Source organism: Melopsittacus undulatus, chromosome 19 (genome assembly GCF_012275295.1).
Source record: "Melopsittacus undulatus isolate bMelUnd1 chromosome 19, bMelUnd1.mat.Z, whole genome shotgun sequence".
In the NCBI taxonomy this organism is placed as follows: domain Eukaryota; kingdom Metazoa; phylum Chordata; class Aves; order Psittaciformes; family Psittaculidae; genus Melopsittacus; species Melopsittacus undulatus.
In genome coordinates, this window is record NC_047545.1 from 2,519,316 (window position 1) to 2,763,108 (window position 243,793).

Sequence of the window (243,793 nt, forward strand, 5' to 3'; positions counted from 1 at the left end):
TGCAGCACATCTGGGAGGGGATGTGGGCGGTCAGGCTCAGCCCCACACCTGACTCCCCTCATGCCAGGCTGATCTCCCCCATGCCGTGGGGATGGGGTGACGACATTAGGGGGTGCCATTTGGGGGAGCATGGGGTGAGGGAAGCTCCAACCCCATTGTCTCACCTACCTCCAAACTCGCCTTGCCCGATGCGGTCTCCCAGCGTGAGATGCTGCAGGTTCAGCAACCAGCCAGCTGGGCATGGGCACAAGAGCAGGTTAGCAGGGGCCACCATGCTGCCTTGTCCCCAAAACCCAGACCCTCTGCCTCATCCCCTACCTTTGGCCAACTCCTCCTCTGCTGACTTCATCCCGCTTTTTGGCTTGGGTTTCACCAGCTTGGTGCAGATGGCTCCTTGCTCCTTCATGTAGTACTGCCGAGGGGTGGATGACGGAGGCAATGCAGTGATGCCATCTCTTACCCCAAGCTTGAGGTGTGGAGCTGGGGGATGCTCCATGGGTCCCCCCATCACTGCCACCCAGAAGGGGACACGTTTCCCCTGGCACCCACATCTCAGGCCTGCTCCCACTGGACATGGCCAGGGAACACCACGATGGACTCGGGGTGCTCCAGGATGCTGCCAGTGAGCTGGGCAGCAGCCAATGCGTTAAAGCCCTCACCGTGGAAGGTGGTTTGCAGAAGTGATAAGGAGCGGAAGCGATGGCAGCTGTGGTTACAGAGTGGGGCCAGAGGAGCTGAAAGGGGAAGGACCTACCTGAAAGCAGAATTTGCATCAAAATGAGGAAAGCATATGAGAATGAAGAGCCCTGGTGAGGAGATAGGCAGCAGCAGGAGAGAGGGGGCTTGGAGGGGACAGAGGTGTGGCAAAACACCTCACTGGGGTTCAGACCCTGTCCAGAGGCTGCCAGGATCTTTGGTTTCAAACATGCCCTAAGTCCTGAGTGGAGGCTGCTGAGTGAAGCACTGAATAAGCAGGGATGGGGAGAACCCACATCAGGAAGAAAAGGACAGGGACCTGCTCCCACTGTGTGTGACCCCATGAGGTTTGGTGCTGGTGGTGAAGGGGGTCTCACCTCGATCATGTCGATGAGGTTGGAGAAGTGCTGGTGGCTGTCGATGCTGAGCGTGTTCTCCTCGTGCACCACGCGGTAGTGGATGACCTCCCTGCCGAAGCTCACACACAGCACATAGTCCCCCGGGTGCCGCACAGACTCACGCACCAGGAACAGCCCATCCTCAGGGGGCTGCAGCTCCTGCACTGCCTCCACCCCCGAGATCTTCCCATGGAACCAACTGGGGAGAGGACACCATGAGACTGGCTGTGCTGGGGGGTTTCCGCACACCAGCAGCAAGACAGGGAAAGCAGAGCCCCCAGCAAAGCTATGGAGATGCCATTACATAAAGCCCGTTCCCATGAGGTCCATCCCAGTTGGCTGGGCACAGCTGGGGTCTCTAAACCCCAACAAACCTCTCCATTGCCAGGCTGCTCCATCCCCCAGCTGTACTCACGGCATGAGGCTGAGCTTGGGGTCGGCGCGGATGGGGCCACGTTGCCGCAGGGCGCTGGCTGCCATCAGCCCCTCCTGCCCCGTCTCATTGTGTCTGGCGCGGTACCAGCCTTTGCCCTGAGGGCGAGAGGGTCTCAGAGCAAGGGAAGGAAAAGGGGATCCCAGTAGGATGATGGGTCCCATCCCCTCCATGTTCCTGGGGCACCCACTGGGCTTACCTCCACGGTCGCAATGATGGTGACCACGTCACCCTTGTGGAAGGCCAGCTCCTGGGGCTTGGGCTTGGTGTGGTCATGCTTGGTGACGCACTGTGTTCCAGGGGGCCAATGCTTCTGGAAGGGACGAGGCAGCATCAGCAGGTGACAATGAGAGCTGGACCCCTCCACCTCCCACAGCCATCAGAGCCAGCCCCAGGGGCCATCTGCAGCCCTGGCTGGGGACAAAGGGCACTGGGCATGAGCCCTCCTCCACCCCACAGTGTTCTGGGGGTACACATGACCCTGACGTGGGCAGGGGCAGTGCTGGCAGCCCTGCTCACCCCAGACATGATCGGCCATCAGCACATCAGGGACTGCTTGTCTTCTCCTGCTGCCACCTGCAGAGAAGAAACCAAAGGGGGCTGTGGAAGGATGGGGCTGAGCTGGCCTGTCCCAGGCCACTGCTGTCTCCACCATGTCCTCTGGCCAACACAGTCCTCGCAAGCCTTGTCCATCCTGTGGGGCAGCCCCACACCAGAGGATGGATAAAAACGCTCAGAGGGTTCCATTCACCAGCTCCTTGGACAAGTGAAATTGTGGATGGTGGGACTCAGCATGCAAATCCCTGGCAGCACAGGGTCTGGAGGGGTGGCAGCCCACCCATTGGAACCTGTGTCCTCAATGGCCCTGCCTGGGTTGCCGTGCCTCCTCATACCATGGCATCACCCCATGATGTGTGAAGATAGATGGTGTGAAGCTATCCTGCCGCTCGCTGCCCCTCTGTGTTTCTAAGAACTCAAACCAGCCGGGGAAGCATCAGCTTTCAGAGTAAAGGAACATCTGAGGAGGGGAAGAGATGGTTTCATTCCAGGACTGGTTCTCTTGGTGCTCAGTGAACACAAGAGCCCAGGCAGGGCAATGTGGGGCTGGGACCCCCTGAGAAACCCCACTTATGCCTCTTGGAAACCTCTCACCAGAGGAGGGTGAAGCCTCCTGGCTCTGCTGGGCTAGGAGAGTCAGAGGGGCTCACTCAGCTCCATGGGGCAGTGATGATGCTCTGTGCTCTACTTCTCTTTTGGAGGGTGAGTAACAGTCACTCCTCCGCATCACCGGTGGTAAACCCCAGCCTGTCTCCATGACATGAGGATCTGGGGGCTTTATCCAGGCCCTATCCAGAACAACAAGAAAGGGACAACTGCAGCTGTGGCAAGGTTCATTTTACAGGCAGCACTGTTATCTCTTCCAGGAGCCATCCTCCTGTCCTCATCTGTGCCACACATATTACCTTAGTGGACTTGGAAGTGCAATGCACAGCCAATGGCTGATGTGACTGGATGCATCTCTATTCACATTCCAGGCTGGATGAGGACCTCATGGGCTTTGGGACAGGGTCTGCTCCCTACCCCTCGCTGTGGTACACATGGTACAAGGAGGGACACGTTGGCTGCACCAGGAAGGACAACAGCAGCTCTGATAGGTGGTACTCCACCTCCTGCTGCTCCAGAACAGTATCCCAAGCAAGGAGCTTCCAGGACCCAATGCACAGCAATGGGAGAGAGGCCAAGCTGCACCCCTGCACTGAGGCTGGCGCTGGGTACAATGCACACACCTTTGAAACACATACAAACACCCGGACACACTGAGGGTCAGTGGGACAAACAGCAAGCTCTGCTCTTCCTGACAACCTGCCTGCTGTGCCCACTGAGCACCACGCTCTCCACGTTACACCACCACATCCAGCCCTCCCCATGGGCAGAGGAACCATGAAAACATGGGCCCTGCTCACAGACCCTCGCTCTTACCTCCCAGCAATGTCCGTGCAGGGCTTGGGGACAACCTGTAGCCAGACTCCTGGATTCCCGGAGCATAGATTTGCTGTCATACGGAGCACCAAAGCTCTATTTTCAAGGGCTCCCGTGTTATTTCCTGATTTCTCTTCTGGTAAGGGCTGCAGATGCAGCGTCCCAGCAGCCCTAGTGCCTGTCACCGTCCAACATCCAGCATGGGTGACTCATTATTTGACAATACTTACACCAGCTTTTACCCTTTGAGGGCACAGGTACACACCCTGCTAGGAGCAGATATCAGATCCTGTATCCTGCAGTGCTGAGCAGGGCTCACAAAGAAGTAATGCAAAGAGAGAGATCTGCTCTCACTGCTTTGATTGCCAGCATCAGTACAGCAAGGGCTGCACTGAGGAGGCTGAGACTCAGGAGAGGCTGAGACACAAGGAGGCTGAGACTCAGGAGAGGATGTGGTGGGAGCAGGAAGGATCCTGAAGTCTATTCCCATCTCAGCACTGACTTGGGGGAGGCTGATCCAAGAGCACAGCACATCTTGTGCTCTGCAGGGGAGGAACCCCAGATGACAGAATCCCAGAATCCCAGACTGGTTTGTGTTGGAAGGGACCTCAAAGCTCCTCCAGCTCCAACCCCTGCCAGGGCAGGGACCCCTTCCACTGGAGCAGCTGCTCCAAGCCCCTGTGTCCAACCTGGCCTTGAGCACTGCCAGGGATGGGGCAGCCACAGCTTCTCTGGGCACCCTGTGCCAGCGCCTCAGCACCCTCACAGGGAACAGCTTCTGCCTTATCTCCAACCTGAACCTCCCCTGTTTCAATCTGAACCCATCACCCCTTGTCCTGTCACTGCAGTCCCTGATGCAGAGCCCCTCTCCAGCATCCTTGTAGCCCCTTCAGACACTGGAGCTTCTCTGAGGTCTCCACACAGCTCCTCCATCTGAACAGCCCAAATTGTCTCAGCCAGACACATTAACAGGATTGAGATGGAAACTGTAGAGACCGTTAACTGAACACCACTGTAACGGCAGTGACTTATCTACATCCTCCAGCCCCACAGCTGCTTCCACAGCTCATCCTCCCAGCCACAAAACTGGAGACCTGTTCTGCATTCACATTCAACATTTCCATTACTCTAAGCAAAAAGGTGAGAAGGAAAAAAAAAGGCAGTTTTAGGCAAACACCATTCCTCATTTGGGGTCTTATTTTTCTTAGGTGTGTAGCTTTGGTTTTAACTGAATGATGTTTAATCCTTCAAAACATACTGACAATTCAATGGCAAAGGCAGGGTAGAAGAAAACTCCCCCAAACTAACCTGGTGAGGTATTTGTTTCAGATCCTGGTTATATTTTCCCATCAATAAACAACTTCTCCAAGCCCGTTGAGCAAGTCTGGTCACTGGATCCTTGGCATGTCTTTGCCCATGAGCATTCCATGCATTATCCTCTGGATTTGTAAGGATCCCCAGGTGTGTTCAGGCTTGAGCACAAACACAAGAGCACATCCTGACGGCCCCTGTGCCACGCTCCTGGGGCTCAGGGACAGAGCTCATGGTGTCTGTGCAGCCTTGGTGACAAACGGATGTGTTCTGTACTTCTGGGTTCTGCCAGATCCGGTTGTTGTGACAGACGTGACCACAGCCCAGAGAACTCAGCATCACATGCAGGGACCAGCTTCCTCATGGCCAGCACATAAGACTCCCACTTACCTCTGCCAGAGCTGGTCTCCCTCTCCTCATACCTGGCCATCAATCATCCCATCAGTGCCTTCATCTTTAACATGTCAAACCTCAAAACCCATTTAGGCACTGGAGCTGCTCTAAGGTCTTTGCGGAGCCTTCTCCAGGCTGATCCAGCCCAGCTCTCTCAGCCTGTCCCAGAGCAGAGCTGCTCCAGGCCTCTCAGGAGTATTAGTCCTTCCTTAGGAAAGCAAAGGCAGAAAGATCTCTCCTTCCTGGAAGGAGTGTTGCTATCCATCAGTATCCTCCCAACAGAGCAGCTCAGCAGTGCAGAGGAGCCTGAACATCTGAACACGCCTTGAGAGCTGAGGAGCACTCAAAGCAGGAGCTGCTCCCGGGTGATGCTGTGACCTGTCAACAGCATTTCCAACCCGATGCCTTCAAGAACATACTGCCAGGACTTCCCAGGCCTGATACCCTGCTTAGAGCCTTTCCTACACAAAGCCCCACTGCCCGCGGGGAGGACAAAGGTGATGTGTGAGAAGTGAAAAGCAAAAGAACACGCTGCCCCTTTAACCAAACCTTGCTGCTTCTCCACACATTTGCCTGTCCCTGGGGCTCTGCCTCGGGGGTTTTAGCACTTTGGGATCAGTTTCAAGACCGAGTTCTCAGAGGCCGGTAAAAGCACCGGGAACCCCTCGGCCTTGGTGATCGATTTTACTCTCTATAAATAGCCAATCTCTGCTGCTTTGCCATGACCCCAGAGATGCGGTGCCCTCCCAAGCCAACCCCCCCAAACCAGCCTTTGACCTGCACTTGATCAGAAGCACAGCTTCCCAGGGATGAACTCAAGCGAACGGTGAGCTCAGCTCCGAGCTTCCCTCTGCAGACATTAAAGATGTGAGACCCCCGAGTGCCTGCAGGGTTTTACAGCTGATAATCTGCTTAACTGCAGTAATCACACCAGAAAGTCCCCTCAGAAGCACGCAGAAGAGCAGAATACATCAATCAATCACCTCCATCCTTTGGGTGAAGGCTTTGGGAGTCTCCATGGACACTTCTGTTATTTACTGGCACTTTTCCATCATTCCCCAATACACTTCCATGGGCAAATGTAAGAGTAGAGCTCAGATCCCCACCTCCCGCACCAAAATAAAGGCTGTGCCTGGATCCTGCTTCCACAAGATGCACTCCTCAGTGAGGTTTTGCCAGCCCATTGAGTAATGCACAGTAGCTGTTTGAAAAGCTCACAGCTACAATTACAATGCTATTTCAGGCAGGAAGGAAACACAAGGTCCATTAAAGCTACAAAGAAAGATGCAACTGAACCCCCCACATAGGAATTTAACTAGAACATGGTTCATTCACATGTAGAGACAAGGCAGTTCGTGTCACTGTAATGCATATGGCTTCATTTGAAAGCTCAGGAGAAACAACAGTCATCTAGAAAAGAATTATCAGGTTTCCCCTGAGCCTTCTCAGCCTCGTCACAGTCTTCCAGTGCCTGAAGGGGCTGCAGGGAAGCTGGAGAGGGGCTTGGGACAAGGGCCTGTAGGGACAGGCCAAGGGGAATGGCTTGAACCTGCCCGAGGGGAGACTGAGCTGAGCTCTGAGGCAGAAGCTGTTCCCTGTGAGGGTGCTGAGGCGCTGGCACAGGGTGCCCAGAGAAGCTGTGGCTGCCCCATCCCTGGCAGTGCTCAAGGCCAGGTTGGACACAGGGGCTTGGAGCAGCTGCTCCAGTGGAAGGGGTCCCTGCCCTGGCAGGGGTTGGAGCTGGGTGAGATCTAAGGTCCCTTTCACCCTAAACCATTTGGGATTCTGGGATTCTAAGCTCAACAGAGACAAGTTGAAGATCTCGCCCCTAAGCAAACACAACCCAGGAATGCAGCACAGGCCGGGATCTGCCCCACTGAGGACACCAAGGCCGCAGCAGCCACCCCGGCTCCGGGGTGAGCCTCCCAGGGGCAGCACAAGGCCAACCGGTCTCCGGTAACAGTGACATGCCCGGTAACAGTGACCCGTCCGGTACCAGTGACACGTCCGGTAACAGTGACACGTCCGGTAACAGTGACACGTCCGGTAACAGTGACCCGTCCGGTAACAGTGACATGCCCGGTAACAGTGACACGTCCGGTAACAGTGACACGTCCGGTAGCAGTGACACGTCCGGTAACAGTGACACGTCCGGTAACAGTGACCCGTCCGGTACCAGTGACACGTCCGGTAACAGTGACCCGTCCGGTAACAGTGACATGCCCGGTAACAGTGACACGTCCGGTAGCAGTGACACGTCCGGTAACAGTGACCCGTCCGGTAACAGTGACATGCCCGGTAACAGTGACCCGTCCGGTAACAGTGACACGCCCGGTAACAGTGACCCGTCCGGTAACAGTGACACGGCCGGTAACAGTGACACGTCCGGTAACAGTGACCCATCCGGTAACAGTGACACGTCCGGTAACAGTGACACGTCCGGTAACATTACGCCGCTATCTTGCCGGCCCCGAAGGGGCGGAGAGAGCGGGGGGGGACAGGGGAGCCCCAGAAGGCCCCGCCCCCGACCAAGCCCCGCCCCGACCAAACCCCGCCCCTCGGTAAGCCCCGCCCCTGGCACCTGAGCGAGCGCTGCCGCCATCTTAGGTGAGCTCAGTGAGGTGGGGATGGGTTGGTGTCGGGAGTCCTGCTCGGTAGCGACGGGAACGAGCCGGTAACGGGGCAGTAATCACTGGAGGTGCTGTCCTGAGCCTGCAGCCGACAAGCGGTTTAGGAAGCCTCGTCCTAACAAGCTGCTCCCTGCGATCCATCCTGGGGAGTGCGTCCTAAAGCCTCCCGCAGGCTGTGCTGTGGCTGTGCTGCCCCGGGCACTGCAGCGATCCCTGCTTGTGAGCCTGGAGCGTCCGGGAGGTGTGATTGCATCCAGCTGAACCGTGGCGGGGGGTGAACTGCATGGGCTTCAGGGTACCTTAAACTCATCCCGTTCCCTGGCTCTGTGGTTAATGTGGCGCACAGAGCAGAGGTCACATGAGCTCATGGCAGCACCAGGTACCAGCCACGTTCCACACATACCCTTCACTTAAAGACACTCTACACAACAGTCATGTTTCCATTCAGACTCTGCTTGCCACCACTCTTGCCCCCACAGCCCTGGCACTGCACGAGGCAGCTCCCATAGGAAAGCAGCAGCAGCGCATTTATCTGCTGCTGCAGAACCACCCACATCATGGCCCAAGAACTGGGGCTATAAACTCACACTACAACACCTTCACCAGCCACACCAGCTCAAAAGCTTCCTGTTCATATTCCAGCCAAGGGGAAAGCCCCTGCAAGCACAGCTCGCAGTGCTGTAACTCAGGACTGCTGAACACTGACTCCTGAACCCACAGCCCCATCTGCATCATTACACAAATACAGCTACACTGCTTCAGGACAGAAACTGGGACAGGCTCAGCGGAATGGAGCACACTGCAGAGACTGACGAGCCCAGGAGTTTATTATCCATCACACAACACAACCCAGGCTTAACCCCCATGGCAGGGAGAAGCTATGGACTCCCACAAGCACTAATAGTACCTCCCTTCATGCTGCTTCTGTTCCTGCTGTGTATGATGATGGTGGGAAACGGCTGCCAGCATCACCCTGTTTGCAGAGGGCTTTTTTCCCGTTTAGGATGTTGTCTTGTGCCCATTGATTTTCTGGAGCTCTGAGACCCAGCTTAGTCCCGGGAATGGGATTTCTTAATTAAAGCCTGAACGATACAAGTTAAATACAAACTTCACAGTAAAACAAAGCTGCCATTAGTGTGCATGACAAAATGTGATATTGTGGCTGGCACGAGCAAATAACAGATGCACAAACATCTTTAATGCTTTCTGAGGCCTTGAAGGATATTTCCAGACCTGTCAGGGTTGGAGTTTTGCGTGTGAGGATTCCCCATCTGGCACTGAAAGGAAATCAAGAAAGGAAATGGGAATGTTTTTAACATGTCTCTTAATCATTAACCTTCTCGGTGGATGCTTCATTTAATGATGCTGACCATTGAGTTTTCTTTGACGCTGCCCTCTGGACTATGGCAGAGGCTGGGCCATCCCTGGTGAAGATACAGAAGATGAGGATCCTACATGTGGTGGCCCAGTAGAACAGGACTACTGGAGGGTTCTCTGAAACTGCTTTCTGGGCAGATAAACCAGGTACCATCAGTGCACCAGTGCTGGGATATTATTACACGAGGCCTTGCCAAAGGCTCCATCAAGACAGGTAAAGATACTTGCATTTGCATTGTGTGATTTTCCACGTGTTCCACTGGGATTGGTGCCTGGTACCGACTATTTCCATGCACACGTGTGCAAAGGAATGGCAAGGAACATGTAGTCACATGTATGGTTTTGCTGCTATACTGCAAGTTCAAGTGAGATCTCCCTGTTCTGCTGTGACAGAACTCAATAAAACTCAAATTATGCTGCAAATGACATAATAAAAGCACACATTTGAACGCAGCAGTATTCTGATTTTTTGGCCATCAACCAGCACACGGGATTTACTTGCAAGCTCACAAGTATGTCACACACTGAACATGCTGCTTTGACCCATGGTGTTATTGCAGAATAGTGTGTTGATGGCAAAAGGGTGTTTCCTGCAGAATACTGGAATTTCACCTTCACAGACTCCTCCTGTACAGGAGGAACAGGCTCAGCTGTAGAGAGATGACCTTGGCTACCCGAAAATCACTGGCAGTGGGCAGAGGAACAACTCCCGACCTGCAGGTCCCCAAGGCCATTGCAGGACTTGCTGGGGCGCTGACCACAGCTCCTCCTGCAGACCATCCCCTGCATCTCACTGACGCAGGGACAGTTTCATCCCTTAACCAGCCACAAGCCTCCCTTTGTGTTCCTGCTCATGGAGAGTCCCCTGAGGTCCCACGGAAAGGCTTCCGCTAACGGGAGGTTGTGACCACGAACACCCAGAGCCTGGGGCTGTCCTGCTACGTCCGAAACTCCTGTGCGCCAGGGAAGAACTGTTCTCCCGTGCACCGGAGCAGCACAGGCACCACACACGTTCTCCTCCCAGCTCTTCCACGCCGTCAGCAGGCCCCGGCGGAGGAAGCCCAGCCTCGGAGCACCGCTCCGGCCGCACCGGGCAGCCCGAGCCGCGCTCCCACTCACCCATGGCCGCTGGCGCCGCGCACGCAGCGCCACTAGAGGCTGTCTCCGGCCGGCGCTTGACGGACAGCCCGCAGGGCCAATGGGGAGAGGGACACGTGCGCACGGCAGCCAATGGGGCTCGGCGGGCGGGGAGGGGGCGTGGCCGGCGGCGCTGGTAGCGGCTCGTTGTGCGCGCTGCGGAGCCGTTCGCCTCCCGCTGTCCAGGCCCGGCCGCGCCCGCCGCAGGTGAGCCCAGGCCGGCGGGGGGTGCGCGGGGGACCCCTGGGCCCTCAGCGAGGCCGCGGCTGGCGAGAGCCAGAGGGGAGTTCGGCTCCGCCATGGCGAGGCCGAGGCCTGGGCCTGCCGGCGGAGAGCCGGGGCCTTGCGGGGGGAGGAGCCAGCGGGCGGGGAGCGCGGGCCGGGGCCGCGGCCTGCCAGGCCGGGCGGGCGGGCCCTCCAGAGCTGGATGCGGCGCAGCAGGGCCCGGGGCCGCCGCGCTCCCGGCCCGCGGGTCTCGCTGCTCGGGGCTGCAGTGAAGTGAAGCGGGAGGGGAGGTGGTGTCGCCTTGTGCCGGGGCCCTGCTGCGGTTGGTGTCGTGTCGTGGGCTTCCATGTTTATTTGGCCTTTTGTCTGCACGGACACGGCTCTTTAAACCTGCCCCCCTCGGTAAGATTGGCTCCTCTTTACTGAGCGGCGGTACCTGAGGGTGGGCTCCCTAACGTGGTCAGTGTGTGCAAACTGGGACCTGCTGGGAGCAGGGCTCAGTAGTGCTGTGCTAAGTGCTGTTGGCCGGAAAAAATCACGCCTGAAGTAACAGCCCACTGTTGTCAGTGCTCGTGGGAGGCTTCTCGGAGCGAGCACTCGCCCTGTCTTAGTGATGGGAGAGGTAAGAATGTATTTGCAGGATGTGGGTGAAAGGAAGCGGGAGAAAGGGCTATGGAGCTCTGATGGAATGAATCTGTGTGCTGGCCTCCTGCTCTAATGCTGGGTGGTGGAGCAGCATTATCTGCTGGGCTTATACCTGAGCCTTGATGGAAAGAGAAATGTGTTTTCTAAAGGACTTTGCACTGGGACCCTGCTATGCGCTTCAGGCATCTGAAGGAGGGACGAAATGGGAAGGGGATTCTCTATCAGTGCTTGTTGTTGACATTTGGTCATCTTTTGTGGTCTCTGTCTTCCTTTTCCTTTTATGCCATGAATGTGGCTGTTGAGTGCTCACACTACTCAGCTCTTGCCTCTTCTCCAGCTCTTGTTTAACTGCTTTTCTTTCTAGATCAGTGTGAACAGTTCTTTGCCTTGTGCATTTCCCCTTAAAACCATGATAATTGGTATGATTTCTTGGGTATCTGCGACTCTTGGGTTAGAATCATAGAATGGTTTGGGTTGGAAAGGACCTTACTTGCAACCCCCTGCATGGGGGTTAAGCCTGGGTTGTGTTGTGTGATGGATAAGAAACTCCTGGGCTCGTCAGTCTCTGCAGCGTGCTCCATTCCGCTGAGCCTGTCCCAGTTTCTGTCCTGAAGCAGTGTAGCTGTATTTGTGTAACGATGCAGATGGGGCTGTGGGTTCAGGAGTCAGTGTTCAGCAGTCCTGAGTTACAGCACTGCGAGCTGTGCTTGCAGGGGCTTTCCCCTTGGCTGGAATATGAACAGGAAGCTTTTGAGCTGGTGTGGCTGGTGAAGGTGTTGTAGTGTGAGTTTATAGCCCCAGTTCTTGGGCCATGATGTGGGTGGTTCTGCAGCAGCAGATAAATGCGCTGCTGCTGCTTTCCTATGGGAGCTGCCTCGTGCAGTGCCAGGGCTGTGGGGGCAAGAGTGGTGGCAAGCAGAGTCTGAATGGAAACATGACTGTTGTGTAGAGTGTCTTTAAGTGAAGGGTATGTGTGGAATGTGGCTGGTACCTGGTGCTGCCATGAGCTCACAGAGCCAGGGAATGGGATGAGTTGGAAGGGATCTTAAAGCTCATCCAGTTCCCAACCCCTGCCACAGGCAGGGACCCCTTCCACTGGAGCAGCTGCTCCAAGCCCCTGTGTCCAACCTGGCCTTGAGCACTGCCAGGGATGGGGCAGCCACAGCTTCTCTGGGCACCCTGTGCCAGCGCCTCAGCACCCTCCCAGGGAACAGCTTCTGCCTAAGAGCTCAGCTCAATCTCCTCTCTGGCAGGTTCAAGCCATTCCCCTTGGCTTTAAACCACTTTATTTTGTTTGCTGGTTCTTGCATGTTCTGTCACTTTTTGTTTTTCCTCTAAACACCCTCCTTGTCTTGACCTGTCAGACGTGTCATTGTAGTTTCAGAATCTGTTTCTTTCAGCTTTCTCTCTCGCAGCTTTGGTCTGCCTTGTTTCTAGCTTACTTGTTACAAGCCCTCTATGAGTTGATGACAGTAAAATGCAGTTGGTGCAACATCTAATATCGTGTCTTGTCGATATGCTCCCTGTGAAGGTGGTGACTTTTAGCTACAGAAACTCAAGTTTACTGTATTTGCAGACTTCAAAGAGAAGCTGTTCTTTTTGCACTTCAGAAAAAAGCATGGAAAGCAGCTGCAGGAGGTTCCCACCAACTGAAGCAGTCAGGAAGAGTGACACAGCTCAGCACAGGCAAGGTGTCATGTTTTGCCTCTGTTGGAAGTTGGTCAGGGCACTTCTCCTTTTTGATATGCAGTTCTGTGATCAAAGTGCCTGTAAGCTTCAAACTGCTGGCCTGGATGATCCATTTGATTATACAACCTTGCTATATGTAGAAGATGTATGAAAAATAATAGCTTTTAATTTTCTTTTAGTGTTTGGTTTTTGGGTTTTTTTGAGGGGTAGAGTGGAAATAAGCTGTGCTGAGAAGGTGGAGATGCTCTTCACGTGTGTGGTTTTGCTCTCTGGTTTTGTTCTTGTTTTTAATATTGGTAGCAGTGGCATAGTAAGTATAAATTAATTTTCTTCTAGCCCACCACTTCCATGGCCTCCTTGTAGGAGTGCAGGAGCAAGCTGTGGAATCATGGAATGAATCACAGAATAACAGAGTGGTTTGGGCTGGAAGGGACCTTATAGCTTCCCCCAGTTCCACCCCCCTGCCACGGACAGGGACCTCTTCCACTGGAGCAGCTGCTCCAAGCCCCTGTGTCCAACCTGGCCTTGAGCACTGCCAGGGATGGGGCAGCCACAGCTGCTCTGGGCACCCTGTGCCAGCGCCTCAGCACCCTCACAGGGAACAGCTTCTGCCTCAGAGCTCAGCTCAGTCTCCCCTCAGGCAGGTTCAAGCCATTCCCCTTGGCCCTTGTCCCAAGCCCCTCCCCAGCTTTCCTGCAGCCTTCAAGAGTTGGATCAAGCCTTCAGAGATTAATTTCCAGCTACCTGTTTTGTGCTGGTGTGTGAGCTGGAGAGGGGCTTTAGTCAAGGATCCGTAAGGATTGGATGGAGCTTGAAGCAGGCTGCTCTAGTGGAAGGTGCCCCTCACTGTGGCAGGGGGCTGGAGCTGGAGGAGCGTTAAGGTCCTTTCCAACCCAAATCGCTCTATGATTCCATGATTTCATCACCTGCCTTTGCAAGTAGACATTGAAATAACCTGTTAAAGGGCAAGCACATGGCTCAGATTGTAGTTGAGGTTTTGACGTGTTGGATCTGTACAGTCCATTACACACGTTTGGGTACCTTTTTATGTTAAACTTAACGTTTTTTCCCCTCATATGGTGTACAAATTTTATTCTTGAATTGAGAGGATCTGTGGACTTTGTGTTTTCCTCGTCATCTCAGCTGGCTTTTGGTCAACATGCAAATCCTCTCCTATTCGAAGCAGGGTTGTATGAATGCAGTGATTGTATAGCATCAGGTACTGTGCTGTGGTGTCATTATTCTCTAGAGTCTGTATGGATGTTCCTGGAGATATCTATGCTTGTGGAGTGCAGTATGGAGATCTCTTGGGGGCACGGAACGAGTTTGAGGAGTAAAAGGGGTTTTCTTGGAGATTATAGGGAAAGTAGAGGGGTCTGAGAAGAAAAAATGGATGGGGGCTGTGTGTGTCCAGTCTGTGTCTCCTCTATGCCTCAATTAACCTCTTGTTTCCCAGGTGTGTCCTGAGTTGTGAAGTATGTAAAGCTATTGGAGGCTCTACAGGCTCGGCAGACCCTTCTGGTGTGTGGCATTGCTTTTGGCACGTGTTCAGATCTGGACATCTCAGCACCTCTGCATCTGCCTTCTGCAGCTCTGTGGATTGGTTTGGCACTGCCCTTGATGTAGAAGTGTCCTTTGTGTTCTATTTCAGGTGTGGTCTCTAAGGAAGACTGCTCAGCAGCTTCAGCACTGGGTGGTAGAGCAGTGTCCAAGACGTAGCCAAATCTGTTGTTTGCCTCTGAGTCAACCATGACTTGTGGGGGGCTGAGGGGGTGTGTTAACATACATCATCCATGTGCTGAACAGGGATTGTTTTCAGGATACAAAGGCCAACACTTTTTCAAGGGCTGTTTTTACTCTCATTAGCATAAGCACAGTTCACCACCAGCGGAGGAAGTGGTTTCCCATTAACTCCCAGTATGGCCAGTAAGGGTTACTGCAGGAGAATGTATAAGCGTGTGGTGAAAGATTAGGAAGAAAGGAGCATCTTTATCAGTGCTCTGCTCCTTTTCCTCTTCTCTATGATGCCTTCATTGCTCTGCATGCTTTGTGCCTAGTATCCCATGAAAATGTTTGCCAGGCCTGTCTGTAGGGCTTCCTAATGTCTGAAGAAAGCAGATGGAAGGCTTCCTTCACAGTTCTAACAGCTTCAGAACCAAGGACAGCCAATGCACTGCATGGTTATCACCAGAAGTATTGCAGACAGTGAGATGAGAGGCTGTGGTGAAGTGATTTACAGGTGATAGGCACGTGCCAAACTCCTGCCAGCTTTGCTTAGCGCCACATACAAGTCTGGTAACTTGCCATCATAGAATCCCAGCCTGGTTTGGGCTGGAAGGGGCCTTAAAGCTCCTCCAGTCCTGACCCCCTGCTGCAGCCAGGGATACTTTCCATTAGAGCAGGTTGCTCCAAGCCCTGTCCAGCCTGGCCAACTGTCTTGGTTGTAACAACACATCATCTCGTTTGAGGAGCAAATGGGGTCCTAGGAATGCTTCTGTTCCACCTCAATGCAAAAATCAATTGGCAAACACAGCCAGTATTAACTCTGTGATATTGTGAGGGTGGCTGCCTCACTGCGTTGAGATGAGCTAAAGCCTTTTGCACACTCTGAACACCCAACCTGCTGTGTGGTGGCTGAGAAGCAATGATACCTTAGACTGTTCTAACTCAGCTCAGATTTGATTAGCATTGGGTTGGTGATACCTGCTTCAGATAATGTGCTCAGCTCTTAAAAAACTGCAACTAGAGGAGTTTTAGTGGGAGTTGCTTATAGTAAAGCACCTGAGGTTATTCTATGGGCTAAATGAGTGTGCTGGCCAAAAGTTGTATTAAAATAACCAGAAAGTTCTTTGAGCCTGGGATAATTGGTTCTTCCATGGCAGCACTGAGAGATTCAGTGAGAAGTAAATTTCACTTTGAACTTGGAAGGTTTATACTGAACTTTCAGAAGGGACTTGAAGATTTGCTAGTCTCCAGTGCTTGAATTCGTGCTTAGACTGAGCTCTTGCATCAGGTGAAGCATCCATTTACCATTAGTCTGGAAACACAGCGGTGTCAATCTGGATTTACAGTTGGTAAACTGAGTGCAGCAAGAGCAGGGGATGAGCTGAGCAGGCATTGCTGCTGGAACTATACGTGACCAAACTTTGGATTGCTCTTCCTGTAGTGGGAACTCTGCATTCAAGAAAGGTTAATCCTCTCAGGTTAACCTTAATTTCATTCCCCAGAAAAAGTTTTACGGATTTATTCCTCTTGCTGGTGGAGTTGGAATTGGAAGCACATACAGAATTAAACACTTGCAGTGACTTAAGGGGAGGAGTGCCCAACTGAGCATCAGGAGGCCACAAAATCACCTCAGTTTTTAGTAGCCTTCTGTTAATTCTGTCTGCTTCATGGCTGTCTTTAAGAGCTATGAAACAGAACTGTTGTTTCAGAGCTGGAGATGTTTGGTGTGCTTGGACTGAGGGGATGACCAAATCTGCAGCAGGAAACTGGAGAACCGGAGTCTGGAACTACAAGAAAATGAGCTTCCCATGGTGGTGGTTTCAGCCCAGGCTTCCTCAGGCTGCTGGAACCTCAGCTCTCTCCTGTTGCAGGAAGAGCTCTTGAATAGTAGAGAGTTCTGTAAAATGCTGTGCTTGGTGGTTTGAAAGAAGGAATTGTTCTGGGATTTTCAACAAATGCGTTCTGGGGGGCAATGCACAGTAGGAATAGTTGGTTGTTCTTTATTAGAAGAAACATTCCAACTTCTTTCAGGTGGAGGAAGTTTGGGTTGTGGAAATCCCTGTGACCGCTGTGAGAACCTAGATTTGCCCAACCTCTTTTTGAACACACTCTTTTCCTGCATATATATTTTAACATTGAGATTAATATTGTGGTCAAGTACTTCAGGTCTTCCTAATACTTCGCTTTAGGCTGTTCCCCAGTTAATGGCCATATTTTCCTCCTCCTTAAGAAAAAGGTAGTAACTGCTTTTGATTTACTTTCTTCAAACTATTCATGACTCCACAGACCTCCATCTTAATTGGGTAAGCCCATTACAGTGTGGAGGACACCCACTGCTTTCTGCACTTCGTTTTGGTTTTTCTTTCATGTCTTCCTTCATTAACCATGTAACTATCTATGGAAGAATTGTCTTTGCTCAAGATCTAGAACTGATGTGAGATGTTCTTTCTCTTGGCAGATATAAGATGTCTAATGGTTATGAAGATCACATGGCTGAAGATTGCAGGGACGATATTGGTAGGACAAATCTCATTGTGAACTACCTCCCTCAGAACATGACACAGGATGAGTTGCGGAGTCTATTTAGCAGCATCGGTGAAGTTGAATCTGCAAAACTTATTCGGGACAAAGTTGCAGGTATGGTCTAGTGTGTAAGGAATTGTCACTTGGTGCTGGTGGGCTGCTCAAGTCAATGCTTGACTGAGTGCTGTTTAATGTAGAAATACTGAATGTTTGTGTGTGTATAATTATAAGGAAGGGCTAGATCGCTCCTGGGGTCAGGCTGGGTATCGGTCGGTGGGTTGTATTCTATCCCCTTGTTATTTCTCTTATTACTATTGGTGGTAGCAGCAGTGGTTTTGTGTTATAACTTAGTTACTGGACTGCTCTTATCTCAACCCATGGGATTTACATTCTTTCAGTTCTCCTGGCCTGAACCATGACATGTAAAATCATCGTGAAATAGTTTCCTAAGATACTGATTTCTTTGGCTAATTTAGTAGCTGAGCATTCAGCCTAGATGTTGTCAAACAGTTGGAGATGCTCAGGTGCAGAGGCTTGCTCTGGAGGCTCCTTTTGCAGGACCTAAAGAACACTTTCTTTAAGAATATCAAGCCCTTCTTCAGCTCTCATGGCTGAGCTATACCTTAGACTTTCAACTCGGCACAAAATTGCCTCTGTGGGAGGTAAGGATATGTGAAAAAGGAAGCAAGGCATGTCATCATTTGCAGTTTCAGAGTCTACTTCACACTGTTCCTTGTAGCACTGAATCCTCTGGTAAAGTCTCATTAACTTTAACTTGAAGCTTGACAGTGCTGGGTAGTTTAAAGTCCAAAGCACATGCTTGTGTGCTTCAGGCTTTTCCTAACAGCCCTGAACAATCAGAAGTAAAATCCCTGTTGGAATTGCATAGTCCTTGTGTGCCTGTGGGGAAAAATGCTTGCTTTTCTTTACAGTGCTGGCAGGTGTTGAGTTCTGCATGGTATTTAATTTAGTAGCTGCTCAAGTTTTGTTGCTACTTGCAACACCATGAGGAGAAATTCACAGGCTTGGAGTTTGGAATGGCATGCTATTAAAGCTTTCCTTTTCTTTGGAGTTGCCTTTAATGTCTGTATTTGCAGAGTTAAAAATCACTGTTTGATAATGCTTATTCTTTATAAAACAATGCCTGATATGCATCTTTTTTTCTGAACTCATTCTCTGTTAATGAAATGTGTAGGGCAGAAAATGTCTTCTCCCTAGAATAAAGCTTGTAATGAGTGACTGAAGTAGCCTTTGCTTTCTGGAGACTCATTACTTTTGTTCAAGAATCAATTTGAAAGTCAAAGTTTTGTTTGGCTTCGAATCTTCATGATGAGCAGAGTATAGATCTGGTTGGGTTTTGTTAGGATTACAGCATGGGATTGAACAATCTTCTGGTCCACCTATTAGATTGTGCTTATAAAATTTATAGAAACTCTTTGAAACAACTACTTACCCTGGATATTGTTGTTGATGGGCACCTTAGGAGGTGGGAAGTGGCAGCAAAACACAGTGTTAGTTTCCATTCCTCACTTTGATATTCCTGCTTTGTGTGCACATGGATTAGAGCAGTTGCTATTAGTCTAATGACGCATATGTGGTCGTGTTTGAGATGTGGGAACTTCTTTCTCTGTTCCTTGTAGCAAGTGTGAAGAGAAGCTTGTGCACAATACACGAAGGTTAGTCAGGGTGCAGTGCTCCTTCAGCTCTTCCTTGTCATGCTGGAAAGACTGGGAGCTGGTCTCTTCATTCCCCAGTTTGTATACTGCATTCCTAAGCACTTCCAGGCATGGCTCTGCTTAATGTGTGATGAGGAACAGTGGGCAAATCCTGGGTTGTTGCTCACTGTACTTGTATTTGTGGTGAGTACATCTTGGACACCATAAGAGAACTATAGAACTGACAGTAGACATTGTTCTTTAAGTCAGATCTTCAGGCTAGCACTAGCCATTCCTTGGGGCTTTGAGCCTGGGGAAACATTAGAAGGTCATTTCCCAATATAGTGTGGCAGTATCAAGTGTGAGATGCAGCTTCTCAGTGTTGCATCTCCTGGCCTCCTGTGGTGATTGCTGAGTTGCCACTGACCCAAGGGAATTGATGAAATCCCCTCTTCCTGTGGCTCTTCTTTTGGGGTGAGAGCAAGGAAAAGTGCTGGGATTTGTCCAGTCAGGCTGCACTGATCAGACTGTAACCTGACTTCAGACAGTGGAGCCAAACCTGTGCTCTGAACTGATTTCCTACCAGCAATGTGTAGTGTTAAGTGTCCTCTTTCTTGGAGCAACTCTGCCTCCTACCAGAGATGATTCAACAGAAGAAATATGTCCTGTACTATATTTTGCCTTGCTCTCAAGCCTTGCTTGACTTTGCTGGGACATGCAGATTCTTGGGTCTGGGTTTCCAGCCCATCTGCTGTGCTGGGCATCTTTGAAGTGTTTCTTCTCCTTCAGTATCTGTTAATGCAGAAACCTTTGGGCCACCTTGTACTGCAAGAAATTCAGCAATTCTAAGTGCAGAGTCGTGTCAAGGTGTCTGTGCACAATGTGGATGCTTCTGAGCAATGGCTGTACATGTTCTGAGGGAACCTGGTGATCTTTAGCCTGCTCTTCATGTAGGTGTTCACAGGCTTTTAGTCCTTCTTTACCAAATGCTAAAGCCTAAAGTTATTCTGCTCTGAGTTGTATTTAGTTTCTCTGTCTTCCCCTGGGAGGTGCTGTTACTTTCAAACCCAGCTAAAGCTCTGGAAAGATTGAGTTAAGCTTTTTGCACATGTTAAGTGTCTCAGCCTCCTGTGGGATCCAGCTGTTGCTCATGGGACCCATAGCCTTGCTCTGAGTACCTGCTGACACATCTGTGCACCTCTGCATAAGTGTTCTGTCTGCTGGCATTTGTTTTCAGGGAGGTGTCCAACATCTTGGGAGTTCTTGGTTCCCTCCCCACACCATTTGTGCTGTTCGAGCAGAGGATAAGATGCCCCTGTGATACACCTTCCTACTCTAAGAAACCCAGGATATTGAATCCCAGACAGGTTTGTGTTGGAAGAGACTTCAAAGCTCATCCAGTTCCAGCCCTTTCCTGCAGGGACACCTCGGAGGTGTCAATGTTGGCAGAGGGGGAGGGGGGTCAGGAACGAGCTGGGAGCTTGAAGCAGTGGCTCAGGGAGCTGAGGAAGGAAGCAGGGACATGGACAGAAAACCAAGTGATGCTCAGAAAGAAAACGAGTGCCTCTTTCATGAAAGGGCTTTTGTCATGGAAACAAAACTAGATTCTTTCAGCTGAAGGAGTAGAGTAGTTTGCTTAAAACGAGGTTTTCTGGTCACTTTGTTAATTATTCATCCAGATAAGGACCTATTTGTTTCTTCTTTTTTATCTTTGCTTCTGGAGTACATTTACATTTATGTATGTGCAGACTTCTGAAAGGCTTTTTTAGAGGTTTATTTAATTACTCTCCACTAAAATAATCTGAAAACTCTCACAGTGCTGCCTTCTTTTGCAGGATAGGCTTCTAGTAGGCTCTTAACATCATGGTAAAGCAAATAACTTGTCTGCTTGCCTGGGATAAACACTTGACATTCATCATAATGCTGTGTAAATGCTGATTCCTCATATTTTTTGGCATATCCTAAAAGGAAGGGAATTTTTACTGGTTAGGAGGAGGGAATATCATCAAATCACAGAGTGTTTTGGGTTGGAAAGGACCTTAAAGCTCTTCAAGTTCCAGTCCCCTGCTTTCTTTTTGTAAGAGTAAACTTACATAAAGCAGTAGTACATGACTTGTCTGCATTCAAGAGACTTTTTGCCTCTTCAGCTCCATCCTGTGTTTTGGACCCTCACTGCTCATTAGCTACGTTGGATTTATTAACAATTGAAAACTCTTTTCCCTCTTGTCTCCAGGAGTGACAGCTGGGATAGCTCCACGGACATTCGCAGCCTGATGACTTCTTACTGGGGGTTCCTCTGTTGGTGCTTTCTCCCTCTGCTCTTTATCTACAAAAGATTGTACTAATGAACTTTGTTCAGTGCTTGCCTTTGTTCCACCCCCATTAAGTTTTCAAGGCTGTTCAGCATCAGTATTTTTTGTTTATGGAATTTCTGCAGGTGCCTGATACACACTGGCCTTGGAGACAGAGGATGTCCACAGTGCAAATGGAAGAGCTCTGAGTTACTCCTCATGATGCGTGCCAGCCCTGAGATACTTCTTTGGCTTATTTAAATACTTGCTGTGTGGATTATGTTTGAATTCTCTTTTTCTCCTTTCTGTTTCTCAGACATTGACGGTGATAACGTTCTGTTGGTAGGTTTAATTTCAAAAGATGTTTTTCCATGTAGGACACAGCTTAGGCTATGGCTTTGTGAACTACGTTACTGCAAAAGATGCTGAAAGAGCAATAAACACACTGAATGGCCTCAGACTTCAGTCAAAAACTATCAAGGTAGGATGTCTGAGGTTTTTTTATTCTTCTATAGAGTGGCTTTCTAATAACCTCCATTCTGCTGGGCAGGCTTGTATGCTGGACTCTCGGATGAGAGCAGTAAAGGGAGCTGTTAAAGCCCCTTGGGTTTTGGAACAGCTTTCTGTTCGAAGATTCCCTTTTTTCATTCCCACTGTTTTAACAGCAGCATCTGGGATCATTACAAACTGTTGCTGGGCTTTTGGACGTCTGTGCATCTCAGCTACTTGGTGATCTCTATTTGAAATCATGTTAATACACATGTACTGCTTTTCCAAAATAACACCTACTGAATGTGTAGGAAATCACACCTCTTGAGGTGATCATAGAATCTTGGAACAGTTTGGGTTGGAAGGGACCTTAAAGCTCACCCAGCTCCACCCCCCTGCTGCAGGCAGGGACCGCTTCCATTGGAGCAGCTGCTCCAAGCCCCTGTGTCCAACCTGGCCTTGAGCACTGCCAGGGATGGGGCAGCCACAGCTTCTCTGGGCACCCTGTGCCAGTGCCTCAGCAGCCTCCCAGGGAGCAGCTTCTGCCTAAGAGTTACGTTTTCCTGAACAACCTTCTTTTTTTCTTTCGTTTTCAAGGTTTCCTATGCTCGTCCAAGTTCTGAAGTTATCAAGGATGCTAATTTATATATCAGTGGGCTACCACGGTCAATGACACAGAAAGATGTAGAAGATATGTTTTCACGCTTTGGCCGCATCATCAACTCCCGCGTGCTTGTGGATCAAACTACAGGTGAGTTCTGTTGCATTACTTGTTGTGTGCAGCATGTTTTCTGGCAGATCCTAAACTAAATTAGACTTCTACAAACTTACCATGACATCTGGTGTCAAACACTGATACTGTTTTCATGGGGTATCCTTTTCCAATGGTTGTTTTTAAAGCACAGAAAGACTTCTACTAGTTTATAATCTAAATCATACCATATTTCATGCCCTTACTGCAGTTTTACCAGACTGATTTGCCAGATCTACTCTCTTGCTGTTACTGTAGTGCACTGTACTTCTGGGCAGTGTCTCTAATCTGGAGTACTAATGTTACCTTTACTTCACACGTGCACAACTATTACCCACAGGTAAATTCCAGGCCGTAGCTCTATATTAAGAGCAAAGCAGTGTGTTTTGTCTCTTATACCAACCTGGAACTCAGACAATTTTCTCATCTTCTGAAACATCTGAGGTATCCCACAGCCCTCTGTGGTTACTGCCAACCACGCACTTAGTCCTTCCCTCTTGAACTTGCTGCATGGATTTTATGCATTAAATATCATGAGAAAGAGAAGGGAGCAGTTGCTTAGTTAAGTACTTGGCTCAGGAGAGACCAAAGTTAGGGATTTCCTTTGTAATGTTAATCCTGAGTCCATGTTATAAAATGTGTTTTCAGAGAGTTTTAATTTCTTACCTAATTATTTCAGCCTGTACTCTGTGAGGAAAATCCTTTCCTGGAGAGCATTCAGCTTCAATATCTGTATGGCTCTGTCTCTAGAACTGCCTATCTAGATGACAGCTGAAACAGACTTTTAGAGCATAGAAAACACATTAGAAAGGAGTCCTGCTTCTCTGGCTGCCAGTGGAGTTGGGATCATTTGCATCTGTCTGACAGAGCTATAAAATGAGATGGCAGAAGTCATACAATTAAAATCCCTCCAGGAATAATAGTGTTTTCATCAAGTGTGCTGAGGCATGATGCTGTCTATATCAGTGTCAGCTCAGAATATGATGCTTGCTTTTAAGTAACCTTAATAATCTATTGCTTGAAGAATGGATTCTGTTTACAATATAAAGTTGAATGGAAGCCTAGCTTAGTTTTCCATTCCCTTCAGACTGTAGCCAAGCATTGACTTGAAAACCTGCATTTCACATCTTGGTCTAGTCCCAGGTAGGAGAAACTGTGTTCTGTTGTGCCTTCAGACATAGCTGCTCAGCAGAGGCTGTTTTCCAGCTTTGGAGAATTAATCTGTTTAAAAATGTGCTTTCTACAACACTTATGTTTTAAATGAAGGCTATGATAGATCCTAGTGAGCACCACTTAGATGAGCAACATGGAAGCTAAGAGGAAGTACCAGTATGCTCTGGGATAGTCTTTGCTGACTTCTGGGTGATGCTGGTGTTCTGTTCCATTCAGTGGTGGGGCATAGAAACCCGGACTTGGAATGGATGGAAAGGACCTCAAAGCTCCTCCAGCTCCAACCCCTGGCAAGGGCAGGGACACTTTCCACTAGAGCAGCTTGCTCCAAGCCCCATCCAACCTGGCCTTGAGCAAATGTATTCATTTGTCTTTTGTTCCTTAATTTTGTACTTTATTCTCCAGCTGCTGAAGAACCATCAGTAACTGTAGAGAACTTGAAAACCCTGCCCACAGAAATACTTAACAGTTTTGGTTTTCTTTTCCTTTCAGAGTTATTTTGAGTTTATTCTGAACATCCTTTTCATTTATTTATTGTTTGTTTTTTTATTGGTTTGGTTAAAAGGTTTGTCCAGAGGGGTCGCATTTATCCGGTTTGACAAAAGGTCAGAAGCAGAAGAGGCAATTACAAATTTCAATGGTCACAAACCCCCAGGTTCCTCCGAACCCATTACAGTGAAGTTTGCAGCCAATCCTAACCAGAACAAAAATGTGGCTCTGTTATCCCAGCTGTGTCATTCACCAGCTAGAAGGTTCGGAGGGCCAGTGCATCACCAGGCGCAAAGATTCAGGTAGGTTAGGAAGAATAATGCATTTAAGGCTGTGCTGCTATTCCCGTGTCCGTCTGGGAAGCTCTACAGTGATCTCATTGTGTGTGAATGAATACAGAGTGCACTCTGTGTCCTGCAGTGTTCTGTAAATAAAACTGTTGAATTAAAGTATGATGAAAGTAAAAATCTTACTTGTAAAATTCATATTTAAGTTAATTATATCAAGGGACAAACCCTACGGTGGCTGTTTCTGCAATTGAGTGTGTAGTGAGATACAGGAAGCAGCAGATTCCAGATGGGTTTTATTAGGTGCTTGTCTCAACAGATCCCCAGGCTGTAGTCTTATCTAGGTGAATAATGATGTAAGTTGCAACTAATTCAAGCTCTGACCCGTTGGTTCCAGCAGGGGGGTGTCATAGTAAAATAGGAAAGCCTTATTCCTGATGGAGAGATGCAGTGGGATTTCTGCCTACATCTTGAGCTAGGCAGTGTTCTGTCCTTGAGTCCTCAGAAGTTCGGTAAGATCATTGAGTAATTACAACACCCTGCCTGCTCCCAGGGCTGTGGGAGATACAGTGTGTTTTGCCTTTGAGAACTGCTTGGAATATGAACTGCTTGAATTTGAATTGCTTTAGTTGCTTAAAGGAGGGTGGTGATAGTTGGACAGTGCACTGGAAAATGCATTACATATACTTATTGTCTTGGCTTAGTTATGTATTCATGTTTCTTAGGGTGGTGTTTCTCTGTGGAGAATTTACTTTTCTTTCTTTTTCTCCTCCAGTTAGCTCAGTAAAACTGGACTAAAAACTCAGATAGCTTTTTACAGCACTATTATCCCAGTGACCTTCCTATAATGCTTTAGCATTTTAAGAACAGCTCAGTTTGATGTGTCTCCAATGAGAATCATTGTAATCTGTTGTTTTCCCCTAAGGCTGATTGAACAGGTTGTCCAGAGAGACTGTGTAGTGTCCATTCTTGGAGATGCTCAAAACCTGTCTGAAACAGACCTCAGTAACCTGCTTGAAGTGCCTTGGCTCGGAGCAGGGAGGTGTTCTAGAGATTTCCAGAGGTCCCTGTCAACCTCAGGTCATTGGTTGTGACTGTGCCCCAGGCAAGTTGAATGCAGGCAGCTCCTCAAATCTAATTTCCCTGAAGCATTCATTCAGATCTCTGCACCCAGATGAAGCAAGAAATGCAGTTCTATGTTGTTGCAGTTAGGTGAGCTGTGTCTTGCATCAGCCAGGGCTTTATTGTGTCCTGGTAAGATCTTGAGGCTTTATGTCTCATATTTTCATTCTTAATGTAATCAGACATTTTTGTCATCCTTCTTCCACTTAAAATTTACAACAGCTTTGAGGCATCAGAGTAAGCAGTACAAATAACATTTGCATCCATAAATAAGGTACCAAATAACCTTAATTCTGTCCTCATCCCTCAGAAACAATAGAAATGATTCATGTGTTAATACTTGCAGGAGAAACTAAATTTTAATGCCCAGGTCATTTATGATGTCTGTAAGAGCAGCATTAATACTATTTGTGTGCATTTCCTACATTCTGACAGGCATGGGTTCTCGCAAGTGGAGATGAGAGAGAAGACCACCTGTCTCTCTGTTCCATCCCTGATCTGTGGTAACTGCCCACCTGGGTTGCCTGAGCCCAGTGCTCATTTGTCCACACATTTTGGCCACCTTCTGCTTGCTGATTGAAAAAAAGCTCAAGTTTTTGAGGTACTACAGATTGGCAGAGGGAGTAGTAGAGCAGTAGCCACGTTCTTATGAGTACACACAGGCACCATCCCACAGCCTCTTCTTATTTCACTTCCCATCTTTGTTGTCAACAACAAGTTCTTCTAGTGACTGTTCCTTAAAGGGTGCTGAAGGTCAAACTGTGGTAAGCCTTAGGAACCTTAGTTTGGACTGAGTCTTGGTTTTGTGTAGTGAACAAAACATGATGGAAGGATAAGCTGCTTCCAAAGAGCTCATGGTCTGTATAAATTACTCTTGTGGGCTCTGCTACTTAGAAGTTGTCTGATGCTGACATTTTGATTACACTGCATCTTGTTCCATCCTAATCCCTGTAAATCCAGGATTAAGCCGTTGGTATCTCTAATTTATAATTATCAATTTCCTACAGATATCACTCAGACCCTTTGTTTAATGTTCTGTTAATCCTTTGTAGTTCCTGTGGTATTTGTGGCTCACATCAGGAACTGGTCTTAATGCCTCATGCCACCAAAGAGCTGGCCTGGCCTGAGGCACAGTCTGACACGCTCTCTGCTTCCATCCCAAAGGAATGACAGTGTGGTGTGGGATTGAGTTTGGAGGAGAGAGGAACCACCGAGGGCAAGAGTTTAAACAGAATAGCAGTTCTGTAGGTATTGGACTCTGGTGAAATGAAGAAGTTTGGCTCCTAAAGCTGGAGAAGGCTGGCCAAAGGCCCTCGGAGTCCTGGCCTTTTCCCTTCACCAGAGCTCTGTGCTGTTACATTATTTTTCCTATAGCGTGCATTCAGATTCATTGTCATCCTGCTGCTCTTCTGCAAGTGGTTCCAGTCCTTGATGTCCTATTGATCTGGGCTTGTGGGCAGAGCCTGAGGCTTTACAGGAAGCAGATTCAGAGCTCCACTGACTGCTGGAACCAGCATTGTGCAATTCTGAGCTTAGTGATTTTCTGCTCCCCACACATGGAAGCAGGAACCCAAGGCTGGTGATCTGTTGAGACAAAAACGTCCCAGATACTAAGGGAACTACATCCTACCCTCTCATTTCTCAAATGGGAACAAGCTACAAAGCTGAAGGTGTCTGTACAAAAAAGTAAGCATATAAAACGTGCAAACACAGAAACAGTTTCCTATGAAAGCAAACGAAGCAGTAGATCTATCACCTGCTCATCAGATCACGTGGATTACTGTGTGCCATTCACCTGCTGATACTCTTAACTGCTTTTTCAATTCTGACTGTAGTACAAGGATTCCCAAACTTGGATTTCCTTGGGGCTGGCCAACAGTGTGAGCATCAGTGAGTATGTGCAGCATGAGCTCAGGTGTGGCCATGCTGGCCTTAGAAACACCAGCAGCAGGTAGCCAGTGGGGCCGCAGCCAGACTGAGCCAGGTTGGGAAGGGGTCTGCACCACTGAGACTCCCCCCACTCTGGTATATGAGGAGCATCTCGTAGCTCAGGTGTCCAAGGAAATGAGCTGTCTTTGAGTACCAGACAGCCTGGGGCAGGGGAGATGGTGACTGCATGGTTCTCTTGTATGAGTGCATCAACCAAAGTGCCACACTGAACACGAGCTGACTTCCCTGTGGGCATGGGTGGGCTGCTGCAGCTCTGCTTCCCTTCCTTCTGATGCACACTGTCTTGAGCCCTCCCTTCTGTCTAAAGACAGCAGCAGCTCCTCTCTTGGTACAGGGCAAGAAAAAGTCAGTGGGGAAGTGTTTGGCACTTAATGCAGCGTTCACTGCCCAGACATCCATTCCCTGTTTCCTCCAGGTCAGCAGAGAATCAGGAACTGCCACCCCCATGTTCTTGGCAGAGAGCAGCACGTGTACCACTTTTAAGTGGTTTGCATATCACCAGTGGTACACCACAGTTTGGGAACCCCTGGTATAGTATAATTATATTTCTACAATCACATGTCCTCACATTTTTTAAATAATACATAAGCTCAATTTCATACAATTGAGGTTTTAACCTTAACTTTCACATTTCCTGACCTTTTGAGTGCTTAGCTTGCAGCCGTAATACTGCCTTAAAATACTCTGAAGCTTTGAATTACTAGGGTGGAGGCCAGAAGTAGAATAAAGGGGAGTTAGAGATATGGGTTATAGGAGAAACGAAAATAATACAAAGCAAGATATAAAAATGAGAATGGGTTTTGCTATTTGTTATGCATAAATACTTCTGGGGTACAATGCAGGGAGGCAGGTTTAGGAAGGGTTTCTTGGTGACTTAAAACCCACTTCAGTAAAGCCAAAGAAGTTTTCCTAGGATGAAGTTGGTGTAAAATTACTAAGACAACCATACATGCATCCTGCAATTGTAAAACTATGTGACTTCAATGTGGTTTGCTGGTTTGATGTTTAGAAGCTCCTGCAGTTAGAGTATCTCCAGAACTGTGTGTTCAGGATTAAAAACCTGAGATTTTAATTCTGAAGCTGGAATGTGGGACATCACAGCCACCAAGGGTTGGCTGAGGAAGTACTAATATTTCCGTAGCTGCCTAATAGCTGGGGCTGATTGAGTAACCTGCTTGTATGGGGGGTGTTTGCCTCTGTTCCTTAAAATAAGAAATTTAATTTGAGAAACACACAATCTCTGCTCCTAAACCCAAAGAATCCCCTCCCTGCCCTGCCCCAGCAAACCCCACAAAACCCTTTGGCTTATGACTTCCCAGTGTATTTTAGAGGTGAGAAAAGGAGGGTGATGGGATGCAAACTCCTTGAGGGAAGTAAGTGGTGGGTGGATTGAAACAGGCTGGGACCTCTGGGGAGGTGTTGCCTGATACCTGCACTCAAGCAGTTCTACACCGATGCCATGGAGTGCTCTTCACAGCCTGGCTGAGTTTCAGGTACCCTGTGAAAGTGAGCACCTAATCTTGCATTGCAACTTTTCTGTTGCCTCCCTATTCCTAAGGATAGTTCCCTATTAACAAGCTAATTGGAATACCTAACATTGATTCATTTTTTTTTCCTGGCAGCTGTCAATTTTGATTGTCAATTTGAATGGGGAAAGCATTTCTGGCGGTTTTGATGTCCATGTAGAGAATATTGATGCTCAGTTGCTTCCCATTCGAGTGAATTTGCTGAATTGAATTGAACTTTTACATGAAATATTGTGCTTTTTATTTGCTAGGTTCTCTCCTATGGGTGTAGATCACATGAGTGGGCTTTCTGGTGTAAATGTTCCAGGAAACGCATCTTCTGGCTGGTGTATCTTCATCTACAACCTTGGTCAAGATGCTGATGAGGGAATCCTCTGGCAGATGTTTGGCCCCTTTGGTGCGGTTACCAATGTGAAAGTTATTCGAGATTTCAACACCAACAAGTGCAAAGGTTTTGGTTTTGTGACCATGACAAACTATGAAGAAGCTGCAATGGCCATAGCAAGTCTTAATGGCTACCGCCTGGGGGACAAAATCTTACAGGTTTCCTTCAAAACCAACAAGTCCCACAAATAACTTGCTCGTGCTTTTTGTATGGAATAGATTAAGTGAGTGACAGAAGTTGAAACCTTCTTCTTTTTCTTTTTTTTTTTGTTAGTGTAAAACTCATTTTGCGCCAACTTTCACAAGTGTTTGTCTTAGTCTAAATGAGAAGTGAAAAAGGTTTTATATTCTGGGATGCAACTGACATGTTCAAATGTTTGAAATCCCACAATGTCAGACCAATTTTAAGTTCCTTTTAAGTTATTTCATTTACAAACATGTTTCAAAAACCCCCTGAAATCTGAAGTCGATTGCATTAACCAGACCCTCTGGATGGTGGTAAAATTGAAGCATGCTTTCACTTATGAGACTAACATTTGTTCCATTGAATTTTGTCTGCAAAAACTGGAATTTTCTGCAAAATATCAGTCTGACTGAATTAATTTTCTTGTGGTTTTTATGTTGCTGTTTCTCCCACCCTTGACCTTCTTCTCTGCCCCCGACTCAGTAGTATGGAAGAAAAGTTGAGAAATACTAATGTTTTAGTTGACAGTCATTTGTTTGCTCAATTAATATTCATTTACTACATTATGTAGTTGAGGATTAGGCTTTTTAAGTCAAGGTCTTGTAAGTAGTAGCATGCCAGCATAACTTTTAACACCATTGAGGAGGTAAGTTGCACACTGAGCAGTGGCCAAGCTGTCCAATTCAAAGGTTTTAGAAACATTTTACTTGTAAAATCCACTTTCTAATAGGAATGGACCAAAGAGTTTCCAAGAAACTCCGGGAAGATTTCAGAGTCAAAATGAAACTCCAAAAAGAGAGTGCGAATCTTACGTTGCTACTTGATCAACCTCAGTCCCTTCTGTCCAAATACTTAATGCATGGTGCACTACTTACTGGTACATTATAATGCAGCAAGATACTTACTCATTTTCAATGATCATTATGAATTTCTTTGGTAGTTCTGTTTTGTAAAGGAAAAACCAATAACAGCTATAAACATTTGAGCATTGTATTTCTCGCATCCCTTCTAATGAGTGCTAGATCTTTCTATTTTAATAGTTTTTTGTTTTGACAACTAGCTTTATTGAACACTCAGCAGAAAAGTACTTACCTACTTGCAAGTTAGATATTAACAAAAGAAAACCCCCCTTTGATTTGTAGATTTAAAGATGAATCCCCCAAGTTTTCTGCAGACTGCCTTGAAACTTTGAGTTGTTCTGTTTCTGTTAATTTTCTTTTGCTTTTTTGTGTTTTTTGTTTGTTTTTACTTTTGCATTTAAGAACATTAAATTTGATTTTGTTTTGCTCAAATTTTGTTTTGTTTTTTATTTTCTATTTTTTTGCTGAGTATTGCACACAGTGTCCAGCTTTCAATGAGTGTTGCTTTAAAGAACTCTAGTTCCTCTTGAAGGGTTTATCAGTTATTCCTTTGACAGAGAAGTAAAAGAAAGAGGGTTGTGAACCAAGAGCACTACAAGAAATCTGTCACGTAGAACCTGTGTGCCACAGGCTGACATAACCCTGCAGGTTGTTCTTCGGTAGGAAATCTGACAAGGATTGCTCCATGGAGTAAAGGCTGTGTAAGGATACTGGGCATGACTAGAGACTTATCTGCACAACCGTCAGGTCCAGTGTTCATGCTCTGTTGGCAAACAAGAGACGGGATCAGGGCAGTTTTAATGCAGTGTCTCCTTTTGTTGCATGAACCTCTACCAGTCCCTAAGCTGACTTTCAAATGGCAGAGGCCCTTCCATGCCTCCTGCTTGCATCCCTCCATCCCTGGCTGACCTTGCCTTGCATTCACAGTCACTTCTTCTCTTTCTGCAGTGGGACCTACAGTCTTGCACAGCCCAGAGACAGGCCATTTCCTTTGATCACCTTCAGCACTGTCTCCAGTCCTGTTCACAACCATCTCTTGAGAAGCACCATGGTTTGTACAGCAGTGGCTGTGACAGAGCAACTGACTCCCACCCCTCAAAGTGTACTTTCCAGTAGTCTGTTCCAGATGTTCCCACCAACTAGTCATCAGTCTTTTATTACATCAATAAATGCTGCTTTATGTGGAAAAGGAGAGATTCAGAAGCACTCAGGGGGTTTCTCTGAAGTTAAAACTGAGCAGTGTAGAGTCCTCTCACTGTGTCCCACATCTCTTAACCTCACACTTTCCTGTTCTACAGGACAGTTCTTCCCAGCTTCCTGTCATTTTCTCTTCATCTAAGACTAATTCCACACTAATGGAGAGTTGCTGGTTTATCACAGCACTTAGATAGGGGTTCAGACTTACAGTGAAGGACACCCTCAGTAGGACTGTGCATCAGTGATCGCAGCAGGTGTGCTGGCACTGCTCTGAGCTTTGAAACAGTTCATGGAGATTTTTTGGCATCCTCATTATCTGCCTGCTTCTCTGTTCTTCCATTTCACTTTGCTAAGTAAGAAGGAATCACAGGATGCCGTTTCAGTAGTAGTATGGAAACATCTCTTGTAGGAACCATCTGATCCCAGCTTCCTTCGATAGTTGCTCTGACAGCAGTTACCATGTAATTTCCATGAGCAAAATGTTGCTGCTTGAGTCAGGAAAAGAGGGAAACAAACCCCTGCTAAAATAGCAAGAGCTGATAACTGAAGTGTATGGTCTGCATCATAATAGTCAATAAATATTTGGCATAAATAGCTGAAGTCAAGGAAGAATTGTCTGTATTCTTGCTGCTTTTGGTCCTAAACAAGAGCTATGTATCCTACTAGTAAAGACCAAAGGAAACTTCTGGAAATGGAAACTAAACCCAGCCTTTTGAAGCTCTTCCTTGGACATACCTGCTTCAGGAGAGGGTTTGGCCTCTCGATCCTCAGAGTTTAGAAAAACTGTTAATACATTCTGCTTTTTCATCCTTTAATTTGATGAAATATGGATGTTTCTTTCAGGTGATGCTCAGTCACCCAAAGGCCTTTCTCAACCCAGAGGACATTTCTCATGAGCTGCAGTAGCTCAGTGAGGTAGAGTTTTGGTCGCTGGCTTAGGATGTGGTGATCAGATTTTAGAGACCTGGTCCAGGCTGGAGATGTGCTGCTGGGAACAGCTCTACTAGAAATGTTTTTGGGTCCCCCAGGAGAGGCTGGAAGCCTCACAAGACACCCCCAGGTACCTGCTGCTGAAGGACCAGCTCTAATTCCTGATGAAAACACATAGTTATGGCCATACTGCTGTTGCAGTCTCATGCAGATGCTGAAGAGAATGATGATGCCTCAGGGGACAGGGTGAGGGTGCCAGCTTTTCTCAAGGAGTCAGGCTGGATTTCATGACTCTGCAGTTTGGGTGACACCGTTTTGTTTTCACGTGTTCCATCAGATCATGTTCAGAAGTTCAGCTGCCTTGTGTTTGAAAAGAAAGGGGAGAAAAGGCTTCATCAACCTTGTGGTCAGGGTAGCTACCTTCAGAGCTGAGGCTCTGCCAGGTGGGAATACAAACAGGAAGACTTGGGCTGGATGTTCCAATGGACCTGTTTGCTTTGGGTCCTCTTGCTTTCACAAGGAGAGCTTGTGTGCATGCCAACACTTGGCACTCCAGCAGAACCTGTCATTGGCTTCTGCAGGCATTCCCAGTGGGGAATCCCTGCTTTTCACTTGCTAGCCAGGAGCCATCTCCTCTGGGAGGCCCATCTGCAGTCAGGCATCTTTGGTGGCAGTAAAAAGGCTTCAGTGTGCAAGGGCAGGGTCCTGTGCTGGAGCTTTGTCAGCCTTCAGGAGCTTGAATGTTCAACCAGTTATTGTTTGCAGGAAACCTCACCAGCTTTGAATGTCTGGTGTAATTGTTGCTTTGTCACTTTTGGATGTAAAATCAGTTGGGTTATCTTGGTATTTCATTTGAAAGGGAAGTGCTGTTGCCCTCACTTGGTCCTCATCTCTTTCTTTTGTTGGATCTGGCACTCTCAAGAAGGCTTTTACCAGGTCATGATGTGGCTGCCAGACACACTTGTTACAGGGCTTCCAGAAGCTTGTATAGAAGCCTTGTATAGGGCTTCCACGAGCAGTCTTCATTCCTTGTTGGACTGTGGAGCTTCACTCTAAAATGAGACAATGCCTGGTTAAATGCAGAACTGTCCTGACTGTGCTTGAAGACCACATCCAAAGTTCTCAGAGACATTCTGGACTTGAGTTGTGTTGTACAGAATAAAGCCAAATAAAAAGAAATGAATCAGGTTTTCTTAGTATCTAAAATAACTTGAGTTTTGTCAGACTCAAAATTGCTCAAAGGCTTTATTCAGGTTGGTCTTTTCCAGTCTGATGATTTACGAAGTTTTTGTTCCTGCTCAGTAACTTACATTTGCTTCCCAGATTCCCACTACAAATGGAATTCACCCTTGTGCAAAAAACTAGCCACAAGCCTACTCACAGCTTAAACCTCCTGATAACCATCTGCAGCTAGGGAAACTTCATGGTAAATATGGAAAAGGAAGCTCTGGTGTTGCTGTGTATCCTAAGCTGGCACAGGCAAGTCCAGTTCCTTCAGATGAGGAGATGGCAGCATCAGAACCACTCTAAACATGAGCAGAATCCAAGCAGCTGAGTGTTTAGCTCTCTTGTGACTGTTTTAGATGGTGTCTTCATACTGAAGTGTTGAAATTATTTTAATGTTCAAGTTACATCATTATAAAGTTTGGTTTACTTGGTGCTGTGCTATCATCTCCTGTCTGGCAGAAGGGGATGGAGCCAGCACAGTTAATGTTGCCTCCTGTGCCAAGCTGGTGCCAATCCCTCTGCTTTCTGCTCTTGATCGGGGACTGAGAAAGACGTGAGGAGCCAGCTTTTAGGGTGGAAGGAGGAGTCAGTGGTGCACTGTGTCCACACATCTTGTTCCTTCCCTTTGGCTGGTTGTAAGTTTTTTGTCCGTCTGTGTCATGATAGCATGAAAACACTGAAAATTGAGACACACGACTCACTCAGGCGACATTTCTCATTGCAGTGAATATTAGTTGGTCAGTTTATGGTCCTGATGACCAGAGGGTGTCACTCTGGAGAGGGACACCTTATTTTTATAGGGACATTGGGTGTTGTAGTAATGTTCTTTATATGAAACAATTACAAATCCTAAAACTTGGCCTAGGTACCTTTCTAGGAAGAATGTTGAGCAGTTAAAACCAAAACAACTGTGTACCTGATCCCTGATTTGGAATGCCAAGCTTTGGAAATGAACAGTCCTGATAGTCATTGGCTCTACCTGCCTGCAGCATTAGAGGGTCTGTAACGTACAGCATTTGGTGAACTGCTGATGGTGAGCTCATGGGTTAGTCACAACAGTCAAACACAGTAACTTGACCTACTGCTACCTCTCTCATATGGTTACCATTTGGACTTCTATAATGAGATTTGTCCTTTGGAATTCTGCCAGTGAAGCACCTTATTATTAACAGTTCTACTTAGAGCTCCTAAGAATAGCTATAGAGCAAAGGGACCAAATTCACATTCACCGTAAGAGAGCCGAGCTCACTTAGAGCTCCCATATTGGGGCTGCACTTGGAGTTCGGTTTGGTTTTTGGTTTTGCTTTCTTCCCCAAGAACGACGTTTGTCCCCCTGGGTACTTTAATCTCTGTATTGCAAAGCAGATGAGTCTGTGCTGTAGGCAAGTTCCTTGGTACTTCTCACTGTGGGATGCTCATCACAATAGAACTGAGAGTTTCAAAGGTCCAAAGGCAAATGTTCCTTTCTGGTGTTTTACCTTACTGCTTTTCTACTTATTTGTAAACTGGGGTTCATGAAGAGGGTCATGAGTCCCTCTTCCTTGTCCTGCACCTTGTGTGACTACTCCATGATGCAGCTCAAGTGTCCACTCTTAGATGGATTCAATGCAGCCCTGGTTTTGTGGTGGCTTTTTCCTAGTAGGCTTGTGTAGTACAACTAAACCACCCCTCAAGTGTTGCTCTCTCCTTCTGCATGGTTTAAAACCAGCCAAAGCCTTTAGATGCTCTAAAGCCAAGCACAGCACCCAGTGGAGGGATTTGCCTTGGAATCCTGTCCTGTTTTCCTGCCCCTGGCTGTGGTTATTCCTGTCTATCACACCCCATAAACCATCCACCAAGGCTGAGCTCAAACTATTTTTCTGTTGAGTGGAATTTTCAGCACTTAAATTCTTTTTGTTGGCAATGATGGAGAATGAGGGACAGCAGAACTGCCACCTGAAACCCTGGGACTTCCTTCTGGGCTCACCTTTTAGAGTCTCCATTCTCATGCTGGTTGTTCCTTATTTTCCAACAGTTTTGAGCAACTTTTCTGTGGTACAGCTGAACTTTTTCACTTGGTCATTGAGAAGAAAAGGACTTGAGAAATTTGAAACATAAGTTGGGATAAAGCCTTTATTTGACCAGTAATTTTGAATAATCCTGTACTTCTATCTAGTGGTTTCATTGACTTAATTTCCCTTAACTTATGTACTCTTTTGTTCATGGATGAATCTGTTTGTGGGACAGAAGGTTTTATCAATTGTTTTCCATACTGTACAGTATATGGTTCAACATTTTGTATATTTAGTGTGGTTTTAAGTTATTGATTTGTTTTATATCAAATAATTTATTTTTCAGGTACCATTTTCATTTAAGCTTTGTTTTTACATGGGTTTCTTTTAAATAAAGTATGACACTGCTTTCCAAATGTCTCAAATGAACTTGAATCCCATTGTGTTATTTTGAGACGACTTTCTGTAAATTAACTTTCTTTTAGAAATACCTGCAAAAATGGACCAAGTTCATCCTTGGGTTGGAAATTTTCTGCAATTTGGAAAGAAAACTGGGAATTTTCATACTGAAATAGCTCAAAGGTTTGTTGGATGAAGCAGCAGCTTTGTAGGAGCCTGTGGATGGAATGAGGAGCATTGTTTTCTAGTTGCTCTTTTCAGAAGTAAAGGAAGCAACACCAGGGGGTTCATGCTAGTGTTAATCCTGGAATGATCAGGCAGTAGAGCAAGGGAATTCTGGACTTCCGCCACATGCTCAGTGCTGGTTTTGTTGTGTACATGTTGGGAACATGATGTTTTGAAGTGATCCATGATGGAAGGTGACGTGCTTCAAATAGAAATAGGCTTTTACTGCATTGTTCATATTCTGTTTTTCTTTCCTGCAGGAATTGGATTATTATTGTGCAATGTGGAATGTGACATTCTTTTCCAAGCAGTGGTCATGCATAGGTTCAAGCTTGCTCCACTAAAGATGCAGTTACTTATAGCCTGGTCAGAAAGGTGGAATTCAAAGGCAGCACATGATTTCCTTTCTCTTTTTCAGGAAAACCAAGTGTTCTCTCGATCTCCTGGCGTCCATCCTGGTTAAACGAAACCCCAGCTCCATGGTTACTCAGAAATGTGTGTTGAAACTTGAAGGGAGCTCTTGAGGGCAACGATCTGTCAGTATGATGTCAGGCTCTTGGAGCTGGGCTGTCACCATGCATCTGAAGCATTGGCTCTGGGGTTTATCTTAATGAATAACCTGTGATAAGGGATGGAAAGTAAGACCAAGAGTGTCTCATGTGTGGTGACCTGGGGCAGATGCTCCCTCAGCTCAGACATCTCCATGCAGTGCAAAACTAGATTTCCAGTTATTTCTTGCTGTGGGAGTTGCTCAGTCCAGCCCAGTTCACCAGGCTGGAATTACTCCTTGTGCTAAACTGGCAAGGAACAAAAGGGAGTGTTTTCTGTTACTGTCAGTATAACAACAGATTGTTGGATCTGCAGCATCATCGGAATCAGGAATGCTCCATCACCAGTGCAGAACTTTAGACCTTTCCTGGGTTGTTCTTTGGAGGGAGCCAGGCAACTCCTACGTTCTTACTCCCAACCAGATGTTATTCCCCTGTGTTCACAGGGGAATTGTATTTTCCAGGTTTTTTGATGAGGGAAAATATGTATGAATCACCATAAAGCTTCAAGGACAGGCCCCTCTCAGCAATGGCTGATTCTATCAGAAGCAACACAAAAACCTAGTGTAGCCCCATTAACCTTGAGGGAGAGGTTCTGTCTCTGGCTTTAGACTCTTCCCCCACTTGTGCTGGGGGCACTGCTGGAGTATCCTGCTGTAAAACTCCGCCCCCTTCAGTTCAGAATGGGGGGGGAGGGGAAGAAATGGGAGTGTTCCATCTTGCTGGAATGTTGGAAAACAAGGTGGGGGAAAATCCTGTCTTTATATTCTGTATCTTCTGTCTAAGAAACAAGAAACATGGGAGAATGACAGTGTCAGGAGTGTCCTTCTGGCTCATGTTGTGCTGTGTTTAGCTCAGGGGTTTGTCTCCAGCAGAGCAGGAGAGGCTGTTCAAGGAAAGCACATCCAGCCTGGCCACATCCCACCATCCTTTCCTCATTCCATCACTTCCCCTCCTGCCTCCCCAGCACGCAGCAGGTATTGAGGGGGCCCTGCCTGTTCCTGGTTATCTCCTTCCCTTTTGTGGATTGAGTTTTGAGTCCACCTTTCTTTTCCTTAAACTATCTTCTGCTTCCAGCACTTGCTGACAGCAGGAGGCTGGGAGGAAAAGTGGGATATTTGGGTAACTTATGTGTGTGTGTATTCCCATGCAGGTGAATGAAGGTGAATACAGGTCCCTGTGTCACTGCATTGTGACAGACCTTAGTTTTCAAGAATTTATGGATAGAAGCAGTGAGTTTAGCCAAATGGGAACCTGAAGCTGGTCTCAGAGCAGAGCTTTCCCTGACATCCCATTGGCAGCTGGTTCCCTTGCAACAAAATCTGTCCCAGTGGAAATAGAGATTTCACTTGTTTGACTTGTAAGCATAAAGCTTTAAGTGTTGAACTGTTTCATCTGGGTTGACTTCTCTCTGCAGAGCTGGAGCTCCTGGTAAATAACACGTCTGCAACTTAAGCTGAGCCTTACAAGGACCTTCACTGAGTTTAATAAAAGTTAGTCTGGGGCTCCCTGGTGGAGGTGGCAGTGGAGCTCTTCAACAAACTTACCTGCAGTTCTGTTTGAAGGTGGTGGAACAGATTCTGTCCCCAAGCGCATGCTCCAAAGAAAGATGAGAAAAGAGAGCAGAAATGGTTTGGTTTTAGGAGCAGTGTTGGGCCCTGGGGGGCACGAATGGAGCATGGGCTCGTGCTTGCAGGATTTCAGGGCTATGCTGAAGCCTGGGACCAGCCACGGTAAGTGAGCTCCAGAGTCCTGGTGTGGGTGGGTTTGGGCTCAGTCAAGCCAGGCTTGCACAGTTTGGGATGAAGCACTTGTGACCCTGTTCCCTGCTGCGTCTTTCTGTCCTGATTATAGAATCATGGAATGGTTTGTGTTGGAAGGGACCTCAAAGCTCCTCCAGCTCCAACCCCTGCCAGGGCAGGGACCCCTTCCACTGGAGCAGCTGCTCCAAGCCCCTGTGTCCAACCTGGCCTTGAGCACTGCCAGGGATGGGGCAGCCACAGCTTCTCTGGGCACCCTGTGCCAGCGCCTCAGCACCCTCACAGGGAACAGCTTGTGCCTAAGAGCTCAGCTCAGTCTCCCCTCAGGCAGGTTCAAGCCATTCCCCTTGGCCTGTCCCTACAGGCCCTTGTCCAAAGCCCCTCTCCAGCTTTCTTCTACCTTCTGCTTTGCTTCTTACAAGAGCCAGAATGTACGTACACATTTATATGTACATACACACGTAGTACCTGTGTGTTTACACAGGTATTAAACTGTGTATACTGTATTTATAGTTTGTTTAGAATACACGTATTTATCTCTTAATTGCATGGTTTAGTGTGTATCAGTTTTATGTGCACATCTGTGCTATCTACATGCCCACACACTACAGAAGTAATTCATACAAAGATGTATATCCTTAGGAACGCAGGTTAGAGGACAGGGTACTTAACAGTATAACAGTAGTGGTGTGATGAGCTTAAGGAAACGACCCTCAGCTGGGTGGGATGTCAGCATCCAAACTTCTGAAGTTTCACCTTAAGTAACTAGAAAACGGCCACATCTCTGTATTGGATCTCGGTTATGATCAGCAGTGGTCCTGGAATGCACTTTTCAGGGAGCACCTCTGCATTCAGTGTCCCGTGAGACAAGATGCTGTCACTTTGGGAGTCAGAAATGACTTTCAGTTTGGTTTAAGTCGCCCTTACTCCGTTTTCCCCTTCTTGTTTTTACCGTGTTTCATGGGCCTTAATGTTCTAATCCTTTCTCACTGCAGGCATGGAGGAAGGAAGAAATCCCAGCTCCGAGGAGGACTGTGAAGGTAGTGCAATGGCAGGACTGACAGCGCGGTGCCTGGGGTGCACCCTGGGCCCTATCCCTGGATTCCAGGATAGACATCCTGGCTGCTTGAGCAGCCTTAGATAAAACCTGTTGAAGCTTTGCCCAAGTGTTTTAAGTGCTTTTCTGACCAGGCGCAGTTAAGGGTTGAGGTAGGAGACACTTGCATGGCTTTGCCTTCTGCAGTCACTCGGCTCATGAGGGCTCACGCCAGGGATTGTATCATAGGATCCCAGCCTGGTTTGGGTTGGGAGGGACCTTAAAGCTCATCCAGTCCCAACCCCTGCCATGGACAGGGACCCCTTGCACTGGAGCAGCTGCTCCAAGCCCCTGTGTCCAGCCTGGCCTTGGGCACTGTTTTAAGGCTGTGATTTTAAGGCTGTAATTGGAATTTGGACTTGGGGACAGATCCATAGCTGGGAAAATCAGCATGGTTGCAATTGGGCCTGGTCAGTGTAAGAAGACAGCCAGTAGAAACACAGACACAACTAGTCCTTCCATCCCTGCCATTAAATGATTCCCACTGTCCATGCCAAGGCTGGAATGCTTCAACCAGCTGAAAATGCAGGGTTTTGAGCTCCAAAGATTTCCTTCAGTTTATAGCTGAGAACCCAAGAATGAAATCAAATAAAAAAGCAATGATTAGAAAAGAAATCTCTCTACTAAAGCAAAGCAGGAGGTGGCCTCGGGTGCAGGGTTTGCTCTGCAGGTGCTGCTGCTGAGTCCTGTGGTCTTCAAAGAACAGAGAAGTCTTTTCCCACTTGTTGTGCCAAGTAAGGCCTTTGTCTTGCAGAGCATCCACACAGGGTCTGTGGTTAGCAGCAGGATCCTGTTCCCAGGCGCAGGAATGCTGCTGTCTACACCTGGCAGATGTTATAATGAACTCCTGTCTGACCAAACAAGCTTTCTTCCATCACTTCGATCACGTTGTCTTTGGGCTGTGGGTGTGAGGCCTCCCCAGAAGGGAGTTTGGTTGTGCTGCTTCCTGCATCTTGCTGCAAAAAGGAAAAACCACCATTGGATTTCTTAAGGCAGAACACGGGTTGTGTCTGTGGGGTCACCCTGCGAGCCCAGGCAAGCAACACGTACCACAGGAGCCTTTGGAGTGAAGTCCTTCTCACAGACGTGTGCTATGATCCCAGCAGCCAGAGCATCACCAAGGACATTGGTCATCGTCCGGAATCGGTCCCTAGGTAAGAGAGAGCCATGAGGATGTGTTTGGTGCTGGTGCTGGGCACCCAGTGCTGCTCAGAGGTGGAGCCCTCGTGTTCCGAGAGTGGAACTTTCACATGAGGAATTAAACATCATGTGAAAGAGAGAAAAGCAGCCAGGAGACTTGGTGCTGTTCCCTCTGTGCCCAGGGTGGAGGCACAAAGCTCTGTGAAGCTCAGAGCACCAACCCATGTGTCAGTCAGCTTCAGATGCAGCACCGTGAGCTGGCACTTCCAACCCCCTCCCCCAGCACTGTGCTGGGAGTCACTTACAGAGCCCAGTCCACGGCGATGATGAGGGTGATGTCGTCTGTGGGCAGCCCAACAGAAGTGAGCACGATGACCATGGTGACAAGTCCGGACTGGGGGATCCCGGCTGCCCCTATGCTGGCTGCTGTAGCTGTGATGCTGCAAAAAGAAGGTGGCCATGCAGATAGTGTGGGGCTGGGGGGAAAGGCAAAGTGTGTTTGAATGGCAAGGTAAGTTACTCCTCTATGGAAGGATATTGTGTTCCCAAAGGGGAGAGAAAGCTCCAGCTCCTGCCACGGGCACGGACCCCTTCCCCTGGAGCAGCTGCTCCAAGCCCCTGTGTCCAACCTGACCTTGAGCACTGCCAGGGATGGGGCAGCCACAGCTTCTCTGGGCACCCTGTGCCAGCGCCTCAGCACCCTCACAGGGAACAGCTTCTGCCTAAGAGCTCAGCTCAGTCTCCCCTCTCTTGGGCAGGTTCAAGCCATTCCCCTTGGCCTGTCCCTACAGGCAGCTCCAGTCGTGCTGCCCATTTGCAGCCTGGACTTTACCTACAAGCAGTCTTTGATTCTGATCTTGCAGCAGATTCTGGGGGTGCAGAGCCCAGCTCTGCTGCTGCACTCTGCAGCCTTCCCTACTCCTCAGCCTCCCAGCAACGTTCACTCTGAGCAGGAGCAAGGTCTCTGCTGAGAGGTTGTTATAAAGCCTAAAAAGATGGAGAGAAGTAATTCAGCTGCTGCACATTTACCTGATGGTTATAATTTGTCCCAAATCCAAGTCATATTCATTGACCTGGGCAATAAAGATTGCAGCGACCGCTTCATAGAGTGCGGTGCCATCCATGTTGATGGTGGCACCGACGGGGAGGACGAACCGTGCCACGCGTCGGTCTATCCCATTGTTCTCCAGGAGACACTTCAGGGTGATGGGCAAGGTTGCAGAGCTGCAGAACAAGAGATGATTGTGACTCTTTTTGTTTCCTGCAGCCCCTTTAGGCACTGGAGCTGCTCTCAGGTCTCCCCTTCAGGAGCCTTCTCTTGTCCAGGCTGCCCCAGCCCAGCTCTCTCAGCCTGGCTCCAGAGCAGTGTCATTGCAGTGATGAAGGCATCGCTCTCACAACAGCAGAGAGGGATGGTTACAGCTCTGTTGGACATCCCTGGTGCTCCCATTACCCACAGGGGTGCTGGGAGGCCACAGCCCCAGATGCTGTTCTCAGGATTATAGGAAGAAGCATTTGAGAGACCAGGAAACCCTCTGCCTTGTGCAATGGTTCCTAAGCAGATGTTTGCAGCTGTGTATCCTCCAGGAACGGCAGAGGTGTCTCACGTGGAGTTTCTTCTTTTAAAGGATGTTTTGAAGGATGAAAATAAAGCAGATAATGTACAATTTTAGTATCTTCTCAGAGAAAACTTCTCCTTGGAGGAGCTTTGGGATGCACAGGCCTTGAGTTAAGGTTTTTGGTGTTCAGAGGAGCTTCTGATGTTTCCAGTTCAAACCCAGGCCCGTAGCCCCACACTGGTTTATAAAGCACTTCCAGCTCCCTGTTTTGAACCCTTTGAAAGGAAAGTGACTGCAGCAATTCCAATGAGCTCACACAGACACCAGCACTGCTGGTTTGCTTGGGGAAAAACCCATGAGAGGAGTGGCTGGGTCTGAAGATGCCCTAAGGTTCATCCTGCTGGGGACCAGTGCATCCCACTGAAACTGGGAACACTCATGTCAGATAGTGCTGGAGCATAACAGTGCTTCCTCTGGATTATTCCTGTTCGCCCCCAGCCCCCCCGGCAGTGCACACATCCTCTCCCTCCACCAAACGTGATGCCTCAGGTGCATCAGTGTATTTCAGCCACGTGTTCATACCTGGAGGAGGTAGCTAAGGCGATGAGCAGAGCCTGCAGCATCCCCTGGATGAAAGCAAAGGGGTTTTTCTTGGTGATGAGCACAAAAAGCAGAGGTAAGATAATGATTCCATGGATGGCCAGTCCTGACACCACTGTAATGACATAAAGCCCCAGCCTCTGGCCTATAACTGATGGGTCTTCCATCTCCAGGATCTTTCCAGCAATGAGAAACACGATGCCGAAGGGGAAGTACCTGCAAAGAATAAACATAAATGATGATTTATGGGGCTGCAGCAGTGATGGAAGCACTCGACAGTCACTGCTGTGTCTGGTACTGCGGCGTGCACTCAGACCAGGGTCACCCCAGTGCTCACAATACACTTGGAGCTCTGTGATCAGCATTCCCGTAAGGGAACAACTGAAGGGGCAGAATTCAGACTTACCAAACTGCCATGGAGACAATCTTCATAACAGCCTCATTCAGGCACTGGCACACGTTCACCAGCGGCGCTCCCCGCTCGCCCATTCTTCCCAGGAGCAGTCCTGCAACCGAGCACATGGATGGGGTAATAGAATCCTGGGAGCAACCTGAGTCATGCCGAGTGTCTGAGGCTCTGGTGGTCACCAAAGGGGTTCCACTGGAAGCCTGGTGGGGTTATGTATAGGTGAGGATGTGACGATGAGTTGCAGCCCTGTCCTTGCTCTGCAGTGAAAAGACCATGGCTGCCACTTGGATGAACACTCAAAAGTGTGCAGATTTCCCAAGTTCTGGGTTTTATTATCACAGAATCCCAGATGGTTTGGGTTGGAAGAGACCTCAAAGCTCCTCCAGTTCCAACCCCTGCCACAGGCAGGGACCCCTTCCACTGGAGCAGCTGCTCCAAGCCCCTGTGTCCAACCTGGCCTTGAGCACTGCCAGGGATGGGGCAGCCACAGCTCCTCTGGGCACCCTGTGCCAGCGCCTCAGCACCCTCACAGGGAACAGCTTCTGCCTCAGAGCTCAGCTCAGTCTCCCCTCGGGCAGGTTCAAGCCATTCCCCTTGGCCTGTCCCTGCAGTCCCTAGTCCAGACTTGTCCTTGTCCAAAGCCCCTCCATCCTGTGCAGGACCCAGGGAGTGCATATGGGAGGCCAGGGCTGACTCAGGTGATCTCCCACTGTGTCCCAAGCCGGTGCTGATCCTCCCTCCCACGCTGGCAGGCTGCTGGCTGATAATCTCAGAACACAAAAGTCCCTTCTCCCCATTTGGCTGGACTGGAGCCGGGCACGTGTCCTGCAAGCAGGAGCTCAGCAGGGTCCCCAGGTGTCCCTGGTGAGCAGATGGTGATGGGCAATGGGACAGGGTCCTGCCATAGACATCTCCTTTCCTGCAGGGTCTCTGGGTCTGCCTCTGCCCTGTCGCACTGGGGCTGTCTCCTCCAGGCACCCCCTGTATTGTACCCTTTACAACCAGACACTCCCCAGCTCCAGTGGCTCCAGCACTGCCTCCACTGCCTCCACTGCCTCCACCCCTCAAATCCTCTAATTGGCTTCTTGGTTCCTCATACACTAAATTCAAGCTCCTTGCTCTCACCTCCTAATCTACCGGTAATCCTGTCCCCATGCTTGCCTCATCTCCTCCTACTCTTTCCCCTCCTGATTCCTCTTTCGCACTCATTGTCCTTATGCTTCAGGTTTCTCCTTCCCATGACTTTCTCCCCTGTAAACCTTCCTCCCTCTCCCTTGCACATAGAATTGTGAAATGGTTTGGGTTGAAGGGACCTTAAAGCTCCTCCAGCTCCAACCCCTGCCAGGGCAGGGACCCCTTCCACTGGAGCAGCTGCTCCAAGCCCCTGTGTCCAACCTGGCCTTGAACACTGCCAGGGATGGGGCAGCCACAGCTTCTCTGGGCACCCTATGCCAGCGCCTCAGCACCCTCACAGGGAACAGCTTCTGCCTAAGAGCTCAGCTCAGTCTCCCCTCAGGCAGGTTCAAGCCATTCCCCTTGGCCTGTCCCTACATCCCTTGTCCCAAGCCCCTCTCCAGGTTTCCTGCAGCCCCTTTAAGCACTGGAGCTGCCTTAAGGTCTCTCCAGAGAATGGAAAACTGGGGGAGGAAACATCCTCATCTCTGCTGGGTTGGTACCGATTGTCGCTGAGAAGATGACGATTCCCAGGACGTTCATCTCGTTGCTGGTCCCAGGCAGGGTCCTGTAGGTCACCTCAGGAGATGGTGTCAGCTCCAGGAACACAGGCCGATGGATTTCAGGGTTCTCATCGTCAGGTGCAAAGTAGATAAAACTGAGAGTTTTCCCTGGGACATTTGGGATGCCAGGAGACTTCACCACCGGGACCAGGACTGTTCGATACTGCGACAGAAGCAAAGCAGGGAGGTCAAGGTCCTCTTGGCTTCATCCTGCTCTGACCACAGAGGCAAAGTCACCACCATGACGGTGGAGAAGGGAGGAAGGGGAAGGGGAAGAGGAAGGGGAAGGTAAGGGAAAGAGGAAGGAAAAGGGAAGGGGAAGGGGAAAGGGGAAGGGAAACAGGAAGGGGAAGGGAACTTACCTGCTGGAATGAAGCTTCAACGAGGTTAGAGGGAAACATATTTCTGTAAGAGAGCAATGGCACAGGGGTTAAAGCACATTGTGAGAGCACAGGAAACAACGTGGGGAGCACCTCTGGTGGGCATGAGACCAAGAGGACCGTGACAGCCACCACCAGCTTGGTGTGAGCTGAAGGCAGAGAGGTGCTGGTGCCTGTCAGCATGGTGAGTGGTTCTGCTTCCCTGAGGGTCTCAGTGTCCCCAGGAGCCTCGTGGGGAGGTCTCATCTGTAAAACACCATCCCAGCCTGTACCTGATCAAATCCAGCAGCGCATCCGCAGAGCTCAGCACCGCAGTCCCCACCGAGTACTTGTCCTTCTGGGCAGCTGCGCCCGGGTGGATGCTGACCACGAGGATGATGCCCACGGTCACTGCCATGAAGGTTGTCCAGAGGTAGTAGGTGATGGTGAGAACCCCCATCTTCCCACAGGCCTTGGTGTCCATGGTGGCCAGCCCGGACATGAGGCTGCACCAGAGGAGATCGCGGTCAGTGCCTGCTCCAAAGCTGCACGAGATGCAGCTGATGGGAGACATCTCCAGAGACAGGTTTGGACTGATGCTTAAGGGCATCACTGAGTTCTTGCACATTTGAGTGCCAATGGCAACCCAGGTTAAGCTCCAAGGGCAGGAGATGTCTCTCCAATCCCTTTTCAAGGCTTGGCTGTGTTTTCTGTTATCTCCAAGGGAAATATTCTTGGTGTATTTTGATGGTAAATAACTAGTGCTGCTCTCTGGGGTGTGACACTGTTCTCTGATGCCCTGTGCTGCTTCTGTGCCTCACTGGGAGCACAGTGCTGGGAGTCAGCAGGGTTTCTAACATGCTGGTGGGGATGGACCCTGCTCTCCCAGGGGCAGAGCTGCTGGTTCAGACTTCATGGACACAGAAGCTTTCCTAAGCAGCCCATAAACTACTTTTAAACAGAACTGGATTACAAATAGAGAGGGTTCTACAGGAGAGCTGCTGGTGGTGATGCTTTCAATCCGCCACCATCATGGGGGCTTGGTGAACACCAAGCCAGGGTTGCTGGGGTTATTCTTATCCCAGGCCATTTTGGGGTGATGTCACAGCATCCCAGACTGGTTTGGATTGGAAGGGACCTTAAAACTCCTCCAGTTCCAACCCCTGCCAGGGCAGGGACCCCTTCCACTGGAGCAGCTGCTCCAACCCCTGTGTCCAACCTGGCCTTGAGCACTGCCAGGGATGGGGCAGCCACAGCTTCTCTTGGCACCCTGTTCCTCATCAGGAGATCATGGGGTGATCTCCTCAATGTGATGGAGATGTGGTGTTTTAGAAGCAGAAGATGGTGTCTTACCTGGAGGTGATCAAGGGTAGGATCAGCATCTTCAACATCCTCATAAGGAGCTCTCCAGGAAAGGAGAAATACTGCTTCTCCTGCACATAAAGCAGAGCTGTTGTGTCAGATGAGAGCTGAGAAGTGGATGCTGATTGTGGGTTAAGGGCTCAAACCTGATAAATTCACCTTTTTCCCAAAAAAGACCCAGCTTTGAGCTTGGTTCTAACATGGCAGCTTCTGCCCACCCATCCATCCATCATCCATCCATCATCCATCCATCCATCCACCACCCATTCCTCCATCACTGGTGCTGTAGAGGTGTCAGGGATGGACCTGAGATGGCCTCAAGTCAAGCAGGTACTTTTGGTTACTCAGAAGCTTTGGGGGCTGCCCAGCTGGTGCAGGGGGTGCGAGGAGCAGTGCCTTGAACAGCTCCTCTTTTCCCAGTGTGTTTCTCAGCTTCCTGACCCTTTCCCATCGTGGCTGCTGGGGAGCACGTGCAGGGCTGTGGCAGGAGGATGGGATGGGGCTGGGGCAGAGGGCGGATGGGCTCAGTGCACGGCAGGACAAGGGCAGGAGCCCTGCGGCTGCTGTCAGCATCTGCACTGGGGTACAGGAGATTACAGCAGTGTCAGTGCAGCACCGAGCTCAGCCCCACTGCGGGCGGCTGATGCTGGAGGTGTAATTGAAGTGACAGAACCTTGCTAAACCCTAGTGGGTGACGTGGGGTGTTTCAGGGCCAGAGGAGCTCTCCCTGAGGCCTGGCTGAAGATCAGGGCTGAGCCACAGCCAAGGCACCCGATGCCATTGAACCACCTGGGGTTTGGCTCAGTGATGTTGAGCAGCTCCTAGAAAGCGCTGAGCAAACACCTTTTAGGTGCCTTTTCATCACTGCCTTGGTCTCGAGGGGTGCTCAGGGAAGGTGACCACCCCCAGGCTCTCCACTACCCCCTGTTCGTTGGCTGGGTCTCCAGAGGGAGGAAACGTGCTTTGGTTGAGCATCTGCACACCTGGGGAGAGTGGAGCCCTCAGATCCCAGCACTGCTGTTTGTGTTACTGAGCATCCATTCTCCCCTCTCGCATCCGCATCCCACCCGGAGGGTCCATCCCACAGCCTCCGCTCCCAGGGCAGGGATGCAGGATTCCTCCTGCAGCTTTGGTGTTTGTTGGCAGCTTTTAGATCAGAAAATAACCCAAAGAAAAGCCACTGGGAGAAACCTGCCCTGAGAAGTGGGTTTCTTGGGCAGGAGCCTTTGCTTCTGGGGCTGTGCCCATCTGGGGCCACCGATGCTGCTGTGCTGCCAGCACCAAGCTGGTTGCCCTGCTTGCTCCCATTGCCATCCTGGTCACACTTACCAGCTCTGTCAGCTCCAGTGCTCGCAGCAGGAAGCCCAGCAGGCAGCCGGTGACAACCGACAGCATGGAAAGCGTCAGGAGGCCATTTCTCTGCCAGAAAGCCCGTGCCCACTTCCAGAGCCGCAGGCAGGACGTGGACAGCGAGTCCAGCAAAGCTCTCCTGACCTGCTCCCACATGGTCACCCTCAGCTGCCCAGGCAAAGCCCCTTGGAGCAGCTCCTGGCCCTGCTCATGGCGCCGGCACCACCACACTGCCAGCCCCTCACCCAGAGCTGAGCACACCGCAGGCTAATCCCAGGCACCAAAAGCTCCAGGGCTCTTTGGGAGCCTTTCCCATAATGGAAAGTGACGTCTTCAATGGTTAATCTGGGCTTGGCATCCGGCCGTGCCAGTGCTGAACCCTCCCCCCCCCATCGGGACCAGGCTGTGTGCTGCAGGCTGGGAGCAGGGATTCATCCCGAGCACCTTTCCCATCACAGTTCCTGATCCAAAAGGATCACCTCCTGCCCCACATCTGTGATTCATGAGAGCAAAGCTTGCAAGGGAAGACTGTTTCCCAGTGAACTGGAGAGTTTCCAGTGGGGAATTTTGCCGATGACACCGAGCTGTGTGGTGCAGGTGATGTGCTGGAAGGGATGGGATGCAGAGGGACCCGGACAGGCTGGAGAGGCCAGTGCAAGGTCCTGCCCCTGGGTCAGGACCATCCCCAGCACAAACACAAGCTGGGGGAGAGGAGTCAGGGCAGGACAGCAGCTGAAGGATGGGGTGGGTGGGCTCAGGGATACAGCGCTGGTCCCAGCTGAGGATGCTCTGGGAATGGGGGAATATTAAAACCTCTCTGAATCAAAACTTCTCTGCCCAGATTTTAAACGCACACAGACACCCCAATAAGACCACAAACCATCTCATACCATTACCATCTTTTACACAGACAAAACAAAGTGACAGAGAAGGTGTGACCTGGATCATGTTTTGACCCTTGGGGAGGTCTCTGTTGATGGTGTCTTGTGCCTTTGGTTTTAGCCATGGATCCTCACCCTGCCAGATAAAACGTTTGCTCCTCAGTACAGCTGCAATAGTTGTTTCTCTTCAGCTCCACCTGTGAGCCAGGGGATGGAATGTGCATGCTGGGAGTGAGCAACTGTTTGGGAAAGGGCATCCCTGAGCTGCTCAGGGGATCAGGGATGTCTCAAAGGCCATCAGAGAGCCCCGTGGGGCTGGCAGCAGGGGAGGGAGCAAGCTGAGAAGGAAAAGGGTGAGGGGAAGTCCAAAGAATTGTGAATGGGGAGAACACGAGGACTTGTGGGGAACTAAGAGCAAGGGGAGGATGTCCCAGAGAGAGGGAATCACAGAGTGGGAAAGGAGAGAGGAAAAGTGGTGACATGGCAAGAGGGCAGGAGGGGAGGCCCCAGTGCTGCTGTGGGGCTCACTGCTTGGTGAAGGGGCTACAGCAGCGGTTCCCTCCACACCTACCGTAAATCTCAACATCATCATAGATGTCAGTGTCCCTGCAAGGAAGGACAAGGGTACTGAGAGCCAAGGCAAGGGGCAGCTCCTGCTCCACATATGTCCCGTCTCTCCTAACGTATCCCTTTGCCTCTTCCCAACCTTGGGCTCTCCCCACAGAGATGGGATCCTCTGGCATGGGGTAAGCACAGCTCTGGCTCCTCTCCTGTTGTACATGGATGGTGAACCCCATCAGAAACAGCAGGTTCCAAGCCCAGGGTAAGTATCTGATGCTACACTTATGGTAACTGCCTGGGTTGGATGGTTTTGAGTTGGCCAGGGCTGGTTCAGTGCCGGGGACTCACTGGGCAATTGCTAGAGCTCATGGAGTGGGGAGGAAGGGCTGGGGAAGGAGTACTCACAGGTGTAGCATCACAGCCCGGGGCACGTAGCCATCTGCAACAGTGAGGAAAAGCACTTGAGGTTGTGCCACAAGTTGGGGCATGAGCAGGGACTCACCCCAGCACCTGCCCCTGCACAGAACAGTTTAGCAATGTCTTGCATCCCATGGGAGAGCCTGGGACAAGGAAGAGCTTGGCTCTTGGAAGCTGGACCCCTGGGGGCACCTGCTGGAGGCAGTGCAAGGGAATGAGCCTGCCAGGCTGGATGGCAGCTGGCTGGGAAGAGCCTGATCCCAGGCTCTCTGCTGAAGGGATCTGCAGCCCCTTTCACCTGAGCATCATAGAACCCTAGAACCTGGCCTTGAGCACTGCCAGGGATGGGGCAGCCACAGCTTCCCTGGGCTCCCTGTGCCTCAGCACCCTCACAGGGAAGAGCTTCTGCCTTATATCTAACATGAACTTCCCGTGTGCAAGTACAAGGCATTACCCTTTGTCCTGTCGCTACAGCCCTTCTGTGCAAGCGTGGCTTGTGGAGCCCATGCCTACTGCAAAGCCAGGCTGGTGCCAAGAGACTGTGGGAAGTGGAAGGGCTTTTAGCAGAGGGAGACAAGAGCCTGGCTGGCAGCTGGAATGGCAGGAGGAAGAGCAGGAGGTTTGGCAAGAGAAGTGGGAGCACTGGAGAGCCAGGGTACATGCCATGGCCAAGGGCATGCCTCTGCTGTCTGCTGATGTGTGCATGGAGAAACTTGTTCCCAGAGCTGTGTGTGCTGTGATCCCCTCTAAGGCAAAGCCTCAGCCCCCAGACTTACACCTCCTCTGGCTGTTCCTGCAGAGGATTTGCTCCTGGTTTGTAAACTGAAGAACATCGAGAATCTCTCCTCGTCTCAGCGGCAGGTTCTTCCCTCCGCCCCTTTTCTCTGTCACCGCAGGGTCCACCATCATCTGAGTCAGGACATTGATGCTTCCTTCAAACTGAGACACAAAGAGCAGTGAGTGCTGCAGCTCAGCAGCTGCCCCAGGACAGCTCCATCCACTCTCCCTTGGAAAAAGCAAGGCAACTGGTGCGTGGGACTGGTCTGATCTGGGGAAAGGGAAGGTGTGACCTGGGCTCTGCGCAGCACAGCTCCTCTGCCATTGCCTTGCTGCTCACCTTGAATCTCTTCTGAAACTCCCTGTCTGCCTTCTCTTCCTTCTTGCATTCCTTGAGTGTCATTGGCTTCATCTTCCGGGGGACCTGGGCTTCTCTGCAGAGCCGTTGGGAGTCACAGGCAAGCTCAGGGGACCCCACACTCTGCTCCCTCCCTTCTCCTTCCCCTTCTCCCCCTCAGCCCCATCACATTTCCCTTCACCCACTCAGGGGCTCTCGGGCCAGGTTTAAACCAGCCCCTTGTGCTCTTCACCACGGAGATATCCATTGCAAGCCCAGCAGAGAGCATTCAACCACCAGCTTTGCCAAAGCAGCCAGGAGCCCTGGCCGTTTTGGGACCCTCAGGAAGAGTAACCCCCCATGGTTACCTCTGTGCAGCCGCCAGCAAGGCAAACCCATTGGAGGCTCGACCGGCGTCTCCACCTGTAAAACCAAGCCCTGGGAGAGGTGTTGCCATGAGGCTGCTGCAAGGTGTTAGACACCTGCTGAGACAGAGACTGAAACATCAGCAGGAGCCTTCTCCTCCTGGGATCAACCCCTGGCTTTGCCCCTGAGCGTGGGGGGGGATCAGGGTTTCCCGCACCCATTTACAAGGCAGCAAAGGACCCATCAGCCTCCCGTGCACAGGAGCAGTGGGCTCTGCTGCTGCCCAGGGCTTGCAGGGGCATCAGGGCTCCCTGAGCTGCAGTGCTCACCCCAGACCCTCCTGTACCCACCTCCTCTGGGGCAGGGAGTTGCTGGTGCCTGGCACGTGGAGGACAGTGGGAATCCTTGGGCTCTCCTGATGAGCCCAGCAGGCTCCACATCATCATATATCTCATCTTCACCCCTGTGAGGAGGAAGAGAGTGATTATAAAGCCCTGTTACAGTGAGCTCCAGGGGTCAAGAACAGGATGAAGGCTACCAGGAGGAGGCTGGGCTGCCTGTGGGTCCCAGCTCTGGGGCAGAGTGGGACAGCAGCTCTGTGCCATGTGCCAGCTTTTCCCATTGGGTTGGACAGGCTGGAAGCCACCTTGAATAAAAGTGCTGCCTTGGTCCTTACCCCATTACACCTGAAGCATCCTGTGTTGGGAACCGTGCTGGGGCTGATGCAGCAAAGCCTGGTTTGGGGTGACCTATGGTAGAAAGAGGAACAGGAGGGAGCAGAGAGGGATTATTTCACATTCTTGCCCCAACTCTATCACCCACCCTAAAGTCTGAGCCACCCTGTGCTAGATTTAGTGCAGAAGGATGAGGGGAGCTAATACTGACTGCAATCAGGATCCAGAGAGGAGGTTTTAGATGTGTTTTTCCAATTCTTATGTCCCTAATGCTACTTTCTCCCTGGAGCAGCGATGACAGGGGAGGCAAGAGACCAAACTGAGTATGTTGAATGTGGTGAAACTCCCAAACTTCAGACCTGAACCAGAGTCAGGGCAAATCCCAGATATCTCCACGTGCTCAGAAGCATCATTGCCCAGGATGTGTCTCAGTTTTGCAGTTCCCCAAAGGAAAGGAAGAGAAGCTCTACTCTGGCGGCCATACCCGGCTGAGCACCCCTTGGTGGCTCTGTGGCAGGATGGATGGGCGCCCCAGGATGTGCAGATGCACTGAACTTCTCCAGATCCACGACAGGAGGACGCCTGGGCTTGGTTGGCCTCACTCCCAGTGCCTTGATGTGTGGCAAAGGCTTCCTCCGAGGCTGTGCTGGGTGCCCAGGCTGCACAGGAGCTGCTGGAGCTCCCGGTGCCTGCTGGGCTGAGCTGCTCCGGGGAGGATCAGACGTGGCTCCCACCTCCTTGCTCAACACCTCTCCTCCTCCTGGCTCCACAGGGGCTGCATGGAAGCTGCTGCCTTGAGCGGCCCCTTTCCTCAGTGGGGCCGGGGGCTCAGCGCTGGGGTGAGCAGGTGGACACGGCCCCACACCTTTGCTGTGTGATGGAGAAGCCCTGTTGAAGCCAACCCTCCTGCCCCGGAGGGCCTCTGGCCGGGGGGTCTGTGCTGGCTCTGCTGCAAAGGATGCTGCAGAGCGGCTCTCGGGGCAGCCACCCGCTATGGGAGCATCTCTCCTGTTCCCTTGGAGCTTTGCCTGTAGGTGCCTCACCACGGCCTCTTTCCTCTCCAAATGTGTCTGCAAGCACGAAGAAAAGCTCCAGTTAAAACACCAGGGAGGGAACCAAGTCAAAGTCCTCCTCCTGGGAATGCAGGACCTCTTCAACGTGGCCTCACACTGAGCCTTCTCCAGGAAATGTGCTCAGAGTGGTCCTGGAACATAGAATCCCAGCCTGGTTTGGGTTGGAAGGGACCTTAAAGCTCATCCAGCTCCAACCACCCCTTCCACAGCACTGCCTTGCTCTGGTCCTGGCTCCCATGAAGTCCATGGTGAACCCAGGGCAGTGGGGCAGGAGCTGGGTGCAGAAAGCAGCCATGCAGCAGCAGCTCTGCCCTACTTCTGTGACCAGTGCGTTTCCTGTGCTGCTCACACAGTGCACGAGTGAACCAGGACATGCAGCACGGAGCTGCCCCAGCTTCCTGACTGACCACAAAGCACCTTTGTTTCTGAAGCCTCCAGAAAGGCTGCCAGGAGGAAGCTGAATGAGGCTCAGAGGGTGCCAGGTTTGAGGCATGGCACAAAGCTTGGCTGGGATGGGGCTGACATTTTCCTAAGCTTCCCAGATGGACCTTATGGGAAAGGAGGGATTATCTTTACTGTGAGGGTGCTGAGGGGCTGGCACCGGGTGCCTGCTTGCCCTTGGCAAGGTGTAGGCTTTGCCAAGGGATTTCAGCTTGGGTTTGTGCTTGTCTAATTCTTCTCTTTCACAACAAAAGGCTCTTATGCAAAGAAGTGAGTGCAGGACTTTGAGAAATGTAGATGTACAAATGCACACACACACCTCAATGGTGCCACTTCCCCTCCCAGCCCAAGGCAGTCACCCCAATTCCCTGCTAAGTGCTGCAAGCAGCATTCCGGGAGCAGCCTGTGCTGAAGCAGCACAGATTCACTGCGCTGGGCACACCAGGCTCGTACCCAAAAGTGACTTCTTCCAGGTTCTCAAAGGTGCCATTGGGATTCATGGCACCTGATGATTCAGGTTTGTAAGGAGCAGTTCTGGAGCCGCTGCCCTGGCACAGACCCCTGGGGTCACTGTGACCAACTCCAGGTTTTCCTGGTGCTCTCCTGGCCTCCTCTGCCTCCTCCACAGATGTTTGTGTCCCCCCAACTTCACCCAGCTCAGGAACTGGTCAGAGACCCTGGAAGCTCCGACCAGCTCAGATGTACAATGTCCTCCTGGACTTGGTTTTCCAAGAGGAGTGAGGGTCTCCACACAATCCAGCTCCCCATAAAGCTCCTCCCAAAGCCTTTCCAAGCAGGACACAGGGCTCTGCTCCCTGTGCCCCATCCCCAGCTCCAGCACACCCCAGCTCCGGTTCGTACTCACCATTTTCCATCAGCGGATGCTTCCCTGTGTGCTCACCTCCTTCCTGAAGGACACCAGAGGCACCCAAGAAGGGGGACTCATGCAAGGGGTGCCCCTTGTCTGAGACCAGCAGCTCCTTCCTAAGGGCTGGTGAGAAGCTGTGTGCAACGCCAGGAAGCTGCTGTAGCCTGACCATGAAAGAGCATGCGGAGGAGGAAGAGGAAGAGGAGCAGTTCTTGGTGCACTCTTAGCCTGGACTCTGCTGCTGTTGGGAAGCTTGAAGGCCACCAAGCCCTGCTGCCCTTAAAATCCTGTCCAGGAAAGAGCCTGGGGTCAGGGAGTGACTTTGGGAAGTGAGGGATGGGCTGGGGGGACATTTTCATCTGATGATGGCTGAAGAGAACCCAATGCAGGTCAGGGCTTCTGAGCCCCACAGAAGGTGGAGGTGGCTCACAGGGGTTGCACAGCCCTGGGCAGCCGAGCTCTGCAGGAGGGCAGGGGTGAAGGTTCTCCACCATACCCACAATCACAGCACGTTTGCTCCAGTGAAGAGCCAGGCTCCGCTGGCCGCAGGGGAAGTGCCGTGCATGGCACAGAGCCCAGTTGGGCCATCTCTGTGGTGAAATGTCCTGGTTTCACAGCTCATTGCCTCAGAGGCAGCAAAGCTCTGAGAGGCTGAGGCCACACTGCAGGGATGCTCTGGGAGGTGCAGGCAGGTGCTGGTGGTCTTGCTCTGGGATAGTGCATCCCACCAGCAGCACCTGTGGAGAAGACAGTGCAAGGACAGGGGGACAGCTGGGATGGGATGGGTGTGTGCTGGCCAAGGGCAGCATCCCCAGGGGTCCTGCACAGGGTGATAATGGAGGGTTTAATCCCACCCGGCACAGGTGGGATGGAGAGATCCGTGTTTCACTGAATGAATGGGTTGGGTGGAAGGGACCTTAAAGCTCCTCCAGCTCCAACCCCTGTCAGGGCAGGGACCCCTTCCACTGGAGCAGCTGCTCCAAGCCCCTGTGTCCAACCTGGCCTTGAGCACTGCCAGGGATGGGGCAGCCACAGCTGCTCCGGGCACCGGCCCAAGGGCACGAGGGTGATGGGGAGGCCCCGAGGGGGGCACAGGGGCAGTGTTGGGGGTCTCGGGGCTGCATCCGGGTCACGGGAGCTGCGGGAGGCTCCGTTCCCAGCGCTCAGGCAGCGGGGCCGGGGCAGCCCCGCCCGCAGGCTCCGCGCAGGCGCAGCTCGGGATGGCGGCGGCTGTGCCGGTGCCGGTACCGGAGGCGGCAGGGCCGGGGCCGGGGCCGGGGGAGGAGGCGGCGGCAGGGCCGCTGTGCCCGGGCTCGGCCCGCGGGGCTCGGCTGCCGCTGGCGCGGGTGAAGGCGCTGGTGAAGGCAGACCCGGACGTGAGCCTGGCGAGCCACGAGGCCGTGTTCGTGCTGGCGCGGGCCGCGGTGAGGGGCGGCGGCACCGGCGGCCATGGGGGGGGCGGACGGGGCAGGGAGCGGAGCTGCGGCTGCCCCGGGGCACGGAGCGGGCGGGGCCCCGGCAGCCGCGGGGCACGGAGCGGGGGGGGGCCCGGCAGCCGAGGGGCTCTCGGGGCACGGAGAGCTCCGGGCCCGCTCAGGGGGTTCCCACCGGGTGGGTTTGCGGTGTGCGCACCGGAGCCGGCAGCAGGGGGGGGTCCTTCGGAAGGGTCTCCCGTGGCACAGCCAGGGCTGTTTGGGGGGTGGCTTCGGCATCCGGTCCCTCCGGCATCCGCTTCCCACTGCTGGGATAACGGCGGACGAGGATGGTTGTGCTCAACCCACTTTCCCTGCGGACACCTCGGCTCCTGCAGGATGTGCCCCCGGAGCAGCTGGGTGCAGCTGGGCGCCAGGCTCTCTCCAGGGGAACCATCTCTGTCCCGTACACTTCAATCTCCTCCCCTTTGCTTCATCACTGCCAACAGTGGCGTTCATCGTTTTCAGCTCGTTGGAAAAGGGGAATGTGAAGATGGAGATTCTGGTTCCTCCCTGCAGACTTGCAGGACCTTGTCCTGCCTCAGGATATTCTCCCTTTGCTCTCTCACCCCAGTGTGAAACTGTCTCGTGTTTGTGTTGCAGGAGCTGTTTGTTGAAACCATCGCCAAAGATGCTTATGTGTATGCTCAGCAAGGGAAAAGGAAAACTCTGCAGAGAAAAGACCTGGGTATGAGAGAACATTCTGTGCTTAGCTGCTGGGATGGAGGATGTGTCCCCTTGCCCCAGTGTGATGAAGCAGCCGTAGGTGCTTCTCTTTCACTCCCATCTTCAGAGAAAGGAAAACTTCACTTCTACCAATGCCGACGGCAATAATGTCACACACCAGCTCCAAACCAAGTCAGCCTCTTTGCAGCTGGTCACTGGAGCAGTGTGCTTCTGGCTGCTGCTGCTGGAAGCAGGTGGGGTATGGGGTGGGTTTATCCATGGTAATTGGTTTCCATTTGCTTTGCAGATAACGCCATTGAAGCTATTGATGAATTTGCTTTTCTGGAAGGTGAGCTCCTACTTGGTTTCAGTATTTTGTGTGATCTCCTTCATGGGGGGGGGTTGGGGAAAGAACTTTCTCCTTTACAGAGTCCTCTGTTTCCATACCATTAATAATTAATAGTGTAAGTTGTTAGGCCCCTCTCGGAAAGGTGGAACACAACTGAAGTGGACCTGAGATGTGCACCGCTTTGTAGCTAGGTTTAGGTTTATGTAATGTGTGATTTGCTTAAACTGTAAAAAGTTCCTGCATCTTCCTTTGGCAACTATGAACACACATCACAACTGCACTGCTGAGGCCTGAGGGTACAGGTGTTAATACTCTCTTCATTTGTAGGTACCTTGGATTGAGCTGGACAGCGATGGAGCAGTAGAGAGATGGACGCAGGATGGCAAACAGGATGTTGAGAGTTCAAACATGGTTCCTAGAACTGAGAACCTGAAATGGCAGCTGCTGTATTTTGTATGAAGTTGAAGTCATTGTAAGCTCTTTATTTAAAATGCATCATTATTTTCTTAATTCCTTGTTCCATAACTATTGTCTGAGTCATTTCCTGGTGTCCCCCTGCCTGCATGGGGGCTGCTCAGAGCTCTCATCAGGTCCCTGCAGCATCCGGGACCTGTGAGTGGAGGGTGGCTCAGCTCGGGCATGGGCAATGGTTTGCAGTGGAACTGTGTTTAATTTGTACATGTTTGTTTCTTGGCCAAACACGATTCATTTCTTTTTAATATATATGTTTTAGTTGAAGAGCTGGTTTCTGATTTCCCCTCCGTGCTGCTGGGACGCAGGGATGGGGCTCCTGCAGCACTGGGGTGATGGGGTAGGTTTGTTAGGATGCCTTCTACCAGCATTTTGCTTTTGCTGATTGTTTCCGTACATGAAGCCCAGTCCTTCAGGAACTGTGTGAGCTCCAGGGAGATTGAGCTTGCTCCTACTGGTGTGCAGCTTCCATCAGTTTCTATGATTGCTGGACTTGTAGCCCCCCAAAACCCCAAAGCCCTATTTTGAATGCCAGAAAGGTGTCACTGTAAAACCCAAGTGTCACTGGCACTTTGGAAAGGATCTTAAAGCTCCTCCAGCTCCAACCGCTGCCAGGGCAGGGACCCCTTCCACTGGAGCAGCTGCTCCAAGCCCCTGTGTCCAACCTGGCCTTGAGCACTGCCAGGGATGGGGCAGCCACAGCTTCTCTGGGCACCCTGTGCCAGCGCCTCAGCACCCTCACAGGGAACAGCTTCTGCCTCAGAGCTCAGCTCAGTCTCCCCTCGGGCAGGTTCAAGCCATTCCCCTTGGCCTGTCCCTACATCCCTTGTCCCAAGCCCCTCTCCAGCTTTCCTGCAGCCCCTTTAGGCACTGGAGCTGCTCTCAGGTCTCCCCTTCAGGAGCCTTCTCTTGTCCAAGCTGCCCCAGCCCAGCTCTCTCAGCCTGGCTCCAGAGCAGAGCTGCTCCAGCCCTCGCAGCACCTCTGTGGCTTCCCTTGGTCTCACTCATGCAGCAGGGAGGGAGCTTGGGTGTCTCCACCCCTCCCACTCAAAGCATCAGACAAGCTGATGATAAAAGCTCTACCAAAAGCAGAGCACTAAAAAATGGGGTTTCCTTCTGATGGTCTGAAATCTTTCAGCCCAAGGATGATTCAAAACCTACTCAAAAATGGAAAATCCAAACTAAGTCTTTCCAGACAGCTCAAAGCTTTCCACTGGGCTGATGCTGAACTGCTTTGTCCTGGGCTGCCTTGGGAGCTCACCCACAGCATAACCCGAGTCACAGCAGTGAAGATGAACTGATGTGCTTGTATCAGAAGGGAAAGTCTCGTGAAACAAACCTCCAGCAGTGCTTGATAAAATCAGCTCCTGGAATCTGCTGATGTCAGTTCAGTGGCATTTCTGCATGGAAACCATCTGGTTAAGCCCTCTCGGGCAGCTCCTGTGTGCAACAGCCGCTAGAGAGGGACAGAGACCTGGGCAAGTCCTCATCTGAAGTGGGAAAGCAGCAAAGGGGCCTGAGCGTGAGGGGCTGGGGAAGCCACCCCCCAGAAGGGCTCTGCTTGACGCTGCTGGTCCATGCGGGAGGAGGCATCGGCTCTCCTGCACCCTGTGGCTTGTGTGCTGCAGCTGCAAGACACAGCAAGTGGGAAAGGGAATTAGGCAGTGAAAAGTGCTGGCTTCCAGAGGTGGGCAATCCGCATCTGCTGCCCAGACGGGGGACGGGAAGGTGCTGGGCGGTGCTGTGGTCCCCAGGGTTGGTTAATGGACTGTGGCTCATTCAGTGATAATGGCCCAGGGCTGGGAAATGTGGACTCGGCCCCAGCTTTGCCTCTGCCCTCGGGCAGGTCTCAGCACTTTCCTTCTGGATTTTCCCCTGGGAAGTGCGGCTGACACTTTCAGTGTCATGTTAAAGACTGGCAACGTCAGAGGATGCCTGGGGAGGATGTTCAAATCTCACCCAGAAACTCCGGCTTCCAGAAATCAGGAGTCATTTTGTGCCCCCTTTTTAAGGCATCTCTGAGAGATTTCCGTTCAAAAAGTGCCCTGAAAACACCTCCTGGGACAAAGAAATCTCCTCCAGCAGCTGATGAAGCAGCTGGGAGAGGGCAGGAAACTCCCACAACCAGTTTAAAACCAGGAACCAAACACAAACCCTGAAGGACCCACACCCGGGGCTGGCACAGGGTAAGACAAGGTCCTGTTTAGAGCCAAAGCCCAAGACTGATTTAGCCCCTACCCTCCAGGGGTTTTAATCCCAATTCATTTGGTGAGGGAGAGAAAAGCAGAGATGGAGCAGATGAACTGAGCCAGGCAGCACAGTCTGTGCCCCCTTCCTTCAACTGGACAGGAGTTACTGCTGAGGAGCCTCTGTCTTCCCTCTCCAGCTCCTGAGCCCTTGCCTGGGCCAGCCAGGACCTGCCATGGAGGTGGCATGTCCTGGCCTGGAGGTGATGTGGCAGCAGGATGTGGTCCATGTCCACCCCAAAGTTCTCTTCACTCTCTGCATCTCCTCCTTAACAATCAGACTATGTCACATCCCAGATAACAGGGGTTTTATCCTGGGAATTTGTCATGGAGCTAAAGTTTGAACAGGGAAAGTAAAGGCAAAGCAGGAACTGGTCCTGCAGCCCCAGAGCCAGCTCCATCACCTGCCCTTGCACAGAAACACAGAATCCCAGATGGTTTGTGTTGAAGGGACCTTAAAGCTCCTCCAGCTCCAACCCCTGCCAGGGCAGGGACCCCTTCCACTGGAGCAGCTGCTCCAAGCCCCTGTGTCCAACCTGGCCCCGAACACTGCCAGGGATGGGGCAGCCACAGCTTCTCTGGGCACCCTGTGCCAGCGCCTCAGCAGCCTCACAGGGAACAGCTTCTGCCTAAAAGCTCAGCTCAGTCTCCCCTGGGGCAGGTTCAAGCCATTCCCCTTGGCCTGTCCCTACAGGCCCTTGTCCCAAGCCCCTCTCCAGGTTTCCTGCAGTCCCTTTAGGCACTGGAGCTGCTCTCAGGTCTCCCCTTCAGGAGCCTTCTCTTGTCCAGGCTGCCCCAGCCCAGCTCTCTCAGCCTAAAACAGAACTGCTGAGTGATCCCATGTGATCCTGCTCCCAGCTCCCTGGTGTCTCTGGAAAAACTGCTGCCATGGATATTTCCTGTTCCAAGACCTTTTTTCTCTCCAAGCTAATGTGTAACAGCTCAGCCCCAGAGATGAGGCTTTCACAGGCTCAAGTGCAGGGTTCACTGTGTGCACCCAGAACAACCTCTTTGCCCTGTGCACTGAAACTGAGATGGAGGAATAAATCCTATCACTGGGGCCTTGCCATGGTGGAGGAACGAGCCCAGACTCTCATGTGGGGACCCTCACACAGGAAACAGCACTTCCCATGCTGGGTGTTGGATGCTGGAGCCTGATGTTGCGTCTGCACCCCACAGCAGATCCCCCAGTGAAGATGCTGCAGCTCCTCACATTGGATTTCTTTTGTGGTCCCTTGCGGATGGACTCACAATTCCTTAATCCTCAAGTACATCTTAAGCTCAGTTCAGCAGAGCCTCTGCTCCCTACCTCAAGGTACCTTTGTGCACAGCGACCTCGGATTCAAAACCCACTCCTGTGCCCCCCCCCCCCCCCCCCAAATACTTCTGCTTCCAAGCTTTGCTGCCCTTTCCTGGGGCTGTAGGACCAGCTGGAGGATGTGCGGGTCAGAGGGTCCCCTGGGGTGTCCCACTGAGGTGCTGCAGGGGGTGTTCATGCCTTTGTTTTGCAAATCTCTGCAGGAAATGGGGGTAAGAAGGTGCTTGGGCAGCTGCTCCTCAGGGGATGCTGCTGGCTTCGGGAAGCACAGCTGCACACATCCAGAGGTGGGGCTGAGCTGCTCCCATTCCTCTCTGGGTGATCCATCCCCTGCACCCGGGGAGGGTGACACAGGAGCACCCACAGCTCACCCTTGGGCTGTGTGTGTGTGGGGACAAGGCTGGAGCAGAGCAGCACACTGCACACCGGACAAGGTGTAACCTGAGGATGAGGATGGTTGGATGGGGCTTGGAGCAGCTGCTCCAGTGGAAGGGGTCCCTGCCCTGGCAGGGGTTGGAGCTGGAGGAGCTTCAAGGTCCCTTCCAGCCCAAGCTAGGCTGGGATTCTGGGATGCTCAGGTTGATGCCCCTTTCCCCAGCATGGGCACTGGGTTTCTCTGTTAACTGCAGGGACTCCCCAGGCAGAGGGAAATGCCTGCCTTGGGCAGAGCAGCCTCCAGCACCGCAGCCCTCACTGGTGCAGTGCCCTCTCCTTCAGAGGCATCAAGACCGCACTTGCACCACCCTGGCCCCCCCAGCAGTGCAAGTGCAGGGGAAGCAGGGCTGGAGAGCTGCAGGGGGGCCTCCTGCCAGACCCCCCCCCCCCCCCGACTGTCTGTGCTCTATGTAAATGTGACAAGGCCGTTTATGTGGGCTTTGTTGAATAGAAGCTGTTTGAAACAGCTCCTGTAGAAGTGAAGCCTTCTCCAAAATGGTTTGCAGCTTGTAAAATAACCGTGGGGGGCAATTTGCAGCTCCTTGGGCTCTGCTGTGCAGCTCCAGGCCCCTCTCTCTGCCCCAGCACCCAGGGGATGCACTGGGATGTGGTGGGATGCAGCCGTCTGGCATGGGCTGGGGGGTGCACACTTAGAGAATGGGGAGCAGGAGTCAAAGAGGAGAGGAAAACTGGCACAGAGGCAATGGTGGGGCAGGGAGTCCTCTGTGGGCAGCTGCTGAGCTGGGAAGTAGTGGGAAAGGATCCAGAGGTCAGGAATAGTTTCCTCTCTATTAACTCAAGCCTGCCGTTGCCTGTGCTGGATAATGAACATCCCTTTCACCTGGCAAGCATTGAGTTAGAATAAATCACAGACACCAAGTGGGAAGTAGCCTTCAGGTTGTCTCGTGTTGCCCTGGAACCCTTCAGTGCTGCTCTGTCCCTGCCAGCAGACGGACAGATGGACGGTGCTGGCTCTGCTCCTGCACCTTCCCCTCTCTGTGCCAAGCTTCTTACAGAGCCCAAGCCTCTGGGCCTCTTTCACAGGTGGGTTTCCTATTCCCGGTGGGATCTAACAGGCCTTTCAAATCCTGCTCTGTTTATCTGGTGCACTGGTGAGTATCGTATAGTAGGAATTCTGTCTGTTCAGTCACATGGGATTAAAAGAAGTAAGGAGAAGTGGGCCGACACATCCACCTTCACCAACCTGCTTCTCTGTGACTGAGGAATAAGGGCAAATGAATTGGCTTTTATCCCATCATCCATTTAAACAGCAATTTCGGTTCAGTTTGGTTCCTCCTGCTGGTGGGTTCCTGCCGAAGCCGCTGCTTCTCTCATGGACACCCCATGGGATGGGGACACCGAGCCCCCCCGATGCTTCGGCAGTGGCAGGACAGCGATGGGACAGGGCTGCTGTCTCTGCGGGGCTGCACTGCCCCAACAAAGGGCCTCTTGTTTGTCCCATTAGTGCCATCATTAAATACCCATTAGTCTCCTGGGGAGAGCAAACGCAGCCCACCCAGGGCCTGGCAGCGGGGCTGCATGGCCCGAGACCCCCGGGTACCCCCCACCAGCCCCGGGCTCAGTCACCTTCCCCTCCACTTGTGTACTGGGGCTAATTGGTGCAGAGCAGCCGGAGCCCAGCTTCACACCTTGTTAGCAGGGCCATCAGCTCTCTTTGCCCTCCTGATTGCTCCAGCGCAGGTTTGACTCCAATCCATCTCTGCAGGCAGTTATAAATGCGGCTCGGGGGAGGCAGAGGGGAGCGGCGCTGGGCCGGGGAAACAGAGCTATGCTGGGGACCGTCCTGCTGCTGCTGGCGCTGGCCAAGCCGGTGAGCCCGGCCGGAGCCGAGAGCCGGAGAGCTGAGGCGCTGAAGAGGCTCCTGGAAGTCTTTGGCATTGAAGACCCTCCGCCCCCCCCCGGCTCACGTCAAGCAACCGCCCCAGTACATGGTGGATCTGTTCAACACCGTCGCCAACGCGGATGGAGTCACCAAGAACCCCGACATCCTGGAGGGCAACACGGTCCGCAGCTTCTTGGATAAGAGTAAGGGTTGGGGCGTCCCTGAGGTGCCGGTGGGGCTGTGCTTTGTCTCTGCTCCTCAACCCGGTCTCTCCTCCAGCCCAGAGCGAGGACATGCGGTTCCTCTTCATCCTCTCCAGCGTGGCCAAGAGCGAGAAGATCCTGACAGCAGAGCTGCACCTCTTCCGCCTCTGGCCCAGGGTCACCGACGGGCCCAAAAGGCACCACTTGTGCCAGGTGAGGAGGGGTGGGATGGGGCAGGGAGGGGACCTGGGATGGGGACATGGGGATGGGATGAGGATGGGGACAGAAGGGGCAAGGGGGTGCGGACAGGGGTGGAAGCTGGGACGTGCCCCTGCCTGCACGTGGGGCTGCCACTGGCACGCTGCTGGGAATTCCCGTGACCAAGTGCCACCACGTTGCCCATGATTCCATCATTCCAGCTCCTGCATACAGCACCCGAAGCACCCGTCGCTTCGGACAAACCCAAACTGCCAGTTCCCCACCTCCTGTGCTCCCCAGTTCCTGTGCCCGGGATCTCTCCCTCGGGCACTTTATAACCCCCTTCGCTGTCTCCCCAGGTCAACGTCTACCAAGTGCTGGAGGGGAGCGAGGCGGCCGCGCCGGGGGGCAGGAAGCTGCTGGCGGCCAGGCTGGTCCCGCTGCAGGGCTCGGGCTGGGAGGTTTTCGCCATCACTCAGGCTGTGAGTTGCTTGCCCTTGGTCTTGGGGGGCTGGGGGGGGAGGCACAGAGGGGACCCTGGGGCTGGGTGCAGGAGCTTGTTTTAACCCTTTCCATCTCCCAGCAGCTCTTCAGGCTCCAATGCAAGTCCCTGTCTGGAGCCTCTGCAGTCTCTGGGATGAGGGGTGGGGGGCGGCCAAGAGCCGTGTAGGGCTGCTGCATCCTGCCCCAGACAAGGCCCACTGTTCAATAGTGCTGGCTCCTGCCTCCATGTTCCTTGATCTCCAGCACAGCCCCTTCCCATGGCTGGGAAGTGGAGTGTGGCCAGTGGGGGGAATCAGTTCCAATTCACCCTTCTCCATTGCTGACAGGGCGCCAGCTCTGCTGGCCAGGCACCTGCCCAGTGTGGAGCCTGTCCCAGTCTCTTGTGCCCCAGTGACACTGATTTGGTCCCCCAGGTTATCGACTGGACTGAAGATGAAAGCAGCAACCAGGGTTTGCTGGTGACAGTGCAGGGGCTGGGGGGCAGTCCCCTTGAGCCCCCTTCGCTGCAGTTTGCATCTGGCAGGGACCACCACGAGAGCAAGAAGCCAATGTTGGTCCTGTTCACAGATGATGGGCGCCGGGGAGCATCTCCTGCCATGGCCGGCTTCCCAGGTAGGTCTCACATGCCCTGGATCATCTCCCTTGGTGCCACCATTCCCCTTGGCCTGTCCCTACAGGCCCTTGTCCCAAGCCCCTCTCCAGGTTTCCTGCAGCCCCTTTAGGCACTGGAGCTGCTCTCAGGTCTCCCCTTCAGGAGCCTTCTCTTGTCCAGGCTGCCCCAGCCCAGCTCTCAGCCTGTCAAATCCAAAGCTCCTTCTCCAGCCAGAGGGAGAGGCTGTCTCCTTCCTGCTTTAGTCTGTGCAGATCTGAGCTTTGCTCGTTCTGATGAGTGTGGTCGATGGGGCTGTGAGGCTGGAGCCAGGCTGTGACCGAAGGGCTGATCCTGCAGGAGGGGTGGCCAGTGGGTGCTGCCTCCCGTGCTGGTGTGATGCTGATGGCATCGGGTGCTCCTTTCTGGCAGATCCCCAGCCTCAGGCCCCCATCGTCCCCCCCAAGCTGTCAGTGCCACGCAGCACACGCTCGCTGGACCGGCTCCAGCCCTGCCAGAGGCACCCCTTGTCTGTGGACTTCGAGGAGATCGGCTGGTCAGGCTGGATCATCTCCCCCCGGGGGTACAACGCTTACCACTGCAAAGGCTCCTGCCCCTTCCCGCTGGGAGAGAACATGCGCCCGACCAACCACGCTACCGTGCAGTCCATCATCAACGCGCTTAAGCTGAGCGAGGGGGTGAGCAGCCCCTGCTGTGTGCCTGACAAGCTCTACTCCATCAACCTCCTCTACTTCGATGACGATGAGAACGTGGTCCTCAAGCAGTACGATGACATGGTGGCCGGGAGCTGCGGCTGCCACTGAGGCAGGAGGAGCAGGGAGGTGGAAACACCACCACAGCATAGGCAGCTCCTGCTCCCTCCAGAGCATCTCTGGGGGTCTCTGTCCTGCAACACTCTCTAAAAGAGATGGGGTGAGCAAAGCAAGGGGGTGCCAGGACCTCCCCGGCTGCTGTCACCCACAGGAAGGCCCAGGACTGAGCTTGGATTAAATCAAGCTGAAGGAGTGTGAGCAGCGTGGCAGCCCTGGGGCAGCATCTTGGGGTGCAGATTTTGCCTTGGCAGAGGCTTCCTGCAGGCTGTACCATATGTATATAGCAAGAGCACTAATATATGAGAGAACCCTCCTGTACAGTGCCCTGTAAATGTCTGTATGTTTCTGCATTGCTGACTTGGAAAATGAACCCAGAGGAACTATTAAAAGTGCTGTTTTCTGAGGAGGAAAGCTTGTGGGACCTGCCTGGCTGGGGCTGGAAGGGGGCCAGCAGACACCTCATGGGCATGGGGAGGAAGCAGATGGAGATTCAGCCATTGCCCAGGCAGCGATGGGAGGTGAGGGCACTGACCCTGTTCCCTGGAAGCTGAATGATCTCAGGAAACATCACACGCTCTGCAATGGGGAACAGGAGCAGGGGTCCCCAAGGAGGTGATGTGGGCACACAGAGGGATGCAGTGATAGGGGTTTGGGCTGTAACCTCAGATCCTCTGCTCATCCCACCCAGGGAATGGGTGACCCCCCCCCTCCCGGGAGCCCATTGACAAGATATGGTCCCACCCCAGAGGACAAATCTACCCCCTGTGCCCCACAGATGTGCTCCCCACTGCCCCTGATGTGCACACAGGGCAGAGCCAACTGCTGCATCCTGAGCACATGCACATGTTCCAGCTCCTCTCTCAGTGCACCCATGGCTGGGCACCTCATCCCAAACCCAGCACGTGGCCACGTCCCATGGTAGCCCTGTGGAGATGTCCCCTATTCACCCCTGAGTTACAAGCAGTTTATTGAATGACTGGGAATGGGAACGGGTTTGACCTGGTTTATTCAATGCCTGTTCCTAGGGGTGTTCTTGCTGCTAGATCTGCACCCTCAGAGTGCCCACAGGTGCCATCACAGAAGCAGCCTGAGCCAGGACAGTGCCCCAGGCTCCCAGGGAAGGAAGTGGGTTTGCCTGGAAGGACACACGGCTCTTCCATGGCCCTTCAGCCAAATCCCTTCCGACCCAAACCAGCCTGGGATTCTACAAGTCATGTAGCCACTGCCTGTGTATGTCCCACTCCACCCAGGAGCAGAGCCAGGACTGCACAAAGGCTTCATCTCCTCCTGGTGCCCACTTGTGACATCCTCAGAAAGGTGACAGTTCAGGCCCATGCATCCTGCTGCCCATATCCTCAGGGTGCCCCATCCCCAGCCTGGGGCAGACAGAAAGATGTCCATACAGCATGGTCTTAACTACAGACAGCAGAACCATGCTGGGGGGGGGTCACACCACAGTCATGGCCACATGGCCAAGCTGGGGAGCTCCCCTAGGGGACAGGACATGGTGGGCAGACTGGGTACCCCTTGGGAGGGTGCAGGGCTGGTGTCAGTGCTGGCGGCAGGGATCATCCCTGCAGCATTCCGACAGCTTCCTCAGCACCCGCTCCTTCAAGCGGAGCCTCCTGGAGAGCTTCAGTGAGTGGCTGATCTCATCCTCGTGGGCCTTCAGCTTGGCATAGTAATCAGAGAACTTGTTGTAGAGGATGGAGATGGGCATCCCGTTGAGGATGATGCCAAAGGAGATGCAGCCAAACGCCACCATCCTGCCGAGCACTGTGTCAGGCACGGTGTCTCCATAGCCCACAGTGGAGAGGCTGACCTGGGCGAGGGTGAGGAAGGGAAAGGATAAAATCCCACATGAGCAAGCCCTGCTGGGACCCACCTCCCCACTACCCCCAGTATCACCTGGGAATGGCACTGCCCTTGGCTGTGCCTGCTCCAGCACCCAGCAGGCTGGGAGAGCCCAAGGAAAGGGCTGGATGAGGCCCCACAGCAGAGACCAGAGACAACCTCCCCCCATCCTCCTCATCACATTGCCTCTTCGAAGCAGCAGGACATCACCAAGCTGCACTTTCCCTGCAGTCAGACTGTCTGCTGGAGCTTCCTGCCCCCATGGAGAGGTGGCTCCAGCACTTCCTGGCCAGGAGCTACCCCGTCCCACAGGAATGAAGCTTCCCAGACCCTCCCTCCATGGGAAGCAGAGGCACAGGCCAGGAATGAACCTGGAGGAGCTGTGTTTGGATGCTGGGGAGCCAGGCTGTGGAGCCCAGGGGAGAACAGAGTGGTCTGGGCTTTGCTGGAGCCAGGATCAGCCCAGGGTTTAAGTACTCAAACCTGGTGGTTCAAGTGGTTCTTGTACTTCCCCAGGGAATGTGAAGCAGGCAGCCTGTGGTGGCCTGGAGGGATTGTAAGGGCAGAGGTGATCTGTGGGATCATTTGATCCGTAAATCAAAATGCCCTTTTAAACCCTGGCTCTCGAGTGCTTTAAGCTGCTCCTCAGCTCAGAGATAATCCCAGGTTACATCCCCCCTGTTGCTAAGCCATGCTGGAGGTTCACAGGTCACCACCACCTCTGTCCCACCAACCACCCCAGCACCAGCTCTTGAGCCGCTGAGCACACAGAGCTCTGGTTTCCCCCCATTACTGAGCCTCTGGGAAGGCCGGGCCCTTTTCCACCTCCTGGCCAGCAGCAGTGGTGAACCCCTTGTGCCCTGGAGCAGCACCTACCCACAGAGCCCCCACTACTCCCCCTCCCAGGAGGAGATGCTCACACCTTACCGCTGCCCACCACCACGCATAGGGGATACTGGTGAAGTTGGTGCCTGGGACATCATGTTCCACTGAGTGCATGAGAGCAGAGAAGGTGAAGACCCCCATGGCGATGAAGAGGAAGAGGCAGCAAACCTGCTGGTAGCACTGGCGCATGGTGAAGCCGAAGGCCCGGAGGCCGGTGGAGTGACGTGCCAGCTTGAGGATGCGGAAGATCCTCATGAGCTTGATGAGCTTGAGGACCTTGCCCAGCTTGCCCACGTTCTCCATCTTGTGCAGCTCCTCATGGTAGAGCATGTCCCCTTCATCCAGGCTTTCAAAGAGGATCTGGATGTAGAAGGGCAGGATGGCCACCAGGTCCACAGCATTGAACGCTGCCCGCAAGAAGTTCTTGAAGCTGGAGGAGGAGATGAGCCGCATGAGGTACTCGGTGGTGAAGAAGATGGCACAAATCATCTCCAGCTGCTCCATCCACATCTTCCCTGTCTTGTGTTTCATCTCCTCCACTGTGCTCAGTGTCATGCCCACAATGGAGATAAGCACAAAGACGCTCGACATGACAGCGATGATCTTGGCCGGGACAGAGGAGTATGGGTTCTCAATGAGGTTCCAGATCGTCTCCCGAAACCGACCCAGGAATTTGCCCTCAAACTGCTTTGGTGAGTTCAGGGGCTCCAGCTCTGCCTCCAGCTCCTTCTGGATTTTCAGGTACTCACTGAGCTCATCTTGCTTTTCCTCAAACAGGATCCGGCAGCAGCGCTGGGAGTATTTCAGATGGATTCCCCAGTACTCAATTTCCTCCACAAAGTGACTGGGGCACATCTCATCCATTATCCACAGGACCCCACTGCGGTAGAAGTGGAAGATGTAGTGGAAAATAGAAGGATCTCTGTCGAAGAAGTACTCGTTCTTCTGCACCGAGTAGTCATCACAGAGCTGCAGCTTCTTGGTAGGGTCTGTGTAAAGGGCCAGCTTCCCAAGGCGGGTGATGGGGTACCGGGCCACGACGCTGTAAGCTATCTGGAACAACCTGCCACCCACGTTAATGTTGAGCAGGAGCTTGTTCCTCTGAAGGGGAGCCTTGCTTTTCTCCTGCTTTCTGTCCGTCATGTTCTGCATGGAGCTCCATTGCTTCACCAGGCTCTCCTGGGCAAAGGGGATGTGCACCTCCTCTTCCTGCAGTGTGCGGCTGCAGCCCTGGTGCTCCCCAAGCTTCAGGCTGGCAGAGAGGCTCGCACGCCTCGTCCCCAGCTGCCTCATGGTGCCTGACCCTGCAGTGATCCTGGTCACAGGCCCTGGGGCAGCAGCTCCAGCCCCATGGGAAGGCTCCCACCAGGCACACCCTGAGCTCTGAGGAACAGCACTGAGGGACACGGGCACCTGCCAGGCTCCCAAAGCAGATTGCTGCTCAGGCCGTGGGCTGCATCAGAGGAGTCAGAGGCAGCCAAGTGTCTGCTCCTTAAGACAGTAATGAGATTGAAGCCCTAACCCTTTATGTAAGGAACTATTTCCAGCTCTGCACTTCTCTTTCCTCACTCTGTTCTTTCCATGCTCTACCCTGTTCCTAAGGGGAACATCCCTTGAGAGGGCATGATCTTGCCTTGAGTTAACCTTGAAAGACCTCCCTTGCCAGGCACGGGAGGGTGCAGACACACAGGGTTTGCATCACCTTTGTACCCCTACAGAAGCTGCTGCACTTGGCAGCACTCATTCATTAAGCACTTAATGCTGCTGCCCTGGCTCCATCAGCAGCCCAGAGAAAGGAAACGGTTGTTACCTTCCAGCTCAGCCTCAACCCCCCAGTGCAGGTTTACAGGGGAAGAGGTGAAAGAAGCATCTCACCCCCTGTGCCTGAGCACAACCCCAATGTGACAGGCTGCTCCTGCTCATCACAGCAGCTCCAGAACTCCCTCAGGCAGGGCAGGAACACAGAATGGAACACTGGATTGTAAGTGTGCAGTAAAAGTTCCCCTGATCTATAGGAACTGAAAAGGAAGAAATAGTCATTTGGATTTACAAAGAAAAGGGGAAGCAAATTTAAATGGCCTTATCTTTGATGTCTTACCTGGAACACAACCCTACCTCAGCATCACATTGATCCTCATGAACTGATCTAATTAAATACAGGGACCTGGAGCACAAAGCTGCTCCTGGGCTGAAAAGTAGCTCAGGCTCTGCTACAACTGAAGCCTCTGAGCCTGGGGATTAGGAGAACAAAAGTGCTCCTGGCACTGGAGAGAGAAAGGGAAATTGCTGTCACGAACCTGGCCCCAAGGTTTGGCCCTGGAGCCATAAAACTGCTTCTTTCAGCCTTGAAACGCCCAGCTCAGGGATCAGGAAGCAAAACCTGCATGGTCTTGCTGTGGTGGGTGCTGGGTTTACCCACCAGCCTCGCTGCCCAGGCTCTGCTCTGTTCTCTGCCCCAGAACAGCCAGTCCCAGCTCAGCGGCTCAAGCTAAGAGGATGATGTGGGACAGGCTGATGCCAGCTGACCTCTGCCACTTGGCACTTCCATCACCCTGTCCTGACGGGATTCCTGGAGCCTCTTCCCAACTGCAGGATTCAAACAAGTCCCAGAAAAATCCACAACCCAGAACTCAGTAGTTTCAAGTTCTTTATTCTCCTGTCATTCACCAACAGCTATCTCCACTTATCCCTGTGGAAACAGAAGCCAGGTTGTGTGCACCTTTGCAAATGACCTCTTGGTACTAAGAACAGCAGCACTGGTGTAATTCAGTACTCCATGCCACATCTTGAAGTTTCTCCCATGGGATACAGCAGCACACACACTATCCAGGGGTGGAAGGCTCCTGTTCTAAGGCTGATGACTGGTGTCTGTTTGGCAAGCCAAGTTCTCACCTTTAAGGCAAAGAGATCAGCAGCCAGGGCAGCAGCTTTCAATCCTTTGTGCACTTGTGCAAGGGGCTTGGGGTCAACATGGAACTGGAGACACTGCTCAGCACTCTCCTGCCCCACTGTCAGTTCTCAGAAGCATACAGCACTGAGCTGCTTGGAAAGTGCAGCACATGCCCCAAAGCACAGAAAAACAGCATCAAAACACTGCCACAAACATGGAATACATGTTGGATCTGTGCAGTTAGTAAGTTCCTACTGAAATGGATGAGAAAGCCCCTGTTTCCTAGCAAAATCCTGGGGGGGGAGGGGGAGGAAATGGGGCAGGTGAAGAAAATCTCTTGGCTGGCAGTGGAAGGGAACAGTTGAACAGCACCTAACACCTATCATTTCATGGAGGACAAAACTTTTGGGTCCAAGGCCACTCTGGTGAGATCAGCATTAACAAACCCTGGAGGCAAGAGCAATGAGGACATTTCTACCCGCTTGTGTGAGGGGTGATTTCCCAGCACCAGGGAAGGTCCTGTGCTATTTCCAGTGCTAAAGTAGTTCCACAATCTAAAATCGATTTCCAAGGGGAGCATCCTTTGCTATTCCAGTGTAACAATTCAGACTTGCCAGCTTATGTGTCCAATAGAGCCAGCTGGAGGGAGACCAGGCTGGCCCCATCTCATCACCTCATGGTACAGATCCCTGGTACAAGAACAGAAAAACAACTGGTTATTGACAGTCCTCTGGGCAAAACCCCCCCCACCTGCTCTGACTTCAGTGTGGGCAAAGTGGAGGAAAACAACCCACAGGAGATGAGTGTCTAAGCATGAGTGCTCCGTGTCCTGGGCAGCAGAGAAAGGACAGACCAGCACATCACTACCAAAAGAAGGCAGCACTTTCTCAGGTTAGGCAGTGCAACTGTCCATGCAGTCAAGGAAGAAAGCTTGAAACCCCAAGCATGTGGCTGACCAGCAGCAGGAAAAGCTGCCCCAGAGAGGAAAGCTCTGGAGGCTGGAAACAGAGGGCAAGAAAGCATTTCTCCTTCTCACACACAGAGGATGTGGGGTGCAAGAAACTTACCCTTTGGGGAAATGAGCCCCTCTGGCTCATGTCAGGCATCAGCCGTTCTCTGGATGCTTTTTCAGGACTGAAGATGTCAAATCTGCTTTTTGCTTTGGATATGCCCCACACAGCAAGAGAACCAACAGCTACCAGGATGCTCAGGAGAGCTAGAGAGGAGAGCGCACAAGCAGAGGACCACTCACTGTGCCTGGTCTGGACATCAGTTCTGGGTTCTGCTGCTCAGCAGTGTTAGCCAGCAGGCTGAGATCTGCACCTTCTCTCAAGGATAAGGCACAGAGAGAGAAACGAGTTAGTGCCAGATGACATGGAATGGCTTTTCCAAGAACATAGAACACTCAAGTCAGAGGAAAGGGTCTAAAGCCTCCCCCGGCCCTTTGAGTCCTGATGCAGGTCTGGAATTAACTGCATCAGAATGCTCAAATTCTAGCTCCAGCCAGGACATGTGCAGCCCTTGAGATTCACATACCTGCAATAACCAAGATCCACAGGCGGTCTGGGCTGTTGGATGGTGCTGAGCCCTCAGGCACAGGCGTAGCTGAAGCCTCTGTGAGGAAAGAGCAAGAAGCTTCCAACCCACTTTACAGGCATCATGCAAAGCTGCCTGCAGTCCAAACCTGGCTGAGTTCCCAGTTCACCTCTAAAGTGCCAATAGGCCTTTTTCAATTTAAGTAAAACCTTATCTGCCCTTCCTGTGATTAGGCCACATCAGAGGGGAAAAAAAGTCCTACTGGAAATGCAGAACAGGAAAAGCTGGGAAGTTTCTCAGCTGTAGCTGTCGCATCCTTAACCTCTCTTCGTGGCCCCAGGTACAACTAAAACGCAGCTCATCTCCCCACCTACCAAGTGATGCAGGTATCGAGCACAAACCCAGTCTCTCACGCCTTCAATAATCCCCCTCCTCTCCACACTCAGCTTCAGCTCCCAGTGAAAAGGGAAGCTGGAACCTTTCAAGCACCTCAGACATGCAACGGGGCTGCGACCAAGGATGCTCCAGAGCAGAGCAGCAGATGCAGACAGTGCTGGGGATGCAACACACTCTTTGGCTTGACAGAGACCAGCGCCCGCTGCTCTGACCCTGCCCGCACAGCCCCCGGCTGCTTCCCCATCCTTCTCCTCGTATCCTCCCCATCCCCAGAGGAGCTCCGAGGGGGGGGGGGCAGCGTCGCCGGTGGAAGGAAGCCGCTGGAAGGCACCTCAAAGGCACTTCCTGAGGGAGCCCTGGGGGGTTTAAACGAAGTTTCCACGGGAGGAAGCTCAAGGTGGGGCTGAGCCAATGCCAAGGGGCTTCCTCCGGTCAGGTCCAGCTGTGACGGGCGCGGCTGCAATGGGAAGGGAAGGCTCCGATGCGGTTCCCCACCCCCCGTACCTGCGCCGCCAGGGCTCGGCTCCGCCGCGGTCCCGCTCCCGCAGCCCCGCTCGTCCTCTCCATCATCGCAGTCGGGGTGCCCATCGCACTGCCACTCGACGGGCACGCAGGGGGCGTGGGGCGCGCACCGGAACCGGCCCGGGGGGCAGCGGGGCAGGGTCACTGCGGGGGGGGGGAACGGAGAGTGAGGGACCCTGCGGGGCACCGTGCTACGGGAGCCCGCGCGCGAGGGCGTCCGGACGCGACAGCCAATGAGCACGAAGGGCGTGCGCGGGCAGCCAATGAGGGACGCGAGAGAGGCAGCACAGCCCGCCCCCGGCCACCCTCCCTCTCCCCTCACCGTTGTGCGGCGGCGGCAGCGGGGACACCGGGGACAGGAGCGGGGACACCGGGGACAGGAGCGGGGACACCGGGGGCAGCAGCGGCAGCACCGGGGGCAGCAGCGGCAGCACCAGGGACAGCAGCGGCAGCACCGGCAGCCGCGCCATGCCGCTGCGCTGCGACACCTCCCGCTGCTGCGCACCGCTATAAGGCTGTCCGTGCGCTGCACTGAGCATGCGCTCTGGGGTGACCTCCACCAACGGGGGGTCTGCGGGGCGGAGCAAGGGGCGTGTCTGCGGTGAGGCCCCGTCCTCTCGGCCCCTCCGCCGGGAGCGGGCCCTGGGCCGCTCCTTTCGGGCTACCGGATGGGCAGCGCCCCCTCCCGCCGCGGCTCCATGGCGAACGCAGCACCGCTTGTCCTTGGAAGGCCGGAGCTCAGGACCCAGTGGGAGCAGGGAGCGTGGCTCCGAGCCCGGGGCACTGGGCACTTGGGTAAGTGCAGCACACGGCACCTACCTCATGCCTCTTACAGCAAATCCAACCGTCGTGGAATGGTCTGGGTTGGAAGGGAGCTTAAAGCTCATCCAGCTCCACAGCAGGGACCCCTTCCACTGGAGCAGCTACTCCAAGCCCCTGTGTCCAACCTGGCCTTGAGCACTGCCAGGGATGGGGCAGCCACAGCTTCTCTGGGCACCCTGTGCCAGCGCCTCAGCACCCTCACAGGGAACAGCTTCTGCCTAAGAGCTCAGCTCAGTCTCCCTCTAGCAGGTTAAAACCACTCCTCCTCAGCCAGGGCACATTTTATCCTGTGCTGTCCTTGAGCCCAGTCTCAGTTGTAGCTCTAACCAACACTTAGATTTGTGCTTTTTCCCCAGGAAAGCCTTACACCCCAACCAGTATTAAAGGACAGTAATTCAGGTAAATCAAACAGAACAGCCAACTTTAAATACATTTATTATTCAAGCAGCAGCACTGGGGTAAGTCCTGTGCAGCATTACAGAACAACCTCGGGTCTGTATATCCAATCTCACCGTGTTTATTCCTCACAAATAGGGCTGGTCTTTTGAGATTTCCCACCTCTTCAGAGCTGGTCCTGGTGTCACTGGTTTTTTCTCAGCTTTTGCCACTGCAGAGCTTGAACTGAAGAAGAGGGTGCGAAGGTCAGACTTGGATTCGATCAGAACTGGTTTCATTAGCGCTAAAGGGATTCATTACATCAACTCCCAGCCCTCGCTTATTCAAGGGTTACAGCCATAGGAGTTCTCCTACCAGGCTGGGAGTCCTGGCACAGGAAGAGCTTTTCAGACTCAACCTCGCTCAGCTCCCAGCGCTGCGGCACCGCCCGTGTCCAACCTACCCGGCAGCCTGCGCCCCCGCGGCGAGGGTTTTCTGTGCAGCCACCACCACGATGGGGGGGAAGGCCTCCCGCCGGCCGTCCCGCAGGCAGTAGTAGTTATTGGCGAGCTTGTGGCTGGGCCCCACCGGCAGCCGAGGCGGCGGCTGGGTCCTAAGGCAGAGAGCGGGCGCGGAGCGTCAGGCAGGCGGGGAGCAGCAGCGCTCACCCCCGCGGCCCGGCCCGCACCTCTTGGCGATCTCCGTGTAGCGCAGGGGCAGCTTGGCCTGGATGTTCCGCTGCAAGGCAGAGGCGACAGCGTCTCACGCCGGGCCGCGGGCCGCTGCCCTGTGCTGGGGCTCGGCAGGGCCGGGAGCGCAAGGGGCCGGTCCTACCGAGCCCCTGTGGGCCGGGGCCGTACTCACCCCCGCTAGGAAGTTCCGCAGGCGCTGGATGATGCTGGTGGCCGTCGCCATCTTGGCCGCGGTGAAGGACAGGGGGGGGGGGGGCCCGGGCGATGCCGGGAGCGCGCGCGGGGCACGCTGGGTCTCGCGAGGCTTGGCGCTGCATATAAAGGGAGTGAGGGGGAACTCCGCCTCTTTCGTGTGGAGCCGCCATGGACACGAGTCGGGTGCAGCCCATCAAGCTGGCCAGGGTGGGCAGGCGGCGAGCGGAGCGGGGCTGGGCTGGGCTGGTGTGAGAGTGGGACCCGGGATAAGCGAGCCTCGGTGCGACTGAGGACGGGGGTGAAAGTGGAGCTGAGCGGGGCCTGGCGTGAATGGGGCCGGAGGGAAGAGTGGGCCTGGAAAGGGCGAGCAGGTCTGGGTGTGGGGGCTGTGGGAGTGGGGCCAGCGCCTGGCCTGGGGGTGGGAGTGGGACCAGGAGCGGGGTGGGCTGGGGCTCTGTGCTCATTCTCCTCTCTCTCCCAGGTGACCAAAGTGCTGGGCCGGACCGGTTCCCAGGGGCAATGCACACAGGTGAGGGGCCAGGACAGGTTGGAGCTGGGTGAGAGTGAGGCCATCGCACACGGGGCTGCCACCTTCTGTTCATGCAGGTGCGTGTGGAGTTCATGGATGACACGAGCCGCTCCATCATCCGCAATGTCAAGGGGCCGGTGCGAGAGGGTGACGTCCTTACGCTGCTGGAGTCAGAGCGTGAGGCCCGGCGGCTGCGGTGAGCTGGTGAGTATGGGGCTACCAGTAAGCCTGGTGCTGTCCATTTGGTCTTATTGGCCTCCCACTGCTCTTTAAACCACTGTGGCTTCTACTGTTCTGTTCCAGGTGATGAAGGCTGATGGCATGTGCTTGGGGTGGCCGGTTGCTATCTGCTTGGCCACACGCAGGCCAGGGATGGAGAGGAGTGTGGCAGCTCTGTTGCTTCAATAAAGGTCTCCCTTTACCCTGTGTGTGAGTGCTCCATTGGTCTTGGTATTCATGCATGCACTTCTTGTTGCTGGGTCCAGCAGTGGAACAAAAGCACAGCTTGCTGCCTTTATTGTCATATTGCTCTTTTTTAGCACTTCTATTAACCTGTCACAGCAAAAATAACTGTTTTAATTGCAGCAACCTCAATCCCTATTTTTCTGGTAAGAATTCTGTATATAGCCAGTAAAGTGTGCTGATCTTACTGGCCTGTGGGCTTCAGGTATAAGGCTCCTTTTGTCCTTCTGTCCTCAGTAAACAGTTCTATAAATATACCTATTTGCTGTCTTTCCTGGCAGTCACTCACAGAGAGAGTGCTTGTCTCCTCTTAGAGGAGTTGACAAGTCAATCTCACTTAACGTTTGTCCTCAGTTTTCCCTTCCAACAAGAAGTCAGCTAGAAAGATTTATTGGTATCTATTAAATGAAGTAAAAATGAGGCTCAAAGAATGAGGAATGAGCCTGAAAACTGTTAAGGTCTGAGGACTGGTTTTTAAGTGCTGATGCTTTCCATCTGGTAGTAGAGTGATACTGGTTTGTGGTGTGTTTGAATCCAGTCAAGTCTGCAGTTCCTGATCCTGTGGTCTCTGCTGTGAGGGTTCATCCTTCGATGTCCTGAACTTAGATTAAGGCACCTCAAGAGCAGGTGGGATTAAGGATTTGAGTACCTGGAGCCTGGTATAGGTGTCTGAATTGCTGCACTTGGCAGACTGTGAGGGTTGCTGTTGGGGCTGGTAAAAGAGTGGTTGGTTGGTTTTGGTTTCCTCCTGCTGGTGTTGTGCCCTGGTCAACCAACTCATGAGCAGCCTAAGGAGGATTTTGTGCTCTGAGTAAAGCCCCTGTTGATATGTGCTTGTGTTGCTTGATCTACTTCTTGATTCTTAGGTAGTGGTTCAGTTTCAGGGCATCAGGTGAGGCTGTGCTTCCTTGGTTCTTGGGATGTCTCAGAGTTTCCTTTTGCTGCTGTTTGTTCCCTGCACAGCTTTAGCAATGATCAGGCCTTGACTGTGCTAAGTGACCAAGCAGGAGGCTTCAGCTGCGAGTTGGTTGCCAGACAGATGTCAGCTTGTCATGGGGGTGGCTCAGAGCAGTTGAAGCCCTTCCCAAATACCTCTGTGGGGTCAGTGTGGTAATTGGCCACATGAGGAGGAAGGTGACATTGCACCCCCACTAAAACTGATGATGATAATGCAGCTTAATGTCAAAACACCAGGGGGAACCAAGGGTAGTAAAGGGCTAACATCTGGTCCTAGCATCCTGCTTGGTCCTGAGGAGTGAAAAAGGACAGAAGATGCCATGACCCAAAAGGACATTTTGGGTGGAAGTAAACTGACTGATGCATGGTAGGCAGTCCATAAACTTGCAGGGAAGGAATGGGAATGGGAGGGCTGTGCCAGGCTGTCCCTCTGCTGAAGGGGTTTGTCTTGAGCCAAAGACTGCTGCTGGGTCACTGCAAGATTCCAAAATAACTTTACTTAAAACTTTTATTTGTATCTTAAAAATAGACATCAGTATGAAAGTATCAGTAACCAAACCTGTGAGACCAAAGCAGTGAGTACAGAATACATCCAGAGTAGTGCAGAGGGAGGCTGCGAGTGCTGTGTGTTAACTTCAGTGCAAAGCTGAGCCAGGCCCATTGCCAGCACAGCAGCGTGTCAGCTGGAACCAGCTTCCTGGGAGCGTTTCCCAGTGCAGAGCACAGCTCAGACCAGGCCCGGGGGGGGGGGGGGGGGGGGGGGGGGCGAGAGTGATGCTGGGGAGCCAAGGAACAGAGATGGGAGCTGTGACATGGCACCTCTGCGAAGGATTCAGAGCAGAGCCAGCTTCACATGCAGAACCCTTTTCCTCTTCACTCCCAGTCCTTAGTGCTTTCCTTGTCTGTTCCCACCCTGCCTGGCACACACTCATACACACGTCCTCTGACATTCGTGTCCATCTCTGCAGCTTGCTCTCAACTCTTGCCCATCATGGTTTTTTTCCTGGAACAATATGAGCTGCTCTTGTCCCCTTTGGGAAGTGGGCAGAGGGGCTTGGTTGGGGCTCTGGCTGCCTTCACAGTAAGTGGCTGCTGACTCTCTTTGCCCTGGGAGGAGGTCTCTGCTCCCTGTGGGGGGTATCTTAAATGTCCCTAAATGCATCTATGACTCAGCCCCCTTCTGTCAGCTCAGTGGCACCCCTGGGTGCTCAGTGCTTCTGCACATCAAATCACTAAGTGCTTTCTTGTTCAACTCCATCCTTTGACTAAGCAATATAATTCTTTTTGCTCTGTGTGCATGTGCTAGGGAAAAAAATAATCAGATTTCAGCCCGGAAAGGAAAGGCCAGAAGAGAAGGAGCAGTATTTCAGTCTGAAATTGCTCCCACGCCATGTCCAAGGCAGCACTGATCATTGGGTTTGTGTCTTGCGGCTGCTGAGCTTCCCACTGGCAGCATGCAGCACAGCAGGGCCCAGCAGCCCTGCTCCTTGTCACCAGCTCTGCTTCTGCTGGGCTTGTTTGCTGCTGTTCCAGTGAGTGAAGGACTTGCAAAGGGCTCCGAGGCAGCGCAGGGCTGATGGGAGCAGATGGGATGGGGTCAGCTTCTGCTCATTGTTTCCCACCCCGGTTGCTTGATGCTCGCCTCCTCTGTCACTTGGTGGAGCAAGGTGGCTGTGCATGGGCTGCTTCCAGCTGTGATGAGGCCCAGGGACAGGCATACTCTGTGACAGGAGGGTTAAAGCATCTGCAGGGCGTGATTCAGCAGGCAAGGGGGACATAAACCGTAGCCTGGTGCTGAGGGCTGGCTCCTGAGGTCGCTCTAATTTGGTTTCTTTGGGCCCCCAGAGCTCTTGGTGGCTGTTGGTGATGTCCCCTGCTGCAGAGAGAGCAGGGGCAATGTCACTCCAGAGTCACACAGTGTCACCCCAGCAATTCCCAGTCAGGGCCAGCCAGGCTGGTGTCCTGCTGCTGAGGACGCAGCGAGTGCGTGGCACTCAGGGTGCCGTGCTCTTGCCCCTGTCCCAGCCCTACTGCCTGCAGCTGAGCTGGTGCCACATCTGGTACTCACATTGAGATGGGCATAGAGGAGCACAGCGATGTTGCTGTGCCCAGCCTCCAGCGCGATGGCAACAGCGTTGTTCCCGTCCTGAAAACAGAGAGAAGAGCCCTTGGGAAGAGGTTTGGGGGCAGGATGCAGGCGGGTGAATGCACCCGGGCTGCAGAGGCTTACACTGTCCACGATGGAGATGTCACAGGTGGGCTGAGCCAGCAGCAGCTTCACGGTCTCCACACGCCCATGCTCACAGGCACACATGAGTGCGGTGGAGCCCTCCTCGTCCTGCAGGTTCACATCAGCTCCACAGGCGAGCAGAGCCTCCACCATCTCCTGCCGGCCATGGCTCACAGCCAGCATCAGCGCTGTCTGCCCGGCCTGCAAGGCAGGGGACAATGCCAGGGGAGCCTGTCCTGGCTGGGTCACCCACTCATCCCAGTGCCCCAGGCAAGGACCACCCTGAGAGCAGCTCCTAATGCAGTACCAGCTCCTCCAGGTTTTGAAGCTGTCCTTGGAAGAGCCAGCTGTGGCCTTTGGTGAGGGTCAGGATGTGATGCACCAACCTGGCTGGCCTTGGCGTTGACGTTGCCCATGCTGAAGAGCCTCCTGACCATGTTCATGTCATCCTCCTGCTCGACGGCCGCCAGTGCTGCCAGCATGAGGGCTGTGTAGCCAGCTTTGTTCTGGTGGTCCACATTACAGACCCCTGTGGGCATGGGCAGAGCTCAGGGTGCTGTGGGGCTGGTTCCCCCCTGCCCAGGGTGCTGTGAGCTGTCCCATGGCCTGCTGATGAGTTCCCTCCCATCAAACCTGGGCTCCCCAAGGGCTGAGGTGACTTCCACCTTCCCACACAGGCAGCATGGACACAGTGCAGGGCAGCTCTCCCTGCTGCTGGCACTTGTCTCCCGTGCCCTGCATGGCCAGGATGTGAGCAGGGTGGTGGCAGAGGGATGATTGTCAGCTGGGGAGCACTGACCTGTGTCCAGCAGCAGCCGCACGATGTGGAAGTTGGAGTGGGAGACGCTGTAGTGCAGGGCTGTGTTGCCATTCCCATCCGCCAGGTTCACCACGTGGGCCAGGAGGGCTGGAGACACCTCAGCAAAGGCCAGGAGGTGGTTGGCCACCGTGTCGGGCACCGAGGACTTCTGGCTGGACAGACGGAACCACTCCTGCAGAACCAGGCTGCTGCTGGCAAGCTGTGGGCAGCAAGAGGGGCTGAGCTGGGGCCCTGCACCCGCCAGCCCCAGTGGGGAGCAGAAACCCAGCTCCAGAGGGGAACGGGGTGAGGGCAGGGCCGGGATACCCCAAACTCACGCTGAGATGGCCTGAGCTGAGCTGGGGTTTGGGGTGTCTGGGACAAAGCATGGAGCAAAGGGCAGTGGTTTGAGGCTGGGCTTTGCTGGCCCATCTTTGGGGGACACCAGCAGCCATCCCACCCCATAGCACCTCACTCACCACCTCTTTGCTCTTGGTGGCCCCGGGGTGGCCCAGGTGAGTCTTGACGATGAGGCAGGCCTCCCGCATCCTGGGGCTCAGCTCGAACCTGGGGAGAGAAGGGCTGCATCACCCCACCAAAGGGCACCCCAACATCCTTCCATCGAGGTTCTTTTCCTCTCGATGCCTCCAACCCTGCATGAGCTCCATACCTACACCCAGCAGCTTCACCCCTGCAAACCCTTGCAGAGCTGGGGTTATAGGGATGAGCTCATATTTACCCATATTTAAGCCATAAATGCCATTAAGGGCTGATGGATTTTGGTTTTGGGGTTTTCTTTGTCCACCTACAAACTCTTTAGCAAAGAGGCATCTGGGGCCTCAGGCTCATCCTTTCCTCAGCAGACCTAAGAAGCTGGAAGGATTTTTTCCTGCTGACTGGTTTTCTGCAGGAGCTGAATCTGGTTTTCCCCACTGGCTGCACTGGGGCATGCAAGGGGAGATGGAACCTCCCTCACTCCCTCATTAGCACTTACTTCTCCTTCACCTCGGTGGGCTCCAGCAGGGTCACGCTGTCCTCCTCACACTCCTGTCCTGGCTCACACTCCCCTTCCCCAGCTTCTTCATCTGAGGTTTCAGTGTCCCCTTGCTCATCACTGTCGGAGCTGTCGGCTGAAGCCTTCTCAGAGGAGCTGTCTCCTTCTTCCTCCTCCTCACTGGATGTGCTCTCATACCTGTGCAGAAGGAGGATGCTCAGTAACAATGTGGCACCCAGCAGGTCCCCTCAAGTACCCCCACTGCCCCCAGCCCAGGACAGGAATGCTGGGGTCTGGGGCTGGTGCAGGGGGTATCAGGAGCCCCTCAGCACGTACTCCCCGTTCAGCACGCCCACAAACTGCAGGCTCTTCTTGCTGCCTTCGGCCTCGCTCCTCGGGGCACCATCCCGCTTCTTCATGATGGACTTCAGGGCTCCTGGGGGCAGAGGTACGAGTGTCAGCAGCACTGCAGACCTGCCGGACTCCATGGAAGGGACATGGTCTGTGTGCAGGCTGTGGCACAGGCCTGGCCCCAGCAGAGCCACCCCTCTCCCTGCTGTTACCCTTGGCACCGACTCACCAGCCACAGGGCTTGGGGTGGCTCCTCCATCTCGTGCTGGGGATGGATTCCGGCTGCTCTGTGTCACCTCTGCTGTGCCTGCCCCAGGGCTTGAGCTGCTCTGGGGTGTCCCCTCCATCGCTCCTGTGCCCCATGCCAAGGGACCATCTGGGGCGTCACCTGCACCAGGCTCCATCTCCTCTCCCTCGGCGCCAGTGCTGCCCGTGTCGGTCTGGCTGCCCTTGTCCTCACCCCTCGCTGCCGAACTGGGGCCGACGGCCACATCCTGCAGGTCGGGGCAGCAGCTCACGGCGGCACAGGCAGTCTGTGGGCAGCAGCCCACGGCAGCCTCCACCACCTGCGGCGGCTCCCCGGCTCCCCGGCTCTGCGTGGCCACCACAGCCTCCACCTGCGCCTCGGCCACCCGAGGCTTGGCCATCACCTCCTTGTCCAGGCGCGCACGGGGCCGGCGGGCGCACACCTCGTGCCGCAGCTCCTCCAGCTCCTGCGTGGCCTCCCGCAGGTGCCCCTCCATCAGTGCGATCACCTCCTTCTGGTGCCCCACCGTCTGCTGCAGCAGCTCCAGCTCCTGCTCCGCCTCACTGGGCACCCCCAGCGAGGACTCCAGCACCCACACGGATGCGTCCCTGCGCTCCCTCATCCCGCTGTCTGGAACGTCACCGCCCTCTTGTTCTGACCGGTAGTAGAAGACGGCATCGGCCATGGCCCGGTCCTCGCCCACCGCCACGGAGCGGCACGTGGGCCTCTCAGCAGCCCGGGGGCTCCGGCATGGCCAGCCCCTAACCCCCCGCTCCGGCACTGCCAGCTTCTCCGTCAGCTTCCTCAGCTCCACGATCTTGCTCGCTCGGCCTTTGGGCTCTGCTTCGTGCTCTGCCCCCGCCTGGGGCAGCTCCTCACCCCCTGCCTCCACCTCAGAGCCACAGCGGTGTCTCAGAGCCTCGCTGGGCTCTCCCGACAGCTTCTCCATCAGCTTCGCCTTCTCCCTCTTGAGCTCGCAGATCTGCATCTCCAGCATTGGGATGGTTTTCACCTGCTCCTCCAGGTCCCGCAGCTGCCGCAGAGCTGCCGCCATCTGCTCCCGCACGTGCTGCAGTGGGGCCGTGCCAAGCCCCGCGGCCGGTGTGCTGCGCCCCGAGCTGCCGGGGCTGCCCCGGCCCCAGCCCTCCCCCGGCACCCATGGCAGGGGCTGCCCCGGGGCTCCCGAAGCGCTGCTGCGGCAGGGACCGGCCCTGTCCTGCTCCTGCTCCAGCCTCCGGCTGGTCTCCAGCAGCGTCTTCTCCACGCGCGGGTTCCTCAGCCCACACTTGCGGGTGGGAGGTGGCAGCAGCCGCAGTGGTGGTGGTGAGATGGGATGTGGGGCTGGTTTCCCCGGGGGGTCCAGGGGCGCGCGGCCATGCGGGGACAGCAGCAGAGTCCTCCCGTCCTCGCTGGCTGTGGAGGCCAGGGACTCGGTGGAGGTCCAGGCGCTGACGTGGCTGCTGGGGCTGCGCAGGGTACTGGGGGGCTGCCGCGGCCCTTTTGCCCTCCGGGGCAGTGGCACCTTCTTGAGGGTCTGGCCGCTTTCAATGTCATCAACGTACTTGAGGAAATCCAGGTCCAGCAGGAAGCCGTAAGGGGTTTCCACGGAATATGAGCTCTTCTCCCCATTGTCCTGGTCCCGGTACAAGAATGGGCCACCGAGATCTGCAAGAGAAGTGGCGGTGGTTGGGCAGGGATCTGGTGGAGAGAGGCTTTTCCAACTGGGTTATACTGGGAATCACAGCCTGCAGCCCCCCTCCCTATCAGGATGGATCATTCCCAGCATCCTCACGGCTGCTGGGGTGTCCCGGGATACCCGCTCTGTGCTGCGGTTGGTGCTAAGGTGAGGAAGCCCCTTGGGATGGGACTGGATAGCTCAGTCCTACCATTCCCTTCCCATTGCTTCTGCTGCCCTATGACCACCCCGGTCCCATTACCTGGGAGGTTCTGGTTCAGAGGTGCAGGCTGAGCCATCTTCTCCCGAAGGATGCTACTGACCAGGGGACCATCAACCTGCAACAAGAATGGGACCACATCCAGCAAAACCTGACAAACCAGGGATCAATGAGCCCTCCATGGCCACAAACACTGTCCCCCAAACGGGGGGCACCCCATGGAACCCCTGGCCCCCCACTAGCCCTGGTGACGTAGGGCTGAAGCTCGAGCGGCTGCTGCGGTGTTGCCGGTGGGGCCGGAATTGTTTGTACATTTAAGGAATGCTTCCCAGGCGGGGATGGTCACAGTGCCAGTGCCGAGAGTGCCAATGACTCAGAGCTCGGGGGAGCAGGCTGGGAAGGAGCAGAAGCTGAGGCCTTTCTGGGTGTGATTCTCAGCGGAGAAGTTTCCTCTGGATAAAGGCTTTGGATGCTTCTGCAAAGCCACTTGACCACAGGCAGCTGCCAGCACCATTCTTCACTGTGAGTGCTGAGGCGCTGGCACAGGGTGCCCAGAGAAGCTGTGGCTGCCCCATCCCTGGCAGTGCTCAAGGCCAGGTTGGACACAGGGGCTTGGAGCAGCTGCTCCAGTGGAAGGGGTCCCTGCTCATGGCAGGGGTTGGAGCTGGAGGAGCTTCAAGATCTCTTCCAGCCTAAACCACACTGGGATTCTATGATTCTCTAAGGCATGGAGGAATGGAATGGGAGCCTGGTTTTCCCAGGAGTCAGGCAATGGGCACACTGGAGGAGAGCCGGCGGGATGTGACTGCATTGTAGGGGTGAGCTTAGGGCTGGGAGTGCTGCCAGATGTGAGACTTCATCTGGGACCTGCCACAGCATCTGGGTGCTGGGGCCTGGGTGTGGAATGGTCCTGGTGGGAGTGGGATGGGGGCAAACAGCACCCTGGGAGCACCCACAGCTGCTGGGCACAGCGTCACCCTCCAGCACACACATGGTCCTGTGGGGCACAAGTGGCCATGGAGCTGGGCAGCTGTTGGCAGGGAAAGCATTTGGCACCAGGCTATTTTGGGAAGAAAGCAGGGGAGGAAGCGTGCCACAGAGGAAAGGCAGCTCAGGAACAGCCTTAAGGGAAGCTGAGGCTTAAAGCTGTCCTGAGAAGGGGGAGGGATCCAGCCATGGCTGAGGAGAAACACCCATATCCAGCCCCAAATTGTAGAGTCCCAGACTGGTTTGGGTTGGAAGGGACCTTAAAGCTCCACAGGCAGGGACCCCTTGCACTGGAGCAGCTGCTCCAAGTCCCTGTGTCCAACCTGGCCTTGAACAACCCGAGAAGCTGTGGATGCCCCATTCCTGGCAATGTTCATCCTAGCCCCATGCCAGCACCTCCCTTGGGGACTCCCCAGCTCCATGCTGGTCCCCATCATTCCCGTGCTGCCTTTGTGCCTAGAGGGATCTGCACATCCCCCTCTCGGTCTAACCCCTCCTCTCCAGGAAGCGGCCGCTTCCTCCTCCGCACGGCCCCTGCTCCAGGTAATTAAACAGCGCTGGGGCCAGGACTAACTTCCCACCGGACTCTGCGCACAGCAGGATTCAAACGGGAGGAAGCGGCAGCGCAGCAGGAGCGGAGCCAGCGGCTGCGTTTCCTTGGGGGAAGCGGCCGGCAGCTCCCTTCCGCTGGGTACGGAGCTGCCTGGGGCCTCGCCAGGAGAGCCGCCTCTGATGGACATCTGTGTGCAGCAAAGGTGCCCTCTCCTCAGCCCCTTGTCCACCTCATCCCGCAACGACACCAGCAGCTGCTGTCAACCCCTCCCCAAAGGCAGAGGCACCTTCCTGGAGCTCCAGACCCCGATGGGATGAGCTGGACCCAGGGGAGGATGTTCTGTTTTCACCCAGCTCCAAAACCCAGCAGCAAACCAGGTGATGGGACCTGCAGGCTCCCAGTCAGGTGCAATATGCCCCAGGAACCCTGTGATGTGCAAAGCCCACGTGACATGCACACTGCCCTGGGCTGGGTGAGTGGCCAGGCTGGATCTGAGCCAGTGAGGATGAGCAATGGACGCAGGTGGCCCTGGAATGCAGCACTGATGGGAGGGTTAAGTCCCTGCACCTCCAGCCCAGGCACTGGTGGCACAAAGCCAGCCTTGTCCCCAACCTCCTGCCATCACATCAAAGAGAAGCTGCTCTTCACCTGAGCTGAAGACCTGATGGGGAAGACCCTGCTGGCCCGTTTGGTGCCAAAATCTTCCACTGGACCAGGTTGCTCCAAGCCCTGTCCAGCCTGGCCTTCAACCTACAGGAAACCTGGGTCTAAAACTGGAGCCTTTCCGTTTGATTCCAATGAGGGATAGGACAGGCTGGGCACAGCTCAGGTACCGTCCAGTACCCACGACCAGTCAGCCCTCTGCGACTCCCAGGTTTGTGGTCCATGGGACAGACCTGGGGGTGCTGCTTTTAAAGTCCCGGACTCCTTTGAGTCCTTTCCCTCACCCAAGCCACTCCAGAGGCTGGAGACAGGGAGAGCTCTCCCCAGCTCTCCCAAAGCCAAACTACTGAGGTCATGAGGAATGTGAGAAGAACAGAGTCCAGAGTAGCCCTGGCCAGTGAAACTTGATTTATCTCAGCCAGGCACGCTTCCCTCGGAGCTGCACGCAGGCGATAAGCCCTGAAGCTCAGGGCCGAGGTTGTTCCTAAGTTAAAGGGAAACCACTGAGCAAGCACACGGCTTCCTCTGTTCCAGCGACCAGCTGAGATTCGGGATCCTCACACGGAGCCAGGCACATGTGCCCATCACCTGCACTGTCACCCGCTGGGTGCACATAGGAGGGATCGGGGGCTCATGGCATCTTCTCAGCCACACACCCCATCCCCATCTTCTGCTCCAGGGCTGCACGGGGCATCCTGAGCTCTGTGCCACCCACCGTCCCTGCGCCTGCTTGCCCAGGCCGCCTCAGCCATGCGGTCCAGGCTGGGGCTGCTCCCGAGGAGCTGGATCCCATGCGGGTGGGTGCGCCGGCGCTGACTCGGGAGGGGAAAGGGAAACGCTTCCCTCCTCTCAGCCTGATTTCAGGGCTGGGCCGTTATTCCTGGAGCTGTCGTCACCGGCAGCCTGCTTGGTCGGAGGCTGCAGGGGCTGCCTGGGCTGAGCACCAGCTCCAGCACCCCAGGCTCACGCGGTACCCGATCAACAGGCAGGTCCCTGTGCAGATGTACTCACATAGGGATCAGCTCTATGTGCCCCATCACACCTATAGCTCTATAACCCACTAGAAAACATCTACTACTAGTCCTGCACCCTCACCACAGCTGCCCAACAGCACTTTTCCACCAACACCTCCTCGATTCCCTTGGAGCTGGTGACAACAGATCGGGGAACAAGCCCCAGGGGCCTGGGGTCACGCTCCTGAGGAGGTGATGGAATGGTTAAATTCACACTCAGGATGTCACAGCCCCATGTAGGCTTTCCCATGTGCACGAGGAGCATCCTGGAGCCTGCAGCACCCGAGCGGCATGCAGCGCCCTGGGGTGGCTACAGCCGCTGCCGGTACCCCAGGGAGCCCGCAGCACCCTTGGGAGCCCCCCAGCTCCCACACAGCCCCCGGGTGACCGCAGCCCCCGCATCGCAGGAGACCTCCGGGGACTCCGCGCTCCCTCCAGCGGGCGATGGGCGGCCCAGCCCGGCCCCGACGGCCCCGCTCCCAGCCCCAGCCCGCTGCGCTCCCGTCGCGGCGGCTCCGAGCGGCCCCTCGGCGGCTCCGGGGCCCTGCGGGCTCCGCTGCCGCGACGAGCGCCCCCCCCCCCCGCCCCGTCCGGTCCCGTCCGGTCCCGTCGGGTCCCGCCGCCCCTCACCTCGCCGTCCGCACGTCTGGGCTGCAGCGCGGGGCCGCCGACCCGAGCCCGGCGGCTTCGGGGTGCAGCGGCGCCGCCGGGCCGAGGGCGGACCCGCAGCACGGCCGGGGCGGGGAGCGCCCCCGGGCCCCGCCCCCGAGCCCCGCTCAGCCCGGTGCGGGGCGTCCCACGCAGCCCTTTCCTCGGGGATGGGCGGCTCCGTGGCCCTGCCCTGTCCCGGTCACCGGGGGGAAGGGGTGTCCCGGTAAGCGCTGGAAAGGGGGAGTCCCTTGCCCTGGTCACCCCGGGAGTCCCCTGCCCAGTGAGTGAAGGTATGTGGGTATCCCCTACCTTGGTCACCCCGGGAATGGGGGATCCCCTGCCCTGGTCACCCTCGGGTTACCCTTACTCCACTTCCCCTGACCCCCTTCCCCTCGGGGATGCTCACCCTGGAGACAAAGGGATCCCCTGCCCACGTCACCCCAGGTATGGGGAATCCCCTGCCTGAGCTCAGCTCGCAGGGATCCAGCTCCCACCATCCATCGTCCCCCAGCACACCCTGCCTGGTCCCCGTGGCCTCTCACTGCCTGCCCCGTCTTGCGGCTGGGCTCCCTGGCCTGGCCCCGCTGGGTTTGGCAGCCCTCCCCAGTCCCAGCAACAGGCTGTTTGTCTCCTTTTCTTGCCAGCTTTCTTCCCCGCCTGCTTCCCGTGCTCAGCGAGGTCTGGGCTGTCTCCATCCCACAGGGACCCCTGGCAGTTTCACACCTTCATTGACTGCTCCAACCCCTTCCAATGCTGAAACCCTCAGCAAAGATTTTCCCTCTTTTTCTTTCCCTTTCCAGCTCCTCAGCCTCCCCCCGCACTCCCCCCCCGGGGATTTTTCCACACTGGCTCTTTCTGTAACACTACTCACGGGAAGAGCAGGAGAAACAAGATGTGCTTCCCGGAGTCCCTCCCTGCTGCCGGCTGGCAGCTCAGGGGCTTCCTGGGAAAGGGTTTGCATCCGGACGGAAGTACCTTAATAGCCCTGATGGACCTACCTCCACCAACAGACCTTGTCCCTCTCCAACCCATTTACATACTTGGCCTATCCAGCATCCTGTGGTAATGAACTTGGTGATTTCATGCCCTCCTTCTGTCTCCAAAGCAGGTCTAGAATAGCACTGCTCCTGTCCATTCACTGGCTGCTTGGCTAAGTAGCATTTAGGGTCCTCCCTAGCCATGCAGGGCTTATTTTCTCCATCCAGAAAGGTGGGGCCTGGTGTGATGAGTGAAGTCCTACTGCTGCAGAGCTCATGCCTGGTGCTCTGGCTCAGAGCTCCATGGAGGACCCACTTTGAGGTCCCCTGTTCCTACACTTGGGCATCAGACAAACATCCCTGTGCTGGTTGGGCTCCTCTGGCTTTAAGCTCTGGTGGCTCAAAAGGGTTAAACCCAAGGAGTTTTCACAGAAACCCAGATGGTTTGGCTTGGAAGGGGGCTTAAACCTCCTCCAGTTCCAGCAGGGACCCCTTCCACTGGAGCAGCTGCTCCAAGCCCCTGTGTCCAGCCTGGCCTTGAGCACTGCCAGGGATGGGGCAGCCACAGCTTCTCTGGGCACCCTGTGCCAGCGCCTCAGCACCCTCACAGGGAACAGCTTCTGCCTCAGAGCTCAGCTCAGTCTCCCCTCGGGCAGGTTCAAGCCATTCCCCTTGGCCTGTCCCTACAGGCCCTTGTCCCAAGCCCCTCTCCAGGTTTCCTGCAGCCCCTTTAGGCACTGGAGCTGCTCTCAGGTCTCCCCTTCAGGAGTCTTCTCTTGTCCAGGCTGCCCCAGCCCAGCTCTCTCAGCCTGGCTCCAGAGCAGAGCTACTCCAGCCCTCGCAGCAGCTCTATGGCCTCCTCTGGCCTCGCTCCAACAGCTCCACGTCCCTCTGGTGCTGGGGGCCCCAGTTTTCTGTGGAAACTGCACAGCTCACATACAAAGACACGAGCAGAGAACTCACAAGGGTCACTTGGGGTTGAACCCCATATAAATGACAACTGCATCTGGGATGCTTCAGTCTCGGCTCTCAGCCAGCTGGGTGGCTTCACCCTGGGCCACGGACGCCACCCCAGGACCGGTCTGAGCTGTGTCACCTGCCTGCCTGGACCAGCAGCCCCTGGCAGCCCCAGACAAACCCAGGCTTGGGGGCAAATGGCTTCCCTGCTGCTCCTGCTTGAGTGCTGAGCTTCGAGCTGCCTGCCCGAGGGGAGACTGAGCTGAGCTCTTAGGCACAAGCTCTTCCCTGTGAGGGTGCTGAGGCGCTGGCACAGGGTGCCCAGAGGAGCTGTGGCTGCCCCATCCCTGGCAGTGCTCAAGGCCAGGTTGGACACAGGGGCTTCCCCCATAATTCCCAAACCTTTGCTCTCTGCCACCAGGGCAGTTGGAAAGAGAGTATGTGTGTGTGTTCCAAACGCTTCCTGTGTCCCTGAGTTCATCCCTGCTTGTTCAGCTCCTCTGTGCCTGCCCAAGCCCAGCTCCATCACATCCTCCACGGACTGGGCACCGTGTAGGACCCATGGGCAAAGGCTGTTCAAGGCTTTGCCCAGTGCATTCCCTGCAGGAAAGCAACATGAACACTTCCATGCTGAATGAGCCCAGCACAGTCCCCTGCTGCAGCAGAACGTCCTTGTTTTCTGCCTGCAGGTTCAGGGGCAGGCAGGAAGCTCTCGTTTCCTCTCATTGCCTCTCTGCTCAGATCCTTCCTCCCTTGGATGCTGCAGCAAAACAAAGGGCTCGAGAGTGAAGCAGGAGTAGCTTCCACAGCTGGAGATGCTGGGACCAGGGGAAGGGTCCTCAAGGAGCTGCTGGATCCTGGAGGGGCTTGGAGCAACCTATGGCAAGGTTAGGAGCTGGATAAGCTTTAAGGTCCCTTCCAACCCAAACCAGGCTGTGATTGTGTGATTCTAAGACCAACCCTCACGCAGGTGCTTGTCCCCTGTCCCCTCTCTTGTGTTCCCTCTGATGTGGCCGCAGGTGACATTTCCGCCTGGCGCTGGCTTTTATCTTGGGCAGTATTGCTGCTGCTTGCAGGCACCAGCCGGCCTGGGATGGACCGGACGGCTTCTCTTTTGTGGCTGGATTTGCAGCTCAGGCTTATCAGACCTGAGGAAAATGCCGTGCGGGTTTCTAGTGCCGGGATTTGCTTTGGCTGGAGGCCAGGCTCACCAGCAGCACGGGATGGAGCTCCTGCCCCAACGGCAGCACCCTTCTGCACGTAACATGGCCATAAATGCTCCCGACGGTTGGTGGGAGCTGCCGGCAGGATGCTCCTAGGTGTGGGATTTTCCAGGTGTCCATTCATGCTGCACGCTGGGGGTTTGCAGGCTGGGGTGCATGGAAAAGTTGGGATCTCAGCTGGAACTCAGCACTCCTTAAACATGGGTATTTGTCTTCTGGGGCCTCTGGGCTGTATCCCTAAAACCCAACTGCACAGGGTGCCCAGAGAAGCTGTGGCTGTCCAGTCCCTGGCAGTGCTCAAGGCCAGGTTGCTGTGGCAATCCCTGATCCTTTCCCATCTCCTGGAAAATGCTCTTGTGCAGGAGCAGCAGCTCTGGCACAGCTCTGAGACCCCCAGCTCCTGGGGAGAGGGGAGGACACGGATGTCCCCATCACCTGGTGGTGAGGTGGGCTCAGCTTCACCCACTGATTTCCAGTGTCTTCACATTGCAGAGCAGGATAGGGATGGGGATGGGGATGAGAATGGGGGTGGGGACAGGGATGGGGATGCACAGGGGGAACAAACTAAACCAAATACCTTCTTCTTCTGGGTTCTCTGCCCTTTAGCTTGCAGCAAAGACATCAGCCGACTCCTTAGGACAAAGAGGGAATGTCCTGCACAGCGGATGCCCTTGTGCCCTGCTGCAGTCACCAGCAAAGCAACCTCTCAGTCTCTCCATCTGGAGTTATTTCCAGCTGTTTCCAGCTCTGCTCCCCCCCTGCTGCGGAGCCCCCAGGCTGATGGCATCTGACTCCAGCTTGACATTTCCAGGGAATCCGAGTGCCTCAGCACACAGAGGACCCTTCTCTGCCCTGCAGGTTCCCGGCTGCCCGGGATCTGGCAATGGCGAGGGTGTGTTCAGCAGGACCTTCCTGGCAGGAGCATCATAGATCTGTCATGAGAAGCAGCAGAAAAGCCTTTCTGTGCCACCATCCAAAGCAGCGCATCTGCTCCCAGCGCACAATCGGCCATTGAGTTTGGTGACATCGGAGTGTGGCCAAGGGGACGAGCTTCCTATTCCTCCCTCGGTGGATGGTTTGGAGCCTGAATCCTCCTCAGGGCAGCATTCTGCTGATGCTTTCTGCTCTCCAATCTGCTGGGAACTCCCCACCCCATCAATTGGACAGAATAAGGTTCCCCAAGTGTTGCACCATCCACAACACTTCCCAGAGAGATTCCCTCCTGGAGCCAAATGTCCTGTCTGAATTCTCTTGGTGGCAAGCAGAGGAGTCAGAAGATGGCCGATCTAAGGGAGATTTCCTGCAGATTATGAGTGAGAGGCATGGATGGACCACTTGGTGGATAAGGATGGACCACTTGGTGGATGGCAGCACTCAAAGAGTTGTGGTCAATGAGGGACATTTGTTAACCATCGGTGTGGTGGGGTTACAGAGTGGGGGGGTGATGAGGTGGGGGGTGACGGTGACCCCCACCGCCGGTGCTGCAATCCGAAGCCCCGTCCCCATCATCCCCCTCCATCCACCCGCGGTGTCCTCGCCACTGGTGCCCCCCGCAAGGCTGCGGGCTCCGGTGCACTGGGACGTGTCGGCCGGCAGGGGGCGGTGTCGAACCGGGAACCGCTGCTGGGATGGACGCGGGGGGGATGCTGCTGAGTGATGGGAGTGCAGGGGTGCTGGGGGGTGATGGGAGTGCAGGGGTGCTAGGGGCTGCTGGGGGGTGATGGGAGTGCAGGGGTGCTAGGGGCTGCTGGGGGGTGATGGGAGTGCAGGGGTGCTAGGGGCTGCTGGGGGGTGCTGAGGTCGGGGGTTACTGCTCTGCTGGGGTTCTCCCCCATATAGATGGCCAGAGCAGTGGAGGGATGGCTGAGGACAAGGACATGCGGCAGCCCGGGGGAGCCGGGCTGGAGCGTGCCGTGCGGTGCCGCAGGGCGCGGGTACCGGCATCAATCATTTACACTGTTAATGTAATGTGCCAAAGTTCTCTTCCAATGAAGAGCTGGTGCAGAGACAGACGTGATGATTAATGCAGAGAGTGACGCACGGAGGGGATCAGCCTAAACCAGCCTGGGGGTGGGGAAGGGATGGACCCCCGTGGGCTGGTGGCACAGAACCACAGCCTGGTTTGCGTCTCCTCTGGCCTCGCCCCAGCGGCTCAGTCCCTCTGGTGACTGTTGCCGAGTGCTCTGTGGGCAGCCCCTCCACACTGGGTCCCCTTGGAGCCTCCTTCCCCGTTTCGCTCTGCAGCTCTGTGCCAGTAAATGCACGAACAAATGATAGTATCAGGAATAACGTGTCCGTAGGGAACACATTGCACCTCTTCACCCCCTCATCCTCATCAGTGGGTGAGAAGACCCCAGCTGTCCATGGCGGCTTTGGAGGGGATGAGCCACATCAAGAAAGCATTAGTGGGATATGAGATAACCACAGAATAAACCCATAAACAGCAGGGAAGATGGGGAGAAAAGCATTGAATGAGGGTGTCCTGCTCCAGCAAATGGCCCAGCACGGCGCAGCACAAGGGTAGGGCTTGATGCGCGCCGCTGGAATCTTGTCTGTGGAGCTCCCGGCACGTTCAGGCACGACAGGAGAGAGTGAAATGAGCGTCAGCCCCGGCTGAGTCAGCCCCTCGCTGCCAACATCCCTGGAGCTGCACCAAACCCGCCGTGCACCGCGGCCGGTCCCCGGAGCTCTGGGGTTCAGAAGGAACCAGGAAGCTTTTTATGCTCTAAGTACTGAAAACTGCAGTTTTCTCCAGCAGCAATTTGAGCCTCAGGTGACAACAGGGGCTTGGAGCAGCTGCTGCAGTGGAAGGGGTCCCTGCCCAGGCAGGGGTTGGAGCTGGATCAGTGTTAAGGTCCCTTCCTACGCAACCCATTCCAGGATCCTATGATTCTGTGATTCTGGAAGCATCTGGGGAGCTGGGCTCAGCATTCCTACCTTCTAGTTAAAAGGTGATTAATTGAGGATGTTCATTTGAGCAGCAGGGATGGGATCTACTCTGCAGGAAGCCCTTCTTTATAGCATGTATAAGTGATAGCAAACAGAGTTGCAAGGGGTTTTTACAGTGTCTTACGAGCCACTGGTGACCCACTTCCATACAACTGCCAGCCCCACGTCTTGGGAGCAAGCCCAGCAGCAAGGAGAGCAATGCCCTTAAATCAAAGTCATGTTGGGAAAGCCCACGGCATCCAGGACCCCAGTAAAAAGCACCAAAGCTCTACTTTAGTCCCAAGGTTTTTGTTGCCTCTGGGAATGTGGCCTGGGGTGGCTGGAAGGGAGGGGAGCCCATGGAAGCCTGCGGCTGCATGGGTGCAAAGAGATGAAGCGGGTTTGTTTGCAAAATTCCAAATTCCCAAATTCATGTGCTGCAGAGGAAGGAGCAGTAATGGAAGAGCTCTGCTTTAGGGAAGGCGAGTTAAATAATTCAGAGGAATAGTGAGGTGGAAACGAATGTGCAGAAGGTTTGGGGCTCCCTGGAAGGAAGCGGAGATGAAAGGAGCAGCCTTGCTACAATATTCATAAAGCTCTGAAGCGATGGCACCAGTGCCTGCAGAAGGGCTATTCGTGAGTCGTCTCCTCCGGGAGACACCCATCCGGGCGAGGAGGATGACGGCTGCCACAGGGTGCTCAGCATCTCCAGGCATCTTGGTCCTCAGCAAGAACTCAGTGTGGTTTGTGTGGCTCTTTGCTGACAGGCCACGTGCAGGAAGATGTCTCCATCCAGCCCCAGGCAATCGGGGGTTGCTGGTTCATTATGGGTTATTATGCCTTTGCAAGGGATAAGGAGATGGGAAACCATGGTGCACCCTGCAGAGCACAGCCTTCAGCCTCATGGCCCTGGCGTGCCCAAGCCTGGCCTGGGGGCTGCTCAGCGCAGGAGCCCCTGTGCAATGTGATTTCCTGAGCTCCATCACCATGGAGATGTAATAATGGGGCTGAGCTGCTAACGAGGTTCCTGGGCTCTTGCTCAGCCTCAGCCATGGCTGGAGGAGAGGCCAGAGGCTGCTGCCTCTCCCTGAGTCCTAAAGCCTTGGGAATACGAGCCCCTGGTGTCCCAGGCAGCAGGGTGGACAACCGTCTGGGTCTGCATCCTCCTCTGCTCTACTCTTGGAGGGGAGCTGAAGGGAGATGCTGATGGGACAAGGAGCATCATCCCAGGGAGGAAAGGATCATCACCCCCCCCAACTCTCCTTCCTGTGCTCACCCTGTTCACACCATGTCACAGCCACGGTGGAAGCCCCTAATTCACATCTTTCTCCCCCCAAATCAAGCAGGACATGGGGAGGAGGATCTGGAGGGAGTCCCACATGCATCAGTAGCAGAGTGGTGTCCCAGGGCAGGGATGAGGGATGCCCCAGGGATCCAGCTCACCTGGGGAGCACATTCACCCCTCTCTCTCTGCTGAGGCCAAGCCTTGAAAGTCCTGCCAGCCAGGAACCCCTGCCAGCTGCCTCCTGCCAGGACTCCTGCTGCCTGCCATGGATCACAAAGTAGCTGCAAAACTCCCTGTGCGCTGCCAGCAGCCGCAGTGGAAACAACAAACAAGTTTTCCTTCCTCGATTCAAAGCAGAAAGGAACCTTTTGCTGGTTTATTGTGCTTGGAGTTGGGATCTTGAAGTGGTCCCTTCCCTTCCAGCAAGCTCATATTAAACCATGGCAGATGTGTGTCCAGGGTGGATTCAGCAGGACAGCAACGTGCGGAACCTGCAATATGGTGGGAAATAGCCTCAAAGCCCCCAGTAATTCAGCGAGGAAATGGTGTCAGCCTATTTATAGGAGCTCTTGCAGAGGAGGCATTGCACTCACTGCTCAGCCCTGGGGGCATTGCTGGTGGGAACAGCCTTCAACCTCCTTTTCCGAAGGGCCTCCTCCAGGGGAGCAGGGCAGAGCCTCAGCCCTGTGGTTTAGGGGAGGGTGACTCCAGGGCACAGCTGAACCCATGATGTTTAAGGGGATATCAGGGCTTTTCCCAAGGCTCACAGTGGGTTTGGGTGGTAAAAGCCCTTCCTGCTGTGCTGGTGTGGGGGGTTTGCAGACACTGGAGCAGGGCTGGCCGGGGGTCTCTGCAGCCAGAGGAGCAAAGGATGGGGCTGCAAAAGCTGCTTAAGGGATTTGAATTCTTAATCCCCATTAGAAATTAATGTCCAAATCCCTGGGGTGGCCTCAAATCCCACCCCAGAAGTTGGGGTTTCTTCAAAGCAGGAACACGAGCTGCAGGCGGAGGAGCTGGCAGCCCAGGAGCGGGGCTGGACGGTGTCACCTGCAGGCACCGTCTGGGAACAGCCACCCTCAGTTCCCCATGGACACTGGGACACTTCATCCCAACATGGCTGAGTATTCCAAAGCTTGGGAATGCGGCTTGGGATCTCATCCTGGTGACCCAGCCATTAGTGAGTCTCCATCATCCCTCCTGCCATAGTCTGGGAAAACATTCTCCTCTCCTGCAAAGCAGGATCTGGTGTGGAAAATGGCCAAGCTCTTGGGAATCTGGGCAGGTTGTAATGCTTTGAAAGCAATTCCCATCTGACTTAGGAAAGGGCTCAGCTAATTTTACACATGATTTATTTTCACACCTTTAACAAGAAGCAGTTTCTTTCTCCGTGAGCAGTGCATAAGGCAGCCAAATTGATTATTCATCGAACGAGTGAGAACATGCAGAGCAGAAGCTGTGCTCAATACCCCAAGGCATTGGAGAAAGGCTACAGAAGTGCACTGGAAAGTGGGTATTCTCCCCACCCAAATAGGACTGAATATACCCAGACACCCTAACAGGGACCACAGCTTGTGCTTTAGCCAGGGAAAAACTCAAGTTATGAATTAGTTTTAAATCCTTCCCTTCCCTGGTGCTTCCATCCCATGAAAGCTTCAGCAGCAGCATTTCATCCCTCTCCATGTCTGTAGCACTGTCATGTGCTGCATGGATGCAGCACAAGGCCAGGCTGGATGTGGGTCTGGACAACCTGCTCTAGGGGAAGGTGTCCCTGCCGGTGGCAGTGGTTAGAACTGGAGGAGCTTTAAGGTCCCTTCCAAACCAAACCAGGCTGGGATTCTATGATGTTGTCCAAGCCTCCTGCTAGAGGAGCATCCCTGGACCTTGCCGACAGGAATTTTGCTGTCATTTCCCTCCACAGGCAGGAATCATAAGGAACATCCTTGCTGCAAGGGGATGTGGAGGGCACCAGGCACTGTCAGTTGGAGTGAGCTTTACATTCAGGTTGATGAAAGGCTTGTTCTATATTTCCAGAGAAGGCAGGATCCAGCACATGGAGCGGGTTTCCATGTGCGGCTGCACAGGGGCCTGCCTGGGATGGGGAAGGATGCTCGGGGCCGCGTCATCCGTGTGCACAGAGCATGAATTATTTCTGCTTCTCACTGCAAAGCTGTGCTCTGAGGGTTGTGTTCATGAAATATGAATGTGAGCCCTGCTTGGAGCTGGAGGTGAGTGGTGGAGCTGCTGCGGCAGCATCCTGGGCTCAGCAGCAGCAGCAGCACTGGCAGCACAGCCCCTCTGCTGCCCAGCACCAAGCAGGAGTTTCTGCCTTTCAGAGCACAGGCTGTGACCTGGGAGTGCCTGACACCAATGGTGATGGGTTAGGGATGGATGGCAGTGATTGGTGATGGGCTGTTGGTAGCTGGTGATGCCTCGGTGGTGATGGGTGGCAATGAATGATGGGCTGGTGATGGTGGCAATGGGTGGTGATGTGTTGGCAGATGGGTGGCAACAGGACGGTGAGGGGTGGTGGTAGGTTGGTGATGGTACCATAACACTTCTCAGTTTTGGAACGGAAGAGGGGTTATATCCTGATGGGGGGGGTGGATTAATATGGATGAAAACTTCATTTCATAATCATCCGTGTGTGAAAACATCAGTTTCTGCATCACCAGCATCTTCCATGAGGAAAATGACCCATCTGATTTCGAGTGAGCTGACTCCAAATCCACGCTCAGGAGATGCCAAGTGCTGGGCCAAGGTTCATAGGGTTGGGAACCTGCTTGTGTCTGTGCGAGGGACAGCACCAAGCCAAGTTAGGGACAGATCAGTGACTTACAGCCGTAAATAAGGACCGTAATAACCCTTCCTTTCCTAATTTAGATGCTTCAAGGCCTCACAGGCAGATAAAGTCAAGTTCTTTCCTTCCCTGTGTTTATGGTACTGCTGGAACATGCTGCTCCTGCAAGCATTACATCAGGGGAGAGTGGGGAAGGCTGAGCTTAACCCTCACCTACATCTGCCCATCGCTGCCTCCTCACCCCAGCCATGATGCTGCCAGCCCCGTCTTGGCTCCGTGGTCATGGCTCTGGCCATGCTGGTCCCCTCTCACTGCTCCTGGAGTGCCTGGTGCCCTCTGCTCCTGCACTGAATCCTGCTGCTGCCCCAGCTCCTGTGAGCTGGGAGAACCCCAGTGCCACAGGGAGCCCATGGCTCTCATGTGCCTGCTGTGTCCCAGGGCAGGGACAGGACTGAAATGCCCCTGGAGGATGAGTCAATGTCCCCACCATGCCCCCTGCAGCCCTGCTCTGCAAGAGGGGCAGAGGAGGGGACAGGGCAGAGGGGGTGCAGGTGTAGGCAATGATGCTGAGCGTCCTCTTGACCTCGCTGGGCTCAGCAGAGGGCTCAGAACACACTGGTGGGGATAGGGACCGTTTGGAATGTGGGTCACTTGCATCCTGGGCTGCATCAGGAGAACTACAAGGGCCTGCAAGGACAGGCCAAGGGGAATGGCTTGAACCTAACAGAGGGGAGACTGAGATGAGCTCTTAGGCAGAAGCTGTTCCCCATGAGGGTGCTGAGGCGCTGGCACAGGGTGCCCAGAGCAGCTGTGGCTGCCCCATCCCTGGCAGTGTTCAAGGCCAGGTTGGACACAGGGGTTGGAGCAGCTGCTCCAGTGGAAGGGGTCCCTGCCCTGGCAGGGGTTGGAACTGGAGGAGCTTTAAGGTCCTTTCCATCATGAACCATTCCATGATTCTATGAACTGGGAGTTCTTGGCCTTCCTGTGTCCATCGGGGTGGTTGACCCGGGGGGGGTGCTGGGACACTTGCACCAGAGCTGCCAGTGCAGGATCCCAGCCCTGGGCATGGGCTGTCCCTGGCTGTGGGTGCTGAGGCCATTCATGCTGTCGCAACACAACACGAGGCCCTGAGCTGTGTTTGCTTGGCTGGGACAGTGTGTCACTGCCGATGGGAGCCGGGTTGCGTCCGGGTTGCATCATGCCAGTGGAGATAGGAGAGTGGTGCCCAGCCTTCATCCACTCCTGCTGGCTTGGTGGGATGCAGTGGCAGGGGACAGGAAAGGGAGAGGATGTGGAAGGGCTGGTGGTAACAGCAGTGAACATCATAGAGGTTTTGTTGCCTGTGGAGAGGAAGCTGAGGGTGAGGAGCACCCTGAGGTGCTGCAGGGAAAGGCTCAAGGCTGGGGAATGAGGTTTTGGTGTCTGAACACAGCCCAGCTTACACACACAGTGCTGGTGGGAGATGGATGGGGTTGAGACCCCTTCTAGCCATAAAACCCCAGAGGAAATGGCATCAGGGACATCAGCATCTTGCAGGGCACAGGTGCCATGAGCATCTCCCCCTGGCTGCCCTCAGTTGCTGCCTCTTCCCAGGGCCTGGCAGAGAAATGAACCCAGCACTGGTGGGAGGAGGGAGCTCTGGCCTCCCCAGCTGATGCTCTGGCTCCAGGGGAGCTGCTGGTGCCCAGGCAGCAGCAGGGTCAGGGTTATCCTGGGCCTTGGGAGGGGTAAATGTGAGGGAAATAAGAGATAGGGGCAGGAAATAACAAACGTGAGTCAGATGAGAAGCCCGTAGGCAAGGACAGCTTCGGAGTGCTAATCTGCAGGAGATAACAGTGCCGGGATGGAGGAGCCTTGGCAATGGGAGCATGGGAAGGGACAGTCAAGACATGGAGATGTTTGAAACTCCAGCAGCCAACCTGATCCTTTCATCACCTCCAGCCATGAGCTGGTCCCTGAGTGCTGGGGGGACCGTGGGGCTCAGCACCCAGCCTTGGGTGCTCTGGGCAGCACGTGCACTTTGGGATGTGTTCTGTAGCTCCCAAAGGTTTCCCTGAAACCCCACGCTGGGTGTTTATCCCCTGGCAGACAGGACGAGCTGTGGCACAGCCTGTCTGCTCTTAGGCTGGTGGAGATTAAGCTCTCCAGGGCCTAATGGCAATTCTTTTGGCAAGCGTTCAGCAGGCCTTAATCCATCTTATCTTTGCTCTGAAAGGATGAATTAGGCACCTCTCCCCACGCTCCATGGGGAGCAGAGGCGGCTGCAGGCACCCCCTGGGATGCCCTACATATGGCAAAGAGCCCGTGGAGCTGCCAGGCCGGGGCTATGGAAAAGGCAGCAGTGCAGGACAGCCAACATGCTTCCTGCGCACAGCTGGATCCTCTGCCTTTCTTCCTCTCAACACCCAGATGTTGGGGTCACCTGGAGTCCTGGCCTGAATATTTCCCTTGGGATTTGCCAGGGTAGGAGCCAAGGGTGGCTTCTTGGTTCATGGGGGAAGACTGGGGACAATGTGGCTCTGCTCATACTTGTGCAAAGGCTCCCAGTGCTTGTCCAACACATGTGGTACCCGGGGTTGTTCCTCCTCCCATGATCCGTTTGCAGTCAGGACTCCGAAGAGATGCAGAGGACACTGGGGTCATGGGGGATGGTCCCACCACCAAGCCCAGGGACCCTCAACTTGCCTCTTACAAATCAGTCCTGACATTGCTAATAATAACTGTGTTCATTAGGGAGCCTGGCATGATTCGGTCGGGCAGCTGGGGGGGTGCTGTCAGGGCAATGGAGATGAGGGGTGGCATCCGTCTGACAGTGCTGGAGCCCGTCTGAGACCCGAGGCACTCGGTGACCTGCTCGGTGCAGGCGCTGTGGGCAAGAGCACTGCTTGGATCAGACCCACCCAGACACTGCCCAAAGAGTCACAGCTCAGACACCACCGAGCACCCTGGCACGTTGCACCCAGCTCCACCACAGGCCTGTAGATGACTGCCCATCACCGTGGCATCGTGCCTCCTCCAGGTCCCTTCAGGGGGAAAGAAAACCCTCGAGCAGAGCCTGAAATTTCCCATTTTTCTGTGTCAAATTCCTGCTGGGTTGTGGTGCTGGGGGCTGGGGGCTTAAACTCTTTTTGGCTGTGGTATCCCTTGGGTGACAGATGGCCCTGTGGCTTTCCAGCTCACAGACTGCTGGTGGGGGGGCGGGGCTATGATGTGGTGCTGGGACAGGGTCTTTCTGCAGCTGCTGAGGGGACTGGATTGCCCTGAGATTGTATAATCCTGGAATGGTCCACACTGGAAGGGACCTCAAAGCTCCTCCAGCTCCAACCCCTGCCATGGGCAGGGACCCCTTCCACTGGAGCAGCTGCTCCAAGCCCCTGTGTCCAACCTGGCCTGTGCAAACCCCCCTCAGCTGGGAAATGCCTTGGGGGTGTTTTGGGTCCTGCTGAGGTTCCCATCACTGCTGCCTTGTGTGCTGAGGGTGCCCCATGGCTCAGCACTGCTGCCGCTGCCGTCCTTGCTCCTGACCTCAGTTCTGTTTGCTGTCGAGCTCTGCCGCCCCTGAGTCAGCCCCTGAGCTGGCCCAAAGCCTCTGTGGAAGCTCTCTGGGTGCTGGCACGGTGACACCATGGCCAGCAGCCCCATCCCCAGCCCACCCCACTGCTGCATCGCAGGGGCTCAGCAGGGACCCCACGTGTGCTCCTCAGCTGGGGGCTCTTGGGGGTCTTTGCTGTGTCTTGTCCCTTCCTTGTCCCCCAGAGCTCCGTGTTTTCCTCAGGGAGAGGAAGGTCCTCAACTGAGCAGGAATTAATCCAGAAGCAGAAAACGAAGCTGCTGATTTTGGTTCAGATGTCAACTATTGCAGGACCTGCCCGTTCCTTTCTGCATGTACTCGGGTTCCAAGCCAGGCTCAACGGGCTCTGGCCACCGGCTGCCCTCGTGTCTATTCCTGGCCTGAAGAGCTCAGTGCTGGCAGAGCCCCCCTCTCTGTGTTGCATCACCGGCTGAACTCCCGTGCATGCCGTCTCCAAAGCAACCAGCAGCTAAAATTGGTCGAAAGTTTGATCTGAGCCTGAGCCAAGCTTAATATTTAATTGCTTCTAATTTCATTCTCTGGACCGGGCTTGCCAAGCCAGGCAGAAAGGTCGTGGTGGCAGATGTGGGCTCGGTTACCTGCGGGCAGCAGCGCTCTGCGCTGGGTCAGTGTCCCCACTGCAGACAGGGGGTCCCCATCCAGTGGCCACTTCATTCCCTGTTCTCCAGGACCCTGGGTGAGGTCTCAGCTCCCACAGTTTGCCCTCATGCAGGAGAAGAGATCAAGCATCATGCTCCAGTCCCTGGAGGCTGTTCAAGACCAGCATGGTGTGAGGATTTGCTGTTAAATCCCAATACCTTGTGTCATTCCTGAGCCCATTCCCAACTCTGCAGCCCCTCTGTTCCCATCCCATGCCTGCAGCCTACCTCATCCCATCCTATCCCATCCGTACAGCCTCCCCCTTCCCATCCCACGGTCAGGCAACCAAACAGGGGAGCATTTCTGGCATGGAAATGCATGGGGAAGCCAGGAGCCTGTACTCGACTCCCTGGAAGGAACCTCCTCTCCCAAATGTCTCCCTGAGCAGGGATTAGGAGCTGCATTCCCAGTGCAGCTTACAGCTGGCAGCCGATAGGGTGAAAATTGTCTGGTCCTGGCTCAGAGCCCCTGGAGCCTTCCACTGAATCCCCAGACACTGACAGCACAAACACTTATTCAAATGGCAAAGGGCATCTCTCCCGGTTTTGACGGCTATTTTTGCACCACATACTGAAGTCCAAGGGTAGATTTGCTCAGAGCCAGGCATGGCTCCATCCCTTGCACCAGATCAGTGTTAGAAGGATTTGGGAGAGAGGAAGACAGTGTCCTCTCGCTGTTTTCCCCACTGATGTCCCCAATATCACCCCAACAAGCTCCAAGCAGGGATCCAAACACTCACAGGATGAGGCTGCTCAGGGGTTGTGTGAACAAGGATCTCCCAGGCTTGAGGTACCCCAGAGTGCCAGGAAGGTACCCAGCCCTGCAGCAGGACTGTACTCCTGGTGATACCTTCCTGGCAGGGCTGGGGAGCTGCACACCAGGAGGAGGAATATGCACCAGCAACTGCCAGTGGGATTTCCCCTGTTGGCCCAGAGAAAACCCTCCTGGAGCAGAGCTCTGCATCCGAGGAGGTTTTCCTGCCCCTGTCCATGTGCTGTTTGCTCCTGCGGTGCTAAACAAGAACCTCCCAAATCTTTGTTTGATGGGAAATGTCACCTTTGGGTTCCTTTTGTTTTGGGGGTGGAGATGATTTTCTTGGACCGTGCTCAGGATCTATCTTTTCTCTGCACGTTGCAATGGGGAAGCCACCCCTGAGCCACATGGGCGGGCTCTTGGCATTGGGGTTTTGTCTGTAGGTATCTGATTGTCCGTGGATGGGAGGGTCACCATATGCCAAACGTGGGCACACGCTCTCTGCCAGGCAGGTGAGGTGATCTGACGTGAGATGGTCAAAGCTCAGACACAGATTTGGACCCGCTTCAGCTTTGCTACTGTCTGCTGAGCAAAGTCCCATGAATCAACACATCCAAATACGTCAGGAGAAGACCCCATCACAGTCCTTTTTCCAAGAAATTAACATCAAACAGGGACTGCTCTGCCCCAGCCCTGCACGAGCAGAGCCACTTGGTACCCACGTGTGCTCCTTCTGCTGGATATGGAAGGGGACACGAGGCAAAACTGGGTGAGGAGGCCTCAGGAGAGGTACCTGAGGGTGCTGGATGGTGCCCATCAAAGGTTCTTCCAAAGCCATTCTCTCTGTCGCTAGCCAAAGGTTGTTAACCAAAGAGAAGCCATCACTGTCGTGTTGGGAAAGCAGAGCCCAGCCCTGGTTACCGTGGTCTGGCCCTTCCCACATGGGACTGGGAGCAGGCAGAGGATGCCGAAGGGACAGCCCCATCCTTTGGGGCCCAGCAGCTCCGGATGAGCCGCACACTCAGGCAGGGAGAGCCCCAGATCCGACGGGAACGGTGTTTAAAGGGACATGACTGTATAAATAAGGGTCAGATTTCCCCTGCTGCCGAACCTCCCACATCCACCCGACCCTCCGGCTTCCTGCCTCTGGCATGTGTGACCTTCGGCACAGTAACCCCCAGGCTCCCTGAGGAGCCCGGCACGGCAGGAAGGAGACAGGAGAGGGGAGACTTGCATAACCTTCATCCAGCCCCAGGAAGAGGAGGAGGATGCTTGGACCGTGCCTGTTCTGGACACTTTTCAAGCATGGAAATGGGCTTCCCTGCTCAAGCCTGGGATCAGCCCAGCTCAGAGGAACCATGGGGTGGCTGTGACCCTCAGCCCATCCTCTGGAGCCCAAAGGGGACATTGCAGCCTGGTACCAAAGTCTTCTCCCCTCTCTTGGGCTGCCATCGGTTTTACCCAGGAGGCAGGGAAAGCTGGGAGAGAGGATGGGAACAGAGGCTCCATGGATGGTCCTCGCTGGGGGTGGATGGCTCCAACCAACTTCCCATGTTTCTGATTCACCCTGCTGGGAACTCTGTCTCAAGAAGCAGCAGCACAAAGAGCAAAAGCTTTTGCAAACCCGATGACAGTTCTGAGGGGGTGTCCCTGGCCCTGGGGATGGATGAAGCTGGTGCTTAGGAAGCCTCAGAGCAGTGGGGGTCATGGTATCACCAGCCTGCTGGGGGCAGGAGCTACACAGCCCTTTTCCAGAGTAGGGAGTGATGGGGTTCCTGGTCCAGCAAAGCTCCACTGCTGGGAAGAGCAGGAATAAGCAACCCCAGGATGTGGGTTTTGTGCTACACCCCACGGGTGTGTGACAGTGAAATCACTGCCAGGACTAGGTTTGAGTGGAGACCAAGGCAGATGGAGTACCTGCTCCAGCTGGGAATGCTGCCAGTGCTTGTCTGGGTGAGACATGCTGCTGGCCAGTAGGAAATCCCTGTTGGATGTCTCCCGACTGCTGCTGAATCAGAATAACCATTCTTCTGGAAAGCCTAACTTTATCCCCGAAGCAGTGATGGTGTCATTCACATCTGCCCTATTCCCCTTGCACTGGAGTCTCCCAGCACACTTCCAACAACAAAGCAAGGCTGTGAGCAGCATTCCTGTAAACCGGCATCGCGCCCATCCCTGCGGTGACGTGAGCCTGGGCTCTGCAGCTGCAGGAATTCAGTTCAGACAGGGATGAACTTTCACACAGTGACCCACAGGGTCAGCCTGGGAAGAAGATGGGAAAGGCAGAGAACAAAGACACCATCACAGCCTGCTGGGCATGGGATGGGGATGGGGATAAGGGTGGGGATGGGGAAGAAAGCGGGGATGGGGATGAAGGTGGGCATGGGCATGGGGATAAGGGTAGAGACAGAGATTGGGACAGGTATAGGGATGAGGATGGGGATAGGGATGGGGATGGCATGGGGTGCGATAGGGAGAGGGATAGGGGTGAGGACAGAGAAGGGAATAAGGATGGGTATAGGTACATGGGGGCTGTTTGGAGGAGCTACTTATGATGTGTGCTGGGGATACTGCCTTTCCAGGCTGGAAATTTGTCTGGGCTGGGGGAAATCGTATGGAAGAAGGGGTGGGGATGAAGATGGGGTTGTGATTGTGACAGGGATAGAGATGGGGATGGGACAACTGTTCCCACAGAGAGACCTTGGATAACTGCCTCTGGAGCCACTGTCCCATCCCCAAGGGATGACCTAGGCAGGGGGACCCTGATAAACCTGCAGAGACCCAGGGGCAGGCCTGAGGGCCCTTCCCCAGCCCCAGACTGAGCAAAACCCCACAGGGATTTTGGCTCCATGCAGGGCAGACCAGGCTCCCTCTTGGGCCACACTCTTTGAACCTCTGTTTAAACTCAGGTGCATCCAGCTCTGCAGAAAGCACCTTCCCATTGACCTGCTGTCATTCCCAGCCCATGGGAGCTCAGGGCCTCGGGGACTCTTCATTTGTGTCCATTCGTATCTCTCAAGGTAAATTAGAGATGTCCCAATAGCAAAACACAGCTGAAGAAATATGCATAAATCATGGAGCTTCCATTACCCCTCTCCTGCCGCAGCACAAACACTGCAAATGCAGAGACGAACCAGTGGGAACACGTCTGCTTCGGCACCCGGTGTAACCCCAGCGGTTCCCAGGACCAGCTCCAGTGTTGGGTAACAAACAGCAGGGCAGGGAGCGGAGCCGCTCACAGGGATTCATTTTGCCTGATGTCATTAACCCAGACCAACAGTCAACACATGAAATTGGGTTCCCTGTTTGTCCCAGTGACTCGGGGTTGGTGTTTCCTGCTTCACAAGGCTCTGGGGATGCTATGCTCCAACCTCAGGCTCATGGGCATGGCTCCTGCTGGCTCACATCTCCCGGGATGCTCAAACCCAGCGGAACCAAGAGGAAAAGAAGAATTTTCATGTTTTTTTCTTTTCTTGGGGGGGCTCAGCAAATTTTGGGAGTTTCTGGCAGAGCTGTGGCTGCCGAACCCCTCCCCCCCCCCCCAGCACTGGGGGTGCTGGTAGGTCCATCCCTGAGGGAGTGAATGGGGCACAAGGTGCACCCCAATGGACCACACAGGAGCCCTGGGCTGCACAGAGAAGCCTGATGGGGGGTCACCAATCACCCTCCCCTTGTCCCCAGCTCCCTTCCATGGCCCCAAGCCTCAAAGGTCTGGAAGAAGCAGTGCTCACTGGTCCCATTTTGTGCCGCCTCTCTCCCTGCAGTGTTTGCTGTACCAGGTTTTTCTCCTGTTCCTTTTTCCTCATCTGAAAAACTCCTTCTAACCATGAAATAAATGAGAGAGCATCGGCTGGTGGAGGGGGCTGGGCTCTGCCGGCTGAGATTTCCCCTATTCCTCCTTAACTCTTACCTCTGTCAGAGCCTGTGGCTCCTCCCTGCGCTCAGTGCTCACCCTGAGGCCTCTCACTCCCTGTTTCTGCAGCAGCAACCTGGGAAAGGCTTGGAGACAGCCCAGGGCCAGAAGAACCAGAAAGCCGCGGCTGGGAATTGTTCCTGCAGGAGCCTTTGTACATAAACACACCCCCTCCGAGGAGCTGCTTCACTCCCAACAGGGGAAACAGCAGAGAAGAGGGGAAACCCTTTCATTAGCTGCCTGCTTAGGGAGGGGAAAATAAGTTAGGCTTGATGGAAGTGTTGGATGTGCAAGTCATGGCTCCGGCAAGGCTGAGCGCAAGGGAGAGCTTCAAAACCAGCTCTGCAAACCCACATCCCGTGGGATGGGTGGGATGTGCCCAAGGGTGGGAGCAGCGGTGGGATGGAGGCAGAGGTGCTGTGGGCTCCTGTGGGGCTGAGCAGAGGGGAGCAGAGCAGAAGTGCCCCTCTGAGCCCTGCTCCTGTGGGGTTTGCTGCCATCCAGGTGTGCAGGAGGGCCCAGCAGTGCTGGGAAGCTGGGATTGAGCCCCAAAAGGTGGTGTGGATGGGAATGCTGCTCCCTGCTCTAGGATGTGCTATGGCAGATCCAGAGGAAACACCAAGCAGGGAGGGAGCAGAAGGGCTCCATCTGCTCTTAGCTGAAAAGAGCTGAAAGGCTCCATCACAGTGTGTGAATTCCCTGATGGGGAGGAAAAACAGACTGAAAACCCCTTATAAGCCAGTGGAAAAAAGGGAGGACAAGAGGGAAGAGCCGGTAACCAGAGTCCAAGTCACAAATGATGCTCACTTTTCAAAGGTGGAAGATTGAAGCCTTACAGGGGGCAGGAATTTATCCTTGGGAGACTGGGAGCATTTAGAGGGGTAAACATCATGCTCAGCCCATGGGCACAGAGGAGCTGACCCCAAGTGTGCACCTTCCCCAGAGCTGGCGGCTCTGTATGGGGCATCACCCAGGACTCCTGCTCCTGCAGGCATTTGATCAGAGATAGTTTGAGATGGGATTTATCATAGAATCATAGATTGGTTTGGGTTGAAAAGCTCATCCAGCTTGTCCTGTCCCTACATCCCTTGTCCAAAGCTGGATCAGGAGTGCAGGGGTGGATCTCCCCAGAGCACAGCAGAGGGGGAGGACCCCCTCCCTCGACCTGATGCTCATGCTTAAATGTGATTTCTTTGCTGCCAGCAGGAGACAACCTGGGATGAGGGGCCTTGCTTCAGGGATAGGTATGGCGATAGGGATGGGAAAGGAGATGGAGATGAGGATGGGGAAGGGATGAGGGTGAGGAAAGGATAGGGATGAGGACAGGGATGGGGATGGTGATGGGCGGGGATGGAGACCGAGGGGCGCGGGGGGTTTTGGGCCGATCTCTGAGCCCCGGGGCTGCTGAGGGCAGGGATTGAGGAGCGGCCCCTGCCCGGGGGAGGGCGAACAAAGCGGCGGGGCCGGGCGGGCGGGGAGGGGCCGGGGCCGGGTCCCTCCCCATCGCGGTGCGCGGCCGGCGATAAAAGCGGCTCCGCGGCGCTGGGGCGAGCACCGGAGCGGGCGGACATGGAGCGGTCCGGTCTGTCCGTGCTGCTGCTCCTGCTGCTCGGCATCACCGCGGCCGCTGCGCCGGCCGGAGCCGGCCCCGAGAGGCGAGCGGCGGGCAAGGAGCGGCGGGCGCAGTTCGCGTCCTGGGACGAGGTGAACGTGATCGCCCACGGGCTGCTGCAGCTCGGGCACGGCCTCAAGGAGCACGTGGACCGCACCAAGGGGCAGATGCGGGAGCTCGGCAGCCGCCTGAGCGCCCATAACAGCTCCTTAGGGCGGCTGCTGCGGCAGGCGAGGGATGCGCAGGAGCAGGGCGAGCGCCTGCGGGACAGCGTGCGGGAGCTGGAGGGCCGCGGCCGGCAGCTCCTCAACCTCTCCGAGGCTTTGCGGCAGCGCCTGGAGGAGGTGGCGGCCGATAAAGCCGAGATCCAGGGGCGGCTGGAGCAGATCGAGGGGCGCCTTCGGCTGGCGCTGCAGGCGAGGCCGGCCGGGAACCAGAGCGCCAGGGACCTGGGAGCACTGCAGGTGAGCAGCGCCCACAGAACCGAGGGATCAGCCCCCCGGTAGGGCACCGGAGACCCGACCCCCCGGGGCAGCGGCAGCGACCTGAGGGGTCCCTGGCTTCCAGCCGGGAATGCTGCGGGGAAAAGGACCCTTCCCGGGGCGATGGGAGCGGCTGGAAAGGGGCTGCTGTGGGGAGCAGCACCTCTAAGCGTGGGGGAAACCCGATCCTCCTGGGGCACTGGGAGCTGGGCTTAGCGGTCTGGCTGAGGAGCACTGGGAGACTCACACGCACAAGTGGGAATCCCATCGAGGGGCATCGGGAGACCCCTCCCCACGGGGGTTCCTGCTGAGGGGTCCCTGGGAGCCCCAGGGTCTCCCCAGAGCTGGGGGGTTCACCTGGCTCTTCCTCCACCTCCTGCAGTCCCTGATGGACGCTCAGAACTTGCGGATCGAGGAGCTCCTGCAGAAGATCAAGCAGCAGCAGTACAAACTGGACAAGCAGAATCTGCAGATTAAGAGTCTGCAGAGCAAGGTGAGCTCCGGGGCTGGTCCCACACGCTGCTGGGGTCCTGTGGGAGGAGAGGCGGCTCTGATGCTGCTCCCCAGCTCTGGGGACTTTACAAGGGCCACGGCCCTGGTCCTTGTGCCACAGCAGTGAACAAGATGCTTCCAGAGCACTCGTATAGAGGAACTGGAGTGTGGGAATGGAGCCTCCCTGGGCTCTTCCCTTGGGTTTATCTGCAGAACAAACTCTAGCATGGGTGTGAAAGCTGCAGTAATTCCCGGCTTTGCCCAGCTGCTGATATCTCCTATTCCTTGAGGTTTCTGAGCAAGTTCAGCCCCAGCTCCGGTCATAGGGGAGAGGCTGGTGTCTGGGCTGAGGAGCTCCCCTGAGCACCGGTGTTGAAAATGAGCTGGACTTGAACAGTCCTGACTTGTGCATTGCTTTTTTAGGTCAATCTCCTGATTCCCTTCCACCTGAAGGACAACAAAACACAGGCTCCAAAGTGGAAGATAAACCTGAAGAGCTTCGGCCTCATGAACCAGAGCCACAACACCAGCAGGGAGCCCGTGCTGCTGCACAGTGAGTGTCTGCTCTGCGCTGGAGCAAACCTGCTGCTCCAAAACAAAAGGTTCAGTTGTCCTGAGTCAGGATGTGAGATTTGCTCCCAAATCCAGAGCCTGGGAGTTGGGCTAGATGGGGGGATCTGAAGCATGCGCAGGGTTGGAGCCTTCTGGATTGGTATTAGTCCAGCAGGAATTTAAGGGTTTAAGAGGAATTTTTCTGCCTGATGTTAAGAATGCAGCAGGGAGAGGACAAACACAGCTGGCAGGTATTTGTTAAAGAGGATTGAGAGGCTGGGAGTGTGGATGTAGGGAGGAAAGCAGGATCTCTGCTCCTTGGAGTTAACTTTGTTCACCTGCACAAACTGTACCAGGAGGGGCAGGCTGCTCAGCCTGTCTGCGGATGGAGAGAGCCATAAGAGGAAAGAGAGATCATGGAATCCCAACCTGGTCTGGGCTGGAAGAGACCTTAAAGCTCATCCAGTCCCAGTCTCCTGCCATGGGCAGGGACACCATCCACTGCTGTAGCTATTGGAATCCTTGTGCATTGTATTGGTTCATATTTGGGGCACATACAGGAAAGCTGAGTGCTTCAGCTCGCAGTATCCGTAGCAGAAGGTGCTGAGCTGCAGGGAGGGCACTGGGCACTCCTGGCTCTGAGCAGGTGAGCGGATGCTGCATCTGGAGCATCTCCTGTGCCAGTGAGGGGCTGGAGCAGCTCCCGCAGGGCACCCGAGCTTGTGTCCCCAGCTGTGTCCTGCAGCCTCGTCCCAGCCAGGACCCAGTGTCCCCACAGGGTTTGCTGGCCAGAGCAGCTGCTCTGGTGCTCAGTCAGCTAAATGAGGGTGCTGGCTGCGTGTGCAGCTGTCTGGGGATGTCCGGCGCAAGCCAAACACAAACCAGGCGGTGAGGAGGTGCTGGGGAAATCCTGCCCCAGCGATGGGAAAACACGTGGTTGGTTGTATGAGGAGCTGGGAGCTGTCACTGCTGCGCCTGGAGCTGGGTGAGCAGAACAAAAGAGCTGCAGAACTGCTGCAGGCAAGGAAAGAGATGGGACATGGGCTCCAAATGCCTGGTGCTCAGCTCGGTGGGGTTGGCCAGCCCGTGATGGGCACATGTAAAGTCTCTCTCCCTTGGTGACAGCAGCATCTCAAAACCTGTTTTCCTCTGTGTTTGTTGCCCAGCTCTGCTTTCTGGCTTGTCCTCAGTAGTGTGCCAGAGAATTCTGGCATCATGTGGGTTGGAAGGGACCTTTAGAAGTCCTCTAATCCAGCCCAGTTAGTCCAAGCCTCCTCCTCAGCCCTTGGGTTAGACTGAAAGTGGGGTTCAGGGAGATGGGTTTGGGCCTTTGCTACTCAATGGTGGCAGATGTAGGCTGTGCTGTTGGTGCTGATGGGTGCTGGGTGCAGCATGGAGAGGACCCAGAACCTTTCGAGGTGCTATGAGGGCTCAGCACCTCCTTGTGCATGATTCTGATGGGAAGACCCTGAGCATCCCTAGTGCCCCAGGCATCCCTCCTCCCTGCTGTGAGCTCGCTCATCCTTCTCTTGCCTAATCCCTGATGTTGATATTGCTGAGAGCAGACAAATTGGCTTCCTCTCATCAGCAAACCAAGGGGCTTTGCTGGCAAACCCTGGAGCCCTCAGTGTGTGGTGAGCCAGCACCATGCCCTTTGCCCGGGGAGGCTCGTGGATGCTCTGTGCTATTGTGAGGCAGAGCTGAGGTGCTGGTGAACAGGACTGAGCTCCACCAGCAGCCCTTTGAGAAAGGGCCTTTTATTTGCATCCAAGTGAGCTCAAGTTTGGGGTTTTTTTGAGGCCAGAAATGGCTCAGGGCCAAGCGTGTGAAAGTTGAAGGCTCAGAGCAGCCTGGAGAGTGAAAGGTTTAATCGCTTGCAGAAAGAGGATCATGTCTTCAGGCAGAGCCTGTGCTGCCTGGCAGCCGGCCCAGTAGGGGAAAGGCAGAGCCCAGCAAAGCTCTGGAGCTCCAAAATAAATGGGTTGGGTGAGGGGGAGGCAATGAAAATCCCGCTCCTGCCATCCCATCAGCAAGGCAGGGTGTTTATGTTGGTGACCTCCTGGCATGCCTGGAGATCCTGTTGGGTAATAAGGGTGCCTGGGGCAGCTCTGGGAGCCTTGTTGGTTCTTGTGTCTTGTTTGGCTGAATAAAAGGGGGAGGGAAAGGCAAACGTCCCGAGCAGCCAGGAGAGCTTGTCCTGCTCGTGCCATAGGGATGTGCAACACGAACTGGAGCTAACGAACGTGTTCCTTGAACAAAGATTGTGCTGAGGCTGGTCAAGCAGCTGCACATCCTTCAGCTGCTTGCAACGTCCCTGGTGCTCCAGGAGAAGGGATGGGAGAGTGGCCAAGGCTCAGGACAAACATCCCAGGCAGGGATGGGGCTGCTTTGTGGAGCATTCTCCTGGGCACTGTCCTGCTGATGCTGGAGAGGCAATGGGGAGAGGAAGTGAGGAGCCCAACAGGCTCCAGCACCTCCCTGCTGCCGCGCTCCTGGCTGCTGCTGTGGGTATGGGGTCGGGTTGTGGATTTCCTCCCCCCAGGCTTCGTTTGGCTTCCCCTTCCCTACAGAATGCGGTGGTTGGGGATGCACTTGGCCTCCCCATGGTGCTGGCTGCTAGGGAGAAAACGAGTCCTGTGGGTGCATGGGTGGGCTCTGTGGCACTGGTCCTGTGCTGGCATCATGCAGGGATGCTGCTGGCCCCACTGTGCTGGTGGCTGCAGCAGTGGGAGAGGGCCCAGTGCAAGGAGAAGAAAGTTCACTGGGGTGGTCGGGGGGAGAAAGGGGGGAATGGGTGAAAGGTGGTGGTGGGTGTCGCGTTCCTGTCCCATGGTCTCCCCCATGCTGACCTTTCCTAGAATCCCAGCCTGGGTTGGGTTGGAAGGGACCTCAAAGCTCCTCCAGCTCCAACCCCTTCCACTGGAGCAGCTGCTCCAAGCCCCTGTGTCCAACCTGGCCTTGAGCACTGCAGGGATGGGGCAGCCACAGCTGCTCTGGGCACCCTGTGAAGATCTAAGTGGCTTCACTCTTCACCCCAGCAAAGCACTGGGGTCCTGTGGGTGCTCAGTGAAGCCTGGGCAAGGGGCAGTGCCCCACACGGTTGCATCTGGCTCCTGCCTCCACAGCTCAGAGCCCCCGTTTCCCCCCTTCTGCCCAATGTGAAGCCCCACAGCAGTGGGGGAGGTTCCTCTCCAAGCTGCTGATCCCCAGTTCTGGTGCCATCCCTGAGCCTGGGGGCAGACACCACAAAGGGGGGACCCCATGGTGGGGCTTTGGGGGGCAGCAGCTCCCCAGCACAGCCGGGGCTTGTCTCTGGGTTTCCTCACCCGTCTGTCCTGGGGTCGTGGTGGCAGCAGCTGTGGAGGGACCCAAATCCATCCCACCCTCACATGGGGAGAACAGGGCCCCTTTGTCTGGGGGTGAGGGGGGCACCTGTCCCGGCTGACAAAGAGCCCCTTGACTGCACTGCAGCCCTGCGGCTGGAGCTCTGCTCATCCTCCCGTGGCCTTTTGACTCGGGTTTTGTAACAGGTTTCACCCCCCCCTTCCCCATCTCTTCCCCAGTTCCTGGATGGACTTTATCAGTGCTGTTGAAACGATGCTGTGCTGGCGGCCGCGGGCAAAGTCCTGCAGGGACAAGGGCAGGAGGAGAGGTGGGAGCCTGCCTGCTGTGTGCGGATGCAGGGGGATGAGCTCAGGGTGGCCTCACCCTGGGCAGTGCACCGGGTGCAATGAGCTGGGGCTCGCCGAGGTCCCCCCAGCCCATCTGTGCCCCGGTTGAGGTGCCTTGGGCAGACAAGGGTCAGCCCAGCCTGGCCCTGTGCCTGCCGGTGGCAGCTTGCCCAGTGGGACGGCTGCTGGGGCCACTGTGCTCACTGGGTTCTGAGTGCACTGGCACCTTCCTGAGCCAGGGCTGGGCTGCTGCAGCCCTGGGGACAGCATCACCCCAGAGGGGATGCTCCCATCTGCTGCGGAGGGAGCTGGGAGCTGCCTTGGGTTGCTCCTCAGCTGGAAGCTGTGCTCTCCAGCCAGGGTCACCCCAGCCTGGCCCAGTGCCTGGCTGCTTCCTTGGGCTGCCGCCCGAGGAGCTGTGCTTGGATGAATGAATGGGGAGATGCAGGGTCAGGGAGTTGAGAGATGCTGCAGCCGGCGGCACGTGTCCGGAGCCACCGCTGTGCACAGCTGCTGGGCCGGGGGCCAAGGCTGCAAGTGCCGGGGCTGTGGTAGGTGCAACCTGCTGAGGAAGTGGGACTCGGGGCCACCCTCTCCTCAATGGCTCTTTCCTTCCCTGCAGAGCTCCCGCAGGATTGCCACCAGCTCTTCCTGGCTGGGCAGCAGAGCAGTGGTGTGTTCCAAGTACAGCCCGCAGGGTCCCAGCCCTTCAAGGTCTACTGTGACATGACCACAGGTAAAGCAGTGCACATGCCCCGCAGCCCTTCCCGTGGTGGCCCCATAAAGGGGACCCCCCAGTGACTGTGTTTTCCCTGCTGCAGAAGGTGGCTGGACTGTGATCCAGAGGCGCACAGATGGCTCGGTGGACTTTGACCAGCTTTGGGATGCCTACAAGAATGGCTTTGGAGACCTTCGTGGTAGGTGGATGATGGTGTCTTAGTGTGGGATAAATGATATCTTGGCATGAATTATTGCCCGGTGATGGCCCCTGAAGATCTCAGTGTGCCAGAACACAGTGCTGAAGAAGGGGGGGGCACTGCTTGCAGACCAAGAGTCCTTGGTCTTTCTGACTTGTCCTGCAGGGGCTGGACAGGGATTCAAGTGATGCAGGGTCCTGCATGGTCCTTCCTTGTCTCTGGAGCCTGTTCCTGTGTCTGCGTGGCATGTCTGTGTCCCCATGCCCACTGCAGTGTGTCTCTGTTTAGGTGACTTCTGGCTGGGCCTGGAGAAGATGCATCGCCTCATCCAGGAGGGAAGATTCAATCTCCTGATAGAACTGGAAGACTGGGAGGGGAATTCCCAGGTGATTCAGTTTGTGTTCAGCCTCGGTGGCGAGAGCACAGCCTACACACTCAGCCTGCTGGGACCCCTCTCTGGAGAGCTGGAAAATGCCATTGGGGACTTCAGGCAGCTGCCGTTCTCCACTCGGGATCGGGACCATGACCTCAAAGCTGACACAAACTGTGCCAAGCACCTCTCAGGTCAGTGTGAGCTCTTCCTTCCCCATGGGGGCACCTTCCCTTCAACCTTCCACTGCCCAGTGCTGGCCAGGACCCTGTAGGTCCAGACCCCTTTGGTATTGACCCTGGGGAAGCTGCATCCTTGGAGCTGTGCAGGGAACTGGGGGGAGGCTGAAGCCAGGAGGGGTTCAGGATTCGGTCCCTGGCCCCAGCATCTTCTCTGTAACAGTTTTCATGGTTGTCACCTTGCTTGGAAACCTTTCAAGTAAAGAGGAGCCAGTCCCAGGCCTGAGATGGGGCTGCCAAAGGGCTTGAGGGGGGTCTGCATGCAGGAAAGAGCTGCAGGGGTTTCCAGCCACATCTTGAAGTCCTATAAGACCTGTGCAAAGGTTTCCCAATGCATGGGACTCCTCAAGTGTGGTCTTGTAAGGTCCCAAAGACCTGGAAAACTGTGGAAAATAGGGACAGCAGCAGCTTTGAGCCTGGGTTTGTTCCTGCCTGGAAGTGCTGTGGGTTAAACCTGCCTCTGCCTTGCCTTGCAGGGGGCTGGTGGTTCAGCACATGCGGCCATGCCAACCTCAACGGGAAGTATTTCCGCTCCATCCCACGCCAGAGGCATGAGCGCAAGCAGGGAATCTTCTGGAAGACATGGAAGGGCCGGTACTACCCACTGAAGTCAACCACCATGAAAATCCAACCCGCAGCACTGGAAGCAGAGCCCTGAAGCTGCCACTTGAGACTTCTGACCTTCTGTGCAGAGCAGACCTGAGCTCCATCACTTGGTGTTTACAGCAAACAGCCCCATCCTCCCCAGGCAAGGCCCCTGAGGAGGGTTTCTCTTGGTTAACAGCCCTTCAGTGGCACAACCCAGCTCCTGGCTAGAAGTGGAACAGCTCCATGTCACTGGATGGGAGCTCCCAGACCAGAAGATGAGGCACCAGCAGGGAGGTCGAGCATGCACAAGGGTCTTCCAACGTGCTGTGGTGCTCTGCCTGGTGCTGTCTGCCCTGTCAGAACACTTCCGTGCTGGGTTTCATGGGCTGGGGGGAAAGGGGAGCACATGAAGTGTGTCACTACCCTGGACCCAAGCACTGGGGCTGGAGCCTTGCTGTGTCCTGTCATTGTTGCTCCCAAGTGATGTCCTGTGTGCCCTCCTGTGAAAGCTCCCAGAGCCTCCATCCCTCTCTGGTCCATGGGGCAGGGAGCCTTGGGCAGCTCCATTTGTGCAGCCCCTGCTCTGGTGACTTCAGCCCTCTGAGGAGATGGGTTTTGGTGGGAGGGCTGTAGGACGTGCTGTGTAGAATGGGACCGCAGGCTTTCCTGGTCCCCACAGCATGGAAACCCTACAATTCTGGCTGTGCTGGAATTAGCTGGGAGCTGGGAATCTGCTTCCAGCTCCATGAGAGGGCGAGTGGGATCCTACAACCACCTGCACAAGGGCCTGATCCTGGGCAGCTGAGTCTTAAGCTCTGCCTGGAGCCTACCTTATCACTGGAGGGAGTTAGGACAAGCACTAGGACAGCCCAGGTACGAAGCAGTGATGGTCCCTGGGCATAACCAGCCTTGCTGTGGGCTGTAACCCCACTGAAGACTGGGGAGCTGCCTCCCCTTACTCTGTAGTATCCCACATGCATGCCCCAAAACTTGCTCTGAGAGGCCAGAGGACACCAGGGTTTCTCTGCAAGAGCTGCACCACCTTGTTGGGTATGTACCCTGCTGTCACCTCTGCCTTTGGGGTGGGTGTCTGGGGAGACGTGGGCAACAAGATGCCCTCTTGGGGCTTCCCAAGCATCCTGCCCTATTAAAGTCATATTGACTATGATGCTAGAGCTCCTAGCTGCTAAATATTGTAAATAAGCATTTGTAGGCTGTTGGATCTTGTCAGTGGTTTTCCTGTTCTCTAATTTGTTTCCATATTTAAATGCAGTGTTAATAGTAATGTGGTGTAATTTATGAATGTTCATGGTGGAACAACCCAACTGAGTAGTTTGTGTATTTTAAACTTGTTTTTTTGGGTTTTTTTTGTACTGAAATAGCTTTTCTGAAGGTGTCTTTTAATAAAAACAAGCCTGTACCTGTCCTGCCTGCGTTAGTTCTGCCCTGGGAGGGTGCTGAGGTGCTGGCACAGGGTGCCCAGGGAAGCTGTGGCTGCCCCATCCCTGGCAGTGCTCAAGGCCAGGTTGGACACAGGGGCTTGGAGCAGCTGCTCCAGTGGAAGGGGTCCCTGCCCTGGCAGGGGTTGGGAATGGAGCAGCTTTAAGGTCCCTTCAACCCAGACCCTTCCATGATGCTGTTCTGGGATTTACCACTAGCAGATGGGTGGGAGCTGTGTGAGGAAACTTCACTTGCTGGGAGTTCAACCTGAGCTGTGCTCCCTTCTGGCCTCAGCTTCCAGGTGCAGCCTGATGGAGCTCTGCTGAGATAAATCCCTCCTGCAGCTCCCAGCAGCGGTTTTTATTCTGGTTGAAATGTGTGGACTTCCCAAGGGAACCTCAGTTCAGAAACCAGGGCAGCAAGTTCACAGTGTCAATGAGCTGCTCTCCCTGAGGACAGACCTTTGCCCCAGGGCTGTTCTTGTAGCTGGCTGGAAACTGAACTCCCTGAGCAGGAGCTGAGGCTGCTGTTTAAAGTCAGAGCTGATCAGGACAAGCCCCAAAGAGCAGTGGTCTTAAATCTATTCACACACATGCACGAGCAGTTCCAAAAGCACTTGCTGCAGGTTGGAGAGGATGGTTACAGAGGTAGGAATGAAATGAGCTGGGGATGCAGGAGGAGATGATGGAGGTAAGCTCAAGCTGCTCTCATGATCCCAGACATGGTGCTGGAGCTGAAGAAAATAACAAGGAAGGGGGACAGAAACTGCTTATTGTAGAAAGCAGAGACATGAGGCCGCTCTAGACCCCTAGAGCAGCTGTACAAATACCTCAAGGTGGCCTCAGCTCCTGTGCCTCTATTCCTCCCCTGAGAACAAACCCGGGGTTAATGATAGCCCCAAGCCCAATTGCACAAACAGCCCATTATACCCAGCCCTGTGCTATCTGTCTGGTTACTCTTGGCTTCAGGAATACATTTTTAATGTTTCATTTGCTTAATTCAAAGCTTGTTTGGTCCCTGGGTGCAGGAGCAGATATGGGAGTACTGTGGTTTAGTCTTAATGCTGAAGTGATGAGACTAACGTGGGGTTTATGTGTCAGATGCAATCGGGGGAGGGAGCTGTGCTGTGTTCATTCATGAGCAAAGGCTTTTGGTGCTCCCCAGTTTTTGGGGAGGAGAAGGCTCAGGGGGAACCTTTCAACTTTCTACAACGACCTGAAAGGAGGATGGGGCCAGGAGCAGGCTGCTCTCTGCTCCCAGGGATGGGAACAGGCTGCTCTCTGCTCCCAGGGACACCTTAAAGCTCCTCCAGTTCCAACCCCTGCCAGGGCATGGACCCCTTCCACTGGAGCAGCTGCTCCAAGCCCCTGTGTCCAACCTGGCCTTGAAGACCCCAAGTCTGGATCCCTGTTTTCATCTGAAATCCTCCTGGAATCCTCCAGCTCCTCCATCAAGTTCAGCTGCAGCCTGGAACACATGAGAGTCCCATTGAGGATGTGGCAGCGCCCTCCAGTGACAGCGAGAGGAACGGCACCGAGCGCTGCCCAAGGCTTTCCCACCCTTCCTTGGGTTACCAGGAGCTGCTGCTCCCCAAACCAGGCTGTGTCTCACAGCAGCCCGGTCATCACGGTCCACGCAGGGATCCGAACCCTCCCTCCGACACCTCGCCTCAGCTGCTGCTCATCCCGGGGCTGTGTCGATGCCCGCTGAGGGTTCCGGCATCTGGCCATGGGTGTTTTGGGACCTGCAGGACAGCCTGGGGCTGTGCTCTGGTGGGGTGATACAGGACTGGTGCCTGTGGAGCTCAGAATCATCAGCAGAAGATTCAGCTGCAGCTGATTTGGACCTGGGGCTCTCTCTGAGCGTCGTTAAATCAAGATCAAGGTCATTGAGTCAGCTCCCAAGAAACAAGGGATGGGACAAGAGGAAACAGCCTCAAGCTGCACCAGGGCAGGTTTAGATGGAGCTGAGGAACAATTCCTGCCCCACAGGGTGCTCAGGCATTGGAACAGGCTGCCCAGGGCAGCGGTGCCATCACCGTCCCTGCAAGGGTTCACACACTGTGTAGCCAAAGCCCTCAGTGCCATGGGTCAGTGGTGGCTTTGACAGTGATCGGTAACGGTCGGACTGGATGAGCTCAAAGGTCTTGTCCAACCTTCTTGATTCCATGATTCAAAGAGGGTGTTGCACATCAGGAAACAATGTCCAGACCCAGCTGTGTCTGAGGCCCAGCAAGGCCAGGAGAGCCTTGACCTGCTGCCTGGAGCCCCCTTCACATCCAGCCTGCATCCAACTGGCAGAAACAAGTGCTGGGAGATCTGGCAGTGGGGCCTCCAGCCCTTTCCTCTACAGCAGCAGAACCCAAACCCCTTCTGGAATCTGAAACATGATGCAAACACAAGAAACAGCAAATTAACAACACAAGGTGAGCTCTCCACCCACCAATACTCCCCAGGACCTGACACCCCCTCCCAGTGACTTCAGCTCTTCTGCAGGAGCTCAGCAGCATGGAGCACACTGTCCTGCCTGCGTTAGTTCTTCCCTGGGAGGGTGCTGAGGCGCTGGCACAGGGTGCCCAGAGAAGCTGTGGCTGCCCCATCCCTGGCAGTGCTCAAGGCCAGGTTGGACACAGGGGCTTGGAGCAGCTGCTCCAATGGAAGGGGTCCCTGCCCGTGGGAGGGGATGGAGCTGGAGGAGCTTTAAGGTCCCTTTCAACATAAACCATTCCATGATGATTCCATGATATCTTTCCTTGCACGTCAGAGCAGTAACTGCAGCAGCTGCTGTTGCAGGAGGGAGCTGTTGTCTTCTCTCCGAGCGTTTGCTGCAACCCCACATCACACCCATTAGACCAGAAGGTTGGGAGGGAGGTCACGGAGCAGCATCCCAGAGACATCCCTCGAGATGCAAGGACATTCCCAAGCTCTCCCTGGGGCTGGTCCAGCTCGGTGCTGACCCCAGCCCCGGCTGCGCACAAGCCGAAGCCCCGCCCCTCTCACAAACCACGCCCACCAAGTTAAACCACGCCTCTCCCAGCCAGGTCCCGCCTCCTCGGCTCTGGCACCCCAAACCCCGCCCCGCCCCTTTTCTACCCTTCTGTGATTGGACAGTTCCGCCCGCCACTCAGAGCCTCCGCCGTTTTCTATTGGTCGGCGTTGATGGGTCTGGCGCGGCGCCCGCCTCCTGCGGGCTCTGGCGGGCGCTGATAGGCGGCGGCGGGCGCGGTGCCCCCTTCTCCCCCCCCTCCCGGCTGGGCCGCGGTCGGTGCCTGGCAGCAGAGGCTCGGCGCCGCCATCGCCATGGGCACCCGGGACGACGAGTACGACTACCTGTTCAAAGGTACCGGCCCCGCGGCCGTGCCGCTCCCCCCGGCCCGGCCCGTCAGGCCTCACAGCTCCGGCTCCGGGGCGGCCGCCGCGGCCTTTGTGCGCCGGGCGGCCCTGCCCGGCCTCGGCGGGGCCTGGCCGGGCCTGGCTCCGGGGCCGCCGCCGGGCTGTGGAGGGGAGCCCCGCGTCAGGCCTGCGCGCTGGCAGCGGCCGGTGGGGATCCGCGGGGGCCTGGGCGGGGCCTGGGCCGGGGGGGTCTGGGCGGGGGTGGCCCCAGGATCGCCCTCGGTGCGAGCCGAGATGGGGAAACTTGGGTTCCGCTGGAGGACTGCTCGCAGGTGCCCGCGGAGCGCCGGGAACGGGAATAGCATTGACTGGGCTGTGCATGGGGTTGTGTTGATGCTGCTGGCCCCGTACCTGAGACGTTTGGATTGCCCAGCAGCTGCATGCAGAGCCTGGGTGGGGATGTGGGTGGCTGCTGACGCTGGCTCAGGTGGGTTCAGTGTCATTGGTGGGTAAGGGTTGCCTCAGGTCAGTGTCCTGCGTGTGTGAAGGTGCCTGAATTGAGCTGTTCCCTGAAGTGCCCCACATCTCTGCCTTTGAGGCCTGAGCAGTGGTGTGGATGGGTCTCAAACGTTTGCCTCCATGTTTGCTTCGTGCTCATCTGCTGGAAATCCTGGCTGCATGTGTTTGCCTGTTCCGTGTATTTGCTTTGCAGCCTTCAGGATAGGGTGGAAAACACCCCTGGTTTCTTCTCTGTCTGTAAAGCAGAAGACTAACCTCCAAAAATATGCTCAGCTGTCTGGGGCTAAACTAGTTTCCTTCTGAAGTCAATCCACCACCTATTTCCCAAGTGGTTTAAGAGCCAGGAACTTGAAAGGCTAAACATTTTACTTCTTTTCTTTCTTTCTGTGAATGATCAATGAGACAAAATTACATTCACCTTGGAAATGCACTTTGAATTCTATCTGGATGAAACTTCACCTAAAGCTATTTGGTCAGGACCCATCCTGTGTTGCTGCTGCAGAGGAGCTTGGCATAGTTTGTAGGTCTTAATGAAAAATGGGGGGTGAGGGAATTGTCCTTTTCTCTGTGTCTTTTGGGTAGGAGTTGTTGTGTGTTTTTGTTTTGGGAAATGAACAAACCTTCCTCGTATTTTCCTTCCTTCCTTACTGGCTTTTTGGGACTAGGCAAGAATTGATGCATATAAATGGGACCAAGTGGGATGACATCTTTGCTGTAGGGGTGTTTCCCCCTTCTTTTCCTCCTGCCGCAGCTAGTAATGGAATTAGAAGTCAAGGGGAATTGATGTCATGAAGAAAAATCATGCCCAGCGGTTTGATTGGCTTCTGGTTTAGCCCCTTCTTAGCAATGTACATGGCTTCTGAACTTTCTTCTATCTGATTCCTGTAGTATCAGAGGTAGAAATAGCAATGGAGAAGTCTGTGAAAGATTACTTTTATGAAATTTAAGATTTGACCACTCCCTCCTGTTTCCAAAGGAAGTCTGGTTGGGACTGTGATTTTTAGCTTTTACAGTTGCATTTGTGTTGGAATTCTGCATCCTTGTGCTGTGATATTATTTTGGATGCTCCAGTTGAATGAGGTGTTGCTTTAAAGTCACAATTTTTCCTTTGATTTTAATATAGTGGGAGATCTGGAATTGGTTGTGCAGGAACTTCTGTGATTTAGCATTGATTGAGCAACCTGCTCTAGTAAAAGGTGTCCCTGTCCATGGCAGGGGGCTGGAACTTGATGGGCTTTAAGGTCCCTTCAATCCAAACAATTCCCTGATTCTATGATTCTATTAATCAGCTTTATGCGAAGGTTAAAAGGCAAAGGACCCCATTTATTGTTAGTCTCTTTCACGTGAAATAGTGTCTATAAAACAGTTGGCTAGGGTTGAAAATGGCCAAGGGGGTTTGTAGCAGCGGTCTCTGTGAGCTGGCTCACTGTTCCTGGTGTTCTGCCATTCATGGTGTCCATCAGCTTCTGCTTCAGGACCAGCCATTTCCAGAGGGAGAGCCCAGCATCAGTTGGCTTATTGGGTCTGGCGCACAGTAGGCAAAAACTGATTTAAGGTTTGGTGGCCCTCTGGGGATGTGAGTGTGGTCATGGTCAAAGCTGCTCTGCTACAGTAGGGCCTGTTTATTCCCTATTTCCCTTTCTTCTGCCTGCATCCTGTTAGTCAGAACTGCTCTTCGTGTTGATCACCACAAAGTGACTGAGCCAGCCTTTGGGAGAAGAATCTGGGTTTTGTCTGTGGGGCTGTGAGGCTCTTGGGGAAGTGTTTTGGTGATGGAGTCCAAGCAAAGCTGGTGACTCTGGGCTCTGCTCCAATTGGGTTTGTAGCTGGGATGGTTAAAAAAAGCAGGAACTTCTCCTGATGAGTTTTGAATGGATTTGATCTGGAACAGAATTCATGACCTTTTATTAGGAGTAAAATACTGGAAGCCTTGTAGCTACTCAGATGTGATGTGCACATGAATGTTCCTTTCCAGCAGAGGAGCTGTTATCAGGGTTTATTTTCAATCTGATGCTGGCTCGTGAGAAAGGAAGGAAAAAACACCCAGAGAAAAGGGGAGTTTGCTTTTACCTTTGTGGGATTTTGGAGTGCTCTGATGAGAGCTTAAGCCTAACAAAGCTTGTGCTTAGGACAGATGTCAGATCCGTCATCAATACCTGGCGACCTAAAAGACTTTTTATGTTTCTAATGAGCTTTTCTATTCTGTCAGGACTTGTGCATTTGAACAGGCAGTGCTCTTCCCAAATGTCAGAACTTTATCAAGGTCTAATCACTTGGACCAGAATCTGGAAGGTATCTTCTTGCTTGATTCCTGTAGAAAACAAAAGTGTGTAGGTTCTGTCTTCTTGTGCACTTTCAGTCTTTGTATCTTTCTCCTGACAGTGAAAATGCCTGTTTGATGCTCAAGGTTGAGTATTAAGGATGCACTACTATAAGGCAGAGGGAACATTATAGAGTTGGGATCTGGCTACCTTCCTTTGTTACTTCTGCATCCAGTAACTCCTCAAAAATGCTCTCACAAGCTCTGCTAGGACCCGGAGCAACCTGGAAAAGGAGGAGCCTGGTGCTTTGCTGCAGCTTTGCCTGGTGATTGCAGCTGAGGTGAGGAACCAGCTAAAGTAGCTCAGGACCCCCTGAATTTCTTCCTGTGACAGATGGAGTTAATGATCTGAGAGCCATTGCATGGTTGATACACAAAGCTGATGGCTCTAAAATGCCAGAGGGTAGGAGGTGGCCAGACCCTGGAGAGGAGGCTTTGCTTTCTCCAGCTGCAGGTTGATGAGAAGGTAATTCCCTTTGGAAACAGCTGAAGCTTCAGGGTTTTTCCAAGCTGGACTGGCTTGTATGGTGGATGTTCTTACCTCTTCCTCATCATGGTCAGGACTTTGAAGTAGGCTACAGCCTCCCCTAAGGCTGCAGATCACTGTGTAAGGTGGGTGAGCTTTGGAACACCCAGTGGAATTAGTGATGAAAAAACTGTTGGTCTGGAAAATAAAGCTAACAAATCCTAGAGTTAGAACTCCTCCTAAAATCTCTTTATAGTGTTCAAGACCAGGTTGGACGGGGCTTGGAGCAAGCTGCTCCAGTGGAAAGTTGGGACTGGAGGAGCTTTAAGGTCCCGTCCAACACAAACCAGGCTGGGATTCTATGATTTTACCCTATAAACTGGATTCTGCTGTTTGCCAGTTAGGGCAGAGCAGTGCGAGGAGCTGCTTAAAGCTGTCCCAGGTGGGACATTGTGGCTGCCTGTGGCTGTGGGACCCACCAGCTGCCTGTTCCTGCCTCTGTTGTGCTGTGACTGTTCAGCTGTGCCAGCACAATTGTCTGTCTGTGCCCTCAGCCAGATGAGGCGAGGGGGGAGTCCAGAGCATTTCAGCTGTCTCCCAGCGCAGCTCTGGAGCTGTAACAGGGCTACAGCAGGAGTTTGGGAATGTGCTGGCAGTGTGCTGCCAGGGCTGTGTCCTGAAACAACAGCCTGAGCAGCAAAAAGTTATAATAACACTGCGAGATGAGTATGATCCTTAACCCTGGGAGAACGCTGGTGAGCTCATGCTGGAAGCGTGGAATGACAAGAGTCATCTGTAATCTGTTGTGGGGGGATCAGGAACGTTTTCTGTCCATGTCTCCTTTGCTGTAGGAAAACCAGATTGTTGAATGAGGAAGATCAACAGATTGGAACTGGAGTAGGACATATTCCCAAGGTTGAAGAAACTTCCTGGCAGTGACTGCCTTTGCTCAGACCAGGCTGCTGTTAGTTTGAATCCCAAAGGCATACATGACACAGGATTTGCCGTGACTAAGGGAGGGTGGCTTAATTGCTTTTAGTCTGTTTCCCTTTTGTTATTTCTTGCTCTGGTCAGTCACACAGGGATTTAAGAAAACAGAGCTAATGCACCTACACAAAAATAAAGAACGTGGAATGCCAAATCCTGGCTCTGCAGCTGTTGAGGTTGAGGTCTCGTGGAGAGCCTGGTGCAGCGTGGCTGGGTGTGAAGCAGCAGGATGGCAGAGCTGCAGCCCTGAAGGAGGGGGAAACTCCTACTACAAGATGTACCTTTTATCTTTCCTTCTAGTAAAGCTGGGTTTTGTGTGCTAAAGATCTCCCTGCACTACCATTCCTCTGTTAACATGGCAACACCTCGTGTGGAGGCAGAGATTTCGAGCTCATCTTTTCCTTCTCCCACAACCTCTGAGAGCTTGTTTTGCTGGCATAGGTTCTGCTTTGCTTTATATCCTATTTGTAGGATCAAATGTCTCCTATTTTCCCCTTTTTATGGTGAAGATATTTATGAATTATTGAAATAAAACACCCTGTATGGCCTCAGAAAGGTCTGCAAAGAATTGTTTCATTCAACTTACTGTGGCTTTTATATTTTTATTATTTTTTTTTTTAGCTAGAGTAGGTTTATACTGTACACAGGCTTTTGGTAGTCTGTTGCCATGTTCTTGACTTAGTGTTAACATGGGGCTTTGGGGGCTTGGGAAGCAAGCTATGAGTGATAAAAGGTGGCATCAGTGTAACTTTCTCCTATGTTTATCTAGCTTGCAGCTCCTCTGGGTCCTGCTCCACTGCAGTGTGTAAATGCTGGGATGAAGAATTACTAACTAAAATACTGTCTTTTCTTCCAGTTGTTTTGATTGGAGACTCTGGAGTTGGGAAGAGTAATCTCCTGTCCCGTTTCACACGCAATGAGTTCAACCTGGAGAGTAAGAGCACCATTGGGGTGGAATTTGCCACCAGGAGCATCCAGGTGGATGGGAAGACGATAAAAGCCCAGATCTGGGATACTGCAGGACAGGAACGATACCGTGCCATTACCTCAGCGTGAGTACCAGGGCTCTGCTCAGGCTGAGAGCAGAGTTCTAGCAAAGCTAGTGCAGAGAAACTTATGGGTAGAGAATTAATGAAACCCATTTGGGACACATGACAAAATCATTATGACAGATTTCAATGTAGATCCAAGTCATAAGATGGGTAATACTTTAGTGTTCTTTGATTAATATAAAGAAAGTAATTTTTAGATTCTAGTGGTATATTATAGAAAAAAATGACCGCTTAAATCAAAAGGGTGGGATGGTCTGTTCTGAGCCTTGTGATGTGGGGTTTTTACCTGCCCTGGATGTGTTGTCTTCCATCCGAAATGGCACTCATTCCCCATGCTGAAGCTGGATACTGTCTGGCATCAAGCTGTAGTGTAGGCATGGTGGCTTCTGGTCTCTATTGCCCCCTCAATGTTGAGACTGAGGGCATTTTTAGAACAGTCTGGAGCCACAAACTCCCCTGAAACCTCAATGACTGAATTAGTTACAGCCCTGAATATTAGGTCCAAGAGTGCAGGATGAATAACCAGTAAGCAGGGAACTGTGGTACTACTGACTGTAGCATTAGGCACATCCCTGCTTAGAACAGTGGTGCTGAGAAGCTTTTATGCACAGCATCTTGTTAATCTTGCCAGTGTCTTAAGATGTAACCTCTGGGTATAGCTGTTTTATGCAGGTAGTAGGCAGAAGTATATTTGGGGGGAGAGCAGGAGAGAACCCTATTGGCAGGCCTGGTTATCCAGGGCATGTTCTGACTAGTGAATTGATATTTAGTGTTACAGATGTGTATTAGTTTTTAAAGGGACCGACTTGTTTCTGAATCATGTACAGATTAAGCCATTTGTGTCAACCTCAAGATAAGTGGAACTTTCTCATTGGGATGAAATAGGGTAATGGAGAATAGGTCGGAGAACAATAGAAGAGCATGGAGCCCAAAGGGCTCCTCTAGGGAAGCAATGCAAAACAAAGGAATGCAGAAGCAGATGTGATTTCAAATTGCATCTTGTTAGTGTGTTTTTCAAATGTATTTTCTGGTTTGTGACCCTCAACTTGTTCTCACTGCTGGAAAAGCACAACAACTGCTGCTGAGACTGTTTCCACAACAAGCTGTGGCTAATGAGAAGCAGTTAATCTTTAGTCCTGTGCTCCTGCCTCTCCTCTGTGCTGGCATAAGCTCTTGCTTGACACATGGCTGGGCCAGTTGAGCTTGCTGAGCCAGCACAACACCAACCAGCAGTAGAAAAGGGAATGTTTTCTGCTGACTTAGTGTCCCAGATCAGTTCAGGGATTTGGTAGCCAGGTGCTGGTGGAACAGAGAAGTGGTGGGATTGCCTGAAGAGAGATGTGACTGTTACAGTGTTGCTGGTACTGACTGGCTTGTGCTGTCCTGAGCCCTTGGCTTGAGTTGAAATGCACCCAACCTGTAGTCACCAGGATAAAAGCACCAGGTAACAAACCACCAGGGTTTTTGGTGGAACTTGGACAGAACTCTGAAGTGTTGTACCTTATGGTTTCAGATATTACCGTGGTGCTGTTGGGGCTCTTCTTGTCTATGACATTGCCAAACATCTCACCTATGAGAATGTGGAGCGCTGGCTAAAGGAGCTTAGAGATCATGCAGACAACAACATTGTCATCATGCTGGTGGGGAACAAGAGTGACCTCCGCCACCTGAGAGCTGTGCCCACTGATGAGGCCCGGGCTTTTGCAGGTTTGTTGACTGTGTTGCTGGGTTTGTGCTTTCTGAAGGTGATGATGCTGGTGCAAGCTGTTGGCCAGGACTGATCTTTCACCTCAAGTTTATTTTTGACCCTAAAAAAGGCTTTTAGGATTGCCTTATAAGTGAAAATCTCTTGGTTTATGAAATGGTGTGTGTGGTTGGTTGGGTTTGGGTTTTGTTTTGTTTTTTAATATAGTGGTAGTACATGTGATTGAAACTGTCCTTGAGCTGCCTGATAGCTGAAGATGAAACACTTCCTCTAGCAGGGCTGGACACAGTGAGCAACACTGAGAAGGGAAAACTTAACAACAGAAATACAAAATATCACAATCTAAAATGTCTTTCCTTCCTCCCTTCCTTCTTAGAGGGCTGGTTCTGCTGAGGTGCAGATCAGTGTGGACAGCAGTAAATGAATACTGAATCTTCTCATAGGTGGTGGAGTTTCTGCTCCAGAGCACTGATACCATCAGAGCGTAGTGTCATCTAGTTTCATTTATCAGACTTGGGACTGGTAATCTTCAAGATTACAGATTCCCAAGTCTTTCTTGGGAGAAATCAAGTGGGTTTTGTGAGCTGCTGCCACTGCATTAGTTTACTCTCTTCTTTATGCTGCAGAGCCTGTACAGGCCACACATGGGACATTCAGCTTAATTTTGTGTGAATGTCAAGCGTGGAGGTATAGCCTTTCAAATCCTTCTAGGAATATTGCTGGAGTTTGTTTAAATGTGTTCTGAAGTTGGAACTAGATGATCTTAAGGCCCTTTCCAACCCTAACTATACTATAATTGTATGGACAAGGGCTGTGGTGAGAACCATGTTCTCACAAGTGGTCAAAGGGACACTGCTGAAACACCAGCAGCTAAATAATGGGTGCACCAAGTTCCTAACGTAACAGGAAAACAAAAAAGATTGTACCCCATGTGGTTTGGCCTAAAAATTAAGGTGAAAACCTCAAAGTAAATGTGAAGTGATAGTACAATTCTTAATTGAACCACTTGTTATCTATTACAGAAAAAAATAACTTATCTTTTATTGAAACTTCTGCTCTGGATTCAACAAATGTAGAAGAAGCCTTCAAGAACATCCTTACAGGTACGGGTTTGTTTTTTGGAGGACCTCATGAGGTAATGGCTCTTCTTCGCTGGCATGTTTTGTGGTTACCTAGAATATTTGGGAAGTAAATGTTAGGAATGTTGGTTAGTTTGCAGGCCTTCCAACCTTAGCTTTCTGTTCTGCCTCCAACCCCACACATTGCTTTCTGCTCAAGAAGCTGGAGGTTTGTAGTCTCCTGATAGAGAGCCATGAAGATGCTGCAAGGGCTGGAGCAGCTCTGCTCTGGAGCCAGGCTGAGAGAGTTGGGCTGGGGCAGCCTGGACAAGAGAAGGCTCCTGAAGGGGAGACCTGAGAGCAGCTCCAGTGCCTAAAGGGGCTGCAGGAAAGCTGGAGAGGGGCTTGGGACAAGGGCCTGTAGGGACAGGCCAAGGGGAACGGCTTGAACCTGCCCAAGAGAGGGGAGACTGAGCTGAGCTCTTAGGCAGAAGCTGTTCCCTGTGAGGGTGCTGAGGCACTGGCACAGGGTGCCCAGAGCAGCTGTGGCTGCCCCATCCCTGGCAGTGTTCAAGGCCAGGTTGGACACAGGGGTTTGGAGCAGCTGCTCCAGTGGAAGGGGTCCCTGCCCATGGCAGGGATTGGAACTGGGTGAGATTTTAAGTTCCTTCCAACCCAAACCAATGTGGAATTCTCAGAGGGGAAGGTTCTGTGTAATTTGTCAGTATGCTTGTTCTGGTTTTTGGAAAGCTCTTTAAGATCCATACTGTGAACAGGAGCAGTTGGCAAGATCCAATTCCTGTCTATTCCTTACCATATCTGAATTGTAGGCCAGTAAAATAAGTGAAGGAACTGAACACAGTCTCCTGGGCTCCCACAAGTGTTGAGATTGACCAGCGCAGGTACAGTGGGGATGTGGCTAGTGAGACTATGTAGTCCTGAAAAGGCCATTCCTAAAGCGATTACCTAGGGGAGAATCATCTTTCTATGCGAGGAGAAGAAACCTAGAAAAATGTGCTGTGTAAAGCAGTGAGGAGGGAAGAGGGTGGGAGCAGCAGGACTGGAACTTCCTTACTGGCCACCAGTTTGAGGGGTCACTAAAGGCTGGGGTGGGAACCCAAACAACCCACCAAAAGTAAAGAAACCCCAAACCAGCAAAAAAAGCTGCAGGTAGTAGCCAAGGGAATGAGATCAGCTTTGGTTAAAGGTTTCTATTTTAAACATTGTAAATATGTCCACCTCTTAATAAACACATCAACAAACTCCACAGAGTTCCCCATGATTTTGAATCCTCACTAAAGACTTTGGGTGTTGCTGTTTTCAGGCTTTGGCTGCATGAATGTGACCATAATATTTACCACAGATTTCCAGGGAGGTCCTTGCCCTTTTCCTGTTTCACAATAGAGGGAAGTTGGAGCAAGGACTGTAGTCAGTGAAATACATATATTAAAAAGTTTTCAACTGAAGTTATTTCTACTACCTGCACTTGAAATGGTTTGTTTCTGAAGGCCTTGACTGTGGCAGTCTCTCTTTGGTGGTTACAGCTTTGTGCTTTCAGGCATAGATTAATTTGAATCAAAATTCATCTCCCAGGAAAAGCATTTTTGGGTCAATATGGAGCTTTATGGGACCATGTGGCTTTTTACTGTCATAGGTGGGAGAACAGATTTGTTGCAGGGAGGCACTGCTGTCATTTGGTAGTAGCAGCAGCTTACCAGAAGCTAAAGTGTGAAATGGAGCCCTGTTACTACTGCTGCACAATGATGTTCTGCATCCTGTTGATTGGGGTGTCTTAATTGTGCTGCCTTGTTTTTGAATTAAAAATTATTCCCTGCTTTAGAAATGAGGATTCTCCCTGTGATCCAGAATCCCCTATGTGCTGGGCTGATCCTCAGAGTGTGAGCAGCAGGTTGAGGGAGGAGCTATGCTCTGTGGAGACCCATGCCCCTGCCCAGCTCTGGGGCAACAGCACAAGAGGGATGTGAAGCTGTTGGACTGGGCTTGAAGCAGCCTGCTCCAGTGGAAGGTGTCCCTGCCTCTGGAAGGTGTTGGAGCTGGGTGAGCTTTAAGGTCCCTTCCAACCCAAAGCGTTCCATGATTCTATGATTCCTTCTCCTTTCTCATTTAAGAAGCTTTTTAATACCTATGTTCATGGAGTCATTGAACAAGAACGTGATACAAAGCACTGTGGTGGAAGGCAGCAAGGAATCACGTCTTAATAACTTTTCCAGACAGAGCTGACGTGTCCATTACAAAGTTGGAAAGCCAGCCAGATGTTACATACCACAGCTGCTGAGACTGGATTCCCTTTCACAGCTCTCAAGTTAAAATCTTCCTTGTTCTTGGGTTCTTGCATCACCTCTGACAGCTTGCTCTGACGTGTGCTGTGTTGGAGGCCACGTCCTTCTGTGCTCTGAGCAGTGTGTTCTCATTGCAGAGATCTACCGCATTGTTTCGCAGAAGCAGATTGCGGACCGCTCTGCGCACGATGAGTCTCCTGGCAACAACGTTGTGGACATCAGTGTCCCACCAACCACCGACGGACAGAAATCCAACAAACTCCAGTGCTGTCAGAACCTGTGACCTCCTGTAGATGACTCCTGTGCCCTCCAAATTCGTCTGTGCTTCATTTAGAAACTTGTGTGCACTTCTTATCTCCTGTGATTCAGTGACTCCCTCTTCCCTCCTTTATCCCATTCCCAAGTCCCATCCCCCTCCCTTTCATCTTAGAGCTTTAATCGTAGGGCTAACATCCTCCTGCCTCTGAACTCCCCTTCCATGTGGTGACTTTTGGGCTTGAAATGTAGGCACTGATGTGATAGACATGTTTGTGTTGGAACATCTGCTGCTGGATATTATCCCATGAAACACTCTCCTCAAAGGTTTTTGAGGTTTTTTGGGGAGAGAAACCATGGGGACTTGACTATAACAGTTGAAGAAATAACTACATGTAGGTGACAAGGTTTTTCTCTCCCAGTCTTGTGTTTCTGTAAACATGGGGGAGAAATTAAAAGAAAATAGCTGTCCTACCTACCAAATACTCTGTTTCTGTCCTGATCAAGTCTCACAGTGAGGTTTTTTAGTGGCTGCACACACATAAGAACTCTGAAAATAACATTACTTTATATGTAATTGCCCTAATACAGTTTGTCTGGCTGTGGAGCTTACAGTTTCCTGCTTGGGGAATCTTCCTCTCTTCTTGTTTTATTTGGGAACAATGAAGTATGTCTGCATTGCTTTCTCTGCCACCCTGAATGCCTGTGCTGTGTGTGCAGGCTCTCATGTGGCTTAATATTTATTCATGGCTTCTGTTAAGCAGTTCACATTATTGTACAGTAAGTGCCAGCATCTTGATTTCAGAAACCTTTTGCAACCTGTACAAGTAGCTTATTTTGTACTGTAGGTCAGTGTTGGAAAGCAGGAGCTTCTGTAGTTCCAGGGTTGGTTTATGTTTCTTTTGCATGCTGCTTTTTCTCTAGATCTCTCCTACCCTGTTTTGAGTGAGTGAAGCAATATGTTCATGTCACCTATAGACCTGCACTTGTAAGGGGTTTGGTTGTTGTAGAGGAACACGATAATACATTTTGTAAACCTTCTGCAGAACCATCTTGAACTTTCTCTTCATGACCTTTCACTATTGACTTTGCGCATAATCTTCTTGACCTCTACTAAAATATGTAATACTAAGACTTCACATAATAACTACTAAGCTGTTGTTTTCCTCTCACTCAGTTTTTACTGACTGTAACTCTCAAATGATTGTACTTCACCTGATGGAAGGGATTTGTCATCAGCAGGGCTAACTACTACAATACTTTGTTTTGCTGAATGGGAAGAATGTTACCACAACTTGGTGTAGTCAGTCTCTTGCTAGTTTGTGAACATCTGTGACGGCTTTTCATCCTTCACTAGCTCTTACACACTTGGCATCCCCTCTGGTACATGCTGAATGTTATGATGAGGCAAATATTGGGTGAAACTATCTAAAGGAAGAGTCGGAGACCATCTGCTGCTCTCTGATGCAATTTGCAGTGAATTTTTGCTTTGTATTTTGAGACTGTACCTCACTTGATGCCTATTAGTGAGTTACTTTTTCTTTTCTGATACAAAGCAAATAGGAAAGTGAATTGTTCTTCAAGGGGAAATCTGACATTCCAGTCTCAACTGTTCTGTCTGGTTGTGTAATAAAATTAAGGGCGGTTAACTCTGATGGTTTTTCTTTTCTAAGACTTCCAGACCAATGCCTTTAATTTTGTACTGTCTGCATCCAGAGGGCTGTAGCTCATAGCAAAGGGTGCACATGGTGCCTAAGCACTTCCACTTTTCACCTTTGTTTATAGAGGATACATTCAAGGTGAAGGGGTTCCCGCTTGCAGCCTCTTCCCATTGAATGAAGATAAAAATTCCTCTTTAGGCTCTGTCCTAAAGGGGTCCCAGTTCAGGATGCACCTTTTAACACTTTAATAGACTCTTTGCTAAGAGAAGATACAGCCAGTGGGAACTGGGGCATCTTCTTTTCAGTGGTCCTAGACCAAAATGAAATGTGCAGGGCTGATAGATAAGCACCCCATCAGAGCGGAAAATTCAGAGATACTGAAAATACTTCATTCAAGAGCAGGTGGACACTAATGGAGCTGAGCTCCTTCATTTTTGAACAAAACTATTAAATGAGTTGAAATAGTGTGAGGAAAAATGCTGTTAAAGACAACTTAGTTGAGGGTGTGTATGAATGGGTTTACTCTGCAAATCGTGTTCTTAACATGAAGCTTCTAAACCTGGTGTGCTATAAGAAGCTGAGAAGCTGTTTAGTCACTTCCTTTTCTCATAAGGATTTTCTTTAGTCTTTGGCTTTGTGGGAGACTCTAAATGCCTCAGAGTCCAAGCAAAACGTCCATGTCTAGGGCTTAAGTGCCATTAAATTATACAGCTATTGAAGAGCCCTTGTACAACTTTATTGTGCATTGATCAAACCCCCCTCAGAGCAGGTGGATTTTGGGCCTGTGCTGTTAATGCCAGGGGGGCTGGGTGGTTTTGAGCTCTGCTGTGTGTTGTGGAAAGCCTTTTGCTGCAGGGCTCTTTGGTGTACCCAAGGTGTACCAACTGCTAACTCCCCTGTTACTTATGGAAAGGCCAAAATTCACCCATAGAGGTGGTTTGATGGTGAGCACACAAACAGGCAACTGGTAAAATTAAGTTCATTGGGTAGACTAGCCTCAATCTATGTGCTTATCTTCCTCTTGAGTCAGATGTTTAAAGACTAAAGTGAGTTAAAGTCTCTGCCAAAAGTTTGTAGCCTGTACAGGCCAAGAAAGCTTGGTTCATAGGAAGGTTTGGAGCTCTACACTTGCATCAAAGTAAAAATCCAGTTGATAAGTAATTGTTTGCTACTTTTTGTGTGTGCTCTGGAGATCATCAAGGCACTATGATCCCTTCTCAACATCTCTAGCAGGTTAGAAGCACTGCTGCATCCTAAACATCCCCCTCGTTTGGGTTTCTTTACGGGCTGTTGTGTTAGATCACCTCCAATGACCCCACAGTATGTGGAAAGGCTGGTAACAGGGTATTTGTGTGTGAACAGGATGCAGCAGGGTGGGAAGGATGTACAGAAGGTATTTTTGTTCCCTTACACTTTGATTCCTGCATGCTGTACTGTTGCAGAAGTTATGGATGTAATATGTCTTGGGGACTGGCAGTGGATAAGTCTTACCTGTGCTTGGTGATTGTTTCCTTCCCAAGCATAAAGGAAGACCTTGGTTAGAGGTTCTAGACTCTGCAGCAGAAAGAAGATCCTTATGGAGTGACCCAGTCACTTAGGGAGGCCTTTTTCCTTCAGAAAACAAATAGAACAAAACCCAGTATTAAAGGTAGGGCCTGAAATTGAAGTAAGAAGAGAAAAATCAGTCAATTACAGGTGAAGACTGACTGTCCTTACAGTAAAACACAGTGAATCTGGGCTGAAGTTGTATTCTTTTGACTTGAAGACTCTTGATAATGAATGGTGATTGATGGAGTATCTCCAGGGCTTCACTCTTTCCATAGATAATAATTAACTTTACACAGGTCAGATATCAAACAGTAGTGTTGTCCATCAGGCTTTGTAGGCTATAACCAGCCTTTATGCAACCCGGAAGAGAAGTTCCTTTCCTTTACTTTTCCCCCCGGTTCCTGTGTTAAGTGCAATTCCACTCTGTAAATACCGCCTCACTCGGTTTTTGTGCATGGTTACGCTGTACTGTGGATATAAAGATTGCCAAATCATACCGTGTGTACGACGTTCTGTTCCAAAGGCCGGGCGAGGACCAGGTGTGGACGGAGCTTTGGGCCTGGTCCGTCCCCGGCTCCGCTCCTGCCTCAGGCGGGTGGGGGGCGCTGGGCTGAGGGGAGCGGCGGACGGGAGCTCGCTACCGCCGGTCCCCAGCACCCGGGGTGGCGGGGAGGGAGCCCGGGGCCGGGCCGGGCCCTCCCGGAGCGGGGGCCGCGGCTGCCTCAGGGAGCAACGGAGGAACCGGGAGCTGAGGAGACCCGGAGTGGGCGGGGCCCAGTTGCGTTGCAGGGCTCCTATTGGCCAGCTGCTGTTGACAGCGGGGTCGCGTAGCGACGCCGGCCGAGTTCCTCGCAGGCCCATTGGCCACGCCGGAGCTGGCGTCAGCGCAATGAGCTGCGGTGATTGGCGGAGGCCGCGGGGGAGGGGCGTGCGGCCGCGGGTGGGCGGTGCCTGGCGGCCGCAGGAGCCGGTGATGGGGCGGCGCGAGCCGCGCTGAGGGGCCGCGGCCGCCGGGACCGCAGGTACCGGGAGGGGCGGCGGCGGCAGCCGGGGGTGAGCCCGTGGGCCGGGCCCCGCTCCCGTGCGGGTCCGCGGCAGCTGGGCCGCGGTCCGGCCGTGCCCGGGGTGGGGACCTGGAGCCCTGACAGCCCTCCCTGACCCCCGGCCCCGCTCGGGCGGGGCTTGGATCCTCCGGCGGGGGGGTCCTCAGGCGGTCCGGGCCTGGCAGCGCCCCGTGGGGTCCGGGGAGGGCTGCCCAGACCCCTGCCAGGCCAGCGGGTGGGTTAGTGAGGGCAGCGCTGCCACCCGGGCCTGCGGGTGTTGCGTGGAGACAGAACCCGGGAGAGAAGCGCTGCGGGCACGGGGCTCTGGGCAGCCGGGTTCGGTGTCTGCTCATCAGACTGCATGTCCATGGGTGTACGTGGTGGTTGGAGGGGATTACAGCCAGGTGGACTCCTCTGCCTGGATTCATTTCTTTTCTTGGGGTGTTACTGTCTCTTCTGAGCTGATGCTGCAAGGGCTGAAGCAATTCCATGATTGATTCCAGTCATGGCATGGTTTGTGTTGAAGGGACCTTAAAGCTCCTCCAGCTCCAACCCCTGCCACAGGCAGGGACCCCTTCCACTGGAGCAGCTGCTCCAAGCCCCTGTGTCCAACCTGGCCTTGAGCACTGCCAGGGATGGGGCAGCCACAGCTGCTCTGGGCACCCTGTGCCAGCGCCTCAGCACCCTCACAGGGAACAGCTTCTGCCTAAGAGCTCAGCTCAGTCTCCCCTCAGGCAGGTTCAAGCCATTCCCCTTGGCCTGTCCCTACATCCCTTGTCCCAAGCCCCTCTCCAGCTTTCCTGCAGCCCCTTTAGGCACAGGAGCTGCTCTCAGGTCTCCCCTTCAGGAGCCTTCTCTTGTCCAGGCTGCCCCAGCCCAGCTCTCTCAGCCTGGCTCCAGAGCAGGGATGCTCCAACCTTTGGAGCATCTTCATGGCCTCCTCAGGACCCACCTGAACAGCTGTGCTCTTAAGTTTGAGCAGGTGCTGCATTTCTTAAAAGAGACTTCTGAAGCAATGGGTGTAGGAAGCAGAAGTGCTCTTGTATCGCTGGTGCTGCTACTTTGGTAGAGGACACTGGTGAAAAGAGAAAGAAGAGCCCACATGGCTCTGGTGCCTTCCGGAGGCAGCACTGCTGAGCAGGAGCAGGGCAGGGATGTGCTTGCCAGTGGTTGGTTTCATGCTTTGGGAGCATGATAACTGCTTTCATTCACCCTGGTTCTTGATTTCAATAAAGCTTTCAAGTAGTGCTAGTGTATCTCTTTCCCTGCAGAGAAAGAGTAGTGAAATGATGAGGGAGGTGGCACAGGGTTTCTGGAGCTGCATTATGTTGTGAATTGTGCTGATGTCTTCAGAGGAGCAGCACACGTTTCTCATGTCCCAGCTGGTTTTCTGATGTTTCCTTACGAAACTTGTTCTTAAAATGGCTGTTTTGGGAATGGGAGATACCCTCTGCAGAGAATTTTCTCCTAATGTTGCAATTAATGTTTCCAGATGTTGGTAATTAAAGGGCAGTAAAACTTCCCTTTCATATGGTCTGTGGCAGATAAAAGTCTCAGAAGATCAGAGATAACTGTGTTCATTTTGGCACTCCAGCTGTAATGTGTGGCCTGCTCTGTCCCAGGAGAGGAGCTGCTCTAAGGTCTCCCTTAAGGAGCCTTCTCCAGGCTGAACCAGCCCAGCTCCAGTACATCCTATAGGAAGGGGTTCCCAGCCTGGAGTGCGGGGCTGCCAGGTCTACCTGTTAGGCACTGCAGCCGCCTGCAGCAGGCAGAGCTCAAAGACATGTTGCAGGCCAGGGATTGGACTTGGGCCATGGCAAGATGTGTGTTAGCTGGATGAGACAGGCTGTGTGGGAGCAGGTGCTTAGATGTGGTGAAGGAAGTAATTCTTTGTACTTGTCTCCTTCAAGATGTTTGTGTTCAGACCCTGGGGCCCCAGGATTTGGGATATCCATGTTTTTTTGGTGGTGGAAAGGGAAGCATTGATGTTTGGAAATGCCCTTTAGCAACTGAAAACCTTCCGTTCACCAGTGACGTTTGTAGGATCATATGATCAGAAAACTCAGTGTGTGCATACAAGTGTTGACTAACACGGGTTTGGGAACTTCAGTGCAGATGGGTGCGTTATGCTGGCTGCAAAACTTGGTTATCTCCTGGTGGCACCATAGTGAGTTTCTAGGTCTTGGTTATGGTAATCAGGGAAGTTCTCAGTGACAGGAACAGACTTGGCTCATGGCAGCCTTGCCAATAGGTTGTTTGTCTGTTCTGGAGATGTCCTGAAGAAGCTAATCCATACAGAAGCTGATGCATACAAAGAGGTGGAGCTGGTCCTAATTTCAGTTTGTTCTGGATCCTATCAAAGCCTTGGAATTGCCCAAGGGTTTGCAGTGGTTGAGACAGTCATCCTGTAGACAGGCCACCAGCAGTCCAGAGGAGCACCTAGCAATTCCCTTTACCACGGTCATTTGGCCTTAGCTTTTCCTGTTGTCTTTCTCATCTTGACTGTGGTTTTTCTCTGTATGGCTTTGATCGAGGTTTCCATCTGGCCTGCTATGGTTTCCCTGTCTTGGGGAGTAACTGCCTTATCTGGCTGCAAAGTCTGTGCAGAACAGAACTGGGGAACCCTTTGGCTCCTTGTCTTCTGCTTTTTCCTGCTGGGCATGTCTTCTGGATGGAGAACACTGGTCCAGCCTGATCTCTGCAGCCTTAAGCTGCTCAGTCATTTGAGGAGATTTTGATGCCCCTGCTGCCCTTTGGATGATACCAGCTGGATCACATACCTCATGGCAATGCCTGAAGACCGACAGGTAGAGGATCGTGGCATACCAGCACTGTGGTCTCTGCCTTGGAGTAGCAAAGCTGCTTTTCAGGGTACTGGCTCATCTTCCTGCATGTGTTTGAGTTTTGGAGTCCTTGTGCGTAACTCACTTTCCTGAGCCAATTTTCCACAAACATGGTTTGTTTTTCTTCGATTTGGGTAATCTCCACAAACTCAGCTCTTTATATACTGGATCTGATCAGAAGCTGAGGATACAACATGTTGCTGAGAAGAGACTTCTGATTTATTTGCTCATGTCTAACTGTGGCAGCAGAAGGGATCTCAATAATAAACTCAATGTCTTGCAGGCGTTTTCTTTCTAAATGAGAACAAGAAATGTATCCCCAAGGAACGGGTTCAGAAATGACAACTACTCAGAAGCATGTTGGAACAGGGTGCCCAGAGAAGCTGTGCCTGCCCCATCCCTGGCAGTGTTCAAGGCCAGGTTGGACACAGGGGCTTGGAGCAGCTGCTCCAGTGGAAGGGGTCCCTGCCGATGGCAGGGGTTGGAACTGGATGAGATTTAAGATTCCTTCCAACCCAAACCAGTCTGGAATTTTGAGAGGCAAAAGTGCTGTGTAATTTGTCAGTATGTTTGTTCTGGTTATTGAAAAGCTCTTTAAGATCCATACTGTGAACATGAGCAGTTGGCAAGATCCAATACCTGTACCTATAGGTACCTGGAAGGAGGTTGTAGTGAGGTGGGGTTGGTCTCTTCTCCCAAGGATAGGACTAGAGGAAACAGCTTCAAGCAGCACCAGAGGAGGGTTAGACTGGAGGTTAGGAGCTATTTCTTCACTGAAGGGGTGCTCAGGCACTGGAACAGGCTGTTCAGGGCAGTGCTGGAGTCACTGTCCCTGGAAGTGTTGTGCAGACGTGGTGCTAGGGGACATGGGTTAGTGGTGGCCTTGGCAGTGCTGCAGGAATGGTTGGACTTGATGATCTTAAAGGTCTTTTCCAGCCTCATTGATTCCATGATTCTATGAACGTTGGGTTTGGGTTCGATGAGCTGTTGACAGTTGTGAGGAAAGGCAGCGTGTTGATGAGCTGAGCTTTAGGGAGCCAGGAAAGGGACTGGCTTGGCTGAAAACTGTGGTTCATGTTTAGCTGGTATGAAATTGGAACCGGAGCACGCTGCAGATGTTATCTGTGGATGTCAGTTACTTCCTTGCTAAGTGTATCCATGAAAACCTTTACTGCTTTTCCTTTGTGTTTGCTGAATGGCATGAGTCAGATATTAAAGCCCTGACTTCAGGTTCCACCCTGGGATGGACCCCAACAAGGAAACGCCAAATAACTTGTAACAGAAAGCCACGTGTTTCCTGATGGATATGGGCAGCCATTCCCTTCCAGCCCCAAACAGGGCTGTGGGGACAAGGCCATGGTGTTGCCTCTATCTGTCAGATGTGGAGCACAAAGAACCTCAGTCTAAATCCTCCCAGGACACAAGGAACGAGGGCAGCTTTATTCCAATGGACCTTTTTCCTCTGGACTTAAAAACAAACAACATTTTGGCTGAACAAATGGAACTGACCTTTTTTATTAAAAACATGTATCTTCTGCCTGCTTCAGCAAGAGGCTTTTCAAGCTGAAAAAACTCCTTCACTTCAAACCAATGACTTAAGTCATTCCAACAGCATTTATCATCTTACTTTTTGCTCCTTTAATGTGGAGAGCTCTTAGCCTGTATTTTATTGAAGGAGAGCAAGAAGAAAAGTGCCTCTAACCCCGTGTGCTCTTTGCACAGGTGGAGAGAGGCTGAGTCAGGGCAGTGCTGAATCCGTTCAGTTCCTTTCTAAGTTGCTGGGAAGATTCCCGTTTGTTTCAATAGGCTTTGACCTGCCCACAGGCTCACACTTATGCCTGTTCAGATCCGGAGGAGGGATTGAAGGTGATGAGACACCAGTGAAGTGCAATCTTCTTGCACGTGTTCACCACGACGGGAGCCGTCCTCACAGGTTGAGTAAGAGTTGCTTCATTTCCAGGACATGAAAGAGCACTTGTGCTTCCCCAGCTTGGTGTGTTCAGGCCTTCAGCAAGCACGTCCTCATACTGGCTTTTTGTTTTCTTCCCCTGTAGTCTGGCCCAGCTTCCAACCAGGAACAAGCCCTTATTTTCTTTAGCTATTTTAGTTTGATTTAGGCTTAGCTGAACCTGGCGGAACTGCAGCTCCATGGGAATGTTTGTGTGCTGTTGTGCACAGAGACCTTGAAATAACCCCCCCACATTTCCTTAGATGGGATGGCAAAGGTTTCTTTGCCTGCCTCTACCTCCAAGAGATGGAGAGTGAAGATTTTCCCCTGCTACCCCCTAATTGAAACAAAAGTAATTCTTCTCATATTTCTTCTTTGGTAAGTTTTGGTGTTATTTTTATTTGGTGTTTCCCCTCCTTTTAAGGAGGCTTTTTAGCCTTTTCAGTTTCTTTAGTTATCTTTTATGGGTTTGTTTTACTCTTGAAACCCAGCCACCGGGATGAGACACCATTCCAGCTATGATCCCAGAGTCCTGCTGCACAGGGATTACTGTGCATGCCTTACATAAGGCAGCCCTGTTGACAGACACAAGGATTTTGGTGTTCACTAGCAGTACAATGTTGTTGGCTTGTGTTCAGCTTGTGACTAATTGTAACCCCAGCTCTTTATTTCTGCACAGCTGCCTCACAGGCTGAAGGAGAAAACGGGATTTTTCTGAATTGCTAAAGCATGCCTGCCTTTGGGATTGCGAGAATCCCTACCAGGGAGGAACATGGTTGTTGCTGGCAGCCTGGGGAGGTGCTGCCTTCCCTCAGTGTGTGTGTGAGCCCAGAACCCCCCCATGTGCTGGGCTGCACCCCCAGAGTGTGAGCAGCAGCTCGGGGAGGGGTTCCTGCCCCTCTGCTGTGCTCTGTGAGACCCCCCCCTACAGTCCTGCCTGAGCCACGTGAAGTGGTTGAAGTGCTGTGTTCACATGAGACTTTGCAGCTTCCACAGAGGAGATGAGCATCAGTTTTCAGGATGGCTGTAGCCAGCATGACATGGGCTTGTGGTCGGCTACCCCATCTCTGTGTCATTGGCACATTCACTTTGAGAGGCTTCCTCAGGGTAAAGGTACCAGGAATCCTCTCTGAGAAAGGCAAATGTGCAATTCCAATGCTAAATTATGTAAGTAGGACACTTGGAGCATTAATTTTATGGCAAGACAGCCTCACAAAGCCTATTAAAGGGGACAGAAGGGGAGCAAAAGCAGTGGTTGTTGGTCCCTGGGGTGCTGGCAGCCGAGGCCGGTGGTGGAAGGGGTCCCGGTCACTGGCTCTCACCAGGTGCCCTGTTCCTGCAGGTCTCTGTGCCACCGGTGCCGGTCCCCAGCTCCAGAGCTGCAATGACGACTGGAGACTGCTGCCACCTGCCCGGCTCCCTCTGTGACTGCCCAGGAAGTGCTGCCCTCTCCAAGTCAGTGGAGGACTCGGACATCGGGCGCCCGCAGTACATCACACAGGTCACTGCCAAGGATGGCCGGCTCCTGTCCACCGTCATCAAGGCGCTGGGTGCGCAGAGGTAGGGCTGCTGCAGGGAAGGGGGCTGGCCTGACTCCATCTGGGCTTTTCTGCTCCTGTTCCTGTGGCTCTAGGGCTAGAGGGAGGCAACTGGGTCTGGTGGAAGAGTTCTCCAGAGCGCTAATGTTGGGAGTGAATCCTCGTTAGGCAGATGCTTCCCAGGCCTCTGCTGTCTCTGTGGGAGCCCACACCCGTGCCATGTCCTGATGGACTGGGACTTGCACATTCATCAACCCCCTCCAGGCCTGTGGCTGCTCCAGCTGAGATGGGACAGCCTCTGCCTGTGTGCGTCTGCCAAGTGCTTGCTGAGCAGCAGTGAAGGTGTGATGCCACAGTAGCAAGAGCAGTGTGCTGTCTGTGGAGATGATCTCTCATGAGACCCCCCTGCAGTCCTGCATTCAGCTCTTGGCCAACAACACAGGAGGGACGTGGAGCTGCTGGAGCAAGTCCAGAGCAGGCCACAGAGATGCTGCGAGGGCTGGAGCAGCTCTGCTCTGGAGCCAGTGTTCAAGGCCAGGTTGGATGGGGCTTGGAACAGCCTGCTCTAGTGGAAGGTGTCCTTTCCCCTGGCAGGGGGTTGGAAGTGGATGAGCTTTAATGTCCTTTCCAATCCAAACCAGTCTGGGATTTTGTGATACAAGAGCTGAAAATGGAGCACAGCCCCTGTTCCAGGATGGTCATGGCATAAAAGTATGGTGTTAATTTGCAGCCCCAAAGAAGGAGGGTGTTTGTGTTGCAGGAACCACAGTGCCTATTTATTGCCGGAGGGGATATGTGGCAGCTTCACTTGTTCAGACTCTTCTTGCTGTGACTTCTCATCACTTATTTGGAGCAGCTTCCAGAGCAGAGGACCTTTGGCAGCGTGGGGCACTCCAGCCACTGAGACCAGGCACATTCTGTCTTCAGATCCTCTCTTAACAGCTGTTATTTTGTTTTCAATGAATTTGGCCAAACGTTGATGAGGTGTGAAAGTGGTGACTGCAAACGTGGGGGAGGAGAGCAGGAATGCTACTAGAGCACGTCATTGCTATATCTAAACCTGGAGCTGGTTGATAAGCACATGAGAGGAGCTGAGCTTCCTCTCTGATAGCAGATAGGCTGAGTGAGAAGTTGTGCAACCCCTTAAAGCTTGTGGAGGTGTAACAAGTGTGTGGGGAACCTGCCTGGTTAAAAAAATCCCACCAGGGTTCCTCATGTGTCTTGGTGGGACACCAGTTTGTTCATTTTGGTGGGGGTAGGTTTCAGTCTCTTATCCCTTAACAGAATGAAGCCAGAAGCAGTGTGACTGTACTGGAATGTTGAATTACTGATAGAGTCTCTACAGCCTGCTGGAAAACTGTGTCTGAGGGTGTTGGGATTGTGACCAGAACCTTCCCCCGCTGGATAGGAAGGAAGGAAAATGGAGGCTGATAAGAAATTGTTTCTTGCGAGGTCAGCAAATTTTTTCCTTCTGGATTTGTTTCTTGGTAGCCAAGGTTATATTAATGCACTGGAAATATGAAACTTCTCAAACAGGAAGAGAAGGGATGAAATATCTTACAGATGCTTTTCTAAGGAAATAGCAGAGGCATGAGAGCACTGGGGGCTTGGGGGTTGGTTTGGTCTGTCCCTGTCACGGTCATTTTGTCACTGATCCAGCACTGAGCTTTATGGCAGTGGAGGGTACAGAGTCATCAGATGATTCCGAGCTGGAAGGGAATTCTGGAGGTCCAACCTCCTGTCAGAGCAAGGCCAACATCAGGCTGCTCAGAGGCTTGTCTGGGGCACTTTTCAGTGTCTCTGAGGATGGGGTTTCCACCTCCTCTCCAGACTCGCATTGCAGGGGTTGTACCGGCTGGAGAAGTCCCCTAAACAAAAGGCATATGTCAAGGAGGAGAGACCAAGGGTCAGTGGTTCACCAGGGATGTTGGTAGGGAGAAGGGGATGTGCGTTTATGATGCCTCACAGCCTTAAATATGATTAACAAGCTCAACTGGAATGAAACCTCCTAAACATTGAATGGAAAGGGATAGAGATCTGCTGTGATGCACATCAACCCAGTAAAGGAGAGCAAGATCCCTCTCCTGGTGTATTTTCTTCCTGGCTCTTCCCTTCGTGTCCCAGCAGCATTTTTCCTCAGTCTACTCCTTTTCTTTGCCCTGTTTTTTGTATCTGGCTCTTGCTTTGCCTGGTTGTGCAAACTGATGGAGATATGCTACTGCTTGTTCTGACCAGTGTGTTGCAATCCCACAAAGTTCTTTTGCTGTCAGATGTGTTTTTAAAGCCAGTGGAGGATAAACTGTGAGCTGTGGGGCTTTTGTACTGTGTTTGGGAAAAGGTGACAGCAGACATAGCTCACCTGGATTTCAACAGGACATGCAATAGGGTGTTTGAAATACAGATGTTCCCTTCTTGCTCTACCTCCCACCCCAAATCTGTGCAACGATGGATGTAAAAGAATGGCTGTATGAAAGAAATGGCTGGTTGAAAGGTGGGAAGTGAGACAGAATCATAGATTCACAGCCTTTTTTGGGATGGAATGGACCTTAAAGCTCATCCAGTTCCAACCCCCTGCCATGAGCAGGGACACCTTCCACTAGACCAGGTGGGCTGAGGTTCCACTAGACCACAGTGGGCTGTGACCACTGTGGATCACCAAGCTTTGCTTTAGGCTTCTGGATTGCATCAGTGCTCCAGGGTTGGTTTCAGGTCAGTGTCTGAGCTGAGCTGGCCAGGCTGATGGGCCAGTTTGTTTTGGGTGCTGTGGTGCTCATCAGCACCATCCAGATTTTACTGACCTAAAATATCTCCACACTCCCTTGACACCGGTTTCTTGCCTGGCACACTCTGCCATGTGCTGCCTGCTGTGCATGTGCCCTTCTTGGACCTGGTGGGCTCAGAGCCATTCTCTGATGTGGCTGTATGGTTCTGCCTGCTCTGACAGTGATTTCATTCTCTTGTCTGCCTCTTTAGTGATGGTCCCATCTGTCGCATCTGTCATGAAGGTGGAAGTGGGGAGGGACTGCTTTCCCCATGTGACTGCACAGGAACACTGGGCACCGTGCACAAGAGCTGCCTGGAAAAATGGTTATCCTCCTCCAACACAAGTTACTGTGAGCTCTGCCACACAGAATTTGTTGTAGAGAGAAGACCGAGACCTTTGACAGAGGTATTGCTTTCTTCTGCTTCACTTTGAGTTCCTTACCACTTGAGAGAAAATGATTTGCCTTGCTGTCCTTGTGGTTCTTGCTGTCTCCTCCTCCTCCTTAGGATTCACACAGAACAATTTGTGTAGAGACATCAAGTCTCTTATAAGACCAAATGATGTTATTGGAAAAATGTAGTAGAGTTCTGGGGCAGCTCTGTGAATCCCTGTGTGCCACTCACCACTGTCAGGCTGTAGGACCTAAGGCTAAGGGACCTTAAAGCTCTTCCAGCTCCAACCCCTGCCAGGGCAGGGACCCCTTCCACTGGAGCAGCTGCTCCAAGCCCCTGTGTCCAACCTGGCCTTGAGCACTGCCAGGGATGGGGCAGCCACAGCTTCTCTGGGCACCCTGTGCCAGCGCCTCAGCACCCTCACAGGGAACAGCTTCTGCCTAAGAGCTCAGCTCAGTCTCCCCTCAGACAGGTTCAAGCCATTCACCTTAGCCTGTCCCTACAGGCCCTTGTCCCAAGCCCCTCTCCAGGTTTCCTGCAGCCCCTTTAGGCACTGGAGCTGCTCTGGGGTCTCCCCTTCAGGAGCCTTCTCTTGTCCAGGCTGCCCCAGCCCAGCTCTCTCAGCCTGGCTCCAGAGCAGAGCTGCTCCAACCCTCGCAGCAGCTCCATAGCTTCCTCTGCACTCGCTCCAACAGCTCCACATCCCTCTGGTGCTGCTGCCCCAGAGCTGGATCAGGACTGAAGGAGGGGTCTAGAGCACAGCAGAGAGGGAGAATCCCCTCCCTTGTACCCGCTCTGGGGATGCAGCTCCATGACAGTCCAGCTCTGTCTGTGTGTGTTTGAAAAGCCTTCAGGAGGAGGGAGGCTGGGAGCTGCCTGTGGACTGGAGGAGACGTTTTTGTGGTATCTGTGGGCAGTGACATGGTCGAGTGGAAATGCTTCTGCAGAGCTGCAGAAAGTTCTTGGAAGTCAGGAAATGCCACATCCAGAATTGCCTTAGCTTATTTACTTCAGTCCTTTTGTATACCTGCATTACAGTGTGGTCTTTACATGTTCACAGGTTGGGGTGAAAGGTGCCCACTAGCTAACGTGGTTTATCATGTGTGGCTGTTGGGTGTTCTTGTACCCCTGCTCATAAGACCAAGGTATTCATTTCCTCATGAGCTCTTCTGGGGCACCTATCACTGTGATATCCAACAGCCTCCTTTAGGGAGGGAAGGCAGCCCCCTTGTTCAGCATGGATTAAAGAGAATTTTTTAGTAGAATTGGGTTTTATGTTCTTTAAGCAGCTTTTTATTTCTGTTGTGGTTTGTTCAATGTAAAAATAGTAACAGTGTTCTCTGCCAGCATCCTTGATCTCTGAACCAGGAGCTGGGGACTTGTCTGAGCATGGAGCCAGCTCCGGCCTGGCCTGTGATGTGGGGAGGATCTCTCCTGCAGTTCAGTTGGGTTTTTAGCTCAGAAGCTGGTTGAAAGCTGGAAGAAAAGCCCCACAGAAGGCTGTGAGGTGGATGGGCTAAGTGGGGTTTTGGGGGCATGTTTTGAACCAGTGCAGGTAGAGATGGAGAGTGGAACTGCAGCTGCCGGTGCCCGGGCAGGGTCTGTAGCCAGCTCACTGTGCTGTGAAAGGACAGAGTGGCTGGCACAGTCTTTTTGACTAGCAAGTACATTTCTGTGTTACCTGGAAGACTTCAGCAGTAGATGTGCAGATGAAATGTTCAAGCCATAGGTTGCCATGTATTCATGGTGCAGTGGGTTATTATCTTGTGGGAGATGCTGTTGCATCCAAGCAAATGGAACTTTGCAGGGAGCAGCAGTGGTGATATTGCCATTCCTGCTTGTGTTGTGAGGAGCAGAGATGTTGCCTCTGGGTGCAGAACTGGGTACCCCCCCCCTCCAGTTCGGAGAACTGAGCTGTGGTGGCAGCTCTCCCCCACCCTTCCTCCAGCCTTATCTTCTTTCCAGGCAGACTCTTTTCTGGGCTTTCCCTGAACTCTTGTGCTGAACTCCATGCACCGTCCTCTGCCTGGGCTGTGCTCCTCTACCCCATTCCCCAGCTTGGGTCTCTCTTCCCTCAGTGCAAGTTTGATTCCTCTGTCTAGTGAAAACCAAATCCCTCTTGGCTCCAGCTGAGTTCCTCTCTTGTCTTTTCACAGAACCACAGACTGGTTTGGGTTGGAAGAGACCCTGTGTTTCGTACATCCCTCACTTTAGCTTGCTCTGACTTGTGTGCACCCCCCACCCTCCCCTTGGGTCAACACTTTCTGCTTCTCTTTCTGGGCAGCCATGTGCTCAGCTTACCTGTGTGCTCAGCTTACCTGTGCTCCATTTTGACCTGTGTGGCCTCACAGATTTCTTGCATACCTGCCACCACCCCTTGTGTGTTGCTGTTTAAACTCTGGTTTCCCCTGGTAAGAAGGAGCTTTGTGTGCACAGTTCTCAGGTGGGTCCTTTTTCATCCTGCCTGTTCAGAAGTGGGCACCAGGCCTGGCAGGAACATGTGCCTGGCTGCCACAGGGATATTCCCTGCCCTGCTCTGCCTGCACCTTTTCAATCATGTTCTCCAATTAGTTTTATTTATTTGATTAGTTTTAAATCTTACTTGAGACCAGTCACCCTTGTGCAGGAAAGAAGGAAGGATCCAGCAGCCCATCCAGTGCAAAGAACTCCCACTAAGAGAATGTGCTTTACCAGCCCTGGGTATTGGTAGGAACCACAGAAAGCACTGTTCTAAAAAAAGGAAAGGAAAGGCTGAAAATAGCAGAATCCCAGGAAAACTGGGACAATTTCTGCTATTAAAGTCAAGTAGCTAAAATGAATCCACACTGGAAGCAAGTGGAGACTCCTAAAAGTAGTTGAACATTTAGAGGTTGCGGGTTGAGGGAAACCTTCCTGCAACAGAGCTTCCTAAGTTCTGCTGATTTTTGAGAGCTGCAAAGCTTCTTGGTAGCACAAAGTGCTGCAGATCATTTTGTGCCTGGGAGGCAAGAAAGCAAGCGTGAAAATAGGAAGGAATACACCAGAATGGGCTCTCCTACAGCTTGGCCTAGCCACAGACCCCAATGCCTTGGTTTCCCATAGTCCCTACACCAGTTGCAGAGTCCTGGATATGTTTCTATTGGAGCTCAGTCCAAGACCTGTCAGAGGCCAGGCTGGAAGGGGCTTGGAGCAGCTGCTCCAGTGGAAGGGGTCCCTGCCCGTGGCAGTGGTTGGAGCTGGAGGAGCTTTAAGGTCCCTTCCAACCCAAATCATTCTATAATTCTGTGATATTCTTCAGTTGTCTCTTCCCTTTCCCTCACTGGTTGTTACAAATACCCCTGATGCTCTCTATTTTCATTAAGGTTTATGTGCGTCCATACAGACTGCAGAGAGCACATCAGAGCTCACCACCAATCCTGTCCCAAGTGCCGCTGCCTAATGCCCTCTTCCCCTTCCCTCCTGCAGTGGCTGAAGGATCCCGGTCCCCGCAATGAGAAGAGGACACTCTTCTGTGACATGGTGTGTTTCCTGTTCATTACTCCCCTGGCTGCCATCTCGGGCTGGCTGTGTCTGCGTGGAGCCCAGGACCATTTACAGTTCAACAGCCGGCTGGAGGCCATCGGACTCATAGCACTAACGATAGCACTTTTCACAATCTACGTTCTTTGGACGCTGGTAAGTGGCTGCTGCCCAGGGCCTTGTTTCTGTTCAGAAGGGAGATGGAAGTCCTGGCTCACTCCATGTTCCTGCCTCCCCCTGGGAAAAAACCTTGGGCTCTTTCTTTCCAAGGTCCATTTAATTTACTTCAAATGGGAGCTGCTTGCAGAGAATGAGAAACCACTTCCTGATCACCTGCTTTCCAGACTGACACAGGAACAGTGTTCCCCAGGGTGTCATGTACCAGGGTGCAGAGGTGGGTGGGAAGGCCTGGTGCTGGGGCAGGCAGTGTGCCAGTGGTGGTGCCTGTTCCAAACACAGAACTGGTACCCAACTGGAAAGTGTTTAACCCCCTAAAGAGTAGATCCCTAAATATTAGGCCCTCTCTGCCCTGCTCTTGTGGGACCCCCCCTGCAGTCCTGATCCTGCTTTGGGGCAGCAGCACCAGAGGGACGTGGAGCTGCTGGAGCAAGGCCGGAGGAGGCCATGGAGCTGCTGCGAGGGCTGGAGCAGCTCTGCTCTGGAGCCAGGCTGAGAGAGCTGGGCTGGGGCAGCCTGGACAAGAGAAGGGGAGACCTGAGAGCAGCTCCAGTGCCTAAAGGGGCTACAAGAACCCTGTCTAACCCTTTTCCAGCTGCTTGCTGGGAAGCATGATTTTGGGAAGGGCAGAAGGGCAGCTCCTGGAGGAGGAGTGGGACCCCAAAAAGCTGGCAGGAGAAATGGCACAGCCCATTTCCCTCCCGTCTCATGCTCTGATTTCTCAGTTACACCTTCCCCTGGGGCTGGGATGGTCCTTGGAGCTCTCCTACACAGACTTAGGCTCCAGGAGAGGGTGAGCTGGTGCTGCAGCCTTCACTGGGGCAGGGGGGGGGTGTAGTTGCAATGGGTGCCTGATGAGTGCTGCTGTCAAAACATGCAGTAACTGCAGTTAAGGGAAGCCTCATGTACGTGCTGCAGGAGGTTCATTTCTGTGATAACTAATCTAAAACTGGAAACCTTAAGAGGAAGTGCTTCTGTGTCCCAGGACTGGTCTGGAGGAGCTGGAAATCTGGCTGAAATGGAAGAACTGGGGGGGGGAGGGGTATAAAAGAGCAAGTCCTGACTAAAATGGCTCTGGTTCTGCTGAGCTTCACATTCCCTTGAATAGAGAAGGACATGAAGTGAAGCCCCTTTATTCACATTTACCATGGAGGGCAGCTCTTCCTGTGCATAACAGGAATACTGACTTTTCCTTGTCAGCTTCACTTCCTACTTGCTAGGCAAATGTTTCCTGTACTCTTACAGAGGATGGAAGCTTGGTTTTGACAAGTTGCTGACTGGATTCAGTATTTAATTCTCTTGCTCATAATTTGTAGGAAAATAAATAGGAGGGAAATACATGTTCGCTTTGTTCCTTCCTCCAGAAACTCTAGGCAAGTTTAATTTCAAAGCTAAGGAGTCAGCAGGAGCTGTGGGACATTCGGCAGCGGTGGTAAGGATGCTGAAGGACACAGGGAGGAGCTCAGCCTGCTGGCGAAGCACAGCTCGAAGCTCCCCCTTGCAGGGCTGCTCTAGAACTGCAGCCTCTCGTTCAGGTCCCTTGAGTCTTTGCATTCTCTCCTGGCCAAGCGAGTCCAACGGCTGTGCTGTTCTTACAGACCAAGGAGAGACGGTTGCAAAGGGCAAAGATCCAGCAGGATCTATGAGATGGGAGGAGGCTGTTTGGGTTCAGACACGTGAGGCACCAGACAAGGTGCTCACTTCAGCCCCTGGCCAGGGTGAAGCTGTGGTTCCTCCCGGCCACTCTCACCAGCCTGGTACCCAAACTCTGTCCTGATGCTGCCCAGGGGGTTGGAACTGCTGTAAGGTCCCTTCCCACCCAAATTCCACGATTCTATGAACACCCTGTCAGGGCTGTCTCCTGTGGCTGGGGATGCTGGTGCATTGGCAAGGGATACGCAGAGAGCGGATGGGTGACCGTGTCTCTGGAGCTGCAGCTGCAGGGCCGGGCTTTGGTGACCCTCCTGCCACGTTGTGCCCCCAGGTCTCGTTCCGGTACCACTGCCAGCTGTACTCGGAGTGGCGAAGGACCAACCAGAAAGTCCGTTTGATGCTCCCATCCTCGGAGAGCCCTCACCCTGTGTCCCACTCCCTCCTCTCCACCAAGCTCATGAAGAGCAGCGTGGATGAAACCAGTGTGTGAGCCCGTCCTGCCTGGCTGCTGGTGCCAGGGCAGCCCTTCGGGGCTGGCACAGGTGACGAGGGTCGGGTGTCCCCACGTGCACACGGGGAACTGGCAACTGTGGAGGCCCTCGGGAACAATCATCCCCCCCAAAGGACTTTGCAGTCAGCGTGTACTTTGTACCACATTAAACAGACAGAGAATTGATCGCTGTCATGTGAAATGGTCCAGAAGAGCCAGAAGGTAGAATGTGCCTGTCTGCAGGGACACTTTCCTATAACTCAATACCATAAGTGGAAAATATCTCCCTCTATATATATATCTCTATATATAATATTATTTTTTAATGGCCATGCATATTGTGTTTCAGTCCTTTTGTGTTGATGTTCTAAGCTTCAGTTCTAGAAGCTGGCAGCCTGATCTCATTCAGAGGTTAAATCTATGCCTTTTCTCCAAATGAGCTTACAAAGAACACTTGGAAGAACATTGATGAAAAATCCCCTTCTCCTTTGCACTAAGTTGGTTTTGATAATCCCTCAGCAGCCTTTCCCCTTCCCCTGGTCTCTGTTGTGCTGTTTCTGTCCTTTCTAGAAAGTTCTGTGTTTTTAAGAGTTATTATAACCCCAGAAGGAGCAAAATGACACAGTTCTGAGCAGAGCCATTTTGTATTGGAAAGTATTGGAATTCTGAGAATTTCACAACACGTTTCAAAGTGAGAAAAGCTCTTCCTGTGCAGACGTGATCTCACAGAACACTTTCCTTGTGGATCCTGGCTCATCCCCAGGTCTCGGATGCACTCAGCTCTTGCTGTGTCTGGCAAAGGTAGATGGAGGGTCTGAGGGTGGGAGGTGATGGCTCGTACGTGCTAAACTCATCATTGCCTTCTGCTTTTAAGATTCCAAAAGGAGCTTTCCTAAGCCTAAAAGGGGCAAACTGGAATCTCTGTTTGCTGATGTCCTTTCACCACCTTGAGGCTGGACCTCTCGTAGTGCTGGTTACATACTCCCCTCACAGGACAGGCCCTCACTGCAGCATGCGGGTGGGCTCTGCTGTCTCTGTGCTTCATTGCACATTCCTCAGCAGCAGCTGGAGGAGCTGCTGTCATTGGGATCATCCCTGGAAGTGCTCTGCCTCCAGTGGAACACCCCGAGAGCAGGGAGGAGGCAGGCTCCAAGGTGCCCATGTCCTTCAGTGGTGGTGGCAGTCACACACTGCGTCCCTCTGCTCCTTTGCTGGACACAAGCAGCCCAGCTGCAGTTATGGTCCCTGCACAGTAGCAGCCTGCTTCCAACTGGCTTGTGCAGTGGAGCTCCCACCTCCGCACACACCACCCTATGGCAGTGGAGCTGCACCACTGCTCTGTGCCTTGTCCTGGCTGCTCCTTCCTTCAGCAACTCCCCAATGGCACCAGGACATTCCCAGAGAAGAGACATGTGGGGGTTTCGTTTCCCTCCCACCCCCACTGTTCCCAGGAGCTTGTCTTGCACCGTGTCTGGTTCTGGCAGGTGATGAAGGATGTGCACTCCCAGACCACATTCCCCTCATAAGGACTCTCCGAAGCCAGTGTTTGTCCCTGTGGATCACTGTGATCCACTCACTGTGGATCCAGGTATGCAACTGTGAAAGGCACAAGTCCCTGGCTGGGGGCAGCAGGGCCTGGCCCAGTGCTGCTGCATGGCCATGGCTTCACTCGCAGCTCTGTCCTCTTTCTCGTACTTGCCAGGAATTGGAGTTGTTGCTTGTGCCCCTGCAGAACCCACCAGTGGCTCCTGGGTTCTTCCCAGAGGAGATGCTCAGCTCCTGGGTGTGGGAAATCAGTGTCTCTGAGCTGCCATGGTCCAGTGTCATGGGGAAACGGGCTGTGCAATTGAGTCAATAAAAGTGAGACAAAGTTTGGGCTCTTGTGTTGTTACTGGGGATGGAGTGTAGGCAGATAGGGCCTGGCGGCCGGAAGATATCGTGCTGTACGGAAAGATAAGACCCCTCTCCAGGTAGCCAATAGCATTTAGGTGATGATACCAGTTTTACGATGCAAGCAGACGGAAATGACACCGTAAACCTAGGCTATATAACACCATGTTCTCTCTCAATAAACGCCATTTGCCGTCCACCACATTGGTGTCTGTGAGCATTTGGACCGAGCGGCCCAAGGGGCGGCCGTGACGCTGTTCCTGAACCAGGTCCTCACGCCTCTCGAAGGCAACAAGTGGTGCCAGAACCCGGGAAGCTGGAAGGCAGGTACCCGGTGGACACTTGGGAGGTCCCATAGCAGGGAACCCAAGTGAACCCGGGAAGCCCAATAGTCAGGAACCCAGGGGGTCGGGAATCCGAGCGGGCATCGGGAGCAGTGCCCATGATGGACACACAGCCCCGAGCAGAGGGAGGGAGCACAGGAAGGGAATGGGGGGGGTGCAGGGCGGACACCATTCGAGGGCATCGGGAACAGTGCCCATGATGGGCACACAGCCCCGAGCAGAGGAGCACAAGGAGGGGAAGGGGGGGGGGGGGTGCGGAGCGGACACGGATCCGAGGGCATCGGGAACAGTGCCCATTATGGACACACACCCCCCGAGCAGAGGGAGGGGCGAGCCCAAAGGGGAGGAACGGCCAACACACAAAGCGGGGGGGGCGGAGCCCAACAAACAGCACCGCAAACCGGCAGTAACCACCGGTCGAGTTCCGGCTCTGAACCAGACACGGGTGGGACGAGCGGTTCACAACCGGTTCAAGGTTAGAGGAGGAGCAAACAGAGATAAAACCAGGAGCCAGAGGATTCCCACCCGAACTACAGAGGGACCAGGGGGGAAGAAACCCTCTGACAGATGGGAAGGAAACACAAACTGCGTGTGCCGAGCGGAGCTCAGCAGCCACATGAACGTTCCCGGTCCGGGTGGCACCTGCGGGACAGAGGCACTATTCACCGATAAACCCCAAGGACATACAAGTGATTGTTCAGGCAATTGCGGATCTACTGTCATAGATGGTGTCTCTGGGGGAGACGATATGCTCCCGTTTGATATAAAACAAACTTGTCGATTGATTTTTGACGGGGGGGGATGATAGTTTTTAAACAGGAATGGGAAGATGAGTGTGCAAGACAACTAACCCGAGTGACCGGGAGAGACCACCCGTTCTATGGCTCTAGCCTGCAGCGGCTGATGGGTACAGACCCAACAATGATGACCCCCCAGGCACCTCCCCTGCAGCAGAACTGACCCAGGGAACTGTGCTGGAACTGTGGAAGGAAAGGACACTTTGCTCAAGATTGTAGATTCAAACCTCAGGGAAACGGGAGGGGGAGAGGACAATGGGGCCGCACACAGACCTCTCCCACTTGGGACTTGAGGCAGCCCAATTATGCCAACCCCAGATGGGGCGAAGAGCTCCTGAACCTGATACCCCCCAACAAGCTACCGGTTTTATGGCCCAACCAGCGGTTCAGCTGAACCCATCCCCACCTTAGGGGCAGCAGGGACCAACACCTGGGGGCAGAACCCCAGGGTGGCCCTGACAGTAAACTGTGATAACCCACCAGTGTTGTGGGGGATCTGCTCACTCTATGATGCCTTAGACAGTATCACTGTTAGCGTCCCCTTTTTGATTGATACCGGAGCAGATATCACAGTTATCCCTGAAACGAAATGGCCCCATGTTGGAAACTGGAAGATGCCCCAATGGTAGGTGGAGTCGGTGGATTATCCCGGGCTCAAAGAGTGCCCAATTGATAGCAATCACACTTCACACTGAAAAAGGACCAGAGAAAACCATTGCCGTCTTCCTGTATGTCATGTCAGGAGTCCCACTCTTGTTAGGAAGAGAAGCTCTCGTCCTACTAAAAGCCAGGGTGACAAATTTACCATAAGGGCCACCCAATCCCACCAGTCAGACTGACGTGGAAATCGCTGTTCCTGAACCAGGTCCTCATGCCTCTCGAAGGCAACAATGGAGGAGCCTTTACCAGTGTTCTGCTGTGAGGAATGTGCCTATTGCACATGTTCGAACTGGAAGTAAGGAGAGACTCTGGAGGTATGGAGGAGATAACGGTTATCAGCAGCTCCAGCATCCAGCTGGGTTTGCGTTCTTTAATGTAATGATTAAGCTGAGTTGGAAGGAGCCCGAGGCAGAGCCCAGCACCTGCAGAGGAGCCTGGACCTGCTCATGGCCTTGTACAGACCCCTCGATGCCACTCCTGTGCCCTGGGCTGCCCAGTGCTCCCGGTTGTCTCTGCTGGTGCCCGTGTCCAGCACCTGCCCCGTGGGCAGCAGCAGGCAGGGCTCGGGGTGCTGCAGCCCCAGCACCAAGCCCCGGATGATGCCGTTCTCCTCTCCAGGCCTCCACACCTGCTCCTCCACATCAGGGCCACAGCTGGAGCCACGAGTCCATCCCCACCCAGAGCCATGGCCGCAGCCTCTCCCCGGGACACAAACCCAGGCAGAAAGCAAAGATCGGGGCCTCGCTGTCGGCATCAGTAAACACCACCTGCCTGTCCGTGAGGTCCAGGCACACCTGGATGGCCCTGGGGAGGCAGGGGAGCTGCAGGGGGGTCCAGTCGGGGTCAGTGAAAGCAAAGTATTGCCCAAACCACTGCCCCACGGCCCAGATCCCCTCCTGCGGGCTGAAGCTCAGGACCCCTTTCCTCCTGACCGACTCCTGCGCCACCCCCATTGCCCACCACTGCCCCCCCCCGGCCACCTCCACGGCCCAGCGGTGCCTCCCGGTCGCGAAGCCCCTGGTGCCCAGCACGCACGGCTCCGTGTCGAAGCGCTCGGCCCCGTCGGGCACCGGGCTCCAGCCGTCCCCGCGGCGCACACCCCGTCCATCAGCAGCCAGCAGCAGGAGGGGGTGAGCGCTGCTCGGGTCCAGGCTCACGGTGCCTGGGGACAGAGGGGAGAGGATGCTCAGGACCGGCAGCAGGAGCAGGACACAGGAACCCACAGATGCCAGCCTGCCGCAGCCTCAGTGCTGCCCTGAGCCTGATCCCGGAGCTTCCAAGCGATCCCTGGCCAAGGAGACCTGGGTGTGTGTATGCAGGTGGGTGCACATCTCCCCTGTAGATACCCGCATCTGAGCTTGGGTGTCTCTAGGGCTGCACACCTGGGCCCAAACCAGTGCAGGTTGTGGACAGCATTACCCCAAACCCCACAGCCCCAGATTCCCGTTTCTCCCCATAGGAAATGGAGAGAGCCAAAGGTGCATCTCAGGTGTCTTTGGTGCTGGTGGTGGGTCTACACTTAAGCATGGGGAATTCAGCTGGGGTTTATTGCCCCATGGCAAACCCAGGCTGGGACAAGCCCCAAGTGCTCTGATCCTAAACAGCTCTTCCACAAAGAAGCAGGATGTGTTTTTCCCCTCAACAGAGGACACTTCCCCCTCCTTTCCCCTTCTGAAAACTCACCTCTTCCACTCATCTCCTCCTCCTCACTGGGCACGGGCTCACTCTCTTCTCTCTCCATCCCAGCTTCAAGCATGTCTGTATGAAAGCACCAGGAGGGGAGGCAGGATTCCCTGCTGCCAGTGGGAATTGCAGGACTCAGAGACTGCTTAAAGGTAATAACAAAGCAGAAGGAATGATGGGAAAACCACAGCATCCAGGCACTTACCTGCAGGCAGAGTCCAGGAAAGGAAGGTCTGGATGTGTTTGAAGGCTTTAGTTTGCTCTGCACAGCCCTGAGCTCCTCATGGCTGGGCTGGGCTCCCCCAGCTTGTTTGATGGAGGGGCTGGGGGCCTGGGGAGCTCTGCTGGGGGCTGGCACCTTCTCCTTTGGGGGGGGGCAGAGCTTGCACCTCCCCTCCTCTTGGCCATGCCCTGAGGCTGCCGGTGCCCTGACCTCATCCAGCTTTTGGATGCGGGAGTCGTGGCAGGGCCCGAACCTGTTTGCATCACGGGAGCTGCTCCATCTCCCCTCCCTCTGCAGCTGCCGCCGGGTGATAAGGGCCGGGAAGAGGCCGTATCTCCCTGCAGCAGGGAGCTCAATGGCACCATGTGCACCTCCAGCCCCTGGGATGCCCTATGGGGACACCAGGCACAGAGCAGGGGCCATGCTCTAGGGTCTGGGTGTGATGAGGGAGGATGCTCTGCAGTGACCTCCAGGCCAGGGCACTGGAGTGGAGCTGCAGGAACAGCAAAACCAAACTCCTTCTGCTGCCTTTAATGTCCGTGCCTGGCCTGTGCTGTGGCTTCCCCCCAGGTGTCCAAGCTGCCTCTCGGCCGCCCCTGCTGCTCCTGGCAGGACAGGAGGATCCCTCACCTACACCGCAGGGCAAGGACGGTTCCCAAGCGTGAAGCAGTGAGGCCGTGTCCCCAGGCTGAGCTGCCTCAAGGAGCAAAGCCCAGAGCTGCCTCGAAGCAGGGGAAGGGGAAACGTTTGGGGAAGGGTCCCTTTCCCCTGGGGGTCACAAGGAATGGGTGAGGTGCAGGGGCTCCTCCGGGGGCACAACCTCCCCCATCACTGTGCACAAGCAAGAAATGAGGGAGCCGGTTGTGGCAGAGCAGACGGGGATGGCCGGAGATGGGTTTGTGCTGCTCAGGAAGCCGCAGGTTCCTGCCCAGGGCTGTGAGTGCTGATAGAGGCCAGGGCAGCCCCTGCCGCCAGAGCAGAGCCTGACCCTCGGGAGGCAAAGCAGCACAAGTGCAGGAGGGTCCGTGGGTGAGTGCTGGGGGAGCCACATTCATCAGAGGCAAGCACCTGGAGTGGCCACGTCTGTGCAGGGGAAGCTCCTGCCCTGGGGACCTGGATCTAGGAGGGGGCTCAGCTGGAGCTGGGGAAGAGGAGCTCAAGGGAGGCTCCTGCAGCACGGAGCTCTCTGGGATGGGATGGGTGTGGGGATGTGAACCCCACAGTGCCGCTGGCTCTGCAGTGGTGCTTGTGTGGGAAGAGGGGTGGCACAGGGCACGTTCCTGCTGTGCCCACACCTCCCGGCTCTCCCCTCCAGGCCATGCAGCTCCCTGCACTGCTCCTGCTCCTGCTCCTGCTCCCAGCCCTGCCATCCCCAGCCGGCACCTCCGACCGGGGCCAGCCCTGCCCGGTGGAGATGAACAAGGTCAAGGACCTGCTGGAGGTGAACTGCACTGGGCAGGCTCTCAGTGCGGTGCCCTCGGGCCTGCCGGTGGACACGGGCATCCTGCTCCTCGGCTCCAACCGCCTGACCTCCGTCTCCATCACCTCCTTCATGCCGCTCCCGCAGCTGCAGGACCTCGACCTGTCGGACAATGGGCTGGTGGCTCTGCAGCCTGGGCCCCCACTGCCGGCGCTGCGGGAGCTCATCCTGTCCCACAACACGCTGGAGGCTCTGCCCGCGCTGCAGGGGCTGCCGGCGCTGTCCCGCCTGGCCATGGCACACAACCGCGTGGCCAGGCTGCCGCCGGCTGCCTTCCGGGCCCTGCCGCACCTGCAGGACCTGGACCTGCGCGGGAACCGGCTGCAGACCCTGCCCCCGGATGCCTTCATGGGGCTGAAGGAGCTCAAGGACTTGGACATCTCCGACAATGCCTTGGAGGAGCTGCCCAGGGAGCTGCTGCAGGACCTGCAGAGCCTCGAGACCCTGTGGCTCTCAGGGAACCTCCTGCAGAGCCTCCCCAGCGGCTTCTTCCCCGAGGGGCAGATGTTCATGTACGTGTTCCTCACCGAGAACCTCTGGCACTGTGACTGCCGCCTGCACTACCTGCGGGGCTGGATCCGGCGCAACGAGGGCAGCGTCTACCAGCCCGAGCGGGGCCTGGAGAAGACAAAGGTGGAGGTGGCCCCCGAGCGCGTGCTGTGCCACAGCCCCCCCGAGCACCAGGGGAAACCCATCATCCACTTCAAGCCCAACTGCGGCAACGTGGGGGACGAAGAGGAGGAGGAGGAGGATGATTATGGTGATGGGGATGTAACGGTAGAGAGAGCTGCCAAGGCCACTGTGTCCCCCCCGCACCCACCCCTCCCCATAGAGCACATCACTGTGCCCAGTGCTGTTACCTGGCCTCCCATCAACACCCTGAGCACTGCACCCACAGACCCCAGCACTCCCAGCACCACCAGTCCTGCCTCAGCCAGCCCCACTCTGCCCCCCACACCGGCCCCCAGCACCACCACCACTGTCCCTGCCGCTCCTGTCACCACCTCACTGCCAACCCCCATGGTGTCCACTGGAACATTGCCCACCACCTCCATGGCTCTGCCCTCTGCTGCTGTGCCAGAGCCCTCTCCCATTGCCCAATCTTCACCTCCTCCGCTGGTGTCAACCGCACCGGTGGTCACCACCACTCACGCCCTGAACACCACTGGCCTCACACAGCCTGCCCCTTCCCCTCCGGCTGCCCCTCTGCCCCTGTGCCCCTGCCCCACAGCTGGGCTGGAGGTACCGGTGCTGCGGTCGTGGGCAGCTGGGGATGCTCTGCAGGGCAGGCACTGGGTGCTGGATCACTGCTGCCTCCTGCACTGGCTGCTCTACCTCACCTGCCTGGCTCTGCTGGTGCTGACCGTGCTGGCCCTGGCAGCCTGGCTGGCATGGATGTGCCTGGTGGGGTGGCCCTCCTGGCACAAGTCCCTGCAGAGCCGAGAGGTTCCATACCTGCTGCTGGGGTGGAGGGAGGCGGCAGGAGCCCCCCTGAGGCCCCTCAGCAGCTCCAGAAGCCCCCTCCAGAGCACCAGGTTCTGCACCATCAAGGAAGTAGAGTTGTACCCACAGGTCACGTACTGCACGGTTAAAGACCTGGGCACACAGTGCAGGCCTGCGGCAGGTTCCTTCTGCACCACGAAGGAGCTCTGGGTCCACCAGAGTCCTCTGAAGGCTTCATTCATGGTCACAGACCTCAGCTCCTTGAGGACCCCTTCTGCCTACAGCCTGGACAGGGGCCTGAGGGCCATTGGTGACGTGAGAGTCCAATACGCTGGCAACACCTTGTAAATGCTTCTGTCTGCTCAGCAAGAGACACAGGGTCCTGGCTCTGCTTCCTGTGCCCCTCTCTTACAAGGGCAAGCTCTGCCTGCCCAGGCTCTTCCCTCTGTGTCACTCTCACCAGCGCTTCTAGAGCTGAAACCAGTGCTCAGGTACTTGCCATGGGGAGGAGATGTCCTGAGCAGCTCAGTGACTGCCTGGGGAGCATGGGGCAGCAGAGCTTGCTTTGTCCTCTGTGTCCCAGCTGCTTCTGCTCAAACGGTGCACATCAAAGCTGCAGGATGCTCCCAACCTGGTGCCAGGCTCTTAATCACAGAATAAATGTTCCCTCTGCCCCAGTTTGACACAGATGCTGGTTTCTTTGTCACAGTCCTGCCAGGGTCCAGGGAAGGACAACATTGGCTTCAATAGAGAGGAAAAGGCCACTTACACCCAGCTTCCTACAAGGGCCAACAAGAAACCTGGAGAGGGGCTTTGGACAAGGGGAAATGGCTTTAACCTGCCCGATGAGCTCTCCTGCTCTGGAGGGCTGGAGAACTGGACAGGTATAAAGGGGTGTGAAGGTCAGCTTGTCAGTGGATCACAGCTCTTGGATGGTGTTAACATGGAATACAACACATGGGGCTGTGCTGGAAACTCTTCTATTTAAAGTCCTTATCAGTGCCATGGAGGAGGTGACTGAGGGTGTTTTTATCGCACTGGCAGGTTGGGAGGGATCTGAGCGTGCTTCCAACGGGAATACCCTCCAAGGGAGCACCACTCACCATGGGGAAACAGGCTGACAGCAGGGACCAAGTCCTGCACCCAGGACTGAAGAGCACTGAGGGGCAGTGGAGGACGGGGGGAGCAGAGCTGTGGGCAGAGAGCTCCAGGTCCTGCTGACAGGAAGGTGCAGGAGATGCAGATGTGCATCCAGGCACCACAGGGGGAGGAACAAACCTGGGCTGGGGGAAGAGCAGCATGGGCAGGGGCCTGCGGGATCTGATTGTTCCCATGCTCAGTGCTCAGCTTAGACCACATCTAAACCACTGCTCCGGGCAGCTGGAGCTCAGCATCCCCCACACATCCCAAGGTGCCTCTGACTGCCAAGACACGTGCATGGACCAGTGAACACGGGCACCCCAGAGCCCTCATCCCACCCATCCAGGGCACCCAGGGCTCCTGCTCTCCTCCCGTTCCTCCCCAGCAGAAACAACAACACCCAGAGGGGCAGTTCCAGAGGCACTTTTATTCCACCCAAGCATGGGGGGGAACGGGGGGATCCCCATCTCCCAGTGAAGGGCTCAGAGCAGAGAGTGAGTATCCCTGGAGGCACAAGGTTGCACTGGGGGGGGGGTCTGTCCCATGGGGTCTCCACAGTCTAGGGCACCTACCCTGGGGTGCAGCATTGCTGGAAACCACAGGAAGAACCCATTCCGAAGGAGGGATCTGGGGGTGACCTTGTCCCACAGAGGTGCCCATGGATGCTACCTGGGGATGCCAGGATAGCTGGGGGGCAGAGCTTTGAAGCCCCCCTAGGCACTGTTGGGGGTTTCAGGTGATCTCGAGGGGTCCTCAAGGCAGCTGGGGCCACGCAAGGCAGGGGGCACAGTGAGGACACAGGCCTGGAGTTCAGTGTAGGCATGGGGCAAGGTGCCGCGGGTGATCCAGCGCCGGGCACCGGGCTGGTAGGCATGGATCAGGTGGGTGTCCTGGTAGGTCTCATGGCTGTACCCACCCAGCACGAGCAGCTCCCCCCCCACCACAGCCGCACCCCCAACCACATGGGCACGGGGCAGGGGGCTGAGCAGGACCCACACATCCAACTTGGGGCTGTAGACCTCAAAGGCCAGCTGGTCCCTGTAGCCCGTCTGCCCAGCGCGCTGGCACAGCCCCCCGGCCACATAGAGCTGCCCTCCTGCCTCCTCCATGATGTGCCCGGCCCGGGGGCCGTTCATGGGGGCCAGGAGCTTGGCGGCAGCACCAGGGATGTAGCGCAGGAGGGATGCCTGGCACTGGGATGCCTCATCGCAGCCCCCAGACACGTAGAGGGCACCATCCAGGGCACAGGCCGCGTGCCCACACAGAGCCATGGGCAGGGGCTGGCACCGCCTGGGCGAGGAGAGAGGGTGAAGGGAGCTCAGGCAGGGCTGCCCCATGGGGAGAACCTGCCAGGAGCTCTCTGCTTGCTCCACTGTGTGCCCAGCAGGCAGCCTGGCCAGCACCAAGGAGCCCCAGGGTCAGCATCAGCTCATGCACAATGGATGCCTAAGGGACATCACAGACTCCAAAACCACCGTTGGTCAACCCAAGTGGACACCCTCAGTGTCAGTATTGGCCAACACCCAATGAACACATTCATCGCCCAATGGTGACACAGGCCAGCACCCAATGACCCCCAAGGTGCTCAGCAGCCAGGAGACCTCTCCCAAAGGCCACTGTGGGTCATTCCTCCCCTGAGGGCTCAGTGGCCCAGAGGCCACTCGATGGCCACCGCTGGCAGTGCAAGGGGTTCCTATGGCCTCACCTCCAGGTGTCGTTGGCCAGGTCATAGCTCTCCACGGTGTCAGTGCAGTACAGCTCTCCCGAGCTGCCCCCCAGTGCATAGATGAACCCCCCGAGGGCCACGGCAGGGAAGTAGCTCCGTCCGCAGCTCATGCTGGCCAAGCGCTCCCAGGAGTCATCCATGGGCTGGTACCTGCGGGGGCAAGAGGTGCCCTGTTACCTGCACCGCCACGAGGGGATGCTGGCAACAACCCACCTACAACCAGGTAATTCCATCATGACCTGGAGCCATGTGGGCTCCTTGCCTGGGAATATCCAACACCAAACCCATTGCATGCCCTGGGGCATCTCCAGTAGGACCCTCCCTGCCCTACCCCTGAAAGCTACAACAGCCCCGAGGGGGAGAGCACCCTGGGGCCATGGGGCAGCTCCAGCTTCACCAGCACCTCTGATCCCACAGCGCTCGGTGCCACTCAGCACCTTGAGGCTCTCACCTGTAGACACTGGCCAGGGTGTCATGGACCCCATAGTAGTGCTTTCCGCCCAGGATGTAGAGGGCATTGCCCACCACCGCGGTAGCATGGCGGAAGCGGGGCCCGTCAGGGAAGTGTCCCAGCGCCCTCCACTCCACCTTCTTCACCAGCCCCACAGCGCTGAGGTAGCGGTGGGCGAACCAGAGGTGTCTGCTGGGCTTGCGGGCGGCCAGGTTGGACGTCAGCTTTTCCCCACCACAAACCACCACCACCTCCTGCAGGGATCGCACCCGGCACGGCAGCTGGGCCATGGGGGCCAAGCTGGCCACTATGAGCTCCCGGACCACCTTCGGGTCTGCTACCCCTGCGGTCACCGACGGCACCTTCTTCAGCTCCCAGGTGGACATGAGGGCGAAGCGAACAGAGGACAGGACTTCCTTGGCCACATCCTCTTGGCCATCTCCATTGGCCATAAGCCATCGGGATGCTGCTTCCAAAGCCTCCAGCTCGTGGAGGACGTTGAGAGCGTCGGAACGGAGGAGGCGGATGAGGACGTGTGCAGGAAGGTCCAGGAAGGCTGGTGTGGCCACCACGCTGGGGAAGGTGGCCAGGATGTAGTCCTCAGCTACGCGGCTCACCTGGGCCAGCCCATAATCCACGGCGAAGGCCAGGACGTCGGGGCCAGTGTGTGGGGTCAGGCCGTGGGTGAAGACATCCATGCAGAGCGTGAGGAGCCCCCAGGCCTGGTAGCGCAGGGAGGTCTCAGCTGCCTCCAGCACCGCGGCCCAGGGCCCGGCCACAGCCCCGGTGTAGGCGAAGGCCAGGAGCAGGCGCAGCTCAGCCGGGGACAGCCCCGTGGCCAGCGGGGCTGCAGGGTCATGGGTGGCCTCTCGCATGGGGCAGGTGAAGAGAGCACGGAAGAAGTCACAGGAGCAGCTCAGGGCCAGGCGCTGAACTGGGGGAAGGGGAAGGAGGGGGGGGGGCAGCAGAGGAACCCCCCAGCCCCAGCACCCAGGGGAGCTCATTAGGGTACCCCCCTGTCCCCATCCCCCTCCTCACCCCTCCTGGGGCCCCCGGCTCACCTGCGATGACCTCGTCCCCTGCCTGGAGCTGGAGGTCGCAGCCCAGGCCCCTGGCATGGAGCTGCCCCATGGCTCTGAGCGTCTCCCACTGCTCCTCCAGGGGCTCGGGACCCCCCTCCTGGGCGTCCCCATCCAGGCCCAGGGCGCAGGCAGCCGCCACCCGCGGGGCCCCCAGCGCCCGGGCAGCCTCCTCCACCTCCTTCCTGCGGCCGCGGGGCACGGTGCCCCCATAGGCGAAGGCGAGCACAGCCCTCCAGCCCCACAGCGTGACCCCGGGGGGCAGGGGGACACGGGGTGGGGGGCCCTGGGGCTGCTCCCTGGTCCTGCCCTCCAGGAAGCGAAGGAAGAAGGAGCTGACAGAGGCCAGGACCACAGCATGGGCCATGTCACCCTCTGGGCCCACGCACACGTCCACGAGCTGCCCCATGGTGCGGAGGTCGTCGGCCGCGGCCAGGACGTGTCGGGCATGGGCCTTGTCCCGCAGGTTCCATTGGGCCGGGGCTGGCCCCTCTGCAACCCACATCTTGCCTGTGGAACACATGGAGCGGGGTCAGCGCTGAACCCATCCCATAGCCAGAGCCTCTGGCTGGGGACACGGCACTGCTCTGTAGTGGGAGCAGCTGGGTCCACTGTCAAAGCCGCCACCCCATAGCTGAGGCCACCAGGGTTTGCTACTGCCCCACAACGGCAAGAGCAGGGGCAATGCTGCTGCCTTGTACCTGAGGCTCATGCTGCTCACCTGCCTCATGGCTGAACCCTCGGGATGAAGGCACTGACCCAACGTGCATCCTGGAGCACCACATCCCCATCTCCCAGCCCAGTGCCCCCATCACACCCTGCAGCCCCACATCCCCATCACCCAGCCCAATGCCCCCATCACACCCTGCAGCCCCACATCCCCATCTCCCAGCACAGTGCCCCCATCACACCCTGCAGCCCCACATCCCCACCTCCCAGCCCAGTGCCCCCATCACACCCTGCAGCCCCACATCCCCATCTCCCAGCCCCACATCCCCATCTCCCAGCCCAGTGTCCCCATTGAGTCCTGCAGCCCCACATCCCCACCTCCCAGCCCAGTGCCCCCATCACACCCTGCAGCCCCACATCCCCATCACCCAGCCCAGTGCCCCCATCACACCCTGCAGCCCCACATCCCCATCACCCAGCCCAGTGCCCCCATCACACCCTGCAGCCCCACATCCCCATCTCCCAGCCCCACATCCCCATCACCCAGCCCCACACCCCCATCTCCCAGCCCCACATCCCCATCTCCCAGCCCCACATCCCCATCTCCCAGCCCCACATCCCCCTCTCCCAGCCCCACCGCAGACGCCACCAACCCCTCTCCAGCCCTCGCTGCTGCCCCAGGAGCGGCCGAGCCACCGGCCCCGGCCCCTCCGCCCCCTCACGTGTCAGGTGTCACGTGCCCCCCGCGGGGTGCGGGCGCTCCCGGTGCTCGTCCTCAGCCGGCAGCGGCCGTGACCCCCTGGGAATGCGGCAGGGTAATTATAGCGCGGGGGGACACGTGGGTGCGGGCAGGACACGTGGGCTCCGGCGGGGCGGGCACGTGGTGCCCCCTCCCGGACGACCTTCGGGTCCGCAGCCCCCGACGGCACCGACGGCACCGAGGGCACCGACAGCACCGACGGCACCGAGGGCACCGAGGGCACTGACGGCACCGAGGGCACTGACGGCACTGACGGCACCAAGGGCACGGACAGCACCGAGGGCATGGACGGCACCGACGGCACCGAGGGCACTGAGGGCACTGACGGCACCGACGGCACCGACGGCACCGAGGGCACTGACGGCACCGAGGGCACTGAGGGCACTGACGGCACCGACGGCACCGACGGCACCGAGGGCACGGACGGCACCGACGGCACCGAGGGCACTGACGGCACCGAGGGCACTGACGGCACCGATGGCACTGACGGCACCGAGGGCACAGACGGCACTGACGGCACTGAGGGCACTGACGGCACCGAGGGCACTGACGGCACCGATGGCACTGACGGCACCGAGGGCACTGACGGCACCGATGGCACTGACGGCACCGAGGGCACGGACGGCACTGACAGCACTTACGGCACCGATGGCACTGACGGCACCGACGGCACCGAGGGCACGGACGGCACCGACGGCACCGACGGCACCGACGGCACCGATGGCACCGAGGGCACTGACGGCACTGACGGCACCAAGGGCACGGACACGCGGTGCCGGCCGGGCTGGGGCTCAGCCCTCGGCTGGCAGCGAACCTGCCCCGGTGATGCCTCCAGCACCGCTCGTGCTCCGGAACCGGGCACACACACAGGGGGGAGCAGCCACTCTGCGGCCCCCAGGCACTCCCAGCACCATCCTGCACCCCCCCCCCCCCGGCACCCCGCACACAGCACAGCGCAGCCCTCCATGGTGAGCGCACCCCCCCTGGACACCCCGGCCCCTCCTCTGCTGGCCGTGGCTCCCTGTCTCCTATCCCCTCCCCTCACACTTGTGTTCCCCTGCCCCACATCCCTGCTTCCCACAGTCCCTATGAACTCATATCCCCAGACCCCCCATCCCTGTACCCTTGTATTCCCACGTGTCTGCCCACAGATGATTCCTCAGCCTCTCCAAGTCCATTTTCCAGCACTTTCTACCCTGTGAGATGTTTTATTACCTTTCTGTAACTTGTATCTGTTATTTCTCATCCTTTGCTGTGCTCCTGAGCCTGCCTCTTCTGTAACCATGAAGAAGTTTCCCTCATTGTGTCCCTCAAGCTTGTGTGTGCAATGTGGACACAGAGGCAATGGGACTGGCGCACAGAAACCATAGAATCACAGAACTGCAGCCTGGTTTGGGTTGAAGGGGCCTTAAAGCTCATCCGGCTCCACCCCTCTGCCAGGCCCTGGTCCCAAGCCCCTCTCCAGCCTTCCTGCAGCCCCTTTAGGCACTGGAGCTGCTCTCAGGTCTCCCCTTCTCTTGTCCAGGCTGCCCCAGCCCAGCTCTCTCAGCCTGGCTCCAGAGCAGAGCTGCTCCAGCCCTCGCAGCAGCTCCATGGCCTCCTCTGGCCTGGCTCAGCAGCAGCAGCAGCACAAGTGTCCCCTCCAGCAGCTGGACAGCACCAGAGTTCTGTGATTTCAGCTGTTGATTTGCCAGCATCTTTATTCCACAGAGCATTCCCAGGACAGCTTGCAGGGCAAGGCTGCAGTCACAGCTTGGGAGGTCCCGCCAGTCTCCAGCCCTCCTTGTTACCGATCTTAATGAGGGCAGCAGTGATCCCAAACCCCAAACAGGACATGGTACCAGTGAAGTAATTGTGAGCTGGAAACAACAGCAGAGCAGAAAAGACCTCTTAGTGCACAAGTTCTATACAGGAGATCATGACAGACTTGTTCTATCAGTTACTCACAGCCCCTTGAGCCTCAGGAGTGTCGTTTGCCAAGAGAAACCAGCAAAGTGACTCGGATTTACATTTTCTCATGCTTTTTGCTTCCAATTGGAACCACCAATTCCTCCAATCCACCACCCCATCTCCTTCCACAGGCAACCTCCCATTGTGCATCTCAGTGACACAACCAACAACCCCTGCTTCCATCTCCCATCAGCTCAGCAACCAGGAAAAGTAAGGACCAATTTCATCCCAATCCCAACTCCAGTGAATGCCTCCCGCCTGTAAGACAGTCTGAATGCTAGAGAAAGCATCCAGCCTGAGATACAGCTTGTCCCTCAGAGCAGGGGATTCACAAGGCAGATGTCAGAACGTATCCTCCAGGTAAAATAAAGCATGTTTGCTCCCAAGAACATGTGGATTTCCACAGTTCCTTCCTCCCTACCCTGCAGTTTCAAGGTAGAGCTGACAGTTATAACCAGCTCTGGTCTCACTCTGTAAACCAGTTTGATGTTACCTCTGGTGCTACTCTGCAACAGGATTTACTTTAGCAGACTTGTAGGATGGAGCATCCAAACTGGCAGGGAACGAACTCAGATGAGGAGATGACATCGGGATTGACATTTCCCCCTCTAGAACAGCTTCTAAACCCAGAGCAGGCTCATTTCATCACAGGCAGTATCCACACTTACTTCTTGCCCCAATGAGAGCTCCCGAGGCACAGCCTCCTATGAAGTAGTTGAGGGGATCCTCTGGCTTCTCGCGGATCTCGGCACTGAGGCAGGTGGTCACACCGAACACAGCCCCCAGCGTGGCTGCAAACAGAGGGGAGACCCCACGGGTGAACCCACCCAAACCCCCCAAGGAACCGAGCACACACCAACACCTCTGGGACGGGCACAGCGGGAGGACAGAGGGAAATGAAGCAAGGTCTGTGTTCAGTTACCGCGGGCAGCATCTTCTGGCTGCTATGGTGAGACCGAGCATTAGGGAAGGGCCCTCTGGTCCCTCCCGGCCATCAGCGGGATCATGGAATGGTTTGGGTTAAAGGGACCTTAAAGCTCCTCCAGCTCCAACCCCTGCCAGGGCAGGGACCCCTTCCACTGGAGCAGCTGCTCCAAGCCCCTGTGTCCAACCTGGCCTTGAGCACTGCCAGGGATGGGGCAGCCACAGCTTCTCTGGGCACCCTGTGCCAGCGCCTCAGCAGCCTCCCAGGGAACAGCTTCTGCCTCAGAGCTCAGCTCAGTCTCCCCTCGGGCTTGAGCCATTCCCCTTGTCCTGTCCCCACAGGCCCTTGTCAGAGGCTCTCACCCATAGTGACCGTGTCCACCGCCGCCATCTGCACGGCGGCCAGAGCCGTGCCGGGCTGCAGCAGGATGACGCGGTACGCGGCGCCGATCAAGCCTGCAACAGAGCACGGGGTCAGTGAGGCGGCCCCGCCCGCACCCCCCGGTACCGGCCCCGGCTCCGCCCGCACCCCCGGTACCGGCCCCGGCCGCACCCCCCGGTACCGGCCCCGGCTCCGCCCGCACCCCCGGTACCGGCCCCGGTCCCCGGCGCTCACCGGCGGCGGCTCCCACCCTCGTGGTGAGCCAGGTGCGGCGCGGGCACTGCTCGCCCTCGGGCCCGTCCCAGTACCCGGCCATGGCGCCGCAAGGGCACGGCAGCGGCGCCGCGAGCTCTCGCGAGACGAGACGGGAGGGGAGGCCAGGACCCGCCCTGCCCTCGGCTCCTGAGGACCCCGGTTCGAATCCCGGTTCCGCCCCCCGAGCGCTGCCCGGCACCGGCCTCAGGGAGGTACCGGCTGCCCCGCGGGTCCCCAGCAGCTCTCGGGCTATGAGCTCCGTGCCGGCCCCAAAGCAGCGCCCCCAGTGGAGGCTCTGGTCCCCGCGGTGGGTGCTGCGGGGTGTGTTTGCTGCGGGGAGCGCTGGGGTTCAGCCCGAAGAGGAGGCTCCGGGGAGACCTGGGGGTGGTCATGGAATGGTTTGGGTTGAAGGGACCTTAAAGCTCCTCCACCTCCAACCCCTTCCACTGGAGCAGCTGCTCCAAGCCCCTGTGTCCAACCTGGCCTTGAGCACTGCCAGGGATGGGGCAGCCACAGCTGCTCTGGGCACCCTGTGCCAGCGCCTCAGCACCCTCACAGGGAACAGCTTCTGCCTAAGAGCTCAGCTCAGTCTCCCCTCTCTTGGGCAGGTTCAAGCCATTCCCCTTGGCCTGTCCCTACATCCCTTGTCCCAAGCCCCTCTCTGGGTTTCCTGCAGCCCCTTCAGGCACTGGAGCTGCTCCAGGGTCTCCATAGGCAGTTCTCAGGCAACTCTTGCTCATTAGAGAATTGCTCCAGACTCTTCAGAAGATGAATTTTATGTTGTCTGCACAATGGAATACAACCGAGAGCTACAACCGAGAGCTACAACCGGTGTCCCATGTGTACAGCTGGCTGGAAGCGCAGGGACTTGCAGCCACTGCCCTCTAGCTGGGGCATGACTGGTCCCTTGACCATCAAATACAACATCACTGCTTCACCTTTCCATGGCCCCATTAGAAACTGGAGGGAAGCTATCAGAATTCCATCAGGAATTATGCATTTAGCATATCCCCCCCCCCAGTTAATTCATAGCTAGAAGGCCGACAGGAATTAAGACTGCCTTTAAGAGTCTACTTGAGCAAGACTCTCGAGGTCGGTTTCAGCAAGCCAGTGCACAGAAAACCCAAAGAACAAGGGGAGAAAAGCACACAGTGAAAAGTCAGTTTAATGAAATCTTGCTTGACAAATGATGGCAAATATCATGATGGGAATTCCTAAAGCTAGAGAAGGTTATGGGGAAACATGATCACGTTTTCAACATGTAACAGGGCTCTAGGAAGGAAATAAACCATTTTCTACACTCATTGGGAGAACAAGAGGCCTCTGCCTGCAGGGCTGCAGCAGTACCAGGCAATGGGATCGATACCCCAGCAGCTGGGAAAGGGGGAGAGGAGACAAAGTTTGGGGGGGGGGGGGGGGGGGGTATTCCTGCAGGCTTCTGACAGCTTGGACATCTGTTTCCAGCCAAGGAGAGGACTATTTATATGTCTCATTCCTTGCCCTCCTCTGACTTGATGCATCCTGCACTAGGAACAGGGCTATGGAAAGATGCTGGAACTGCACATTTGTCACCTTAACATCTGCATTTCCTGGGTAGGTTTCCTCCTGCTGTTCTTGCACTGTTTTCCCTATCAGGTGATGTGCTCACTTTTATTACACTCCTCACTATTCCCCCCCTTGCCCCCAGGAAATGTGGAAGGCTGTGCCCACATCAGGCAGCAGCCAGAACATACAATGCAGTAACTGCTGACTACAGACCTAAGAGCAAAGGTGGAGCAGGAAGGTGATGCAGGCTGTTGGCAGGAGGCAAAACAGCTCATCCCTAACCTTCCTTCTAAGCCCCCCAGTCCCCCAGCACAAGGAATACACCACCAGTCTTGGGGTGGCTTGTTTGCTCAATCTCTGATCCAAGTGTTAATGCAGTTTCATAGGGCAGGGTTACATCAACCTGTTGAAACACAGGGGCAGGATCTGGTTTTACCTGTCACCAGTTCAATAAAAGCCTATGGCAGAGGAAGAGTTTTGCTTTGGCCTAACTCCATGTTGAACAAAACCTATGGCCAGTTCTGGCTGTGGTTCCCAGTACTATTTCCCTCTTCACTATAAGCATAGTGTAAACACACTGTGACTGTACCACCACCAAACCCCAGCAGGCAGATAGGCTTACTGCTGCCTTGGGAGTCTTCATGCACCATCACTTTCAGTTTAGGTAAAGCATCTCAAAGTGAGACTCTGCATAGACCCCATGGGGTTTGGGATCAGGAAATAACACCACAAACAGGCTCTGCGAACCAAGAACCCTTCTCATTTTTCTTTATGCTGTCACCAAGCAGCCTTGTGGTGCCAGGCTGTTTAAAGAGAGTAGTTTAAATCTGAGTATCAGAGCGGAAAAAGGTCCAAGATCCAATATGCAGATCTCTTATCTGAAAATACAGAGGTTCCCCAGCCCTTGTGATACAGACACAATGATGTAGGTATTAAAAACCATGCTCTGCTTCTGGTGTGAGCTGCAGGAGATGCAGGGGTGCATCAACAGCTTTGTGCATGGTTAACAAACCCCAGCACTCGAGGGAGAATACACTATGCCAAAAGGCACGAGCAGACATTGCAGAGAACCACCAGTGCAGTGGCACAGCTCCTCACTAGCCCTTTTCACAGTAATCCAAGATGTTCCTTCAGTCAGGAAGGACAAAGCACCCCCCTGCCCCAACAGCTCAAGCCTCCAGCAGTGGTTAACAACAGCCAACAGATAGAAACATGATCATGACTCCCAGTGAACAAAAAGGGGCTGCATTAAGACACAGGCAGTAAGGACTGCTTTCCTAGTTGGAGAATTTCAGTTGCTTTTCTCCTACAACCTGGGCCTTCTTTTTCAAGGCATGCTACATTAAATGTTCCTTCCTCTTTCATGTTCTTTGAACGGGTACATTTTAGATCTCCTCAGCCTATGGGAGAAGGAGCAAGCGAGAAATTACGTACCAGTAAACTATTTATAATGGAAATAACCTATAAACTGCCCAAGTTGTTCTAAGTGACCTGGTCACTGGGTTAGTTGAGTGAGGCCCAAGTTCCAATTTAGCTAGACAAGAATATACCTTATGTTTTAATAACAAAATAGAGCTCAACTTTCACACAAAAGGCCCAACTGATGAGAAAACATCCAAAGCAAATGTGAACTATGGTTACAGTAGGAGTACTTCAGAATTACACACAGGAAAACACATTCTTGCTTTTATTTTGGTGGAACAGAATACAATATCCTTCAGCCCAAACTATTCAAAGCTGGCAATATTACCTTTTTCTTCATGCTGCAAGACTTCAGGAAACAGAACAGGGGACAGGAAGGGTTAGAAGTTTCTATTTAAGGCCGTTAATCCAGCAAGGTATTGAAAAATGTACTCAACTTTAAGCACGAATAGTTGCATTGACTTCAGGAAGATTATTCACATGTAGGTAAATCAGGCAAGTGCTTCCATGGCTTGTTGAATCAAGCCATTTAATGAGAGCTGCTTCAGAGTACAGGTTTACTTGAATGGCTGGCAGAGCTCATTACATGAGCCTGGTTTGTTCTTCCAAGGGCTAAACTGCTGTTTCCTCCTCAGCTTTCCTGAAGGTGTAATCTGTTTGCCTCCTCCACTTCACTGTAGCCACAGAAACATATTATTTCCTAAGAAAAAATTGTATGCAACATCTATTATATATAGTGGCTTAGCTCTCCCTTAAATAGGAACAGAAAAGAACAGTACAAAACAATAATTTCACTTTCTCAACACACAAGAGCATCTTATCGAAAAAACTAAAAAAAACCAAAAAAAAAGGTATCACCACAATATAAACCCCCAAATAATAATAATGAAATGGGAAGAAAGAAAAGGAATTAGCAGAATCCTGCAGACTCTGAAGTCTCTTGTTACTGCATTAAAAAACAACCCTTCCTGATGAAGCACAATGTTTTGTTTCTCTGTTTACAAACCCACTAGACAGGGAACAACGGTGCCCACAAGCTACGCTGGAATTCAAAGGGAACACGCCATCATCTGCCTCATCTGCAGTCCAAAAAGAGAATGAACCCAAAAGGGCAGTCAGTGAACTGGTGAGGACACAGTTCCCCTGCAGGTGTCAGAAACTCCTAAGGGGGAGGAGGGGCTCCAAAAGCAGAATTCGAGTTGGAACCGTCTCGGAAAGTTCTATCTCGGAGGCCTGCAAGACATGAACTACTGAAGAAACAGTCAAAAGGTCCCACTGAAAAGCTGTGACAAGCTGTAATGTGCCATTTCAATTACAAGGAAGAGGGGAAATGGTTGGGGTTTTGTTGGGTTTTGCTTTGTGTTTATTTTGTGTTTTCTTTTTGGCTCATCAATATGATGAGCTTTCACGTCCCAAACCACATTCAGGTAGTTTCCAAGTCTGCTTTTTTCTGTGTGGAATCTACTGATCCAGACCAAAAAACCAAACAAACAGAACAGGGATGCACAGTTCTTAAGTCCTGGAGCCTTCAACACTGCCTGAAAGAACAGCTGGTCTGGGGGATCCAGAGGTGCCTGCAAGATGGTGTTCATAGCAGCCTTGCAAGCAGAGGGGCACACGTCTGCTATGTGCTGCCAACATTCTGCCCATCACCTTCATCATTAGGACCTGAAACAAAGAAAGTTCTTTGTCATAAGAAAAATCTTTTGTTTCTTGCTTTACAACAAGAGACCCTACCTGAGAAGCCCACAGTAGGCTCAGATTTAGGATGTCAAGGACAGATGAGAACTGCAGAGGTCCCCATCCACCTGCCTTACATCTTCCTCCTCCAGACTGAGTTCTGTCCACTACAGAATTCTATGTTCTTGATTAATCTGATTTATCTCATATGGGGATTCCAGTAGCACCCCAGAGCCTAAAAGCTCAAGTTTTCAGCCTCTTTAATCCACCCACTGCTTTTGCTCATATTCATTCCTTCTTTCCCCCCCCCCCCCCCGCAGTGAATCAGGATGGAGGACTGGTCTCTGTCAAAGGCTGGATGTTCTCAGTCATAGGAAAGCAAAGCACAGTAACAAGCCAGAAGCACATCTCTAATACAGTTACAGAGAGGACAGACAAAGACGTAAGGGAACCGGGAAGCTCTGTTATCTTTCTTGCTTACCACTTCCAACTGATCCTGAAGGTGCAATGACATCATCATCACTGTCTTCCTCATTTGATTGCGTTACCTCTGGCTCAGGTGCTACATTCTTCACTTCTTGCTCTTGTTCCACTCTACTCCGCAAGGCCAAGATCCGATGGTGCAATGCAGCATACAGCTGCCCTGTGTCTTTAGAGCTTGCCTACATGGCAAGAAAAAGGTGCAAAGAATTATAGAAGAAAACATTGCTTATGGAATCCACACCAGTTGTGCCCAATTTCACCATCTACTCAGTTTTCTAATGGAGGGTTTCCCACACTAGGTCAGAATGGGTTGCGGTAGACATAGGAAGATGCTCGATGGACTGAACTGTGATGGTGAGGGTCTACTCCTGTCTGCTCAGCACCAAATCTGGCTCACAAATGCATCTGACTGTAGAGAAGCTCTCTAGCCAGGAGTCACACAGCTTTTCTGACACCTCCAAAGCTTATGCTAACAAGTTCTTGAATTACAAAGTTTGTCTAGTAAAGAAAAACCAATACTCACCGATATAAGAAAAACTTTAACTCCCTGGTCCTCTGTATCCATGGCAGTGATCCGGATGCTCTTCTCGCTGGCTTTATCGATCTGCATCTGAGCCCAGAGCTTGGTATTTAAGATTAACCTGAGACTCCCCTGAGTCCTCATCACTAAAGCAAATGAACAAGATCAGTTAGGTGGAAAAAGACACAACATGAAGCTCAAAACAGCCAAGATGGCTTTTTATTGTGAGACCATTTAAGTGTCTTTACAAAGAATAGCAAGGGAAAGCCCTTAAAACACTAATCTTGTCATAACTGTTAATCAGAAGAACATAGGCTATTAAAAATTAGCAGTCACATCTAAAGATAGAGCCCAAAGCCTTACATGTTAATACAATGTTCAGTGGTTGAATCTGAGCTAACCTCAGGCTAATGCACATTCTTGCTAGTCTGAACTGTAGTGCTCTATTCAAAGAGATTTCTCCTGCCACAAGCACCCCATCCCAAAGGGCAGAGAGCCCTGATCTGAAGAACATTACCATAGATCTCTAGGCAAATACTGTAGTTGCTAAATGGAGCTTGCTTTTATAGAGAAAATTAAGCAACTGGCACATTTGCTGCATTAGGAGAAATATTCCCTTTGGAAGAAAGAGACTGAAGCAAGAGAAAAGGTCCAAACTGCTTCTGAGTTTCAGTAGCTAAGACATAACTAAAGTAGATGCTGCTGCACGTCATGGAAACATCCTATGAAAATAGCACTGACTGTCATCCAGTACCTCATTTCCCCTGGTTCCTCTTACCCAGCCGAGACTGTAATGTTCCATCATCTGTTGAGGCCATATCATTGAGTCTCAGAAGTCCTCGACCTCTTTCCACCCAAGACTGGGAGTTTTTATCAAACACAAACAGCTTGCACTGAATCTGTAACAGGAAATCTCTCTGTAGCATAGTGGTCAATTGAAATAATGTCATTCCTATTTAGTCACCTAAGGCTAGTTAAAAAGATTCAGATTTCATACTGGAATTTTAACTGTCTGTAAGTTGTGTAAAGCAAGGCAGTCATCCTCTCTCCTGCAATCAGTTCCTCAAAACAGGCTGACTGGTTTCATAAAGTTTTATTAACAGAAGCTATAGACTCTTAAAGAATACCCACATTCAAGAGTGAGCAACAAGAACAATTTCAGACAAGGTACAAACTCTTCACAGAGGAAACTTTTTGTGATATGAGACTGGTGAAGAGTCAGTCTTACATCAGCCAGTCATTTCCCAACCCAAGGCATTCTATGATAGAAGCTATGATGGATTCAGGAGAGTATGCTTAAGATTTGGATAGCCCGAACACTAACATTTCTTCAGAAAGAGGAAATCAAGAAACAACAAAGTAAGGCTCTGATTAATAAACATCAAAAGGTTGCATTTTAACACAAGAAAATCCATTACAGATATAGGGGGTGGCTGAGCTGCAGGGACTCAGGTGGTGTGCAGCCATCCAGATGAATCCCCCTAAACTCAAAGCTCCTCAACATTACCATTTGCTTACCTGTAACACATTGCTTTCAGCTTCCTCCCCGGTGATCACTTCGACCTTTGCTAACAAACACTTCCTTGCTGTTGCTTTAGTGTAGGCTGCTGCAGACTCTGCCAGGGACTCGGAAATATTATTTGCTGAACAACATTGTGAGAGTTGGAGAAGGATTAGCACGTTTGTGAGATGGGCAAAGGCCTCGCACAAGTACACCAGAATGTGAAGCAATAAAGCACAGAAGACACACGTTAACAGAATAGTAGAGACAGGACTGAAATTTACACCAGAAATTAAAGCTTGGCTTTTAAGCACAAGGCACAAGGGACAGGAGAGGGACATTAGTGACAGATCTTGTCCCTGCAGACAGTGTTTCAAAACCCTTCCTATAACACACACATCTGTAGGCGCTGCAGCAGCACCAACACTGCCATCAGCTCTGCAGATGGGCCCACCTATCTCCAGCACCATTCATTTTCCACTTTTAGACTGGCTTGGAAGCAGTTTGCTGGAGAAAACCCAAGATTCCCAGAAAATCCTGCCAATCGGAAAAGTCCCAACAGTCTAAAATCCAGCAAACAGCTCTTGGTTTAAGCAACCCATTTGCTGCACCCAATCAATCTAATGTACATTGAGCTCAGACATCCAGTCACTGAAGCTGGAAAGAAGTTTGCACATTTCTTCCACACTCTGTAGGTCCAAGTACCTGCTCTGTAACTCCCTCTACTTTCATTCTGCTGTACTCCCAGTACTGCAGAACAACCATGAAAGACAGTGTAGCCTGTACATGTTTAATATTAAAGCCAAAAGGACAAGAGAATCTGTAGCATCCAGCACATCACCTCCCACTCTGAGGATGTGTCTTTGGCTACAGGACAGTAAAGGCAACACAAAAATGTTTTTATAAACTAACAGGACATTTAAACAAGGATTAACTGCCATTCCTAAAATCATGTTGTGTTTTTCACCTTTCTCTGGTGTGGCTTCCTGAGAAGAGGATTCAGACCCAGACTCTGTAGCAGCATTCTCCTTATTACTCTCTGTACTACCTTCATTTGATTTTGGTGGGCTCTGTTGCAAAAAGAGGAGGGGGTAAACAGAAGGCAGAAAGCATACACTGATTCTGCAGAACAAAGCTAGGGATCACTCAGTGAGGGAAGCCCTAGTGTTCATCACCCATACGGCACAAGAACCACCCCACAGATGACATGCTCTCACAGTAACAGCTATCTCACTTCCCCCGCCAGGAACTGAATGAAGCCCGACCTGAACACAGTTCAGATTATTCTTCCTTGGACTGAAACCAAATTTCAACCCTCATTGTGAAGTTATACTCAATAAAGCAAAGGAATTTCAGCTACAGTTCAACCTGGTACATCCCTGGCTGAACTCCCTGCTCAGGGGTTACATGGGGATGAGTACACAGCATTCAATGTTTCCCTTTTAGACCAGCATAGCAATAAAAACAACAGTAGGAGACAGTGAGGCACTGGAAGTTGTACCTTTGGATAGTACACCATGAACAGTTTTCTGAATCACACCTCACTACTGAGGCTGCTGGCCTTGGAATCCCACCACTGAGGGCTCATGGAACTGAGCTTTTCTCCATTTGGAGGCCAGAAAACACAAACCACTCAAACAGTTATGTTGAAGAAGCCATTTAAAGCAAACTGTGCCATAAAGTGCTTGGACTTGAGAACTTCATGGACTACTAGAAGGCACTCAAGCTCCTTACACCAGTAGAGGTCAGCAGGGAAACCCCAGAGGACACTGCTGCTGCAGCCAGTACTCATAAGGAAACCCCCGCACTGCACTCAGAAAAGGGAATTACCTACAAGGGAAAACCACTGCAAGAAAGCCATGCTCCAGTGATGGGAATAATTAAAGGTTCTCAAAATCCCCGTGTGAGAATCCAGAACACAGACTCCTCACAGACCTAGAGCATTCCATTCACTGTGGATACTCACTAGGACTCGCTCACTCATGTTCTGGCCAAAGACAAACTTGTTGCTAGATGCATCTGCACTGTTTGTAGAGTTCTCTACACTGGAGAAAAACAAAGAAACAACAGCAAACAACCCCACCCCCCCAACAAAACAGGTTTTAGAAGTCAGGAAATATCCATTTATCTTCTGACAGAATTCCTCAGTAAGTGAGCGACTGTTGCTGGCTTTAAGTACCGGCTGACACAGGAACAGCAGCAAAAATGATTTCAGCTTAGTAACACGAGACCATGTCCTGGTTTTACAGAATGAGAACCCTCTCAGAATGATGGCAAATGTTTTGTCACTGTAAATATCTTCCCTTTAGATACCTAACTCCACATTAAGCCATGCTGAATGCTAAATGAAGGCTTATTGTTTGATCATACAACGTACTTGTGTATTTACATGCACATTACATTCACATGCACAAATGTGAATTACTACAGGGTTTAGGTCCATTTTTTCAGAAAGAATAAGAATTAAAACTAAGCCACTTAAAGACAGGAGGGATAAATAATGCCTCATTAGGCTATCTCCAATACTATGCTCACCAAGAAGTTTCACAATCAAATCTCAGCCCTCACATCTTCCTTACAGAATAAGCATCCTCCTCCCATTTGGCATTTTTTATGAACAGAATTTAAATCCCATTTAGGAAGGACAACAGTGGGTTTTTTTTATTTTACAGACTGAGAAAACTTAAGTTACTGTTCACAGAATCATGGAACAGTTTGGGTTGGAAGGGACCTTAAAGCTCATCCAGTTCCAACCCCCTTGCCACAGGCAGGGACACCTTCCACTAGAGCAGATTGAAGCACAGATCTGTAGAGGATTCTACCAGTAGCTCCAATTAATTCCATCACTGTTTCTTTCTATTCATTCATGAGAAAATTTCTCTCATCTTATGCTTGTTAGTTTTCTGAAGAGGCTTTGGTGAGGTTGTGGTCAAACAAGTGGTGTCACATGCATCCCCTTGAGGGTTCCCTCACATCTGAAGCTTGCCACCTCATTCTCCAGAAGCCTGGGATCCCACTGACCCAGTATAAGCCCTGCATCCGAACAGCACAACCACAAATCATCTTGAACACAGAATAAGTGTCCTCCAGCTTTCCCTGGAGTCTCACCTGGAACTGATGTACTGTAGAAAATAATTTGTTGCAGAAGGTGTGTCTGTCGCGTGGAGGCCGGCATTGGGCACGTCAGCAGCTTCATCGCTTTCATCCCCCAGCTAGGAACAGAAGGAGGAGACATTGACAGTCTGAACTACTGACCACAAACTTCCCAGCTCGTACTTTCCCAAGACAGAGCTCCAGCCACAGGCACTGTCTACAATAAAGCAATATAAACCTATGAGCTGGTATAGCTCTTGTCATGCCAGGCAACCTGTGCAACCCTGTCTTCAACAAGAGGTGCTAAAAATACAGCTGAATCACTCCATGCACAGGTTTGAGCCCAGGCTGCCTTGTTTTCCTTTTCTCACCTTTTATGTGAACTCTAAGTTTCATGGGAGCAACTTAGGAACACACTTCAACTTAATTCTGACCCAAAAGGTAAGAGAAAACAATAGATTGCACAGAGCTTGTTACCTATGAGCTTCTTATGCTAATGAACATTATTAATGCATTTATTAAATGTCTGGAAAACCAGTTTTACTGAACAGCCAAACCGTGTTCACAGCTTTTCATTTTGTTTAAATATAGGAAGGTTTTAACCCTCCTATATAGGGTGGCTTCAAAATACTTCAGAAACAGTGCCTAATGCTCATGCCATCAAATGATCTGTTCCACTGCTGCTCATCCTCACTCAAAGACATCAACTCAGTCAAGATAACAAACACGTGTACCTTAACTCTATCTCTTAAGTTTTGCCCAAATACAAACGCTTGCTGTGCATTTAGTTCTGCCTTCTCACAGCTGTCATCATCTGAAGTGTTGTTAGACTCTTTTTTCTGACATTCTCCTGCCTAAAGAAAAGAAATGCAAAGCTTTAGCCTTGAGTTTTTTCCAACAAAAGCCATGTTATGACACTGTGAGTCACACAGTCATTTCCGATGACAAACCTGTAATAATATCTCCAGAGCTACAAGGCAGTTTTTGCTTTAAAAATCCTGTTTAAAATCATCTTCCTTAATGAATCACAGGATAGCTGAAGTTCCAGGGGATCTCTAACAATCCCTTGGTCCAAACTGTGCTCAAAGCAGCATCAGTGCTAGGCTACCAGAGAGCTCCTACAGTCAAGTCCAATCCAAGGATGTTATCAAGCTTTCCAGTTTGGGAGCCTGGTTCAATGTTCAACTGTGCTAAATGACAGAATGGTTTGGGCTGGAAGCAACCTTAAAGCTCCTCCAGTTCCAACCGCCTGCCACAAGCAGCAACACTTTCCACTAGAGTAGGTTGCTCTCAAGCAGCAGTAAGATTTTACAGCAAGATTAGAAAAAGTTAGAAGGACTATAAGGAAACAATGACAACAGAAGCAGAAATGGCCAAAAATAGGTATGAAAAAACATCCTAAAGTGGATTCAGTAAATCTTTGTTGCATTTAGTAAAGATAAAAACAGTGTACTATTAGTACAAAATCTAATACTACACCTAAAATGCACTCCCATGGTATGGACAGAGAAGGAGGCTATCACTGCTGTAACTGCACTCATATTCCTAAACAAATAGACTTTATTCAGAGAATACTATTTTGAAGGCTGTCACCTTGAGTGTCCTTCCAGTGCTCCTGCAACTCACCTTGTCTTCAGAGTCAGAGCTCTTCAGTGTGGCATTACTTAGTGATTCTGATGTGGCTGCGGAATCTGCTGGGATATTCACACCATTGGTGCCGCTGCTGAGAACTGGAATAAGGAATGGGAAAATTGTGTAAGTTCTCTACATACTTACATTGTCCTACAAGTTTTCCGTAGCCAACAGCATGCTGTTTTCTTAAGCCCAGGAAACACTGCAATGTAAAATACAGAGTTCCCATAGTATTTACAAGGACCACGATTCAGCAATTCTTATCTGAATCAAAAGTCAACATGCAGAAAACCAGGTGAGCAAGAAGTCACTTCATCTTGGGAGCCCACTCTTCCAGCCTGTCCAGGTCACCCTGCAGGATGCCTCTACCTTCCAAAGTGTCCACTTCCCCACTCGGTTTGGTATCATTGGCAAACTTCATCAGAGTACATTTGATCCCATCATCCAGATCACTTATGAAGACATTGAACAGCACTGAGCCCAATATCGATCCCTGGGGGACCCCACTGGTGACACCTCCCCAGTTGAAGAAGCTGTTCACCACCATCCACTGGGTGCAGCCATTTCCCCACCCACCTCACATCTATGATGTTGCTTTCCTGAAAGAAGAAACCCAGCACAACAGAGACAGATGCTGAGTAAAACAAACGGCTGCACTAAGGAGATTTGGGGTTTTTGTTCTCCCTTTGCGGTACTTTAGAAAGCAAAAGTGTTATTTACCCATCTGTGAGAAAGCTTTTGGCTGTGGTGCCTGTAATACTGCTGGACGTAGCACACTGCGCTGCTGCTCCTTTGGCTTCTGGCTGGGGAGACCTGCAAGTACAAAGGGTTTTCAAGAGCTATAAAGATTTAAAGTTGAAAAACTCAGCTTCAGCTCATCTCTTCTGTAACTGCTTACAACAGAGCACACAATGGAAAAGCAGACATTAATAAAGCCTCCTCCTCCTTCCCATCTCTCACTCAAAACAGAAATAGTCCCAGGTAGGGAAGACAACTTCCTAGCCTAATAAAACCCACTTAAATATATATTCTCTACCTTATCCTTGAAAGCACAGAAGAGAGTTTATGACTAACTAAGAAATACAAGCCAAAATGTAAGAGAAGCAAACAGTACACAAGCAATCCTGTTTATGCACTGACACATTACTGAAGTACACATTCCAAGTCTCCTCCTCCCTTCCTAATGAAGAGATTTCCAGGTATAGGTGCAGGGAGCCCAGCACTACTCTAAGGACTGAATCAAAGCACACTAAGCTCTGACAAGTTTCAGAAGCACAGTTCTGACCCAAGCCAAAGCCTGGCTGTGTCTGTATGTTACACAGTGGATATGGGCATAACCACTGTGGAGGATGGAAGACTTTTCTGCCTTCCACTTACAGCAGCAGTTTGAGGAAACCCCTACATACATGAAATGCTTAAACTGGTTTCTTTGTACTGCCGCAGAATAGATTGAACTCACCTGCACTGGGGGCCTGACCATGGATAAGGGTTGGGGGCTTCAGCCGGAATCCACTGCTCTTTTCCTCTGGAAGCAAAATACAAACGTGAAAGGCCATAGCTGTAACACGCTACATACCCTGCAAGTCACAATCCTTCATGTTTTCCCCACTCTAATAACCTACAAATGTTATAAATATCCAAAGTCATTAGGAGATTCCCAAAGAACAAATTCCTGTCTTCCAAAAGAAGTCAGGATTTCCAGGAATCATCACAGCAAATGCACAAAGACAGAAACATGAGTTGTTGCAATAAAACCCCCTCCAGACTGGTTTGTCAGTAGAAACCTGAAACAGATCCTTTTCACACAAGAGATTGAGATCTTTGTGTGAAGGAATTAATCGAGGTAACAGAGGTTCTAAGTGAGACTCAAACTGAAGAAAGACCCAACACTATGACTGAACATGACAGCTGCTATTAAGCACCCAACTGCTAATTATCAATCAAGTTACACTTAATTGGTAGTATTAATTTCTCGTCATTCCATTCACTTTTACAGTAGGAAGGGAAATGAAATTCCTTTGTTTGCACTCACTACACTTGAAGATTTTAGGTGAAAAAAACAAAAGCTCAAGAAATCATATTCATAAACCCACAGCTATTACAAAATGAGTTCCCAAGAACTTACAATGTTTTCTCTTATGGGTATAATGGCCATGCTCTACACCTTCCCATCTTACTTATTCTCCTACCATTTAAGCATACGATAACAATGTGCTAAGCAGGACAACAAGAAACCTGGAGAGGGGCTTTGGACAAGGGCCTGTAGAGACAGCACAAGGGGAATGGCTTGAACCTGCCCAAGGGGAGACTGAGCTGAGCTCTTAGGCAGAAGCTGTTCCCTGGGAGGGTGCTGAGGCGCTGGCACAGGGTGCCCAGAGAAGCTGTGGCTGCCCCATCCCTGGCAGTGCTCAAGGCCAGGCTGGATACAGGGGCTTGGAGCAGCTGCTCCAGGGGAAGGTGTCCCTGCCCGTGGCAGGGGTTGGAGCTGGAGGAGCTTTAGGGTCCCCTCCAATACAAACCAGGCAGGGATTCTATACAGCAATACCAGCAAAACCAAGTTACAGAACAGGAGGGATTAACAAGAGAAGCAGTTCACAGATAATGGCTGAACATCACCACAGATTATGGCTTGTGACAGACTGACAGCAGTTTGCTGAGCAAAAGCAGAGAAATGGGAAAGCTCACCTGGTTCCGAATCAGAGTTGCCTGTAGAAGGTTCACAGAAGCTTGATGGCATAAAAACGTTGTTCTTTGTTACTGCAGTCAAGGAAAAAGAAAGAGAAGGTGTGTATTTTATCTGAATTTTAACTCTGTTCCCAGACACATCAGAGCTGGAAACTGAGAACAGTTTTTCTAGTCACTTGTCTTGTTCACTTTGGGTTTTTCTTTCTTCTGAACTAAACCAGTATTACAGGTACATTATTCTTCCCCACTTATGTCAGCAGTCTTATCGCTGTCTGCTGTGGATTAAGCCCCCAGCTGCCATCCATGTACTCTGATTTCTGTGGTCTGTGCTACCAAATTCAGTAAAGCCCAAAGGAGTTGACAGATATGTTTTATAAAATAATTCCTATCTGTAAGTTTTCATACATTTGTAGTTCCAGCTTTTAATCTTCTACTGTTAAACTGAAGGATTCAACAGAAATCTCTTGGATTTGCTGTGATCAGGTTACTTCCCAACAACTTCCTGTGAAAAAAGCTACCTTTTTCTTAGTTACTCTGCTGCCAGGGCAAAGTCTCAGGTCATGTGCAAGTTGTTTTAGTCTTTTCCTTTTCTCCCATTCCTTTTAAAGGAGAGAGGATTCAATACATTTCCTACCTGGCAGGTGCAAGAGAATGATCACTGCCTGTGGTGTGCACAGGCAGCAGCACAGTTGCTGGGAAGGCCAGAGGTGAATTCTTGCAGTTCACACACTGGGAATGGTAATGCTTGATATTTGTATTCACTCACAGGAATGTTCTCTAGAATTTATGCTTCTCTCTTCACAGACACATTCAGCTTTGGGCAAGAACTGTTTTAGTTAAGAGATGTCAGTGCTTGGGGCACATCTGGAGAATCCACTACTTTGTTCCCATCATCTTAGTTGAAATCTTGGGTTGGAAAGGGCTTTAAAGCTCATCCAGTTCCAACTGCTTGCCACAGACAGGGACATCTTCCCCCACAACTTCCATAAAGATTTCTTTGAATATTGCTGTCATCATTCAATGGCCCTTGTTTGCAGACAATATTTCACTGTCCAAACCCCTTCAATTTTGGGTGGGGTTATAGTTCTCACAAGGGTAGGGGAACTTTTCTTACATGAACCTGCATCGTGTTTGAGGTTAAGGCAGATCATCATGAAAAGAGGGAAGATGGAATTAAAGGGAAGAAGCAAGTAAGAAAAAATAATCTAGAACTTGAATACAAAAGGCACGTGCTGCATCTTCTGGTATAACAGCAGCCAGAGATGACTTCCCTTTCTCATCTCATCATGCTTAAGCTTCTTCCACAGCCTCATAAAAAGTGAAAGAGCCGAAAAATCCTGTCATACTTCATGCAATATAATCTGTTGAAGACAAACCCTCCCAATGACGTATATGGGAAGGAAAGCCGTATGTATCATATATAATATTGTAGCCACATCTACCTGATTGAGAAGGAGGGAACTGAGTTAAGGACGACGTTCTCTCCCGCTTTACAGGTGGACAATAGCTCCCATCCTCTCGATCAGATTCTGCAGGATAAAGGTAATTAGAGGAAAATGCACAAAATCCTGGAGAGTCATTCTGTGGGATTTAATCTTACAGAAAAGTCTCTTACCATCCCCATCTTCTGGACTTGAGCCATCTGCTGATCTCTGAAATCAGATGACAGTGACAAAACAAAATCACACACTGAACATCTCAATCTCTTTGGATCCATCTGATGCTTTAATCATCACTTTGAAGGGGTTTTCATTCCTGGCAATGCATTGTTTCCAACTTACACAGAAGCATCTTGAGTCTCACCCAAAATACTATTAAGTAAGATTCCACTTATTTCATTTACAAATAAGATACCTGGAAAGCTATATCCAAGCACTACCATCTCCAGAGACTATGCAACCATTATTACAATCACAGCTTGCAGATACTGAAAACCTCAAAGTGACAACACTGAAATTCGGATTAAGTTGAAGAACATCACAGAAGCCTCAAGCTCCTCATGAATGTGCCTTTTAGTTGGAACTTCATTCCAAAGCACTTTCTGATCAATGTAACTGGCTTGCTCTCCTTCAAGCAAAGGAGGAAGCCCTTTCCCAGTGCACTCTATAAACCAACAGTATGGTAGGTTTACAGGAAGGAGTCTCCCAGCACGTTCCACAGTGCCAGAAACAAACCAAGAACCATCACCAACTATCACAACATTCAGGAAGTCTTCGAGTACACGTTTCACATCTTTTCTGATGGTCCTGATCTTTTCTGCTTCCCCTGATACAATTTCCCTTGTTCCTGCACCATATAATCCCAGGATGGCTTCCTTTCACTATGGGAAGTGACCAGGGCACCATCAGCACCTTCATCTTGTTGTGAAATCTCTTGACACAACTGGACCCTCTCCCTAGTCCAGCACTACTACATGAATAGAAGAGTACAGAGACTCACCAGCATCCTACTTTGAAACTAAGCACAGGGAATGAACAGCTCTGAAACAGGGAACAACAGTTCTGCAACACAGCCCCCTCCACACAGATCTATGAGCCCAACTCCATTCATACTGTATTTGATGTTCCAAGCTCTGTCCTGATCAGGATACTATCCCACACATTTAAGTGAATGCAGTGAACTTGAAGGATGCTCTTGTGTAGCCAGGAATTCCTGTATGTATTCTCCAGCAGCATTTCTGGTTCTTACATTTCTTTCAGCTCTGGGCTGACTGCTTTGAAACGGTTTCTGCTCTTTGGGAACAAGTCTAAGATAATGCCCACATGTCACAGGTTTCCTGAAATCCTCACAAACACAGTTCTCTTGGCCAGCCCTCGTAACAGACAAGGACAGAAAACTGCCTAAGTCCATAGCTACCTTCACCAGCTGTATTTTAAACATATTAACCCTTGAAAACTTTAACCTTCAAAACAAAAAAAGGGGAAATAGGAAAACGGCTGCAGCAGGTCATTGAGCGAGTCAGACACCTTCAGCTGTTTGTACCTTGTGAGGACGATCCATTCGCCACTGGGTTTACTTGAAATGGCCCATTTCTGGTGGGGGGAGAGGAGGAAGCTAGTGCAAGAAAAGAGTGCAGGGATTGTGCAGAACAGCCTTAGCAACAAAGAGAACATGCCATGTGTAGGTGTCACAATCACAGTTCCAACCCCTGCCATGGGCAGGGACCCCTTCCACTGGAGCAGCTGCTCCAAGCCCCTGTGTCCAACCTGGCCTTGAGCACTGCCAGGGATGGGGCAGCCACAGCTTCTCTGGGCACCCTGTGCCAGCGCCTCAGCACCCTCACAGGGAACAGCTTCTGCCTAAGAGCTCAGCTCAGTCTCCCCTCAGGCAGGTTCAAGCCATTCCCCTTGACCTGTCCCTACAGGCCCTAGTCCAAAGTCCCTCTCCAGCATCCTGCTATACACCCACTTTCTCACTCAGAGCAGCTCTTAACCTCAATAAACTCTCAGCTTACACCTGAAGTTTAAAATTAACACTTGTTGTGTCTCCTGTGATGACAACCTCTGGGGAGTCACAAACTGCATTTCTACTGACTGGCATGGCAGCTACCTCAATGGCAGACCCAAAGTGACAGAACAAATCAAAGAGAAATCCATATAAACATCACCTTACCTTCTGTGCTTTATCCTTCTGAAATACAAAGACTGGTGGAGCAATGGCAGGTTTTTCTGTAAAAAGAGAAATCAATGGTTTTTTCCCAACCACATTCATTACTGACCAATATGAAAACATTCTGTTCCAAGACGTTTTTACCAGCAATGAATCCCTAAGCACTTGCATCTCAGTTACCCAAACAGTTTCCACTGGTTCCTGGTAACATATAATTAAAGGACTTGTTCTTCAAACGCTCCTTTTTCTTTTTGAAGATCAATACAAGTGATACCCAAAAGCTCTTTGTCTTTTGCTTCCAGATCTCTATTTCAAACCAGTACTTTGACCAAACTAGGACACACTGGGAGGAAAAGCCCTTTGCAGCAGTAGTTACTGAACACACGTCAATTTTGCAGGCAAAGGTTTTCTCCTTCCCTGCCATAAAGCATTAATGTAAAGGGAGTTTTGCTGTACACACCCACACAGCCCGTTCTTAAAGGTCACCTAAATCTGACACTTGATTCCATTTGCATTTTATTACCACTGAAACCTTCAGAAAGGTCCTAAATCTTCAACATTTGCACACCTAAAATTTAAACCAACTATCCCATGCATATTATTACAGAAGAACCAGTCTTTTCTACATCATTTAAGTTCATGTCTGCTTCCCCCTTGAAGTGTCAATTCAAATGTTAGCAGGACACTAAGTAAACACATCAACATTTAGTCCTCAAGAATGGAAAGAATTTCTAGGATCATAGAATCAACCAGGTTGGAAAAGACCTTCAAGATCATCCCCAGCACTGCCAAGGCCACCCCTAACCCATGGCACTGAGGCCTTGTCTCCATGGTGCGTGAACACTTGCAAGGACATGACTCCAGCCCTGCCCTGGGCAGCCTGTTCCAATGCCTGAGCACCCTGTGGGGCAGGAATTGTTCCTCCTCTCCATCTAAACCTCCCCTGGCACAGGACAAGAGGAAACAGCCTCAAGCTATCACTTGCTCCTTGAAAGAGACCAACCCCACATCTCTACAAAGAATGGGGTTTGTTTTCTGTTCTTAATGACCCCAAAACAAGGCAAGTTTCTTTGCAGAAGTTCCACCTTCTCAGTAATTCAGTCTTAAAAACTGGGAATTTCAGAAAATTAACACTTTAAAAGCGTTCAGAACATGAAAAGCCACCAGAAAAAAAAGCATCAAGTTTTAGCCCTGAGAAAGACTTGTACCTTTTCAATGCCTGAACAGTGACATAGTAACTCATTCTCACACAAGGAAACTCTACCATGTAAGGCAGCTTCAGCAGCACTATCTATATGAACAAGTTCTGTATTAACAGCCAGTGAGTGAACAAAGCATTCAGGTTTATATGATGGAAGCTGTCTGGTTCTCCATGGTACTCTATATGTGAAGTGGCAGTTTTAAGACATGATGAGCAGGAAGACCAAAGAACATCCCACCAAAGACTTCAGAGACAGTTTCTGATACAATTCAGTAACTGCTTTATAGAATAGCAACTGTGCCTACCATTAACAAATCCTGGATTTCAATAATCAAACTTCTCACAATGCCTTTATCATCAGGTCACCAAGTCTTTGTGACACCGCCAAACTTCACACAGCCAGAAGTCACTGTCTCCTCCTCTATGCTCCACACTTACCAGCCCATCTCCTCTCATGAGGGGCAAGGTCAAGAGAACCTTCAGAGTACAAACTTCTTTGGAAAGTGGTGTTTGGACCATATTATCCTTCACCCCCTTACTCCAACAATCTTCTTCTGCCAAGACACAGTTTGCCATCAACTCACTACAAAGAGGTACATGTACAGTTTCACCAACTGACTGGAGAAAAAGACAGGCAAGTGAATGGGAAAAACATCAAGACACAATCAGCATGAAGAAAATGAAGCAGTTATGGGAATAGCAGAGGGAATGCTGGTGGCTTTGAAGAAATGAATCACAAAAAATATCATCCATTAAAACAGCTAGAGGCTTAAAGGATATTACAGACTGGTTACTTGGAGGCAGTATTGACATCTCAGACCTTTAAGGCAGACAACAGACTAAGAGAAGCATCATAATTTAAAAGGTAAAGATAACATAGGGTTGGAAAAGGAAAGAACAATGAATGATTTGGAACAAAAGGGTGCCATGGTAAAAATGACAGGTTCCAAGAGCTTTGCATCAGTAAGGTGAAAGGACACAAGCCGAACAAACCCAGTTTCCAAGGCCAGAAGGTTTGTCGCAGTAATCAAACAGGTAACAGTCTATGCAAGTCTCACTTGCATGAGCAGACAAGAAAAGTCAAGGTTGAAACGTGCTCAGCAAAACCAACCTGCACAAATTACTGAAACCTCTTTCTAGGTACCTGTGCCAAAAAATAATGAGCTTCACACCTCACAAAGTAGGACTGAGGCAGCACTGGTGTACAAAGCAAACGAGATTAAGGAATACCAAGAGCTTCATTTCAACCAGGCTTGGTTTGTGAACATGACCATTTAGCTATCAAACACTTCAAACAGAAGATCAATACGAAGCAGAAGATCAAAGAATCACAAGTACCAGAACGGTCACTTCACAGATGTGAATGAAAATACCTGGACACAAGGAAATAAAACATTCACCTCAGTACTGAAAAGTAGGTTGATGTGTTTAAGAATGAGGAGAAAACAATCAAAGCCACCTGAGAATATCACTGTTTCAGACAGGTGAGGAGAAAAACTATGGAGTCCACTGACTTTTAGGGGAATGATGCCAGGATATACATGTACCTGCACCGGTATACAAAGAACAGACACCTCCAAAACTGACCTGGAGGAAAGAAACTCAACTCAACACAAGACACGGCAGCCAGTACTATCAGGATAGGCAGAAGAGGCAATAGTTCAGAAGCAAGCTGATCTTGCTTGATCCTATGAAAGCTTTTATCACTTTAGTGGAAGAAGGAAGGGAACAGCAAAGGATGAAGATGACAACTGGAAGGAGATGTGAGCACAAACGAAAGAGATCAGCAAATGAGGGAAGTCATTGGGGGCAGAAAAGGATCTGAAGAGAAAAAAAGAAAGAGAAAAAGGAAGATTAGATGAAAGAGTAGAGTTCCCCCATGCAATGCTGCAGAGACAGGGGTAGGAACACACAACAAGTCAGCAGCAAAAGATGCAATAAACATTGCTAACTTGGAATTCACTGTTGAGCTTAATGTTTCCCACTAGAACCAGGAGATGAAGCAAGAGGCTTGCACAACTTATGACAGCCATTCCCAAACCTGTGGATCTGAAAGAACACAGTAAATCCTGAAAGCTTACTGTAAGGTTATTATGACAACAGTATGGAAGTACTGCCCTTAAGTTTCTCACAAGCAGTCATTACCACTTCTCACACCTCTTCGTGTGCTGCCAGCTCATCTTGAGTTTGGGAGCCCAAGACACGCTAGAGCACAGGACTTGTGAAGTAACTTCAGTGTAATTATCTGCCAGCTGCTCACAGGCATCATCTTCAAACACCTATAACAGACACTTGCTTCCTGTTGTTTAATGTTAATATCAGAGCTGTAATTGCCACTGTTACAGAGCTCAAATGGAAGGAGCTGTCTTAAAGAAGGGGCCTCATACACTTTCATTTGCCTCCTTCCAGCATTTCCTCTCTTTCAGTAGCTGAGAAAAGGGATGAGAAACAGACAGCTGGGGTAAACTTGGTTTTGCAGAGACTTGGAAAGAAGTTTGTCATTCTCAAAGGCAAACTGTTGATGCCTACTGTCACCTACACAACATTCTATGCGCCTAGGAGAACACCCAAATCTTACAATAGCACAGCCCGTATGTTCCTAACCCTCTTCAGAGAGAGGTTAAACCATTATCTCTTTACTTCGGAGGTTTTCAGCTAAAACGCATATATATATAAATATACTTCACTTAGCTTTACGTAATCACCTCTATTATCCCCTTAGCCAGAGGGGGGATTAACACGAGTGGAAGTTCAGAAAATATTTACAACAGGCCTAAACCGGTGGGCAATGCCCCCAGAACGCAAGCGGCCGAACTGGGACACAAAGCGGCTCAGAGCTGCCCCAGGACCAAACGCACGGCACCCGCTGCCCCGCTCCGCCGCCCCCGGGAGCCGCCCCCGGCGGGAGGCATCCGCAGCGCGGCCCGGGGCCGCCGCCACCCCCGCCCCGCAGCTCCCTTTGTCCGGCCGCTCGCCCCACAGGGGCCGGGGCACGGCGGAGGCCGCAGGGACGGAACGGCTCCGAGGGCGAGCGCAGGCCCGGCCGCACCTCAGCCAGCGGGTGCCGAGGCCGGGCTGCGGCCGGGAGCGGCGGCAGAGCCGGACCGGAGCGGCCCCGCGGCCGCCCCGCTGCGCAGCGCCGGTGCCCGCCTACCTTCGTTCGCCAGGTCCGCCATTTTACTTCCTCAATCCCGCCCACAATGCACCGCGCGGCCGGACGCTTCCACTCACCGCGGGCCGGACCGCTCCGCGCAGGCGTCGCTTTGTGGCCGCTCGGAGGGGGCGCTGCGCATGCGCGGGTGCTCAGCAGCGCCATGGGGAACGGGGCCACAATGGCTCCTGCTGGCCTTAACAAGCTTACCGTGGTCAACACGGGACAGGGGTCTGGGCAAGCCGTGCCCAGGGTCTGCCCGTGTGCACAGGTACCTGGCAGGCTGTACACATACACGTGTACAGGACACACAGCAGGGGTTCGGAAATGTTTGGCTTAGGTGTGAGCAGGAACCTGGCCTGTCTGAAACGAAGAATGGGAAAGGGGGTTGGAAAGTTTCCTGCCTAAACCAAGTGCCAGCTCCTCCAGGCTGCTGAACACATTGACTTCCATGGAGATTCAGCATCCCCAGGTTGGAGTGGATCCATGATTCAGAGGGACACAGCAGAGAAAAACATGCAAGGCAATTAATAACTATTAATATTAATTGGTGTTTGCTGCAGAGTCTGAATACAGAGCACCTGCAGATACATCATCATGGGCTGTGAGCACCCGCAGATACATCATCATGGGCTGGTGAGCACCCGCAGATACATCATCATGGGCTGGTGAGCACCCACAGATACATCATGGGCTGGTGAGCACCACTGCATTCTGCTCTCTGGCTTCTGTCTGCCAAGCAGCCGCTCACAAGGCAGCCCTTGCCCTGCGGTGCTGAGCAGCAGTTTGCTCTGCAGGAGCAGGGCTACCATGGTGGGAAAGCCAGAGCTGCACCCAGAGACCAAGTACAGCTTTGCAGAGACTATGTGCAGCTTCTGAGAGCACCAGCCAAGAGCACGGCTAAGAGAGGAGGATGTCTGGGGTCTCAATGCAGGAACTGGAGGCTGAGAGCAGGCAGGGCAGAAGGTGAGGAGGAAGGAGCCGGTGGATGCAGCGAGCTGATGGAGAGCACCAATGCTGCTGCAGCCCCAGCAGCACTGCTGGAGCTGGGGTCATGGGGCTGCAGCAGCTCTGCTTTTATCCCAGCTGACTTCAGCTGGTTTTATCACCTCCTCCAGTCATGGCCTTACGCTTGGAGCAGCTCTGTCAGATGTTTTCACTTTGGGCATGGCCACCAGTGTGCACAGAGCTGGGCACCAGTGCCGGCAGCTGGGTGCTGTCCAGATGGAGCCTGAGTCCATGTGTGGCTTTGGACCTTGTCAGTGCCTCTTCCCTGGAGACCTGGATCACATCTGGTGCAGAGAACTGCACGGCAAACATTGTCCTTAATCACAGGAGAACCATCATTTGCAGGCATAGGCATCGTGGCTGACTTAGCTCCAGTTCTGATGGAATTAAGTTCCTGTCCTGAAGTAGCCATGTCCTACAAACGGAGCCAAACACTGCTGTTGAAAAGGTGTGAGAGTAATTACCCATTATGTGAGTACCTAAAAAACAATAATTACACTTTTAATTGAAGCCCTTGTTCTGCTGCAGTTACCCACTATGGAAAATTTCCCTTCCGAGCATTAAAACCTGTTAAACCTCTGAGAAACTGTGAACATGCTTTTGTCATGGGAATGGCAGGCAACATCATTATAGGAATTCCTGGACTGTGCTTCTCCAATGAATACATGATCCTGGTGTGGTGGCAGAGTGAGCAAGGGAAGGGGTTTAACAAGAACATACCTCAGAAAGTTGCACTCATTAGACCTGGAGAGCCAGCAGGTCACAGTGTGTTCTCTATTCATGCTCTAATTAGAGCCCATTCTTCTCCAGGATCATTAACAGAAGAGAGAACATTTAAAAGCTTTGGAGGCCACATTCTGGTTTCATTTACCTTCAGGTAAGTCTGTAACAATGCCAGGGTGAATGTGATTCATCACTTCAGTGTTACAAGAAGAAGTAAACTCCACCCACACCAACTTTACAGTTCCTGTGACTTTTAGCAATTAATTAACAAGAGTTTTCTGTACCCTGTGAGCTTGTCAACTTGCTGATATAACTAGAATCTATTTTGGGCATGTGCCATTAAGATACTATAAATGCCAGACTTTCTGATTAGTACTATTGTTAGGTCAGCATTTCTAAAGGGACATGGCCTAAAAGTCTCCTTGACTTTGACAAATTCAATAGTTTTCCATGGCTGAGCTCTCAAAACCACAAAAAACCCCACCCGTTGGAAAGCTTCCTGCTCCAGAGACCTTGCAGTTCGGATGAGCTTGGACTGTGATGGATTTACACAGTGTTGTGGTCCAGAACATGGCAGTGATAACATCACCTGGCATTTTGACCCCTAGCTGTGAGCATCCATCAGCAGGGTAAGAAACAGGGCTCTAGAGTGAGCACAGCACCACAGGTAATGGATCTCGTTTCCAACGCTAACACATTGATGGAGCAAACTGCCCAGCTGAGAAACTCTGGAATTTGAATGACTTCCTGCTGGCACCCAGCCCTGCTTGTCCAGGGAGCGCTTATGGGGCAGCTCAGAAGAGCAGCTCTCCGTAGCCGTCTGTGGCGGCTGCGGTGTGGTCACCAGCACCCACTAGATGGGGGTCTAGGATCACAAGAAAGAGCACAAGGAGGCCCGGGTGTCGCTTTCCATGGGGGCTGAAGGCATGCGCTGAAACACAGGACCTGTGGGCACAGTCCTAACCGTGCTGGGGTGGGGATCGCTGAAGCTGCTTTCCTTGTGCTCTGCCCGATGGAGATGAGCTCTCAGGCAGTGTTTTCTTCTGCTGGCTGCCACCTTGGATTAAAGCAAGGTCAGTGCCTACCGTGCACTCACACTAGTGCCAGGGTGGATGACATGAGCTTTCGGTTCATGTGGAGAAGGCAACATTCTCTGTACAGCAAAGAGTTTCCTGAAAGATGGAAGCATGAGCTTTGATGGAAACAGACCCAAAGAGAACACACTTTTGCTGTTCCTTCTTAAACACACCCAAAACCAAAACTAAAACCAAACCCGAACAACTTTAAGGGCATTTAAAGCTCAATATAAACCTGGCCAAAGCTTTGCAAGTCACTGGGTTTCACAGCAATACTGTGTACAGATCCAGTATCAGTCTCTAGCAGTCACACATTTCCTGTTTTAAATAAAGTGAGCATCTTTCACAAAGGGCATTTTGGTCGTTGTTGCCATCCTGCTGATGGGAACAGTGAGAGGGCTTTCACCCCACTGGTCTGTGGAAACTGGTTGCTGTGAATGAGCTGTGATTCTATGATCTACAAGCACCACACAATGTAGCATCACCCGAGTGGTCTGGGACCACCAGCACCCTGCAAGAACAAGCACATGCTGAGCAGTTCTGCAGTTGGATCAGCTTGGGCCAGCAAGCACATATCTTCATCACCCCTGTGCTGCAGGTCACTACTGTAGTGTTAGTGCTCGGCTGTTGAGCCTTTCCCAGGAGCCCCAGTGCATGACTGTGTGCTCTGAGAGGGTGCTCCTGTATTTTGACTTTGCAGCTGGTTCATTGTTAATAGCAGACAGTTTTACTCTCAGTTAGGGTCAGTTTTATCCCCAGGACAATCTCTGTCTCCCTCAGCTCTCACCATTGCAAAATCTGGCTCCATTCAGCTTCTCCCCTCCATCAGCCTGCCATTCATAGAGCCACTGGGTTGGGTTGGAAGGGATCTTAAAGATCATCCAGTTCCAACCCCCTGCCATTGCCCAACATCTCCCAGCAGGCAGTGAGTGGGGCTGAGCCCTGCCAGCCTCTGGATCCTGCTCTGCTGCTATCTGTGCAGCAGAGATACCCGTGCAGCCCACAGCTTGTCCTGGCCCTGGCTTGTGGCTAACTGCTCCTCTCCAAAGGATTTCTTTCCATCTTCCTAAGCTTGGTGCTTGGCTTTCCTCTGCAGATGCTGGTGTTCCACCTGAGAAGGCAGAGATTGGTTCCTGAACCAGCCTGGGCTCCCCTCTGCCTCCAGAACCCTCCACAGGCTTTTCTCCACGTCTACAGTGTGAAGGTATGGAGAGAACCCTGTAAAGGTAATACTCAGATTGCTGCTCAGTTTTGCATGAAGACTTGCACAGGAGATCCCAATTGCAGGTCTGGAGGAGCATTAAAGCTGCTGAGGGACTTGCAAAGACCAGGAAATGCTCTTTCTTATTTCTGGTTTTCAGAGATTTTGTGCCATTTCCCACTGCTGATGGTGGAATAGGTGATGAGGGCATGCGATAGATCTAATGTCATTTGTTCTTACAAAGTTGGTACAAATACAGGGTTTGTGAGCAGAAGCTCCCACAGCCCTGACCTTCAAGAAGCAGCTTTGCCTTTGGGTGTCACGTAAATGAAGGCAGGATCTGGACTGTGTCCCATCACTCCATGCAGTCCCTCACAGTTTGTACCACAGCTCTCAAGATACACATTTTAACCAGAACTCAGGAGTTCATTTTTGTGCTGGATGCCTGGAAATGTTGGTCAGACTGAGCAGGAGTCATTTCTTGAAGTATCAGTGTCTCTTCTGTGGTTTAGATGGTCTGACCTGGAAAGTGCAAACAGACCTCCCCTATCAGCTCTCTTCTGAGGTTTAAACATGTGGATGAAACTGATGGATGCATCTAAAAACCTAAGGGGAAGCACATCATGGAATCAAAGCCTTATTAAATAGCCTTGTTCCTGAATTCCTAAGGAAAACCCTTCAGAGAGTGCCTGTTGTCAGTACCAAGAGCATGTTACTGCTGCAAGGTGAACGTTTGGTCCCTTGGCTGATTGTGGAACTGCTTGTGTTGCATTTCCATGTGCCTCCCATGCTAAGGAGAAGCAGGATGCCTTGTGGCTATCAGCAAGTGAGACACTCCACATTTCAGGAGTGTTAGGGGCAAAAGTCTGAATGATGATATTTTTGCTGCTGAAATCCAAGGTTTTCTGCATTATTCCATTGCAAGGAAACCAGCAATAGAACATTCCAAGTGTGAAGCTGAGTTTCCAGGGTTTACAGCTGTGTAATTCCCATGGGATTTATGCACACAGTTGTCTGCTGGTGACCCAAGTGACATTGCAGCATGAGCCTTTCTGCCCATGCAGACGCTCAGCAGCTTTCCTCACCCCCTAACAGGGGATTGAACAGACCCCCAGAGAGCGCTGCTGCAAAGTCAGAAGCAGAGAGCATGTGCACGGGTGGAAATGAGGGACAAATGTGCAAAGATATAAAGCAGAGGGAGAGCTGGGATCAAAGCTTTCAGCTCCTCAGCCAGGCGGAATCCTGTCAGTACCCAAAGGCTGTTATTTCAGTGTTAGCTTATCCTTCCTGCTTTGATAGCCTTGAAGTTAGAGAGACTGTGAGTTCGAGGTTGTTGGACTGATTTTACACAAGCAAGCACATCTGGAGTTAATATGAGGTAAGGAGAGGATCTGTAGAGCTGATCATTGACCAGTGACAGCACCAGAGGAACAGGTTTCTTGTGTCATCTTGGCCAGAGCTGGGGGAGAGACGGATTCTGCTGGTCCCCATTGTGGACCCTCACCCTTCGTGTCACTCTCCTGACTGTCAGCAGTGCTAAAATAACCATGGAGCAGAGCAGAGGAGGCAGGATGCTGTCCAGAGCTGCTCCTTATCGCAGTGCTAAAAGGGGGCTGAGCAGATAGCGCAGCTTTCCTGGCAGATGGGCCACAAGTGACAGGAGCAGCAGCCTGGCGAGCAGATGAGCTCCCCTCTGACGAGGTTCACTTCCCAAGTGCTTCAGTGGAGCCTGCCGTGAGGAAGAGGAGTGGAATTTTCCAGCTGCTGAAGTCAGTGTGGGAGCCGGCGCATCCCTGCTGCTTGTGGATGCCCATGTAGCTGCAGGCTGGGAGCTGTGAGATTCCTCAGGGGCTTCTCCTAGGTCAGGAGCAATCACTGCAAAAGTAGATCAGAGCTCACAGAGGAGGTGGCCTGATAAGCTGGGAACGTGCCTTCCCTTCGGCTCAGTTTCTGTAATGAGCTGTGAGACAGTTTGCATTGCCTCTGTTGACAGCACGCAGCCAGCACCACTCCAAGCTGCTCTGTGCAAGGACTTGAGCCCCATGTGCCTGCCAGAGCTCAGCCCCACACGCACAGGCATCTGGGGCCACGGCTTCAGCTGCCTGCTTTATGATCCATGGTAGGGAATGGGGAGAAATCTCCCTGTCCAGGACCTCAGCAAGGGGCAGAAGGGATCCTGCACACTGTAATGCCCTTCGCTGGCCATGCTAGCAGGTGACAGTCAGCTCGGAGCACCCTCCATACGTCAAATCCCAGCCTGGTTTGGGTTGGAAGGGACCTTAAGGCTGCTCCAGCTCCAACCCCTGCCACAGGCAGGGACCCCTTCCACTGGAGCAGCTGCTCCAAGCCCCTGTGTCCAACCTGGCCTTGAGCACTGCCAGGGATGGGGCAGCCACAGCTTCTCTGGGCACCCTGTGCCAGCACCTCAGCAGCCTCCCAGGGAAGAGCTTCTGCCTAAGAGCTCAGCTCAGTCTCCCCTTGGGCAGGATTTGAGAGGGCATCTGGAAGAAACGTGGAGGTGCTGCTGTCCCAGTGACTGCTGCAGGATCTCATTGGTATTTTTAGCCTCTAAAGCAGTGTCTGCAGGTGCTGCATGCATGGATGTTTGCATATCCCATCGACTGGTGTGTCAGTTATTGCCATTAACACCAGTCAGTTCAGTCCAGCTCCTCCAGAGCAGCAGCTTACTGCTGCTTCCTAATCATCATGCAGAATTGCCGGGGTCAGGTAGACCCAGGCTTATATAATTTGCCTGGAACGGCAGCGAATTCATCACCATCAGAAGAGAATGATGCAGGTCCAGAGAGTTTTCTAAATAGTATATTCCACTTTAAAGAAAATTAATTAACACAGGACTATTCCTGTCCTGGAAAACGAGGTCAATCTAGATGATCACAATCGGTCCCTTTTGTCCTTGTAATACATATACACATATACATTGTTGGGACCTGCTGGAGAAGAGCACAATGCCAATGGTAATACCATGTGGAGAACGCCAAAGGAAATGGGCCGAGTTAAATTTGGAAAAATATATCATGAGAGCAGCAGAAGTAAAGCATTCCCATCGTGTTTTCCCAGCTCAGAGGAGGCAGACTTAGCCCACAGGAGTATCAGAGCAAGCTACTTGACACAATAAGGCTTTTGGCTGTGTCCAGTTTGCACCACACGCTAACCCAGGGTGCCCAAAGGGAAGCCACACGCTGTTGTTGGGAAGCTGTGCAAGCCATTCCCCTGGGTAACTAGCTCATGCAGTTCAGGTTATGAATATGGTACCTTCAGGTACCTTTGGGGTGTACCTGGAGCTCCTCTACCACAGAAACAAACCACACTCAGAACAAATAATCATTTGTTCTCCATGCAGAGAACCCAGACTGGTTTGTGTTGAGGAGACCTTAAAGAAGGCAGAATTGCTTTGGCCTAAGAGCTCATCTCAGTCTCCTCTCTGGCAGGTTAAAGCCATTCCCCCTTGTCTAAGTGTCCAAATACAATAAGGCAAGCGAAAAAAGGTCTTTAGAAAGAACTTGGTTATGGCATAAAACCTAACTTAAGCTTCTTTCAAATACATCGGGCAGAATTGCCAGTCTGAATGCGTGGGGCTGGAAGGAAGAAGCAGAGGTACAGGAAAGAAAAGCTAAACGACTCCTTGCACCTCTTCTCATGCTGGGGGAATGGGGGGGGGGGGGGTCCCACCAGAGAACCATTCAGGAGGGTGCAGGGGATTCATTCTCCAGTGGAAGTTCAGTAGAGTTTGACAGAATGAGACTTGAGCATCAGCAGAGCAGACACTTGGGGCATCTTCAGCTCACACAGGCTGGGCCTGTAGAGTGGGGTACAGAGATTTCTATTTGAAATATAGCACACAACAAATCACACAAGCTCCTGAAGCAGAAGTCCCCATAGATACACACAGCACAAGGTCCCTGTGCACCTGGGAGAAGCAGGGAGCATGAGCTGGGATTCAAAATAGCTGAAACGTCTCCATCACACACACTCCCAGCAGAGCCAAGGAGAAAACCAGGGCACTTTTGAATGACGGAACCTTCAGGAGCTCCAAGTTTGTCTCACCCATCAGTTGAAACTGCCCAGTCAAAGCCTTGAGATAACATTATTTGTCATGGGATGTATGTGCTGAAATACATGGGGTGTACAGGCTGAGAGCTGGGCTGCTTCAGCCTGGAGAAGAGAAGGCTCCTTAAGGGGAGACCTGAGAGCAGCTCCAGTGCCTAAAGGGGCTGCAGGAAACCTGGAGAGGGGCTTGGGACAAGGGCCTGTAGGGACAGGCCAAGGGGAATGGCTTGAACCTGCCCAAGGGGAGACTGGCAGGGGTTGGAACTGGATGAGCTTTAAGGTCCCTTCGACACAAACCAGGCTGCAAGTCTGTGATTCTAAACCAAACCATTTCTTTATATTTCTGATTTTTCCTGAACCTTGTGTGTTGCAAGAGTTGAAATTTTGACTTTTTGTTCCAAAATAGGGCAAAAAATAAATGTTGAAATATTGGCATTTCCCATAGGAAGGAAATTCCATTATTTGAGCAGCTCTGTGAAATACAAAGGAGATTCATTTGCAGAAACTCTGCTAACTTGGAATGAAGGTCACAGCTGCATAATTGGACTCTGCTCCCTGAGCCATGTGAGCAGTGCAGGATACAAAATTAATCTCAACCCCCAAATTAAGGTTACTATAACAAGGAGAACAAGACTCGGAATTGCAAAATCCAGGGAAGGAAGGGCTGAAGGATTGCTTCACACCAGAAAACCACATCTTTCACCATGACAATTAACAACTGGGAATATCCCAGTGGCTTTCTGCACACCAGGAGAAAGCATCCATGTCCCTATGGCATGCCAAGATGAGCATGGTTCATGTGCCTCTCAGTCATGTTCAAGTGACAGGGCTGTGCACACTCACACCTCCAGTTCATTGCAGCATCCTCCACAATGGGATTTGGTTTTACCAGGTCAGACCAATTGAGCTGATGCAGTAGGTCCTTACTGGGACAGTGGCCACAGCCATCCACTTGGGTTCTTCTCACCCAGCTCTGCAGCATCAGTGTCTCATGCAGCTGGATTTGCCACAGCTGCCTGCTGACAGAGGTTCACATGCCTGTTTTTAACATCACTCTTATGAACTAACACTCAGCCCATCTAGTTGGGTTCTTTTAAAGATAAAGAGATGATAAAGAAGTAGCTTTCCTACTGAACCTGCAAACTTCTATCGGGTGAAGGTGTTTGTCACTGTGAGTTCATGGCTAAAAAAGGCCCAGGTGTTAACCTGGGGATTAAACCAATGGCTAAGAACTAGCACAGATTCTAGGAGCCAAACTGAACTTGAAGCATAGGAAGTGGGGAAGGACAATCATTATCCAGCCGTTATCCCTGGGTGGATTCAGGGATGGCCACGTGCATGGCAGCTCTGCCCCAGTCCGGGGAGCCTCAGAAGCGGGGAGCAGGTCAGCAGCCTCCAGCAGTGAAGTCAGGTACCTTGTGTAAGGAGAGCTGCTGCTGAGGCCCTGGGGCTTCCAGATCCCTGGGCAGAAGAGGCTGAGCTTTTGTCTGCCCATAGAGTCTGCTGGGACGTCAGTGCCAGGACTCGGTCAGAGGAGCCTCACACTTTGGCTTTGACCTGCCCCTTGCTGGACAAGTTCAGCCTCTGGGGCAAGTTCTGGCTGCAGACACATCCCAGCAGGAGTCATGTGTGAGAGATCAGGGAGTGAGGACAGTGGAAGGTCCCTGGGCTTCCGTGGCAGCAGGGTCTGGCTGCCTGAGGCTGCGCTGCTGACTTCACACACTATCCCTGACACGGGTCCGTGCCCTCAGTGTGCCTGGGTCTCACAGGTCCTGCTTGCAGCAGAGTGGACCGGTGAGGACCTGCCTGTCCAGCTGCTGAGGATGGATGGATGGATGGATGGATGGATGGATGGATGGATGGATGGATGATGGATGGATGGATGGAGGGAGGGATGGATGGATGGATGGATGGATGGATGAATGGATGGATGGAGGGATGGATGGGTGGATGGATGGATGGATGGATGGATGGATGAATGGATGGATGGAGGGATGGATGGATGGATGGATGGATTTCTGCACACAGGCACCCTCATGGCAGCGGCAGAGGAGCAGGGGTGGGATGGGATCAGGGTCTGATTTAGCAGCTCGCTCTGCTCTCTGTTGCTGCTAACCCTCTTTGCAGCTGGTGTGAGGAGGCAGAGGCGAGCACAGGACCACTGGTGGTGGTGAAGCCAGCACGGGCTGTGTGTCACATCATGGTGACAGGTACTTTCTGTCCTCTGGGCTCCTGCAATCATCGAAGGGTTTTACAGTCTCCTCCTCCATGCCACTCCCCCACCCCCTGCTGCCATGTATCCTGAGCATATTACAGTCTTCCTTTCCCCTCTCAGGAGGTACAGCTCCGAGCTCCCTGCTAACACTGCACCTTTCCAAGGAGAAAATCCTGCATCCTGCCTTCGAGCTTAAAGAATCCAAGAGTGAAACCACTCAGAGTAACCCCCCAGGACGAAAGAGACCCTCGTGCTCAACAGCCAGCACTTCTTCCAGGTGAGTGGTTCCCTCAGCAAACCCGAATGCATGAATGAGAGCAGGGCTGGGGTCAGGGCCAGGGGATGAAGCAGGGCAGGAGGATGGCAGGAGATTGCTGTGGGTATGTGCCTGAGAGAGCAGCAGGGATAGCTCTCACCTTGCTTAGGACAGGGAACTGCCCAGAGGTGAGTAGTTGCAAAGTGGGACTGTGTTTTGGGCTGGGGGCCCAGAACAGGAGTGCCTGGTGGGCAGTTAGAGGGAGACAACCTTACCACAGGACCTGAGCATGTGTGGGGAGCGATGGGCACAGCAGTGCTTGCCCTCCCAGCATCACACTTAGGCCCCAAAGTAGCGGCTCTGCTGATGATCACTTTGTCCCTGTAGAGCTCAGTTGGGCTGGAATTCCTGCCCATTGCATGTTCCTCTCCCCTGAGCTTGTCCCGGTCACAGAGGTGGTCAGTGCCTGGACACGGGGCAGATCCGTTCTCCTCCTGGGGCTGTTGGCATGCTGGGAGTTGGCTGGGAGGGAGCTGCCTGCCAGGTACTGAGTGGGAAACGGAGCTGCCCTCACACTTCACTGAGCAGGAAGCCCTGCCAGGGGCTGCTATAGCAACACAAACATTGCTGAGTTCACCCCATTTGGGCTTGTGAATGGAAATGTTCAGCACACGCACACTGGCATCGTTGCTTTCAGCTTGTATTCCCCTTCCCAAGAGCAAGCAATGGGATGGGCTGCAAAGGATCCAATAGCATGAGGGATGAGAATGCCTCCAGCCAGGGGGTCTGCAGGCCCTCTCTATCCTGGTCCTCAGGACTGAACAAACCCAGCTGGTAGCACAGTTATGGGTTCGATGCTCCTGACAGGCACTGATGGGGGAAAGGGAGGCGAGAATGGGGACATCCACTCTGCCATCCTTGCAAAGACAGACCCTGGAAAGCACCTGTTCTGTTCAGCCGGTAGTGGAGGGACTGTGGCTTCGGACTGTGCTGTGCCAATGATCCTCCCAGAAGCAGACAGGACTTGAGAGCTGTCCAGAAGCTGCTTTGGAAGGAGTAATGCAGCTTTCTCAGTGACCTCTTGCCTCCGCATCACTTGTGCAAAGCTTCTCCCCTGCAGAGATTCCTCCCTCTCCTCCCCTTAGGGTGCTCCCTTGCTGTTACCTGTGGAGAATCCCCTCCTTGAAAAGCCTCCCGGCTTTGATGTTGAACACAACAGCAGTTTCCTTGGAGACAGGAGAGGCAGTGGGCTTCAAGTACTGAGTGGTTCACAGTCTCTGGCTGGCTTTGATAATGAATCAATAATAAACAGAGGGAATTGCATTGCGGGGGCCTGGGGCAGCTGCTGCTGTGGGTAAGGACCTGACTGTCCTGTGCTTGGCCAGTGTCACCCCTTCCGCAGCAATGGGCCAGGACAGGCTGTACTGATCGCATTGCTGCTCTTCCCTCGGTCCCTGGAGGCAGGTGAACCTGGGACAGACTTTGCAATGGACATTTCTAATTTGGCTGAATCCTGTCGGTCCCAGGAGGAAAGCTGACTAATTAGATTAACCCCTCCCGTGCTGTCCTGCACACACACCAGTGACAGCTGGATGAGCACGGAAAGCACCAGCACTTCAGTCACTGTCTCTCATCCATTTGCTCTGAGCAGTGACAACTGGGTTTGTCCCAGCTGGGAGCCTGAGCCCTCTGGAGACCAGAGCTCTCCTCCGCTGGCTTGGCCACGCAGCCTTTTGGCTTCCTTGGGGCTGTGATGTGCCCATCGGCTGATGTCTCTCGGACATGGTAATGACCAGAAAGCTGTGTCAGTGCAGAGGGAGCAGGGCACGGGCTGGCTGATGATGCTCTGTCCATCAGAGAGTGAAGTGCAGGGCAAGGAGCAGATCAAGGCTTCACCTAAACATTGCATTTTGTTTCTGCTGCCCCACACACCCTGCAGTGCCATTCCCTGCCATGGCCAGGACATCTTCTCCCTGGGTAGGTGAGACGTTAACCCCACAGAAATCTGCAAAGAGCAGGACAACGAGAAATTGTAGTGCAGGATCCTTCCTACCCCATCTTTTACATTCACCATCTTTTGACCTAAAATAGCCCAAATTCCACTGTTCCTGTGAAACCTCATTGCCAGGAACTAGGCATTAGTTTTGCAACACTCAACTTTCTTGCAAAACATCCTGTGCTTCCTAGTCCAGCCTTGCTGTTACCTCCACAAGTGCTCTCTCCAGTATCTCAGTGCTTCTGGCAGGCTGGAGCCTGGAGAAGTGGCCGTGAATAAAAGAAGAAGCCACCTTCTTCCCCTCAAAAAGGGAACTCCAAGCCATTGCCAGAACATTCATCTGCAGAAGTACTTTTGATAACGCTGCAGCAGACTGGGAACTTCCAGCTGATGCAATAGGGAACACTTACACAATTTCAGGCGAGAGATGCAAAGGGAATGTGCTTTGGAGGGGGCCACTGCGTTGCAAAACATGCAGATGAGAAAGGGAGCAAGTCGGCAAGAGGGTGGGGAGAGCACAGGAGCAAGCTCTGCTGCTGAGTTCCTTCTGTGGGCTGAGTTGTGCTCTGAGAAGGCTGCCGAGCACTGGGTGGAACATGGGATCCAATGTCTCATCCTGAGCGTTTCCATCTCCAAAGAGAAATTCCCTCTTGTTTGCACAAAAATACGTTTTCCAGTGCACGTGGGTGGAGAAACATCTGGAATAAAGAGCAGGTGAGTCCCTTTGTGCAGGTTCTGCCCCCACCTGCCCCGTGAAGGGATCTGTGCCTTTGCTGGCTGCCCTGGCCACCACAAACCCCTTCTCAGTACAGACTGGGTGCTACAGAGGCCAGAGCTTCTGCAGAGACACCAGAGCAGCCACAGCAAGACCCTGGCAACCCTTCAGATGCCTTCCCCAGGGTCTGCTCCTTGCAGCGGGGCACAGGAGACCCAAAGACACCTGCAGAGGGTGCCGGGCATGAGCCCCACAGAAGGGGGGTGGGTTCTGCACCCTGCGTGTTCCCAACCCTGCTTCTCCTGCACAGCACAGCAGAGCCTTGGGGCCATGGGCGAGCAGAGTCATGTCAACAGCCTCTTCCTCAACGAGGACGCAGCCAAGCGGCTGAGTGGCGAGAGCCGCGTGCAGCGCCTGCGGCAGGCGGTGCAGAAGCGAGCGGCACGGGCCAAGAAGAGGATGCACAGCATCACTGCGGACAGTGCCAAGAGCTTCCTCAGGAGAAACACCTTCGTCCTCTTCACCATCACTGCCGTCCTGCTGGGTATGGAGCAGGGAGGAATGGTCACTGTTGGGGTGCTGAGGCGCTGGCACAGGGTGCCCCGAGGAGCTGTGGCTGCCCCATGCCTGGCAGTGCTCAAGGGCAGGTGGGATACAGGGGCTTGGAGCAGCTGCTCCAGGGGAAGGACTTGTGAGCACAGCTACAGGCACAAGGGCTCTGCAGGTTCATCCCAACAGCTTCAGCCTGACAGGACCAGAAGAGGGAACTGATGCAAAAGGCTGTGATACAATGCAAACTAAATCAGCCCAGCAGATTGTCCCTAGGTTTTAATCCAGGCTGTATGTCTCCAACTCACTGGCTGAACTCAGCTTTAGGAGGGGGGTGGACAAAGTCTCTAAGCTGTGCAGTGACACTTGGGTTGGGTTGGGAGATCATACCTCTGGTCACAGCATCTTTGTTCATGAGCTTCCTGGGAAGGGAACTCAGCGGAAAGCAGATAGAGCAACAACAGGACCTTTAGCATGAGGTTCCTGTACATATAAGCATGACATAGGGAGAGAGTGAGCATAGGGTAAAAACTGGATCACAGCCTTTTAGAGAAAGAAAGAGCATTTACTCCTTTGGGAAGAGGAGGAGCGCAAAGGAGACAAGAAAGAGCAGAGCCATGCTGCAGGACTGCGGGACAGACCCCTGGGTCACACTGTCCCATTTCCATTCCATCCTGTGTTGATCCACAGGGATCATCCTGGCATTTTCTCTCCGGCCCTACCAGCTGACCTATCGCCAGATCAAGTACTTCTCCTTCCCTGGCGAGCTGCTGATGCGCATGCTCCAGATGCTGGTTCTTCCTCTCATTGTCTCCAGCTTGATCACAGGTGAGAAGTGGCTTCTGCTCCTTTCAGCCAGGGCAGTGAGCAGCAAAGAGGGGTGCGTGCTGGTGGTGGAGTACCCCAGCTGGAGGTGCCTGGATTGGCTTGGCTGACCAAGCCTGAACCCACAGCTGTAATGAACATCATTCACACTCACACCATGCTGGCTCAGTAGTGGGGATGGAAAGCAGAAGGCCTTGTGCCTTCTCAGAAGACTGGGGAGGACACAGTGCTGTGCTTCCAACACCCAGCACTTGAGCATTAACAAGGATCTCATCCTATGTAACCTCAAAAGTCAACATGTTTGTTGCCCAAAGTCAGCCTCAGGTTTCCTCCAGCCTAGGAAAGGTTCATTTGTGTCAGTCCAAAAGAGCTGGAGCTGATCACTGGCTGCAGACCCCAGCTCCCCATCCTGCTCATGCATGTGCCCTGCACACTTTGAACCTTCCTCGGGCTTCCCTCTTCCCTCTAAGAGCACAGACCTCACCTTGTCTCTCTGTGACTCCCCAGGAATGGCCTCACTGGATGGCAGAGCCTCAGGGAAGATGGGGATGCGGGCTGTGGTTTACTACATGGTGACCACGATCATAGCAGTCTTCATTGGCATCCTCATGGTGATCATCATCCACCCAGGGAAAGGATCCAAGGACAAGCTTCACCGAGAAGGCAGGATTGAGCAGGTGCAGACCACAGATGCCTTCATGGACTTGGTGAGGTAGGTGAACAAGATGGTCTCATGTTGAGATCATACCACTGAGATTACATTGCTGCATGGAATATCCTTTTGAAGTGTCACAGCTTTAGGCATTCTCTCTTAGGAAAAGGGGTTTATGGCTGAGTCCTGCCCAGCCTGCTACTTCTAGCTCAGTCTAGCTAACTGGCTTTGCCACTCTGAGGTTGAATGCTTGGCCTAGAGCCCTTCTGTTAGAGGTATTAATGCAAGAGGCCAAGGTGTGCCCAGCAAAAGAAGCCATGAAAACTATCAATGACTGCATGCCCTTCAGAAATCCAGCAAGGCTACTCTGAATATCCATCTTCACTGATCCAAGGAAATTGAGGACGTGATGATTCCCAGGACAGAATTCTTCAGAATTCCCACAGGATTCTGGAGTCTGCAAAGGGCAGGGGGTGCCTGGCTCCAGGCTGGCATATTCCCATCTTCTGTCAGACAGAAAGGGCCCCTCTGAGCTGCCATCATGGGAGTTGTGAGCTGAGACTGCTCTAGGACAGAGGCATTGCCCAGAAAGCCCCTGTTTTCTTGCTAATCAAACAGGACAATAACTCTTCCTTTGTCTTATCTCCTGCAGGAACATGTTCCCACCCAACCTGGTAGAAGCCTGCTTCAAACAGGTATGAAATCCCACCTGGCCTGTCACTTCCCTTTGTGCCCTGCGCCCTAGACCACGATCCACCTTTGTTCTCTGAGGGATGGAGTAGCAATTCCCTTATACTCCCTTCACACACCCCAAAGTGTGGCTGCTCCAGGAGCAGTCATTAGGCTGTATTACAGCATCCCCACACAAGCTTTTCAAGCTTCTGTGATCTCATGTAGCAGTCTTGGACTGGCAGTGAAATGGAAGCAGATTCTCCATGGACTTGTCTCTTCTGTAGTGCTAGTGCCCTTAGAAGCAGCCCAAAGGGTTATCAGAGAAGCCAGAATAGAAGTCAGTCCTAGCAACTTGAGATGCTCCAATGGTTTCTTTTGACCTTCAGGTCTGTGAACTTGATGAAAGCCATATGGGGAGCTTGAGAACAGAGCAGGGAAGATCCCCACAGAGGTCAGCAGGAACTTGCAGTGCTCTCTTTAGGAAGAGATGCAAGAGCTTGTTGTCCTGAGCTCCTGAACCAGGACCCGTGGGCCCAGCTGATAACCTGTGTCTTTGCAGTACAAGACGCAGTACAGCACCAGGGTGTTCACCAGAACCGTCCTCCACAGCAGCAATGTCACCGCAGGGGTGACAAGCACCCCGATCCCTGCGCCTGAGAACATCACCGGCATCCTGGAGAACATCACTCATGCCCTGGGGACCATCTCCGAGGTGCTGACCTTTGAAGAAGTCATTCCCATCCCGGGCTCAGCCAATGGGGTGAACGCGCTGGGGCTGGTAGTGTTCTCCATGTGCTTCGGTTTGGTGATCGGCAGCATGAAGCAGAAGGGACGGGCCCTGCGGGAGTTCTTTAACTGCCTCAACGAAGCCATCATGAGGCTGGTGGCCATTATCATCTGGTGAGGAGCACGGCCGGTTGGAGCAGGAGGTCTGCAGGTGCAGTTTCCACTGACCTGATGAGAAGTGGGGTTGCTTTAAGGATGCCATGCACAGGGAAAGCAGATGGGCACAGCTCTCCTTTGGCTCCATCAGGCTGGAGGGAAAAGTCTGGATGGGATATTTGTTCACATTTCATTTCCTGTTTTGTTTGGGTTTTACCTTAGAAATAGCAGGTTTACCAGGACTTGCTTTCCTTGAGGCTGCTGGAAACATCCTTGGATGAGCAGAGAGCTGGAGTGGAAGATCTCTTAGCCTTACCAACATGGGTAGGCTGTGAGGCTTTCCCACCAAAAGCTTTCATTCCAGCTGTGTTCCAGGAGCCTTAGGAATCACAAGAACCTCTCGCCACTTTCCTGCTGCTCAGAGCAGCACCTGCCTGCATCAGCCCCAAGAGCTGAGCTGCACTGACAGAGCCAGCTCCCAGCTCCTGCCCTTCAGTCTGAGCTCTCCCAGGTTGGGACTCCTGGAGTTCAGCTGCTTGCTGCTGGCTGTGTCCGGCTGCACAGGCTACGCGGTGCTCAGCTGAGGCTTCTCTAAAGGCAGCATCTTACCAAATCTTGGTGTTGTAAGTTCTTTACCTATGTGAGGCTCAGGGTCTAGACAGGAGTTTGCGGTAGGTACTGCGAGACAGGAGAGACGTGGAGCTGGCAGAACACGTGCAAATGTCTGACAGGAGGGATCTGTCGACCTGCACCCTCTGCCACTGGAGATCACTCCAGCTTCCTTTCCGTAGTCTCCTCATCACAGTCCTGCATCCCAGAGCATGTGGGGCCAGGCCTTACACAGAAAGACACAAAGGGAAAGAACAACCCTGAGCTTATAGCAGAACACTGGGGACCTTTTCCTCCATGGATAAGCCAGAACTTGGGGTCTGGCTTTCCTAAGAAGAGATAAGAGGGCACAGAAGGGAGAGCACAAGCATGGTGAAACCTGCACACTGCTCCCAGAGACGATTTCAAGGTGCCTTCAACACCCCCTCCTTTAGCACCTTCTTACAGTGAGGAAGGGCAGGCTGTGGGTGTACAGAGCCTTGGTGACACTCGGCAAGCTGCCCATGCCATGCAGCAGGCAGGGTCTGGAGAGATCCCTGCTGGTGCAGGAGGCAGGCTCCTTCCCGAAGCCCCAGCCTGCAGGCTGGCTCCAGGAGCTGGTGTTGCTGGGCAGAGCTGGTCTTCAGCTGCAGCTGAGGAGGAGGAAGGTCAGAGGAAATGAAACCTTTGTGAAATCCCGTCCTGAGACTTTTCCAGAGGTGAAGCTGGAGTCTGGCATGTGGGCCCTGAGCCTTGTGCATGAGCTGCATGTGAGCTCCTGAGCTGTAGGGGCCCAGCCCTGAGAGCGGAGGCTGTGGAGCTGGGATTTCCTTTGGTCCAGTGATTTGCCCATGTTTAGTGTAGTGTCCATGATATTCTCCATGCCTGTGTTATGGCTGCCCTTTGGTGGAGCCTCACTGCTGCTCATGAGATGCATTGTTATGGAAGGGGGAAAAAAGCCGTAAGGAATGGAAAGGATGGCTGCTTTCACAGGGGTTGGTGTGCCCCGTCCTTGCTATCCCAGATATGGATTCTCTATATGTTCCTATTCCCTAAATGTGATTACCCAGGGCCTGTAGGACACTATCTCATTTACCTCCCAGTTCCCTGTTTCTCCTGTGCTTCCCTGTGCCTGTGTTTTAGCATTTTCATCCCAAGCTCTGTTAGGAAGGGGAGGGACTGAACACTCCTCTGCATAACCTCCCCTACTGATTCCACAGGGCATGCTGTGGAAGAAGGAGGAGGAACCCCCCCTGTGCCCAAGCTGTGTGCACAACAGAGTGCAGGGTCCCTGCCAGTGCAGCAAGAGCTGGGGTTGGGTTTGACCATGTGGTGACCAAGTCCCAGCTCTCTCCAGGTTTCCAGAAAGCAGCAGTATCATCCAGTGACGGGGCTCAGAGAGCACTTGTGGTGTGCTGGCTGACTGGGTATGAAAGCTGGTGTGGACGGGTGGGTGCCGGTTCTGAGCATCGGCCTTGTCCCTGTGCCACAGGTATGCTCCAGTTGGGATCATGTTTTTAATCGCTGGCAAAATACTGGAGATGGATGACCTGGCAGTGATGGGAGGCCAGCTGGGGATGTACACGCTCACCGTCATCGTGGGGCTCCTCATCCATGCCCTCTGCATCCTGCCGCTGCTCTACTTCATCGTCACTCACAGGAACCCCTGGGTGTTCATTGCAGGACTGCTGCAGGCCCTCATCACCGCCCTGGGCACCTCCTCCAGGTATGATGGCTACGGAGGAGTAGGGTTGGGGCTGGGGGGGATCCTCTGGGGCTGCTTCTCGGTGCTCCATTGCCCTCCATCCAGCACAGATGTGGTCTCTGTTTCTAGCAGCAGCAGCTTTTTGCACTGCTCCAGCCAAGCAGATGTGAGAGTGGAAAGATTCCCAGTTCCCGGCTCAGGGACTGGTTATGGTTAGCCACCTGTAACCATCAATGCATGGCCCATATTCCTCCTTCCCAAACATGGTGGTGACCGTGTGGCACTGAAATGCTGAACTCAGCATTTCAAATCTCAAATCCCACTGATGTGCTGCATTATTCCACACACATATACATACACCATCCCACACATGCACTCACACACATGAGCACATTTCTCTCTCCCAGGCTCACATACTGTATGCAGCTGCATTAAACTCATCAGAGGCCCTGGCAAAGGCACGAACACCAGTGACACAGTGCCATGCAATACAAGAGCAAGGGATTGCAGGTAGCTGCTGTGTCACTAAGTCTGGGTTTCTTGCTATATTCACTTCCTGGCAAGTAACAGTCTCTCCCACGTCTTCTCCCACTGAAACACGCAGCATTTTTCCTGCCCATGTTCCCTTTCAGAGACAATTACCTGCTTTCTCCACAAGATGTGTTCTCACACACGGGTCACTGAGGGGGCTGAGAAAGGGCTCAAAGGAGTTTTGGTCTTGAGGCTCTGTCCCATGTACCCTGAATCCTTGAGCATCACCTTCTTTTGGTGTGATCCCAGCATCCCCAGCCTCAGGGTCACACAGCCCCTGTGCCAGCCCCCTGAGGAAAGTCAGGTCTGAACGTGCAACTGCAGCATGCACCCTATCTGAGGAAGCCTTGCTTAGACTGTTCTTTCTCCTAGCAGCTTCTGGCCTCTGGCTCACATGGCAGGGTGAAAACACAGGTGGGTAAGGGCTTAAACCAGGCAGGGCTCAGCCCCTCCTCTGAAGTCAGCATATACCCAATTCATGCTGTTGTGTACATTCCTTTCAGCTCAGCGACTCTGCCCATCACCTTCAGGTGCCTGGAAGAAAACAACGGTGTGGACAGGCGCATCACGAGGTTTGTCCTGCCCGTGGGAGCTACAATTAACATGGATGGCACTGCTCTGTACGAGGCCCTTGCAGCCATCTTCATTGCACAAGTCAACAACTATGAACTTGACTTCGGGCAGATCATCACAATAAGGTGACTTTAAAAAGAGTTTTGGAAGTGCTTCAGTTTTGTTGCCTTATCTGAGGTCTGGTTTGGTTCCTCTTATGCTCAGAAGATACAAGGAGGCACTACAGCTCCTCTTGAGCCCTTATTGCATCCCCAGGTCTGGGCCATCCCTTAGCTAGAGCTGCAGCGTGCAGGCTGGTACGGATGGGTGCCTGGTAGGAGGAGCTGTGTTCATGTCCCACATGTCCCCATCCTGCTCAGTGATACAGAAAGGCCAAAAGCGTTTGTAGATGATGACTTTGAGCTACTTTTTGACACTTTTGCAACTGTGACCACCTCTTCTCTTTGCTGATAGCTGTGCTCTCCTGTTCCCTCCAGCATCACTGCTACAGCAGCCAGCATTGGAGCCGCAGGTATTCCACAGGCAGGACTGGTGACAATGGTGATAGTGTTGACATCAGTGGGGCTGCCTACTGAAGACATTACGCTGATCATCGCTGTGGACTGGTTTCTGTAAGTTCTCTGCTCAGCAGCACACACTGCTATGTGTCCCCTGCCACCTGCTTATGGAGTCTCTCTGTACTCCCAGGGCCTCTGCTAAAAGCAGGTTCAGTAGCTGGTATTATTAAGCTTAAACCATACTTGTGTCCATGGGACCCTTGCTGGAGTCTTCACCATATATTTCAGTGACCCAAGGCATCAGCCTGGTCATCCAGCACAATGCTCTCTCAAACAACAAAACCCTGAGTCTGGGGTACCCTATCAGCATTTGTTCTCTTCCTTGTATTGCTGGTTTGTAGCCAATAGAGCAGGGAGGAATATCGCACTGGGAATGCAGTAGAGCAGAAGGACAGTGCAGCCTGTGCTCAGGGCTGTCAATCAGGGAAGGCTCTTTGGGAGTCAGCTCCCGGTCAGTGTTGAAGGGTCAGGTATAGGAGTGACTTCAGAGTCTCACTGAGGATGGTTCTCGGCGCAGACCTCGTCCCCGTGGCTCTTCCTCAGCAGCTCTGTTGTGTTTCTCTCTCTGGTTTCCCAGGGACCGCCTCAGAACCACCACCAACGTCCTGGGGGACTCGCTGGGAGCTGGCATCGTGGAGCATCTCTCCCGGCATGAGCTGGATGCGCAGGACTGCGAACTCGGTAATTGTGAGCCAGGGAAAGAGCAGCTCTCCCAGCTGCTCTGCCCACAGCCCAACACCCACAGGCACCCCAGCAGGGAGACAGTGCTGTGAAGCTGGGCAGCAGGGTGCAGAGTAGTGCTCTAGAGAGCCAAGACTTGAAAGGGAGGCCCATAGTGAAAGATCCAAGATGCACACTTCTCTGCCACACGCAGTCTTCCCTGATCCTGCTTCCCCTCCATCTCTTTCTGACTGGCATTAAAGAGGAGAAAATTAAACTGCAAAGAAAGTTTTATTCCACAAAAGCCTGATTTAGTCATTCTTATGGGGTCCAAGAGTTAGCCCTGAGTCAAGAAGACCCAGTGAATGAGTTGGGTTAGGAGCTCCTTCATTTCTGAGCTAAAGTCTGAGCACAGCAAACTGGCAAGGTGGGTTGGGGACACCACCACATGTTGCCATGATGACTCCATCTTTCAGGATACAGCTGCAAAGCCTTCACTTGGTCAGTGCTTTCTCCCAAGCACGTTAGAGCATTTAGCCTTGGCCATCGGGAGATACCTGGAGAGCCCCAGCACTCCTGTTCAGCTCTTCACTGGCAAGAGTGTTATGGGAAACACAGTGTTCTCCTCGCTCACAGGCCTGATGTTTGCACAGATGATGCTTCCTGAGAGCTTCTCACTCCTCCGGCATCCCTTCTGGCTGCAGAGCCTAACCACCCAGCTCCTGAAGGAACATACAGCAGGGACAGGGCTTCCTGTGTTGGCTGGTAGCAAAAATAGGGGTCAATAGGCTTTTCAGCAGTGGAAGCTGCTGAAGGACTGTGAAAGCAGCAAACCATTAACGAATTCATTCTACCCATTATTCAGCCTCTGAAACAGCTCTCCCTTCAGCACCTCTCCTCTTGGTGAAACCAGAGGAGACATGCAGAGTTTAGGAGGAGTTTGCCCATCTGAGCAGCTGGGTGGTAGCTCCATGCCAGGAATGACTCCCTGCCAGCTCCAGACTTGCTCAGCAGTTTCACTGCTCATCGTAAGACTCTTGAGGTAACAGTTCCTTTGCTCATCTTTGGCTATTGCCAGAAGTGAATTCCCTTCAGTCACATTGCTCCAGAATATACTTCCAAACACCCATCTTTCTCTACAGCTCCTCATCTTTAACAGGCAGGACCCAGCCACTTCTCAGCACCTGTACAAGTTTGCCAGACCCAAAACATATAAATTCAGGATAAATTCCTCAGTTCCTACCAAATGGAGCTTCAGTTTAACCCACTTGGAAATAAGCCCACATGATGACTGAAACATCTCAGAGGCTCAAGCAAGAAGCAGAGACCTGCTTCATCCATGCTCTGTCCCCCTTGCCTGGCGTGGCCACGATCACAGCCTGGATCTCTCACTCCAGTGAACGGGACCAGCAGGGCTTGCTCCATGAACATCTAGAAGATGCATGTCTAGGCACAGCCAAGAAGATGTAAAAGAGCCAGTTTTGGGGTTACTACAGTGTAGCTGTCCTGCTTTAGAAATGGCTGAGCTCAGAAACAGCAGCAAGCAGCCTCCTGCTGCACAGCTGAACTATCTGAACCAGGCAGCTTTTACTTGAGGTCTGCTCATTATTCCAAAGCCAGCATCTCACTTAAACCCCTCTACCCTGACTCTCCACACTGATCCTTTTCATGCAGAAGACCTACCCATACCCTCAGAGGTGCACCTAAGTGGGGCTCACTTAGGAAGAAGACCTCAGAGGTAAGAGCCAACCACAACCACACAACGGCATCAACAAAACTTCCTAAAACACATTTCTTGAGATGCCCAAAGCCAGATCCTGAGGCTCTTTCTGGTCCTTCAGGATTCTGTATTAGTTCTGCCACATTCCACAGCTATTTTGATGGGCAGGATGACTGCTGTGAGATAAATGCACAAGTGCATCTCTTTCACATGAATGTCAAGCAAAAAGCAGTGTGTTGTAGCTCCATGTAGCAGGAGTTGGCCTAAGGCAGGAGGCTGCTTCCTGACGGTGGGAGGTAGGTGGCTTATTCTGACAGGAGCTCTGCTCTAGCAGGGGGCAAGTGTGCAGGATAACGAATCATTATCCTCCTCTGTGCAGCAGTTTTTATCTTGTATGAATACTATTATAATGTCTGCTCTTCTCCTTTCTAGACTAAACAGAGCCCATATACCCTCACAGGTAATAACATTCCTCTCCTTTGGACTTTCTCCTTGCTGTTCCACATCTTTTTTAAAGTGGAGTAACCAAACTTTGACACAAGAGTCCAGCTAAAGATTTCTTAGTGCTGAGAATATTTCATGTACCTGTAGATTTAGCTCTTAGACTCAAGTTCCCGTAGTTCCACAGCATGCTATGCATCAGCTGCTCAGGATAGCTGTCCGTGATGCATACTTACAGCAAATCCAAGTCTGTTCATCCTGCCTTAAACCTTAGTGAGGTTAGACTCTTACTTTGATGAGATGGCTGTATCTAAAGACTGGATCTTAATCAAAGAGATTGAAGATACATTGCACTAGCTTGTATCTACAGTGGGCTCAGACAGCACTAGCTTATCATTAACACAGCTCAGCTGATATGAGTCTAAACCTTCATAACGAACAGACTTGCTTATGAAACCCAACAAAGTGCTTTCCTTTTCCACAACAGCATGATAACATTGACTGCACTTCGGTGGTAATACGTGATGACCCCTACATCATTTTAAGCAGAGCTGCTGCCTAGCCAGCAACTTCCCAGCCTGTGCTTGTGCCGTTGGTTACTGTCAGGAATCCAGATTGATCCACATTGAACTGCATCTTGGTTTTCTTTTCTTTCTTTCTTTGCAGACTATTTGTCCAGCTTTTCAAGGAAGCGTTGAATTCTGATCCCGAAGAGACTTCCTGTGTGTAAAGGGCAAACTGATGAATCGGAAGTAAAGATTGTTGGATTGGACTCTAGCTCAAATGGAATGGATTCTGGGAAGTCCTATGGCTTGGGTTACACAGACAGCTGAACTAGATGATCATAAGGGTCCCTTCTGGCTTTATAATATATGCACGTGCTTTCTGGTTTAGAGATATTGCAAAGGGTCCTTCCACCCCGATCATGTTTAGGAGCTACCTGGAAGGATCCTAATGATACTTTAAGAAACTCAGCAGGAGTCTAAGCTGTGTTCAGTTGCTGTTAGCAGACATGTAAGCATATGACAAAAGGGGCTCTCCATCCCACACTGCATCACCATGTTCCCACAAAGTAGCACCCTCCCCGCCTTGCCATTGGTGATTTCCTGCTTTCAGCACAAGATTAGGGGAGCACAACCAAGTAGAGGCCTCATTTTCAAGTACTGCAAACCACTGTCCCATGGGGAATTTCACTCAGCCGATAGTTTTTAGCTGTGGTGCTTATCCATGTTATTAACTCATTTCTGATTGGGATTGTCTACCTGTTTACAGTACCCAAACAGTAAAGTGTTGTCAGGAATTTGCATATATATATATACATACACACACCCCTCTTTATGTATATATATGAAAGGGACACATGCACAGACGTATGTACACCCAGAGTTAATTGGTTTGTGGCTAATCCAGGAAGGAAAGGCAATAGTGAACTCTCAGGCTGTAAAGCTGCATATCTCACTTCAAAGCCCACCTTGCTTCACCCAATTAATCCCTTCCATAAAGCAACAGAGGCAATTTTACTTCATCCCAGTAATGAGTCTTCCAAAGCTCACCAGGAAGGAGCTCAGTGCATGCTGGTTTCCAGTTGTATTTGCTGCTGACACAAGAACTTCTCCATGTACAGAGAAGTTTGACTTCCACTTTGACTTCTGTGCACATATTCCAAGGACCTCCATGCTCCCTGCATCAGACCTGGCATGGAGGCAGGCTTGCAGAGCTCAATATGAGCACATTTGTGTTCCTTCCAAACCCAGTGCTGACCTTGTTCTAATTCAGCCTTCAAAACCTGATAACTGAAAGTATTAAATCATTTTATCATCCTTTTAAATGATCGGATAGGTGAGAGTTTGTGCATCTTTCCTGCTGCTTCCACTTGCAGAAACCTTTTGAGTTTGCAAATGGATTTATCCCTAATGATTAGACGGGCAACCCTTGGGATGAAGCAGCTGACTCAGTGCATACATACATGAGGAGCTCTTGGATTAGGACCCATCTCTTCCAAATCAGCTTTGAGAGAGACAACCCATGGAGAAGATGGGTGTCCCCGTGATGGACTGTGTGTCCCGTTGCAGCTGGGGGTGTGCACGTTGCTTCGGGAGGCAGATCTGCCCCTGAAATGGGATGTGCCCTCCTGCCCTGCCCAGGGAAGGCAGTGGGGATGGAGATGGGCACCGCAGTGTCCACAGCTCCCGGGCACTTGGCTATGTAATTCCCGAGGGCTTTTCCTGTCTGCTCCGAGTGCCGGTGTTCATAAAGAGCATTTGCGTATTTGAACAATAAAGGGAATTCTTTTCCACGATGTTTCTTTTCCTGCTGCTTTCCCTCGGGACCATGACCTTACACAGTGAGGGATGGCACCCGCATGATGGACGGCATCCCTTATCTCCATGCGCTGTGCATGGGTCAGGCACTAAATTCTGATTCTTGCAAGGCCTTTCCCTAAAGCTTTTATCTGCTGCCATCCCCTGCGTAAGTCAATAACCGGGGCCCACGGCACCGACTGCCCCACGGGAGGCTCCCGGTGACGGAGCCGGCTGCAAGGGAGGGAGCGGAGCCTCCGTGCATGGAGCTGACCCCGAGCTGACCCCGAGCAGCCCTGCGCACGCACCCCCGGTGACCGCGGGGCTCTCGCCACGGACGGAACCGGAACCGGGACCGGGACCGCTACGCTCCCTCCGCTCCCTCCGGCCGCAGCCGCTTCCGCCTGCTTCGGCCGGCGCCTGCGCACAGCGCCCCACAGCGGCCGCGCCTCGCACCGCCCCCTCGGGGGCCGGGACGTGCGCGCAGCCACGCACCCCCCGCGCCTGCGCGCTGCGGCGGCAGGAAGCGGCGGCGGGGCTGGGGACGGCAGCATGGCGGCCGCCCGCTGCTTGCGGCTGTGCGGGCGCTGGCGGCCGGCGCTGCTCGGCCCCGCACGGCGCCGCCTCCCGGCAGCCGCTGCCTCCGCCGCGCCCGGCCCGGCCCCGCTGGGTCCTGTGCCCCCGGCCCGCGCCGCCTTCAGCACCGGTTCTCCATGGCAGCAGCGCAGCCCCGGAGGGCTGGCGGGGGGGGGACGGGGTGGAAGGAGGCGGCGGGGAGGAGGGCGGCGGCGGCGGCGGGGGGGAGGCTGGCGGCGCCGGGCCGGTCATGACGGCGCTGACACCGCTGATGGTCCCGGAGCACTTCCCCAACGTGCCTCTCATCGCCGTGACGCGGAACCCTGTGTTCCCCCGCTTCATCAAGATCATCGAGGTGAGGGCCCGGGCGCCGGTCGGTGCGGGGCGGTGGGGCCGTCCTTGAGGGTGAGCGCAGGGCAGGGGCCGTGCCCCGGCCCCCGGCTCCCCGCAGCGCTGCCCGGTGCAGGCTTCTCGTCACGGCCGGTGCTGGGGAGCGGCCGCAGCCCCTGCGGCCCTTGGAGGCTCCGCGGTCGGTCCCTGCAGGCCGAGCGGGCAGCGGGTGCTGAGGCTCCGGCTTTCACGGGGATTGCATCAGAGCCGGTAACGCCGCTCGTGGCCGGCAAGGGCAGCAGCGATTCACACGCACATGGTCAGGGGGTGAAGGCTGAGCAGATGTGGCCTTGCTTTAGCTTCATGGGCCTGGGTCACGGCTCCAGCCATGACATCGGGGAACGGAGAGAGCCTGGCTCTGGTGGGAGCAGCGCTGCCATAGGGATGGAGCTCTCGGAGCGCGATCTTGCCCCCGCACCCTGCTGTGGCTCTTAAGAGCCGTACGTTTCTGTTCGCTGTCAGTTGTCTTTACTTGAACTGCCAGGCCCCAGGTGCCTTCTCCTCGTGAAATGCAGCTGTTTAGCAACAGGTACTCGTAGTTTTACACCTCAGTCCTGTTCCACCGGCTGATGTTGGAGTCAATGGAACAGGAACTGCATCAGGATTTCCCCGGTCCTGCACTGTTATTTATCGTGTTACTTCTCCTGACGGTATTTTCCTGCATGTCCAGATCTAATTTGTGCAACTTTTAGTGTCTTTATAGATATGTTGGGTAAGGAAAATCTTATATATTATGATGATCTTCAGACATGCCCTCATACGACACTTTCATGCACAAGTCATTGATTTTAAGTGTCTTACACTGAGATAATTGTTAAATGCTTTCTCTTACCTTGCAAGTTCACTGTGCTGCCATTTGATACTTTATTTCCTGATAATATGAAGTCTCTCCAGTGAACGTGGGACTCTTCTCCTTTCTCTTAATGCCTCTGACATGCACAAGCACTGCTTTTAAGCATTATGCAGAATTCAAGCAGGTGTGCCAGGACGAGGACAGGCCAACAGCAGTGGTGCTGCTCCTGCTGCTCTGTCACAATCATCCTCTTCATTGTCAAAAGATGCTGCGAGGGCTGGAGCAGCTCTGCTCTGGAGCCAGGCTGAGAGAGCTGGGCTGGGGCAGCCTGGACAAGAGAAGGCTCCTGAAAGGGAGACCTGAGAGCAGCTCCAGTGCCTTAAGGGGCTGCAGGAAACATGGAGAGGGGCTTGGGACAAGGGATGTAGGGACAGGCCAAGGGGAATGGCTTGAACCTGCCCGAGGGGAGACTGAGCTGAGCTCTTAGGCAGAAGCTCTTCCCTGTGAAGGGAGCTCAGTCAGGGCTTCCCCGTGCCTGGCCTTACACACTGAGGGTGCAGAGCTTACGGAAAATGGATCCCTGATTTCATAACTGTTGTCGTCCCAGGTGAAAAATAAGAAGCTGGTTGAACTGCTGAGGAGGAAAGTTCGTCTCGCGCAGCCGTATGCTGGTGTTTTCCTTAAAAAGGATGACAAGTAAGTCTTTTCTCTTGATCTTGTTAAAACATGAGCTGTTTCCATCGCTAGGCTGCATTTACACAAAAAGCCATGGTCTGATTTTGCCTGCCTTGGATAGGATTACAGGAACTGTGGTGGGCTTGGACCAGCCCATCTCTTACTATGACAGTTTTCATTGCCACCACCAACACTGCAGGAGCTTGAGCCTTTCTTTAGAAAAGGCTGTTTTCTGGTGGGGAACTGAACCTGTGGCAGGGAGGGTTGGAATTTGGTGATCTTTAAGGTTCCGTCCAACCCAACACAGTTGTGATTCTGTGGCTGTCCAGGCTGGTGGGTGGTGTGGAAAGGGGCTGCATGGTGGTGACAGTGAGGATGAAGTGTGGTGTCCTTGCTCCTGAGGCCAGCTTAGAATTCTCCAACCAGTGAATGTTTCCTACCTGCTTACTCAGGATTCTGAATATCTCCTCCAATTTCTTTTCCCCAATAGCAATGAATCTGATGTGGTTGAGGATCTGAACGAAATCTACCAGATGGGAACGTTTGTACAGATTCATGAAATGCAGGACCTTGGCGACAAGCTGCGTATGATAGTCATGGGACACCGAAGGTAAGTGCTTGTTCTGCCACTGCATCTCTCCAGCCTCCCAGTACCTAAAGGTGTAGTCTCTTAATCATCAGAAGTCTGGGTCTATGGTTCTGTACCTGGTTTAAGCCAGCAACTTATGATAAAGGTGCAGTCAGCTGCGCTTGGCCTCTCATTCACCCCCCAACAGGCTAAATCAGCGCTCAGTTAACTTTTCTTGTATGGCAGCTTACTGTAAATTCTCTTTGTAAATCCTATCAGGATCTACCACTTGATTACTACTTGTTTACTAAATCAAGCCTTATTTTGAATAAAAGACCAGCTCCATCTTGTCAAAAACCAGTCAGCATCACCTTTGTCAAAGGTTGAAATTTGACTTCAAATGCAACTTAGGCTCTTTTCATGCTGAGGAAGTGAAATCACACGTAACAGAGGGTAAATCATTGTACCTGGTTTCTTTTGGGTTTCAGGATTCGTATAAACAAGCAGCTAGAGGTTGAGCCTGAGGAGCCTGAGAACAAACAGAAAAGAAGGAAACAGAAGCGCTCCAAGAAAGAAACTGAAGAGGAGCCTGGAGCAAAGGACCAAGCTGTGGAATTGGTACTAGATCCTGTAGCTGCTCCCTCCCAGGAAGTTCTCATGGTAGAAGTAGAGAATGTGGTTCATGAAGATTTTCAGATCACAGAAGAGGTTAAAGTGAGTGAATTAATCCTACAAGCCTGAGCTTGGCCTGTAGAGCTGCACCTACATTTCTTGCTTAAAAGGAAAAGTTCTAAAATCAGGCTCTAATATCACACTTCAGAAACCTCTTCTTTCTCTTAGGGTCACTGCATGGGGGCTTCCATGAAAATAATGATTTTTTAATGACAACAACTCAGTTCCTTAGAACTGATCACTTCCAAAAGTTGCTGAATGAAGAGGCTGGGCTGGGCTTTAGTCTGTGTCATCTCCTTTGTCAGGCTGAGTCTTTGCTCCAAGGGGACTTGAGTGGTCAACCTGAACATATCTTCTGGCCAGGAACCAGTTGAGTTTTGCACGTGCAGAAAACCACCTTCTAGAACCAAGTGGGTTGGAAAAGACCTTTGAGATCATTAAGGCCAGCCCCAGAACTGCCAACACCAGCACTAAACCCTTATATAGCCCTTCTTGCCTTTCCTTGCCCCCCAGGAGGAATAGCTGCCCCCACACCAGGCACCATCACAGCACACCATTGCAGCGGCTGTATTTCTGTGCCCCTGCACTGGCGAGTTTGGGGAATGTCAGCTGTACTTGCACTGAGGCATTGTTTGTCCTTTTCCAATGTTTTTGCTGATGAAATTTGTGTTGTGTTTATAGGCTCTTACTGCAGAAATTGTTAAAACCATCCGGGACATCATTGCCCTGAACCCCCTGTACAGGTACGTGTTTCCTCTGCCACCTGCTTTGGGTACGGCACAGGATAGGTCCTATGGCAGATGACTGGGATCCCAGTGAAGCTCACTGCAACAAGTATCATGGCCTGATCCATGTAATGTGAGCATAGGAAGAGTCCTGGCATACTGACACCCAGAAATTCTACATAACTCTTATGATAGCATTCCATGTGTATGGGTTTCTGTATCAGAGATCATTCCTTTTATCAAGTGATTTATGCATGTGTTACTGAGTTTGTTACTGAGTGCTGGCTTAGCCAAGTTTTTAAGGAAACGGTTCTTTGCTGTGAAACTGAGCTGCATTTCATTTCTATGTTAGTAAATAACTAAAGATATTCCCTTATGAGTTTAACAGAGCACTTTGGGCTTTATTACCATTTTTTCAGAGAGTCGGTACTTCAGATGATGCAGGCTGGACAGCGTGTGGTAGATAACCCTATCTATCTGAGTGACATGGGTGCAGCACTGACAGGAGCAGAGTCACAAGAACTTCAAGACATCCTGGAAGAAACAAGTGTAAGATGAAGCTTTTAACTAAAGCTCTGCTAGCTGAATCGGAAGGGTGGCTCTTGTATGTTATGGTTTCTTTACAGGCCTCAGTACAAAGGAGACTTCAGTGCTATGTTTGATGATACTGTAGTATCAGTGACTAGGTTTGTGTTGAAGGCTATAGTAAGTCATCAATAAGTTGCCCTTAGGGAAAGGTAGTTCTGCATTGTTGGTGGCATTGCATGTGTGATGTGTAACCGCTGCATGCTTCATCTTTCCTCATCTGCAGGTGCTGGAGATTTCTCCCAGGCAGCCTCTTGGAGCTTTTTATTCTCTCTTTCTCCCTGGGAGTTGACAACAGTTTTGTGTCTGAACACTCATTTTGTGTTTTATCTTTCCCAGATTCCCAAAAGGCTTTACAAAGCCCTTTCCCTCCTGAAGAAGGAATATGAGCTGAGCAAACTTCAGCAGCGTCTTGGAAGGGAGGTAAGGTTTTCAAGTAACATACACCTCGTATGTATTTCTGTCATATCCACCACTGATGCTTAGTGCAGCCAGCAAAGAATTTTAGAGCAAAGCAATGGTCAATTCTAAATAGCAGTGACCATTTTATACTGACATTAGCAAGGTCTTTGTTATGGGCAGCCACAGTATTCTTGTGACCAAACTGGGATGTTACAGACTGAAAGGATGCAGGATGAGGTGGGTGAAAAAACATTAGCTAGTTTACTGGGCAGAAAAGGTGCTCAACACTATATAGACTCTTTGCCTGTAGCTGCTAGTGGTGTCCCTTAGGGAGTCAGTAAGAACCTCTTCAAGTTCTACAAAAAGAAACTGATAGTCCCACAGCTGGATTGGAATAATCCTGTGCTACAGGACAGGCTGGGTACCACTGGATAGGAAATAGCTTTGCTGGAAAGAACTTTGAGGCCCTCATGTACAGGAAGCTGCCCATTAGCTCCTGTGGCAAGGAAGGCCGAGTGCATACTGGGCTCTGTGTGCAGTTGTATAGACAACAGGTCGAGAGAAGTGGTTATTCCCTTTTATTTGGCACTAAGGAGATCTGCACAGGGTTTTTTCTCCCCAGCATAAACAAAACCTCAAAGTACTGAACCACAGCCAGTGGAGGGAGCTGGAGTATGTCATAGAGTCACTTTTTATATTAAAACATGCTGCAAATGGTCTCCAAGTAGTAGTTTCAGTTGCTGCAAAGGTTATAACAGAAGTATTTGGAAGCATTTGGTTGGCGTTTGATGGGTTATACCAGGAACAGAACAGTTACTGTGGTTGTTGCTTTGTCCAGGTTGAGGAGAAGATCAAGCAAACCCATCGCAAATACCTTCTCCAAGAGCAACTGAAGATCATTAAAAAAGAGCTGGGTCTGGAAAAGGAGGACAAGGATGCTATAGAAGAGAAATTCCGGGAGCGACTAAAGGATTTGATAGTGCCAAAACACGTCATGGATGTGATTGATGAAGAGTTGAACAAGTTGGGTTTGCTGGATAATCACTCTTCAGAATTCAAGTGAGTGCATGGCTGTGTCCTCTCCTGTCAGGGGTGTTTGGAAGAATGAGAGAAATCAGTACAGTTCTGGGAAGCTCATTCCTTGGGAGTTCCTATTGGTTTTTTGTCAAAGTTGTTATCCCTGAATTTAGCACATGATCCCATCCGAGCTATGGGATTGTTCCCCCAGTCTCCTTTGTTTCACTGTAGTTTACCTGTTGATCATTTTAGGTCTTCTCCTGCAGCTTAATGCTGTGAATAAGATCTGTGCTGTTCGTTTCCCCTCCTGAAACATGTGATTCCTTCAGCCTTTCATTTTGGCTCTGCTCTCTTGTAGTTAGGTGTTTTCATTAGATGTGAGAGAAGAGAAACCTCAGCCAGGAATCAGCCCCACCCCACAAAATCCTGGAGGGAATGGGTGTGGAAAAGTCTTGGTCTTTGGATTGATGTTGAAGATTCTTTGTCTCAGGAAAGCAAAAGCTTCTTGAAAATAAGCTTTGATTCTGGGGAAGGGAGTGAAGATCAGAATGAAAGGTTAGCAATGACTGCCCAGATATTGATGTTCTTTTCATAGGCTCCCTTCCGTGAGTAGCTTATATCCCACTTGTTCTGGCTGAAGTTATTTTGGAAGGCAGAGGAGGAAAGCATGAGCTGATTGTGGTCAAATCACTCTTATTTGTGCGTTTCCATCAGTGTTACACGGAACTACTTGGATTGGCTGACATCCATCCCATGGGGAAAGTGTAGTGAGGAGAACCTGGAGCTGACCAGAGCCCGAGCAGTTCTGGAGGAGGATCATTATGGAATGGATGATGTCAAGAAGCGAATTCTGGTAAGGCAGGAATAGGCAGTGTGGCCTATTTGACACTCTGCTTAGCACCAGGCAGTTTGGATGTGTTTCAGGTTATAGCTTTCCATTGAATTTGCATTATTTCATGGATCAAATGAAGCTGTGTGCAAGAACACAATGTTCTGTAAGCAGTTCATGTGTTTAATTGTTCATAGCAATAAAGGTCATATTCTGATTTCAGACTGCAATATACTCCCAGTTTATTTGCTTTGCTGCTGAGTGCTGAGCAAGTGGGTGAATCCAAGAGAAGCAGTCTCTGGTTTAATCCCTTTGTTCAATGAGTATTGCAATGGTTCTGCTTGCTTGGCAAAGCTGCTGCCTTTCAAAACACACAGAAGTGCAACATGAAGAGGGTAGAAGTTAGCAAAGGGCACGTTTGCCTCCCAGCTTTTACCTATCCCTAGAGTTGTGTTGGATGCTGAAGGATTTATAGTCTGAAATACAGCCTTCACAAGAAGCAGATAGGGTGGGTTTCAGGGTTGCCTTGTTCCCCTGTTTCTGTCACTTTTGCCCGAGGATGCCCCATCTCACCTGTGCTTGCTGTGGTTAGGGAAGCTGAGACATCTAAAACTGTGTAAGTATCCAGAGGGAAAAGAGGTGCACCAGCATCCTTACTTAGCTTCTCCTCTTGCCTTCCCCAACTCCTTTGAAGACCAGTTTTGTGTGATGCTCATTCTGTAATCGGTGCTTGACCTGGTAAGTGTGTTTTGGTGTTGGGGCAGTTGCCCTCTGTTCACTCTGGGTCTTCATCTGCTCTGCAGGAGTTCATAGCAGTCAGCCAGCTGCGAGGGTCCACCCAGGGGAAGATCCTGTGTTTTTATGGCCCCCCTGGTGTTGGCAAGACCAGCATTGCCCGTTCCATTGCCAGAGCCCTGAACAGAGAGTACTTCCGCTTCAGTGTTGGAGGGATGACGGATGTAGCAGAAATAAAAGGACACAGGTCAGTATAACTTGGGCAGTTTCTCTATCCAGCTCTTGTTACTAATGTGGTCAGCATAGAAACCCAGCTGAAGCTGATGTAATTTACATCTCTGTTCTGCCAACTCTTGCTGACAGGAGTTGGGATATAGGGAAAAAAAGAGAGCAAAAGGTGGAGTTTGGAATATAAATCCTATTTGTGTCTCTTAAGTGCAGTTGCTCTCTGTTTCTTGTGTATGCTTATGGAAGACCCTTGAAAAGCTGTGTGAGCTACCCAAAAGCATTGGACTACTGTCAATTGCTAATTCGTGTCTGTCTATAGATGCCAGCACTGGATAATAGTGACAGATTGAACATGTTCAGATGTGATTGACTCTTGGTTTCTGAATAATCAGGTGGGAGGTGCTGCATGAGGAAAACTTGGGAAGAACATTCATGGGGAAAATAAGAAGAAATTAATACAAACTTGATAGACCCGAGCCTGCCAGGGTGATTTTTTCCTTCCACATACCCCTGAAAATAAAATGAGCAGTGCCTTCAACTAGGAAGAGTAGCTGCTCCTCAGTGTGAATTGAACCTGTGAGGTTCTGCCCTGTATGGTACAGAAGCAGAGATTAATGTTTATAAGGCCTGTAGGGACAGGTCAAGGGGAATGGCTTGAACCTGCCCGAGGAGAAACTGAGCTGAGCTCTGAGGCAGAAGCTGTTCCCTGTGAGGGTGCTGAGGCGCTGGCACAGGGTGCCCAGAGCAGCTGTGGCTGCCCCATCCCTGGCAGTGCTCAAGGCCAGGTTGGACACAGGGGCTTGGAGCAGCTGCTCCAGGGGAAGGGGTCCCTGCCCTGGCAGGGGTTGGAGCTGGAGGAGCTTTAAGCTCCCTTCCAACACAAACCATGCTGAGAACCAGCATGTTCTCTGCTCTGCACCTCTTGGCATACACACTGTTACTTTGCTTCTGCATGTTCCTGCATGCCAATTCCATCCAGCAGAATGATTTACATTTCTTTACCCACAAAACCAAGAAGTCACTGTTCAAACAGCCTTATTCTCAGCATTACCTCTTTTCTTCCAATTTAAGTGGTTAAAACTAGAGAAAAAACCTGCCAAAATTCATGTCTGATCTCTACTAGGAACAGACTCAGTGGGTCTTGGTGCTTAGTATGGTGATGGGTAGACTTGTTTCCCAGCAGGATATACCTTTTCCATCAGCTGCATTCTGTGTTGTGTGATGTGTACTCTACAATGGTTCCCTAAATACAGTCTCTGATAAAACAGGAGAACGTATGTTGGAGCTATGCCAGGAAAAATCATCCAGTGTCTGAAGAAGACCAAGACAGAGAATCCACTTATCCTGATCGATGAGGTAACGTATCTGATCTTTCTGCTGGTCTTCTCTCATGGATCAACTCTTGTCCCAAATAGGAAAAGTAAAGCAGCAGATCTCCCCAAAATCCAAGCCCTGGGGGTGTAATTTACGTGTTGCTGGGCTCTCAAGTTCTTTGGGTGACAGTGACACAAAGACCCTTTTGTTTTCTCTCCCTGCCTCGGTGTGGGTACATCAGTGTGCACAAAACCGATGATTGTCAGAGTCACTCAGCAGGTCTAAAGCAAGAGTCTAAGGAATGAGGTGCTTACAGACAGTCTGTGGGCTGATTTGAGAATAAATGAGTCAGGGCTACCAACCTGTGGAAAATCAAATAAGGACAGCACATAATAGCAGGTGTTTGGGATGGACTGAAGTGACCTCTAGCTTCCTTGTGTGCCATGCTTGGAAAAGACCAACAGCAAATGGGAATGGTATGGGGGGACCAAGACACTGGGTAATGAGTTGCAGTGTAATGTAACCAATGAATATCTTGATTTGAAAGGTAATGAAACCTTTAGGTCATGGAACTTTTAAAGTGGTGGTGGTGAAGAGCCTTGTGTTGGCTGCAGTAGCAAACTGTGTTACATCCATCTAGTTAATACTTAAGGAGAAAAAGCAATAGAGAGCAGCCCTCGTTTGGCCTCTCCTGAGGACATGAAGCATCCTGAAAGAGGCAACAGCCTTGGACATGGTCCTGGGCAGCTGGCTCTAGGTGCTGTCATCCAGAGCAGTGGGGTTGGACAAGATCATGGAACCACAGCGTGGTTTGGGTCGCAAGGGACCTTAAAGCTCCTCCAGATCCAGCCTGGCATTGAACACTGCCAGGGATGGGGCAGCCACAGCTTCTCTGGGCAGATGACTTTGAGAAGTCCCTACCAGCCTCAGGGAGCCTGTGGTTCTGTGAAAGCAGCAAAGTCGCTACCAGAGCTGTGGTAAGTGCCTGTGTATGGGCACTTTGCACCTTGGACAGGTTTCTGGGCTCACGTATTATGGAACTGATACAAGCCAGCACCTTGCAGTCCTCATAGTGCTTCTCTACAACACTGTTAAAATCTGTGTCTCCTCAAGTGTGTTGTGCTCACGTAGTGGGGACTTGGGTGAATGCCCCAAAACTGCCAGACTGGTAGTGGCTGTTTCTGAACAAACACAGGAAGGTTTTCAGGTGGAGCCATGAAAGAATCTTCACGTGAGAATTTATTGTGGTCTAAAACTTCCTGGAGCTTTGAAGGTTTTTCTCCCACAGGTGGATAAAATAGGAAGAGGATATCAGGGGGATCCATCCTCAGCCCTCCTAGAGCTCTTGGACCCAGAACAGAACTCGAACTTCCTGGATCATTATCTTGATGTTCCTGTGGATTTATCAAAGGTATTTCTGTCTTGTACAAAGGCTGTGGAGCTGGAATGTGTGAATGTGAATCACTGCAGAGATCTCCTGGCCATGAAAAGATGCTGATGGTTTATTTAGATGGGATTGAGACACGAGTGCTTCAGACAGAAAAACACACAACTGAAAGACTGCTGCTTGGAATAAGGCAGCCGGTTAATGAAAATGCTTAATAGGATCTTGTAATGCTTCCAGGTACTTTTCATTTGTACTGCCAATGTAACAGAAACCATTCCAGAGCCCCTGCGGGATAGAATGGAAGTGATCAATGTATCGGGATACGTAGCAGAAGAGAAACTTGCAATTGCAGAGGTAAGAGAAGACACTGATGCACTCTTTAATCATACCTGATAATTCAGATTCAGGCTTAAATAGTCCAGAAAAATGCAGACATGTAGCATTTTGGACAGAGTTCCTCTGATTTGAACAACCCAGTTAAAGGAACTCCAGTGTTTCATGGGCTGTGGATTCCAGCAAATGGCATTGAGCAGAATGAAGTGGTGAATTGGCTTTTGTCAGAACTACTAAAGGATGTGGGGGATTGTTTCTTTCAGAGGTACTTGGTCCCTCAAGCACGAGTTCTGTGTGGCTTGGATGAAAACAAAGCCAAAATCACGTCCGATGTCCTGACGCTTCTCATCAAGCAGTACTGCAGAGAGAGCGGGGTGAGGAACCTGCAGAAACAGGTGGAAAAGGTGAGGGGAAAGTTGTGTGTCACCGTGAGCATTGTGCTTCAGCCTCCTCAGCTCCTCCTACAGAAAGAAATCACTGTCTCACCCAGGTATTGAGGAAATCTGCCTATAAGATTGTGAGTGGAGAAGCAGAGACCGTGCAAGTGACACCTGAGAACCTGCAGGACTTTGTAGGAAAGCCCATCTTCACTGTGGATCGCATGTATGAAACCACTCCTCCAGGAGTGGTGATGGGTCTGGCCTGGACAGCGATGGGTGAGACAAAATGACTTGGGGGTTAATGTCCACATTTATGATCTTCCAGATGGAATGTGATAGTCAAACTGAAGCCAGTGAACTTCTACCAGCACCATTAACTCATGTGGCCTTTTTAGATCCTGACTACTTCTTCCCTGAACAAGGGGCCCTTTGTTATTCCCTTTCCCCAGGTTCATTTTAGCCTCACGCCAGCACATTTCCACTTTATGCTCCATATCCCATATGAAGCACATACATTAGGAACAGCAGTAACTAAAGGCATAAGCCTGTTCAGAGAGGACAAGACCTTGTCTGCTCCCTTAAAAGCAGGAGGTGCCATTCTGACTTAAGGCAGGGCTGAGGCTTCCCTGGATTACTTTCATAGTAACTTGGGGAAATACAGCAGAGGATACGACTCCTGCATCCTCTAATTGACACTGGGTGGAATTGAAGAGGGAAATGATGAGTGTGGTGAAGTTAAATAGATGTCTGACACTGGAAAGCTGAGCTGGCCAGAAATGTATTATGGGATGAGCTCATCCTACTTCCTGGCTATGAAGAGCCTGAAACCATTCTAGAATTGATTATTTGCACTAAATAGGGGTTGCATTGTATTGGTGGAGTGCAAAGGCCAGATGGAAACTTGTCATTGTGGTGCCCTGGAGGTTTCTGGCTAGCTGCCTTGAAGGGACTTGGAGAGCAGGTTTCAGCTGCTCTTTGCAGAGAGCCCCAGTTCCAAACTCCTGCCATTGCTTCTGCATCACTAAAACCTTCTGATTTTTCCTTTTTTTCTCAGGATGTTGGTTTTGTCTTTTCTCTCTTTAGGAGGTTCCACTCTGTTTATTGAAACATCCCCGAGGCGACCCAAAGACAAAGAAAACAAGGATGGGTCCCTTGAAGTAACAGGGCAACTGGGAGACGTAATGAAAGAGAGTGCCAAGATAGCTTACACATTTGCAAGAGCCTTTCTGATGCAGAAGGACCCCAATAATGACTTCCTCATATCTTCCCATATCCACCTTCATGTGCCAGAGGTAAACTGATGCAGAGTACACAGAGCATGCATAGCAGCCGAGCTGGCTTGCTCCCCTGAAATGAAGCTGGGAAGCACTTCATTTGTGTGCAGGATACCCTCTTGTAGCAGTAAAACTGGGGGCAGGATAAAGGCATTTTCCTCTGGATCCCATGAAAGCATTCCTGTCAGCCTGAGTTTGATCTCAGATAAATCCAGACTGGCACTAGTTCGGATCTAGATGTTTTTGGGCTTTCCAAAGTGAATGTTCTCTTCTGCCTTGAGTGATTTTCAGTTTTGTCCTCCACTGGTTTGCATCTCTGGCTGCTCTCTCCCTTTTGTGCTGCTCACCTCTGGTACTTTGTTTTCATGGTTGGCTTAGGCCAACAAAAAGCTTTGAAGGATTCATGCTCTGGTTTTTGCTGGTGTTGCTAAACATGAATGAGCTGAAGGCAGGAGGTTGTGATGATTTGCTCTCTTTTATCCAGGGAGCAACACCAAAGGATGGACCAAGTGCAGGGTGTACCATAGTAACAGCTTTGCTATCACTGGCCATGAATTGTCCAGTGAGGCAGAATGTGGCCATGACTGGAGAGGTGTCATTAACTGGAAAAATTCTTCCTGTTGGTGGAATCAAGGAGAAAACTATTGCGGTGAGAGCTCTCCTCTTGTCTCTGTGCACTGGGCTCTGCAGTGGCTGTCACAACCACAGCAGTCACTGCTGTACTGGGAGAAACCTGCTGGGGGAATGTGGGGATCTTGGGGTTGTCTCTGGCTGTGAGGAGGGAGATAGGATTTCAGCCTTGCAAGAGCATCTGTGGTGATCCAGTTACTGGACTGGAGGAACTAAGGGAGATGTAGAACATGATCCATCCTTAGTGCCATCTGTAAGGAATCCCCTTGCAGAATAAGGGCAGATGATGCTCCTGAACAGCTGTTTGTGTTCTTGCTGTCTAAAATGAGTGTTTCTAGGAGGTGGATTGATTCTTAGGACTCAAAAGCCTCCATCCCATTGTTCTCCTGCAGGCGAAGAGGGCAGGTGTCACCTGCATCATTCTGCCATCAGAGAATAAAAAGGATTATTACGACCTTGCTGGATTCATTACAGAAGGACTGGAAGTGCATTTTGTTGAGCACTACAACGAGGTATTTGATATAGCGTTTTCTAAGCTGGATTCTGGTGGATGATGTTCAACAATTCCATGGCTGGAAGGTGGTTTGTCCCCGAATGCTCAGCCCCCACAGAGAACTGGGGTGACCTGAAGTGGGACGTGAGTTATTGCTGCTGGGCAGCTGCTGAAATGAATTATAGCTTTACTAGAGTAAAATATTTCTCACTCTTTACTATGGAATGTTGATCCAGTGACGTGTTTGCAATAAACTGTTACATTTTACGTAAGGAACATGCATGTTTTCAGCCACCAGCCCCGGAGCCTTTTTACCACCCCTCTGGTCTCTTTAATTACAGATTTTTCAGTCATTGCTCTGCAATTAATGAATGCTGATGGGGGGAAAAAACCATTTAACGACAAGCAGAGCTTGGGGGTGTGATTGACAGAGATCACATTCCTGAGGTGCTGGTAGTGGAAGTGCCTTGCAGAAACCTCTCCCTGTCTTGGCTTACAAGGGGAAAGTGAAATTCCAAGAGCCAGTTCAGCAGAGCTCATGCATTCAGTGTGCTCAGGCAGCCAAGCCACCAGCATCGTGGCCTTTATCAGGACCAGTGTGGCAGCCAGGCCAGGGCAGTGACTGTGCCCCTGCACTGAGCACTGGTGAGGCTGCACCTCGACTCCTGTGTTCAACTCTGTGCCCCTCACTACAAGAGAGACATTGAGGTGCTGGAGCAGGGCCAGAGAAGGGGAATGGAGCTGGTGCAGGGCCTGGAGCACAAGAGAGATGGGGAACAGCTGAGGGACCTGGGGGGTTCAGTCTGGAGAAGGCTCAGGGGAGACCTGATGGCTCCCTACAGCTGCCTGAGCAGGGCAGTGCTCAAGTCACTGTCCCTGGAAGCATTCACACCCCATGCAGATGAGGGTCAGTGGTGGCCTTGGCAGTGCTGGGGGACAGCTGGGCTTGATCTCATTTCCAGCCTAGCTGAGTCTCTGAGTGAGCTGCTGAGGGACATGTTTCTCCCCACTAAATCATGGGTCAGTACCACCAGAAACAACTCCAGGCTTAAAGCCAGGGCAGACCTGGACAGGCTGAAGCAGAGACACCACCGTCAGTCACTGCACTCCTCTTGTAAGAAAGGACTTTATTGAATTAAGAGTCTGTGGAACTCAGTCCTTCTTTGCAGCAGCTTTCCTCATGGCTGCCAGGACATTGCTGAGCTCTTCCCGCTTCCGCTTAGCCCGGATGTGAGTGCCGACCTGAGGGCAGAGGAGAGCATTCAGCATCATTCCAGCAGGGAACAGACACAGCTTCTTGACTGACTGCCCAAGGCAGCCACTGGAAATGAATGCCCTTCATTCCTTCACTCCAAATGGTAAAGCCCTGGTAAGCTCAGCCCCCATTTGCCCAGGCTGGGCAGTCAGGAGCTACTCACCCCTGCATCTCAGTAGCAGTTCCTCGCTTATATGGGACAATTCACTGCCCCCAATGAACCCCCAACCTGGTGAATGGTTCCCAGACTCTATCCCAGGATTTTTCTTCCTCTTCCCAACACCAGATTTGCAAATGATGCAGAAAGAGCAAAGGCAAAGTGGGGACTCCTGGGCCTTGGGGCCTTTGTGTCTATCTCCCACTCAACCCAAAGAGCATTCCCATTACTCTTCTCAGCACAGACTGGCTGCCCCATCCCTGGCAGTGCTCAAGGCCAGGTTGGACACAGGAGCTTGGAGCAGCTGCTCCAGTGGAAGGGGTCCCTGCCTGTGGCAGGGGTTGGAGCTGGAGGAGCTTTGAGGTCCCTTCCAACCCAGACCAGTCTGGGATCCTCTGATGATGGCAGCTGGACCTACCCGTTTCTTAATGAACTTCAGAGCACGTTTATCCTTGGAAACTTTCAGCAATTCCATGGCACGTCTCTCATAGGGAGCAAAGCCGCAGACTTCCCTGATCATGTCTCGCACAAACTTGGTGTGTTTGGTCAGGCGCTGCAAGAGAAATCCATGAATCCAGGAACATCAGTGGTAACTGACTCAGACTGGAGAGCAAAGCACCCTGGCAAACACTGGGCTGAGGCCCTGATGTATTCAAAGCCAGGCTGGACACGGGCTTGGAGCAGCTGCTCCAGTGGAAGGGGTCCCTGCCCTGGCAGGGGTTGGAGCTGGAGGAGCTTTAAGGTCCCTTCAACCCAAAGCAGCCTGGGACTGTGTGACTCAAACACCACAGCTAAGGACCGTGTTTCATCAAAGCAGGTAACAGCTGCCAAGTGCAGTTCCCTCTTTGTGAGCACATTCCCTGAACCTGGATAACTCCTGATATTGGTCATTACCAGGCTGGTCTGGGGGACACCTCCCGTTACCGACCGCATTCCCACTGCGCTTGACCCGCACCCGCCCGCTGCGCCGGTACCGGCTGCTTCACACCCATCCCTCCTGCGGCTGGGGCTGGCCCCGGTCCCTGCAGCTCAGGGGCTCCCCCCCCGCGGAGCTCAGGCGGTCCCGAACCAGGAGCCCCCGAGTGCCTCCCCCTTCCCGGCAGCCGCGCTCCGGTACACGGGTGTCCGGTACCACGGACCCGGGCCCGGCTCATACTCACCCCGCGGCGGCGGCACTGCCGGGGCTTGGACACGTTCTTGGTCACCTTGTAGCCCTTGTTGAGGCCCACGGCCATGGGGTACCGGATGGCCATGGCTGCGGACCGGGATGCTCAGCACCGGCACCGATGAACTCGGATCCTACCGGCCCCGCCGCCCGCTCCGCAGATGGCGCCGCACCGGAAAGACGGAGCGCGCGAGGAGTGCTGGGACAGCCGCGGAGAGGCTGTGTCCATAGAGGAGATGGGAGGGCGACCCCTGGCGGCTGGTGGTGCTCCCGCCTGCAGCCATGATCCAGCTCTGGGGCAGCAGCACAAGAGGGACGTGGAGCTGATGGAGTGAGGCCAGAGGAGGCCATGGAGCTGCTGCGAGGGCTGGAGCAGCTCTGCTCTGGAGCCAGGCTGAGAGAGCTGGGCTGGGGCAGCCTGGACAAGAGAAGGCTCCTGAAGGGGAGACCTGAGAGCAGCTCCAGTGCCTAAAGGGGCTGCAGGAAACCTGGAGAGGGGCTTGGGACCAGGGCCTGTAGGGACAGGCCAAGGGGAATGGCTTGAACCTGCCTGAGGGGAGACTGAGCTGAGCTCTGAGGCAGAAGCGGCCGAACCCCCAAGGAACCGGGGCGGAACCGGCGGAAGCTCCGAGAGAGCCGCGGCGGACTCCGCCGTGTGTGGCACCAGGCCAGGCAGCGGCTCCAGGCCAGGAAGCGGCTCCAGCCAATAACAGACGAGGATTAGCGAGCCCCGGGCTCGCTGCACCAATGAGAGGCGGAGGGAGGCGGGGCTTCCCCCCGGAAGTGGCCGTTGGTACGAGAGGCGGCGGCCGTTGTCCCGGGTGCTGCAGCTATGTCGGAGCGGAAGGTGTTGAACGTGAGTTGGGGGGGATGCCCCGGTTGGGGGGTGCTGTGGGGCCGGGGGGTGTGTGGGGGTGGGGCTGGCCCTCAGAGCGGGGGGGCTCGGGGGGTCTGAGGTCTTTGGGGTGAGGATCCCTCCGCTGGGGCAAGAGGCTCAGGTGCTAGGACCGCGGACGGGTCGGGGCTGAGGACGTGCACACAGCACCAGCAGCAGCACCAGCAGCAGCTGCACCAGCACCAGCAGCAGCAGCTGCACCAGCAGCAGCAGCACCAGCAGCAGCAGCTGCACCAGCACCAGCAGCACCAGCAGCACCAGCAGCACCAGCAGCACCAGCAGCACCAGCAGCACCAGCACCAGCAGTACCAGCACCAGCAGCAGCAGCACCAGCAGCACCAGCAGCACCAGCAGCAGCAGCACCAGCAGCACCAGCAGCACCAGCAGCACCAGCAGCAGCACCAGCAGCACCAGCACCAGCAGTACCAGCACCAGCACCACCAGCAGCAGCACCAGCAGCAGCAGCAGCACCAGCAGCACCAGCAGCACCAGCAGCACCAGCAGCACCAGTAGCAGCAGCGCCGGCTCCGCCGGGTGCATTCAGCCCCTGGGAGCCCGGCCGCTGCAGCTCGCACTGCCGTGGGTGGCTGTGCCCAGCACGCACACGGCTCCGCTCTCTCTCTGTAGAAATACTACCCCCCAGACTTCGATCCTGCGAAGATCCCGAAGCTCCGGCTCCCGAAGGACCGGCAGTATGTGGTGCGGCTCATGGCCCCCTTCAACATGCGGTAAGAGCGGCTGTACCAGGCAGCAGGCGGTGGCTGTGGGAGAGAAGCTGGCTTGGGAATGGTTTCCCCTTCATCCAGTGCAGAGGAGCTGCTGCCAGCAGCTGGGGGAGGACACGGAGCAGAAGGAAGGGGCTGAAAGAGATGCTGGGGGATGGGAGGGTTGTCTGACCTGTGCTCCGTTTCCAAAGGATGAAAACCCCGAAATAAATTGGACTTTTCTTGGTCTGTTCCCTGTTTTGTCATGTGTTATGAGCCTTCCTTTTCCCTTTCCCAGCTGCAAGACCTGTGGGGAATACATCTATAAGGGGAAGAAGTTTAATGCCCGTAAGGAGACCGTTCAGAATGAGGCGTACCTGGGGCTGCCCATCTTCCGCTTCTACATCAAGTGCACGCGGTGCCTGGCAGAGATCACGTTCAAGGTGAGATGTGGCCGGGGTTTTCTGTGCTCTCCCTCCCTGTGCAGCCTGTGGCCATCGCTGGGTGCTGACCCTGTGGGGAAGAGGTGTTTGTTGGGGTTTACCTGCACTATGGGTGTGCTGTCGGGGTTAGACTAAAGCCAAAACACAGCACTGCACTGCTAGCAAGGAAATTAACCCTGGCGCAGCAAAGACTGGCTCTGAGCATGTGCTCTTTAGTTTATCTTCCCTTATCGTGGCTGTTTGGTTCTGAAGTGTCTCTCCCATCGGTGGCTGGGCTGCAGCAGCGCCAGTTGGAGGAACGGGAGGGCTGTGGGTGATTGTCCCTGTGGTGAACTGTGTGCGTGTGGCTCCGCAAGTGGCCACAGGATGGCTCCGGTGATTTTCCTGCCTCGTTCCTTAGACAGATCCCGAGAACACAGACTACACCATGGAGCATGGGGCCACGCGCAACTTCCAAGCTGAGAAGCTCTTGGAGGAAGAGGAGAAAAGAATGCAGAAGGAGAGGGAAGAGGAAGAGCTCAACAATCCCATGAAGGTAGGAGAACGTGGCAAACCTCTGCTCTGGCTGAGGGCACCTGAGCAAAGCAGGTGGCTTTGTAGCCATTGCCTTGGTTCTTCAGGCTCCCAAGGTGTTAGTGTGCTCTGGACAGGCAGGACACAAGTCTCTGCTCTCAGGTGGTTTCCTGCTGTGCTAGCACTTTTAACAGGACACGTCTTGCCCCAGTTTTTCCTGTCCTGTTAAGACCCCAAAATGAGGATGACGATGATGATCCCCTTACGGCTTCCTGCTCTCTATGGGGTGGTGCTGGCAGGCTCTCCTACCTCAGATAATCCCATTCATCTCTGGTCACCCAGGTCCTGGAGAACCGAACCAAGGACTCGAAGCTGGAGATGGAGGTTTTGGAGAACCTGCAGGAGCTGAAGGAACTCAACCAGCGCCAGGCAAACGTGGACTTCGAGGCCATGCTGAAGCAGTACAAGGAGCTCGAGGCAGAACAGAAGCGCAAGGAGCAAGAGGAGGATGAGCAAGAGATCAGGTGAGTGGGCTGGGAGAGCAGCTGGAGCTGCCTGTGAGGAGGATGGGGACAGTTTGTCATGGCGGTGGTTAGGGGGGGCCTGACTGCCCCATGGAGAGTGAGTTCCTGCCCGGCCGCAGCTGCACATCACAGTGCTCCCAGCCTCAGGCACTGCTCGAACCTGGCTTCTTAGGTGGATCCCATTGCAGTGCTGCTGGCTGCCAGCTGCCCTCACTGCAGGGAGCAGGGGGTGCTCCAAGCCAGCTCTCAGCCCTGGCTGGCTCTGTCCCTGCAGAGAGATGCTGGAGCAGGCGCAGAACCGCCGGCTCCTGCTGGACTCAGACTCTGATGAGGAGCCTGTGAAGCCACACGTGAAGCCTGAGGCCAGAATGAACCCCACAGACATCCTGCAGGAGGTGAGTGGGGGCAGAGGCTCTTCCCCCAGCCCAAACCCGCTATCCCGGGCTCTGTTGCCTGTTTTGTGCCTGCTCTGTGCAGTGCTGCAGCCTAGTGTCACGCTTGAGCAGCTCCAAAAGGCTGTGTCCCCGTGCACTGAGCTGGAAGGGGACAGGGATCAGTTGGTGATTTTAGACCACGTCTGCTGACAAAGGCTGGGCTGGAGCAGTCCCCACCTCGCTCAGGACATGGCTTCCCTTTCAGCTCCAGCAATTTCTAACATTCCCCACAGGGAATTCAATCAGGAGCAAAGATTTCATCAGCTTAACTGGTGAAAATACTGAAGCCCTTTCACTTCTTGAGGGGAAAATACACATAGAATCATAGAACAGGGGAATCAGCTAGGCTGGGAAAGACCTTTAAGGTTACCAAGTCCAAGCAGCTTGCAAAGGATGGACTGGCCTTTGCCTTGGTGATGCTTGAGGCTCCGTTTCAGTGCTCTGAAAATCACAGCAGTGAAACAGCCACCCCTCCTTTGGGACAGCCCCTCCTTTGCTTCTGTTGTGTCCGTGCTGGTGACATGCAGAACAAAAGAGCTTTCAGTGCCTGGCTCACAGGGGAGGGATTATCCCCACAGACAGACCCTGGCAATGCTGCTCTGTGGTGTGGATCCATGTCCAGGACCTCTCTTGGGTTGGGGGAATCAAAGCTGCTGTGACCCTGAGCTGGGCTGGGTTAATCTGAGCCATGTCCCCTGGCCCAGCACTGATCCCTGGCCCAGGGGGCTTTGGTTCAGTGGCAGGACCACCTGCAGGCCCATGGTGCTGCTGGGGGGGGGAGGCAGCCCTGGGGGTTGGACACAGGGGCTTGGAGCAGCTGCTCCAGTGGAAGGGGTCCCTGCCCATGGCAGGGGTTGGAGCTGGAGAAGCTTTAAGGTCCCTCCCAGCTCAGACTGTTCCAGGGTTCTATGCTCTTTCTCCTCAGCATCCCATGGCCACACAAGGCTGGGTTCAGCTCTCCCAGGCAGTGGGACCTTTGTCTCCAGGGGCTGTTCTGCAGCCATTTGGATTCGTATCCCTGTTGTTTGTAGCTTGTGCTGGTCCCTACAGGGGCAGAACACCCACCTTGGCTGCTCGAGCAGCTGCCCCATGGCTCTTGCTGTTTGTGCTGCTGGTTTTACCACTCCTTCCCCTCCAAAACCCCCCTGACCTCCTGCTCCACTCTGCAGGACCCCCAGCCCCAGAGTAAGAAGCTGAAGACTGAGAGCTGGGAGCGGAGCGTGGGCAAACTGAACACCAAGTCCCAGCTGGCTGGGCTGGTGACAGTGAGGAAGCAAAAGCCAAGTCCTGCCCTGGGAAATGGCACAGGGAACCAGGAGACCACGGCCAGCACTGGTAACTGCCCGGGCAGGGATGCGCTGTCCTGAACTGGGGCATCAGGGAGGGAGCTGGCAGCATGCACATGGTGTTCAGCCCTGTCTTCAGAGCATCAGTGCTCTCAGGTCGAGCTGGGGACAGATGGGCCCACAATGGTGTGAGAATGGGGGGGGTGGGGGTGTCCCTGTCTCCAGATGTCCTGATGGAGAAGAGGCTCCTTCCTTGTCCTTGGCTGTCAGCCAGGGCCTTGGAGACAGAGCCTCAGGGCCAAAAGCTTCAAACAAGCATCCTGGTGTGCCCATAGGGTGCTGGGCACAGTCACAACAATGAGATAGGGATGCAAAAGCAAACAAATGGCTTTGTTTTGGGGCCTGATTATAAAACCTACCAAAGTGTTGGGGTTTGGAAGCTTTAAAGCAAGCAGAAAGGCTTTCCAGCACCTCACCATCATCTGCGTGTCCTGGGAAGCCACAGGATCCATGGATTTACGGAAAGAGTCAATGAATTGATCAGTTCTGGGCTGGTTGGCCCCAAGCCTTTGGCTCGCTGAGCCCCTCCAGGAAGCTCCTAGGAAGGGCAGTGCTTGGAGTTGCCCTCTCTGGGCTTTCCCAGCCTCTGCTTAGGCAGAAGAGGGCTCGGTTAAACCTTGGGGCACCCCTGGTGCTTCCTCCCGTGCAGGAGGCTCCAGCTGAGGTTTAACCTTGTCCTGGTTGGGTTCCAGCCGCTGGGAGCAGCCGGGAGGTTTGGGCCATGGGAGGGCTGCCCCCGACGGTCTCTGCTCTGCTTCCAGGCTCGGCTCCCAGCACCACCTCCTCCCTCAGCTTGCTGGGGGTGTACGAGGACAGCGAGGACAGCGCAGGGGACTGATGAGGGCACCGGGGGCTCCTGTTCCTGCTTCCAGAGCCCCAGTAGGAGCTGGCACCGCAGCAGGGAGCCCAGCGGGGCTCCCGGAGCGTCTGCACCCCCAGCACCTCCCCTGCCTGCCCAGGGTCGGTGCCGTCCTGCAGCAGGGAGCAGAGCCCGGACGGTGCCTTCCTCACAGGACACTGCTGCTGTGTCCCAGTCTGGCTGTGCCCGGATGCAGCCAGCCCTGCACCACAGCGGGTTGGGAAGCACCAGGGCCAGTCCCAGGACTGCACCTTTGTCCCTTCTGGTGGCACCTGCTGCCCTCACCCCCTGCTCTGGTTTGTGATGCACCAACCTGCCCACAGCAGTAAAGGGACCTCAGGGCCTTTCTTCCCTCCTCGCCTGCATCCCTGTGAGGAGCAGGGGCAGGTGGGTGCTCAGCACCCCTCTTGTGCTGCAGGAGGATGCCCTCACCCCATCTCAGGCCCTGGGTGGCTCCTGCCCCCTCCCCGTGGGGCTCAGGACCTGCTATTGCAGGGTGAGCTTGCATCCCTCATTGTGCTGGTGGGGGGACACATTATGGGGGGTCAGGGCTGTCCCCCCTGTGCCCCAGCAGCTCCATGCTGGACCTTCCCCATGGCTGAGGGGGTTTCCTGGTAATAAATTGGATCCATCTGAGCCAGTTCCTTCTTTATCTTCCACTGTGGTGTTTCCTTGGGGGGGGAGGGGGGGTGGCTTCTGCCTGTGGGGACCCCACTGCAGTGGGAGCAGCTCCACCACCCATCCAAAGGCTGGAGCACCCTGGGGTGCCCCCAGGGAGCCAGCACCAGGCCAGGATCCTGGAGAGGGACCTTTGTTCTGGGAAGACAATGGGGGGGGGGGGGTGAGCCCTTCTGCCCCCCCAGTGCTGCCCATGGGGCTCCCCCAAAGGGCAGGGCAGGGGGCATCAGGGCCCCCATGAGTCCCTGGGGCTGGGTCACCCGGGGGGGGGTGTCCGTGTTCCCCCTTTTCCCTGTGCCCCGACCCCCAGGAGCAGAGGGGGGGGGGGTCCTGCAGCCGGGGGGGGTGGGCCGGGGACCCCCGCTCCCCTGTGGGGGCTCCCGATGACCTTTCCCCCCCCGCCTCTCCCTTCAATCCCCCCCGTGGGTTCCCCCCCCCCAGCGAGGCGGGGTTGGGGGGTGGGGGGGGGGGGGCCGGGGGGCTCCGGTCCGCGCGGCGCTCGGCGGCGACACAAAGCGGCTCCGGGCGGCGGCGGCGCGGGGGGGGGCCCCGCCATGGCCAAGTGGCTGCGGGAGTACCTGGGGCGGGGGGCGCGGCGCTCCCCCCCCCGCCCGCCCCAACCCGACTACAGCGGCCCCGGCCCCGCGTCCTCCCCTCGGCACCGGCTCGTGCGGGTGGCGGCCGCGGGGCCCCCCCGCGGCACGGAGCAGGTGGGAGCAGGGAGCGGGGGGATGGGGGGGAACGGGGAGAGGGAACCCCCCCCCAAGGGGTCGGGGGGAGCCGGGGAGAGGGAACTTGGGATGGCGGAGGGGGGAGCGGGAGAGGGGGACAAAGGGAGCGGGAGGGAGGCAGCGGGGACGGGGCCGGGAGCAGCGCGCTCAGGACTGGGGGAGCCCAAAGGGTCCCCGGGGGGGGTTCGTGGGTCCCGTCCCACCGCGGGCACCGCGCAGGGACCCGGCGAGAGCGAATACTCGGAGCCGTGCGAGGGGGAGCAGGAACCGGCGCCCGAGGGCGGCTGCGAGGACCCCGCGGAGGCCGCAGGTGGGTGCCCCCCCCCAGACCCTCCCCAGGTGTGTCCCCCCCAGACCCTCCCCAGGTGTGTCCCCCCCAGACCCTCCCCAGGTGTCGTCCCCCCCAGACCCTCCCCAGGTGTGTCCCCCCCAGACCCTCCCCAGGTGTCCCCCCCTCCATGTCCCAGCTCCGCCTGTCCCCAGGAAGCCGTCGGGGGCGGCCGCGCCGGGGCCCGCAGCTCTACGACACCCCCAGTGAGGAGTGGGAGGCGGCCGGGGACGGCCCCGGTGCCGGTGGGAGCCGCCGGAGCCGCCTGCCCCGCGACGACGAGCGCCCGGCCGATGAGTACGACCAGCCCTGGGAGTGGAAGAAGGATCACATCTCTCGGGCGTTCGCAGGTGATGGCTCCGCGGCACCCATGGGTACCACCGCTGGGGGATCTCTGCACCCACGGGGTCCCCCAGCATCCATGGGTACCACCCCTTGGGTCCTCCAGCACCTATGGGTACCATATCGGCATCTCCTAGCACCCATGAGTACCACCCTGGCATCCCCCTGCACCCATGGGTACCATCCCAGGTTCCCCCAGCATCCATGGGTACCCATCTGGTATCCCCCCGCACCCATGGGTCCCACCCCTTGGGGACAACAGGAGACCATAGCAAGGCAAAGCTGTAGTGGGGCCATCTGGAACATTCCTTTGTGGTCTGACAGCGAGCGATGCCCGACCGCAGCAGCACCCATAGGTGCTGACACCCTCCTTGTCCCCCCAGTGCAGTTTGAGAGCCCCGAGCGCTCCCCCAGCCTGTCCCGGCAGCTGCCGCGACCCCCCCGAGCCCCCCCGGGCACCGGCTGCCCCCCCAGCCCCCGGCACGTGGACACCTCGCTCCCACTGGAGAAGCAAGTGTGAGTCTGGGTCCCTCCTCCATGGGGCACCGTGGTGTGCAGGCAGCCCCCGGAGGTGCAGGGACCCCATGGATGGGTGCCCCATGGGATGGATGGGAGCCCATGGTGTGCAGGGTGCCCCACGGTATGCATGGTCCCTTTGGCACGGTTGGCTGTGCCACGCCATACCCGGTCTCCACTGTGTAGAAGGTGCTCCGTGGGGCAGTTGATGCTGCTGGCTCCATGCAGTGGGGCTGGTTCCCCACGGCACGGAGGGTGCCCCACGGCACAGGGGGTGATGCTGTGGCCGTGCAGGTGGTACCACGGCCCCATTGGGCGGGCGGGCGCTGAGACACTGCTGGCACTGTGCCGGGAGGGCAGCTTCCTGGTGCGGGACTGTGAGACCAGCCCTGAGGACTACTCCCTGTCCCTGAGGTGAGCATGGGGCCGGGGGGCACCGGGGATGGCACAGAGGGGGTCCTGTGCGGAGGAGCCGTGAGCACGGGTTGCATCCATGGCGTTGTGTGTCACTGCTTGTCATTGCATGTCATTGTGTGTCTTTGTGTGTCATTGCATGTCATTGTGTGTCATTGTATGTCATTGCATGTCGTTGTGTCATTGCATGTCATTACATGTTGTTGTGTGTCATTGTCATTGCATGTCATTGTGTGTCTTTGTGTGTCATTGCATTGCATGTTGTTGTGTCCCATTGTATGTCATTGTATGTCATTGTGTCATTGCATGTCATTACGTTGTTGTGTGTCATTGTCATTACCTGTCATTGCGTGTCTTTGTCATTGCATGTCATTGTGTGACATTGTGTGTCACTGTATGTCATTACATGTCATTGTGTGTCTTTGTGTGTCACTGTATGTCATTACATGTCATTGTGTGTCACTCACCGATCCCATCCCGTGCCGCAGGAGCAGCCATGGCTTCGTGCACGTGAAGCTGACGCGGACACGGGAGCACCAGTTCACACTGGGCCGCGCCGGTGCCGCCTTCCCCTCGGTGCCCGCGGCCGTGCGGCACTACACAGCGCGTGCCCTGCCCGTGCGCGGCGCCCGCCACCTCTCCCTGCTCTACCCGGTGGCAGTGCAGCCCCTGTGAGCAGCAGGGACCCCCTGACCCCAACCACCCCATTAAAACCGGTGCACCCCCAGCCCTTGCCCTGTGGGTTGTAGGCACAGCGACGCTCTGGGCCCTCTTGGTGCTCAACTCAATGGTGCCTTGGGACCCTGCTCTGTCACCGGGTCCTGATCCCACCATGTGGACTCCCACCCTTGTCCTAACTCCCCTTTGTGTCCAGATGAGCCCCCCCATCTTCACCACAACACTTGTGGGGCGCTGCTGGGGACACCCCCATCAAAGCCAAAGCATGGGGGTGGTTGCTGGGTCCATGTGGGGGGAGCGGGTGCTTCCT

The 243,793-nt window shown here is 53.0% G+C and overlaps 24 protein-coding genes and 1 long non-coding RNA gene across 47 annotated transcripts in view; 12 read left to right on the forward strand and 13 right to left on the reverse strand.

Annotated features, from left to right (window-relative positions):
* The window catches only part of MATK (megakaryocyte-associated tyrosine kinase), a 6,762-nt gene extending 1,695 nt beyond the window's left edge, over positions 1 to 5,067 (reverse strand). For both annotated transcript variants that reach the window (XM_034070840.1, XM_005140591.3), the window contains exons 1-8: positions 4,816 to 5,067; positions 2,047 to 2,103; positions 1,727 to 1,840; positions 1,510 to 1,625; positions 1,074 to 1,293; positions 319 to 412; positions 169 to 234; positions 1 to 10 (exon numbers count right to left, since the gene is read on the reverse strand). The exon at positions 1 to 10 is cut by the window's left edge and continues 90 nt beyond it. In XM_034070840.1, the coding sequence (XP_033926731.1) occupies positions 1 to 10; positions 169 to 234; positions 319 to 412; positions 1,074 to 1,293; positions 1,510 to 1,625; positions 1,727 to 1,840; positions 2,047 to 2,055 (629 nt within the window). In that variant the 5' untranslated portion in view covers positions 2,056 to 2,103; positions 4,816 to 5,067. The remainder of the gene's footprint in view (positions 11 to 168; positions 235 to 318; positions 413 to 1,073; positions 1,294 to 1,509; positions 1,626 to 1,726; positions 1,841 to 2,046; positions 2,104 to 4,815) is intronic.
* Positions 5,068 to 10,471: 5,404 nt separating this feature from the next.
* On the forward strand, positions 10,472 to 30,747 carry ELAVL1 (ELAV like RNA binding protein 1). 3 transcript variants are annotated; one of them, XM_034070990.1, is made up of 7 exons: positions 10,472 to 10,562; positions 17,098 to 17,276; positions 21,486 to 21,589; positions 22,195 to 22,348; positions 24,084 to 24,309; positions 27,782 to 27,895; positions 29,144 to 30,747. In XM_034070990.1, exons 2-7 carry the CDS (start codon positions 17,105 to 17,107, stop codon positions 29,466 to 29,468), a joined length of 1,095 nt encoding a protein of 364 aa, XP_033926881.1. In that variant the 5' UTR covers positions 10,472 to 10,562; positions 17,098 to 17,104; the 3' UTR covers positions 29,469 to 30,747. The 3 variants fall into 3 exon arrangements, with proteins under 3 accessions (XP_033926881.1, XP_033926882.1, XP_030909542.1); XM_031053682.2 differs by lacking the exon at positions 10,472 to 10,562 and adding an exon at positions 11,180 to 11,202; XM_034070991.1 differs by lacking the exon at positions 27,782 to 27,895.
* A 9,596-nt stretch (positions 30,748 to 40,343) lies between these two features.
* On the reverse strand, positions 40,344 to 48,364 carry LOC101877092 (excitatory amino acid transporter 5-like). 2 transcript variants are annotated; one of them, XM_034070975.1, is made up of 11 exons: positions 48,188 to 48,364; positions 46,850 to 46,929; positions 45,790 to 46,002; positions 45,500 to 45,542; positions 45,078 to 45,300; positions 43,399 to 43,498; positions 42,975 to 43,208; positions 41,863 to 42,057; positions 41,139 to 41,273; positions 40,744 to 40,843; positions 40,344 to 40,649 (listed from the first exon to the last, which is right to left on the reverse strand). In XM_034070975.1, exons 1-11 carry the CDS (start codon positions 48,362 to 48,364, stop codon positions 40,512 to 40,514), a joined length of 1,638 nt encoding a protein of 545 aa, XP_033926866.1. In that variant the 3' UTR covers positions 40,344 to 40,511. The 2 variants fall into 2 exon arrangements, with proteins under 2 accessions (XP_033926866.1, XP_033926867.1); XM_034070976.1 differs by having other exon boundaries at positions 40,344 to 40,585; positions 40,695 to 40,843.
* Positions 48,365 to 49,113: 749 nt separating this feature from the next.
* PRAM1 (PML-RARA regulated adaptor molecule 1) lies at positions 49,114 to 52,228 on the reverse strand. The gene is made up of 8 exons (XM_034070921.1): positions 52,224 to 52,228; positions 51,898 to 52,010; positions 51,550 to 51,604; positions 51,185 to 51,278; positions 50,844 to 51,006; positions 50,056 to 50,089; positions 49,661 to 49,695; positions 49,114 to 49,225 (listed from the first exon to the last, which is right to left on the reverse strand). Exons 1-8 carry the CDS (start codon positions 52,226 to 52,228, stop codon positions 49,221 to 49,223), a joined length of 504 nt encoding a protein of 167 aa, XP_033926812.1. The 3' UTR covers positions 49,114 to 49,220.
* A 3,595-nt stretch (positions 52,229 to 55,823) lies between these two features.
* POLE4 (DNA polymerase epsilon 4, accessory subunit) lies at positions 55,824 to 57,813 on the forward strand. Its single transcript, XM_034070922.1, has 4 exons — positions 55,824 to 56,027; positions 56,679 to 56,763; positions 57,049 to 57,090; positions 57,418 to 57,813. Exons 1-4 carry the CDS (start codon positions 55,824 to 55,826, stop codon positions 57,429 to 57,431), a joined length of 345 nt encoding a protein of 114 aa, XP_033926813.1. The 3' UTR covers positions 57,432 to 57,813.
* Positions 57,814 to 62,539: 4,726 nt separating this feature from the next.
* LOC101877257 (bone morphogenetic protein 2-B-like) lies at positions 62,540 to 65,721 on the forward strand. The gene is given in 7 exon segments (XM_034070956.1): positions 62,540 to 62,632; positions 63,284 to 63,472; positions 63,474 to 63,606; positions 63,683 to 63,819; positions 64,164 to 64,286; positions 64,722 to 64,920; positions 65,330 to 65,721. Coding segments are annotated over 6 exon segments (1,107 nt in total). The 5' UTR covers positions 62,540 to 62,632; positions 63,284 to 63,349.
* A 1,484-nt stretch (positions 65,722 to 67,205) lies between these two features.
* On the reverse strand, positions 67,206 to 69,762 carry LOC101876924 (potassium voltage-gated channel subfamily V member 2-like). Its single transcript, XM_005140834.2, has 2 exons — positions 68,512 to 69,762; positions 67,206 to 67,552 (listed from the first exon to the last, which is right to left on the reverse strand). Exons 1-2 carry the CDS (start codon positions 69,760 to 69,762, stop codon positions 67,280 to 67,282), a joined length of 1,524 nt encoding a protein of 507 aa, XP_005140891.2. The 3' UTR covers positions 67,206 to 67,279.
* Positions 69,763 to 71,103: 1,341 nt separating this feature from the next.
* Positions 71,104 to 74,321, reverse strand: CD320 (CD320 molecule). Of its 2 annotated transcripts, XM_034070830.1 has the most exons (5): positions 74,136 to 74,321; positions 73,796 to 73,957; positions 72,896 to 72,973; positions 72,427 to 72,575; positions 71,104 to 72,048 (listed from the first exon to the last, which is right to left on the reverse strand). In XM_034070830.1, exons 1-5 carry the CDS (start codon positions 74,281 to 74,283, stop codon positions 72,034 to 72,036), a joined length of 552 nt encoding a protein of 183 aa, XP_033926721.1. In that variant the 5' UTR covers positions 74,284 to 74,321; the 3' UTR covers positions 71,104 to 72,033. The 2 variants fall into 2 exon arrangements, with proteins under 2 accessions (XP_033926721.1, XP_033926722.1); XM_034070831.1 differs by lacking the exon at positions 72,427 to 72,575.
* Positions 74,322 to 75,053: 732 nt separating this feature from the next.
* On the reverse strand, positions 75,054 to 75,946 carry NDUFA7 (NADH:ubiquinone oxidoreductase subunit A7). Of its 2 annotated transcripts, none has more exons than XM_031054649.2 (4): positions 75,875 to 75,946; positions 75,699 to 75,748; positions 75,474 to 75,623; positions 75,054 to 75,256 (listed from the first exon to the last, which is right to left on the reverse strand). In XM_031054649.2, exons 1-4 carry the CDS (start codon positions 75,923 to 75,925, stop codon positions 75,160 to 75,162), a joined length of 348 nt encoding a protein of 115 aa, XP_030910509.2. In that variant the 5' UTR covers positions 75,926 to 75,946; the 3' UTR covers positions 75,054 to 75,159. The 2 variants fall into 2 exon arrangements, with proteins under 2 accessions (XP_030910509.2, XP_033926744.1); XM_034070853.1 differs by having other exon boundaries at positions 75,178 to 75,314.
* Positions 75,947 to 76,016: 70 nt separating this feature from the next.
* Positions 76,017 to 76,854, forward strand: RPS28 (ribosomal protein S28). The gene is made up of 4 exons (XM_034070856.1): positions 76,017 to 76,104; positions 76,379 to 76,426; positions 76,504 to 76,630; positions 76,730 to 76,854. The coding sequence occupies exons 1-3, from the start codon at positions 76,066 to 76,068 to the stop codon at positions 76,624 to 76,626; spliced, it is 210 nt and encodes a 69-aa protein (XP_033926747.1). The 5' UTR covers positions 76,017 to 76,065; the 3' UTR covers positions 76,627 to 76,630; positions 76,730 to 76,854.
* Positions 76,855 to 78,608: 1,754 nt separating this feature from the next.
* On the reverse strand, positions 78,609 to 89,168 carry KANK3 (KN motif and ankyrin repeat domains 3). 4 transcript variants are annotated; one of them, XM_034070894.1, is made up of 11 exons: positions 88,208 to 88,301; positions 84,404 to 84,479; positions 82,449 to 84,131; positions 82,205 to 82,304; positions 81,869 to 82,066; positions 81,354 to 81,441; positions 80,875 to 81,094; positions 80,462 to 80,604; positions 80,076 to 80,276; positions 79,914 to 79,991; positions 78,609 to 79,721 (listed from the first exon to the last, which is right to left on the reverse strand). In XM_034070894.1, the coding sequence occupies exons 2-11, from the start codon at positions 84,438 to 84,440 to the stop codon at positions 79,665 to 79,667; spliced, it is 2,805 nt and encodes a 934-aa protein (XP_033926785.1). In that variant the 5' UTR covers positions 84,441 to 84,479; positions 88,208 to 88,301; the 3' UTR covers positions 78,609 to 79,664. The 4 variants fall into 4 exon arrangements, with proteins under 4 accessions (XP_033926785.1, XP_033926783.1, XP_033926784.1 ...); XM_034070892.1 differs by lacking the exon at positions 88,208 to 88,301 and adding an exon at positions 89,100 to 89,168 and having other exon boundaries at positions 82,205 to 84,131; XM_034070893.1 differs by having other exon boundaries at positions 78,609 to 79,718; positions 82,205 to 84,131.
* Positions 89,169 to 108,833: 19,665 nt separating this feature from the next.
* On the forward strand, positions 108,834 to 117,640 carry ANGPTL4 (angiopoietin like 4). The gene is made up of 7 exons (XM_005140835.3): positions 108,834 to 109,368; positions 109,769 to 109,879; positions 110,302 to 110,431; positions 114,724 to 114,837; positions 114,923 to 115,018; positions 115,307 to 115,582; positions 116,104 to 117,640. The coding sequence occupies exons 1-7, from the start codon at positions 108,862 to 108,864 to the stop codon at positions 116,283 to 116,285; spliced, it is 1,416 nt and encodes a 471-aa protein (XP_005140892.3). The 5' UTR covers positions 108,834 to 108,861; the 3' UTR covers positions 116,286 to 117,640.
* A 3,221-nt stretch (positions 117,641 to 120,861) lies between these two features.
* Positions 120,862 to 135,352, forward strand: RAB11B (RAB11B, member RAS oncogene family). Its single transcript, XM_034070974.1, has 5 exons — positions 120,862 to 120,994; positions 126,136 to 126,331; positions 127,845 to 128,038; positions 129,059 to 129,139; positions 131,532 to 135,352. Exons 1-5 carry the CDS (start codon positions 120,955 to 120,957, stop codon positions 131,675 to 131,677), a joined length of 657 nt encoding a protein of 218 aa, XP_033926865.1. The 5' UTR covers positions 120,862 to 120,954; the 3' UTR covers positions 131,678 to 135,352.
* Positions 128,892 to 134,941, reverse strand: LOC115947480 (uncharacterized). Its single transcript, XR_004550408.1, has 3 exons — positions 134,802 to 134,941; positions 131,379 to 131,591; positions 128,892 to 129,208 (listed from the first exon to the last, which is right to left on the reverse strand). It is a non-coding gene; the product is annotated as an uncharacterized lncRNA (long non-coding RNA).
* Positions 135,353 to 135,796: 444 nt separating the features above from the next.
* Positions 135,797 to 153,296, forward strand: MARCHF2 (membrane associated ring-CH-type finger 2). 3 transcript variants are annotated; one of them, XM_034070873.1, is made up of 5 exons: positions 135,797 to 135,880; positions 142,035 to 142,252; positions 145,204 to 145,399; positions 148,831 to 149,040; positions 151,046 to 153,296. In XM_034070873.1, the coding sequence occupies exons 2-5, from the start codon at positions 142,077 to 142,079 to the stop codon at positions 151,202 to 151,204; spliced, it is 741 nt and encodes a 246-aa protein (XP_033926764.1). In that variant the 5' UTR covers positions 135,797 to 135,880; positions 142,035 to 142,076; the 3' UTR covers positions 151,205 to 153,296. The 3 variants fall into 3 exon arrangements, with proteins under 3 accessions (XP_033926764.1, XP_033926763.1, XP_030910408.2); XM_034070872.1 differs by lacking the exon at positions 151,046 to 153,296 and having other exon boundaries at positions 148,831 to 149,478; XM_031054548.2 differs by lacking the exons at positions 135,797 to 135,880; positions 151,046 to 153,296 and adding an exon at positions 139,254 to 140,677 and having other exon boundaries at positions 148,831 to 149,478.
* Positions 153,297 to 155,403: 2,107 nt separating this feature from the next.
* Positions 155,404 to 156,591, reverse strand: LOC115947481 (E3 ubiquitin-protein ligase TRIM7-like). The gene is made up of 2 exons (XM_034070923.1): positions 156,579 to 156,591; positions 155,404 to 156,057 (listed from the first exon to the last, which is right to left on the reverse strand). Exons 1-2 carry the CDS (start codon positions 156,589 to 156,591, stop codon positions 155,537 to 155,539), a joined length of 534 nt encoding a protein of 177 aa, XP_033926814.1. The 3' UTR covers positions 155,404 to 155,536.
* A 1,516-nt stretch (positions 156,592 to 158,107) lies between these two features.
* On the forward strand, positions 158,108 to 160,072 carry LOC101870918 (platelet glycoprotein Ib alpha chain). The gene has a single exon (XM_005140723.3). The coding sequence runs from the start codon at positions 158,120 to 158,122 to the stop codon at positions 160,070 to 160,072; it is 1,953 nt and encodes a 650-aa protein (XP_005140780.2). The 5' UTR covers positions 158,108 to 158,119.
* Positions 160,073 to 161,289: 1,217 nt separating this feature from the next.
* On the reverse strand, positions 161,290 to 167,069 carry KLHL33 (kelch like family member 33). 5 transcript variants are annotated; one of them, XM_034070983.1, is made up of 6 exons: positions 166,765 to 167,069; positions 165,512 to 165,588; positions 164,103 to 164,630; positions 163,042 to 163,975; positions 162,570 to 162,740; positions 161,290 to 162,154 (listed from the first exon to the last, which is right to left on the reverse strand). In XM_034070983.1, the coding sequence occupies exons 3-6, from the start codon at positions 164,623 to 164,625 to the stop codon at positions 161,578 to 161,580; spliced, it is 2,205 nt and encodes a 734-aa protein (XP_033926874.1). In that variant the 5' UTR covers positions 164,626 to 164,630; positions 165,512 to 165,588; positions 166,765 to 167,069; the 3' UTR covers positions 161,290 to 161,577. The 5 variants fall into 5 exon arrangements, with proteins under 5 accessions (XP_033926874.1, XP_033926875.1, XP_033926877.1 ...); XM_034070984.1 differs by lacking the exon at positions 166,765 to 167,069 and having other exon boundaries at positions 165,512 to 165,689; XM_034070986.1 differs by lacking the exons at positions 165,512 to 165,588; positions 166,765 to 167,069 and adding an exon at positions 165,443 to 165,485.
* A 150-nt stretch (positions 167,070 to 167,219) lies between these two features.
* On the reverse strand, positions 167,220 to 169,161 carry NDUFA11 (NADH:ubiquinone oxidoreductase subunit A11). The gene is made up of 4 exons (XM_034070987.1): positions 169,040 to 169,161; positions 168,787 to 168,879; positions 168,168 to 168,290; positions 167,220 to 167,408 (listed from the first exon to the last, which is right to left on the reverse strand). Exons 1-4 carry the CDS (start codon positions 169,119 to 169,121, stop codon positions 167,296 to 167,298), a joined length of 411 nt encoding a protein of 136 aa, XP_033926878.1. The 5' UTR covers positions 169,122 to 169,161; the 3' UTR covers positions 167,220 to 167,295.
* A 3,103-nt stretch (positions 169,162 to 172,264) lies between these two features.
* Positions 172,265 to 191,638, reverse strand: RANBP3 (RAN binding protein 3). 2 transcript variants are annotated; one of them, XM_034070818.1, is made up of 17 exons: positions 191,586 to 191,638; positions 187,234 to 187,289; positions 185,237 to 185,273; positions 185,064 to 185,150; positions 183,622 to 183,693; positions 182,396 to 182,461; positions 181,657 to 181,749; positions 180,931 to 181,034; positions 180,039 to 180,158; positions 179,320 to 179,423; positions 178,178 to 178,256; positions 177,179 to 177,281; positions 176,229 to 176,353; positions 175,489 to 175,609; positions 174,714 to 174,856; positions 174,189 to 174,369; positions 172,265 to 173,695 (listed from the first exon to the last, which is right to left on the reverse strand). In XM_034070818.1, the coding sequence occupies exons 1-17, from the start codon at positions 191,605 to 191,607 to the stop codon at positions 173,652 to 173,654; spliced, it is 1,557 nt and encodes a 518-aa protein (XP_033926709.1). In that variant the 5' UTR covers positions 191,608 to 191,638; the 3' UTR covers positions 172,265 to 173,651. The 2 variants fall into 2 exon arrangements, with proteins under 2 accessions (XP_033926709.1, XP_030910401.1); XM_031054541.2 differs by lacking the exons at positions 187,234 to 187,289; positions 191,586 to 191,638 and adding an exon at positions 186,604 to 186,675.
* Positions 191,639 to 195,335: 3,697 nt separating this feature from the next.
* Positions 195,336 to 217,494, forward strand: LOC101870075 (excitatory amino acid transporter 4-like). 7 transcript variants are annotated; one of them, XM_031054545.2, is made up of 11 exons: positions 195,336 to 195,593; positions 201,994 to 202,150; positions 205,151 to 205,384; positions 206,080 to 206,217; positions 206,722 to 206,926; positions 207,519 to 207,561; positions 208,098 to 208,438; positions 210,501 to 210,734; positions 211,748 to 211,942; positions 212,294 to 212,428; positions 212,952 to 213,147. In XM_031054545.2, the coding sequence occupies exons 3-11, from the start codon at positions 205,171 to 205,173 to the stop codon at positions 213,145 to 213,147; spliced, it is 1,701 nt and encodes a 566-aa protein (XP_030910405.1). In that variant the 5' UTR covers positions 195,336 to 195,593; positions 201,994 to 202,150; positions 205,151 to 205,170. The 7 variants fall into 7 exon arrangements, with proteins under 7 accessions (XP_030910405.1, XP_030910406.1, XP_030910403.1 ...); XM_031054546.2 differs by having other exon boundaries at positions 205,156 to 205,384; XM_031054543.2 differs by lacking the exons at positions 195,336 to 195,593; positions 201,994 to 202,150 and adding exons at positions 204,631 to 204,839; positions 215,862 to 217,494 and having other exon boundaries at positions 205,156 to 205,384; positions 212,952 to 213,055.
* Positions 217,495 to 218,276: 782 nt separating this feature from the next.
* LONP1 (lon peptidase 1, mitochondrial) lies at positions 218,277 to 231,721 on the forward strand. The gene is made up of 18 exons (XM_034070699.1): positions 218,277 to 218,426; positions 219,862 to 219,950; positions 220,420 to 220,539; positions 220,986 to 221,211; positions 221,851 to 221,912; positions 222,314 to 222,443; positions 222,819 to 222,902; positions 223,720 to 223,940; positions 224,613 to 224,751; positions 225,531 to 225,709; positions 226,959 to 227,046; positions 228,293 to 228,415; positions 228,629 to 228,745; positions 228,988 to 229,128; positions 229,215 to 229,380; positions 230,188 to 230,396; positions 230,863 to 231,027; positions 231,401 to 231,721. Exons 1-18 carry the CDS (start codon positions 218,322 to 218,324, stop codon positions 231,560 to 231,562), a joined length of 2,526 nt encoding a protein of 841 aa, XP_033926590.1. The 5' UTR covers positions 218,277 to 218,321; the 3' UTR covers positions 231,563 to 231,721.
* Positions 231,722 to 232,608: 887 nt separating this feature from the next.
* On the reverse strand, positions 232,609 to 234,281 carry RPL36 (ribosomal protein L36). The gene is made up of 3 exons (XM_034070810.1): positions 234,074 to 234,281; positions 233,332 to 233,466; positions 232,609 to 232,743 (listed from the first exon to the last, which is right to left on the reverse strand). Exons 1-3 carry the CDS (start codon positions 234,164 to 234,166, stop codon positions 232,654 to 232,656), a joined length of 318 nt encoding a protein of 105 aa, XP_033926701.1. The 5' UTR covers positions 234,167 to 234,281; the 3' UTR covers positions 232,609 to 232,653.
* Positions 234,282 to 234,869: 588 nt separating this feature from the next.
* On the forward strand, positions 234,870 to 240,432 carry YJU2 (YJU2 splicing factor homolog). The gene is made up of 8 exons (XM_034071001.1): positions 234,870 to 234,934; positions 235,601 to 235,701; positions 235,976 to 236,120; positions 236,521 to 236,655; positions 236,976 to 237,157; positions 237,432 to 237,552; positions 238,761 to 238,926; positions 239,699 to 240,432. Exons 1-8 carry the CDS (start codon positions 234,911 to 234,913, stop codon positions 239,773 to 239,775), a joined length of 951 nt encoding a protein of 316 aa, XP_033926892.1. The 5' UTR covers positions 234,870 to 234,910; the 3' UTR covers positions 239,776 to 240,432.
* A 596-nt stretch (positions 240,433 to 241,028) lies between these two features.
* Positions 241,029 to 243,517, forward strand: SHD (Src homology 2 domain containing transforming protein D). The gene is made up of 6 exons (XM_034070925.1): positions 241,029 to 241,184; positions 241,425 to 241,515; positions 241,689 to 241,883; positions 242,259 to 242,391; positions 242,686 to 242,805; positions 243,294 to 243,517. Exons 1-6 carry the CDS (start codon positions 241,029 to 241,031, stop codon positions 243,478 to 243,480), a joined length of 882 nt encoding a protein of 293 aa, XP_033926816.1. The 3' UTR covers positions 243,481 to 243,517.
* The last annotated feature ends 276 nt before the right edge of the window (positions 243,518 to 243,793 follow it).

Bases quoted from the DNA above. Each gene is read 5' to 3' on its own strand.
- ELAVL1 (XM_034070990.1), top strand. From the start codon at position 17,105: ATGTCTAATGGTTATGAAGATCACATGGCTGAAGATTGCAGGGACGAT. The intron at 21,590-22,194 runs GTAGGATGTCTG...TTCGTTTTCAAG, and splicing joins TTCAGTCAAAAACTATCAAG to GTTTCCTATGCTCGTCCAAG. The intron at 24,310-27,781 runs GTAGGTTAGGAA...TGTTTCCTCCAG, and splicing joins CACCAGGCGCAAAGATTCAG to GTCAGCAGAGAATCAGGAAC.
- LOC101877092 (XM_034070975.1), bottom strand. From the start codon at position 48,364: ATGTGGGAGCAGGTCAGGAGAGCTTTGCTGGACTCGCTGTCCACGTCC. The intron at 45,301-45,499 runs GTAAGTTCCCTT...CTTCTGTCGCAG, and splicing joins TTGAAGCTTCATTCCAGCAG to TATCGAACAGTCCTGGTCCC. The intron at 40,844-41,138 runs GTAAGTGACTCC...TCTCTTACCTAG, and splicing joins ATCGCCGTGGACTGGGCTCT to GGACCGATTCCGGACGATGA.
- PRAM1 (XM_034070921.1), bottom strand. The intron at 51,279-51,549 runs GTAACCATGGGG...ACGGCTCTGCAG, and splicing joins TTGCTGGCGGCTGCACAGAG to AGAAGCCCAGGTCCCCCGGA. The intron at 49,696-50,055 runs GTGAGTACTCCT...CCTTCCTTGCAG, and splicing joins CGGGCTGTGATGCTACACCT to GGACACTGACATCTATGATG.
- POLE4 (XM_034070922.1), top strand. From the start codon at position 55,824: ATGGCGGCGGCTGTGCCGGTGCCGGTACCGGAGGCGGCAGGGCCGGGG. The intron at 56,028-56,678 runs GTGAGGGGCGGC...TTTGTGTTGCAG, and splicing joins TCGTGCTGGCGCGGGCCGCG to GAGCTGTTTGTTGAAACCAT. The intron at 56,764-57,048 runs GTATGAGAGAAC...TTTGCTTTGCAG, and splicing joins TCTGCAGAGAAAAGACCTGG to ATAACGCCATTGAAGCTATT.
- LOC101876924 (XM_005140834.2), bottom strand. From the start codon at position 69,762: ATGAGGCAGCTGGGGACGAGGCGTGCGAGCCTCTCTGCCAGCCTGAAG. The intron at 67,553-68,511 runs GTAAGGTGTGAG...ACCCTCGCCCAG, and splicing joins ATGCGTGGTGGTGGGCAGCG to GTCAGCCTCTCCACTGTGGG.
- CD320 (XM_034070830.1), bottom strand. From the start codon at position 74,283: ATGGCGCGGCTGCCGGTGCTGCCGCTGCTGTCCCTGGTGCTGCCGCTG. The intron at 73,958-74,135 runs GTGAGGGGAGAG...CCCCCCCCGCAG, and splicing joins GCTGCCGCCGCCGCACAACG to TGACCCTGCCCCGCTGCCCC. The intron at 72,576-72,895 runs GTATGTGAATCT...TCTCCTCTCTAG, and splicing joins GTGGATCTTGGTTATTGCAG to CTCTCCTGAGCATCCTGGTA.
- NDUFA7 (XM_031054649.2), bottom strand. From the start codon at position 75,925: ATGGCGACGGCCACCAGCATCATCCAGCGCCTGCGGAACTTCCTAGCG. The intron at 75,749-75,874 runs GTGAGTACGGCC...TCTGCCTTGCAG, and splicing joins TGCGGAACTTCCTAGCGGGG to CGGAACATCCAGGCCAAGCT. The intron at 75,257-75,473 runs GTAGGTTGGACA...CCTCTTCTTCAG, and splicing joins GCGGGGGCGCAGGCTGCCGG to TTCAAGCTCTGCAGTGGCAA.
- RPS28 (XM_034070856.1), top strand. From the start codon at position 76,066: ATGGACACGAGTCGGGTGCAGCCCATCAAGCTGGCCAGG. The intron at 76,105-76,378 runs GTGGGCAGGCGG...TCTCTCTCCCAG, and splicing joins AGCCCATCAAGCTGGCCAGG to GTGACCAAAGTGCTGGGCCG. The intron at 76,427-76,503 runs GTGAGGGGCCAG...CTGTTCATGCAG, and splicing joins CCCAGGGGCAATGCACACAG to GTGCGTGTGGAGTTCATGGA.
- KANK3 (XM_034070892.1), bottom strand. From the start codon at position 84,440: ATGGCTCAGCCTGCACCTCTGAACCAGAACCTCCCAG. The intron at 80,277-80,461 runs GTTGGTGCATCA...CCTGCCTTGCAG, and splicing joins TCAACGCCAAGGCCAGCCAG to GCCGGGCAGACAGCGCTGAT. The intron at 79,992-80,075 runs GTAAGCCTCTGC...CTCTGTTTTCAG, and splicing joins ACATCTCCATCGTGGACAGT to GACGGGAACAACGCTGTTGC.
- ANGPTL4 (XM_005140835.3), top strand. From the start codon at position 108,862: ATGGAGCGGTCCGGTCTGTCCGTGCTGCTGCTCCTGCTGCTCGGCATC. The intron at 109,369-109,768 runs GTGAGCAGCGCC...CACCTCCTGCAG, and splicing joins GGGACCTGGGAGCACTGCAG to TCCCTGATGGACGCTCAGAA. The intron at 115,019-115,306 runs GTAGGTGGATGA...GTCTCTGTTTAG, and splicing joins TGGCTTTGGAGACCTTCGTG to GTGACTTCTGGCTGGGCCTG.
- RAB11B (XM_034070974.1), top strand. From the start codon at position 120,955: ATGGGCACCCGGGACGACGAGTACGACTACCTGTTCAAAG. The intron at 126,332-127,844 runs GTGAGTACCAGG...TTATGGTTTCAG, and splicing joins TACCGTGCCATTACCTCAGC to ATATTACCGTGGTGCTGTTG. The intron at 128,039-129,058 runs GTTTGTTGACTG...TATCTATTACAG, and splicing joins TGAGGCCCGGGCTTTTGCAG to AAAAAAATAACTTATCTTTT.
- MARCHF2 (XM_034070872.1), top strand. From the start codon at position 142,077: ATGACGACTGGAGACTGCTGCCACCTGCCCGGCTCCCTCTGTGACTGC. The intron at 142,253-145,203 runs GTAGGGCTGCTG...CTGCCTCTTTAG, and splicing joins AAGGCGCTGGGTGCGCAGAG to TGATGGTCCCATCTGTCGCA. The intron at 145,400-148,830 runs GTATTGCTTTCT...TCCCTCCTGCAG, and splicing joins GACCGAGACCTTTGACAGAG to TGGCTGAAGGATCCCGGTCC.
- LOC101870918 (XM_005140723.3), top strand. From the start codon at position 158,120: ATGCAGCTCCCTGCACTGCTCCTGCTCCTGCTCCTGCTCCCAGCCCTG.
- KLHL33 (XM_034070981.1), bottom strand. From the start codon at position 164,643: ATGTGTTCCACAGGCAAGATGTGGGTTGCAGAGGGGCCAGCCCCGGCC. The intron at 162,741-163,041 runs GTGAGAGCCTCA...TTGCCCCCGCAG, and splicing joins ACCCTGGCCAGTGTCTACAG to GTACCAGCCCATGGATGACT. The intron at 162,155-162,569 runs GTGAGGCCATAG...CTCCTCGCCCAG, and splicing joins CTGGCCAACGACACCTGGAG to GCGGTGCCAGCCCCTGCCCA.
- NDUFA11 (XM_034070987.1), bottom strand. From the start codon at position 169,121: ATGGCCGGGTACTGGGACGGGCCCGAGGGCGAGCAGTGCCCGCGCCGC. The intron at 168,291-168,786 runs GTGAGAGCCTCT...CTCTGTTTGCAG, and splicing joins GGTGGACACGGTCACTATGG to CCACGCTGGGGGCTGTGTTC. The intron at 167,409-168,167 runs GTAAGTGTGGAT...TGTTGTTTCCAG, and splicing joins AGCTCTCATTGGGGCAAGAA to CTCACAATTACTTCACTGGT.
- RANBP3 (XM_034070818.1), bottom strand. From the start codon at position 191,607: ATGGCGGACCTGGCGAACGAAG. The intron at 182,462-183,621 runs GTGAGCTTTCCC...TTTTGCTTCCAG, and splicing joins CAACTCTGATTCGGAACCAG to AGGAAAAGAGCAGTGGATTC. The intron at 180,159-180,930 runs GTGAGTTGCAGG...TCTTTTCTTTAG, and splicing joins GCTCTGACTCTGAAGACAAG to GCAGGAGAATGTCAGAAAAA.
- LOC101870075 (XM_031054542.2), top strand. From the start codon at position 204,732: ATGTCTCATCCTGAGCGTTTCCATCTCCAAAGAGAAATTCCCTCTTGT. The intron at 205,385-206,079 runs GTATGGAGCAGG...GTTGATCCACAG, and splicing joins CATCACTGCCGTCCTGCTGG to GGATCATCCTGGCATTTTCT. The intron at 206,218-206,721 runs GTGAGAAGTGGC...GTGACTCCCCAG, and splicing joins TGTCTCCAGCTTGATCACAG to GAATGGCCTCACTGGATGGC.
- LONP1 (XM_034070699.1), top strand. From the start codon at position 218,322: ATGACGGCGCTGACACCGCTGATGGTCCCGGAGCACTTCCCCAACGTG. The intron at 219,951-220,419 runs GTAAGTCTTTTC...TTTCCCCAATAG, and splicing joins TTCCTTAAAAAGGATGACAA to CAATGAATCTGATGTGGTTG. The intron at 222,444-222,818 runs GTAAGATGAAGC...TATCTTTCCCAG, and splicing joins ACATCCTGGAAGAAACAAGT to ATTCCCAAAAGGCTTTACAA.
- RPL36 (XM_034070810.1), bottom strand. From the start codon at position 234,166: ATGGCCATCCGGTACCCCATGGCCGTGGGCCTCAACAAGGGCTACAAG. The intron at 233,467-234,073 runs GTGAGTATGAGC...TTTCTCTTGCAG, and splicing joins GGCAGTGCCGCCGCCGCGGG to CGCCTGACCAAACACACCAA. The intron at 232,744-233,331 runs GTAGGTCCAGCT...CTCTGCCCTCAG, and splicing joins TGAAGTTCATTAAGAAACGG to GTCGGCACTCACATCCGGGC.
- YJU2 (XM_034071001.1), top strand. From the start codon at position 234,911: ATGTCGGAGCGGAAGGTGTTGAAC. The intron at 234,935-235,600 runs GTGAGTTGGGGG...CTCTCTCTGTAG, and splicing joins CGGAGCGGAAGGTGTTGAAC to AAATACTACCCCCCAGACTT. The intron at 236,656-236,975 runs GTAGGAGAACGT...CTGGTCACCCAG, and splicing joins AGCTCAACAATCCCATGAAG to GTCCTGGAGAACCGAACCAA.
- SHD (XM_034070925.1), top strand. From the start codon at position 241,029: ATGGCCAAGTGGCTGCGGGAGTACCTGGGGCGGGGGGCGCGGCGCTCC. The intron at 241,884-242,258 runs GTGATGGCTCCG...TTGTCCCCCCAG, and splicing joins CATCTCTCGGGCGTTCGCAG to TGCAGTTTGAGAGCCCCGAG. The intron at 242,392-242,685 runs GTGAGTCTGGGT...GTGGCCGTGCAG, and splicing joins CTCCCACTGGAGAAGCAAGT to GTGGTACCACGGCCCCATTG.